This window comes from Apteryx mantelli, chromosome 5 (assembly GCF_036417845.1).
Source record: "Apteryx mantelli isolate bAptMan1 chromosome 5, bAptMan1.hap1, whole genome shotgun sequence".
In the NCBI taxonomy this organism is placed as follows: domain Eukaryota; kingdom Metazoa; phylum Chordata; class Aves; order Apterygiformes; family Apterygidae; genus Apteryx; species Apteryx mantelli.
The window spans coordinates 74,136,014-74,424,371 of NC_089982.1; the positions used below are offsets into that span (position 1 = coordinate 74,136,014).

General features: G+C 39.3%; 2 protein-coding genes across 4 annotated transcripts; one reads left to right on the top strand and one right to left on the bottom strand.

The window, feature by feature from the left end:
- Nucleotides 1-1,364: 1,364 nt before the first annotated feature.
- On the bottom strand, nucleotides 1,365-204,950 carry PPP2R2C (protein phosphatase 2 regulatory subunit Bgamma). Of its 3 annotated transcripts, none has more exons than XM_067297182.1 (10): nucleotides 204,854-204,950; nucleotides 204,564-204,644; nucleotides 62,764-62,861; nucleotides 61,978-62,143; nucleotides 57,609-57,721; nucleotides 55,801-55,978; nucleotides 34,203-34,367; nucleotides 18,343-18,512; nucleotides 13,266-13,357; nucleotides 1,365-4,238 (listed from the first exon to the last, which is right to left on the bottom strand). In XM_067297182.1, the coding sequence occupies exons 1-10, from the start codon at nucleotides 204,867-204,869 to the stop codon at nucleotides 3,947-3,949; spliced, it is 1,371 nt and encodes a 456-aa protein (XP_067153283.1). In that variant the 5' UTR covers nucleotides 204,870-204,950; the 3' UTR covers nucleotides 1,365-3,946. The 3 variants fall into 3 exon arrangements, with proteins under 3 accessions (XP_067153283.1, XP_013815500.1, XP_013815499.1); XM_013960046.2 differs by lacking the exons at nucleotides 204,564-204,644; nucleotides 204,854-204,950 and adding exons at nucleotides 124,558-124,649; nucleotides 128,172-128,220; XM_013960045.2 differs by lacking the exons at nucleotides 204,564-204,644; nucleotides 204,854-204,950 and adding an exon at nucleotides 145,644-146,018.
- Nucleotides 204,951-208,269: 3,319 nt separating this feature from the next.
- MAN2B2 (mannosidase alpha class 2B member 2) lies at nucleotides 208,270-238,585 on the top strand. Its single transcript, XM_067298250.1, has 19 exons — nucleotides 208,270-208,408; nucleotides 212,323-212,469; nucleotides 216,233-216,338; nucleotides 218,691-218,863; nucleotides 220,118-220,233; nucleotides 221,067-221,244; nucleotides 222,533-222,731; nucleotides 226,115-226,305; nucleotides 227,125-227,311; nucleotides 228,311-228,444; nucleotides 230,595-230,851; nucleotides 232,817-233,008; nucleotides 233,971-234,223; nucleotides 234,315-234,425; nucleotides 234,530-234,722; nucleotides 235,387-235,539; nucleotides 235,909-236,021; nucleotides 236,939-237,056; nucleotides 238,350-238,585. Exons 1-19 carry the CDS (start codon nucleotides 208,277-208,279, stop codon nucleotides 238,442-238,444), a joined length of 3,048 nt encoding a protein of 1,015 aa, XP_067154351.1. The 5' UTR covers nucleotides 208,270-208,276; the 3' UTR covers nucleotides 238,445-238,585.
- The last annotated feature ends 49,773 nt before the right edge of the window (nucleotides 238,586-288,358 follow it).

The following is a 288,358-nucleotide window of genomic DNA, read 5'->3' on the forward strand; positions in this document are numbered from 1 at the left end:
CAGACTTTGGCTCTCTAAGTGCCTAAAGGGTCGTGCTCACTTTCACGTGAATACAAGTTTGATTCTAGCCCAACTGCAGAGAAGAAAAAGTTCCCTTCTAATAAAAGCTTTTTCATGGTACACTCTGAAAGCAAACCATTCCAGTATGCCTGTCAAACTGTCGTGCACAAAACATCCAGACCTCCTCATGGCTTTGCAAAGCAAAGGAAACCTACCCTGTCCTGAGCACCTTATAAAATTAGGCCCAATTTCACAAACCTCTATCCACTCCAGTAATCCTGTTGCCTTTTGAGGTTCTACCACGTGAGCAAGATAAGTGAGTTCATGCTCTAATTTTATATTTAATGCAATTTACTGAGAAGACTGCAAATGAAACAGGATTACTATTGGGAGTGGGAGCTAATTGATGATGTTACTGAAAACTGGACATAGGTGAACAATCCTTATGCTTGCCCTCTTCTTAGGGATTAGTAACCCCAACTTTGGAAGGATCCAAAGGACTTAACTCTCTGCCTGAAAGCAAGATGTGTTAGCTGCAAATAGGAGAAGCAGGTGGCTCATGCCAACATTTTCCTTGACCCCCAACCCATGCAGAGTTAAACTGCCATGTGCGGCTACTGAATATGCTTGCAAAACCTGCAAGAGCAAGAGTTAGCCATCTGGTACATGCTCATACTGCTGGGCATGTAGGGATGAAAAGGGAAACTGAAAACCAGGTTACCTTTTTAAATGGCATATGGCTTGATATGTTGGGTTTTTTTCAGCTGAGTTTTTCTCTCTTCAGTGCCTAGTCCTATTTGTCCATCTAAATGAGTGGGCTTGATTGTGTCTTCCCGCAAAGGGAAAGGGAAAAAAATGGCATGTTAGCTCTGGGTGAGCTGTGCAAAGCAATATGCTGCCTAATCTAACAGCGGAAGCAAATTTATTCTGGTCTGTGTCCAAAAAAAGGACTTAGTGCCTTCAGAAAGCTAACTAACTCGTGCGCTGATGCCCACAGGTTTCTTGGAGTGCTGGGGTTCTGTACAGAGCATATAGGCAGAATCTGCTGCCTTAGACTGAGCTTCAAAAGAAAAGCCCAGATGTTTGGGGCAGGCATTTTACTCTCAATAGGAGACTGAGATTCAATCTCCTAAAGCATACAGAGCAGAGGAAAAAGCAACTCGCGGGGGATGCAGGGTTGCAGTCGCAGTGCCTGCAGCGTCAGGGTGTTTGCTTGCCTCCCTGCCACGCGAGAATGCTTTAGGTTCACACAGTAGCTTACCCCATGCGTCCCTGTCCCAAAACGCCTCTTGCTCCATTGTAAAAGGAGCCAAACAACTCTTTCACCTCTAGCTTAAAAATAAGCCATGGCTCAAAGTCATTTACTTATGCCTTTTTTTGTTGTAATTTTATTGAAAAAGCTGGTATTAACATATTTATATTTTTATTCAACAACAGTTAGCTAATTTGTGCAACACAAAGAATGCAGCCATGAACAACAGCTTTCAAAACAATCAGATTTACCAACTTTACCATCACTTACTCTACGCCACTGAAAGCTCAAACTAAAAAGAGAAAGAAAATTGGAAACGTTCACAATGACGATGTTAACTTTCCATACATTCAAGAAGACCAGGAAACTGAACTCTAGTAGTGATGTCAAAGACATGAATGGAATACTGGTCTTTGAAAGATTTCTATTTATTTCCTCTATAATCACTTCATGGTATTTTGGTTGGGTATTTCAATAGTTTTATAAAGCTCCAAAGATATATTTATTTATTTAATTTTATCACGATCTTTTTGGTACCCAAAGCTGAAACAGAGTAAGGTACTCAAAATTAAAACAAAAAAAATGTTGCATTAAGATCTGCTTTATAATAAGTTATCTATAGAATCTTACTCGAGAATGTTAAAAGCTAAATATATGTTTTACAGTACTTCTAGCTGTAAATGCCAATATGAGCTGATAGCTTTTTCCTTTTTTTTCTTTTTTTTTTCTTTTTTTTTGAGCTGCAAAGGTTAATGGAAGAGGCCAAAAGTCAAAGAAATTGTATGACACCCTTTAAGCAGTAGTTTGGCATTAACAAGATTTCTATACAATTTACCACATTCTTAAACCTTTTTACAAGGAAAAAAAGCAATTTTGTTAAATTTCATTAGAATAAATATGTACATATAATACTGTCCATGCTTTCTAGAGCATACAGTATTTTATAAACAAACATTCCTCATTCTCTTTAAAATTAACCTACACATTTCATACCATATGTGTTTAGTATGGCTGGAAACTGATGCACATGCGTTTGTGCTTCTACACACACAAAATATACAGCATTGATCTAGAAAACTTCAAACGTACAGATTTCATGTGTTGTGTTAAGAAGTCATATAAAAGAGCTTTAGACTTTGTTTTTTAGTTCTTGTAAGCAGATTTTTCACCCACCCTTTCCCCCAACCCAAAATATAAAAGCATGCAGATCCATTTACCAGTACATCCTCCACTTACCAAATAAACCAGTGCATAATGGCTTAAAGATTATTTTTCTGAGGAGTTTTAATAAGGGCAGATTAACAGGTCATCTGAATTGTGCTCTTTTATTCATCATTTGGGAACAAATACTTTGGAATATTAATTTTTCTGCAACCATTATCATCAAATGGTGGCAAACAGATTTTTTTATTTTTGATATTTCCCCCCCCTGGATTGAGAAGTACTTCCTGTCTAGTACACCACACCCTTATGCTTCCTACATGAGGTAAAGCAATTGCATGTATTTTCATTTTCCATTTACATCATTATTCATTTGAAAATGGAGAAGATCTAAGTGTATTTATGTGGAAGAGGGTTTGTTTGGTTTGGAATTTTTTTTTTTTCTTCTCATTTTTCCAGGAATAATTTTGTCATCTAGCCTTTGACTAATTTACAAACATAAAGTTCACTGAGCCATGCTGTCTCACAGAACCATTCTTTATAGTTAAAGATATCATGGCATTGGCTGTATTCCCCAAATGCCAGGATTTGGGTAGCCGGGCTGCAACAAACAAATGAGGGACTTTCTGAAGTGTCGAGCAGTGATTTAACTTTGCTCCCTTGGAGGTCAATGACTGCCTTTACAGACAGCATTTTAGCCAAGACATCTAGACCTCCAACCCCCAAATAGTAGTATGGGTATAAGTATTTAACCCTGCTATTGCTGTATTTGAACAGCCAGCCAGCAGTGGCGCAGCCATGCAGAGTTTTTAAATTGTCCTCCACATGATGAAGATACTAATCATTGTTTTAACCCGAGCAAAGAGATATACGGAGAATGAACTTCTTAAAATAAACTGGGTAACCATATCAGTTTGTCACTTATTCACTCAAAAAGCTGAAGTACAAAGGTAGCAGATGTTTAAAGAAAATGCTGTAAAGAAGGGCGTGGGACAGGTGAGATGGGGCAACTTTTCACCAGGACGAATGGCAATAATTTTGCTTCCAGTCTTACAGCTGTAAAGAGGCCCTTCCAATGTGGCACATGATCTAAGGGCATGTGGCTACTCATTCACTCACAGATAGGTTTGGCTTAATTAAAGACAGGAAAATCTTACTTAAAAAAAAAAAAATCAAGAGACTGAGGCAAAAAGCTCTAACAATGTGGTAAATGCTGTGGCCCGCAAAACGCGCAGCACCCCGTGCCCCGCTCGGCCCTTGGAAGGGCTCAGCCCTCCCAGGACGCCCCGAAACGGATCCCCCTCGTGCCTAAGGAGCCAACACAGACCACAGCACTGCGTTTGCAGTCGTGCCTTTTACTCGTACAGTTGCAGTGATGGAAAACAGTTGGCTTGCCGCCAATACTAATACAGGCCGAGGGCTGAAAGGATGCAGACTACAAATTCCACCACAGAAGCCACAATTTTTGTGAAGATCACATCCTTCTACAACTCTCAAGAGGCTGGTTTGTAAATTGGAGGGATCTTGATAAATCTAGTGCATTTCTGAGTTCACTTTATCCTGAAATATGTACAGATTGTTTGTCGCTGCTATAGCAATGATGTTCTCGGTGGGGTGCCATGCCGTGTGCAAGATCTTCTTCGTAAAGTCCAAACTGTCAACGCTGATGTCGTCTTTCCTCCGTTTGCCTCCAACACAGACTCTCCGGGGTTTAAGAATAGCTCGTGGTTTGCTGCTCTCTCGGGACGCCTCCAAGGTAACATCCCGCTTGGTATTTCGGTCAAACATTCGAAAAAAGTTGTTATACGCACCTGTCATTATGACACTGCAGGGAGAGGGAGAGACAGAGAGAGAAAAAACAAGGACAAAATTAAATTGCAGGTTTCATGAAGTCTGCTAATGTGAGGGGATCAGGACAGTGAGCTTTAACCTAGCATAAGAGGTCTTCTGGTTTCAACTGGAAAGAATATAAAACAGGATTTTTCCCTTGTACTCTCTCAAGTGACTAGTTCTTTCTCCTACCGTTCTCCCCTTGCCTGTGACAGTATTCAATGAACTTTACAGCTACCCCAAAACTGACATCCTGCAGCATTCACAAAAAAAAAACCCCAAAACAAAAAAACCCACAAGTCAGGACCCTGACATCATGGGACTAACCACTGAATAAATGTAACATGTTTAATAAGTTCCTTTTAATTGCCCTCCATGTTGTTATGGTCTTTTAAGGGTCGTGGGTTTTTTTGTTTTTTTTTCCCTTTCCTTTCTCCAGAGCCTTCCCCTGCTCAGGGCCCAGCAGGCAGCACTGGCAGGGAAAAGCTCTGTGCCCAGGACAGAGCAGAAACACCAGCCGTGGTCCGGTTGTCTGCAGAGCAGCTTCCCTTACCATTCCCCCGGCAAAGGCCTGCCACTTGCCTGCTACTATGCCACGAGGTAACAATCTCATATGCTTTAAAAATAAAGGGGGAAAGGGGGGGAAAAAAAAAAGGCCAGTGTAACAGCGTGATAAAATGTATCCCAGCAGCAGCAGAAAGCCTATTGATCAAGATTAGCGCCCATTTCAGAAGCTGAATCAACAGCAGTAAATCCACTGTCTCATTCCTTCCAAATCACCATGTCTTGTCATTAGGGTTCCTGCTGTAATGGTTATTCACAACGTGAAAAATTGGAGGTTATTTCGTATCTCAGCGCTAACATGCACAGTTTGTGATTCTAGCAGTCCAGTGCAGCACTGTGCTTTCTCCCCCAGGCAAAATTTGGAAACAAACAGGTTCATAATGATGGGCTCCATGTATCAGGGGCTGCAGAGCAGTGCAGGGCTGGGACGTGGCCCCGCAGGAGCGAGGAGCCTCCCTCCGGATGACTCCAGAAACAGCCAGGGAGCAGTTTCCACGCAGGCGATGTACCCATGTACCAACTAAACAGATAAGTGTCTGTAAAAATCCTTTTTATGAGGCTTTGCTTGCTCTGCTTTGCAGTAAAGCTGCCTTCATAGGCCATTTGCTTTTTAATTTCTTGAACTCTCACATGTTTTTAAAAGTCTGTTTTCTTTAGTTGGATTTTCTGTGTGCTTTCTTCCCTTTTTTTTTTTTTTTAAACATATGTAGATGACTACTTTTCACGCTGTCCCTGTTTTTCTGCAGTTTAATGTCTCAGTAAAAAATAGCATTATGTAAATGAGAAAGTGCCCATTCTTGTTCAAGGTCACAAACACAGATGGATTATAACCTTACCTGCTGCTTAAAATAATAAGAGAGAACTAAATGTAAGCCTGCTATTTATTCCTGTTCAGGAAAATATAATACACAACAATGCATGTATGAGGTAAGGAGGGGTTTTTATTTTATATATATATATATATATATATAATATAAATATAAATAAAAAATATATATATTATATATATATAAAAGAATAAAAATTGTAGCTAAATACAGAAAGTGTCTGCTCAGTATTTCTATACAGTTTGCCCTGCACAGCACTGTTACAAGCGCCTGCCCAGCATCCTTGCAATCAAGGCTGGCTCAAGAAGCCCCCTCCACCTTGCCAATTAGGTCCCTCACACTGGGTCACTATGGCTCAATTTCTTATCCATTGGTTTTCATTGGTTTTTCTTTACAAGAAGGAGAAACTCATTCTCACCAAATGTAAAAACAAAGAAGGAAAAAAATCCAGTGCAGTCCAATCCTACTTTTATTACATTGACTTTTCTTCTTATTCCTGCCCTAGTTGCCACTCTGATCTCTTTTTCTATTCCTTCCCCCTCCAATCTTGTGGTTTTGTCTTTACCATACTTTCTAGTTAGTGTTTTTCTTTTTTTTTTTCTTTCCTTCCTCCCCACCTCCTCCTTCCTCCCCCTTTCCACCTAGGCTGCTCTGTGAGTTTTAAAAATGCTGTTTTTGTTTCTCTCTCCCTCTCCTGCTAGCCAAGTAGTGTCCCTAGCTTTGCTCTCTTTTGCTTTACTTTGTCTCTTCCATTTTTCTGTTCCTTTTTTCTCTTCCTCTCACCCTTCATTTTTCTTGAGGTCTTACTGCTCACCCTTCTTTGCCATCTCCCTCAGTCACCACTCCTGCTTACTCTCATGAACAACTTGCTCAGCCCTCAAGGGCTTCAGGTCTCTCTCCTTGCCTTCCCCCTTGGGCTGAAGGCTGGATAAATGTTGCTGAACAAATGAGCTGATGGGCAGATGTCCTGCTGCGTCACGTACAGATGACTGGTTTCTGTGCTCTTGAATCTGACAGGGATTTGGTAATACAGGTTGTGGCCCCAGAGATGTCCAGCTGTTGCAAGATCTGCACGGCTTGGCCAGTCACATAAAGCCTAGCAGCTTACCACAGGGTGCAGGAAGGGAAATACACTGCAGGTTGTCTGTTTTGCAGGAACTTTTATTCTCGCCAAGGGCTGTAAAAGGGGCTTTTGCATGCAATCATGTGCGAAATCTGCTTCTGAGATGGGCAATTGCGACACGGAGCTCAATGACCTCTCTGCAAATTCCCCGGAACTAGAGCCCATTGCAGCAGGAGAGGTTGTTTCCGAATCCAGCAGTATTTCAGGTAAACTAAATTTTTCTACCAATTTCCAATCTGTAAAATTCTCTGACACAAAGGATTTGAGAAGAAAGAGTTGTTCTTATTTACATTGTAGGAATAACACTCAAAAGTAAAACAGCACATGTTTACCCATGAATAACATTTTCATATTACATGACACCAGTAGCTGCACCATTAATGTTTAATTTAAGGCCAGAGTTTTAAATCTGTGTAGAATGGGTAAGGAGATGGTTCAACATCTCCTGGGGTCTACAAAAGCACCCTAACAACTACTGATGCCTTCAGCATCTTTAAGCTTCTTCATACCTTAAAGCAGCTGGCTCTGAATAGTTTGTTTTTGGCCATGACTTTTTGCTAAATGAAATGTTTGTGCAGTCTCTGAGCAATGAAATGCTATGTGGCTTTCCTCTCTGTAAAGTTCTACTTCTGTAGGAAGGTCAACAAATTTCCTATTTCATCAACCTCAAGGTCACCTGACTAAGACTTTATCATTTGTACAGAACTGCAGTGATATTTTCTTCTACCCTAGTATTTAGGTATTGAGCTTTCATCAACCCTGTCAGTCAGTAAGAATTGGTATCGCTCTGTCTTTCTCACGTCTGCTATTCCCACATTTTGTTCTGATTTCTTTATTGCAAGAGAAGCTCTTAAATCTCTTGTCCCTGTTGCAGCCAACCTTGCATCTGAACAGTTCGTAACAGAATTGCTCGAGTCAGCCATCAGGATTTGCCTTGAAGTGATGGGGATATCAACTGCAATCAAGGCCTGCTTAAAAAACAAATTGTACTTGCTCTGCACTGGCTTTTTTTTGTGCAAGACTTCCAAAACCAGTTTTGGACTAACTCGGGCCTGGATTGTTCCTCCTAGTGGCACAGAAAACTTTCTTCAGCTGCACATTTCTATTTTGCAGATAATCCAGCTCATGTCACAGTTTGCTGAGGAGCCCATGGAAGCCCCAGGATGGATGGTGGGACAACAACTGGGCAGGCTGCAAGAACTATCACACTCTAGTCTTAAACTAAAGCAGCCCTGCTAACCTGCCCCTCCACCACCCCCCCCCGCAAATGTGGCAGCAGATGTGAATTCACTGAAACAACAGAGAAGTGACACTGAATCCAAGCAAGTGGGAGGGGAGGAGATTCTCAGAGCACCTTCCATCAGCCCTCGCCTCCAGATTTTATCATGACATGCTGCAACTGTGTCCCTTGTAGGCACCCAGCATGAAAAGGGACCATTTCTTTGACCTGAAACCGTTTCCCCAGTTATACACCAAGTCCTAAATTTGCAAGATTTCAATACTATGTGTACCAGTGCAGATCAACACACTTGCAGTCTTCTGGGACCAACATTCAAGGCCCAAAAGAGCCAGCTGACCTTATGAGAAACAAGGCTTGGTTCCATGAAAATACTTCAAAAATCTTTTTCATGGGAATGAAAAATGACATTTATTAGGACAAAGGGGAAGGAGGAAACACTGTTGCAAGCAAGTTTCCTTTCACTGTTACACTGCTAGATTCATTAATGGGGTGGGCCAGTTAGTTATACTGGGGAATTTTACTTTATTCTGCACCACGTGAAGCGAGTGACTCCTCATCATAAAGGCCATACTTCAAACCTCATGGGGAGTGTGCTGACACTTGAGGCACCAGATTCAGGGTCGTGGCACTCAGGTACAGGTGGCTGTGACAGGACTGGAAAGGAGAACAGGGATCCTCAAGTCCTTCCAAGCTAATATTTGACATGCTGAGCCTTGATAACAAAATGATGTCTTCTAGCTCTCCAATACGGAGCACGCTGCCAGACAGGAATAGCCTGTTAACATTTTGTTTTCTGGGACCTGCCAATTCTGCCTGATTAGACTGAAGGCTGATGGATGCTCACCAGCATGAATGACAGTTCAATAGGAAAGGACTGACTAAACAGTTGTATGTGCCTTCACTCATCTGCTTACAGCCTATCACTTATCATGATGGTATTCAGAAGTCTCCCTAGAAGGGTTTCCCTACACATTTAGTTGGGATCTTTATAAAAAAGAATAGTAATTAAGGTATTCACTACCATGTAGAATATACTACACTAATTTTTTTCTTTTGCTGGCGTCTCCTGTAATTCACAGACAGCACAAACAGCTCCAGAAGTGTTAATTTTTGTGATTAAAGCTGAAATAACAAAATGGCTACTGTTGACAGTGGGAAGAAGAAAGTATCCTGCAGATCACTGTTAATATATTTCACTGCAGAGCTAAATGAAAGAATTAAATGAAATTAGTGTATATCTACATAGCCATGTAAGCATGATGCATATATAATACAGATGGCATGATTTTAGTGTAATATACTCAACGACAGATAAAACATGCTCATCTGGTTGAATTACTGTAAGACCTCTGTTTGACTCCCTCTCCTGACCACTCTTTTTGCCCAAGTACTGAATGATTAATGTGTCCTTCAGCAAATGAGATCGGGTCTGTCTGATCGTATTAGTTCCTCTTCATTGGAGTAACTGAGCATCAATCACGCTGTAATCAGAGCTCATATACATTGATTTTTTTTTTTTTTTTGTAAACAGCCTCACCATCAGAGTCTATCATTATCCTGGACTAACTCCTTAATAATGACAAAAATTGATTAAAAAATATTTTTGCCTAAATAATAAACATGCTTTTATTTTTAACTGAACAATCCTGTCACTTTAACTTGTCACTGTAGTTTTAAAGTCTGCAAAGGATAAAAACCAAAAAGTTTAGCATGTTAATTATTACTATTATGTATATGTAGTAATACCATAAATATTATATTACAGATTCTCTTAAGAGTACCATTGCTAATAGGCATTGCTTACCTTTTACAGTAGTCCTTTTAAAAAAATTACATACAATAAAGAATGAAATTAAGTGACCTTAATATTCAAATGAACTGTTCTTTAAGAGTTACTGGTACCTCAGTATAACTTAAATTATGATCCACCAAAAAAATCATTGTAGTGCATAGCAAAACAATAAAATACTTGTAATATACAGAAGCAAGAAGCTCAGAGGAGTGAATATGTATTTCCTCTCCTTAAAAGATGAACATCTGTGCCGATACATTAAACTCGTAGAAAGAAACAACTAAATTAAAGCTGACTGTTATCTTTTGTCAAATGTTGCCAGCTACTCTACTCAATAGTTTCTTAAAAGCGAGAGCAGTGTATTGTGTTTAGTGATGGAATTGGTAATAGTGCAAGACTAACAACCCTTCAATGTTGAGGCAGTAAAATAAATTAAGCCCTTACAATGGTATGCACCCACTTAATGATTACTCACTACATTGATCTTTCTCATCTGTCAAGTAGGAACTAAAATATTACACTCACTCAATATCACCCTGATATTGAATAATACTATTCAGACACTATTCAGATAGTGGGCTGAGTTCACTAATGAGGATGGCAGCACTTCATTCAGCGATGGGAGAAAGACTCGGGGCATGTGAACACATGGCTGCCCATCCTGTAAAATGCACTGGGAATTCCCGCTAAGGATGAACAGAAATGGTTTGAAATGACCTGAAACCCCCTGAATCTTTCTTTGTGAAAGTTTCAAAATATCTGATTAATTTCTCTTTGCTTGTGTGATTCTTCAGTGCTGGATTTGGGCAGGGATCAGCACCATTGTATTTCCAGGAAAGGCTTTTTTTGGGGTGTTTCCAATAGGACTAAACCAAGAAGTGCACAGAGTCTCCTGAGACAACCCTCTGCTAAAAACATCTATTCATACACAGGATTAGAAAGTTTAGAGAAACACCCCAAAACCTAGATATTCCTCTAAAACTTCTATGGGTCATTCCCACTTTCTGACCACAATGAAACCGCTGTCATGACAGCCCATCTGCTCATTCCTACGCTGCAGTCCTAACAATCTGGGAAGGATTTTTGCTCAGTGTGGTCCACCTATGTCATTTTAAATGGCCACAGCTTGTATCACAGACTATACTCAATGCTAAATTAATCCTTGTCAGCAAACACACACATTACCCTGGCATGCAACAGTAGCTTATGGAAATGGCTTTAGAATCTCAATTGTCTGAATCATTTAAATATGAAGACTGGATGAATCACTTCCACACAGACAGGATGGCCCTCTTGCTTCCAGTTTCCATTATTCTTGAAGGAAGTCCATAAACTGGACCACTCAGTATCTTTGCGGAAGAGCTGAAGCATAACTGTTACAGATCAGAGATCATGGAAGGATATAAGTTCTTTTGAATATTATTAAAGGAAAAAGTTTTAGTTCTTAGTAAAGAGAGAAGCTCTCCCCTGGAAAAGTAAGGCATTACACTTTATCTGTATTTGTGGAATACAGGACTGGAAGAGACCCTGTTCTGCACTACCGAGTTCAGTCACTTGGTATTTCAAGCAATGTCTCGTACAACTTCTTTCACAAATTTTCTGAGCACCAGGCTCAAAACAGTTGGGCTTTTTACACCTCCACTATTTGGGGCTGGAAGACTGCTCCATGCTGTTGCTGTTCCAACAGGCACAAACTGCCTCTCATTCCCAGCCAAGTTCTAATTTCCAACCAACTTGTCACTTGGTACCTATATTTGCTCTCGTGCCATTATCACCAGCATTTAGCTTAGCTAGATCCTCTTCCTGCCTACAGACACCTCCTTGATGTACTTATTAGAAGCAAGTAGAATCATGGCTTCTCTTCTGCTAGGCTGATCAAAATAAACTCTTCCATTCTCCTCTCTTTAGAGCATCTGTCCAGCTGCCCGATTAGTTCATTCACCTTCAGTGCACCCGTGTGTTTCATCTGCCTTGAAGATGAGAGACCAGAAATGTGTCAGTAGTCCAGAGGTCTTTCAATAGGGCTGTAATATAATGTCACCACTACTCCTCTCTCTCTGCTGGACATCCCAGTCTTGCCCATTCAAGGATCATATTTGCCCTTTTCCTAGCTGCAGCACACTGCATTTCGTAGTCCTTCCCTCGTCCGGGGAACAGGCCTGCTTCAAGTGCAATGAGCCGGACTGTTTTTCTCTTTTCCAAATGAGAGGCTAAGTGAGCTGAAGGCACAGTTCCAGGCTCCCAGCAAGCCAAACTAATTGGCAGCATTTGTCTGCTGGCTCCCAGCTCCTGCTGAGCCAGGAGTCACTGTGTGCTATTCAAAACTGGCTCGGGTGCTCTCTTTCACATTCATTCTAGATTGCTAATCCCCTTCACAATCACCTAGCGTATGAAAGTCCTTGTGGGTGGTTTCCAACTGATAAGATGAATGCTTGCTTTTTTTTTTTTTTTTAAACTAAAATCCACATTTTGCATTATACTCCTGAATTTCATCCCATTTTTATTATTCCAGTCCTCTAGGCTGCTCAGTTCTTTCTGCACAATATTCCTATTCCTCTAAGTACTGACACTCTTTGCTAATATTATAGCATTAACAAATCTCATCCTCTCTCTCTCTGACTTGTGTCAACATCCCTCATGAAAATATCCAATGAGAATGTGTCCAAAAAACCCCAGGGACCTGTCCTCGAGTGCATATACTCTGAGAGGGGTAGGTATCAGAAACTGCCACTTATGTCAGTGGGAATTCTGTCTAAGGAAAGAGGAGGAGGTATTTAATATAACCATATTTTTTATGCAACAGACTTTGGTATTAATTACACTAATTTGGCAAAGTGCTAGTTAGCTGCCATAACACAAAAACAAGTTATAGTGTTATAAGCCAGCATCATTCTAGTTTGCTCTACAACTATGAAGCTGGAGTCTAAGGAATTACATGCCATGTGAGAGGTGTACCCATAAACATAAACTTCTAGGGAAGCATTTAACCTAAACAAGAAACATGCACCATAAAAGGCAGCAGTGGTTTGTAGAGAATCAGCGGGTCCCTGTGACTCCCTTTCCTTTTCCCTTTCTCTCCCAGTTTCCAGTAACTGAACTGAATTTCTGAGGAAGCTAACATGTAAATATGGCATCAGACAAGCTTCCTCAGTGTGTTACTGGGGCTGTGCAAGCTAGTGGCATTCTTTTAAATTCTTGCAACCTGCTTTCGGTTTCAGTGAAAATGGACAGAATTTGAAGGCTTTTTTTTCCTAAGGTGTGAGCCAAGATTAACAAGGCATAAGTCATGTCTAAGGAGGTCAGAGACGCAACTACATCAATATCCAAGCACCTTTTGAAAGCCTGAACACTGATACGTAGAGATGTAACTTGATATTCAAAATAACCACACATAACGCTTTACTTTTTGATTGCTCCCCATCATAAGGGAGCTCTTCAGCTAAACTGAAACAAGGATGGACATTAGGCTGGATTACCTGTCTGATCCATTCCATGCACATTCAAACTTGTCAAAGATGCAGTCATTCTCATAGAGGGAACACAGCTTGCTCCTAAGGTAATCATGGACCTGTTTTAGAGAAAATAACTGCTGTTATTTTTGAAAACAAAACAAAACAAAACAAAACTCCACAGCCAGTCCCCGACTCTCTGCGTTATCTCCCACATTCACTTTTACAATATGCTGCACAGGTTGGCAGTTCTGCAGAAGACAGTGGCTGTTAAAGGAGCTAAGCATACTTTCCCACAGGTCAGTTAGCAGCAAGGCATGGAGCATGCCTCATTCAGCAGGCTGCAGACCACTCCTCTTTACTTGTTTCCTGCTCAGGTGATCATCTCAATGCTTGCCTGATTCCCAAAGACATTTCACCAGCTGATAGCCTAAATGTGCTAATTAATGTGTGAGTAATGTAACTTAAATAGCAAAAAAAAAAACAAAAACAAAAATCAGCATATTCCAAGGTAAGTGGACTCTCACTTGCGGCAGAAAAAGAACCTTGCTCTACTTAAGAGACTCTACTGTATGGTATTACATACATTTGGATAAGGCATTTCAGAAGCCAAATACCGTACAAGCTTGCAGTTGCACAGGCTGTAAATTAGAACACTAATATGGTTATATCCTATTTTTCTGAGACTTGAAAACAACATTGCTAATTCTCACTTACAAATTTGGAAAGTGAGATTAACCAGCAGATCTCTCTTCTAGGCTACATACTTGTAGTGAACGAGGGTTATCATAAAGAGACAAATCTCACGTAAACTTTTTCAGTCCTTTGAATTTGATTAGCTTTCTTCTGGATGATTGGTTTCATTTCCCAAGGAAAGAATGAGCTAGAAAACCCCTTCCTACATGTATCTACTAATGCACTTTCATTCCTTCTAGCTGTTGTGGAAGCCTCAATCTCCAGTTGGAGCCTGTGAAGTAGCAGCTCCTCTGGAGAACAAAGTTGCGTGCATGACCCCCTGAGAGCACACAGACCCATCCGATGATAGCCTACAGGCCTAATGCTGGTCCAGCACAAGGAGGTACAGGTTCTTTCAAGTCCAGGGAAACCATTCCTGTTAACATCCACCTGAGCCTGGGTCTCCTGACTGCCGTCCTCTCAGCACATGCTCAGCACCCTCCTCTGGCCCAAGGGCTTGAACATTTCTTGTAGCAGAATAACTTCTATCAAGACCAGACTAGGGACAATGACCTTTCACTCAAATTTTATTTAAACCAACACTATTTTCAATAGCTAAATTGTATAGCATACTAAGAAAACTTGTAACATAAGCTTCTTGTGGACTATAAATTTTAGTCATGGTTCAATTTTTAGAAATAGATGAATGAATCCTGAGCTATGTATCAACAGATAATGTCTGTCAGCTGAACAAAATACTTATACAGCAAATAACAGGCTAATGGTAGATGCAGATAAAGTATTTAACAATTAAATGCATTTACCCTCATGGTGAGTAATAGGTCAGAACACTTCCAGAACTGATGCAGTTTCTTGCACAGTCAGTAATGAAATACTTTCATTTTCTCTTTTTCTCTTTACTTAAAGCCTCAATATATTTTTTGCTGTTGCTTACACATCACTCATCTATAGCATGATTTTACCATACTCCCATTGTTTACTATTTTTTCTATTAGCAGTGTAATTCATTACAGACCTGAAGTTCTTTGCATTATCAGGTTTGTGAGCTCCCAACCCTTGGAAGAAATAGAAGGGCTGGATAAAGCAGGAGAAGGAAGCACAGATAACATTTGCCTCACTGATTGCTTTGACACTGTCATTTCTAGGTCTTCCTCTTCTCGTTCCCATTTCCAGCAGCCATCTTTGACCACTGCTATGTATGCCCCCTTTGAGAAGCGCGCCCAGCTGCTCAGCTTCGAGCTGTGCCTACAGCCCTTGTCAAATAGTATATTGTGGTTGCTCTCTGTTTTTTTATGAATTTCTTCAAAGCCTTAGCTCCTTTTTCTTGACTCGTTGTCTGCCGACTTTCACTATTGCCATGGACAACCAGATTGCACTGCATCTTGACCATTTGATTACTACACTTGACCACATTCAGACCTCAGAGCAACTATGAAAAACTAAACAAAAGAAAAAAAATCACCTTGTTTTTATGTTCATCTGCCACTATAGATTGAGGGTAAAAACAGACGTGCATTGTCTGCATATATTGTTCTTACCACACACAAATAACATCCCAATTCCAATCAAATTCATTCCTAGGTAATAGGAATGAATTTTCACATCATTGCACTGTGTTAGGTCAGTCCTTCATGGAATTATCCAGTCATTTTGTGCTCCAGAATAACACAGTGATAAGACTATATGGGGAGCCATTTCACTGGGACTGAATATTTAGAGTCAGGAATTGTGCTGATAAGTGACAAATTAGTCCAAATCTCTATACTATATGCTTTGCCAAAGTGAATCAAGCTACTATCAGCTATGAACTTGTTCACCTCCGGCTGGCAGGTTCTGCTGGGGTAATTCATCTGGGCAGCACGGAAAAGAGTCTCACGCTGGGCAGGGACATCTTGGCACCTGCAAGCTCAAGCTCTGGTCATTCCATTCTGTTGCTCTTTTGGTGCTGTCCAGTGCAACATGCTCTGCCTTTTTTTTTCTCTTTATTTTATGTGAGGCATAAACAGGAGAAAATCATGTTGAATCATTGCCAGCAGCTAACATGTTTCAGCAAGGCTCTAATAGCTGCTGTATGCAATACCATTCTTTTGGCCACAACACTGACAAGAAAATGCATGAGGAATAAAATTTTTTATGGCACTAAAACTGTACCCTGATAATGAAGCAGTGCACTTACAGACTCTGCTCTTTCTTACAACCCTATGGGGAAATCTCCTATTACGACTCCCTTCACGAATTTCAGTTAGACAATATCTGTGTGGCTACCATGCAACACATGAAATGAGAATTTTAATGTTTTTTTTAGTTATGAGTTATTTTAATGTTTTTATGTTTCATATCTATGTTTTCGTCATGGAGGGGTTTGCTGTTTTTACTATTACTGTTTGAATTTGGAAAGCTATAATGAATGGCTCTAAATAACCAAGAGCTTTATTTATTTATTTAACAGTTTTGTGTGAGCTAATACATAGTTAATTTATACACACCATCCTGATTATGTGGCTACATAACTCTGAAAATCTTAGATTTATTTGTTGCCTTCTGGTGCTTCTGCAGATACTTTTAAGAGATTTTTTTAAAAGAGTAATTTAAACTACGTTTTCTTTCTTAAAGAATAGAATTCATTTTGCAATTGAAAAAGACCTAAGGTTGTCCAGAGGAGTTGGACTGTGTGAATGCTAAGCAGTCCTCCTGTGATATTGCCCTATTAAGGCCTCTGACCGACTTCTAGAGTCTCCTTTTGTCAGCTGCTTGTCAATGCATCTGTCAATGCTCTTTACAAGGTACTGGATAAGTATTTGGGAAAGAAAGGCAATCCACAGGTTAAAGCAAAGCAGCAAGAACACTTAAATTTGCAGGGGTTTATTATTATTTTTTATAAGCTTCTGATTGACTGCAATAATCAGTACTGAAAAATTATACTCATTTTCCACATCTCAGTGGGGAAATAACTTCTTAATTGGCCCCACTGCTGGGCGTCAGACTGATTTAAAGGTAGCCAGCTTGCTTCAAAGGTACCTACATGAGGAAGTAAAAGCATATGTCAAAATCAAGACAAACAGGTTGGCTTGACCAGCTATGTCTCTCCAAGGAGAAAGTTGCTTACTCCATTAGCATAAGTATAAAATAATATGTTACCTGAGTTCCTAAAATCTGAGATATGATTCTAGTATGTGAAACAATCTCCCCGTTTTCCCCCCACCCTATTTTTACAGCACATCAAAATTTCTAACACATTTAATATTACAAGTACTGTCATTTTCAGAACAGAAACAACTCTGTATTTTTAAAGGCATACAGGCTCAGACTTTCAAATGCTAACAGGAGATACACTACAGAGTATCCACTGAAAGGTAATGGATGATGCACTGGACAGCACTGGGGGCCCACTTTGTCTGCACAGTTTTAGCTAATAAACACCTCCAGCATTATTGATCTCAAATTTTGGTTGTTTTGACAAGTCACACTACCAAACTCTCAGTATGTGCTATTTTAAAAAAGCATCTTAAACACAGTTACTGTGAATTACTGTACCTCACCTGCCCTTACACAGATGGTAGGGGACAGAAAACAGGAATTATTCCAACACTTTTGCAGGACTGTCTCTATGTAAGCAGTATGAGCCAGATGAATGATATTTTTCCTATTTTGCATGTTCTTTTGTGTGTAGCTGAACAGCTTTTACTCATTGCATTTTCATAACAAGCATTTTTTGCGTCACAGACATATTTTTCCTTTTCAAGGCAGAGTCAAAAAAATGTAAGCTCAAACCTTTACTGCCAAACAGAGCAGATGTCAAGAGTGCAAATTCAGCGCTGGCAGGAGCCAGTGGCATTTTGTCTGCATAATATCCCAGTGAATTCAGGCAACCAGATGTGTTTCTCTGGCATTCACAGACTGCTGTGTCAGCGGTGATGTTAGGACTTAACAATAATCTCTTCTAAAATTAGGCCCCAAGGAGAAACGTACGGATGAAGTTTTAAACAAGTTCCCAAATGACGATGGCAAAATCTCAGCAGTTACAAAGGGAGCAGAATGAGAGGCAATGCACAGAATCCTTTCCTCAGTTTCTTTTACATACTAATTATGAAATGTGTCATTTGAAAACTGATGCCAAACTGAAGAGCTAATTTCCCGCAGTAGACACATTGCTTCTTTCAAGAGCCAGATCCACAGAGGATGTTACCCCGACTCCCACAGAGTTACAGTTCCTCACTGATGCTGAAAGCGTCCCTTTGCACTCTGCTCAGCGGATACTACTAGGATTCCACTATAAGGGCTTAAACCACCTTTTTCTCTTAACTATCTTATCCCCAGACTGAGCAATGAGAATGTTACAGAAAAGTTTAGTTTTTGAATAGTGAGATGTTTTTATATTGCTGCCCTTCAGGAAGTGAGAGATACCTACCTGGTACGTTTCTACAGGCTTTGTTTCCATGTTCAGATCCCAAACTTTGACAGTGAGGTAATCTCTTGTTAGCATGTATCTACCACTGTGACTGAATTTGACATCTGACACTGAAGAGATAATTTCTGAAAAAAATGATCTGTTACTGGGGTCTTCTGGTTCTTCATAAACTGTTTAAAGAAAAAGAAAAGAGAAAGAAATTAGAATTTTATAAAAGCAATGCTTTATTATACAATCTGTATTGTATATTTCTTGTGAAACAACATCATTCAAAGTACCAATCCATATGACATAGAATTAATTATATGCCCACTACTGAATTTATTTCTGTTATCTTTATGTAAAAATATAAGCTGCAAGCTTTGTATTTTAGAACATGGGCCATCAGATGGTCTTGAAGAAAGCACATGCGAAGACTCTGACTTCAGATGATGTCAGCTTAGAATTGATTTGTCAGAATAGCTAGCGCATGTGCAAGATGCCTTTCATCTGGATTGATGCCAAACAATTTATGGCACTACAGCAAAGAGCTGCTTCATCTAACATTGAAATATTGCCACTTTTGGATTCCGAGACTGAAATCTTTGAACTCCTTGGTGGCAGCCTAACACACAAAAAAATTGATATGTGCAGAATAACCTAAGGAAAATAAATTAAAGCAGTCTTCTTTTAAAACTGCTGGGATGATGTATGTCTTAAACAGAATTTAGCCAAGATTTTCCTTTAAGCATCATTTTATGCATTATCTTAAATACTGTGCCCACTGGCATTTTGGTTGGAGATACCCTGACGTGAGAGTGACACATGGACTTGGACTACTCACTCAAACCACCTTCACTGTGTCTTGAAGTTATTTATTTTTAGAGGCTGCAGCCCTGCTGATTAGAGAAGAGGTGTTTAATATTACCACACTTTATTTTCCCCAAAGCAGAAGAGCTTTCACTACCCCCAGTTAATTAAGTTACTACACAATAAAAGCTAAATAAAGCTGGAATTTTTGAGGGGAGTGTGTTATCTGTATTTGGCATCCAACACAACAGAGAGGAAGAAGAAATCTTTCAACGTGTAGCTTCTGATGGACTTAGGATGATGAAAAGAGGAAGGTGGACAACTCACCTGGAGCCTTCAAATAATCTCAGCTGTACTTAACCTTACAGCTATGGGCCAAAAGCATAATTTGAAGAAATTACATAACTGTGTCAGTTAGTTGACCACAGCTACACTACAACAAGGCAGTTCATCTATGGACATCTTTCTTGTGGTCCCCACATCCTCTCCCTAACACATAACCCAAATTTGGGTGTCCCTATCACATGAAAGGTAGACATGCAGCCTCACGATGGCCCTGGCATCCCTGGGAAGGATGGCTCCTCAAAGCCTTGCTTGGCTGCCAGCACCAGCTGGCCAGTCTGCAGGCTTCCGGCCATGTCTGAAGGCATTTGAGACTGAACAACATGAATTTTGGGGAGCAGTTGCAAATTGCAATTACCTCTTTCCTAAAATGTGAGCAAAGGAGAATGATTTACCAGTTGGAAACATGAACTATTTAGTCCATGGGCAATTGCTGATACTTCTGGGAAGCAGTGAACTCACTATATGCACTGCTTAACTTTTCTGGGTAATCTACTTCACATACGGACAAGGCAAAGGATCATGAAATATGGCTTGGAGTACCTCCATACAGGGGCATCTAGCTCTTGTAGCTAGCAGATTGGTCATCACTATTCAGCTGCACATAATAACAATACCTGATGGTTCACACTTAATCGGAGGAGTCACAGAATCACAGAAAGGTTGAGGTTGGAAGGGACCTTTGGAGATCATCTAGTCCAACCCCCCTGCTCAAGAAGGGTCACCTAGAGCACGTTGCCCAGGTTTGTGTCCAGATGGCTTTTGAATATCTCCAAGGAAGGAGACTTCACAACCTCTCTGGGCAACCTACTCCAGTGTTCCGTCACTCTCACAGTAAAGAAGTTTTTCCTTGTGTTCAGATGGAAAACTTGAAATGACTGGCAATAGTGGGCCCCACTTCGTCTGCTGCAAGTCAACTACTAAGCAAGGTTTCTTCATCTCTCCCTCAACAGCTTTCACTAGAAAGGGTCATGCTGGTTGACGTGAGTTAGCCATTAAATCATTATCTCTTACCAGGAGCTTAGAGCAATTCTGTTCCCTTTCTGCTGGCCTCTACACCTCACTTCTGTGATCTGAATCACCTCATACGGCGCATTTAGTAGAAAGTCAGGCTTTTTGGGTCCTTCAGTTGTCAGTGAAATCAGCAGGATTCTGCCCACCTATGTCTAGAATATTCTTTGGAAATTGGGAATTTGGTGGGTGTCATTTCCAAGTTTCAAAAGTGAGTGAAGAGAAGCTATTCGTTGAGACATGAAAAGGTGCAGAAAGTAGAACAACTTCTTGCTGTCAGTCAAAACAGAGTTTTTTGGGTAGTCCACTGGAATATTTTTCTCTTAAGTCATTTATCTATGACTGTGATCCAGACTGTTGAATGCAACAAGGTTCGAGTTTCCATCAGGTGATATTCTGCTGAAAGTTAAGGGTGAGTATGTGGGCGAAGCATGAGGGATAATGCAAAAAAAATTATGGGCAATTTTCTTTGGGGATGTGCAGTGAAATGCAGCCAGGCATGCACATGAGAATAAGTTCTATATTTGAACATGCACAACACATCTAAATGGTAATGAACTACTTCAAAAAGGGGGAAAAAAACTTTTCTTTTCAGACAGACTGTAAATGAACAACTTTAAATAGCTCTTTAAAAATTTGCCTAGACATTCTGCAAAACAGATATTTTGTAATTATCCTGTCAGATTTTCAATAGAAGTCTGATGAGCACAAAGCAATTATCATTCCTCATACCTCTTCCCTTTAATCTGTCCAAACCATGTACTTGGCTGGCAGAAATTTCATCCTCCTAATTATGATGTGAAGTTGCTATTTAAACCAGGAACGAAAAAGAAAACCCACTGTATTACCCCTTCATTTACAGCTGAAATAAATTTTCTCAGTTATTCCAAATACAAGGCTCTACAAGTCTAATCAAACTCCCAATGATTAGAAGAGGAGCAATATCAGTACCTGGATGCTCTGCATTTTCTTAAGATGACCATTAATGAGATTAAACCATTTCATCCCTTATCTGCACTATTTAATGCTTTCCTGTGCTTACCACAGTGAGTATTGGAAAATCTTACATTAATTAAACTGCAGAAGGAAAGGTAACGGCAGCAAATTTAGTAGCAGCAATTCTTTGCAGATAGCTCAGCACAGGCAAAGCAGGAAAATTGTTATAGGAAACTGAGGAGCAACTCCCAGCGTTACAGGGAAAGCTCAGCAACTAGTAGCATATGCCTGAACAACTAGAACAAGGCATTGGCCTAAGGAAATGAAGGTGAGATATACCATCCTAGGCTCTTAGCTATCTCTGGTTTCAGCATTAATATAATGGTAGGTGTACACTGCAAAAAGGCATAATCTTAATTCAGTTTGGCAAATGGAAGCTAGATAACTGGAGACAGAACAGTAGTGAAGGTGATAAAACTTTGATTTTTGTTCAGACAAGCAATACAAATTCAACCCTGGCCTTTTCAAGCTGATAGGAGATGATATGGTAATAGCTCACCATTCGCTTTATTTCCACGCATATTTTGAAGTTAGCTAGCAAAATCTGATTTGCCAACATGCACTGAAAACACAACTTCTGTCCATTACGGTTTCAACTTACCCTTTGAAGGCTGCTCTTACACCACAGGGCAACCAGCACCAAAGACGTAAGAGACTTCAAATCTACCTTACTTTTCTATATCTAAATAGATCTTGTTGGACTAGAATCTGGAAACAGAACTTTGCTGAGATTCAGTTAGAAAGTCTATTGTATTCCTCTATTAATTTCTTGATTAACTTTTTAATAACTAACTTTTGTAATGAAAAAGGGTGTTAACTTTCATTAATATTGTTCTTGAAAACCTTTTCAGTGCTAATTATATAAAAGATATAAAACTATCTGTCTAGTTGCAAGCTAATGAACATAGAAACCACAAATGCTGTGGTGTACTGAGCTTTCATGTGACACTGCTCAGACTTAAATATGGCCTTGACAACAGGAACACAGAAATGCCGTGGGATTACGGAGCGAAGTCGAGCGCGTCTCCAAGCACAGCCAATTCTGCAGCAAAGCCTCGCAGGAAGACACCATTCCTGCTCCTCACTCCACCGGTAGGGACATGGCTTAGCTGGGAAGTCTTGGTAGAGAAACAGAAATGCTCAACACCCTTCTGCATGGCTTCCTGCTCACAGCTTAAAAAACAGGGTGGCTTTTCACAGAAGTAATTCCAGGCTTTGGGGAGAAGGATGGGTTGGGTGAAGGATACTTGCCAGAGCACTGTTTCCCTGAATCCTGAAGAAAATCTGCCACAAAAAAATACGCTGCTTCTTTCTTAGAAGGAACTGCTATCAGCTGAAAATCAGTCCTGCCTTTTTGTCTCTTATTTAAAAAGATTAAGTAAACCTCAATGTAGAATTTCTCTGACCTAATGCAGACATGGAGACTCTCCTTAAAAACAGTGCATAGAAAAGGCACTTGTAAGGTGTGTATTTATCATGCAGAAATAAATGCTGATGCCTAAGGTTAAAAATAAACAAACAAAAAAAACAAACAAAAAACCCAAAAACCAGCTACAGTGGGCCAGAAGGTCCATCTCATGCAGCTTCCCTTCCAGACACAGGCCAAAAGCAGATGCCCAGAGGGAAGTACATAAGAGCAGTGCAAGTGTATAGGATGCTTCTCCCAGGATTCTTCTGGCTCTCAACAGGTGGGTGAGGTGTTAAGTGATGCCACCGTAATTTCCCCTTTGTTTTAATATGGGCTTGATTCCATAAATTTGAAAGGCACACACCTGGGATAAGACACATCCAATAAAGAAAAGAAACCCTCTAATCTTCATATTAAATTCCAAGCAAGAAATAAAGAACTAAGGGCTGAAAAAAATTAAGGGTTGCTCATTTGAATTTAACTCTGACCTTTCTTACAAATCTTGTTTCTTAGTTTTTTACTAAAAGCCAAAAACTTCTGATAATGTGCAGACTGGACTTTCTCACTCTGCTCAACATACACCACACAAACTACGAGGGACATGGGATGCAAGCCCACGCTTTCAAATCCTACTTCAGTGGTCTGGGGAGAGACCTCCCAGGAATCACTGATACTGCCTTCTTCTTTGGCATTGCTAGCTACCTTTCAGTGCAAAACAATATACAAGTTTCCCAAATACATCATTGCGGCAGATTAGAGAGGGATATCAGGCAGCTCGGAACACAGGAAAATGATATATCAAAGAGCACTGATATTTTAGGAGTCACCCAACCATCATCCCAAGAATAGGCAAAATGTAACTTGTGCCTCAGAAAACTTAATAAAAAAGTCATGTTCCCACAAAAGGCTTTTTTCTCTTTGTTTTGCTGAAACCATTTCCAAGGATGTACATTTCTAAGGGAGTCACTGGGATCTCTAGACTGCAGTACCACTGAAAATTATTATTTTGTTTGCTGGGCTGGGCTTTAATCATTCAAGGGAGTAAATTCTGGCATATGTGAACTTTAAAAAAAAATAATACTAAAAATGGTTCATAGAGTGGGTGCAGTATCACAATCCAATATAGCACAAGTAGTCCTGTATTCCTCTCAAAATCATCTCAACAAGGAATATTCATGATATTTTATCATGAATTATATTAAAGGACCTTGGCTAATGATATTTTCAACATTTACTCCCATTTTTCTGTTACCTTCATACTTTTGATTGGATGAAATAAAACCACAAGCTCCTCAGAGTACTGCTGCAAAGCAGATGGTTCCAAAATACAAACATGAATAATGTTTTTCAAAGCAAAAAGAAGAATGATCTATTTAAAGAAAAAGCAATAACAATATCTCAGATAATATGGGGCAGGTGTTAGAAAAGCTATCTATGTAATATAATGAAAGTTTATCTGAAGCTACTTTTTATTTTCTGCAGGAATTTATAAGTGTATAATGGATTGATGAGATAAAAGAAATGTCAGCTATATTCAATTATACAAATGTTTCATTGCTTTTAAAAGCAGAAAACTGGAGTATATGCTTTAACAAAAATCTGTTATCATGGCCTGAGCTCTTGATGATAAATGCAAGGTTTTCTATGAAACATCAGTAAACAAAACAGAGAAAAGGAGACAGCAAGGGAGAAGACCATGATAATACCTCATGCTCCTAAGGCACAAAGATACAAACCTTGGAATTTCTCTTACTGCAGACCAAAAGTGGGTCTATAGATAAAAACAACTTTTTGCTGTTACAGAGCCAAATAGATTTTAAAAGAAAACTAAAGATGACTCATGCTTACATATATTTTAGAACATGTGATTCTCTGAAAAGATGGAAAAAACAAAAACCTCTAAGATGAAAGGAACTCCGCAGAGCTGTAAAGAAATTTCATCACTCATAGGATGAGCCTATAAGCTGCCTAAAAAGTCATTCCTGTTAACAGAAAAACAAAGCTTCTTCTCGGGCTACTTCCTTTCTGCTTAAGAACAATAAAAACTTTTAAAACATTTTTCTAGGGGATGTTGTTTATAGTTGGTATCCTGCCCTGAAAGCATCTGTTCCTACAACATTCAGAAACAAATGGATGAAAAAGTGAAACTGGGCAACTGGCTCCTCATTGCTGGCTCCTTCTGTTGGTAACAAAATGTATCGTAGATCTTGAAAAGATAACGATGACTGTATTTTAAGGACTGTTACTTAGACTGAAGTTCTCAGAAAACGGGCACCATGAAGTAACAGCTCACTTTTCTCCTCCAAGGACAGCTACTGAATGTAGAAAGGTCTCCAGGAACTCTTGTTGAAGGCTCGCAGCTACGAATGGGTAAAAGGGAGAGTGGGATCACTGTGGAGGGGGTAGGCTGCAGCGGCCAGAGCCAGGGAAGGTCATGAGAAGAATTTTCCTGTTTATTATCCAAGCATGCATACAGTTTGCAGTTATGCTGAATTAATGACTTTTTTACATATAACCTCTGGCTTACACTTCCATAAGCAGAATATATGTATTTCAATTGGACCTAGAAATACCGGTAGTGGATTAGGTAGTATCTCACTAGGCTCGAAGTTTTATAAGCACAGAAAACAGATGCAGTCCCAGGCCAAACACTTTATCTTCCAAATTAAGCGCCTCTTTCATTTCAGATCCCAGATGAAAATGACTGCAATATCTGATTAAAATGTACCGAAAATGGTACTTTGCAATGAAAAGAATTTCCCCCATCTTCACAGACTAGCCATAGCAATTTGTAAATTGAACATGAACCAATATAATCTCTTTCTAGCTGATAAATAAAAATTTTAAACATATTTTTTCCTACATCTATGGCTATAGTAATGAAATCTTTTTGAGAAAATATGATCCTAAGCTGAAAATTTTGCAAATGATTTAAACATACACCAGTATGAGGTATATTTATGTATACTGTTGAATTTCTTAAAAGTCCCTAAAGACTATTTTCACAGAACTTTTGCAGTTAACATCTGGTATTTGTGTACATGTTGAAAAAATAACTGAGGTATTAATTATCTTTGCCTAACTATAAGCTATTTCCAACTGAATGATATTTTATTAAATTTAATTGCTAGCTTTTGGTACAGATGTCACTTCTAATTCCATATATTTTTCCAAGACAAATTTTACTGGAACATTTATGCCAATTCATAGTTACCATACTGGTAAATCAATTATACAAAACCACAAAGAATTATCTTATTTTTTGAATTCTTAAAAGAGTCAAGAAGTGAATGGGCAACTGATATAGCCTACTTGGGTTTCCAAGAGGATTTAATCAGATCCCTCATAAAGGCTCACAGAATAAACAACTACTGAATAACAGGAAAGGTTCTAGGCTGCATAAGTAATTGGATAAGAGATGGAAATGAAGAATAGGAATGATTCATTTTCACACTGGAGAGGCTGTCAGTGAGATTTTGCAGGGTTCTGTGCTAGGGCTCATACTGATCAAAATAATTAAAATTATGACTTGAAAAAGGAAGTAAATAATGGGCTGAAAAAACTTGCTGATAATACCAAATTACTCAACATAAAAAAGACTAAGAAGAACTGCAGAAGTTTTCTGTGGTATTGAATGGCTGGTTAATAAAATGGCAGAGGAATTTCAGGTAATTAAATACAGAGAGAAACACTCAGAAAAAAATCCTAGCTTTACACGTTGACAGATTCTGAACCCATTTTTACCACTCAGGACATCCTGGAGTTATCACTGATCTACAAAATGCCCAGTAGTGGTCAAAAAGCAAATCTAATGCTTGGAATTAGAAAGAGAGAGCAAACAGAAAGCATTATTTTGGTGCCATTTAGCTTCAAGATGTGCTTACATCTTGAGCTACGCATAGCTCTGGTCTCCTCTCTAAAATGGCATTGATCTGAAGAAGACACAAAAATGAGGAATAAAAAAGATCAGAAGTAGGGAGTGACTGAGATGCGGGCTGTGACTACACAGACTGGGACTCCTCAGCCTAGGAAATACCACGCGGAGAGGGTTGTAATTATGAGTGGCACGGAGAGGATGAATAGGGAGCAACAGTTCACTTTGTCCACTGTCTCTTCCACTCAACAAGAAGGGTCACCAGATGAAACTAGAAAGGGGTACATACAAAACGGACAGGAGCAAACGGTTCTTCACACTATGCCTACTAAAGCTACAGAAGTCATTGCTAAAAGATATTTGAATGGTAAAATTATACACAGGTTCAAAAGCAACCGTACAGATTCAAGGGAAGAAAACCCATCCACTTGAGCACTGTCAAATGTAAAGAAGCTAGCTCTCTCTAAAGTCCCTGAATCCCAAGTTTACGAATGCAAACTGCCAAGGCTGAAGATTATATTTTTGCTCTGTTCTTATATTTCCTGCTGATGTGGCTATCAACCACTATCAGAGCCATAATACTGTGATAAAAGGCCCTCTGGTCTGCCCCAGTATAGTTATTCTTACACACTGCTTATAATCTACTTTAGGATTTCATACTAAATAGCTCCCAAGTTCATTCTAAGTGAATCAAGAGCAATTGCAAAAGTGTCTCTGAAATTCATGGTCTCTTTAAGATGTATTACCATCATTGTTTATGATAATAGGTTGATTTACTATTATTATTTACTTTATCCTTCACTATCCGTGAATGTTTTATTGTCTTATATTAAGCTAATCCACTCATACATTCACCTCCCTCAGAAATTCTTTCATATCAGGTTTGTTTTGCTAATGTGAAAATCTTACCTTCCTGTTCTACATTAATACAAGTGTTTGCGTACAAAATTTTTTGAATCTACCTTAATATGCAATCAAACACACAATTATTTGATGACATGAAGTAAAAATAACTAACCAGAATTATTTAACAATGTTTTACATTACTGTAGCCCAAGCACTCTGTAGTTGCTCATCCTGTTTTAAATTTAAAAAGTTACTAGCTTTTTATATTCCAGTAAATTAATTCTGAGCGCAAGTCTTCACGCCTTGTTCATTTACATATTGTTTTCCTTCTTTGAATAAGGGCAAGTTTCTGAAGCTACCCCACACCTCGAGCCTGAAATGCCACCTACAGCAAAGCACTCCCTTATCCAATGACCCATTATTAAAACCAGGTTTCTCATCCATACCCCTAGAGAGTGTGACTTCTGAAAGTGGAGCCTCAAATCAATATTTAAGAATCTGTTTTACCATCTGCAGTGAGTCGCTGCAGCTCGTCGCAAACCCCAAGGGACAGTGCATTAGCGCTGAAAGGCAAAGCCAGATCAATAGCTAAAGATCAGCGGGTGGGAGCTTCACTACTGGGCTGCTTATGTTAATGTAACTTTGCCAGTGAGTTTGTTAATAAAGAGAAATGGTGCTAAAGACATCGAGGAAGTGAAAATATGTGAGGGCAAACTGGAAGATCAAGCATCGTTAAGCCTCAGTCTCACAAAGGCTTATGTGCATGTTTAACGCCATGTATTGTGAGCAATCCCATGGAAGTTAATGGGACATAAAACTATTCCTTGTGTACAGCAAAATACACGCATAAGTCTTTGCGATCTTGTTATAAGGTTAGCAATAGAGGCTTTTTTCCCCTAGTAAAACAGCATCTTGACAGAATAATGTTGGTTTCAAGAGACAACAAAAAGCAATTTTTGTTGCTATTAAAAAATTAAGCAAACAAGACAGGAATTTTAATAGACTGAATAATTAAAGCAATCTCTCAGCAATTATTTGCTTTATCTGTGTGTGTTTGCAGGAGAGGGGTTAATGAAACACCTCTTCAATAATAAATCATTTACCATCGCTTCAGGCTTTTCTCTTTCCTCTTACTATTTGATAGCTGTAAGTACTTAAATAAATTTTTTTCTTATTCTGATTTAATTTTAACATATTTTATACAATTGGAGGAAATACTATATAGATACAATCCTATTTCTGTAGCAGCACTTTCTAATTTTCATTATCCATGTTTTAAATGTCTTTATTATACACTCATCTAAACTGAACAGAACAGAAGCTTTGGAGCCAATGCTTCAGGCAATCTCATACCGAATTTCAATCGGATTCCCACACAAGGAAGGAACCTTTTCAGGATCTAGTTTAGTATGTGTGAAATTGTAACAACAGATCTTTAGTGACAGTCATAATTACAAAATTATCAGGATACAGGCACATTTTTACTGATGATATAAAACCAGCAATGAATATACACCTTTGTTGCGCCTGCTTAGAAAATAAATCCAGAATTAGGCAAAGGAGAACAAGCCTTTATTAAAGCATGGGATCAAATCATTATGGAAGCTCAGATAAGTTTCACTGCTGTCACATGAAACCTCACAGATTTTGCCTGAAATGGACATTACTGTGATAGTGGCCTCTCCTGCACAAAGGGAGAATGGCTGGCTGTCTCTCAGATGACAACCTGACGTGAGACCAGATGCAGCAATAAAAAGCATATTTTAAATGTAAAGCTTAGATAAAAGAAAAACAAGTTGTCTCTTTTCTAGTTGTACAATAAGCATCATTCATTTGGAAAGGTCAATATTAATTAGCAAATCCAGCAGGGATGTTCTGTCACAGGCTTTCTGTGCATCTGGTTATTCTCTGTTTCAAATGAAGGATAATCCATATTCAGTTAGAGGTCTGAAAGCTGTCTCATCTCTGCAATTGCAACCTCCCACAAAAGGTTAGTAAATATAATTCATTTTAGTTTTAAAATTTAACATGTTCTAGCAGGCTCTCTTTGATTTGTGCTTTGACTACTTCCATGGTTCTGAATTCTTAAGTTTAAAACCAAAGATGATGTCCAAAAACAGTAGATAACCAAACTCAGTTAACTGCCAGGCTGATAGAATAATGGCATTTATCCTAACAGAAGGGTTGACACTTCTTTCATGTCTGAATTTCAAATAAAAATGTAGAAAAGGGCTCTCAAGGAAAAAAATGATACCACCACATCTTTGCGTCACAAACCAAACCCAAAATTTACTCTGCTTTGCTCTGAAGTTCAGTTTATACCTTTAAGATGTTTGTTATCCATCCTATGGCACTGGGGAAGGCATCTGCTGAGGTGTTTTGCCCCTTCTTTGGAAGAGTCCAGAGAAGGTAGATGTTAAGACTGCCTGTCATCTATCTATACATGCTTCACTAGTCAAACGCTCTCCAGAAAGGCACACAACAGGCTTTGGATTTGCCAGCTCATTTTAAAGCTGGCCAGTGCTTTTAGCACATTGGGAAGTGCATGGAGACAAAAAGGTCCTTGAAATGGTCCGTTTGAGTCTCAGCTGCTAGAAGCTTGTCAAGTGTGAATGGAGAATCAAAGACATGAACTGCCTGCATTATGTACAAAGGTTTGTGTTTTAAAGACCACCACGGCACTCTTGGTGGAGCAATAACCTTGAAACTGCAGCTTTTCCTTCTTCCTTTTTTTTTCTTTTTTTAAGCAAACTTTGCACATGGGTAATGGATAATTAGAAATAGTTTTTTAGTCTACAAAAGCATATTAAGAAATAAACGCCAAAAAAAAAAATCCATAAAGCAACATACGTCATTTAAGTAGATTACATCTTCTGAGGCAATATTTTCTGAAGTATGCAATGACTTTAAGATATTAATGATGTTACACTGAGTATCAGTGAGGGTTATACTCTTGAGTCACTTAAATTTCCATGTTGCAGAAATGTGTGGTTTCCATTTACCACTTAATAATTCTGAGTTTAATAATTCCGATGAACTACTGAAAAAAGCTTTTCATTTCTCTCACATGCTCAAGCTCACTTTTCTTTAACTGTCTGCTTTATCAGATGATTTCTTGAAGCAGTCATATGTACCTATCTAGTCTATAAACTGGAAGATGGATATTATCTTCATTCACATTTATAAGGAGCATAATAATAGCAACACAAGATCAAACCAAATTAGGAACTATCAGTTAATTGAACACTTGTGTTTTATAGTGCTATAAGTATTCTTTTAGTCAAAATGATCCTACTGCAACAGTATCATTTTGTTTGTCTTCTTCATTATCTGAATCCCTTTCATGAGAATTTCAAATAGTTTTGGAATTAGCAGGGAAAAGGGAGTTCTTTTATTTCTTGGATGTTGCCAGCTAACTGCTCTAACGATGACACTTTTTCAGCTCTTACTACCATTGTTTCACTACTGCCACAGATTTCCAGTATTCTGCCTTCTTTCTACATTGCATTGCCATGCATGTTGCCTGAATAACAGCACAAAGGTGGCCTTCAGGTGTTTTACCACGTAGGGCAATTTTTAAATACTTTTAAATGAAAGCTTCCATATTATTTAAATTAACTGCCTATTTCTTCCTGCTTGAAACTGACATTCCAATCCGTTTTAAATCTTTACCCACAACCCTGCAGATTGCTGGGAACACCATGTTATTCCCATCCCTCTATATTCCAAATAAGCAGAGACACGCATCTCTTCTTTTCTCCTACTCTCCAGAATATGTTCATGGAATTCTCTCCCACTACTTGCAAAGTCTGATAATAACATGGGACAGTATTATGTATGTATCTGTTCTGCTGTTACAGATTAGGCTTTCCTGTATATCCATTTGTAATGGCCAAACATGTTTTGTTTCCGATTGCTTGCCCAGCATTTGATGATCTATTAAAGAGAAAAAGTTATAAAGAACCAGTCTCCATTGGAAAAACAATGCATTTTATCGCACCTTATTGGTATCTTATGACGATTTAAAACTCAGCTACTGACCTGATACTGATACCTGATGCCTTATGGATGGATTTGGTGGCCTAAGCCCATTTTTCTACGGGACAGAGGTCCCCATTACAACTCATCCACAAATTGGCAGCTTGCTAATAAATCTCAGCACAGGCACCAAGGTTGAACAGATATGGAAGCCTCTTGTCTCTTCCATATCAGAGCCATGAAACTTTAATAAGGGAAACCTCGCAGTTTTGCTATCACTAATCCTGAACAGAGAGATTGTGCCACTGAGTTTAGCAAACCAGTCAGCTGCAACTGACTTTAACCCAACTGTAGGGATTTGGGTAACAAAAGGGGCTTAAAAAGGAGTAAACCCCAAAGTTCACAACATATGCTCAACATCCAGGTGTTTGCACAAGTGTTTCGTTGGACCTTATTTATCCCTAAAAACATCTAAACCTATTAGTGTCAGAACAGCATTTGAAATACAGATCATAGTGATAACAGACTGAATGAAGAAAGTAGGATTGTGTGGCAGAAAGTGAGGCTGCACAGCGATCACAGTCATAGCTGTTTTAGCTAAGAAGTAGAGTCAGTTATGGGGAAGGGTATGGATGCGAGTTGAGCTAGGAGGGTAGGGTACTGATCACGCATGTGCACCATGTATAAAACAAGTGCTAAGAGGAATCTGATTCACGGGGAAGGTACTAGAGAGATGATCCTGCAAATATTTGATTCCCCTGTTTGTTTTTTAAAGCATCTCCATTTAGCTTGCTACAGGCTTTACATAATTAGTGTTGCATACCTCTGAGAGTTATATTCAAACCACTTCAATCAGCAGTATTCCTTGTAACACACTGGAAGGTCTACCATTACCTTATCAATTTTGTATTGCACGTGCTCTACATACTCAACTTCTCAGTGAGTTTGACTTGGGTTCAGTGCAGCAATGCTACATTAAATGGCTATTTTCTAAATCATAGATCTGGAAAATAGGGTTTAATGAATGACCATTAGACCTTGCACTCCCTTCTGGCATAAAATGCCTTCTTTTTATCCAGAGTTACTGTATTGTCATTTTAAGAGGTTATGATTGGCATTTGGCACTGAGTTACAGGGGCAAGGATGCCTTATTAGCAGGAAGAAATGAAAGTATTATGGAACAAAACAATGCAAGTGGGACAGGATAACTCACAACAACGCCCCAAATTGTGTCATGCTCCCATTTCACTCCATGGAATTGAATTTCCCCTGCAAGTATAAGGGGATACAGCTAACAAAGGTAAATTGCCCAAAAGGTTTTTTTCTATAATTGGAGATCACACTGTAAGAGGTTTTGAGTATGCCCATTTCTCCTTGCAGCCAGAAGGTCTAATCAAAGGCTCTTTACTACGTCTACTCCAGTAAAAAAAAAAAAAGTTTCTGCGCTAAGCATGTGCATGACTTATGTCTCACTTAAGTCTTCAAAGTTTGGGGGTTTTTTTTCCAAGTAATAAGACCCATGTACCTCAAAAGGTTGAAGTGGCAATTGATTGATACGAAAACCTCTTACACGCCCTCCGAGCTAAGAGAATTCCTCCTACTTTCATTCCCAATGATTCAGCATAGCCAAGGAAACTGAAGAGCAGATTCTGCGAGATGGAAGTGTCCTAGAAGCACCTGGCTCAAGCAGAGCCACCATGTTCATTAAGTTCTCAGCTCCTCCTAGGCAACTGTCACACGACATAATGCCTTTGTGTCTTGTGTTTTTCAGTCTCAGAAGATCAGGAATAAACAGGTTGTTTGTGCAAGGCAAAGTGCCCGGGCTTGTCAGATTACTGTTGGGAAGAACCATATTCTGTCTTATCTGTACTATAAAGAGTCGATAGTCAGACAGTATGAACATACATTTCCCTTCATCCCTTATTTTGAGAACAAAGACAATGTCATGTTTTACTTCCTTGCTCTTATGAAACCTTCAAATAGGTCCTGGCATGAATTGATGACACCTTCTCTAAATAGGTCTCAGAGGCCACATGAGATCATATTAGGACAAGACAACACCTTCTGTAACAGCACAGTATCATTTTTTTGAGTTGCTAAATATTAGTTATTGCATTAACAATTTCCTATAGTGAACAAACACATTATTGAAAAAATGCATTTGGGGACTGGATGAAATTTTCAGGAGGACTTCAATGTTTTTGAATCCAGAAAATGGATTCAAAATTTTGAAGGCAGTTTGAATGACAAAATCTACTTGCTCCAGTATTCAGAACAGTAGCTGTGTATTCAAAACAATATGGTAATCTGCTTATTTCTCCATACTCAAAATATTGCTTGGGAATCATCTGTCTTTCGCTAGACAGCTGTAGTTTCTTCACTGATTCCTGCAGTAAGACTCACAGGAGGGACCAGTCATAGAAGTGACCATTTTCAAGTGCATAGAAAATATTCGTACAGAGCAGAAAATTTTCCTGCATTTTTTTTGCTGTTTTCTTTTCAACTGTGCCCACAACTAAGAAGCTAACACACTGGGTGGCATGCACACGTACACAAGCTGCCCATTAATAATGACCCATTAATGACATGGGGAGCAAAATGTAGGCAGGGACTTACGCTTGGAATGTTTGTCACAGAGGGCTGATGCTCTCATGTCGCAGAGTCTCAATGATCCTTTGCTGCTGCTGTAGACAAAGAGGTTGCAATGATGGGGATGAAACTCAGAGGCTGTAATCACTTCTGTCAGGTCCTCCATATTGGCTGGCTTTATATCTACAATGTCTGAATAAAAGCTTCATTAAGGAAAATGCAATTGTTCGCAGGTAAACCATGACTCTCACCACTTCTTGAAGGAAGTATGTTTATCTGAATGTCCATGCGTTTCATACTTTTAGATAAAGATACACTCATTTGTTTGGCAGTAGGGCTTTTTTTAAATTCCATATCTGCCCCATCTAGACCAAAGCCATCAAGAGTCAATAACAGCTTTACAGCAGATGCCATTAGTAGGTCAGCTGCCCATGCTGTGCAAAAAGGATGTCAAAGAAATGATATTTCAGGGGCTTTGGAATTCTAGTTTCCATTAAAACCAATAGAGAGCAGGTAGCTATATCTCCTGTATTTCCCTGTTAATTACAACCAGCATTATTTTCCCATAACTACTATTGAAATTACTGCTTTATTTGAGATGATACTGATTGACAGGGAACAATGCACAGCTCAGATCTGCTCCCTCTGGTAAGGGTTTGCTGCCTTTTATGATCATGCAACTTAAGTTAAATAATACACATACCTTAAGCTGAAGGCCTAAAAAAACAAATGTTCATTTTTGCAAAGGCAAATGTAGACAAACACAGAGGTGTGTATGTAGGAAGTTTTGTGTGAACATATACTAATATAATTTCCTTTAAAAAAATATCAGGGTTTCTACTGATACAACATAATATTATACATTGTTTTTGCCACTCAGCCCTGAATACTTCAGAAAGAAGTATTTGAAATGGCCTTCTTGTTTTTTTTCATAGCTACTACTACGGAAAGAAAGATGCCTACTCCTGAAATCAGTATGAGTTTCTGTGACTAAGAACTGTACACCTGAATCATTTAACTGGACACATCTGGAACAAAAATATATCAAAGATCTAGTTTCCTGAGCACAGACCTGTCAGTTTGATCATCAAAGACTGTGCAAAGTATAGCTCACATTATGCACACATATATATCCACTCATATATATTACTTGCCCTGGTGAGCATAAAACCCAGGAAAGACCTGACAAGCATATGTGGAGGAGAAGGCCAGCTCATGGAAGATTGCTCATAAAGAAAAGAATGAAAGGAAGAGTCCCACAAGAGAGCTGTAAGAAAGTAATAACTGTGGAGGCATAAAAGGAAAGAAGAATATATATGTAAAGCAGTACATTTAAATAAGACTGTACATTTCCATATAGCCCTTATCAACCCACTGTAGATAAGCCATTCAATTGTTAACAAACCCTTCAAACAAGAAGCAAAGTAACATTACCCTATTTTACTGATGAGGCTCTAAGAGATGCAATAAATGATTTGCGTAAGGTCACACAGGAAATACATGAGAGAAGAAACCTTGATCACCAAGTTCCAGTTCTGTGTCCTACACACAAATCATCTCAGTGCCTGGATTCCCCATAAAATTTGAATCAACTGACATTCAAAATTTAAACATCTCAGGGAATAAGATAAATGTGAAAATCTCTTTTACTGATGGCAAGTCATAAGTCATATTAAGTCTGTTCTTGTTCCCACAGAAGAAAACGGAAAACCTTTAACCGGTATTTGTGGGAACAGGGCACCAATACTTTGATCTTTCCCAAAAACACAGATTTAGTGGCACTACAGTGAAATTAAAGATAACAATATGAAAGATTTAGCGATAAGCATCTCAGTAACTTTGCATAGACCAAAAGATCACAAAGACTTTTTTTTTCTTTTTTACACCAAGTGGTTTTAAAAGGAAAATATCAGCAAAACAATGAATATCTTGTGACATTTAATAACAAGGGGGAATGAATTAATGTTGCATTTCAACTGCATTCCCACTTACTTACAGTATCACATTTGCATCCATCTCAAGAATCCCTCATGATTAATATTAGTGCAATGAATGTTAAGACATAGCAACATCGATTTACCTCCTCTTATAAAACATCACTAAATATTCCTGAATAATAACAAGAAAAAAAAGCTTTATTCAGTTATTTGTATTGCGAATGTGTCTCAGGAAATACCTTTAAGTAAAAGCAATTGCTTTTGGTGATTGAATTGCTTTCAGGAGTTCAGAGAAATTATAGCAACTCGTTGCAAGTATTTCACCTTTCAGCAGAGAGATGAATAATTGCTGAGTGATGAAAAAGATATAAAATATAAATAGCGTGTGCAAAACAGTCATGGTAAGTATCATTCTTCTGCAAGCTGAAGACAATATTGATGAATTTCCCTACATTGCATAAAATGAATAATCCTATGCTGAATAATGAAATTAAATATTCCATCCTCCCAGTAGAAAAGCATAAAATACTTGAAACAGACTGCATTCCCAGATGTAATCTAAATCTCCACTGAGAGTGCAAGAACCCCATTGCCTTTTGAGGGTCACGCAGAAAATGCGCCACAGAAAACTCATTGTTTCATTATATGTAGAAAAAATACAATAATCAATATAACACCTGTATTAAAGTATAACAACCAAAGGAATAAAGAGTTGAGAAAGAGATTTACCCCCAAATACATTTGTAATAATAGATGGAAAAACAGCCTTTGCTTTGACAGCTACAGAAACCAATGTATCAAAAGAAGAACGTGTCACACAGAAGAACATTTTCCTCCTCTCATGATTTTTGCCACTATTTGAAAACAATCAAGTACAGCTTGACATGTGATGTGTGGAAACTGTATTTAAGCTAGCATGACATGGTAAGGGCAAGCATCTCCTGTGAGACACTTTGCATTTCTATTTTTCCATCTTCCATTTTGTGTCTTTTTTTTTTAAAGCACAACATCGCATGGCAGGAAAACACAAAAACAATTGGACCAGACACTGCTTCAGAAACAGGCCTTTTGGTGAACCTGAAGAGTTCAAAGAGGAATCTGGCAGCAACTGATTAAATGAAAATCCCATTGCTAAGGGGAAAAGTATTCTAACGGCACAAATCTGGAGGGCCAGCCACCTCCTATTCTAACTACTTCCCTTGCAATCGTCTCTCGTGGTGGGATGTCTTCAGTGGCTCACAGTCCTTCTCCCTCAGTTCGTATCTGACATACCACATTCACATCTGACTCCTATTGTACCACAAGTAGCATGGAAAAAGAAAAAAAAACCAAACAAAAACAAATCCGAAGACCAAAGGCTTCTAAGAGACAGAAAGGCCAAACAGCAGTTTACCATCGGCAGTGCTTTTGGATATAATTCTGCTGTCCTAAAAATGCTGGTGCCCCTGTGCCTGAGCAGGGTGGGATTTTCCCTGGGAAAATGAAAAAGACCTTCATGCTGCTGTCACTCATGAGTGCGCTTGCCAAGAATGGGTCAGTTTGATCTGTGGTAGACGCTCACCCAAAGGGAAGGCTGAATTGGCACATGCTCCTGCCATTCCTGTTGCTGCCAGCTTTTAGAAGTAAGCATTCCTCTGACAGGCAGGCAACATGGACGCTACTTCAACCTTTCTCACGGCAGCTCTTTCCTGTCGGGGTCTCTGAAGCCTGGGATGCACTGGCAGGCTTTTAATTCATTAACATTGAAACAAGCAACAGAAAATACCTTCTTGCTCACAAAAAATAGAACAGGTCTCAGACTCTCCTAACCTAGCTGTTTACTATCTTCTTATATACCAGGTTTCCCCTCTACTGTGTGGCTCAGGGAAATGGAATAAATCTATGAAGAGGTCAACAGATTTTCCAGATGCTCTCCATAGCAAAACAGAAATGAAAACCTAGCAGGCTTGGAGACCACACTGGTGAGAGATGACATTCTTATAGTTGAGTTGGTAGAGCTAGAAGACCAGGACTTAATTGTGGTAAAGGCAACAAAGACACCCTCAGCCAAAGTTCAGGGTTACACTTCTATAGGAGGTGCTGTGCACATCTTCAGGAACAAGGCCCATGACACTGACTTTAATCGCGTTATAAGTTACTTGATGCAGAACTGCCTAATCTTTTTACTACTCTGCTTCGATCCATCTTGCAATTACATCACTAGTAGCAGGCAAAGAAACCTTACCAAGGGGTCGAAAAGGGTGATACAGAAGGACATCCTCTTTGCTACCCAAGTCAGATGTTAAGACAGGGTAGGTTTCCATAGCTAGTAAGCCCCTTGGAAGACAACCCTAGCCTAAGTCAGAGCAGTTTCCACACCTCTCCTCACAGCCAGCCTGGTCCAGACACTCCCAGCCGGCTCCCATCAGAACGGTTTCCACAGCACCCAGGGGTGCCACGCACCCACTCATTCCCACGTCCTGACCCAGGGGAGCTCCAGCCAAATCTGACACTGCAGCAGAAGTATAACATCAGCAGGCAGGACAGGAGCTCATCAAGTAGGCAAGGAGGCTTTAAAGAAAGATCTGAAGGAGGAGGGAGGGAAGCAAAACAGTGCGAGAGGAAGGAGGAACGAGCATACAGAAAGGCATGATTAACACCATGCAGTTCACACACGGTGTGAGGGACACAATCTGAGTACAGAATTCTGTTATACGGTATATTTAGTCCTAATCCAGTATTTTGTGCTGCTGTTATGCAGCTGATACAAAAACGAAGACAGCAAGAGGAGGAAGATTTGTCTCACTGCCTTTGGGCCACTTATCTAACAGAAATATTCCCTTCTGGGAGAAGGCATTCAATAGTTCTTTCATTTCAGGTTACAAAGATGACCCTCACCTTGATCTAAAATTTAATCAGACTTCTTCACTTGATCAGCTAGAATATAAATGAGCATGCCTGCTTTGTGCTCATGCCAAAACATGTACAATGAGAACGTGGAAAAAACACAAGGTTCCTGCTGAGCAAAAAAGGTTCCAGGATGTGTTTCCTTGTATGATAATGGAAACAGCCATCTATTTTTCCTTATAATAGATTAAATTTCCTTTGAAGTGAAAAGTATGCATAAAGAAATAGTTGCTGCTTCTTCCAGAAACCATCAGGGAACACTACAAGGAACATGATTTTGTAGAAGAGAAACATTTAACTCATAAGCTATAGCACACAAAAGACTGAATCTTACATCATAATTTTGGAATCATTTTTAATATGATTTGTGGGTTCACTGTAAGAAGGACAGTATCAATACAGTTGGATCTAGGCTACAGGAAAGAATTTAACTGAACCCCATTTATTCAACTGCTATGTAGGACAAAGGCTTTATTTAGAAAGCCAGGAAGAATTTTCCATAGAAGCTTCACAAGAAAATAAAAGTTCTCATCTTATTTCAATATACACTGTTGCAACACTGCATTTTTAGCCTTGCGTGGGACTTGTGTTTTTGCAATTTTTAAGCTCTTTCAAAGAATAAACTTCAGCACAACATTTCTCCCCAAACCTGGCTGTTCCTTGTGTTTTCCACAGAGATTTGTTCCAGCTCCTAATTTTATCTGCACTTCACACTTACATTCTAGTCTAGACCTAGGAAGATTCACTGACTAGTAGTCGAAATCAATAGCAATTCATAGAAGCTCCCAGGACTTTGGTTTAGGATAATTGATTACTGTGGCCCTGCTGAGGCTCTATACTGTTTTAACGTAGGCATATCCCTGAGTTGTTTCCTCTGTTGGTCATTTAGTGCACACTATTTTCATTGTAAGGAGTGAGCTGTGATGCCTACAAATCAAGCTCTACCAGTTTGATACTTCCTACACGGTGGTTGTGTCATTCCTATGCCGTGCCTCAGCTAAGGGAATTTATTTCAACTGTCCACAGTTTTCGTGCAGGTTCTGTACATCCGGGGAGCAGGGGACAGAATCAGGCCTCACTACGCTTGATAACATAATGATTTGATTAGTTGATCTTACTACAAAAGAAAAAACAAGTCCTAACTTTTAAATAACTATCCACTTGCACCTTTCTTCTTATTCCTTAAAGATACGTGGCAGTTTTCACTGTTGAACAGCAATTTTACAATAGGCATGTCATGATGGTAAGGATGCCACTGGACAGTGTCCAGTTTTTGAATCTCTATCTTTCAGACCTGTTCTCCAAGAGCTAAAGGTTTCTGGAATATATTATCAATAGGTTAATGGATTTGGCCTTTTCTTCAAATTCCAATGTCTTAACTTAGGAAGAGAGATGACCCAGTATTTATATTCTAAGTACCCCTAATAGCCACAATATCAGTGCTTTTTATCGCAGAGCATTCTCCCACTGCTCCACTAAAAGCTTGTACTCTACAGGTTTTATTAAAAGCCCAGAGTTACAATTACGTTGCCTGTACCATTTGGCTCTTCTCAACCACAGGAACAGTAACTGCTGCATAAGTGTGTGCTCCTTCAAGCTGTCTTGTACCTAATATCTGCTAATGCAAGGTATTGATCCAGTACTCAAAAATGACTTAGTAGTATAATGTCAACTCAATTCCATTCTTTAATTCCATGGTCTTTACAACAATGATTCTTCGAACACCATACTGGAGTTGGGAACTCTGGCAGCAGTCTCACACTGGTGGTGTTCTGATGGAAATAACTTAAATGGCTTGCTGTTATTGGCAATAAAATTTGTTGACATCAAAGGCATTTATATGATGCCATTATGATAGTACAAAGGCTTCTGATAACTTTTGCTATATTTTTCCTCATATCAGGATCATGAGGTAGAAAAATAGAAAAAACTCCTACAGGCCTTTTAGCTCTACATGGAAGGCCAAGTTATGGACAATGATGTTAGATGCTGCACAAACGCAAAGTAAAAAGATTGCTTATAACATAAAGAACAACTACAAAGTGCATATGGAGAATGCTAGAGGAGATTAAGTAATGCTAAAAGACTTCTGCTGGCATTAAACCTTTTAGTATACTTTAGGCTTCTTAATTCAAGCATTACAGCTTAAGTTAGACAAAAAAGAGAAGTTAAGGGAAGAAGAAAAGGAATGGTCATAGCAGAGAGGTTGCAGCAGCAATGTGCTTTTCAGCTACCCAGCTAGAACTAGCCAGAAAACAGAATTAGGCCATTAGGTAACCAAGAGGTACCAAAATCATGCTAACATTGCCATCGAGCTTACCCAGAGACAGGGTGACATATTAAGGATATTCTCCTGTCTTACTGGTAATAATGCATATTCATATGGTGACTGGATAATTAAAAGAGGTCTGCATGCCGCAGTGCTGCTCCTTGGGCAATGGCCTCACACTTACGCTCCGTTTAACACTGTTGATACAAGGTGGCCATGTTTCCTCACAAGCTCCTCCCTAAAGCTTCACCCAGATTCATGCCCAATTTAGCTTTCTATTAATGTTTCCTAACATCATAAAATTTACAAAATTTTTCATCCTCCTTTTCTTTCTGTTAAAAGAAATTATTGTATTTATTCATTTATTTCATGTAATATCAGTATTACACGATTTTAATTCATTTGGTGTAGCTCTCTTTCAATACAGTCTTGGAGTACTTCTGGAACTTATTACCTTTATTACACGTGAAGAACCAAGAGGTGAATACTGAGATCCTTTAAATGTGTTTAGGTACCAATATTTCAGTGGTTTCATTGGCAGCTTATAAGAAACAGAGTAAGGGACTAACAAGATTTGTTCAAGGCTGAACGGCAAATGAGTGATGGAACTTAAACACAATATTGCAAAATTCTGAACCAAAGTTGCAATTCTTGGACTTTCCATTACAAGTTTCATTCAGAATTGGAGACACTTGGCAAGAAATTACAAGTAGTGATAGGAAACATTCAACATTCATTAAGTTCAAAGCAAAGGAGAGTCAGTATCAGTGTCAAAATTTTACAGATAAGTAAACTGAGGCATGAAGTGGCAAAGACTTGGCAACGGTCAGTTTAATGGCCAGCAGGAGCCATAGCTCTGGGTTCTAATATAGTGCTCTCTCCCCTCCCTACCCATATTACTTCCAGCATGCAAGTATTCCCTCATTTTTTTTCTTGGTTGGTTGGTTGTGAGAGGTTTTTCTATTGTTAATATTTTTCTCCTTTGGAAATTTTTCCCTAGAATGCAGAGTAGTCTAAAGACTCATTCTGAACTCAAGAGATTTAATTCTGATCTTTGTTACATCAGAATTACTTTGTCTCCATATAGTTTCACCAGATTAAAATCAGAAAGCAGCAGGATCAGAAGCCCCAAATCTCCATTATACAAATATTACTTGAAAAAAGAATCAACCCAACATTTTAAATGCAATCAGCCACGTTTTAGGAAATCACTTTTACTGTAGTACATTTAGTAAATGGCACAGACTTTGCCGTATGTCAGTTAAAGAAAAACAGATCTAATATACAAGCGAAACTGCCTTCAAAGTAGTCTCCATATTTGAATAAGAGTTGCATGCAGAGACTTGCAGAATAGCACTGCTAGGAAAGATTACTTACAATGGTTCGTGTCACGTCCAAAATTTCTCATAGATAGGCCTGTTCATATACATACCAATCATTAATTTGCTTAGAGAATGATGAATTTAGAAGTAGTCACTGGAAAACTTCAATTTAACTAAAAACTGAATCTTAGGTACATTTTTTAAAAGGAATACCTGCATTTTCATCTGTAGAAACATTCAGGTGCCTACTTTATCCACAACCATATGCACATTCAAATTTAAGAGGTAAGAAATCTCTCTCTGTATACACACACATACACACACACACACACACTCAGCTGAGAGCAAAATTAAGTGGGTCATTCAACAGAGGAAGGCCTGTTTTCTTATGCATGTCTACATTTTTCAATGTACAGTACTCAATCACTGCAAAGTTGCAAAGTCATATTTAGTTGATGCATTTGCATGTGTAATTAATTATGATTTGTCTGAAACTGTTGTGGGATGCTTAATGTTACGTTTGGAACATATCAGATACCAGAAGTGCCTCAGGTGCATATAAATTATGAATGGAAGAGACCCATTAAGTCACCTAGCTCAGCTCCTGTTTAACAGTATTCATTTTCATAGCATAATAAGTGGCACCTTGTATTGCTTACTAGCAACTGTTCCAAGGAAAGGGGACAACTTCAATATAATAACAAGGACAAATTATAAGCTACCATAGACTCTTATCATTCACAAAAATACCTTCTTGAAATCAATGACAGAGAACTGGACGGGACCTACTTGGTTTTCTATGTCCAGTCCCCTGGATACATGTACAACATACATAATTTCTCAAACTCCATCTTAAAACTAACCAGGAATTTTTTCCCCAAGTAACTTACAGCAAAGCACAACTGAAATATGTCAGTCTTTTTTTTTTTTTTTTTTTTTAAAGAATAATCTATACATTAGCAGGTATCACCATCAATACTTAATACTTATTCTTAATACTTATTAAAATCCCATACAGTTTAGGAAGATCTGCCTATTAACAGGCATAGGCAGAATTTCCAACTGGAGCATGCTGGTGGGGATTCTTCTGTCCCAGTATGTAATCTAATCTTCTGCACACCTTGCAGAAAGCCCTTGGCCCAGTGGAACAGTATTTGCACCATGGTATAGTAGAATAACTCTGTATTTTAACTGAAGTTACAATTGAAGTCATAAAAGACTCATTTTTTGCAAAATTTAGCCAAAAGTCTTTCAGAGCATTATGCTCTCCATTTCCCTGCATGTTTGTTACATAAATAGTCAAACACAACTAACTTTAAAATACCTAGACAGATGTTTCTGAAAAATAGGTACTTTAAAAATACTACTAAAAGCTTTCATTCAGAATTTATACCAATGTTTTTGTTTGGAAATCCCTGAAAATGAGCAATGTGAAAATGAAAATGAAGAACAGATTCAGTTTTCCTCAGAATCTCCAAAGTGAAGTTTTCAAAACTATCTGTAGTAAATTATATAACACACCTCTTTAAAACCTTTCAGCAGGACTTATTTTCTAGTTGCTTAATCTGTCCAAAACGATTTGCAAAAATGCCCATCAGCTTGCTATTGAGGCACTGCAGAGAAATATAAATTCCAAAAGTTTCAAACACCAAGATCAAAAATTTGCTCCAAAGCAAAGGGGTTCAGTAAGTGGTAAACACACAGACGTTTGCTTGCTTGATCTATTTTCAGAATATTCCAGGCAAGTCGCATAGTTCATATTCAATATTAAAACAGTCATGATAGACATTTTTCTCTCTGGTCCTGTAACTTTGTTAAAAGTAACACTGCCTTCATTTACAGAGCATTTTTATTCCAAAGGCCCTAAAAGCAAACTACTGCAATTTCATATGCAATGGTACTATGGAAACGCAGTCCTTCCCCGTGTGGATAGTGATAACAGATAACAGAAATAGAAATGTCTACTCTAATGAGAACTACTCAGGTTTCTTCAACAGCAACAAAAACTTCCAGGGCCTCAGATTTTAAAGACTCACATAGAAGACAGAGGTGCAGACTGCATGGCTTTCAAAGCCTGAGATGACTATATGAGGATTTTTATTACATCTCCATTCCTGTATGGAATACTTGTCACACTAAAAGACTTTAGCTGATGAGCAAAGCAAGTTATATTTTGTTCTTCTTTATGTTAACACTCTGCAAAAGATTGTGCTTTGCAAGGTTAATTTCAAGTCCAAACTCACATGGGAACAAGAATAATTAGACTCATTCAAGAGAATTCTTCCCCTCTGGCAAAGCTGATTGAATTATTTATACATTATCTTTTCATATAATTGTACCTAGAACTGTGTAAATGGTTTTTTTTTTCCTAACTTCCAATAAATTCATAATACATGTTTTTCAAGTTGGATACACCGCCTGCACCTGTGACAACACAGAATGGATCATTTTTAAAATGGTGCAATGAGAAATTAATCCAGAGGGAAACAGAAGCAGGCGATTTAAAAGCTTCTACAATGACACCATACTGATTAAAACTCATCAGCTGAAGAAATAAAATTAGTAAAACAATAAATCTTGGACTGAATCCTGTTACACTCTTCCACAGGAATAACTTCATTGACTACAACCACATTATGCTAAAATGTGACTGCTACTTACTTGAGCATCAGTTTTGTGATGCTACCCTTTAGCTGTAATTTAATATTCCTTGCTATAGTTCCCAAGTCCCTCTTTGCTGAAGGATCTCAAATTCTGGATAAAACCTGAATATTCTAATGGAATAAGCTACTAAGCTGAAAGAGGAAATCTGACTTGTGATGCTAACGTCCATTTCAGCAGTACTAAGTATTCGCTCTCTCTCCAACAGCAACAAACTGGAGAAAGCTTGAAATAATGTTATTTCAAATAGCGTTCCTGGGTACGTGATAGTCATTTGTTTGCTACGATCAGAACAACAGTCCCAAGTAAATTAGAAAGTAATTCACTCTATGGAGATGTATGTATGCATGCTTTTACAGGCTCAAGATTTCACCCTGTTCTTTATCATCTGCTGAAATTCCAGCCAATTTCCTTTTTGCAATTCACTGTACAGTTCTGAAAACCAAGCGTATTTTAATGCTTCTGGCTATGTTTTTCCTTACCTCTGCAGCAACTTAATAAGAGGTATGGGTAGAGACCATTTGGGGACAACTGCATTAGAATAACTTAATCACATTCATTTAAACTGTGTATGGACAGGAGTGATAAGTAAGAAAATTAGGTATTCTGATTAACAAATTAATATTTTTATTAAACAATAAATCTGCAGTGCAGTAATTATCCCAAGGCTATATATATCCCAAGGCTATACAGAATCACCTTAACTTATTTTAAAGCAACTCCGGTAAAGGAAAAGACTGGTCTTTGCTAAGAATGCAAAGGTACATGCTATAAATAGATTTTCACAGTCAGACTCAACTCCTTCAATTCATTTATTTTTGGAAGACAGCTAGATATGAGTATTTTCATAGTTCTATCTCATGCCCTGAAGACACTGATATCCAATGCTCCAGCAATGTACGGTTTGCTTTTGCTACAACACACATTTCAGCTATCTCACAGGATGGTCTCAGACAGTGATTCAATGCTAAAATACTATTTAGCTAGCTCTGATATCTTTCCTCTATCAGACGTGCTCTTTCATCCATTTCTATTTGACTGGCTGATAGCCAAATTCCTGAGATGGGAGGCAATTTAAGGTGATGAGAATAGTTAAAAAGCAATTGTTGCTGCCAAGGACAATAGAGTATCCTCTGGCAAAAGACAAAACCAACCAAAAGTCTTGAACGACAACTTTTGCAAATTTATTAATGGTTTTCATAGCTCCCTAAATCTGGACTTAGTCTCCTAAAAGATGCTGAGACTTCTCTGTATTTCCTGAAAACAAATCATCCTCTAGGTCTTTACAGTCACTATTCACATAGCCTTACTGGTTATAATTATTTTCTATTATTTGGATTGCAGCATTTAGTTATAGATAAAGACCAAAATTTGCACAAGATAAGGCATGAACACAAGACTGTCCCTGCCCTGAAAACTGTGAAAACTGTATTCAATTAAGATAGTCGACAACAGATGATGACCATGTTAGAAATAATGTCGTGTCCAAACCGGACATTGTTTTACCTCAACAGAAGCAGAAGAGCCAACTGAATGCCTCAATCCTTTGGAACGACACTGTTGTAGAAGCTGTATCTATGTAAGCGTCTACAAGAAGTTGTTTTTTATGTGATCCTAGAAATGCAGTTCCCTCTTGGCAGTTTGCACTAGTGACACACACAGTTTTTCTTACAAATGAATCTGTTAGAGTTCAAGAAAGGCTTTGTTTACTATCAGGATTTTACACATTTCGGAGAAGATGACAACTTACGAGTTACACATACTTTCCTTTTTTACTAATTTTATTCCTCAGTTGACACTAATAACATTTCCTGTGTGATTTAAATAAAAGAATCCCTATTGCACACTTCCTAACAACCAGCAAAAACACACATCAAGGAATTTCCCAGCTATTGCATATCTAAAATCCTCATCCTGTTCTGGCGGTCACATGTGGTATTTTGCTTCAAGCTTGAAATTCTTTGGTTTATGCCATGTTTGACTACAGTGGTTAAAAGAACAGGTGCCTGATGCATGGCTTAATCACACACCCACGGACCCAGTGTGGTCCCCAGTCTAGCAGTCAGAGAATACTTTCCTCCTTTTATATTCTTAATTATTATTTATCTAGTATTATATATCCAATTAGTGTGGACCCCTACAGAATCTAAAACAGTTTAAAGAAAAATCAGGCTTTATTTGATCACTGATATCTACTAAAACTTCTTAACAACTCCATTAAAATGATGATTGGGTTTTATTCTAAGTTTGAGCTGTCTTTCTCCAGTTTAATGTAGGTTAAAATATACTTTTTACAGTGCATGCACAATTTTGATATTGGAACTTTGCCTAGCTTTGTTTGTACAATGTATGGTATGTAGTTAATATTTTAGCATAAAGTGACTACTGTATATTGTTTAAACCATAACAGCTTGAGACTTAATTTACTGTTACAAACACCATATAAAAGCAAACTGATCCATGAACATGTATGAGAAAAAAGAAAAAGAGGCCAAAGTATGCTTTGCTGTATCTTTTTTTTTCCCCTCCAATGATCCACCAATTCAATTTACTCTAACTCTTACATTTACTAACAAATATTCAGTTACCTTCCTAGCTTTTGTAACTCCGAGGAGAACACACAAACTTTTGATATTTGGAAACTCAGGTCATTATGACCCATCCAACTACAAACCTGTATCTTAATTTCCACTGGGGTTTATTACTGATACTGATTTGTGAACTCTTCATCACAATTAAGAAATCATTGGTCCTTCTCCCAACAACTAATGAAAATACAAAGTGATTTATATTTTCATGTAATCAAGGATTTACTTCTGATTAAGACTACCAAGAGGAAAATTAAAGGAGAGTATCTGAATATGGGTGGTTCAGAGCATTAGACAAGAAATGATACAAATGTGCAGACCTTTATCTTGTCGGTGGCAAACCTCCTTCTTCCTTCCTCAATAGGTACCATAATCAGATCAAATAGTACAGTCATGCTTGCTTTTCCAGGTCCATAATATTAACTAAAAAAGCCCCAAAATACTGTATTGAAGAGCTCAGCTCAGGCAACCATTTATAATCTTAGCATATTTGTAAAGCTTCAAATGATCAGTGTGGAAAAAGCAAGAAAATAACTGGTCAGAAATGGAAAATATGTCATGCCTCATTATAGAAGAGAACTTTATCCTCTAGTTTTCTGGAGCATCAGAAAAAGCCAATCTGAATTGCTTATACTACTTAATGCAAAGAATCCTTCCAGAAATGACAGATTGTTTTTCAGTATTTCAGGAATTCTCTTAAGCATCCTTAAGTATCAACCATGTGTTTATAGAAAAGAACTTTCTTCCAGTCCCATCAGCAACACTGTGTACACTTTATGCTGGAGCACGCACCTATTTCTGAGGCTCAGGACACAGTCAGTGATTGTGCTGATTAATGATCTGCTGCAGTACAGCCAGTCATACTTATAGTGCCTTGCTGCTGTAGAAAGATTCATCATTAGGGATAAGAACTATATAAGAACTGCAGTACGTGATGCCAACCTACTCCTTACATCTTAGCAAAACTAAACACTGAATTATATTAGTGTAAACAATTCTCAAATTAACGGGTGATTTGGTATCTACAGTTGTATAGGTAATTGCAAAATCATTTATGTTTAATGCCTAAATTATCTAAGCTGAAAGGTCTCAAATCCTAGAGTGAACAGATAAAGTCAATGGAAACTGCTTTTGCAAAACTTTGAAATTTTGGCCACTTAAAAAGAACCTGAAATTAATGACTAATCATTGCTAAACAGCTAACCATGAATTTCCAACTATTTAGCACAGTCATTTTTCAAATGAAAAACCTTTACATTGCTTCAGAAAACAGTTACTTAAAAGGAAAATTCTTGGGAGAGATAAATAGGCTCAGGTGCCACAACTTTTTTCCTAAATTCATCATCAAATGACTAAATACTAAGCATTGGCAACAAACATTTTTAGCTGACAACAAAGTATTTGCTTCTGACTACATTTTTGCAAGGTTAGAGTTGCCATATGAAAAAAACAAAAAACAAAAAAACCACCTTCACACATTTTGCTCTGTGCAAAAAACAACTGATCCCTAGCAACAAACCTCTTGTTGATGCTCAAATTCCCTCCCATTCATTACACTATGGCAGTTCGACAGCCCTTCTCTGGAGCAAAGAGGTATTGACTTACATTTTCCCAAAATAAAATAGTTTTCCTACCATTTCTTCAGTTCTGTTATGTTTTTTTTACAAGATTTCTCTCTCTCCCCTGAACATTTTGCCACTATTTCTAATGAAGATTCCCACATACGGATGGAAGTAATGTAAAATGGGATCTCACCATGCGATATTCAGATTCTAGGTTGAAATTCCAGCACACCTATTTGGCCCTAACAACCCTTGTTTATATAAGCATTAAGTGGCGCTAGGTCTGACTAACTTAAAATTTTTAGTACAACTATTTAAAAATATTATTATTATAAAGCATTTTATTTTGTTAAGCACTTCAGTAATACAGCGAAAGAAAGATCTTTATCATGAACAGCTTGCAATCCAAATATCAGATGAGAAATGGCAAACTGCAACACAGCAACCAGAAGTTAAGTGTTGATACTTGGTGTGCATTTTGTGTATTCACAAGTTTCATATGATACATTTCTTTTTTTAAATTTTTTCTCACCTACATACTATTCTTCACTATGGCTTTGCAGGATAGGGCACTGGAGTCCTTTTAGTCAGCAGTCTTCAGTAGAACATAATTCAACGTTCATCAAATTCTACAGAAAACCTCCAATTGATATTGGTCAGATGTAAATTATGTATCAAAATCTTTATCTTTTTCCTACTGTTGACTCTTATTTTTATTAGAAGGCCAGTATTCCTCTGTTGAAAAAATGGAGACCAAAGAGTATATTACATTAATCCAGAATCTAATCAGCCTGTTGAAAACAGCTATTTTTTTTCCCCCTCACTTGTTCACCTAGGAGTGTTTTCATTTGGAGAGCAAAGAAAACATTCCTCAACAATTATATTCTACAAGAGCTTGCCGCCCCTAAAGTAAAGGTAGTTAGTACCTCTGCAATCCCCTACTTCTAAGTTACAGACCTGATTTTAGCTTTGCAGGCATCCTCGTTTTGCTGTTAAAGAAGCAAGAGACAGAGAGGGACGACGCAGGAGAAGGCAAGGCTCTGGGAAGTAAAGGATAAAAGAAGAACACAAATGTGAGGAAAAGCTACTCACATTAGCTAGAAGCAGCTCAACTGGAATCTGGCTCCATGGTGTAGTATACACCTTTTAAAAACATGAATCTGGCAGAACCTTCCTTGATAGAGCAAGAAGTGCTAAAGTGTAGTATATAGAGGCCTCAAAAGAAGAGAAATCATGTCTGTAAACTCTCGAAGCAGAAGGTGAATGCTTGAGGAAAAGAGTGCTCTGGGGGGAAGCGGGCTGTCATGCACTCAAGGCATTTTTTCAAGGGGGCAGAGAATGCACTGTGAATGCAGCTTGCACACAGTCATCATGTCTGAGGAATTTTTATAGAAACAACCTTATCTCTCTCGAGGACACAAATTTGCCATCTTACTGCTCCACAGATGCCAAGAGAATCCTGCGTATTTGTTTTCAGCTTAGCATTCAATTGCGTAGCACTGGAGCAGGCAACAGAAGCTGTGCAAGCCTAGGCACCTTCCCCAGCCTTGGGGCTCTTCCCAGCACCCTGTGTCTGCCCTGTGTTATTCAGGTGCAGTCATACCTGCCACTAACTTGGTCTCCATCTTATTTTGATCTTACAAAGCCTTTGCTTTTTTGTTGTTGCTATTTACTTCTTAAGTAAATTAACTTCCCCAAGATACAGTGCCTAACGATGTGAATATGCATGATATGCCTCAAATATCAGAATACATTAGATTATAAAAAGGCCCTATGGTGATTTGCTAATTAGCTTAACCCTTTTGGGACACAAAAGAAGGAATTTTTTTTTTATTAAAACAGGATAACCCTGGCCTATATTGATCTGACTGAGAAATGAGTATTTTAGTCAAGACGAGTCTCAAGATGAGTACATACTGGAACTGGGGATGTTGTTTCCATAGCAATGCCATGACAGCCTCTAGAGTGAAATAGTGTGCTACCAGGAAATGAAGGGAGCTCAAGTGCTAAGAGCTACATAGTTGTGTGAGCAATCCAAATACATTCTCATAAAGAATATTTAGTACAGCTAGATAGTCCAAAGATTGCTGCTGATGTGAAGTAAGCCTTATCAGTATGCTTCCAGCAGTCCTGTTTTCTCTTTCACTACACCCAAGATGACTTATCTACAGGCTTAAGCTATGGGCAACACTGCTAAGCTATTTCAGACAGAACATTAACAAATGCAGCAACCTCTACCTCACTTCTTTTGCAGTGCAGAATATCTTCTACAATTAAGGACACAGACTCTCTTTCTCTGTAACACAACCAAACACATTAAACCTTTCAGCGAAGAAAGCCTCGTACGCATCCTTATTTACTAACTGACCTTCCCCCTTCCTTTCCTCTCACCTCCCCTCCCTTCCCTCCTCCTGTCCAGAAGATACTGAGCAAATCTGCTTGCAAGTGAGAAGCAATGTACAGAAGTCTCTCATATTGCTCACAAAAATGTACCTAGCCATAGCATAAAATTCACTTGTCTGCTTCTCACCTCAGTTGGTGTTTATGCTAATAAGAGCAAAACAGAAAATCACTAATTATATTTTATTTGCCTAAGGCTTTACCTAAGGCAAATACTCCGGTCAATTTTGCAAAGCTGATCTAAAATACTTTCCAAAAGAGCCAGAAGGAGAATTAACTTAGAGATCTGCATTGCTTTGTCTTTTCATTAAGCAAAGAAATGAATAATTCTCAGTAAAACTGCTCAAATAATGGCTAAAACCTGACTGTTCTCAAATAAAGTTCCAAAAGGCAAATTATTTTACTTAAAAAAAACTCAGCATAGTGCTGCTAATCTGACAGTCTTTCTCCAGCATTTCCCATGTAATCTGTAAAGACATTCAAATATGGGCTGAACGTCCAGAAACTCTAACGCTGTATTTGTTGCTTGTGTCACTGTCACAACCAGCCTCTCAGGTAAACAGATTGCAGTTCATTGTATGTAGCAATGCTGCCTCAGAGGGAAAGTAGAAAGACAAATACATATCACTGCCAGATTCCTTATTAACAAATGCTACTTCAGACTAAAATATTTTTTATTTATAGTTTTAAACATGTATTTCAAGGAATCAAGCCTTGTACATAAAACAGCAAGATGCTTCACTTCTGTTTTTCACCTAGCAAAGGTACGAGCTGAGCATTTTTAAAACTGTCCGACCTTAGTCTTCCTAAGTGTGTAGCGGAAGGCACCAAGCCCAGCAACATTCATTTATAATTTAAACTGTTTGCTTGGCACAGTTTTTTCATTTTAATATGTCTAGTCCTAATTGCAAACCGCACCCCCCCACCTTTTTTTTTTTTTTTTTAACCAGAGGCTAATCTACTTCCCAGAGTGCTTTATGCAACTGAGTTTTCCACAGGACAGAAATGGAGTTTCCTTATGGGACAGATTTTGAAATGCAGTGGAACATGTGCCCCTGCAATTTTACAAGGACTTACAAGGTTCTCCAGGGACAAAAAGATATCTGTTGAAAGCCTGATAAATGTTTAACTCACTCATCTCCTCCTTCCAGCTGTCCTGCTCTCCTATTTTGGAGCACCTATCTCAACTTTCTGTTCATCCATAAGTTCAGTAGGTAAAACTTATCTGTCTGATGCTCTGGATCAGACAGCTGAGTACAAATAAAATCTGCATCGTCTGAAGTGGATACAATCCACTGGACTACACCCTTGAATATGTACTGGTACCCAGCCACAAAAGTCAATCTGCTGCCAACGTGGCCTGTGTAGCCAGAACTGTTTGTCTCCTAATAGTGAGCATTCATTTACCTAATGTTCTCTCCTATCACTGCCTAAACTCTCGCATCACAAACCTGCCAGGTGTTCATTCAAGCCCACCCAAAAACAGCAGTAATATCTGTATCTGAATCCAGGATACAAATGCAGGTATCCCAAAGTTATCCAGGTAAGTATCCTAAAGCCTCTATCCCAGATACAGGAATTGTTTCCTATCCTAACACTCAGAAACATACTCTTCGTTTCCCCTTCTTCAGCAATCTTAGAAAATACCCGGAAATTGAGCATTCTACTATACATGAACTGGGTAGTGTATTAAGAGTTAAAACAATGATTCAATCACAAACTCTCAAAACATTTTATCAGTAAATATTACACAAAGGGAATGTGCTGATGCTTAAACACAGTTCACGGTTGTGACTGAATACAACAGTTAAACATACAGGAGTAGAAGCAATAACATCCTGAACAGAGCTATTCAATCCCAAATATCTGTGCTGTCCATGCTGTTCCATCAGGTATATGGTAGCAGTTACGATCATAAGAGAAAGTCTGTTTTTCAGCTCTTTCCTAGTATTTTGCTAGAATTTGAAACATCTTTGGAAGCCAAGCACTTCTGAAGACTACATACAAGAGTTTTCATAAAAAGGTCAAATAAAATAAAACAGTTAGCCACAGCTATGAAATGTATGGTTTTCATAAGCAGTTTCTTTAAACCTTCCAACTCAATTTCCTCATCTGTAAATTAGGGGACAAATAAATTTATCTACCAATCTTTTAATCTCTTGTAAGGACTGGTTGATCAATGTGTATAAAGGTTTTGAAGATAAAAGGCTCAACATGAACATGAACAATTATTCTTCACTGCTATATTCACAGTACTTATGCTTTGATTATTTCAATATTTCCATAGTAAGCCTTTTATTTTCAAGAATTTACACATATTTGGGGTTTAAAAATTCATTTGGGGCTGCAATTTCTTTCAGTCAGTAAGCTCTTAGCATGGGAAATCACTTAATAAAAATTCATATCGTACTCATGAAATGTAATAAATATATATTTGTTTTTTAAAAAGTTGTCAGAGATGTTTCTCTTGGCAATCCATATTTTTTAAAACAGCTTTTCACATAACAAAAAGGATCGCCAAAAGCAAAGACTCATCTTACATAAGTACCTGGAACCTGGTCTGGTTATCATACGCAGACATACAGAGATTCCCATGCTTGGTCTAACTCACTGCTTTGCTGTTTTGGTTAGAGAAGAAAAATATATTGCAGGCATCTACAGAAGCATCCAGAACAGGCACAAGACTAAAGGATGAAGCTACAGAGAGAAGGATTCTTTCAGCAGCCACGCTACTGCTGCTGCCGCATACAGGTGTGCTGGCAAACAATTTTCCCATTCTGTTCTCTCATACTAAAGGACGGTAGTACTGTTGCTTGAATATTAAAGGCAGGCATAGCTACACTCTAAGGGATGAAAACTTATATATATTTGGGACCACTTAGAAATTGGTCCCCAAAACAATCTTATTAAACAGAGCACAATTTAACATGCTTAATCTAGACAGGTGGAAGACAGAAAAAGAGTATGAGTTTGGAAACTAATTGAGATATTCCCTACAATCCCCATGTAGAAGCACCTCCATTCAATACCGCAAACGTAGTTCAGTTGGTTTTATTTTTTAAGGACATTAAGACTTATTTGACTTAATGAAAGTTCTTCCTGTGATTTTAACATAGTGTGAATCAAGCTCCATAGATGATTTGTGATTGGGGAGGAGGGGGAAGACCATCAGGAACAGGGGAAAAAACAAGCTTCCCTTCACTTTTGTGCTTTCTTTTAGAAATTTGCACTCAGTAGGTCAACAACTTCACTTTGATGTCTAACACTCCCTCATACAAATCCACAGAGAAATCACCAAAGAAATGCAGTATTCTGAGCTGGTCCCATGAAATAACCTACTTCTCTTCTTACTGGTCCCTTTTTGTTCTGCAAACACAGAGAATCACTTTTCTTGGCTCCATTTTCTTTTGCTCCTCTTCCAAGCCATCCTGTTGCTGTGCGGAGGGCAGCATCGCAGATGACTGCAATGATCCCACAACACAGCTTTCAGGAGAGTACCAGCACTTGATATAGAAATGACTGCATTAATTGCAAACACAACAACTTGCATGAAGCAGCTGAGCCTATAACCCAAACTGTGCCCAGCTCAGACATTAGGGTTCTGGGAAGCAGGATGATGGAGAACAGGGGGCACAGGCAGGGTAAGGACTGATCTTTCAGAAAAAAAGTGTGGAGAAATTAAAGTATGAAATGTTTTCAGGAAATAAGAATATAGAGAGAATATAGTCATGTGGATAGTTACCATTCCATTGGCATCAGTTTCCTGGTTATTTGCAGTTAACCAACTCTGAGATTTGTATTTTTCACACAAATTCCCTGCTTTTTATTAGCTCTTAGCTGTCTTTTATGATGTCTGAGCATTTTCTGTTATATGCACGGCAGAGATTCTGATGAGTGTAAGGTATATATTTAAAATCTCCAAAAAAAAATTAATCTTAAAGGCCCTCTTAAACTTCACCAATACTAACAACACGAATCAAGGAATCACAATAAAGGATACTGAAGCTCCTGTCTGTGATTGCTAAATGCCAGAGGTTAATCCTGAGATCATCCGCTGACATGTATGTCTCACAGTCACTGTTGACAGATATTGAGTTGACATGATAGGTGTGACCATTAGCGAAGATTCTCCGGGGAGTTACTTCTACCATCAAATCCATAGGTTTCAATACAGGCACCTGCAAAAAAACAAAACACAAACCAGGAGAGTAAGAATTTCAGATAAATTTTTGCTGGCATGATAAGAGCCTGGACGAGAGCAAGCATTCAAAGACGGTGACATTATAGAACTTCCCAGCAGTGCATGCAAATTGAATTTCTCCATGGATGAGTAGCTGGGCAAGGCCATCCCTGCCAAGAGAGAAGGCACAGACAGAAAGAGCCATGGAGGGCCAGGCAGTGTGATGGAAAGTCTGGACTGTCAGAAGGGACACACTGGTGGCTGCCACAGAATGAGCCAGTCCCACAGCAGGAGTTATTGTCCCACATATGCAGGAGGTTCTGGCACTGGCAAGCAGACGGTGAAGTCCTAGTATTTTGGTGTCCCTGAAGAGTTGTTGCCTATTGTAAATCACTGACAGTATTTATTTTGCTACCTGATGTATGTGTCTCAAAAAAGTAGCAAAAAGGGTGCAACTTCCCCAAAAATGAATTCTTAAAAACAAAGCCAATATGGGCAATGACATACTGTACATATGCACGTACTTCTAAAAAGAATAAACCACAGACTATCACTGACCATTGTGCTCTCATTATTTCCCTGTCACTTCAATGTCACGCCTCAATAACTAGACCCTGTCAATTTATTCCCTCTTGGTAAAGCATTAAATACAGTAAGGCTGTGGTTCATGATTAGGGCTATTCAATGTAGCTGAACATGCACTGAAAACAATCTATCATACATCACTTCACAAGATAGTTTATAAAGGAACACAGATAAGTTGCTTGGAGATTAGCCTGCCACTAAAGGAACAAAAGAATGGCCTATCAATTAAAAAAACAATGGTTTGCTCAGTCTTTGAATTCTCAAGCTATAAGCTATCCCAAATGGTTTTGATTGCCTAATCATATGTAACAGATCAGGAGTTCATTCATGTGTTCCTCTTCATATAGAGTTTTTTCACAACATACAGTATTGGCTTGTTTTGGAGATGGGGGTTCTTTGTTTGTTTTTTAAACAATGAAGAAATACTAGCAGCATACAACACTGCCTTCCAGTTCTTACCTTTAGCCATCTCCTTTGCCAAAACACCAGAAGTGAATTCAGCCATTAAAGTCTGAGAGCAAAAATCTATTACAATATCATACATGCTCTTATGAGCTCCATGACTGCATCTCCTCAGCTGTGCAGACACTAGCATTCACTGCAGCACGGTCTACTGAAAATTTTTTTATATTACTGCAATAAAGATGAGACTGAAATTTGGTGTATTGTCTTTAACTCAGTTGCCCTGAATGAGGCAAGAACACTGTTTAAAATTAATTTTTGCGTAGACAGTTTCCAGCACACTAAGTTAAAGAATCCTGTGCGAAAGCATGCTAAGTCATGCTTGAGAGAATTTTATCAGGAAGAATAAAACTGATGATAAACTCTCTCAACGTTTTTGTGTTGGCCATTATATGATAAAGCATTTGTGACTTGGAAAATGTGCGATGGATTCAAGACTGTATCAGGCAACTAAAACTCCAATAAGGATAATCATTTGCTTAACATTAGGTACATATTCAAATCTTTAATTGAGTCAGTGCGATGATCTGCTTCTTTGTACAGGAAAAAAAAATGTATTTTGAACAAAGACAGCAGCTTACCTGTAGTGATGTTACTGTAGAAAGATCTTTAAGTTTTCCTTCTTCATCTTTTAAGTTGTACCCCTCTGGTCTCTTATCTCTTTCAGTAATTTTCCATAACTTGATAGTTTTATCTTTATAAGAAAACAGTTTTCTGTTAGCATAGGAATTCTGAACTCAGTGATTCACATTTCACAAAATAATTATTCCCTAAAGAAGTTTTTGCATCTTGGCTTAGCCAAGTCCTATGTTGAAGCAGTCTGGGTCTCTTAATTTTGCAGGTCCAAACAATGTTCCCAACTGAAAAGATACTCACGAAGCACATCCCATACCTTCAAAGCGAGTCAGAGGTTCCTGGCAGCTGGCAGACTGCATGCAGCACATGCTCTCATACCAAACTCAGCAGTTTGCAGGTGGAACAGACCAAAAATGCTAAATGATCACTGCGTGAAGCTCAGGCTTCACAATTTGACTTTGTAGGGAAATAATCTTGCTATTAAAGCCAGTTTTCTCATAAACAGCACAAGAAAAGCATGGAGTAGACAGAGAGACCAATGATAGCTGGCCTATTGCAGGAATAGGCAGTGCTTTTAAGTGTAACATCACAAGCTCCAGCGAAGGGAAGACTGAGTGAAAAAAGAAGCATTTCTCCCTCCTAAGAAGGGAAATCATCAGGAAAAGAAACTGAAAGGAATGTGTGGTAAGGGTAGGAGAGAGAAGTGGGGAGAAAAATATCCCAATCATATAGGGAATGGAATTAAATCTAAACTCTTTCCTTTTTCATTACGGATGAAGCATGTGTATGATAGAATAATGATGCCTCTAGTACAGTAAAGAGCCCATGAAGCCTACAAATAGGCATTTTAAACATTTTAGATGGGGTTTCTCCTCTTTTCTATAGTAGTTAAAGCCACAGATTTCCCTGACACTGTGGGCTACTCCCACTCTGGTCATGCACCCAATCTGCCAACATTAACATTCCCTAGGCAGAAAAACCAATGTCAGCTGAAAAAAGGTCAATTCCCTGAAAAAAAAAACCCAAACCCTCTCTCCAAGCTTCTAGCAGTTGTTTTACTCATGTGTTCACGGAGCAGCCAATGTCCTTCCAAAGCCTCCGCACTTTAGCTGCCACCAGAGCCTTCACTAATCTCAGCTCCTGCATCATCTCTTGTTCTCTCCCCCTCCCTTTCTTCACCTCTCCTTCCCCAAAGCACATAGTGGAGCAAAATTCTTCCCCAGCGTGTGTCATCCAAGTACTTCTTTTCAAATGCTAGTACAAATTATTTTAAAGGCAGGATGTAGGAATCATAGGAAACAAATCACTTTTCATTTCCATAGCAACTTTAATTTGGACCTTCTTTTGTCTTAAAATGAATAAATCCACTAATCCCAATGTTTTTACTATTATGCATCTCCTAAAGATTTTGCTTTGCTAATCCTCAAGCAACAAAAATCCTACAGTTGACCAGTCTGCAGAACTAGAGGATATTCCAATCTGCAACCGAGAAACTCCACTTAAATATCCAATACATTTCATTTGTATCAATCACATTCATTAATTAATTACTAAAAATACATTCAGGTCATGTCACGCACATGAGACTTTGATTAGTGTAAATAGTGCATTCCTGCTCATCTATTGTAAGATTTGTCAATATCCTAAATTAATCCTAAAACACATGATCAGAAAGAGTGAAGAGCATATTTTCCATTGTTAGACTTGACTGCTATTGATAAACCTATCCCTTTCTTGAGGGAAAACTCTTATTTATTAGTGTATCGCACCTATTGGTTTTCTTCTCCTTCATTTGCCTTCCAGACTTTAAAAACTCCTGAGAAACTCTAAGCACGATTATGTTCTGCAAAGTATAGAAATGTCTTTGTGAGGTTCAGTATTCATTCAGTCTCAAGGGTGTTGTGAAGTTTAAATTAATTACTGTCTGGTAAGTAGTCTCAAACGCTCAGATGAAAGGATCTGTATGGGCCAAATTCTGATCTATCCCATGTAGCTCACGTTGGAAATTTTCCCCAATATATCTGGTGCAAAGGATACCAATGAATCACAATAATTTATTATCATACAACAAAATTAGTTCACTTTACAAGGCAAACCAGGAATTTGCTAACTGTAAGCACTGCAAATCTACAGCGGGATTTGAAAGCCCCTTTGGTCTCCTTCTGCACCCATTAATTAAGATGTTGCAATCAGAGCTTAGCTGATTAACTTGATGGTAACGTGTGAACTGGAAAGGAATTAAGACCTGCTCTGGTAGTGAGGAGACCTGCGCAGGAACGGCCTCAGACAAAGGTCTTCCTTAAAGGGAAACAGATTTGGGCAGGTGCAGACCAGTCGACTCTCACATATTGTGGGTGAAATTTAGATGGACTCTCCCCTCATGCTCCCTAACACACAGATGCTTTTTCCAGCCAACTCAGTAGGCAATATCCATTCGTATCTGGGGAAAGACCATGGTGCGTAGGAGAAGTTTTACAGAATAATAGGATGCTGTTTATCCATTCTCATTTTTCTGACCAAAATTGTGCTTTGGATCCTAATCTACTGCATGGCAAGATCTCAAAAATTCCATTAAAATACCAGGCTCAGAAATAAGTATAACTAGTAGTCAAGGAGTTTCTACAACCTGACCGATGTGAGCGTGTGTAGCTGTTAGTGCACCGATCCTCTACAAAGTAGCAAAATACTATCATCCCCACTTTATAAATGTGGAATTGATGTACACTGTAAATGACTTCTCACAGGAAATCCCTGAGAGTAAGGAATTCAGCATAGGCCTTCTGTATCCTAAAATTAAAACTATCTTCAAGAGTATACCATGAGATTAATCTCCAGATTTTAACCCTGCTGTGCCAGGAAGTCTGGAATTCTCCTGGACACAAAAAACGTTCCGAAGCCCAAAGCCAACAGCCACCAGCAATGTCAGTGGCACCACTTCCACTCTCCTCCCCGGAAAACGTCTGCCTGGATGCTCCAGAATTAGGAAGGAGGGAAAACAGGGGGTAAAGCATTTCGCCAGATCCTAGGCTGGCTCAATGTTAGCTGAAACTGGATTAACCCATAGCAACACTGAGACTGATTACTTCAAGGTATCCTCCCTTCTCCCCTCCCATATTAACATTAAGCAGAAAAGTGAGGTCTATTAGGGCAGCTGTAAATGCAGCATATCTGAGGACTGGGGTATATTGCTCAGTGATTCCAAAAACAAATTTTAAAATGAAAAGGGAGAGGTTTACCTTTTTAAATCTGCTTTTGTATCATGCTCTTGGAAGAAGCAGTTCTTAGATAAAAGTTACTTGATGTAGGAGGGATATTTGGAACTAGGGAGAATTGCAGAAGTAAACTTGCAAACTTAATTAGCTGATGAATCATTAAACTAGCACAGATTACAGCTAACTATAACAGATATGTTTCATTCCAACTACTGTGACACTACCCCCCAAAAAATCAAAAGACAACTTTAAGGAAAACAGATTATGAAACATAAAATAATAAACTGCTATCTACTGTGGATTAATGTGGGTATTATTTATTGCTGTAAAGTTTAAATAGAGATAATTGCTTTGCTCTAAAATGTTAATTCCCAAAGATGAGATTACATTACTTTTCTATCAGTGATTCCAAAACTTCCCCAATTTTTACAAAAGAAATTCTTTTTTGACTACAATGGGATGTAAGAATTAAACTGGATATTTTTGTCTTATGCATCTTCAGCGGTAATAAAGGCTGTGGGTGTCCAAGTATTTCCTAAATGATACCTGCACGTCTTAGGATCTATTCAGTTTCTTCCCACTATGTCACATCTGCATATCCCTTGTTAGCTATGATATTGCATTTTTTTTTAATCAATAAGTCTTAAGCATGTTGGAAAGATGAATCAGTGTCAATATCCTAATATTATTCCTACTGCCTTCCTTGTATAAGACTTGTGTAACTCTTCAGAACTTAAATAAACCATTCTGATGATAATGAATGAAAAGAAAAATTCACCTCTCTCACCTACATTCATTTACGTATCTATAAAGGATAAAAATTATGACAAACAGCAGACAAAATGCTAAATACCTAATGAAACGCCACTGCTCAGTAAGGTGATGCCATTTTCACAGTTACTTTCAGGATAGCACTGCACAATAGCAGCAAGGGATAGCTCTCTAAATGTCTATGGAGAGTCAATAGGAAAAAGGCTATAGCTATGAATAAAATATATAAATAACAGATATCAGAGTCAACATGACAGCCTCAGTAAACTCTGATGAAGGAAATTACTGAAAAAATTTTAAAAATGAACCTGGAATTTATGTGCATATAGTCAGCACTAAAATGCACAAGAGCAAAATGCTGATACATCCTATATAGTCTCTTCTGTCTTACCATTTGTGGATAAAAGTGAGTGGGCTGCATTTTGCTGTGGTAACCACTTGATCTTGTTTATTTTTTCCTCTATCTCCAAGCTCTTCAAATAATCAAATTCAGGTTCATGGCTCTGGAAAGTGCTGTAAACATTGTACTCCCCCTGACTGTAAGGCTCATTTTTACTCTGTGGAAAATAAGAAAACAAAAACATGTGTTTTATGATGGTAATATATTATCTCCAGCTCTTGGGCAAGATAAGCAGCATTATAAACACAGAAATATTGAAAGTGTAATTTAATTTCTGGTTTAAAGCATGATATTGACAGATTTGTTTTTACAGAAATGAAATTTCCTGTAAGTATTGAAGCAACATTTAATAACAGACAGAATTTTTAAAGAAATGTTGATTATTCAGTAAAGCTTTGTACAAAAGATACTGCAGATGGACTGAATCTAAGAGTGAAGCAGAAAAGGTATCACAGCAGAGGCACTGTTTTAAATGGAATGGTTCCATCAAACAAGCAAAAGCTATCAATAAAAACATATAAATAAAGCAAAAACAATCTTCTTATTTCTTAGCTTAATATTTTGGAACTTTGAAGCATTTTTGTTTGGGACAGGAAGAAGAGCAAACTTCTGAATAAAAGACTCTTACCCTCTTTCACTTCCTTTCCAAAGAGGTGACATTCAGTATTTATTAAATCTTGAGAATATAAACAAGTGTGTTGGTTAGATCCAAATAAAGTATTAAAAAGAAAAATAGGCTGTAGCAAGCTATTGGGACTGCAATGGTAACTCACATACCTCAGGTTCCCTTTGGAATATAACAACCCGACCCCCCTTGTCACCAGTAGCCAGCAGCTCTCCAGTGTGGTTGAACTCGACTGTAGAAATAATATCAGCTGGAGGGAAAAAGTGAGAAAAAGGCAAATTTTAGACTGCTGCTATAAGACAAAGTCATCAGAAACATCAGGCACTGCACAAAAATGCAGCAAAAGAGGGATTTGGAGGAATACAAATGAATTCAGTAGCAAGTCACTTATGCAAACGGGCCGCATGCCATTAGAATCCGAGGTTGCTACACAATGAAACAAGTGCAGACATAAAAAGGCAGATTTGTGTTTCCAGCCCGTCTGTAGCTTGGGAGTGGAGGAGATCTCTGGAGAGGTTATGCTTCAGGAAGTGCAAGCTCAGACCACTACAAAGCTTTTTTCAGTACTGGAGACAGCAGACAGCATAGGCCTCCCGCTATTCCCTCTAGCAAGGACCAACACAAAGGCTCAGTCCTGTTGCGTGTATTATTTATTCTTTACCCTTTATGAGGGTTTTAATACAACCCTGAGCGCTAGATTCCTCCTATATGTGTTTGAGCCAAGAGTGCAAAAGCAAAGTACATGTGGCTTATTCTATCACAGAGGAACGACGGCAAAACCAGACCTGCTCACTGTGTAATGCTGGCAAGAGCCCCTTCAAATCAGTTTTCTGCAAATCACTTCAGCACCATAAAAGTGTGTCATCAGAATATAAAAAGATCCCGGTCTCTTCTTCTTTAATAGCCAACAATTCCTTTCCCTAAGCAATTGCATCAGCTTATACAAGAAACCTCACCAAAATCTCAGGTCAGTCCTGAGTACAAAACGTAATATATCAGAATGAGAGGGGAGAAAGAGACTATAAAGGCAAAAGAACTGGTTCTTCTGCTTTTAGGAAAATAAATGCTAGAATCATAATCCACAGTTAATCCTATACTATTAGCATAATTCAAATTAAAATGCCTAGTGCAATAGTAAATTAAGAAGCCATCATATATCCAATCACAGATAAATGCAGGGTATTACTCAGAGATTGCACGTATGAACCCGCTGTAACGATCAGTATTCAGTGATCAGAAACGTGGGCCAGATTTTCAGATGCGTCAGTAGTTAGCAGCTCCCCTTTAGGCATTAAAAGCTGTGGTTTTCAAACGTGTTCATCATCAGTTTATACCAAGAACAATGGGACTACAGTGGGCTAAGCTCTTTTGAAACCCTAGCCCCCAATGAGTTCACTAAAATTCAAAGGAATTGAAATAACAAGTGGATGTACCGTTTATTCAATACATTTTAAGAACTGAAAACATCTGTTCCTATTATTCTTTTAACATACTAGCAGTTGAGTGTCAGAAAGCTTCTATTGCCAGGAACTCTTATCATTGACACAGCTATCCAAAAGCCATATTCTTAGTGGAAGGACATAATTCATCCTTTAAAGAAGGAAAACCTTACCCTATTAATGATAAAGAGAAATGTCTTTTAATTTTTTAAGAAATCTTCACCATTAAATGCTGAATGTTTGTTCAAAAAAAATAAGAAAAAAAAGATATGCCTTTCATCATTTTTCCCCATGCACTGCATATGTAAAGGAGGAAGGGGGAATCATAAAGTGTGTATATAATTTTCTTTTTTGCTATAAATATGAATAAAATGTACAGATGCATAGACTTTGAGAGAAATGGAACATGAGGATTTACACTATTTTGGGACTGAACCTAAAGCTTTTCAAAGTTAATGGCATTTGATTTTTATGTGGACTTCCATGAACTGCATATTTTATAGGCAATATCCTGAAATATCCCTGGCATGTAAAGTTCATTTGTAATGAATGTGAATGGAAGAATATTTACTGGTTATTTTGTTCTTATCCTGCAAAAATTCTGCTGATGGTAGGTGGAGGTTCCTATTTATTAAATGATACATGCATGATTTTACTCATTTAAAGCTGTATCTTACCCAACTGTAGAGACAGAACTCCAGAAGTCTCATACCGGCAGTGTTTTTAGAATGGAGACTCTTATCTTAAGTGCGCAGTCAAACCCACATGGGGGTAGAAGAGTGGCCGTAGGGGGAAAGAATGTAATGTATATTAAGAGTGTGTGTGCATCTGTCTGTCTGTCTAATTTATATGCACTTTTCCCAAAAGTTCATAGAAGAACTAGACAAAGAGAGTTGTGTGCAAAGCGAATGAATGGCATTGGAACTTCTCTTTTATTTATGAATACACTTGCTAATGGCTTGCAATCCTTCCACAATTGCATGAAACATTCTCCAAACGGTCACAAAATAGCACAGTGCACTTTACAGAGGGCATGAGCAATGCCTAGTAAAGTCAACAGCAGCATTTTCACAGACCTCAATGGAAACTGAACTAGGATTATAATAAAACCACTCTGCATTTTGTTATTAAATTTTGTCATTGCATTTGTCACTGAAATATCGTAGATAGTTAGGTGACTACTGTTTAAACAGAAGCAGTTAAAATTTAAGTATCCATGGGCAGTGTGTAACGCAATGGTTCTGAAGTAAAATTCTCTCTTCCCCCAAAGTGTTTCTTCCAGATGCATCTCTTCTTAGTATTAGAGAAAAACTAATTCTGAGCTGGAAACTCTAACTACCATTTTTAAATTAACTTGTTCTGAAAAAGAGCAGAACCAATACTCCAACCTTACATGCTATGCAGCATGTTGGTAAAAAATTAGCCCTGAATTGGAAAATCGCTTTTATTGATCCAGTAAGTAACAGCTGAAAACAACAGCCAAAAAAATCTTATCCAACATATCTGTTCAGCAGGCGAACATTAGTCATGCTGTTTTCATAAGGATTAGCCAGCCTGGATCTTTCTAAGACAGAGGGGGCAGGAAGAGAATCAATCAGCAAAGCTTTTCATACCCTTCTGCAGAACATTCCCCTACATATTTATCAGGGCTGCAGCCACATCAGCCACTATGGTCCCATCCTGCAGATCCTTCAGCTGCAGAAGGGCCCCTGCAGCGTACAATGCCATTAACTACCAGATTTCACCCTCTTCAAAATATGCAAATGTTGCCCACTGGAGGAACCGATGAATTTGCATGTACAGTAAGCCCTGGACAAGGGATGGCAGAGATGAAAGACCCCTTCCCTCCTTGTGCTGCAGTACCCTTATCTCTGCTGGCAGTGCCAAGCTTTGCACTAACAATTAGGATCATCAGAGACAGAGATAAATTACCAATTAAGAACAATTACGGGTAACCTCAACAGCCAATGGGCAAATGTTTCCAATCAGATTGTAAATCCCAACTTTTATCCAATATTCCTACTGCATCTGTAAACTCCCCATTTTGTCTATGTAGAGACATATAAAATTTGTACTTTAAAGTTGCAAAGCTCAACATTTTCACTCAATTAAAAAACATAAGTTAGACTATCAAAATACAGGTGTTGATTAAGAAAAGCAAACCAAAAATCTTCAAATGATGAAAATACTCCAGAGCAGTATACACCTGTGCATCTGCTCCACATCCTGCAACAGCAAAATTGCTCCAACAGGTACTACACATTACAGCATTCTTCCTCTAGACTAATTTTACACATTTACATATTCACCCTGGGAGATTATTCTGCAGCCTAAACCAACAGGAAGCTTCTCCTGATCCAGTCTGAAGTACTTCATCTGATGACTCTTAGTCAACTCTGCCCTTTCGTACCTTGTTAACTAATTCCTCTGCAGCTTCACCACTTACGCTCTTTAAATGTGTTCAGTGGCTATGCTGTACTCAACAGCTGCTGCTCAGCTATATATAGTCAGCTTTTCTAATAGCTCTAAGTATATCAGTGTACGTCTATGCACACCAAGATATCTCTAGCTGTTTGCACAGCTCTTCCCTCAACTTCATTAGCACTGGTTCAGCATGGGTGCAGGCGAAATGAATTCCCCAGCAGCCAGCCCTCAGACTCACTGCGGGGTGGGATGAAACAAAGGTTGGCACATTAAAAGGCCAAATTATTTTGGTCTTTAATTCACACCATCACACATTATTTGATGTCACTTTCTGGTCTCTTACAGCTTTATTTTACAGGCTTTTTAATAGCTCATTCCTAGGACTTAAGCATAATAAAATACAGACAGGTCCAAATACCTTTATAATAATTAGAAAATTCCTGATCTATATAATGAATCTTTGTAACTAGCTATTTTTGACTCTAGCATAATTGCATACCATTTTCCATCTAGTATGCATTCAGTGAGCCTGAACAGACTTACTCATCTTTACATAATCTTTTGGTCAGAAACCTCAAGCAACTCTATGCAAAGCTCAAGTATAGTTTTCTGCATAGGTTACTTTCAGTAATAATTTCTACCTTTCTGGGCCCTTTCATTTGAAGGCACTGAAATATTTTCCAAATATTAATCTTGTTTCAGAAGATCAGGCAAGCAATGAAAACTTCAGAACTATTTCACCCACCAGTAGAATATAAATTCGAGTGACGGGAACAGGTCAGAACCTCCCCTTGCTATTGGATCCTCTACCATCAGCACCACAGCACTGCGCCAGCCTGAGCTGACTGCCTCACCAGCTAGGCTGGGGTTTTGCTGCATGTGTTCCCAGTGGCTAGAAGGCAATCTTGTAGTCTACATTATTTCAACCAAGTTCTGACCTGGCCTAACCTTGGCTTGTGAAATCCAATAAAATCACAGCACAGTCTGGCATGACTGCAAGCAATGTTCAGTCATACTAATACAAAAATCCCTGAGGAGCATAATGTGGAAGAAACAATAAAGAAGCTTGCAATGCAGACACACAGAAAACAAAAGGACAAATGATAGATAAAAGACAGAGTGTTAGAGTATGTTGTACAAAGGGAAGGCCATTACAGCGAGCCGTTTTGTCAGAATTTAATTTAGACTTGGTCAAAAAAAGGAGAAAGAAAAAAATTGGATAGAAAGAGCCCGTTACCCTTTTTTTAAGCTAAAGCTTCAAAGGTTTCTTCCAGCCACCAGAAAGCAATATATGCAAAGGTATGAGGGTCAGGTGGATCTTTCTTCTTCTTCTACAATAAGCTGGCCTAGACATCTTTGACAATAGCAGAATTTCCAACTTGAAGCTGCCCCCTCAGTAACATGAACTCATTCTGGTTCACAGCAGTGTTATTTGCAGTCTTGGATCCAAGGAGGGCATGGCATCAGAAAACAACCATCAAATGGAAGTAAACGCAATGAAAAATCCCACACGCCACACTGTCCATGTCGGCTGTGTCAGGAACTTCACACTAAAAGCCAGCAGGCTAGAGAGCCAGCTCCACACTATTGGCACATTTTGCTTGCCTATATACAAAATACTTGATTACCTCTCCCACCCAGCAAAGCAGGGTGGGATACAAGCCAGTACACAGCTGGGTGGCCATTCGAGAAGCATGATGAAAGAGAGAATATGAGACAGCGCGAAAGAGAGAAAGAGAGCATGAGAGACAGAGTAAGGAAATGCCAGAATAGAAGATAGTAAAGTGGTCTGAAATGAAGGATGTATCCATCATTTTGACCCTGAACTTATCTGTGATCCTCATTAAATCACTCACTTTGCTTTTTTTTTTTTCCTCATGCTTATTAGAGCTTTAAACCCTGATGAAATTTGTATTAAAAATGCTAAAGGTTTGTTCCATGTTAGCTGTATGCTTTTGGCCAATGTGAACTTTTAACACAAATGCTAATACTGTAAGCATTTCAGGGATCAGTGACACAAGGTGATTGATCAATAACAGAATGAAAACCAGTAAATGTGTCTACTACACTTCATGTAGTTGTTTTCCTAACTGATGCCTTGCCTGGCTTCCTTGCTAGCAAGGACAAATACATCGAGGGCAAAATCCAAAAAGCCCCATTTAATCCTGTCAAGCAAGAGCAGAGAATTTTATCAGTCTAAATATCATCTTTCTTCCTGAGTGTAACAATCTCCTCCTGATGTGAAATCCAAGAGCACGGGGCTGAATGCTGAACAGCACTTGGAAGGCAGTTACGAACAAGAACACTTCATTTGGAGAGCACAGAAATATGGTAGTAAAAATCTTCTCCTAATCACAAGTCCCCACTAGCATGGAGCAAATCCTTCCCTTTTTCCATCTTTAATTATCTAACTTGGTTTTCAGAAGTGTTACACTCCTGGGCCACATGGTTTGGGAGCTGGGAATGGGGCCACTGAGCACTTCCAGAGCAAGGAGGGCTGTCAGGGCTCCAGCCCTGAGGGGCTTCACGCACCCAAGTCTCCCTGGGGCCTTAGGGACCAAAGAAAGCACCTTCCCATGCAGAACACTGGAATGCAGGTCTAGTGCTGACTCAAAGAGATCTTATTTGAAACAGAAACTCACACCCAAATCAAAATAAATCCAAAATTTGCACCCTTTATGATGACCTACAACTGTACCACTGTGATTTACTGCATGTAGCCTCTGGCTTAAAGACAGGTGGGTTTTTTTCAATATTTTTGTATGCATTTATTTTAAAAGCTTAGCAAATGTTTTCAACTTTTTTTTTTAAACCATGTGCTAGTTTCTAGCTGTATTTCTCAGATTAGAAAACCAGGAAATAGCACCCAACTACTGAAGTACAGTCAATGTGAAAAAAAAGATCTTTGCCAACAGCACAAATCTGTAAAACAGACTACCTGGTTCTGTGCTCAGTGGTGAAAAAAGACTTCACACTGAATACAAGTCATGTAAATTCCAATTTTCATAAAGTGATCCCTACTTTTTTGCCTAATTTAAAGTCTCAAAGTCCTAATTTCAGAAGTTCTGGCACCCACAATCCTCCTGCAGAGTAAAAGGCTTCTGAAAAAGAGGTCTAAGACACTTGACCTCATGCTCACTGAAGTAAATGGAAAGTTTTCCACTACTTCAGCGGTAAATAAGGTCAAGGAACACGTGTCAGACGCGGTGTAGCTGAAAATTAGGACACACTTAAACTTTTGGCTACAGTCTATATGCACTTCAGTTTCCTCATGTTCAAGGTGACCTACTTAGATCAGCAAGACTTTGCAAAGCTTCAGTCATTAGTTCTGCAGAACGCTTAATTAATGCTACTATTAGTCTTACTGCACTCGCAAAGTCCACTGCTGGACTCTGGCAAGCTTCTGCCTTCATAATCTGAAATATCTATGGACTGAGAGAAAGCTTACCACAATTCCTATTCCTTCACCCTTTTAATACATATTTAGGGGCTCCCAAATAGTGGCCTCACAGTGCTGCAAGACTGCCACATGCTTACAGGCAACACAGACTGAGCCTGCTTCTGGCAGGTACCTCTGCCCCTGGGGATGTCCAAGACAGCTAAAGCTTGGAAACCTCTGCTCCCTCCATCCTATTCCAATTGAAAAAAAACAGGAAACTCGCTAGAAAGTTTTTTGTCTTAGGTAATTCTAAACTGTTCAGCAAAACTGCTCATAGCTATTATAAGCAACACTTAAAAGGAATCTAACACTGAAGCTCAATCGGTATGTTAGCTTAAAGATATCTAGAGAAAACTTCAACTGCACGCCCCCAGAAAAGCTTCTCCATACCTAACACTAACACATGCGAGCAATTCATTCTTTGGAGATTTCTGCAAAGCAACACAGTTGGGCATTTCTTTCTTTCTGGGTTTGCTTTCAAAAGAGGAAGTCTTGATCGTGGCAGCTAAGGATTCAGCAACAGGCTTAAAACATGCCATTTCGTAAACATTACTACAATTAGAAAATGTGCCAGTCCATTCCTCTTACCAACTAATACTGAAGGGCAAAAGGAAAAAGATAGCTACGGGCATCACAGTCTGTATTTATAATTTTCAGAGCTGGATTTAAGCATACTGGCAGAATGAAGCCTGCCTGAGCGGGGAGCTTCTGCTCAGCCCCATGTTATTTCACACCGAGGAGCTGCACTGCCTGGCTGCCAGCAAAAGACAGATTAGAAATGGCGCTGCCAAGTGTTAAAAATGCTAGGCAACCATGTTTTATTGGAAGCACAGAAAGACCTTGAACCTATTCCCTCATTTTGGAGCAAACAAATGCCAAAAAAGGAAAGCATACAAAGTATTAAAGCCCTTTTTGCTATCACAAATGATTCTGTGTAGAATAAATGCAATGATGGTCTACAACGAGCAAACATCAAGTTTTGTTATAAGGGCTATTACAAAACAAGGACAAAAATAAAAATATATTTAGGACTTGAAAGGAAAATCATTTATTTAAAATATATCCAAGGGTAATGAAAAACCATCTAAAATTTAAAATCCAGTACTGAATAACCATGTTCAATACGAATGTTATTTCCTATGTATTAAATATAAACTTCAATAGGATTTCACTGTCAGCTGGTTCTGAACTTTTCTTTTTTTAAACTGAGCAATTAAGTTCTCAAGCAAAGCTCACAGTAATTTTGTCACAGCAGTTTTCATGTTCAAAGTTTTTTATAGACATTAAACCTCCCAGCAACCCAATGAAGTCAGTAAGGAAATGTTAGCATTCCCATTTTGTACAAAAGAAAAAAATGGAGCAGATCAGTTGCAAGTTCTTATCCAAGATCAGAGAAGAGAGTTGATTATACACATACTAAGGGACAGATAATCCAGACTGTGGCTCAGCAAAACGTTTCTATTTACCAGAGCACTTGCCTAGGTACTTAAATGTTCCTGGATTCAATTCAAATGCATGTTGTTAATGAACATATACTGATGGAGACCAAATAAACAAAGCATAACAGTAACATGGACTATGAAGAAAAAGCCCTAGCAAGCAGACTTTGGGGTGAAGCTGTGGGATAGATATCATCTTAAAAATAAAGAGCTGGAGCAACCTAGGAGCTTGACTACAGCCAGAGTTTTTAACCACAGCATGGTGATAAGGAAAGCAGGGGACACCATGGCTATATCTACAGTAGTAAAGGAAGGAGGGCCCAGGCCTTTCTTGGACTTTCGAATGCTATCATTAATACTATTAAATTGTTAGAGTGGTCCTTGATGGGCTTTTGGCTTGTGATAAACTGCTCTCTTGCAAACAGCATTTCAGCATGGTTCAGGAGTAACCACAAGCCAGGGACATTTCTCAGGAGGCAGCACACATGCTGTCACCATGTTTTGGAAACTAAGGAAGTTTACTAACATAGACAAGGGCCACCTTCTGACTGCTGGCCACAGTGCTCAGAAACATTGCTATGCAACATTCAGTTTAGTGGAGGAGATGACATTACGGTAGTGAACACAAGTCATAGGAATCAGTGATGCACATGGACCAACATCACTCTGCACTCGATTGTGGCAAATTATATTAGGGTTTTCTACTACAACTAGTGAAGACTGGCAGGTCCCAGAGTACAAGGGGCTCCAGATCCTGTAGAACTAGCACAAAAACCACATTTGCTTTTTTCAGTCTCAATGCAGCAGGGTAGATGGCAGTGTTTAAATCTACTGATCAGACACTTTGATTACAGGATCCAAATACACTATAGACAAGTATCATCAGCAACAAACAACTCTAACTTATACATGACTGAACACATCTCTGTGATTCCCAGCAGCGGGCCAGCAAGCTAAGGTCACACACAGGGCTCGTTGGCTGTCACAGGAGCTGGATGCCAAGTTGTGTAGATGCTCATCTAACGTTAGCATCTGTTTGCTTGGCGGTCTCCAAAGGCAACTGAGCTGACAACTCTGAAGTTGCCTCTGGGTATGTCACAAGATCATATAACTGTGGGACTGCTGGGAGTGCCTAATACTTCTTTGTTGAGGATCACGTACATCCTAATATATTAGATCCTTTCTAGGCGTTGTTTGAAACCAGTATGTGTGACCTTTCAGAACTATCCAGGTACTGTGGCTGGCTTAAGGGCATAAATTAAAGCCAAACTCAAAGATCATGCAATTAGCTCCTCTTGCTTACCTCAAGATCTCTTCTTTTGAACAAGTTTATATAATGCTCCACAGACCAAAAAACATTTTTTTTTTGTTAACAAGGGTCACAAACTATGCACAGAACACCAAAGGCTGCTCCTAAGCTCACTGAAAATGAACAAGACATCTGTTCTCTATCAGTTTCCCTATTAACCATACTGCTTTAAGGTTTGATAAAAAAGCGGATATGACTAACATAACAATTTAGTAGTGGCTTACACACTTTATGTTGGTCTCATAAGACCCAGTAAACTAAATGCCAAAGTCCTCCTATATAAGTACCCAACTAAGTAAATGTGAGGGAAGAGGGAATTACTTATGTGTTTACAATTAAGAACATGCTAAAATCACCCTAATGTGTCATAACTCCTTGCCCTGAAAGACTGAATCCTAGATAGAATATTTAAAAAGCAATGATAAATTTACCATCAAATATAAATACATCTTATTTCTATAATTACTGATTTAAAAAACAATTTAAAGAACAGACAGCATTAAAAATCAATGCATCCTTCCTCAGTCTGTGTCTGATAAAGAAACTTCAAACACTGTCTCAGGAAACAAATATCTCCTTTTTCTGATATTCCCAAGAGACAGCAATTACATAACTGGACTAGATCTGCACATATTATAGATGCTATAGACAATGTCTAAAACAGCAGTGGCATTGTTTGCTGGCCAGGCAATTTCAGAATTTTTCTCCTACTCTGAGGAATCTAGCGGCATCCAGGTAAACTAGCAATTTCATAAAACAGCCCTGAAGGCTGTTTTCAGTCTAATAATGCAATATTACAAGTGGGAACTCAGCCCATTCCCACTGCATTCACAATTAGGGAATATGGGACATCAAAGATTCAAATCTATCACGCCTTAACACTAAACACAATCATTGCTTCTTCTTCAAAAAGTTAAATAGAAAATATACCTTCTGTCTGTATAACACAAAAGCTGAAAAGAGCAAAAGGGTCAGAAACACCAAACACCAGCGGGTCAGATTTCTATCTCCTGTGCAAAGATAGACCTGGAAGAATTTTCTTAGAAGCCTCCCAAGGTCAGGGGGCTTCAAAGTATATAGTGGTGGCCTCACACACCTGCAGGTTTGTTATAAGGCATTTTCTCCGAGGCTAAGCATCCTGGAGCCATATAGTTGGACAGCAGCTAATTTGCAGCCCACACAGATAACATTTAGACATCTAAGCCCTTGATAATGTGCAAGGCTTTTCCCCCCCCCTACATCCTTGAATATGTGCCTTGCAATCATTGCTAGTTGTTAAAACACAGTCCACAGTAATTACTGCTGTACTCTCAAAACAGAGCGGCCTTTGCTGCAATACAGCAGTTCTGAGGCATGAGGCCAACTGAAGCTTCAATTCTATTTTAATCCCACTATAATTATAAATGATGGATATGTTGTTGAGATGCTTCTGAATTTTTGTTTGCATGAGGGTGTATTTATACACTGCAACAGAGCACTGCAGAGAATATTTGAGCTAGTACTGACAGGAATTGGAACCAGAGCCCATATAATAATGTTAGCTTGACGCCGTGCCTATGATAGCACTGCTGGCAGGACATACCACCGTGTCTGGATCGAACTACAAAAAGGTACCTTTTCACCATCCTCCATTAAGTGCTGTAAGGCATGCCCATTAAATGCAGAATGAAGAGAAAAGGTGTTGACAGATTTCTCTGAAGCAAAGCAGCGGAGAGACTGGTCAGTTGTTCAAAGGACCATGATAAATAGAAAGTTTTCTCTAAGTCAGGGCCACAAAGTAGATGTTGGACAGTCTGCCAAAGGCCAGCTGAGTAGAGAGCAGACACCATGTTCCCCAGGCCTGGCATTGGTTTGCAGTTGCCACTGCAGCAAAGAGGGCAGATGCAAACCCAGGCACCACCTCTTAACCTTGGAAGAACCTGGCTCACTACAACAATATTTTTATTTCATGTTGTTGTCCCTAAACAATGCAATAATTATCAGCAAAATAACAATTTTTTTTTTACTTCAGCAACATGTCATTGCGCTTTGCTAGGAACATCACTTCAGATCAAATACAGGCTGCTTTTATTTGTTAGCCTCCTACATGCTTGCAGAATTAGCAGCGAATTCATTTGAGAAAGAGGTTTGCTTCTACACATGCTTGCACTAGCTGGAGTTTCCAATGTGAAGCAGTATCATACTGCAAGGAGGAGTTCTGTAATTATTTACGCATCTAGAGATCTTCTGCAGATCATGGTTGTAGTTTGTTGTTTTCTTTCCAAGCACCAAGGACTCAAAAGAGCCTAAGACATGAAGGAATGGAGGGACAACATTATTATCCTGCTTCATAGATGGGAAAGAGACTTGTAAAAACAAAATTATCTGCTCAGGATGCTGTCATTTGGAGAGGATCAAATCAGTCTCCCAAATCTTAGTCCGGTGTCTCAGAATATATGTCAGCTCACCGAATTATTGTCTGTCAGTTGTTTATGTAGATGTTCATGTAGGTGTATTTATGCTCCCCAGCTACAAAGTAAAATGTGGGATTTTGAAGATCTTTCACATTACTGGAGTATCCTGCAATTGGAATCAACAGGAAATCATATGTCAGGTCTGAACAAGAAGCTAAGTGAAGCAATGATCATGGCAAATTTTGCATGTGCCACATAAATACACATAAGGGAAGAATAAATATTCCATCTTCAAAAAGCAAAAAGGAAAAGAGAAGAAAAAATCATCAGGAGTCCTACCTCAGGTTGTTATTATGAGGGCCTCTTATTTAACTCCAGGCTTCCATGCTTAGAATGGATGCCTGAAGAAAGGATACAGGGCCCGCAAATTCTTTACCAGCGCCCTCTTCTAAAATCCTCTATGCTCCCAGATTATTTAAGGCACAAAGAGACTGCAGTGGCATCTGCACTGCTTTGGGCTAAATGAACATACCAGAGAGGTACAATTTTAGAAGTACAAGCCAACCCCTCAGTAAGGACCTGCAGATTTGATCTGTACCCAAGCGCAGCTCACACAGGTAAGCTGGAACAGACGGTAAAACTTTCCACGACGATTTTGCACAGATTGCAGAGCCCCTCCCAAGAGCAGAAGTTCTTATACCCGCTCGCCTCCATCTCACTGGTGATTGTTCCAAGCCGACTCTGTTTCCAGCTGGGAAATTGTCTGCCATAAACACCCAATTTCAAAAAGTCACTAAAAAAGGCTCCTTTTTCAGAGAGTAGACAAATGAGAATTATCATCATAAAGGCTCTATTATGAGGAAAAAAATTTGTTGTTGAACTAATGTTCCTCCTGTTGACCTGAGATGAAGAGTCCTTAAAACATGTCAGAGTAGCACCTGGCCAGTTGGAGCTAAAAGCCCATTGACAGCTTTAGAAATTCAGCATCAAAACATGCAGTTTATTGAAGATTTCCATATTTTATAAAGGAAAGCAAAATACTATGAAAAATGAACCACCCTGCAAATCTCACGCTTTTCATCTGTTTTTTGAATAACTGACACGATTCAGTAGCCAGCTGGTAAAATAATGACGGAAAGAGGCCAGTAAAACTATACAAAGCTAAGAGAAACTGCCTTGTACTAATTAGAAACAATGTGCAGTCTGATGACACTTTATAGACTTCAATTATCATACTCGGCAGGAAGGAACTTTCAAACATCTGTATGATGATTATTCTCCACTGGGATGTCATTTACAGTGCAAAGTATTAGAAACAAGGCCAAAAAATCAATTACAATCTTTGTAAATGAGCATATTCTTGATCTAAGGGATTTGAACTTCTGTGTGGAAATTGACTTAAAAAAGAGCCAGAAACGGATCTGACAAGGCAAAATAGGCAGCACCCCCCCACCTAATGGGCACAAAAGTAAACTTAAGGATCATTAAAACAACAACTCGTATATAAAGTACAAGCACAAAAGAGTATTAGTAGATGCTAAGCCTAACAAAACAATGACTAACTCCACAGGGGAGATTCAAGGGCAGACTTTCTTTTAGGCCAACATCCTGAAACACCTTCCATTGAAATCCACAGACCAGACCAACTTAGATGAGTAAAGATATGCATACACTAGGCAGTAACATAAAATCAGATCTCTTCCTGTTTCTAGACTGTTCTAAATATTTATTTTTATATTTATGTAGCAAAATACAATATCCAAAAGTAAAAGAGAGAGTAAGCATCATACAATAGCCAATGAAAATGTTATTTCAGTTGGTTAGTATTTAACACTTTAGTGCAAAGGATTAAAGATTTTACCCTGTAATCAAAGAAAACCAATATAATACGGAAACATACACATTTCTAATGAAAAATACAAATTAAAAATATAAAAATTACCAGTGTAAAATGAAAAACACCTCAAAGGTTAATTAGATTGAATGTTTTATTTTCTCATTTACTGATTTTCAGACTACAAGTCTGCTCTGTTAGAATATAAGCTTAGAAAGTATGTGAAGACAGTGATGAGTTTTATTCAAGAGCACATGGGAACAGCAATGATCAACTGCAGAAAATGACTTGAAAATTTGTTACGCATTGCATCAGAATCCACAATCACAAGACAAAATCTGACTGTTAATTTGCACTTTTCAGACCAAGCACCATGGGTTTTTTGTTGGTTTTATGTGTGGGTTGGGTTTTTTTTTCTTTTTTCTTTTTTTTTTTTTTAAACAGACAGTAAGATGGATGCAACTTTTGACTTCAGAGGCAGAACTCTTACTTGTCTTTGTAAGGATGGCTTACTGACCTATAGACACACTGTGTTACTTCAAGAATATTTTGAAGCAGGTAGTAATGCAGATTGCAGAAACCAGCTTGCTGAGTAAAGCCTGAAGTGCACTGTACCTGTGCTCCACAGGTCGTCTCCTAGTACGCAAGGAGGTACCAACCAAAAGTGTTGGTTTGACCTTTAATGCCCTAAGCAATCGGGTAATCCAGCCAAGAGACCGGCCTTTCTGTGCACTTTACCCCTATATCTTCTCTCCTTTTGCTTTTACAGTGATGATCAGAAAGAAGCTGTCCGTCCCTCTCTGATGCTCTGTCCTTCAGTTTCTCAGGACCTGGTCCTGAGAAACTCCTGTTCAAACTTCCCAGCTCATTTCTCCTACTGGAGAGAAAACTAGGAGGATGTGCTGAAGGAGTTGTATTAGGAAGTTACCACTCAATTTTGTAGTAGGCTGCTATGCAGATGAGCAATTTTTAAATGACAGTATGAGAAAAGAATAGTTCCTTGCCAGCTTTTACTGATTTTTATGGTTAAGGAATGGAAGGCAGTCCAGAACATAAGATGAAATCCCAACCAGCTGTGTATAATCAAGGATGCAGGACACATTACAATCCCTGGCCTCTTCACTGCCATGGAGAATCATGGCTGTCAGTGATTCAGAAAAAGGAACCGCACTATATAATACGTTTAATATCATGTACTGCACAGTATTAAAATAAAGTCTGTATTTCAAATGAAAAGGGAAGATGACTAGTTTGAGGCAGGATGTCTGCAGCAGAATTTCTACAGCACAGCAGTCTCAGAAGCTGTTTTGAGCAGTAACAACTACTTATTTAAGGAGAGCCAGCAAGTGGCCACATTCCCTATTGTTGGGAATAACAAAGCTGGAACACCTCTAACAGGCTACCTACGGATTACTTCAGCTAAATACAGCTTTGTTATCAAAAAAGAAAAGGATTTTTTTCAGCCTGACAGCACCATAAAAACTCTTGTTCACGCTGAATCACACATCAGTGAAGAATGGCATTTATAATTTTCTGGTGGTTAAAGGCTCATTCTTGCTCACACTGAACTAAATGGGTCAAAACTCCCATTGATTTTAGATTGTCAGTAGACCTTAAGATACTAACCATCAGCACTTATTAATATGAAATTATCATAACATAAAACATATCGACCAGTTGAACTAAATGCTTTATCTTCATTCATCAAAACACCTACTCCAAACGAACAAAGACAGAAAACTGAACCCAGTCTGAAGGTCATGCTGAACTTACAAATTGCAATGACTGTCAATACACATTACCAGCAGCAGAATGCATATTGCATCCTATCAAACCAATGGACATAATATTAAATAGAAAACACAGAGCAACCCCCAAGCTGCCCAGCAGTTCAAATTCTGCCTCAACCAGACATATCCTCCACCTTTCCACACAAAACATGAAAAATCCATAAAAATGATTTCATACCACTGGCTGCTTATCTGCTGAATGCTTTTAAAAATAAAAGCTAAAATCAACTTGAGACCATAAAATGCTACAGCTCCAGTAAAAAGCTCTTTAGTTCCATTAGTATTCTTTTTGACTTAAGAAAAATAATTAGTGTACTATACAGGAGAAAAAGAGTGGTGAAGATTCTGAATTTAATTATATGAATGGTATTCCATACACACTTAATTGCATAGCAGTAGCACAACCACTTTCATTACTCTTTATAGCTTCAGATGCCCATTAGCACAATCCCCAAGGTTCCTTATGAATAATTAGATTAGGAAAGGGGGACTCTCTGATGAAATGCAATAGGATGTGATGCTTATGAAACAGCACATCTTGAATCCAGATGCTGACATGACAACATCATGAAGAGCTAATTTGCACATCCAAATTAATACTATCATGATGATAATATAAAAGAAGAATACGCATATAAAATGAGCTACAGAAAATAATGTCAAAAAGAACTGAGGTACATATATTATAAAAATACATCCTTCTGACATTTTAAGCCAGTTGGATAGGCATAAATAGACTCAGTGTTATATTCATGCAGATAGCTGCTACTTAAGCAGACTTACTAGAATTCAATCCATTATGTGGCAACACATGGGCAAGCTGTTTAATAAATAGTTATACCCATCAAACATGTGCAGCATTCACATAAACAGGTGAATAAATTTCATTACAGTTTACTACACATCTGTTTGCATTTGATGCAACGAATGTTTTTGTGTTGTTTTGTGTTTCATAGATAGGTACCATCAATAAAATTAGCAGTGATATATTTTTAGAACAGTCTCTACACAGGACATTCTGTACAGAAAGGAATAAGGTTTTAAGGATATTTTGAAAGGAAGTCAGATTCCTGGATGTTTCTGAAGCTCCCATGACCTGTCTGCATACTTACTTGTCTAAATACTTGAGAAATCTCTTCCTCAAAACATTTTAACAGGAAATAATGGGATCTTCATATGAAGGAAAACCATTTTTTCTACCTCTATGGTTCTCCTTCATGTAAAGTTTCAAACACACACATAGACATCACAAGGCAGAATCTACCATTTGCTACTCTTACATACATCTCAGAGAAGTCTGTTCCACTCTCCACATTTTACAGGATGTAACATACACATTTGCCCTGCTTGCCCTACACATTTGAGAATACATTCTGTCAATACAGAACACATTATTCTAAAGGATTTTTAACTTTTTTTCTTTTTTAAAGTCTGAATACATTTCAGGCTGACAGAAGAAATGATAATATTGCCAAAAGCATATGGCAGAAACAGAAAAGAAGGATAAAAGTGAATAGACAGGGCACAAGCAAGAGGCATAACACTAGAGGTACAACATTAAAGACATGGTAAAACAACAATTTGTTCAAGCAAATTAATTTGAAAATTTTCTTATCGAGAGTAAGGAAAACCTCATGAAATGAAAAAGCATCAAATTTAAAGCTGTTAATAACAATGTTCCACAAAATAAATACTTAATTTGAGAAGACTCAGTACCACCAAATATCACTGAGACAAGGAGGTCAAGAGGATTCAAGTGAGACATATGCATTTATGTGCATATCCAGTTACACTAATTACAACGGAAGTTATACTAACTAGAACAAAAAGATTAAAAAAATTAATTCCATATCCTCACAACAATCATCTCAACACTGAGGAAAACACAAGAAAGGTTATGTGTGCTTATAGATAAATAGGCTGCTAACAGTGGAAGAATAGCAAACTTTTTGGCTTTGTATTTGTGAAGCTATGATGAAACATGCATTAGTTTTCTATATATTACATCTACTACATGGGCAGCAAGAATTACAGGGAGATTCATTATTCATTTCTAACAAAATGCTCACTTTTAAAAGAAGTTTAAAGTGCCAGCTTCTTTACTACCACATCCCAACAGTCTTTGCTTACTGAGACTGATCTAGTACCATTTAAATTGCTAGGAGTTTCTTCCAGGGACTTCAAGGGGAGCAATATCAGGACCAAAGTCTTTGAGTAGAATACATTAACAAAACCAAAAATCAAATAACCAGCAAGACACATAGGCAACATGCAGTGAGGAAACATATGTGAGGCATAAGTGAAAGCTTTATTGTGTATATGAAAGCATTTTCATGAGCTTTTGCCACTGTAACCTTCATGCTTCCTCTACTTATCAGCATTTTGTTTGTCACCTCTTGCTGTGTTTTGTCTAAGGGGTAAGATCCTGGTGGCAAGTTCATTTTAATCATCTGTAAGGCATCATGCACTTTTGTGGCACTGAAATGAATAAATAATACAACACCTTTTATTTTGAGAAGGCACAACTCACTGATTTTAGTAGTGATGTAGGTTAAACTGAGGCTGTCTTCTATTTGGGTCAGTACAAAGTAGTCCTTTACTTCAAAGGCCAAAAATAAAACAATTATATTTAAAAAGCTCCTAGGTGCCATCCTATAGCTAATAGTCTCCCAAGCACCAATGCACAAATCCACAAAACACCAGATCCTACAATCAGAGCCGTGATGCTATAAATTTTCCTCCTCACAGTCTGCCTACCAGGCTGTTCTGTAATAGCATTGAGAGCCATTCTGTAATAGCATTGAGAGCCATCCTCTGGTCTGCTTCTCTATTATTCTTCATTATGCGCAAAGGTTGGAAGTTCTGCACCAAAATATGCTGCTCCTGAAACACTGTCAGATGCTTTAGGATGCTTCTGTCAGATAATGATTTCTGAAGTTACATCAGCCTAGATCTGTGTAACAGTTTAGATACTGATAAGATATAACTTAAATCAGTGTATAATTTAATATATATATATGTTTTATTGCTAATTTGTTTCTGTGGATTGGCCTTATATGAAATTTATTAATGATGCTAAAACTCATTAGAAATCAGAAGATATGCACAAACTACCAAAAACCTAAAGAACACATATGTTTACTTAGGACATAGTCTCAGAACAGAATGCTATAATTCTTGGCATAAGAAAATTTAGGTAGGCAGTTTCTGCGAAGTATTTTAACGTTATCTTATCAGATACCAAAAAATAACAGATAACAAAGGGCACATTAAAAACAGTTCTGGAACAGGCTCCAGGCTGCTCAGTATTTTCAGACTACAGCTAGAGGACTGATGTCAACGTGGCAGAAGACCACCAGCACTCTGGCTCCTGTTATTTGTTTGGCAGATCTGGGATTTTACATGGCACGGATATAAATGTATTCTCTTAATATAGCAGTTTGAAACATTATCTTTTAAAGATATGTAAAGACATTAATAGGACAATGAGAGGACAATGAAAAGTCCATTTTACTGCTATCTCTGCTGTATACATGCTGTGTTCCGTTCTTGCAGCAGTCAAGGAACCTTGCTCAGGAACAACATTTCTGCAGGGTTTTTGATATAAAGAAATAATATACAGACAAGACCTTGCAATAAAGCTCATCATTCATTCCTTCTTGCTATTCTCTTTATTACCCTCATTAATATTGCTTTTCTGTCTCCAGACCTGAGCTTCCAAGTGCTTTCTCATCTTTAATTTCTCTCACCTGAATAGGCCCATGGGACTTATCACAAGGGTAACATTAAGTATGTTCATAAGTCTTTCCAGGATTTGTATCTAGGCATCTGGTATCCAAATCACAGTGATCATAACTGCAGCTTTAACAATGCTTTTACTGCCAACAATACCAAAAGAGATGCAATTTTGCCTGGACTGGTGACACCACTTTAGCCTATTGCAGTACATTCACAGTTCTCAGCAACAGAGATTGTTATCAAAAGAAACTCTTGGGAATCAATAGGACAAAATTTTTACTGAAGCCCTGGTACCTCCTAGCTACATAGATTTTATAGTTGCCTAAACACCATGCTCATTAGAGAGAGTTGGTTATTTACCTTCCCAGAATACGGGTCTTAAAGAACGCAACTTTGGGTTCTCAGATTATACTGCCCTGAAAAATAAATCATGTAGTTTAAATAAAAAATAACCCAAATAGAACCTGAACTAATAGCTGTGGGGAAAGATACTTATTGTGTCCAGCTCGCATCTGTTTAAAGTACTAAAGTGCAAAAGAAGAGCCATTTCAGAAGTCTTCAGCTAGATTCGGAATTTGAGGGGAAAAAAAAAGTGTCAGTTTATGAATTACAAGCTTAATTACAGCTGGGATAAGACATTTTAGAACCCAAAGGAAAAATGATTTGCTAAATGTCAGTATGCTCAGATGCCCACCAGCGAGCAGTCCCTCCTCTATTCCAAGGTTTCAGTGAAGACAACATATATGTCAACCACAGCAGAAGAAACATAAACTAATGAAACTGTGTGTAAGCTGTAATTACACTGTCTCAGTGAATGGCACTTGGGGTATTGTGAACAGATTGTACATGTTAATTCACACAGGGCTTAATGAAGCATTCCCTGTTCTACAAACTTCACCACTTGATTTAATTAACCTTCATACCTATACATGCACTACCTACCAATCATAAATGTTGGAAAATCCTTAAATAAACTACAATGCTTTGGAGCTACACTAGTAAAATAAGAGAGGCTCAGTTTATGTTCAGTTTAGCAGCTCAAAAGTGAAATGCAGTCAAATTATGAGGTTCTTGGATGATAAAAACACACGTCAAATTTGGCCCTAAATCAGCTCTCCCAAACATAGGATCTAGCCCCTTAAAAGCAAATTGCAACAAAGCAGAATCAAATCATTCACAGCAATAAAATTTTCAAAGACTTCAGTAGAAGAGAATCAAACCTTAAAATAATCTGAGAGACTCTACTGTATAGAAGACTTCCAGATATTAAAAGGTGACAGGGTGCAGAAAAAACTAGATAGCTAACACAGACAGAAATACCACTTAGGATTTTAGGCATAGCTTTGTACAATGCAAAGGGACTAGAGATATAAGTAATTGTGCGCATGTCTGTGTGTGTGTGCGCGCATGTCTGTGTGTGTAATTATATATGATTTACCAACTCTAAAAATGTAAAAGACACTTATCCTTCACTCAAATGTAGAAATCATCTCAGACACCACGGCAGGACTGAACAGCGTTTTTACACGCACCCCTGTGGGTCTCACATTAAGCTGAGCCTTCATGTTATCCATTACCACCGGGGAAGAAGGCGGCAAGGGGCAAGGTGGGCTGAAATGAAATTGCAAACCATATCCTGCCCACAAACTAGAAGCTCCCAATCCTGTCATATAGTTTAATCCACCCTCCCCTTTGAGCCCTGCCTATCCTAAACTGTGACTGCCCAAAGCCTTTTACTTGGGTAAGGACTAAAGTTGCATGTCCTTCTGAAGTCGCAGAGCTGTGTTACTCAGCTTGACAGCACGGTCCCTACGCGAATTCCCTGGCCTGTGCCATGCTCTGACCAGCCTGTCACAGCCACCTCTTTAGCTCTGCAGTCCAAAATCACTCCAGAGTAACTGCCCTGAAGAAGCATTACACTAGGCTCATGGCAATAAATCTGCATGAAGAATATTACTCTCTAATGCCTGGATCCCATTAATTCCTGGCTCTAGTCATTCATGGCAAGATAATGGGGCATTGCACATCAGTGGGGTTTTCCTGTTGACCTCAAAGAGTGAAACACGGACTGATCATAACCACTCATTTCTTATTTTTTTTTCCAGTATGGTGCTTTAGACTGCTCTACAAGTATAAATTCCCAGACTATCTAGAACTTGAGACTAGATATCTAGAAATGAAGAAGTAGGTCCTGTCCATTTTCCTCCTTCTGGTGAGAATGAAAGGAAAAAGGGGCAGAAATTGCTGCCCTGTACTGTGAGGGAAAACAAAGAAAAAGAACTGTATCTCAGAAAGGCATTTCTGGGCCAGAAGAGTTACCAGGGCCGCTCTTGGCAGGCAGGCCGCAGCTGAATTTACTCCACAAAGATGTAATAGCTGTGTAAATGACAAAGCGGAATCAACACATCTCTGCTCCCCTTCCCCCTACACTTCAAATTTGCATAACATGTACTTAAAATTTTACTTCATTAAAAAATCAAGTTGGAGTTACTTAACGCACAAATTAGAAAAGCACTCAGAATTGGTTTAGAGAATACATACTGAATTGGGGAAATACTGGTAAATGCTTCACAATAACAAAGAGCAAGGGAAAGCTGTGGTGATAATTTATGTGAATCTCCAAAGTCATTTTAATAGCATCTCTCATAAAAAATTAATCTGTGAAAGTTAGCAAGCATGACACAGAGGAGGAGAACCAGTGGACTGGATAGAAGTTGGCTGAAGGATAAAAGGGAAAGTTTGCCAGCCACGGAAAATGAGGACTCTGTTTGCATTTTAAAATTGAATTGTCTGGTTTTTGGTCTAGTCCTAAAGATTTACATTACAAGCAAAAGGAGTATAAATACCTTTCTACTAGCCTATAGAGCAGCACTGATTCTTACTTTAAAAAGAACAAAACAAATTCATGTAAAATAAAATAAAATACAAAAATCCCTACAAAAAGCCACAACATTTATGGTTACATTCTATGTCACTCCAGGAGAGAGATTTCAAGGAGGGGGCAGGAACCTGTGTAATAGAGGCTATAAAACAGGATTTTGAATTAACTGAGAATTCAGCCAACCTTGACAACTTAAACAGAAGGTACCAAATCTGTCTTTTTACTTCAATGGAGCTATACTATTCACTTCACATGAGAATCTGGACCAACATCAATGTCATTTTGGCATAAAGGATAATAATAATTGTATTTATAATATATCCCTCCAAGGCACAATGTAAGATCACTCAAGTAAGTTAAAAAAAACCATACTACATGGTAATATTTAATATGTTATAAACTGTATTTACTATTTTTCACTCCAGTTAAAGATTCACAGCCATTGTAAAGCAATGTAGCATCTTGTCTTATGCAATCTTATTGATGCAACTGAATGAACCGAATGATGCAAATGAACGGGTGTTGCTCACTATAAAGAACATACAGTAATGAAGCCACACTGCTGCTAATTACTCGAGGGTCTGCCTTCACCTTTTTTATTCTCTCCTCGACTCTCAATTCTTGGGTTCTGGCTGCACATTAGTAATTTGAATCTCAGGATACTGACTTTTCACAGAAAGAACTACCGTCATGCCACAAAGTGCCACACTCCAGGGAGACCAGGGACACAGAGCAGAATGAGTGAAAGTCCAATTGGTGTTTAAGTGTTGGTAGTGTTTGATATGGAATATACTTAAGAGACATCATGCTACTGCCATACTGGCAGATCGTCCATCACTACTGAGGGTGGCCCAGCTTAAGAGCAGGGATGCTGAAGGCCCCAGCGCAGCTTTGCCTCTCACTTTATAGAAAGTGAAATTGGGGCTAGTGCTTTCAAACCCCCCACTGGCTAAGTCCAAGTCCAAATCCTCTCACTTCCCAAGTGCTCTCAACATTGGCTAGTGTGCTGAAAGGGGGCCCCTCTCCTCCTGCCACCATTTCCTCCTCCTCTTCCACAGCATTACTGAACAAACCACATTCGAACCAGACAGCTCCACACAGAGTTCAGCCCTGTCTGAGGGAACTCACTACAGGTCAGAATACACGTAATAGCTCAAGACCCTCCGTGCATTCAGGAGAAATTTGGGTACACCTCTGCCTCCAAAATTAAGCCGGGGTGGGTGTCATCTTCTTTAGGCCAAAGCACTTGTGACTTGCATACTCAAGCACTCAGGGAACCTTGTGTTTCAGAACAGAAGCACCGATCGATTTTAGGACCCTCCACAAGCCACGTGGTATTTGAGCATTCTCAGTTAGGCAACTATCAACCCTTTAAACTGGGTCCAAAGATCAATCTGAGCCAGTTGCTATCTGCACTGAAGAGGACAGAAGACTGATACATTATTCAGGATGGTGCAATCTTGGAAGCCCCCAAGCTTCCAGGATACAGCAAGGGAACAGGGCAGGATCTGACCCTGCAGGGCTATCTCCTTGTGCTCTCCCGTCTTCCCTGCACAACTGACCCACAAACTCACCTTTTTGTACTTTGTGTTGTATGAAGAGGAGCAGATTGCCATTACTCAACCTGGAGGGCAAGGCTGCTGCTACCACCTTACACACAGTCCGTTCACAGCTCTTCAAGGACACTAACAGTGGCCAGGCTGCCATGAGAGGCAGCACTTGGCTATTCAGGCAGTGCTCAAGTAGCTTCTCCCCATCTACTCTAGAGAGAAGCAAGCGGGCTGGATGGCAGTGTTTGCCAAAGTATTCTTCCCCAAAGGATCCTTGCCAAAGTATCCTTTCTGTCCTGCCAAAGTATCCTTCCCCACTGTAGTCAGTTTACTATAAATCAGAAGTAAAAGTAGTCCTGGAAGGCCTGAAAATCAAGGAAAAGGTCAAAAAGTGGTGATAAGAATTCATGTTCCAACTATTATTTTCAGGACTGAAGAATACTTTTATGAATATCAACATGAGGAAAACCTTCTAGGTTCCTTGTGGGGATCACTTCCTCAAGAGTCTGGAGTTCATGTCTTGTCTCGAATAGTGGAAGAGTAATATATAGAGAATAATCCTGGATTTGTAAAAATTTTGAACTCAACAGGTAGAGAATTAAGTTCATAGCGTTTTTAACACCCTCAGATTCAAGTAACTGCAAAGAAAGAAACTATGCTGGACATTTGGTTCATTAGTGTAAAGGCAGAGTTGACTGTTAGAGGTGAGAAGGGTATCCTCTCTTCTTCACCCTACATGAACAATATGCCATAGTTCATGTACCACAGAAAACATTGAGGTGTCTTCTGGTTTATAGTCAGACCCCTTTTAAAAGTCCAAAGATGTAAAAATAACTTTTGACCCTAATTCCCTCTTATTTTGATATTATGACAGAACAAAAAGCCAATATGACTGATATTTGGTTTCACAGCCTTAACTAAAAACACTTTCCCCCTTTTTTGGCTGTACTGTGGATCTTATTAAATAAACAAACTTAGATTCCCTTTTTTTGCTATTCCCACACAATAATCACAGGTGATAAAAACAACAGGAGTTTGGTTTTTTTTCCTAGGGCTCTGAAAAGTTAGGGGTCAGTGAACTAAGCTGTCCTCCATTTGCTTGTGTCCTACAAAAATAGACTTTGGTCTGCAACAGCCACATCTATATTGTATGCATGGCTTCAGAGTCCAACTGATTGGAGACATTTCTATGCTAGTCTTCAATTTGACAATACAGGGCATAGCAGAATAAAGCAATAGATTTGGAAAAGCTATTTATAGTGCATATGCCCCAAGCAGATATAGCTAATAACTAATTCATTTCATATCGCACATTTGAATGCAATATGAAAACTTCCCAGTTTCTTATCAGCATAGGAGAAAAGACCCCACTGCGGCTTTCTTTAAAATAATTAAGGATTCTTTACCAAAACATTTTAATCAAAGTCTCCACAGTAGTCATTTATTTCTCTGCCTTATATCTGCTTCCTTAAGAGGACCATGCCTATTAAAGATTTGATAAAAGCAGTTCACAACATAGCAGTCTGCCAAGCTATTAAAAATGACACTCATTTTCCTAGATAACACATTTGTTTATCAACTGGTTTTCTACAAACTGGATTAAAATCCAATATACTATCCTATCAACAGGACACAAATTGAACAATCTGCTAAAAATGTTCAGTGGACAATGAGGAAAAGGTTGGGGTTGGTTTAGTTTTTTGTTGTAGGGAAAACAGATCAGTTAAGTATTGTTCAGTGGACTAGATAGCTGAATATTTTATTACAAATTATTAAGAATTAAACAGATAAGAAAGTAAAATAAGGATCTGCAGTACCCAAGAGATATCAACAATCACCCTGAGTTTCCCATGTGCTGCAACTGTGGCAGAAGCAAAGCAGCCAACAGCCACAGTGCTCAGTGCAATGATAGCCTTCTAATTTCTCCATGCCCTCAAATCTTTGCTTTCTTTTTCTGTTCTTCCACATGCAGATACCAGGTGTTGTAACAGCTTGACTGCAATGAGAACGTCCTGGAAACAGTGTGCTTTCAGAGAATACTAGTGCCAAAGCTGTATCATAAATAAACCGGTAGGGGATGCTGCAAGGAGATCCAGCTGGTACTCGGCAGGAGCTACTATTGTCACGGGACTGCACTGGACCGCAGCAGAAAAATAAGGGTCCTTGGTTAAAAAAAAAAAAAAAAAAGGAAAACCAATGCTGCATACTGAGCAAACAAAGACCCACTCTTTAACTTGGGACTTCATAATTAAAAGGCAAATTTTTGTTAACAAGTTTTATGCTCAAATTGTAATTAATTGTTATATGAAACAATGTGAATTAACTCCTCCAATTTGCAATCCAGTGCCCCTAGGGCTCATACTTTTTACTCAGTGGCATGACAACATCCTAATTTACTTTTACCACAGCAGAAGCAGCATCAAAATTATTTAAAACACACGTTAAACATAAAAGAATAACTAGATATTGTGAGCTTATGCAGTAATTTATTTAAGTTGAAGGTTCAGTGAAAATGCTGGGAAACAACAGGGAAGATTAAATACATACACATCCTAATGACTTATACATTATTGCCTTTTTATTAAGCAATCTGCTATCAAAAGCAGTTACTTTATAGATGGGATGCTTGTTTTCAATTTTATCAGTCATAAAATATAATGGGTAAAACCTGGATAAACATATTCTCAATCCCTAATTAAATTTCACAAAGAACGCAGATCACCTTCAATATCCCCTAAGGGCTTTTAGGGTCTGGGTTGTTTTTTTCTCCTTTAGTAAAATATTCTGACAGCATTAGGAAGTACTAATCAGGTGACACTGAACATCCATTTCTAGAATCAGACTTTTTCTAGGCTGTACAAAGATGTACTATTATGGTTTTTTTGTGTGTTGGGTTTTTGGGGGAAATGGGGAAGAGCTGATTTGAGATTTGCTCATTTTTAGGTTGGAGAGGGCTTTCGGGAGTTTTTTATTCTGTTTTTGCTTTTGCTGACTGTTTATTTCATTATATTTACTGTATTACATATTGTCCAACTGCTTTACATTCTGAATCATTGTATTAATCATTAAAGAAATATGTCCCCATTGCCCAGCAATGAAGTAACAATATATTAACTACTCAGATTATTAAAGCAAGTTATCTAAATTACAATGAGAAAAAGCACATAAGTTTGTGAAGTGTAGTTAAACAATAATTATTAAATCAAATAATATCAAATTCTTATTTTTCAGATTTTACTCTGAGCTAGACCCCCAGAATATGTTATCCATTAGCACACAAAGACTCTACACAACTTTTGAAGACAGACATCAGCTTAGCTGTTTAGATTCCTAAATAGAAGGTACAACACCAGCTATCAAAAGTGATTGCCACTTTTCAATTTTTGCTTACATTGTATTTAACAGCTTGAAGAGCATTATGGGATCGCTAGTGATTCTACTGACTCTCTAACATGACTTCTGCCCATCAACTCAGTAGCAGAAGACCTTTTTTAAACTGTTATTTAATTTAATCTTTATTAATTGCTGTTCCAATGTAAACTAGTTAATAGTTTCATTACACAAACAGGCAAAGAAATAAAACCCAAAATAGAAAAGAAGTAAATACTAAAACAAAATAACTACTAATACTGAATAAAAGCTTTTCTCTGTTTTCATCAAATGTAAGAATTATCTATTTTCCCAAGGAAATTCCCAGAATTTCACTATTAAATCTTATAGCAAGGGAACTGCACAGAAGTATAAGCTGTGAAAAATACAAGATTGTTGGTTATTAAACCCTTCTACTTCTAAAGGAGAAAAATATAGCACTGCATAAGCAAATAAATCCAAGACGTGGCAGCACATCAGGCTTTTGGACTCTTTGATTATGCAGTAGTGAGTCTGGTCTCATTAGCACCACCTCCACAACACAAAAAAGTGAAAATATAGCTTGAAAGAACAATAAGAGAAGGATAAGAGGTGATCTCCTCATGAAGAATATTTATAACCATTGCACTGCGAGGGAACACATTTACCGATCATCCTGTCTCCCTGTGATGTACCAATACAGGACCCTGATGTGCAAGTATATCAGTGTGTCAGAAACAACTGGAGCACTATTAAATAGCAGCACTGTGAGCAAGTGTTCAATGATGTTACAGTGCTGAGTGCACATTTAAGTTCATATCATTATGCTGCTGCTGAAGAACCATCACATCAACTAACCATGTTTGCTACATTTTTAGATGGGAACACAGTGAGAAAATGAACCACTACAACAGCAAACACCATGCAATATAATATTATATTACAGGACAGTCAGCCTCACCTACATCCCTGGAAAGGTGATGGAGCAGCTCATCCTGGAAGCCATCTCCACGCATGTGGAGGAAAAGAAGGTGATCAGGAGTAGTCAGCATGGCTTCACCAAGGGGAAATCATGCCTAACCAATCTGATAGCCTTCTGTGATGGAATGACTGGCTGGGTAGATGAGGGGAGAGCAGTGGATGTTGTCTACCTAGACTTCAGCAAGGCTTTCGACACTGTCTCCCATAGCATCCTCATAGGGAAGCTCAGGAAGTGTGGGTTAGATGAGTGGACAGTGAGGTGGATTGAGAACTGGCTGAATGGCAGAGCTCAGAGAGTTGTGATCAGCAGCACAGAGTCTAGTTGGAGGCCTGTAGCTAGCGGTGTCCCCCAGGGGTCAGTACTGGGTCCAGTCTTGTTCAACTTCTTCATCAATGACCTGGATGAAGGCACAGAGTGCACCCTCAGCAAGTTTGCTGACAATACAGAACTGGGAGGAGTGGCTGACACACCAGAGGGCTGTGCTGCCATTCAGAGAGACCTGGACAGGCTGGAGAGGTGGGCGGAGAGGAACCTCATGAAGTTCAACAAAGGCAAGCGCAGGGTCCTGCACCTAGGGAGGAATAACCCCATGCAGCAGTACAGGTTGGGGGTTGACCTGCTGGAGAGCAGCTCTGCCGAGAAGGACCTGGGAGTGCTGGTGGACACCAAGTTAAGCATGAGGCAGCAATGTGCCCTTGTGGCCAAGAAGGCCAATGGGATCCTGGGGTGCATCAGGAAGAGTGTTGCCAGCAGGTCGAGGGAGGTGATCCTCCCCCTCTACTCAGCCCTGGTGAGGCCCCATCTGGAGTACTGCGTCCAGGTCTGGGCTCCCCAGTACAAGAGGGATGTGGCACTACTGGAGCAAGTGCAGCGAAGGGCTACAAAGATGATTAGGGGACTGGAGCATCTCTCTCATGAGGAAAGACTGAGAGAGCTGGGCCTGTTTAGCCTGGAGAAGGCAAGGCTGAGAGGAGATCTTATCAACGTGTACAAGTATCTGAAGGGAGGGTGTCGAGAGGATGGGACCAGACTCTTTTCAGTGGTGCCCAGTGACAGGACACGAGGCAACGGGCACAAACTGAAACACAGACAGTTCCATCTGAACATGAGGAAAAACTTTTTCACTGTGAGGGTGACAGAGCACTGGAACAGGTTGCCCAGAGAGGTGGTGGAGTCTCCTTCTCTGGAGATATTCAAAACCCGCCTGGACGTGATCCTGTGCAACGTGCTCTAGGTGACCCTGCTTGAGCAGGGGGGTTGGACTAGATGATCTCCAGAGGTCCCTTCCAACCTCAGCGATTCTGTGATTCTGTGATTATATGCACTCCTCTCACAGAGCAGGGAAAAATAACAACTGCCTTCTGCCTGCCCGTTGTTGTGAACAACTGAAGTCTCATTTTGAATCCCTCCACCGTGTTGTGCCAACTTCATGGTCTAGCCATGAATTTCAATGAGATTTAAAGCTCTGCTTATTCCTTTTTTCCCACCATGTTTCCCATGCTGCACCAATGCATCAATACAACAAATCCCTTAGGCCCATTTATTAGGGAGACCTTTGGGGGAGTCTCTGACGATATGGACAGCTCTTTCCACATGGCCCAGACTTACCTGCTGTATTAAAACCTTGACTGTAGCTGTTTTACCTACATAGAATATTTTTTAATAATTGAAAATGCAAATTAAATTTTAGATGATTCTCTGCATCACTCTGCCCCTAAACTTTTCTTTCTGTCATTTTTCTCCTTACACTGTAAGATCTCTCTATGTTGGTGCTTGTTTCTTACATATCAGCAAAACCAGCCCTCTCCAAAAGCAACTGTTAGAATTTTTCCACTGAACACTTCAAGTCTGCATCCTCTCCCTCTTGCTCCAGATATTCATTATCACCTGTCTATGCTCAAAAGTTAGAGCTAATTATTTGATCTATATATCATCCTGCTCTAACTCAAGCTAGTATCTAGCTGGGGCATTGTGAGTGTCACCACAAGTGTTCAGTTATATATGAAAACCTTTAAAATAAAAGGAAAATATTGCAGTCAAACTCTCAGAAATGATGAGATATAAGAATCAAAATTGTTGCAGCAAATTCAATATACCTTTCTATACATTTAACTCCTTCACTGAAGGGCTACGTAACAAAAGAAAAAATAGCTTGCAATCATACATACAATTAAAAACAGTAACATCTGACATAAAAATAACATGAGCAAATTTAAAACTTTTCCTAATCTTTGGATACTTGACTTCAATACACATATTTTTCATTTCACATTAAAAATATCCCTGGGTCTCCACCATATCCAAATTCTGCAGTTGCTTACTATATAATCCCTTTACTTTGTTATCAGGATTTTAAAACTGAATCTTCAGCATTTTACCACTGTTACAGACCTATCTATATTACCAGAAACCTGCCATCCCACAAAGCCCTATTCTTGGTGAGGTGTGTGGTTAAGGAGAGCCTGACCCTTTCCAACCTCTCTCCTTTATCAGAAGCTACCAGATAGTCTGTCCACAGGCTATAGTACTTCCACAGCAGGCAATGAATACCAGAACCTCATAATCTGTGGTTAGCTACAACTTCCTTTGTCAGCTCCCCGGTATTTCCAACATGGGGGCTCAGTGTTGCTATTGTGGTAGTAAGAACCTCTCTCAAGGACTTTCCTGTTCAGAAGTTATTTTGTTGGTAATGAGAATTTTCCCAAGGATTGCAAATAAAAAGAGGAGCATGACACTTCTTTATAACCTAGAACTACCATTAAATAATACCAGAATTTCCTAGAACAAAGAAAATGAAATTACCTCACACAAGTGGCTTTGACCTGCCAACTGCTGAAGTCTTTGCAAACAATAGATAAAAGGACTTATCACAAAACTCTGGGGATGGAGAAGGAAGGTAAGTATTTGACACAGACCACTATAAGCCAGCTATATGCCATGATAGATGGTATCATAATTCAGCAAGCAAAGATGTACTCATCTTCCTGTTCCACTAATAATGCACACAGAAAACTACCAATTATCCATATGCCAAAGGTGTGACCTGTTGCTATCAACTGAAAAGACCAATATACTCTTCAATTATTTGCTGTATTGTGCTAATTAAACAGGAGAATTATGGGAACCTTTCATTAACCTCTCAGCAAGTACACACATTTTTAAAGAGTTGCATTCAAAAGGGTAACCATCTGCAGGCCAACTCTGCAAGGCTGAACACCCCAAAGGCATTCATTCTTAAAAGCTAATATACTTTTGCCAGACAACAGAAACCAGGTTTTATGTAGCAGCTTGAAAGCCACATGCAACCCAAATTCTTTATGTGTGACCTAGAGGCTTCTCAATTGTAGTCATGCTCAACAGGACTAGCTGATCGTTTAGACAGCAGGTACTATAGGATCTCCCTCATCAGGACCTGGACGTTCACAGAGGGCCAAAAGTGCCAGTGGATCTGAGCTCACAGCTGCCCACTCCAGACCTCAGCTGCTCTCCCAGCCCTTCCTAGTACTTTGTGCACTAGGGAGAAACCGATGGAAGATTCTGCATCTGGTGCAGTAACAAGATAAGGATAAAGCTCAACATTTGAAGGTGGAGGAAGGGAACAGCCGCAGCCTGACATGCAGCATGAAGAAACTCAGAAGACACAACCAGGAACCATTCCCCCCATCTTTCAGAAAAAGGAATGAGAGCTCTGAAGTCTTATACAATTCCTATTCAATATCCAATCCATTTACAAATCAAAACTTTAATAAACTGTGCAATTAGGTTTATACTCAGCCAATGTCACACTTAGATAAGACAACAGAAGAAAAGTCTCATCAATCTTACATTTTACATCTCATGGACTATCCAAGCACAGGAATATATTCTGTTGGATACCAGAGAAAGTCTTTTAACATGTGAACCAATGTCACAACTCCAAAAAACAAACTGAAACTGGTAATCATCTGTATTAATAAAGTTATCTCCCCTATCATTCAGAAGAGACACAGGTAAGAGAGAGAAGATATTTCCATCTAAAACAAAAGTAAAGAGAAATTCCAGCCTCAGAAAGCAGGTCAGTTGGCACCAAGATTGCTTGCTTATTTCCCCAGTTAGATGAGATACCAAAGCAGATATAGAGAAACCTAATTATTAAATATCAGTTAGAATAGTACATTATTGATCTATTTTTTATTTTGCTAACACAGCCGTTATTTTATAGTCAAAACCTATGTTTTGCAGAACAGAGTCTGTTTCCACTCTATGATTGCTGAGTATGCAAAGCAAATTGCAAAATATATGTCAAAAAGGAGGTTGATTTTTGTTTCAGATTTTGTTTCTTTTCCACAGGTGATAAAACCAAATAAAGTTGTATTGCCAACAGTCCTACTGTGTACCTGCCACTGAAGACAAGTTTTTAAATCTCAGGAGGAGGTAAGTTCCCCACTAAGCTGCAAACTTGTAAGGAGCTGGCAACATTAAATGCCAGAGCCAGGCCAGAAGGCTCTTTCAATTAATTTTTTTTTTTTTTTTTGAGTGCTTTTAGTAAGAGACGGATAGTGAAAAGATAGTCCACAACAATGGGGACAAACCATGCTGTCACAACTACTCAAAAAGCAACAGAATCAAGAGTCAAACGAGATCAAAAAAGGTTAGTATACAAGACTGTACCTTGGTCTATCATTTGGAAGATATAATTTATCAGTGCAAGCAGTGCAGCTTGTCTACTATATTTAGGGCTAAAACCAGATGGATTCAGTCAAGGAAATCTGAGGATTCTAGATGTCACCAGAGTCGCCTTGCGCACAAGCTTCCTTATAGCTTTCCCTAAAAAACAAAGAAATTTAAGACAAAAAAAAATGGTGAAAATTTTCCTCATCTAAGAATAATTTTTCAATCAGGAACAAAACTGTTGACCCTGTAAGCAATGCAGACACCTTGTTCTCCTAATTGCTTTCAATAACAGAAAGATACTTCCTTAATGGACTTTTCCCAGGCTTACAAGACAAGAATGTAAATCACAAGCTGTAGCCCAGATCTCTCCAGCTTCTATACTCACTTCCACCAGTGTGTAATTAGCTGAGACTCAAGAGAGCTTCCTTTCTCATCCTCCTAACCCTACAGGAGTAGAGAGTATTTCTAGAATTACCAGGGAGGTGCTGATAGTTCAGTCCTGATCTAAGTCATCAAAATAATTAAGTACCTTGACAATTCCTTAGTGTGAAACCCTTCATACAGCTATCGAGGGGAGTCAACTCAGATTAATCAGTTTACTCTTCATCAAGAACAGTTCAACAGAAATGACTGTTGAAGCAGGGTTTTGAGAAGCATTAACTACTTCAGTCAATAAATTGAAAATGGACCCCAGAACATCAGTCTACAGGATCTACAGAACAGGTGCTCTTTCATTTTTAATGGAATGTAGGATCTGCTAACAAACAAACAAAAAAAAGGTAAGAAATAGAATCACACAAGCAAACAAGTAAAATGCTCTATTTCAGAGAAACAAACTGTATTTCTGTCTTCAGAACATAAGCAGGTGAAGTTAAGGAATACATTTTATATTAATATTAGTATTTAAGGCAGAGTAGCCCAAAATATCAACCCCTCATCCCAAATATTCTATTGAGTCCATATAGCATCACAGAGGATAACCTTATGGATCCTTGTGGGAATATATTCTCCATTTTAATTTCCATCTTTTACTTTTCTTCAAATGTCTTTCTTTTTTGTAGAGGGAGATATACTGGAAAGCACATAAATGCAAGTACTGAATAAGAAAAAAAAAAGTATTATCCTTGCCAGGATGATTTCAGTGCTTATTTACACATGCTTATATTTAAATTTGCAGAGCTTTGAAATTCAGCAAGACAAAGTGCTGTATCAAAGCAGTCCTTCCTATGAAGGCATTTGTCATTATGTAAGTAGTCCAGACAGCAGCAATCTATTTAACTTATTCACTCAGGTGTGTGCCTGCATGCAGCTTACTCATGAGAGAGAGTTTTCTTTCTACTTTTTGTACCATTAAAAGCAGTATTGTGAGTAAACAGTGAGTCTGAATCAAACCCACAGTATTTTTCTGTGGAAATGGGGGCAAGTCCTCTGGGTATGTAGACTATCATAACTCTATCGTTTCCAAAAGCAGCAGAGCTATGATAATTTGCGCCAGCAGGGGATTGGTATATATCACTAATAGAACAGATTCAGTAAGAGTAATTAAAAATTATCAGTATACAGTATGTGAAAGGTAAAAAAAAATGACATATAAAAAGCTGTCTCATAGAATGACAGATCAGTGCACTGATTATTCTTTATATAACCAAAGCGAAGTACACTTCCCATCTCCTATACTGCACTTTCCTTAAAAAGACAGACTCTGCTAAATGAAATCCCATCCCTTATGACTTGCCTTACAAGATAGGTGGCGAGTAGACAAGGGCAATTGTTAATCAAATTTCTAAATGAAAGCATGTAGGAATATATCTGAAATACATAATATGTGAAATCAATAACTACTAATATCAACACCTTACATAGAATTTCTTGCAAAAACATTAAAATGCAATGGCCACTGCAGAAAATACTTTCAAGTCATTGAATATTCTTGTTGACTTTATGGCTTAGGAATTTTAGATGCTCAATGTTTTTTAAATGATATAATCAATGACTGTGGTGCTTGAATAACAAATACATTTGTTTATCATTAGATCATCTAACTCACCACTGGAAGAGCTCATCTAAGCACTTATTTGCCACAAGCAACTATACAAGACCTAAGTTATACTTCCGTAATTTCACTAGAACACATTTGTTAAGGTTCTCCACTTTTATATTTGAAATCCTCATCCTTTAATAAACTCCAACACACTACATTCCAGTCATCGTGTGAAATCCTGGACCAAAGACATTAATCATCCCTTGAAGAATATCGGCAATGTGCTTATGATGATTTCAATTTCATAATCATTATCAGGATGCTTTCCACTATATTTTTAATATCTGCAACAGTAACAAATTAGCACCACTTTTAATCAGTGTTCTGTATACATTTTGAATACAATCCACCAAAATGCTTTGTCTGATAAGAACAACTCTCATTCTTTGCTCTCCCTCCTATGTACACAAACTTATTTATAGATAAAGATAAGAAGCAATATAAAATATCCCACATTTATTATCCTGCAAAGCTATGTGCTATACTGTACTGCTAGTCATTTAGGACAGGTCTTTTAATTTTGTATATAGTTCTTAAAAATAAGTGAAAGGACGCTAATAAACAGCTCTTCTGAAAACAGCAGCAGATAAAAGATCAGTGAACTGTACCATTAAAATGCACTGACTGCAAATGTGGATACACTTAAAAACTATACCTCTTGGAAGCATGATTATTATGTGCATATCCAGTGACAACTAACAAATGTGAAACACTACATGCACTAAATCTGGGCATCCAAAACCATAAAAACTCCCCAAAAATCTCTTGATCCATCCAAATTCTTCTAGGGTCTTCATTGTACTGAAAGAAGTGGAAGTTTGTCCCATGAGTATATGTTTAAAGCATGGATTTGACGTAAATAAAAACTACAACTGACCTAAAAAGAATTTAGCCTGTTTAGCTAAACAGTCAATGGGGAGCACTCCATGTTGCACTTACTAGGATGCAGGAATCCCAGCGCAATAAATTAAAGCTTAAAATTTACTGTAAACAAGGAAGAGTTTTACTCTTCCTTTCAGTCTGCTGTTGCAAGTCTTTGTTGCTCTATTTCATTTTTTCTTCATACCATACTGGAAGGTGAATTTTCCATTCTGTTTGAAATAATCTGATGCTCCTATTCCTTTCAATCTGTTGCAAAGTCATGTACCACATACTTAGAAAGCTGCATCTCCTGAACATCACAGCTGACTGCTTCACTGCGCTGGTGGCATGTACGCAGCATGTTGAGGTTTACCTGGATGTCATGTGGTAGTGAGGAATCCAAACACTATAGCGGAGCTATTACAGAGGAAGAAAAGCTTTACCAGACTCATGCTCTTTACCAGCATTAATTCAAGCCTGTCCAAGATTCAACTTCATCATCCAATTACTATTCTCAGTCCAACCCTTGATAACTACAAGGTAGTTTTGTTCATATTCAGCGAGAGCAGAAGCATCATTTTTCACTACCAGCATTTTAGCCCACCGCAGGTCCTTATTACCCCCACGCTGAAAGAGAAGGGGTACCACCCAGAAGGGTAGTGTGAATGGAAAGGCAAGCTCTCACGACACTTCTGCCAACAATAAGTAAAGGCTTCTGGAGGAGATCACGCTATCAACTGGGAGAGGATTGTGCCAGTGTACTGAACAGAGTACACAGAAAAAAAAGCATTCCTAGAGTAAATCTTTCCTTTGTCCAGTTATTTCCAAATTCAAATATACTTTTTCACATACTCATTGTTATTGGGTGCACCATCTAGGTTTTTGTAATCCTATCCTTTATTAACTAGCATTGTCTTCTACAAGTAGTGATTTCTAAATTGAAATGAAGGTTTATTTGTGGTATAGCCATGACTTCAGAAAGCTTGTATGGAAGAGGCAGTATCTTTTATTAGACCTGCTGACACTGCTGCAGCCGGGGTGGGGAAGAGAGCAAACCTACCTTCAAGCACACAAGACCTTCTTAAAACCTGCAGAAGGCTCTGTCCTCAGAAGCCTCTTCTCTTTTTTTTTGGATAGTTGGCCTAAGAGAAGATGTTATCTCTTTAAACACCTTGCCTTTCTTTTATCATTGCAGCTACAAATCAGCACCATTATGATTTTAAAAGCATTTCTGCATTAGCTAACAGTCTTCCAGAATTTTCTGATTAGCCAAACAGTAAAATTGAGATGGCAAGTGGCACAGTCTGGTATTCTACCACTAGCAAATAATATTCTGTCAAAAATATATTACCATTTAGTAAGATAATGAAAAACAAGTGAGGACTATGTGCTGCAGTACAACCAAAATTGGTCACAGGATAAAGATACATGATAATTTTTTAGCCTGACATTACTGAAGCCTTTGGGATGATAAAGCAACATTGAGAATTTACTTCACTGCTTCAATTTTTATCATCATCTTGAAAACTTACTATTGCTATGACCACTATTATTGCAATTAGTTAAAGACCAGAGCATATACCATAAACACTGACTGCCATAAATATTTTCTTAAAATGCAAATTATGTTGTTCTCCCAACCTCTGTAGATTTTCAAGCCAACAATAGTTGCTCTTTTGATTACAGCTCCAGTGCTGTATGACCGATTTCTTACTCTGGGCTGAATCATCAAAAAAGCAAGCCGACTGGTTAAAAAAAGCTGAATACCATAGCAACTGACTTGCAACCTTACTAACATGCAGTAAGGATTTTTTATTTAAACAAGAGCTACAAGTGAAAATGCTAGGCCAAAAGCAGATCTGGTGCAAGATCAACAGTGCAACAAAGCTACAAAAAAGTTGCTTAACTCCTCCTCAATCTTTCCCCCTTAATACCTTTTGATTGTGAAGGACAGCAGCAAATCTTCAGATTCTTATTAAAATAGTTAAGGGAACAAGAAAATATCTGTGCTACAGTATTGACTCTGCATATATAGATACGTGTGTATATATATATATGTATATATATATATATAAACAATGCAAACTCTTTGCAAAAACAAACAGGATTAGATATTGCAAAAACAAGTTATAGAAACAACTGAAAAATAATAGAGCTTGATCTTCAGTTTTAATTAATAATCATATCACTCCATGATAAAAAAGGATAAAAGTTTCTTTATAAACATCTCAAAATATATTTAATACTACATTGACCAAGTCAGTGACACATCAAAGTAGCCAAAATATTAGCACCAAAGACAATCTCTAAGGACTGCATCAGGTCTACAAGGAATATACTTGAAGAGCCATATTGCTCTAAGATAACAGTAAGAGTCCTTGAGCTTCAGGAAAGCATAATGCTCTCCCATGCAGCTGAAGAATGTAACTATGAGGTCTGCTTTAAAGAACATGTCCCCATCTGTCCTGGGGGGACATTGCATTGCACAGTGAAGAATTATGGTCCAACCTCTTCTCCAACACGTTTGGATGGCTTGTACAGAGACACTACTTCACTGCATAATAAGGACCTCAAAACTTTCACTGTGGTTGGCCTCATAGGCCAGGAAAAAAACAGATTTGCTATTCTCTGTGCATCCATTTAAGGTGGAATTCAAAAACCTGCTATGAAGTGACATATCAAGTCAAAAGGACTAAGTACAATACAAGCAGTAAAACCATCTAAACTGCTTTTAATATTAGGGCTAATTTTTCAGCTAAAGAAATATGAGTTAAGTTCTTAATTCTACAAAAGTGTCAAATTAAGTTATTTGATCTTCAGAAGTAACATTCCTTCTGACCTGTTACTGACATTAAGGAGCACTATAAGTCACCCACACCAATGAAAATTCAAGCACTTGCTGGCAGTCTAAATGTGGGTTCGTTGGGGGGAGACAGAGGAAGGAAGGCCTTACTTTAGGTTCCCAAATCACACACACACACACACACACACTTGCTTTCCTACACAAATTAGAAAATGTAAATCAAGGACAACAACTTATTATAACAACAAAGGTCAGACTCCAGAAGGGCTAGGATACAAAATTGTCTTTGACATCAGCTCTGAAAGAACTTTCCTGTGCTCAGAGTGGCATGGAAAAAATTACAAAGATAGAGTACCGCAGCAGAGATTCAGTGACTGAAGGAGACAGTGGTAAAGACAAAATTAGAGCTTGAGACAGAATGTAAAATGAAAAAGTAAGCTGATCAGTAATGGGCCAGGACAATGACTCCAGTTGCGGTGTTTCAAGAACTGTTTGGGAGAGGGCAAGAAGAATGCTCAGAAAGTCAGAAAAGAGAAGGCTTCTCCTCTATCACCCCTCATGCACCTGGCAGAAGGGAACTATCTGAGTACAAATATTTACATTGTTCTTGTCATGAAATTTATTACAACAAATTATAATTATTTTATATACAGTACTATCAGGAATTTTAAAAGTAACTTGAACCATCAGGGTTTTTTGTCAGAAAAAAAGTAAACTTTTTAAGGATACATATCTGCATGCAAGCCCAACTGAGGAATATCTGAAAGCAACTCATTAATGAGAAGGAAACTCACTGTTAAGACAGAAGGACTTGTTCCACTTAGTTAGTGGAACTGCTGATACAGATGGTGCCCCAAAAAAGTATTAATCATAAAAGAGGGCATCTCAACACAAGCACAGTATACTCAACCAACAAAACATCTGCCTGGTTACAATGATCCAGTCACAGCAAAACACATAAACCATCAAACAGAAACGTAGCTCACCAGCTCTTATATTATTACAATGTTCTTTTATATATAAATATAAGCAGAACCTCATTCTTTCCCATAGTTAGACATTCATGTTCACAAGTGAGCTGACCTAGGCAGTTCAAGATGCTCTGCAAACTGGGTCTTTGCCCATTTAATCTCAGAAGAAGCAAGGTTAAATGAGGAATTTAAAAAGAGATGGAAAAAAAAACCAGCACAAGCTGTGCCATCTATGTGAAACCTCTGCCAAACTCCCCCAGTGTTATACACAAAGAACAGCATCCCCTCTAGAAGTATGTAATATTACCTTCTCTGAGAAGCTCTTAACCCCATTATGAAGATGACAAACCACAGCAGTGAAGTTAGCCGACTTGCCCAAGGACACCCATAGTATCAGTGGCTAAGTGAGAAACAGAACAAGAACTTTCTTTTTTTAGTTCAGACAAAAAACTCCCTCTATACATGTGCCGCTAGTACAGAAGGCAGAGTCAGTATCATTTCATGCAGTTTTCTATACTCCAGCTAAAAAGAAGAAAACAAAACAGATGGCATGTGCAGAGTTACTCAGCAGGTGAGAGACAGAAAAAGAAGAGAAACAAAGAAAGAGAGAAAAGGCTACATGCCTTTACTTTTATTTGCAAGTATTTAGGGTTGCATCATCTCTGGGAAATCTTGGACTCTAAGTAAAAACATTTAGTATGTGCACCGTCTAGGCATGCCACTTCCTCTAGGACACAATCATTTTCAAAAACACCTTTATTCTCTTCTGGTAAAGTGACATGATACAATCAATGAACTGTAGACATCTTTATCACATATGCTTTTTGTGGCTTCTGTAGTCCACTGTCATAAGGGCTCCCTTCAAACAGCCATCTGGGGTGAAAACAAAAATAAGCGATAGACACCCTTACCTCCAAGCCCATCTCCAGAATCAACCTCATAGATGCTCTCCCCTTCCATGTTGTCTGCAGGACCCAGCAGAAAGCAAGATCTCCCACAAATGATTTGTTCTGGCTCCAGAAGAAAGCTGAATCCACCCACTCTGCAGCCAGCAAGTGGTATCTTTCAAACAAAAACATAAAAACAAAGCCATTGATCCACTTCTGTTAAACACAGTAGAGGTCGTTTCATTTTCTCCCTTAAGCCCCTTAATTTTCAAGAGTGTATGTCAATTAGTTCCACATCTAATATCTCAGCTTCTTATTTTGGACCACCTGGGTTATATCTATACTGCTTTTTTTCCGTGGATATCTGAGCTCCTTTTTACTTGTAGATTCAACCATCATTCACAGTACAATCCCTCTATCCCACATAAGAAGGTTGCATCAACCCAAATTCCAGAATTATAGAGGGAGAAAGCCTCAGCACAGACCCATGCTTTTATTCATGTGGCCTGAAAGGACTAGAGGTGGGCAAAATGGAGCAATTTACCACCCATCCACAGGATTAGCTCTTCTTTGGCACACTGTGGATGCTCTAAGCCCAAATTACATTTAGGTTGCAAACAGCAACACAGTCTGAAAGCACACAGATTGTGTGGGTTGGCTTTCTTAAGCCTACTCTTAGGTTAGTTAGGCAGAGAGAGCATCTCAGTTTAGCAATGAACTTGATTCGCAGATGGGTGTAAAGAAAAGTGTAAAGATGAGTGCAGAGGAAAGAACAAACAAACCCTTTAGTGTATTTAAGAGAAAGACAATAAGGAAGCGAAAGCTCTTTTTCCTAAATTGAGCCTGAATAACTACTTGCCTTTCTATTACTCTTTTCCAGTGTAGCTGATTTTTAACACCTCCTTCTCTTTTTGCGTAAAAGAGAAATAACTCTCAATGAATTTTAAAAAAGTACTAATGAGTTAGGAAACACCCACGCATCAGTGCCTTTGGGTGGAAGAGACAAAAAGCAGTCAGGAAAGCATGGAGTTATTAGAGTAGTTTTGAAGCAAGCAAAGTACTGTCACGCATCAGATGCTCATGATCCAGACAGCAAAGCAAGAATGAGCTCCACCACTCATCCCCACATGTAAGATTTGCAATCTGATTAGTTTTAAAACAAAGGAAAACAGAAACCAAAACCCATCCAAAAAGAGCACAGAGGCCTGTCTCTGCCACAAATGAACTGGGACAGGCCAAGAACATAAAACATGATGAGAGAATGATGATCAAATACATGAATGATGTGATTTACAAAATACAGTTCAGGTATCATGAATAAATTAGAGCTAGCTATGGAGCAATGTATTGGCTGTCTCCTTGCCAGGTTCAAATGAGTAAATACCAAGGAATTTTTACGTGCAAATCTGTGGCTTTCTCTTTTGCTTTTCCATGTCATTAGAACTACATCCAAATTGTCCCATGCCACAGCATTTATTGAGAAGGCAGAAAAGGGGAAAAAATATGCATTAACATGAACTGCCCTAAATGTTTTGTTCTTTTCATCTCCCTTCTTCAATTTCCTATCAACAAGAAAGCAATAAATATTAAAAAGGCATCTATTCACACATCTAGTAATGGAAAATCAATAGTTCAAGTATTATGTCATTTTGTTGATAAAAAGAAGGGCATACCTAGAAGCTTCACACCAGATGAGCTCTACATCTTCAACTTCTTCAAGCATCTCTCTCAGCATCTGCATGTATTTGTCCGTTTTCCGCTGGTTGGGCCAGTGCAGGTGTATGCCATGTAACAGAGCATGCATGGCACTGCAAAACACTGAGCAGACTTTCCATGGAGTGAAAATGGTAGCGTAGCCATCTTACACTGCTGATGACTCCCATAAACTCATATCTGTGATTCAAGGTGTTATTCTGAATCAACAGTCATGTTTTCCAGAAGGTATGCCACTGTAATTTGCTAAAGACTGAAGACTGAGAAAGGATCCTTGACGTAATGCTGATTCTTACTGATGAAGTATCCATTGCAAAAATTTTAGTTTGGTAAAAAAAAATCTACACATTTCACTTTACAAAATACGAGCATACTTACCAAATAAATAACTGGAACACAGTGGCTATAGTATCAAGCTCTGGCTGAATATTCACACTTGAAACATGCAGGTTTCAAATGCTGATCTAGGATATTCACAAGAACATTAACTGTTATAGTTCTTGTTTATAAAAGCAAATGCCATCAAGCAATGAGTACTGGATTCCCATGATGAAAAAAGCTCTGTAGCTGTTACAGGATTTAGTACTATTTTTACAAGACAAATGGGTCAGATGAGCAAATTACCATAATTTGAGAAAGTGAAATTGAGAAGGTGAAATTGAGAAGGGCTTTCAAATGAAATAACTTTTCTTGAAAGTTCCATTTTGAAAAGGTCTTCTTTTTCTGCTCAGATCTTCTCTTTGCCAACTCTGGGTTTTATGATGAATGCATTAGTCCTCTGACACAGTGATACAGATAAAGAATGTGTATAGAGTTACTGCTGACCAAAGGACATTGTTCAGTGTCTAAAAACTAAACACTGTATTTTTATCCAGGCTTTATGCCTACGTATCTGTTTCCTGTGTCCAGCATAAATACCTACCTCTATGCCTGCATAGACACAGGTGTTACAAAACTGAATGTGTTTATCTATCTGTACACAATAATGTGTGTCCTTGTGAAAATTCCATGCAGTGTCTCACTTTGCATTGTAGTAATGGACTAAATGAAGGTCTGCACGCCTTTACTAAACCCTGTAAGCGCAGAGAGTAGTAAGTTTTAAGACATTTATTGCATAGGGTTGATTAGATACTAGTATTGTGAAACACTAGCATTTCAGTGTAAGGTTACTGAGATGAGCTGTAATCAAAATCTTCTTCACCTAGTTAGAAAATTACTATTATTTTTTATGGGGAAAAAATGAGATAAAAAAAAGAGAAACAGAAAAAAATCTTTTTAAATGATTTATTATTTTACATATATTCTTTCTGAAAAAAAATTAACTGCTTCTTCTTTATTTCATGCTTGCTGTGCCTTCCCACTTGGCATCTGCACAATTGTTGCTTTTAATAGCATTTCACTCACAGTTAAAGCATATTGGGGGGAGAGAGGGAGAGAATAAGAAAAACACTATTGTTCTGTTTCCTGGCTATGAGAACTTTTTAATTAAAAATTGAAAACAGAATGATGCAGCAGTACTGAAATCCACAGCTGCTCAAATGTAATCACAGCAGCAGGGGAAAACACACTGAGGTGGGATGCTTAGTACAGGACTGCTTCACACTTGGCTGTGTTGGCCCTTAGTTTACCCCTTCTATTTGAGAGAGCAAAACCTGAAACGTTAAAAGTTAGCCTTACCAAAAAGGAAAAATTCTACAACAGCAGCAGTGAAGAATGAGTAATGAATGAAGCTGTTACAAAACAGATAGGATGAGTTTGATATTTTTGAAATTGTAGAGGATTTAAAACCTACAGTTCCAGTGGGTTACTCCTTTGGTCTTATAGTTTCATTTTTTGACAGCATTTACTTCTTACTCATCCAGACCCTTCCCCTTGCTCACACCATGTAACAGGTACATCCCTCCACCACCACACCAGAGGAAAAGCCATCTTGGCTAAACCATCACTGGTGCTAACAGCTGCTCCTTGAAGAAGACAGTATCATGAAAACAAAGAAACATACATGTGCTTAAATTTTGTAATCTGAAGTCTTTGCCAGTTATTGGGGAAGTTGTTCCTGGTGCTGTGGAGGAGGCTCAGGGAACAGTCTTAGCAAGACCAGATGTTCACAATATCTGCCTAAGCGTAGTCCACAGAACCAGCCCTGACTGAGCAAGGCAGAGGATGGCGGGAGAATGAAGTCAAGAATGCGTAACAAAATACTATTTGCATGATTTTTTATTTTATTTTGTTTTTTACTCAGAGAGGTTAAAGAAGCCTTACCACTGTTTTAAAGATGTGCCAAGGAGTTATGTTCCCAAAGGCATATGCAGATCAATAAGGAGAGCCACAGACGAAAACTTCTTGTTCATTGGTTCCCTTCTCCAGCCCAGTGCCTGATACCAGGTGCTGTACAGAGAGGCGCACAGAAGCTGCACATGCTATCTGTTTATTTGCTCTGAAATCTCATAAACTGGAAGAATTTTCAGCCACAGATAGACAGGTGATCTCTGCTCTTTTTGAGCTGCCTGAGCCTGAGAAAAGCCCAATCAAATGTAAATTACTGCGGTCCCTTGATCTTTTTGAAATGATCTGATCAGCCCTCTGGCTGCAGATATTGGATTTTGGGGAATTCAGACATTAATGTCCACTAAAGGAACAGACTACTACCACCGGGGTACAGGTACGCTTTGATAACAACATCTGAGAAAGCACAAATTATGTCACAAAAAACAAGTAAGATAGAAAATGATATGAATATTTACATTTATACACTTGAAACCTTCAGAACTTTACATGTTTAACTCTCCACTTAAAGTCAGAAATGTCCTCATGGAGTTTAGTAGATTTTGCATCACGTGTTCAGACAGCAAACATGCCACAGACAGAATACCAAGGAAAGGCCAGAGTGAGCACAGTAGCACACTCATCTGCTAAAACAAGGACTACAACAGTCCCCAAACAAATATTGTGGGCATACTTTTTCAAATACAAGCATTGTTCGCAACAGATTCCTACCCACGCCCAAACTTCTACGCTGGAGATAGACAGAACTTCCCTAGACTTCTCCAACCGCTCGCGATAAATCCCAGAGGGTCTTTTTAGGTGGTCTACACACTCTCATGCTTTTCTCTCTTCAGACCATCTTGCACAGGGCACAAACAGAGAGACTGCTTCCCTCTCCCTGGTCACCAGTCTTTTGTGTTCTGTGCATTAGAAATAACATTTTTCAATATTTTGCATTAGCTACCATTGGAGAATGGTTGTATGTGAAGAACATACTGGACATGAGAAGTAGGTGACTGAGGACTTTGCAGATGACTTCGCAGTTTCTAGGAAGACAACTGATGTCAAGGAGAATTCAAAAGTAGTAACAGAATACCAGAATTTTAGCACTACTATATTCTTATACCAACCTCATCACAGAACAAGAATAAAACTGATCCGTAGGTTCTTTCATCTACTTGCTTTGTTTTGAAGAAAAAAGAAAAAAAATAGAGAGCGAGATAGTGAGAGGAATCAGGATAATCTACTCCTGCATCAATACACAGGAGGCTAGTGACAGATCTGTTCCTCTAAGTTTGCCATTAGGTGGATCTACAACAAATCATCAAAGACATATTGTACTAGCTGTGTGCCTCAGCAGGTAGTCACCCATAGACAAGGACTCCTGCTCAACTAGGCATTTATTCAAAGGTAGTGGATCAGTCCAAGATTCTTCATACATATTTAAGTGCTTTTCAAGAAAGAAATCTACATTTTGGAAATGGTTGGAAATCTATTCAGTCAAGCAATTTGTCCTAACATGCTTTAGTTTGTCCTACAGTAATGCTGTAACAAGAAGCCCACCTGACCATGAGACTTGATAATCATAGTTCTTTCCTAACAAGGCTTTCAGTGAGACTGTTTCATTATTTAGAGAAGTCTGAGTTGAGTGGATTCATCTTATTTCACCACAGAGTTGCATTTTCGAAGACATCTTCACATGGAAATCCCAATCAAGCCACAGTTCTTTCTGGATGCAGGCATTCTCAAACACTGACAAACTGCTCAGTTTACAATAACCCAAAATAAGGTCCAGCTTTGCCTCAAAGATTTTGCAAACTGAAGATTTTTGCTAAATAAGATCAGGTGCTAACGAAGTGACTTGCTGGGAATACTCATGAAATGAGAGCCGTGTATTCCGATACTGCAAAATACAGCTCAGGGAGGGGAACAGATGAATTCCACAGTTTAATTTCTCCAGAATATCCATCTAAATTGGAAGAAATAGTGAATTTTAACTGTGAGGTACTTTCCAGTACATTTCTGCACATTTCTTTGTTCTTAACAATATTAAGATTTTCAAAGAACTGCATACCTGCCAAACTGTTTTACTGCTCTCATCAGACATAGCACTTTACTTTCTAGATGTTTTTCTTTAAACACATATTCTGGCCACTATGAGAAAAGTTATTTCATGCACCAGTCTCTAGTTTCCCAGGGTTTGCAATTCAGTCTCATTCTCATGTTACAGAGTATCATAAAACATTTGAAACTGTATTCTCTTCCTCCTGGCGTAACTGGGAAAGCTTGCTGTTTTTAAAATGATTTAAGACAAAACAGAGAACAATAATCTTCAAAAAGATACACAAAGACTCCAGACCATCAGTTCCTGAAGTCTGCACAATACCAACAGGAGCAGAGAAGAGAGAAAAACCTCAGAATTAACTGATTTTAGACATGCCATCTCAATGTCCATTTTCTGTGATTATGTGCACTGCCACTCGTTCAGGCTGCCTCTCTGCAAGAGAGTATCATATAAAGTACAATATGAACCATGCACTGCAAGCCAAGGATTCCAGTCAAGCAAACACAACACTCCTGTTACCTTAGAAAAACAACATAATTTTGCAATTTGGTTCATCTGCTAGTGGCAGAAACAGTAACTCTGACGCTTACAGGAACAGTAGAGGCCAAGTTAATACTGTAAAGCCACCTGATGATGTTGATTATGACCCCCAAATTTACACTACATATAAAGATTTCTGCTCTAGGCATTCTAATTCAAAAAAGGAGGGCAGGGGATTATGTGAGAAATATTTTATTTGAAGATGTGCCTGAGAAGCCAGCTTATAACTTACAAAGTATTATATAGTTACTGAGAACCTGTGTGTTTCATTGAAGATTCACAAAAGGAAGATTTATACATCGACAATTACACAAATGGCATTGATGCACAGACTGGTCTCACAGTCTAGCTCTACCATCATTACCAACACAAAACACACCTTAAAAAAAAAAAAAAAACACAAAAACACCTTAAAAATAATACAAAGAACACCTTTAAAAAACACACCTCCTTGATCTTACTGACTTTTCAGCTTACAGTCTAAATATTCGTTAGGTTTAACAATATCCTGTCTTTCACATTAATGAGAAAGATAGTAAAATAGCAGGACTTTTATATTTCTAGACAGACTGAATTTCTAAAAGATAGAAACAATATTGCCTTTTGAAATCCACATTCCTACTGTAATGAGCTATGATCCAGGCAATATAGCATTCCAGTATAATCCAGTATAGCAAAAACAAAGAACTCATCATACTGATCAAAACATGATTTGCCAAAAACTGTAAAGAAAATCTGGCAACAAAATAAGGGAGACATACAGAAATAATAACCCCTCCAAGCAAAATTAAAAAGCCTCAGATCAGCAATAGCATGGTTACATTTTGAAGCTTGCAGCGCAAAAACAATTTGCTTTCCTCAGATTTTAGCTGAAGGCCTAAACCAAGCATACAATATATACTTAGAATATTTTCTCATTTGCTTTAACATTAATGTTCAAGACAATGTTGAAAAGCTGAATTTATGGCCAGCTGTAGTTTTTATAACCAACCAAGAGAAATTTAGTTTGTATGCTATAGCAACTGTGGAAATCAATTCTTAATCTATGACCTTGCTTACCACAGCTTGAAGCCTTGCAATAAATAAATGCCTTGAGCCACAAATAAGAAACATTTGGTGAATCAAAGAGACAAATAACACATCTGTATGTGTATATATAGCATTAGAAGGGTCATATAAAATACAATATTGGCACTTTTCTTGCTCTAACATAATAATGTTTGAAAGGGAGGACACAGTAATTGGCTGCATTAATACCCAGGTAGTGAACAGTCATGAGTACCTATTTTCTTTTCAAATGACAATGTTTCATCTTTTGAGAGAACTTCTTGTAGCCTGCCTGGTATTTTAGTATGGATAATGCTTAGAAATACAGAATCGGGGGGGGGGGGGGGGTTTGTTTTGTCCTAGCATATACGAAGTCTCTCTCTAATGCACATTTAAGTTTCCTTGGGAAATTGCTCAGTGACTAACTTATTCTTAGTCACAACTACCCTTCTCTTTTCTGTCTAACCTGAAGCTCTCAAATTCTCACTCTCTATATTACTACTTATTTCTCCATTAGCATTACTGAAATAAATTTGACTTCAATAGCACTATTCACAGAAGTATAAGCTAAAAGAAAAAAGCATCTATAATAATGTTGGTTTATTAATGCAATATTTTACAATTATATTTCACAGAACAACACTCAGTTTCTGGACACAATCATATACATCTTTAAAATACATCCTCCTTTCATGAAGTATTTGATTGACTATAGATTTTATTCAGGCAATTACTTGAAAAATTAAGTAGTACAAAATAGTACCAGTTCAGCCAATTTCCCTCTCTTAATTGCCTCCTTCCTGTCACACTGGAATCCAGAGGTGGCTGTGACTGACACTCCTCTTTAGATTAGCACGGCATTATTAGTTTGCACAGCAGGTGACCTAAATACTCACGGGAAGGTTTCCCTTATTTTAACCTTAAGTCAAAGGATATAATCTAATATGAAATGAAAGAATCTGGAGATTCATAATTACCCTTGAATTGGATTTTTACATAGACACCAAATGAGAAAAAAAACTTGCTTTCTTTAAATATAATTGAAGTTTTGGTCATATTAAAAAAAGAGGATTAGGTCCTTTCTAATGTCATGTTTTCACAAGATCCTGTAACATGTTAGGATCAGCTCTTAATCAGTAAACGTTACGCTATTAATATCAAGAGAACCAGAATTATCATCTCATTTAGCAAAGGAAGATTAATTAGTTATGATGCCAAACTTATACTAGCTGTATGAAGGCACCTCTGCCAGTAGTCTGTGAAACTGCTAATCAGAGACATTCCTGAGGGATGCCTTCAGGAGACCCAGCAAAATAATCCTCTTTGAAAAAGCTTGCGTAAAAATTAGTTTCAACCAATGACACCTTCACAAATCAAATATTGTAGAAACAATAATAACAAAACCCACAACTCTACCCTTCCATAATTTTTGACCTTGACAAGGGAGAATAATATCCGTATATATTATATATAATACTTTAAATCAACAGAGCTCAACACTTTTTGCAATCCTCATTTTAGGAGAAAGAGAAAATGGGGCAAATAAAGGATGGAAAGTGACTCTCCAAGTGTTAGCCAGAAGGCCAGCATCAGAGATAGAGACAGACACCATGTCCTCTCCTGAGCTCAGGACTCCAGACCCACACTGATTTGAGAAATGGCAGTGTCTCCACAAAATGATGGTGCTACTGATACTGCAATTGTTACAAATTTGTAGGAAGTATTTAACTACACCAGTGACGACTGCTGTTGACAGGAGAGTGGAAAAGTTCTGGCATTGAACCAAAGGCAGGGTTAGTGCCAGCCTTACGCTTTCTGACTGCTAATGGAGGTTTTCCCTTTGGGCTCACTTATACTTGTGTCCAACCATCCCTAGCCCAAGGGCAACAACATCGAGCAATCAACGTGCTACAGAAACTATCGCACTTAACTCTGTCAGTTTAAGCAGTGGCAGCATCTGATTCAGCTTTTTTCTTCTGTGTTGCTGCAGACGGTGTTGGAAAATCTCACAAGCATCAAGTGTCTTGGGAGCTCCCAGTCTGGGACAACAGTACTGGTGGAACCACAAATGTCATCAAAGGAAAAGCTAAACTTAAAATGAAATTACTTGGCTTATCCTACTTAGGTCTACCCTGTTAGCACAGGCTTATCCAAGTAATTTCAGAAAAACAACTCTGAAGACTTCTGGACTATTTTCCAAGGAAGCACAGCCTTTTGTTCCCAGTACATGGATTTATCTCAGCTAAGGGGAACTTTTGTGGGAATGATGCGGAGTATTTTTGTTCAGAACTGATGTCTGGAAATAGAGGATAAACTATTAATTACAATCTGGACACAAAGAATATTTTCACAATGGACAGTAAACAGCACTTGAGCCTACCCCAAAATGCACTAATCTTACCAAAAGCTAAAGCAGAGCAGGGGGAAGTCAGGTTTCACACGTGCTTTTCTATAGGTGAAGAGCAGGAATTGTAACATGATGACCACCTTCATTTATGCCCACGTGGAGAAAAGAACTCAGACTCCTAATTTAAGTCACTCAGGCAAAACCAGTATTTTACAGGTACAAAGCATGTGTTACTCCAGTTCCCAAAGATTTTGCAAATAGCATTAACCAAACCTCTTCACAGCGGTTCTTGGAAATGGGTAGGTATTAGCAGCACAATTTCAAAGGTGGGGAAGGGAGCACAGTAAGCCTTACTGAGAGGCAGGCATTTGGAAAGCCTTGAACAGCACTCTCAAACTTTGAAGCACACTCCAAAGTACTAAGCATCAGTTAATACAGACTCCCTACCTATAGCCATCTGTTATGTCATATGTGACTTTTAAAATGAGTTTTCATGTCACAGTCTTAAAATTAATTTTTTTTATTCAGCCTCTAGAAAACCTCTTAGACAGTGATACAAAGCTGACTCTAAAGGCAGTTTGGTCTAATTCCAGAATGAGAATTGCTTTGTGTATTAATCTAGGTTAGAGGAAACTACTGCCCCCCTCCCCAACAAAACGCAACAAATGTACGTTACAATGTGCAGCCGATTATAACCAATGACCCTTACAAAACAATTTAAGATTCAATATTTGTGAAACAAAGCAATGTATTCACTGATAGCTTTGTATCAGCATAAATGACTAATTACTTTAATCAGGAAGCTCAAAAGATAAAGAATTTGATTTATTATAAATACAGGGGCTTGCCCTCATAAAAATGACTTGCTCTGCAGTTCAGGACACATTGATTTATGGCACTACTTGTAATGCTCTGATTTTTTATTTTTACATTTCATAATAGGTGAAAAATGAATTAAAAGTAAACTAGAGCAAATCACATTCCCAATATCATTGTATTCAATTTCATAGCAATACTCATACATTACCTATATCCTAATATTTCCCTAATAAGCAAGATATAAAACTATTTTGAAAAATATGGAGTAAAAAAATTAATTGGGATAAGATTACAGGAAGAATGAATATTCTTGCCTTTCTCATGTATGATGGTTCATTGTTTAATGATATTTGAAATCTGCTGCTGAGACAAACTGAACACAATTCAAATCCTGTTTGGAATAATTGTGAGAGTCTTAAAAATTTCTGAAGATAAATTATGAGTCAACTATGGCGTAGGATCCCATGAGAGAGACAGAGAGAGAATCTGCCCAGCGTCTGGCAGTGGGCAAGCAAGTATCTTAATATCCTCAGTGCAAGGCACTTCACAAAGTACTTTGTTCTCTCCTGACCCCTGCACTACTAGCTCTTTGCCAAACCTAAAGGGGTTTTATGGATAGAGCACTTACTAAGGCATGTCTGGTGCCCATGACCTGGTGTACAGACTTACTGCACCACATCCAAACTACACAACACAGTTAAAAATTTTTTACAGGACACATCTTTTATAGATGAAACAAATGCAAAAGAATTTCATGCGTAATCTGCTTACACTAAGATTAAATTGCTTAGGACTCTCTCATCCACCTGAACTCCTCTAAGCTTTTCCTAGCAAAATGACCGTCATGCATTTCCTCTTTCTGCATATTTATGCATCAGATTGTTGAGGAACCTCCAAGTGTGTTTCCACATGTTTTGCTGCCTGACAGAGGGAGAACCAGCATCCCAGAGATCAGGAGAAGAAAGAAACATTTTTCCTAGCTCCCTGGTAACTGGCAAAGTTCTCTACCTTATCTCAAGTTACTGGGGTCATCGCTGGAGCCCCAGGGTCTCCAGGGGCACTATCACCCAACTGTGCATATGTGGTACAGTTGCTCAGTCCATTCTAGTGTTAAGACTGATCTGTGTCATCAGCATTAGCTAGAAAACAGTGATTAAGGACAATGTGAGAATATTTGCAATGTGAAGAATGTTTTCATAAACTAGATGATCTGCTTGATCTAAGTTCAACTCTGAGATTTGCTAAGACAAGCTGTATTCCTCAGGGCACTACAACAAATGGATTATCATCAAATAAGGACACTTGGCAGCTAGGTTCATATTACAGCTGCTTCCTGCGCTGACCAGCACAGTCCCCGTGACCCCATGTTCCCCCTGCTTTAATATATCCCTGCATTGTCTCTTGTCTCATACTTAAGACAAACATTCCTTCAGGCAGAAACCACCTCCTCCTCGTGTGTTTACAGAACCAGCTGTGGCTGGTGACTCTTAGTGCTACTGCAGGATAAATAACAAGAAAGATGTACATTTGACCATGATTTATGGCAGAGAGTCAGAAAACACATTCGGTTAAATCTCTGCATTATCAAAGTCAATGGGAATTTTATTCCTGAAGCCAGGGTTCTTCCTCTTCTGTCATCACAGCTGGTATCTTCCTAGTACATCTTTCTCACAAAAGAAAACTTTTTTTTATTACCCATCAATTCTGATCCCCTGCAGTTATTAACACAACTGCATAAAATGGAAATAGGAGTAGTATTTTCACCAGGATTTTTGTCAAAGATTCTCTTGCTATCAGGCATCTTTTCCAAGCTTAGTGATGCATGCAGAAAGTCCAAGAATGCAGATTACTGCAGTTTGGAAGCTACTCATCAAAAGATTACTAAAAGACATCTGCTTTGGTCCATGAGGGGCACCTGAGGGACCAATCTCCACTATGTTCTGTATCAACCCATTGATGACCAGCTACCCAACCCCAGGTCTGCACAGCTGCAACTAAGTAGCATGCTACTACAGTAATTAGTAAAGACATCAGAAAATTTGGGATACTTAGCGATGTAACACAGGCTTCTAAGTTGTTTTAATCAGCCTCAGGCTTGCTCTCTGAAAGCTATGAGAAATTTGGGGAATCTTTAAAAGTCTTTAAAATCCAGCAGTGTGCTACCACTTATGGATGTCTGAAACTGTATGCATTATCTTTAAAGACTGCTGATTAAGACCGATTATTTTGTTTGTTGGATTTCTAACTTACATGGCTGGTTTCATACTTAAATCCCTTCAAATAAAGGTGCCCTGCTATACAAAGTAAACCATCTGGAGTTCTGCAATTTCTTTTTTAATCCACAGTATTAGAGGTCAGATAGAGGTAAGCATTCCATGAAGGATTTGGAACGAGCTAAAAGAAAGAAAATGAGAAAAGCCCATTCAAACAGAATCTGACATAAAAAGAGCAGGTTTCCTCAATGAAAAGAAATTCCAATATTTTACACAAAAAAATCCATTAATTATTTTAAAAAATATTGTTGGTTAGATTTGGCTTGTGTACAGAACTAATATAGCACTGAGAGTAGTGCTACAGGGCAGCACTTACAGGTTTTGCGAACATCATTCCAACCTGCAAAGTCTATGTTTCAGAAGGAATATTTGCTCTGATCAGAAATTTTATGTTAAAGTCTAAATTCTGAAAGGCACCCTTGTGGTTTCAGAGCAGTTTTAAGACTGGAAGCTCACTCTTCCAGGCATTTATTTTGTAACAATCATTTCCTTTCATATTTCGTTCCATTTGACAACTCTCATGGGGAGCTAAACACTCTCCTTTGCAGCTACTGGGATTACTGAGAGAAAAATATGAAATAAGTAACTCTGAAAATGATAGATCAGGTTCACTAAAGGGCAGGCTCTCCCGAGCCCAGCAGAGAGGAAAGGCTGCCCAACATCTTTACCAGTCTAATCACACCTAGAGGCTATTCTGACTTGCACTTGCTGGCAAAAGTCCCTAAAGGACCATCTGCCAGCAAGAACAGTGGGAAAAAATTCATTTGTGTGTACACTCAAGTACTGTTAAGTCCTTCCCAATCCTAAAAATATTCAAATACCAGAAGTTGCCACAAGTGAGACTTAAGACTTTACTGTGTCAACTTTACCTGCTGTGGAGTCCTCCATGTGGGGGTATTTGACCAGAGGAAACAAAGAAAGTGGCCATTAATAGAGGAATAGGAGGAAAACTGAACAGGTAAATGAATTTACCTTTCATATTCAGAATATTATGGTAACTGTCACAGAAGGATGGTCAATGTCACCAAGCACAGCAGGTAAGGTATACTGAAAGGATATGTCTAGGAACAGATTATTGAAATAAAAGTGTCAAATATATACAACAGATGCATGCATGCTAGGCTCATATTTTTAAAATAAGAATAAATTACCATGGAAACCCCATAATAATCCTAAAGCATTTAAAACTGCAGATGCATGGCAGAGCCCTGGAACATGCTGTTTCCCTCAATCAGATTTGAAAAAGACAGGTCAAAGAAAATAGAAATTTAAAATTAAATGCAACACCTATTCTAATTTGAGGAAAGAAAAAAAAAAAAAAAACACTGCAAAGTTGGAGCTTCTCTGGCTTAACCTATCCTCTGATATATGCATCCATTCCTGCCCTCACTATTTTGTTTTCTCTGTAAACTGCACCCTTAAAGTGTTAAAGGTATCAGCTTGTACAGAAGGCCAGTGGCTGTCCTTTTCTGGGGCAGAGCAGGTGCAGTACACACCACCAGAGTTGTGAATATGCTGTGCTTTTCTGAAAGATTTGTAGGGCTTTTTCCTTCTTTGGCTGCTGCTGCCGCCACTGAAGGCATGGCTGGGCATGCTCCTGGCATTGCCAGGCTTTTCTGACTCCATGGGACTGGCTGAGGAGTAACTTGCTTCTAAATGAGTAAACTCTAATATTTCACCATTAAAGTCTCATCTTTCTTCCCTACCCCACTATTCATCACACATTTTTATGTGGCATCTAACATTTGGATTATATCCAATCTGGTACCATGGAAATCTTCACTTAGCTGAAATCACCAATACTGAATTTAGTGAAATGTTTGGTTTCATAGCACAGTTCTCTGTGCCTTCTAGCACAGCACTGGATTCTGTTAAAAAAAAAAAAAAGAGAGAGAGAGAGAGAGAGAGAGAGAGAGAGAGGGGGGAAGGCGAGTGATTTTTTTTCCCACCACCACCACCAAATGTTCTGTTTAGATTTTAGGTTTATTTGACTCATGGAAAAAAAGAGTAAGACATACTTTACTGTCCAGACGAAGTATACAGCATAAGTGCTTGCATGCTTTGAATAGATTTGGACATCTCTTATTCTGCACTAACACAAAAATTCTAATCTAAACTGTGATGCTGCAGTCATATGAGACGGATATCTGCTAGCTGGCACTGTTTATTAAACTATTCAGTATGGGAGAGGTTTTTTTTTTTCAGTGGCTTGGATTTTGTTGATGCTAATCAGTCCTTCACTCCTATTTCCATGCAGTTTTGTCTGAAATAGCAATTTGTCTGGGTTTTTTGCACATCTCTTCAAAATTAAGCTGAATAAAATTCAGTTCATTGACACCACAAAACTGATCCTGCAAACAGAGAAAACTTCTTCTGTACCTAACGTTAAAACAATAACATTTTATTCATTTGTCTTATGTTCTTGTGAAAAAGGTCAGTGACTGAGGATCAGTTGGAACAGCCTCATCTATAAGCAGAGATTAAACACAGACTCTGTATAACCAAGCTAATGCTTAGAACAAGCAAAATAGTATAAATACTAAGGAAGAAAAATACCATTGTGAGGAAAATACTAGAAAATAATGATCTACATCAGAGTGACACCAGCAGCACTGTGGTTGAAAAATTTTATTACTTGCAGGCAAGGCACAACTCTATTTATGACCCAGCTTCTTTTACCTTGTATTCCTCGGAAGTGTTCAGCTCAAAGCCAGTACAAGGTCTGCTTTGAACTCGTGTCAGATTCCTCTATGGGGTATAAGAAAAAACACACTTTCACCACTCACAGTAACTGAGATTATTCCAAATAACAAATCACGTACTACGCCGTTCGGGGGTACAGTTACCCAGTACACAGTGCTCTTGACACAGTCGCTACACTGTCAGCTCTATATAACTTAGAGGCAAAGTGCACAGGCCACAGCATCACTTTTCTTTCACACACGTGTTTAGCTGTGAGGCCATCTTAGGAAAAAAACGCGTTGGCAAAAATCTAGCAGTAGCCTCCTTGTGGGGCCTCCAAAGGCCTTCTGATGTCTCAGCCCCACTGGCACGACACTGGCAGGAGGCAATCCTGAAGAAACTTCTTCCAAATGGACCTTCACACTCTTCCCCCCCCAGCCATCCCAAGTTGGGCTGCAGGGACTGCAACTGAACAACAAAACCACCTTTGCACCTCGCATGAAGTCTTTTGAACATTTTCTCGTAGTTCCAGCGGTAGGAGCGTGTTGCCCCATCAGGCTCTCCCAGTCAGCTAAGCGGGCAGCCCTCCCTGTCACTCTTACAAAATCGCTTGGTCCCGTACACACAGTACCATTGCCTGTACCTCTTCACTGAGCCAGCATCCCCTCTCCTTCACTCCTCACATACAACGCTGGTCTAGACCGTAGTAGTAACAACAGCTTAGAGTTTTCCAGAAAACCAACTGTTATCCAGAATCACAGTTTGCTCACAGAATTCTCTCTACTGCTCCAGTCCCAGACAGGAATGGGGCCTGGGTCTCCCAATCCTGGTTAAAATATGCCAGAATACACTGTAACATTCTCTGCTACTTGACTAGAAAAATAAGTGAAATCAATTTTCTCTGGCAAACCACTGAGCAATATAAATGTCATTATGTCATTCAGCGCTGCACACAAATATCCACAGATAGGATCTGGCAGAGTATGTTATGGCAAACTCTGTAAATTACAGCCATCTTTGCTCTATAATACCAGCTATCATCTCAAATTTGGTCACTCACTTTTTTTTCCTGGAAGTTCAGATCAATTTCTTTGGAATTTAATCACTGTATTTTTCGCTACAGATGAATTTTAATCAATCCATTAATCTTTTACTGAAGTGCCTATTAAAATGCATCTGTCCTTTAAAAATGTTTATGTTTTTTTCTTTTTCCTGATGCACAGTGTTAAGCATTTCAAAAGAGAATGCATTTCCTAATTTACCTGTCTCCCTGGAAGACCTTACCTATTTGACCAGGTAAATGAAAATCTACAAAGCGTGATAGCTTCCTGGTGCAACATCCAGTAATGCACACGTGAAATTTTCTGTCAACTCCAAACAGACAACAGATGAGCCAAAGTCAGAAACTGTGAACAGTGTTCAAGAGCAAACAAACCTCTCCTTTGCACCAGCAGCTCTCACACTTCTATGGTCTCAGTATTTATTCTGTTAACTCTGAATTTTCTACATTTATATACTAAAGCAGAAAAGCCTCTTTATTGAAAACATAGATTCAACCAACCTCAACAGTTCTGAGTCATTAGCTCTCACTAGTCTTCCTAGGAATAGAAAAATGCCCAATTAAAAAAAAAAAGTTTAATTTGGGTTTGTGGCTGATCTCACATTTTGTCTTATATGAAAACTCAATTCTGATTTGTGGGTTATGTTTTTCTGGAATGCAGATGATGACAGATATATGTATTGTATTCATAATGTTCATTAAAAATGCCATTCTAATAAGGACACTGGAAAAAGATTAATATTCTATATCACCTTTTTATTTTTGTCTGCACATCTCACCTTGTGTTTGCAATATTTTGTCTCTTGAATTGCTTTCAACATCCGAGTTCAAAAATTCTGCAACAAAAACAAAAGGTGAGACTCTGAAAAGCCATTTCAATGGGCCCAAGTTTCCTAGGCGCTTTACTTTCTCAAAACAAAATAAATGAGTGAAATAATTCCTTTGTTATTGTAGGATCTAGGATTTTTGCTTATTCGTTCCTTGTGCAGAAATTGCAATAAATACATATTTCCTTATTATCCATATTACAGGAATGCCCAAAAGTCTCAGGCAGGATTGGATTTCTGTGTGCAGAGAACCAAGCAAACAGAGAAATGCATTTCCCGCTCTGAAGATTCCACAGCATTGGCTCTGCTCCTGCAACGTGCTCTGCGTGTGCAAACACCTGAACCCTTACAGATGCCAGAATAAGGCTGCAGACTACTAGGAACTAAATAAACATACAGACAAACATTTTCCAGATACACTGTTATACAGCTGTTAAATTGATATTGATACCCTCGTCACTAATGAAGTTGACTGGACTTAACTGCCAACCTAGAGATGAATGAAGGGTCAAAACTTAATCCTCTATGCAACCTGAAAAGACAGGTGACAGTCATTCCAACGATCACAAGTAATATTAAATGGTAACATTCTAGGAGCCTACAATAATTACATGGTAAATCACTGAAATCTGTTTCATAGCCTGAGCTCTGAATAATTAGTTTTTGCTTCCAACAGCTTTGATTCTTTAGTCTTCCATTTCCTTATAGAAAGCAGTGACACAAAGATTAGATTATATGTGATTTCCTTCTGCTGCTTCTCAATCATTTATTTTTAGAAGTCCAGTGCTGACACATGAAACATTTCTAAGCACATCAAATAAATGCTTGCTTTTGAACAGTTTACTTTATGCAGTTCTTTCTACACCACCACACACTTCCTGAAATACTCCACTCTAGCTCCTAACCTGTTAGAGAAACACTTTTTAAAAGATACCTGCAACACATTGGGAATAAGCAAAGTCACTTCTGGATCACCTGCATATTTTTTTTTTTTTTTTGGGGGGGGGGGAGGGGGAAATCTATATTATCTTGACAGATAGAAAGACAAAAAACAAACAAATAAAACAAAATTTTAGTATGGGGGTTTCCCAACTGCAGCCATGCAGTAGTCCACATACTACTCAAAGTGAATCTGTAGAGTTGCTTATTCCTTGCCTGCAACCTCTCCATTTGGCACCGGACCCAAAATTCTGGGTATGTCCCTTAAGCTCTACTGTTGTACTGTTGCCTGTAAGAAAATGAGTTGGTGAATTGAACCTAAAGCTTCAAACCAATTCACTGTAATTCAAGAAAGACATTTATACAAACTCTCCAAAGACTGGTTTAACTTTCCTTTGCTCCCAACCCTTGGACATAACCAGCAAGGCTATAAAATCACTAGGATATAACTGGAGGCAAAGAAGGTTGATAAAACTAAAGCTCTTAAGACAGCAATTTATAACTGTGAGCCTAATACTGCAGCCTTTGCTCATGTGACCAATCACAGTGGAGTCAACAGAATTACTTATACAAGGTAGGACTGCAGGATCAAGGTTACGAGGATTAGCCTGCCATATCTCCTCACGCTTTGGGTAATACCTTGTTTTACAAGCATGCTCCTTTAGATCACCATTATTCAAGGTAAATATATGGGAAAAATCAGGCTCTGTATTAATTAAAATTCAAGGATAGCATACCCAGAAAGAGAGATGCAGTATGAAAATAATCCAATGTGAAGAAAATAATCTCCTTTATCATTCTACTGTATTTGTACTGACAATAGTTTAAATGAATTTTGAACTTGAATTTGAAATAAAGTATATTATAAGAAGGATTTAATTGGGAAAAGTAATATAATTATCTTCAAAATTTTACATGACCTAAAGGTAGGTTTAGATTCTGGATCTGGGTCACACAGCTGAGCAGGAGGTCAGCTCTGGACTTAACTGGCTTTATCAGTTTTAGTAAGAGGTTAGTGACCTGCAGCGCATTTGCAAGAACTGAAAAAGAATGGCACAGTGATTTATTAGCACCATAAAAACATATTAAATAAGGTGACTTATTAGTGAATGCACCTAATATTATATTATCTAATGCCCTGTATTTTCATGATGAGGTTCCTCAAACTGTTCTTCACTCAAACTGAATTTATGGATCGGTCCCAATTTAATTCCCAACAGGATTCTATAGATAGTTTTAATTATGAGCCAAATTCTGTATTCCATTCTACCCTGACAAAAAAAGAAGTCACGAACTGTTACAGCTATATATGGGATGAAAAATATTCTGAATTATATTTTTAAAAGTAAAAAAGGTAAGAAAACCCTTCAGAAAGTTTATTCCTGTTAGGAAAATAACTCTTCTCATTTCAAATCTTGTGGAAACAGTCAGGAATAATGCTAAATTCACACAATTACTGAACTGTATTACATCCTCTTGTTATCATACTTGTTTACAAACAGCCACATAAACAGAGTTAAACAGATTTACAGACCTACTTCCTTTTACATGTACTATAGAAGATAATCAAGTTGTTGCAAATCCTTCATGAAGCACCTGAAGCTACAGAAGTAATTTTCCATGGCCTTAAAGTCTTGCTAAGCCTTTGTTTCCATTTTCTATATTGTATTTGTATATTTAGGAGAGTCAAGTTTGGCTGAAAACAGAATAATATGCACTGTGTTTGAACCATACAGTACTTAGATAAATATATCCAAGAATGTATATGAAAACTCAGTTGCCACATACATGAGCACTCATTTTTTTTATTCTGAAAACTCATTTTGGTCTTGTATTATTTCTTTGTATATATGTAGACATGGTCTAGCATACACCTTCTGTTTTAGATGACAACTATCTACTGCAATTGTAATACATACCCAATACTTTGATACAGTGTAGGATGCTGCACATCTAACTTGTTTTAGATAGACTGTATTAATTGTACAGTAATCTAAAAAAAGAACATTAGTGTACCAGCTTAATGGGTATTAATATCTAAATTACATAGTAATTATGAAGGAGGTATAACGTTAAGATATGGATTTATAACAGAAACCTAGTAGTCCATTTAGATATTGGAAACCAACATTCACTTCCTTATCAATTTTTGGTGTGTTTCAAAGCATGCCTTCTGGTCTAGTGCTCTAAAGCTCCTCCTGTGAACATGGCTGCCATCAGTAACTGCTTTTCTGTATCACATTTACAACGAGATTGCATTCAGTTATTTGCATGCTACTTTGGAGACGTGTACATAAAGCATTGACAAAGTCTCTGAAAACAAAACAGTGCAAAAGAAAAAAGTGGGGCAAAACACAAAGATGCCATCCAACCACAAAGAAATATCAAAAGGTGACAGCAGTCAAGCAGAATAATGCAACCTCAACGAATCCAACCCACGCTGCTTCATGTCACATACAGTGATTACCTAGTACGGACTGGTGGTTCATTCAAGACAAGGGGGCAGTCTCCGTCCAGCCGTGCACCCTGCAAGAGCCACTGCCGGGCAGTGGCAACTGCACGGACAGAGACTCCTCCACCCACTCACCTCCAGAAGTGACCTCTTCAGAACTGGGCTGAGGAGCATTGGCAGGACAATGTGAGGAAGCTCGCATTGCTGCTGCCCTGGCTATACCTGGCCTGTGGAGAAATAGAGGACTTAATTTCCAGGGCTGTCAGTCAGCACCTTCTACAAGTGAAGGAAAAAGAAATGAATTTGTCAATGCCTGATTCAAGCTAGCACACTTGGGGGTGTGGGAAAGAGCTCCCATCTTCCACTGAAATATTTGGGTTAGTTTCACAGCTTCTGTCGAGCTCCACTTGCCTGCCTGACCAGTAGGCTGGATTCTCTGGTTCACGAGCTGATGGTGCGATTGCCAGTTACCCTGTACCTGCAGCAAGTTGGGATATGGCCGCTGAGCATCACTTTAACTAGATACAGATTTACACCCAAAATTTACAGATTTAGATTTACAGCCAAAATTAATTAAAGTGAACAAACACCTGCCATAATCCAGTATCAGGTAAGTCTCTCTCTCCTCCCTGCCTTTCAGGATGGCAAGTTTTTTAGCCTGTTCCTTACACAGTTCCTTCACAGAGACCCTTATCAAAGGGATCACCCGCACAGAGAAACAGTTCTTTCCCTTTCTGTCTCGCCTATTCCACTGAACTACTTTATTTTACTGCTGCATTAGTCCAAATTGGCTTACCCCAAGAACCAATTCTAAGAGCTAAAAAAAACAGTTCTAGGTTCCAGCCGGAAAGATGTTTTTCATCCACCAATTTTTCGTCTGACAGATACAAATGATTTGTATATACCAAATTACAGTCCTTTAGAGAGAGAGAAGAAAAAAACCCTTCTGAAATACATGCATAAATCATTCTTTTGAGTGTGGTGAGGAATCTAAGAAGTCTCCAAACCTTACTCAAGCAAGTGTGTTTGCTTCCAAGTGTGATCTCTGTGTATCTTTAACAAGTACCACGATGCTTTTTGTCAGGAGAAATATTTTTGTCAGGTTCAGACACAGAGGAATGCTACCCTACGGTCAACCATTTTATTCTAGGAGTGTGCAATACATACTGACATTCGCAAGCAGGCACAATTTCCAGTAATTAACTGGAACCATATCAGACTTCCTTGCACTTGCTCAACTTTGGTCAACTTCGATGGTAATTTTGCAAGTGAACTGAGAGACAAGGCAATGCCTCTAAAATGTGAAGTTTATCTAAAACTCAGGGCAGTTGAAAAGCATGGAAAGTAAGTCAAGAAAAGGATAATTATAAAAATGCATCAGAGAAGCTTGATTAGGAAAAAAAATTATCAACTTTTCTTATGTCTATTACTTAAATTTCTTTTAAAGTAATTTAAATTAAATTTTAAATTACTTAAATTCTTTCAGCTGGGGAACGTTAAAGGGCACATGCAGGCATAAAATAAAGTTGTTCACTTCTGATTGGGGCAAAAAGATGTAGATATTGCTCACTTCCTGACAAGACACCACATACGATACTTTCTTTTTTTTTTATTTTATTCTTTTATTTGCCACAGCATACTGCTTTCTCCTTCCAAAATGACCAGCCCTGAACACACCAAGCACTTTAGAGCAACAAATCAGTCCCTCTGAAGATCTGCTACCTTGGATTATGATTAGGGCTGTAAAGATAATAAGAAATTGGCCAGGATATTTGGATGAGGTGTCTATAAGGTGGGTGGAGGGGGGGGGAAAGTGCACACATGTAAGACTATATTTATAAACCCATTATGTAAATATAAAATAAGATACAGCAAGTTGGTTTAACAAAACAGGACAAAGATTAATGGTGTCCAGAGCACTACAGATGAGTTCTGCTGTTCACTTTCCAGGTTGCTACTTCACTGGCAGTCATGATCACAAAGAATTTCCCCCAAAGCGTGAATTTAGGCAAGTATAGCTCTGTCTAATTAACTGCACTGGTTAAAAGACCAGAAATAGGCAAAACTTCTTTGAGCAAAAATTACAGTTTTGCTGCTGGGACAAATGAGACAGCACTTGTTTTAAGCATTAACAGGAGTTTTTGTAAATATTTCTTTTCTTTATGAGAAAAATATCAAGAGTGTCAGAAAAAGCCATAATCTCTGTGGAACCTTGATGACTTTAGGTTTTACATACTGTCTAATCTCCCTTTTAGAGCCACCAACTGCCCCCAAAAAAACATGACACACAAATAATCGAGTTGCTCCAATAACAATGCACAGATATCATGCATGTTTTGCTTTGCAGAATGAAAGAACTAAAATGCTTTAAAATGCTTGTGGGTAGTTTCTAATAAACCTTGGAAAGACTGATAGCAGTAGAAACAGGTTTCATCCAAAACCACAACTGTAAATGCGTTTTTCCTCCCTCAAAAACAGACAAACATGTAAAGGCTACAATTGAAAGCAAGAGCTCCACATAGCAATTTGAAACAGCCTCAGCGTGGATTTTTGCTTGCGTTAGCAATCTACAACAATATCAGATGCCACACACACTTCAACCCTTTGAAGGTAACCTGCATTTGTTTCAAAAGCAAGCTAACTGTCATAAGCGCTAAATGTCTCAAAGAGCTGAGGGCCTCTTTGCTTACATCCTCCTGCTTTTCTTCCCACAGTGCAACTCCTACAGTTTATACTGACCTCTTCATGTTGCTTTTTTTTTTTTTTCATTCCATAATATCCCATGCACTTCAACAGGCACTTTAATCATGCGGGATACTTTTAAAAGGCAGGATCACTCTCAGTATCTAGGAAAGTAGTTCATTGAATATAAAAGATGATTCCTCCATGTATGAAAGATGCACGTTCCAGAGAGATGTCCAATTCAAACTGAAAGCTCTTCCCAGACATGCTATTTTTAGGATGAACTTGCATCTTCTCCCATCTATAATAGCTAGAATTTCCCTTCTTCCTCTTTGTTTAAATACTGGGGAGAACCTGCTGTGCACACAAAGACAGCTCCTGGACGTAGTTCTCAGATCCACCAGAAATTTTCCTATGGCACCTATGGAAATCACTCATTTTTCTATAGTTCATTTTCCTTCTGAGAAATGAAGAAAACCTACATTTCAATTCCCATTACCAAAAAAAAAAAAAAAAAAAAAAAAAAAGTGAAGGGTCCATTATGTGGACCTTTAGATGAATGAATTTATGCATCCATGGCTGCAAACAGTGGATTCCTCATCTCCATTCTTCATACAGTGACAACATTCAGCTGGGGACTGAACATTTTCTTTTCTGTTTCCTGCAAATGCGACAGCAAAGTACAGTTGTGGATTTTAGTCTCACCTGGTCTCTCAGTCAACATGGCTGGTAAAGAAAAATGGGCCTGACAATCTGCATCTAAAGCTGAATCATGTTAGTCATTACAAGCTGGGAGCCCATATTCCAGCAACTAGAAATTATGTTGCTGGTACCTGAGCCTTATTGGAGCAAAAAGCCTATCCAAGGAAAAAAAAGAATAATGACAGTTTTAATATACTATATACTATGGCTTTACTAAGAACCTATGATGGTTTTTTTATACACCCTAAAAAGAATATCAATATGTTTAAAGTCCATTGCACACTAAATGCAATTCCCAGTGTTGCTGTTTGAGGTATTAGATAAAAATGCCATCTTTTTCACTAAGAAAAGAATCCAGAAGTCACCTTTCATGACACGAAGCAGATACGTTGAAGGTTCTTTGGTATATTTCAAATAGTCTTGTGAGCTGGATGGCCAGGCGCTTCAAACTTCTGCAGAGAGACGGAGGGAGCTGGGCTTGCTTCGCCTGGTGAAGAGGAAGCTAAGGAACAATTAATGGCAGTTTACAACTACTTGAGGAGGATTACAAAGACATAGGAGACAAACTCTTCTTGGTAGTGGGGCACAATAGAGCGAGGACAATAGGAGCAAGTGGCAGCTGGGAAGGTTCACACTGGACACTTGGAAAGGCTTTGTCTCTAGGAGGGTAGTGTAGAATTGGAACAGTTATTCAGACAGGCTGCAGAATCTCCTTCCTTGGAGGTTTTCAGGACTCAGACAAATCCAGGGCTGATCTGATCTAGTGCTGGCAAAGTCATGCTGCAAGTGAGACATTGGACTAGAGACTTCCAGAGGCCCTGTCCCACCACTATTCCTGTACTTCTCCGAAATGTCAGTTTTGGAAGACAGGAGACCCTCTGGCATTCTGTGAAAAACAATTTTTACAAAATTCCTTTGCTAAGCTCCTTGCTCATCTGCCATGATATCTTCAAAGAGATTAACTAATGAGCTTTGAGTGGCCACAGCCAAGCGAGATTCTGTAGAAACATGCTTGAGCAAACAAGCACCTGTTCTGAAGGGCTGGGCCAGTGCACCCCATGCTGCAACACAAAAAACCCACAGGAGCTGCAAAGACACAAAATCTGCTCCAGGAAACAGGCTTCAGAGACCCAGAGCTAGAAAGAGCAACTCATCTCCTTGCTTACTGGATTTGACCACAAAAGCTTGATATTCTTGCACAAGTGACTGGACCAGGTTACAGAAGTGTTAACCACAGCTTTTAAAACTGATTAACCGAAGACTACTTCTGGATTTGGTATGCAATCTTTTTTCAACAATGCAACTGTGATCATTCTTCAGTCATAGTCTATACCTTGTTAGTTCATTTTTTAGGTAATGCCTCAACCAAATAAAGCACGCTGGCATGCTCTTAACATTAATAATTGACTACAATAAGACTACTCATCAGCTTAATATTAAGCTTTCTGCACATAGCACAAAGAATCACTGTGTTGCCATGATACAATATAAACTTTTTGGAAGCTATAAAAGTGTAATTTGGGGATAGAATATACACCTGATAAATCAGCACAAACCCCCTAGTATAAGAACAGGCAGGAAATCAAGGGGGGGGGATTAATAATTTGTTAAGATGTACATTTTTCTAAGTTCTGATACAAGATAAACCTGGAAAACATCCTTAACAAAAAAAGTATTTAGGGCTGAAACTGTGTTACTGGTATTCATGATACACACTGTAATTCTTTTCATAGAGATTTAATTACACCCTTCGTTCTGCTCAACTACTAAAAGATCTTCTGGTTAGCATTAATTTGAATACTATTGCAACATAAATTAATACAATTTAGACACATTTATCAGCTCTTTGAATAACAAACTGATAATATGTCCAGGCATTATAATCTAGAAAAGAAGAAAAAAAACTCCACACATTTAAAAATTGAACTACAAGGACTTTGCATTTCAGAAAGTTAAAAAGTAGCCTGAAGCAACATTATCTCAAAGGGAAATCTGGACAGTAGCTTTGCTTCAAGCAAAGCTATAAGAGTATTTAACAGAAAACAGTAAGCAGAAAGGGTAAAATACATGCAAATAGAAGGCAAAATAGTCAAGAACAAATGGGTTTGCACCCAGGTTATTGTAAATTTGCACACACTGAACTCCTAAGGAAACTTGCAAAGACAGTATTAAGGTCACAGTATGGAATCAGATAACTTTAATAACATGCTAAATTAAAACAATACTATGCATGAGGATTTCCTAACCCAGTATGCAAAGAAACACAATTATCTTATAATTCTAAATGTTACAGTAACTATGGAAAATCTGATCTTTTGGTTACAGATTAAATTCTTTATGGGCTAAACATACGGTTTGCTGCTAAATAGGAATGCAATAAACCTTAAGAAGATTAACTAACACCTTGAAGAAATCTATATAACTTCAACTCCCGAGATTTTTCTTCTTGTGAAACTGCAGAATGTACTCATGTTTCCTGACAACATGTGGAAAATCTAAGCTTTCTAGAAACTAAGATTTCTGGATACAGTGAGGTTAAGACAAATTCCCATCTTTTTCTATTTTTATCCTAAAGAACAAAAACAATAATGGTATAAAATTTCTGAAAAACCAGCATTCTGAGATTCCTAGTAAGGTTTTTTGTAAGCAATTACCTTACCTGCTCTTGCACTAAGTCAAATAACAGCTTCAAAAAAAAAAACTTTTGCAGGTTCAAGAGTTATATACTACGTACGCACAACATATATAATGTGGTATGGAAGACAGAACTAACTAAAGTTACTGGACAACATCATTAGAAAAAATAGATGTACAGATTAAAATCAGTACTCCCAAAGTACAAAGAAAAATATGTGTCTGTACATACACAAATATTTTTGTGGACTTACAATATGTGTGTACAGCTATACAAGACTATGCGCCATGATCCAATCCCACTGAAGGCAATGGCAGGTTTTTAACAGACTTCACTGGATACTACATCAGATTACATAAGGACTGTAGTAACCTGTCTGGATTTTAAAGAAGAAATTGTTTCCATTTGATAAAAACATGGATCTTACCACCCTAACAAAAACAAGCAGCGTTTCACTTTTTTAAAAAGCTTATGGAGTAAAAAAAAATACAACCAAGATAAAAAATACATATCTTTCATCATGCAAGTGTCATTATTTCCAGTCACTTCCAGTTCTATACCTTATTTGGATAATTCTGAGGGCAGAGACTGAATAAAAGAAACACTATTACCTTTTCCCTCATGATAATAGGGTAAAGTCCTGACCCCAACTTTCGAAGAAATGTTTTGATACTAACCTACTCAATTAGGGCTTTACCCAGGAAGCCTGCAAGATCTCACTCCAAAGTTAGAAATTTGTTTCAGTAGAATAGCGTAGGGACTCTTGAAATCTCAAAAAACCCCTCCCTTACATCTGAGGTTCATATATAGATTAATAAATCATTCTAAGTCCAAGATGATTTTCAGTCACACCTGTGTCCTTTAATGGTAGTAAAAGAATGGAAGTCCAGGGTCTTGCTCTCACAGGATTCAATGCGTATAAATATAGACAGCAGAAAGAATGGCAAACACAAACAGTGTGCCAAATGAGTTATGTCTTTGTTTTGCTTTTCAGTTTTAAAATAAAGACTTCTGGAGATTGAAGAGTTGCAAGTACTGCAGATAAAAGCCAAACACCACTATAATAAAGTTAAGCAACAAAAGGAAAGAGAACAACCGTGGTCAAAGAAGGAATGCCTATGCTTCCATCTGTTTATTTCTCCCCCAGGTGCTGCCAGGGATCTATATATTCCTGCCTTCTCCTAAATCTGAGCAGAGAGTATTACTTCCAGAGAGAGACATGTTGAGAATTTAAAGCTTTGGGGCCCTGCTTGAACAGAGATGGAACAGTTGCCTTCTGGCAGGAATTAAAGCTGGTATGGAAATTTCACAAAAGGAATTAAAAGATGGTCTGGAAACTGGCCAGAAGTAGATCAAAGGAGCTTTAGCAGCATGAAGACACATACCAGAAGCACATGAAAGGGGACTTCAAGGCAGACCATTAGGTTTAGGAAAGTATCTGTTGCTTGGGTAGAAGGCCGTATGAAGCAGGGGAAAATGTAAATTATTCTTGTGAAATATTTAGTTCCAAAACAGTAGTACTCTCTTGTATAATTTCCATATTCTTGACCACATATCAGGCACCTAGCAGAACAGATCCATTTTAGATTCAGCCTAAATTATAGACTGTAAGAATTGATTAGCAATATCCTTCTCCTCCTCCTCCCCTTCAAGCATGGTATGCTACTAGATCTGAGATTCATATTTAGGCAAACTCCAGCTATCTGCAAGTTTAAAAATAAATACAGAGAAACTGTAGCTTATTTATTACATCAACTATATATTATACTTTGTGGTAAATATATGATATAGGCATGAGTATTTATGATAGTAAATTGAGATTTTCTAAAAATACTGGGATGAAGAAATTCACCTCAAGTAGAAACAGTGACAGAAGGAGGTAGTTTGGAAAGACGATAGTGGTTACAGACAGACCTAGATAGCTCTAGATTGGCTGAAGGCCCTGGTAGGCTCTGTTACTGGTAACACACCAACCGGCAGCACAGAGGTCATTAACAGATATTTAATCCTGCTTTTTTTTTTTTTTTTTTTTTTTAAAAACTTCTCTAAACACACAGCCTTTAGAAGTAGTACTAAGGGTAAAATAAGTGACTCATGTTTCCAGTGTTGTTATACAAACACTGAACTTTGCAAGGATGGGTAGGAGCAACAATTCAGGGCATTTGAGACTGGTGCACTCACCACCAGAGCGAGACACTGCAAGGAGGAGAGCAGCAGCAGCAAAGGCAGAGTTTGCAGATCTGACTTTCAGCTTAAGCAGAATCTGACTTCCAAAGCATTTCTGTTTCAATATTAACTACTGTGTTCAGTTTGTCTGCAACACAGAAAGTGTCTCTGAAACATAAGCTAATAAAACTTTCAAAATCATTTTCTCCTCAGTTTTTATACAGAGAACTTAGAGGAGGAGGCCAGAACATGACTTCACTGAGACTCGCTCACATAATTTCAGGAACAAACTGGGCCCAGATCAGTTATTTTACAGAAACAGAACATAAAAAGTGAGTAGTTTTTGGATAGCTAGCTTCAAAAGAAGAAATGGATCATCCACGGATACGATCTGGGTAGCCCCAGAGCTGAAAAGAGGTGGTCGGAGGATTCTGTATTGGTTAAAAGCTTCAGGGAACTGTTGGATTTATTGCTTTTAAGAGCTATTAGGATGACAGGTACTTTGCTCATCTTTGTTTCCGCCCTATGTGCTACTATCACACTCTGTTCATCCTTTCATCACTGAAAACTTTCTTTGAAAGATGCAGGAAAATCTTGCTATGCTCCAGCAGAAGGTTTCTCAGTGGGCCACAGAAGGAACTACAGAAAAAAACGATTCCTCATACAAATTCATGAGAGCCACAAATTAGAGACTAAAGCATAAGAGTTCCCCTAATGCCTTGTCCACAAAGGATGAGCCAGCTGGTGGAGTTACTACTTTTAAGTAAAACCAAGTGCTCAAGATTACTCAGGAAGCACTGAGTTCCACCTCTTCTAGTGACCCACGATGACACGTTCTTGTTAAAACATTTAGATATCTGTTGTTGTCACATATAGTCAAGTCTTATCTGACTACCTTTTGAGTATTTTTAGATAAATACAGATGATACATGCATCCAAGACATCCTGGCTTGCAAGTTCTTATGGGGTTTCACATATACAATAAAACTTCAGATTTTGGAGTCACCGTTTCTAGATTGCATTGCAAGTCCATGTAAACCCCAAAAGGCAAAGAAAAGGAATATTTCCATTGTTCAATTTTCAAAACAGACATCAATCAGTTCATTCACTCCTTCAAGCTCAGCTATTTGTATTCTATTACTGTGATGGTGCATATATTTTAGGCACATAGTAATTCAAATACTGACCCCATTAACCTATGATATAGATCTCAAAGAATGTAAAACTACAGAACTAGAATACTTTTGTAAATCATCCTAAATCTGTCAGGCTGCAGAATGAAACCACATTTTAGAAATGGTGGCTGACAGATGAAGACTTCAGAAAAATTGAATTTAAAGATGGACAACATTATTAGTGACAGCTCTGAAGTTGAGAGTATTTTTAACATAGAAATTTATACTAAATCTGTAAAAAGCAAATCTTGGCAAAATTCAGATAAGGTTTTCTATTTAATTATAAACTTTCAAAAGCGTTTAAAGTTACTGGCTGTGTTTCTGTCTTGAACAATGAAGGTCCGTGAAGGTATATGCTCATATACATGCACACACACATTTATGAATGGAGGTTTCTGGAGCAGAGATGAGATAGCAAGAGGGACATGAAGAGTCTGGATATATTTGCAACATTTCAGGAAGCTAACCTCTGCGAAACCAGGTAAGATTTTTTTTTTTTTTTAAAGAAAACTGCAAAAGTTAAATTACTAGCAACAATATACCAGTTATGAAGACTGAATGCAGTCATTAAAATGTGAAATAGAGGAATTTTTGTCTTGCTTTCAGCGCTAACCTCAATGTAACTACATCTATCATGTCCCATCTGTAATAACCAGGCTGATGTTTGCTCTGTGGAGTTTGAATTGCTAATTCCTCCAATTAACACCAACTTCTTGGTTTTCAGGAACAAAAATCGTTTTCTGTCTAAATATACTTACACTTAACAATCAGAAATGAATCCCTGTGCAAACAATTCTCCATGATAGCAACCATCTTTGTTAGTATTTATTAACAGGAGCAGAGGCATCAAAGCTTCCTGACAGTATAACTGTCAAACATTTTCCCAATACACATACAGCATACACATTTCCCCCTTTCTTCCTTCTACTGCATATGAATATGACAAAAACCTTACAAAAAGGTATTTTTGAAACAGCATTAAAATAAGTATCAGTACTATGTAAGTCTTTATAACACTGACCAAAAAAATTAACTGTTCTTCTGGTGCATGCTTAACAGTTCACACACAGCAATGGTGGTGTTTCTCTCTCTGCTAGAAAGGGGCAACTTCAAAAACAGGCCAAATTTTCTGGAGGCAGTTTCTGAAGAAGCTGTCCTCTAAGTCTGTGGACTAAACAAGACTAAAGGAGTCCGTTTGCTCCTGTCTCCTCTGCGTCAATGCTCCCTGTGCCACGGGGCAGGCTGCAGCAAGAGCGCCCAAGGCATGGCAGGGAAGGAAGGACAGGCAGCCTGTGCTGCAGCTTTCCCAAGAGAAGGGACTATTTTGCCTCCAAGAACTGTGTCTGGATTTTCACAAGCAGTGTCAAACCAAACCCCAAATTAAAAATATCTTCAAATTAATTTGAAGATATGAAAAAGTAAGAAAAACATTAACAATATCTCAACCCAGCCCAAAACTGGGAAAGATTGATGCAGCAACCAACTGTTTATTTATATTCTATACAAATCATATTCTGCATTAATTTCTGCAGGACATTTCAAATTACTAAAAACTATCACTTGCAGATAGTGTGAGTTCTTGCAGCTAATCAATCTGAAATTCTTAATACAATTGGTTGATTTGCAATATCATTACTGCTAACACACGCAAACTATTATTATCTATTTTTAATTAAGCAACTTTATAATGTTTAGTCACAGAAAAGGCCTCTGCTATATATGACCATTTTTCCTGAAACATGAAGGGAAGCACAGAAACATTTAATTCAAAAGTTGCATGCATATCTAACTCTGGAAAATAAAATCCATATTCAAATAAACCATTTTTCCAAAGACACTGCAGCTTATCATCACCACAGGGGAAAATTGGAAGTGTAAGGACCCTACGGTTCAAGAAAGCTTCATTCCCATCACAGGAGAACCCTCATCTCCCAGTTCAGCATATGCTGACACATATAAACCAAAATAGTCTGTAAATCATATGAGACTTGAAAAGACATATAATGCCCTACATACAGGTTTTGCTCACCTCTTCCCCAATGCTGAAACTTCTAAATAGTCATACTAGTATTTCTAGATTCACATTTCAAGCATAGGAGACGGAAGGAATACAGATATGTAAAAAACATATACTAGCAGCCTTCCACAAGACCTCTGCGAGTGTAACATATATACACAAGCACAAGTGTATGCAACACAAAATCATACATAATAATACAAGGTCTTCTGGGATACTGGCTATACGGGACAGAATTGTGGAGTAGATTTGTACCTTACGAGGGTCCCACTGTAATCACACTTTCCTGGAAAAAACAAAACAAAACAAAACAAACACACAGATCTGTGGCTCACATTGTGACCAAGTCTTTCCCAAGGCAATGTAAGAGGAGGAAGTTTGCTTAAGATCTGCAGGTCAAGTCCTGCACAGTACTCTTATACCCGGCAATCACATGCTTGTCAGCTGATTATCAGAAATCATAAATGCCTAATGCTGAACTAGAGGGCAATTTCCATGCTTGTTTATTTGAAAGAGAGGACTTCTGCTAGAGTTACCAAATTATATTTCATCAGGTGCTTGGAAGGAGAGGGGGAAAAGGGGTTGATCAGCTCAAAGGGTTGACCTGAAATACATGCACTTGAACAATGAGAAGCACCACAGTTAATACAGCCATTACTTGATTCTTAGCATCAGGTGCTCCAGCAATTTCTGTAAGGTACATAATAATTCACAGCTACATACTTCAAAGATACTGGATACGCAAATTCTGGTTTGAGATTCATTGCTGATGAAAGAGAATACGCTTGACCTAAATCTTCCACTCAGACTGACGCCCACAGAGTGCACAGCTAACGTCAGCCTATACTGGTTATTCCACTATCGCAGTTCTGCATGCAGTAACAAAAAGATACCTGATCAAACAGGATGTCAAAATTGTCATGTAACATTGTGACGGTGTGCCTCCCTCCTCCCCACCCCCCTGCTCCTGCCATAACCACCAGTAACAGTCATGATGGCTGCATCCGGCTCAAAGCGGAACCTGGGGAGACAGATAACAGCGCAATAGCCAAGGGCTAACTGAGCGTGCGCCAACCAATATACGGCTGGCATGCAAATATGACTATGAGTCAATCATCTTGCCCCATAAACAGGGGGCAGCCCAGAGCCCATTGAGCTCTCCTGCACGGCAGCGGGCTGCATGCCAGGATCTCCCACTGAGCAGGGACGCTTCTCAAGGTTACTCCTCCAGGTCGAGAGATTCCTTGCCCGTGACAGATCCTCGGTAAGCGACTAATAGCATGCTGAAACTTTGCAAACTTTGCTAAGTTGTATCTCTGATTGATTGTGCACGTAATCCTTTAGACAATAACCGTTGATCAAGTCTGGGACTAAGACTGGATCCAGCTGCACCCAGACTCCTCTGAGGAGGAGTTTGGAAAGCAACGGGGTCCACTCTGGACCTCACGACTCAACGGGAGGGTCTCCTTGACGATTTTGTCTGACCCTGTCCTCTACGCAGTAAATAACCAAGTGTACCTTGCCATCGAATCTTGTTAAACCGTTGTCTTATTTACCATTGAACTTTGCTAAATCACTGTCTTATATCGATAAAACATATTGCTGCTTCTCTCTTACGAGTGAAGTGCATCACTCCTCCGCAACAATCATGACAACAGTCTTGTGGGCTACCTTGGTGGCCAGTTCTGGTCTGTGCTGACCAGCCCACTGTGCCTCTGCCTTCACCCTTTCTTGTCCCCAGGGCAACCTGCAAGGCCTCTCTGACCAAGTGATGGCAGAAAGAGCACAGGACACATCTACTCCCTTGTTCCACCAGCTGCCACTGCCCCTTCCTCTCCCCTGGAGAGCTATCTACTCTGTGACACTGGTGGTATTCAGGGAAGAAATGTTCAAGGAAAGGAGCTAAGCTCAAGGGCAGAGTGTAATACCTCCAAAAAAACAGAGAACCAATTATGTACCAACTGTCCATAGCATTTGCTTTGTAGGGATAGTGGTGATCGGATGAAGAAGGGCAGAACCTAAAAGTCAAGTACACTTTCAAGATCCAGAGATATATCCAAGTCCAGTCTTCGTAGTCCACACAGCTAAAAAACATATTTTTATATGACACACAGATGTTTCCATCCTTTCCTTTCCTACAAATGAATCAGTTAAATATGAAAGGAAAAGCAATGCTATATTTAACAATACAGATTCCAAACCCGTCAGATTAATAAATTCACAAAAGTCAATGAACTGTGTGACATGTTATGTCAAATGATTTTTTTTGAACTGTCTCTTGAAGTACACTTTTATTAGCTTTATTTACACTAGCCAAAAATGGTTTGTTCTTGTTTGTGCTTAAGAAACAAAAATAATATGTATAGTAGCTTATAAGCAAAGAAAAATTCCCAAGAAAAGGAACTCTCTTACCATAAATAGGGCTGCTTTGCTATGTGTTTTTTTATTATTATTGGTAAAGAATTGCAGAACTTTCACCTGGAATCAACAATGTAGATTACACGTTCATTACTAAAGCAATGTTCTGAGTTATCCTAAGAATTACAGAACAGTTGATCAAGAAAGTGCCTCAATATGGATAGAAGTAGTGCATTTAAAATCCATTTTCATTTAAAAATAAAAATCCTCATGATCACTTTTTCCTCATTTCTTAAGATTCTTTTCTTTAAGCCTATTCTATCATCCTTTTCTTGGTCAAAATGATTGCACTGACATCAGCCAGTAAATACCTTGCCTTCTCTGAGCATGTGCTCTCTTTACTAAGCTGGGGAAAATAAACTGTGGAAGGGAAGTCTCAAAGAGCCAGAAACTAGTAATGATGTAGTAACACAACATAAGCAGTAATGATTGATCACCTTTTTATGGCTGTAATAAAGATACTCAGTTCTTTTCCTATTATAAAATATTCAGTGTTATTGTATCATGTTTCACATTTTAAAGTGATGCAAGAACCACATCTATTATTCTCTAAACTCACCATTTAAATATATGATACACTGCTGAAGTGTCTGAGATCTATGTAGAAAACAAAATACATTGCAAGGTACAGCTTTCTTTCAATAATGATGCATACGCTAAATAAACTGCTCCTGCAGTGAACAATGACACTTAACTCTACCTGCACTGTGTTGTTTAGTTTTACATTATTCAATGCTTTTGAATTGTCAGTTCCAATTAGGAAGAAATCTGGCATAGACAGAGAGCTTGAACAGATCAAAGTTTTATGCCTGCATTTTATCTTATACATGCAACGTACTGCTGACCTCCTGAACTTCAGTTTTCAAGGTTTATATGTAGTTAGAATATTACACATAGTAATTACATAGTTAAATAGACTATAAACATTTCTATTAATAATATCTATATTTATATTTAACACTATAAATAATTATGAATAAATTGCATACAGCCTAAATTGCTGAAGCAAACATGTTTTTTGCGCCACTCAGACACCTGTTGGCACCTGAGAAAAGCCCTTCCTTAGCACAGCCAGGTTCTTCTGCACTTCTGTGGATTCACTGCTGGGGAACAAGCTTAATTTGTTTATCACTTGCCTAATGTTCTGGACAGTTCTTCTGTTAATATATCTCATTCACTTCTCCAGGACCTCTAACATTGCACAACAACCGTGTATACTTTTATTTATTTATAGAGTGGGAGATCATCTATTGACTATATACGCATGCAAGAGAACTACATTTGCCATAGCCTCAAAGAAGTGAATAATCGGTCCCTGAAGGCAACTCACCTCACTCAGCTCTCCGGCATTGTATATTTATGCCTTTGCAAAAGGGAAGTGCTGCAACCCAGCTCAGTCACACTTGGTAATGTGTTACAGGGTCCATGTGACCCTGGTGAGCAGTTCTCATTCTGAGGCATGACCTGAGCTCCAAGCGAGTAACCCCACACCTTCACGCATGCGCTACAGCCCGGGCCGGCCCGCGACACTCTCCTGTGAGGGTCTAACAGTCAGCTGCTAAACTAACCCCTGCCTTGAGCAGGCAGGTCTTCCGCAGGCAGAGGCAGAAGCAACTTATCACAGCATGTCCCTGCTCTAGAGGAATGCCAACAGCAGTAAGAAACTCCAAAATCTCCGTCTAGACTCGGGACTAGTACTACTCCTGATTATGATTTCCTCAGAAGGCAGATTTGGCAGATTGAACAGATAAAACATAGAGGAGGTTGGTAGGTAAAACAGAGATGATATTAGCGGTGCCTAACAGATGTGGTATCAAAATTATTTCTGCAAAGTACTTTGAACATGTAAACAGTAGAGTGAGAAGCACTGCTGACAGAGTAATTCACTTAGGATTGCCTGAACGAATCACTGCGCCACGTCCCTTGTACTGGATGTAGCCTTAACGTCTATGCTAGACAGATCCGAGCTTCAGTACCAACGTCTGATTTTCCTACGTGCTGAACCATGCACCCAGCGCCAGGCTTGAGCGGGTGAGCCGGGGTTTGGGCTTCAGTGCAAGCCAGCACAACAGCTGTGCTCTAGCCCTGCCTCCATTGCTTCGCCTAACTAAGCCCTATCATTAAAGATTATAAAGTCAGCAATGTCAATGCACGTCAATGGAATAAACCCTTATTAATCCAAATCTTCAAGGCTACCAAAACATTCATCTGAATAGCATTATGAACAAAAGAAGAATTGATTCCCTGCACACAGAGACCTAACTATATTCTGTTTAACAAGGGGCAAAGTTATGCTTTAACAAGGTTTACCTCTGTTTAAATTTGACTTGAGAAAAAAAAATAAAAATAAACCTCAAGTGAGTAGAATGAGCAATAATTTCTAGTGCTGTTATAAAACTGTTTTTAAGTGAGTTTTTTAAAAAGATATAAGCCCTCAATATTCACAATATAATTCTTGAATTAATGTTGTTAAAAGAAAACACACCCTGACCTCAAGAAGAGTTACTTTTTGTACTTTTTTTTAATAACGCTGTTACCAGTCATTCTCAGAGGTAAGTGCAGTAAAGCAGTTCCTGTTCTCTGTATTCATCTAAAATTCTCAGGTAGTCATCTCTTATTCAAATTATATTTGACTTATTTATGAAAGTCAAGTTCAAAAATAAATTTCTTCTTAGCAGATGAGATTGGATAATTTCTCTTAACTTCAATTAAAGAAGAACAGATATACTAATTAGCTTGGTTAAGGGACAAAAAGCCCCCAAATTCTGTTTTCATTATCTGTGGGGACTTTAATATTATTACGGAAAAAAAAAAAAGATTTTTTCCATCCTGTATAATAAATGTTTTACATGGTTATGATTCAATATGCTTTACACTGCACTGGTAATTCTCATTATTCTTCAAATATCACATTTGAGGAGGTTAATACACCATTAACATGATTAACTTTTTAATAGAAGCTAAGCCATATGGAACCAATCTGCACCATTCGCCTATATAAATGACAAGATAGTAAAGGGCAGCTTCTGCCCCACTGCACCTGTGCAACTACACTAGCTTCACTTGCACTTGCAGGCACAGCCCACAGGAAGCACAGGGATCGCTAGAAACAGAGTACCCGCAACTTTTTATTCCTTCCCAAAACAGTAACAATCCATAGAAAGGCAGGGATGAACCGATATGCTGGACCTGTCTGCATACAACTTGCAGAATACCTTCGCCAAGCGTTTAATGCCAGAGGAGCAATTCTCCATCCAGGTAAATTTGGGTTCATGGAGGTGTATCACAGGCTTTAACATAGAGAGTTTTGTAAGAGAATACAGATTTTTTGTTAATTATTTCTCTGTCAGTCATTCAATCTGTAAAATATAAAGCAGCTGAACTAACAGTACAATTGCTCTGAGGAGCAGCATTGTCGTTCCCCACAATTTTTTCCCTCTGCAGGAATGCAGTGACCATACTTCACAACTCACCACTCTGAATCTCATCTTGTTCTGCTTATCCCATGATCCCGAGACAGCAAAGCATGTCAGTAGTTCTGTCAATTTTGCTGTTAATCTTAAGCATATGAAATGTCAAGGGAACTCACAGACTGAAGGTCATTCTCTGCCCCAGAAAGCACACAATCTTCTTCCCTCCTGTGCCTTCCCCAACAGTCTCACCATTTTTTCTTGCCATGCCATTCATTATCTTCCCTAACAAATTTTGTCGGTATGCCACAAAGGCTCTAGTTTCTCCCCTCCAGCCCCTTTTCTTTCCCATGTCACACTGTGCCTCTCCTACTCTTCTCTGTTCTTCTAAAGGTGTTGTTGAAATAATACATTTTACTGACACAACACCTCCTGGGCAGCTGGTTCCCACAGCTGGGGTGCAAAAGGCAATAAAGATAAAACACAGCTCAGCAATGAATCACAGGCCTGAACAGATCTCAGAGGTCATCTAGTCCATCCCTCTGCCCCAAAAGACAGTCAGCTATCCTAAGTCGTTTCTTACAAACGTCTATATAACCTACCCTTAAAGACTTCCAGTGAAACTCCACAAGCTCCACAGGCAATCTAACCATCCCTGTGTTTCACTATCTTTACATTAGAAAATTCAATCTTTTCTCATAGGTCATATTTTTCTAGGCCTCAGGTCTTTCTTCTTGCTTTCTTTAAATGTATCATCAGGTCTCTTTTGTTTTCCCTACGAAAACTGGTACAGAACTCCAATTAAAGCAGTTACTTTCAAAAACCACTCTTGAAAATGACCACTGGAAAGTTTACTGTATATTGCTGCTGAAATTAAGTTCCCTTTTTTCAGCATGTAGCTATAACATACTTTTAAGACTAGAAATGGAATAATTATTCAAGTCCTGCTTGTCTTAACTCCATTCATTTTATTGGAGATAAGCATATGTAACAGTAGAATCAAGTCCAGGTTGTCACTTTTGTTTTATATATTTCTACAATGCCTGTTACCAGAATCAGTATAAGAACATCAACAATCAAACTAAGGAACTTTTGAGATTCAAAAAAACTATTTGAGATCCAGAAGCAAAGGTAAGCCATGTTTAGTACAGATAACCCTAATGCAACAAAAGAACGCCTTACATGGCAGAGGTATGAAATTCCACTTTGCTCAAGCAAGCAGTCCCATTAGGAATGGGCTAGGCCCACTAGCAAGAGCAGAGCAAATCGGACTTGGCTCACAGTTTTCCTATAGCCTGTGAATTCATACATCACCTGATTTTTAATTTTTTTTAATCACTGAATAAGTAAAGGAGGGAGAGAAGAAATGAAGCAATAACTAACCCATATATTCTTGATTATTGTTGGCTTTATTCCTCAGAGAACAGAAGAGAAACAAAGTGCATACAGAAATGCCACCTTTTGCAAATGAATTCATTGCGCTACATGGAGCAGCAAGGATGGAAGACACCCCTTACCAAGATTTTAAAACTCTGGAAACTGAAGGGAAAAAGGTAGTTAGTTATTCACAGAGAGCAACAAACCAGTAGCTTTTCTTATACATGTAATACAACATAAAGTATTTCTTTGTTTTAAACAGTGGATTATAAAAGCCAAAAAGCTGAAAGACAGACTTGGGATTGGCCCCAACAAAATTATCTTCCAATATAACAAAAAAATCCATTACTGCCTGTAACCCAGAATCACTGGGTTTCCACATGTACATTACTATCATATGCACAGTCTTAACATACGATAGGATCAAATGGGAGGACTGTTGTTTCTTAAGGCCTTTACAACTGAAAAATGTTACAGACTGTTTCATGAAGAAAAATCTTTCAATTAAAAAAATGAAAAAAACAAAATGAATAAAGCACATTTTAAGCACCAGCTTACATATGCATTGTGCATTTTAAACAAAATATATCAATGAGAAATTAAAATTTGTTATGGTTTTCTTTGAGCTGGATACCTGAAGCTGTCCCTTGAAGATTTTCACAAATAATTAAGTCCAGTCTGTCTTGATTTTTATGTTCTTTTAAAAGGTATGGCAATCTCAGATAAAACAGAAGTGAAGAATTTAATTACAGCTGACAAACTGAGGATTCCCAAGAAATATTGCACTAGTCAGGGCTGAAGAAGTAACACTTTGCTACTGAAGGTTTCCTATACTCCAATCTACCTCAACAGATCAGATGACAACATATTTCATAATGACTCCTGATCATAGGGGAAATATAATAGAGGCTCATATTGTTATTCAAGCTTTATTCTGACCCATTTCAGACAAGCCACTCCATGTGCAAACAATCATAGAAGAATATTCATTCCTTCTAATCCAAACATCAAGTGAAGATAAAACGTTAGGAAAATCTAACAATTGAGTCAGCAGTGTGCCCAACAACACTGCATACCTCCACCTAATTTTTAACCCCCCACCTCGATAACATATAAAGCAGAAGTAGATTGATTTACAAAATTCACAAGGGATTATTTTCCTCAAGTTACCAAATTGGCAGACTTCAAAGTCCGAATTTTAACATAGCCACACATGCACATTAAATATACATCAGAATCTTAACACATAGCAAATACACTGCAGTAATTATGCAGTGCATTTTGCAGAAACTAAGGCATAAATTTATAAATCTCAAATTTAAGAAAAAGTTTCTTCAAATACGATTACAAGTGACTGCATCTCAAAATAAAACCAAAACAAAGCATCATTCAGACAAAAAACATGAACCAAAATTTCAAAAGAAATAAAAAATGCACAGAAACATGAACCAGGATGCAAAGAATGTCCTAGAGGCAAGATTACCGAACAATTACACCAGCCAATGGTAACAGGGACAGTACAGAGCTTTCTTAATTTTTCTTCTGAAAAATCTGCTTTGTGCTCCCAGTATGGTTAAATCATCCTGCTGTTCTCTACAGTCTAAAAAAATGCAAATCATCAATAATCAAGAGAGCATCAGCTGATCACATTTCAGGATGCGGCATGGGAGTATTAAGTGACTGCACATTGATCAAATGACGACACAATCTGGAGACTGAGTCTCAAGTAGTATTGGTTGACCCTGTTGTTAAGTATGTTCCTATTATATAAGCCTATATTGAAGTACTGTTTCTGCTGCTGCAAAGTGCTGTTAAAACTCTGCACACACAAATGCATTTGGAAAATCAGCTATCTACAAATATATTTTCCCTGTTCAAACAATCAGTCTTAAAATGGCCTGCTCTTAGACCAACTTTCTGGCAATGAAATATGGAGTTCCTCAGTACCTGACCCAACAATTTCACTTGTCTCAAGGTAAATTCTCTCAGCATGTGTGTCACCTGCAGGAAAAACCTTTTTATGTAACGAACTACCAGCCACTGAATGACTAAAGATGAAGGTACCTTTTCTTTTCTCTTATACCTTGCACATACATGGAGGATGGAAAGCAGGCAGCAGTATTTCAAAAGATTATGCATACATACTCCTTCTAAATGTATGCGGTTCTCAAGGGAACAATCAACTCAGCAATTTCTGTGATGCTCAGGCTACAATTACCAAAACGAGATGCATAACCTTTATTACACCAGCAAACAGTTAACTTTACAGATTATTTCTCTTACTTTAGTGCTCCCAAATCTTTTATCTCTTAAGTAATCAGCTGCTTCCAATCTCTCACATTGCAGCTTCTGTGCATTCAATGCCAGGTGCTGCACACCTCCCTAGCACAAACTGATCACAATGCAAGACCTTCTTTAGCCTCTATATAGGTTCATATATTTTGGTAACATGACAAAATGCCTTTAGGTTTTAGCAGATCCAAACAGATTGTGTTGCTGTGTCACACAGAAAAATGCCTTTAAAGTCTCTCTATTAAAAAATTAAAAACCAGCAACAACCTACCGCTCCAAACATGACAGTGCATTTTTGCCATAGAATATGCAATGTAAGAAGAGAATAACGAGAGGATTTCTGTTACCTTCAGTCACATAGTTGTGGTCTCGCAGAAAGCTGTGGTTAATTTTCCGTGTGTCCGTGTCCTCGCCCATTTACAGCAGGATTACTCAGCATGCCTATCCGCAGTGGACTGATAGCATCGGCAGAGGTCGTCACAAGAGCACCATCCATGCTGCCACTGCCTAGCAGAGGCGGGGAGCGCGCTGGGCTACTGAGCACAGCATAATGAGAGCTAGTGATGCAGCACAGATTTGGGGGGTGAATAACAGTCAAAAAAAAACAAAAAAAGAAAAAAAAGGAAGGAAGGAAGAAAGAAAAAAAGAAGTAAAAGGGGAAAGAAGGAGGGAGAAACAGCTCCAATAAATCAGAAATGCAAAAACCCCATAGGGAGCTTGCGTGAAGGGAACACAGGCACTTCTCCCGCAGTTAAAGAATAACCCAATTGTTTAGTCAGGTACTCCTTAAACAAGCGCCCACGCAGAGTCTCCTCCAAGTGCCTGCTGCTGGGGATCTTGCTGGCTGCTAGGAAAGTGGCAATCAGTGTACTGCAGCAAAAGCCGCCTGGAGAAGCTCTCTGCTTGCTGTTGCTGCTAGCACTGTCATATGCCTCTGCTGCATCAGAGCAGGCCCCTCCCCGCCAGCCTCGCGCTGCCCAACCACGCAAGATCCGCATGCTGTAAAGTGAAAAATGAGACTGCAGGTAATTATTTTAGCTCTTCTGCTGGCAAGATGGGCAATGAAAAATTTAAGGGAGGGGATGCAGGAGAAAAAACTTCAAGCTGCTTAAATGGGTTTGCATTGACACATACTGCACGCTAATGTGAAGGTACAATTTTTGTACTAGTCAATACTGTCATATGCAGCAAAAGCAACAGTCGTTCAATGTCAGCCTGAATAAATATTACTGAAATTGCCAAATACCTGCATATTAAAAAGGAATGGCTACAGATAAGGAAACCTTAGGAAAAAGAAAGATAAAATAACTCTGATTAAGCTTTTAATTTTTGCCATAGTTTGTAGCTAAAAGACAAATTACAAAGTATGAAAAAATCAGGGCCAGAAGACAACCTCTGCATCCTCACTGCACACGAAAGGAAAGGTGGACAAAGGGAATCTTTGCAGGTTATGGCATTTTCCCTAAACCTGCTATTTTCATTCACTATATTATCCTATCACCTTGAAAAAGCAACATATTCTCAGAAATAGGAAAACACATGCAAATGAAAAACTACTCACTTGCACTGTAAAATAAAGCTTGTTCTTTCGCCCAAGTGCTTAAAGTAAATGCAGTTACAATGGTTTATATTAAAACAAAATTCTTTCAACTGAACAGACTAGCAAGTTCCTTAAATTTTTAGTATCTATTCACTAAACTATGACCTGTTTGCTGCAAAAGTCATGTATTCTGAAAAAGTATAAGTACCAAAGTATAAAATTTGAATAGAAAGCAAATGGCTGTGTACCAAAGCCACCATTACAGCAAAACCAATTTAGAGTAGAGAAGGATGGTCCTGTAGTTTAGGCACTGGAGTTGAACACGAAAGTACAAGTTCAGTTCTCAGCATTACTACAGTTTTTTGTGCAAACCTGCAGGAATCCTGTATAGTCTGTGTTGTTGTTGTAATTGAAACTTAGATATATGGTTCCTTGGGGTAAATTCAATTTCAAGCGCCTGGCTATTACTGTAAAAGGGTTATATGACTTTGGAAAAAGTACAGAACTATGTAAAATACCGATTGTAATTACTATCCAGTGATAAACATCTAATTTCAGGACAAAGTAAGATCTGGGGGCAAAAGAGGGATAGCAATGGAATGACATTCTTCACTTCCTCATCAATGAAGCAATATACAACAGAACTGTCTTCAAACCGACATGTAAACATTATCAAATCTTCACATTTGGGAAGGCGGGAAAGTAAAAGGAGATATACAATCCTTACATTTGTATAGAATACTGTATTTATGTGCAGCAATGTAACAACGCTAGGAATGCTATTTCTGCATTTAGAGCATCAGCTAATACTGTGGCAGTGCCTGACAGACTGACACTGAAATGACATTGAGGAGCGCTGGCACAAACCATGCAATCAGCACAGCCACTTTTCAGAAGAAAAGCAATGGCTTATTTTATCAGTATTTTTCTTTAACTGCAAAAACAATTCCACACAAAACCTTGCTACTTGGCCCTAGAAGCAAATACTCTTTTACTTAAGGCAGTGGAACTACAGTTCAAGAAATACAAGGGTGTCTTAGCAGCCTGCACAGTGCACATCAACAAAGAACCTGGCCCAACAGCTAGGATACAAATCCATGAATGTCTGCACCGTATAGCACATACCAGGTTAGCTCCAGCATCCCAGCACATCTTGTAACTATGCGGTAACCTCCTCTGCTGTGTTCTATGGCAGAAACAGCAGGAAGAGACAAGCAGTTTAGTCTCTGGTGACTGAGCATAAGCTTTGTGCTTTATCGGTTTGATTCCCTAGTCTGGGAAAGGCTTCCTCTCACCATCAGAGCATCCTTGAGAGCCACAAAGGCTTTACTCAGGATAACACCGGTATATTCAGTTACCCAACTCACAGATCTCTGACTCTCTGAAGAGTATCAGTATCCTTGAATTAGGCACATAATTTCCCTCAGCATCATCTGAAGTGGCTGAAGAGCCTCAAAATGGGATTCATGAGAGACGGTAGGTTGAGCTAAAACTACTAGATCTAGCTATTATAAGTCACTGGAGTAAGGGTTTGCATCTTGTCCATCTCAAAGGTGTAGATGCGTATCTTTGGGCTACAGGTAGATGATTCAGAGCAAGAGATATATCCCTGAATTTTTTTCTCACTGTGGGGTTTCTACAACTTGGCCTTTGAAAAGGCTTAACACTTTCCAGTGTTAATTTTGTCAAGACACCTTAGGTCAGAGTAAAGGAGCAGAAAAGGGCATGAGCTTTAGACCAATGATCAGCTCGGGATTCCAGTTCTCGCTTCAGTTATTGTCTCTGTATTTTATTCAAGAGCTTTTTAAACATAAAAAACAGCAGGAAAGAGTCTTGGAGCAGGAATGAGGACCCTGATCTCCCTCTGCCTCTGCTTAAATTTCCACACCCCCAGATTTATAAAGCCATAGTGTTGCAGAGTCCTTTGAAGCACAGTCTAGAGAGTGTAAGTTCAGAGACAAGCCTTTTAGGCGCTAGCTCTCAAGAGAACCCAGTAGCACCCAAAATGCATGAGTGTAACAGAGAACTGTTAGCAAATACTTTAAACAATCCCCAAAATTCTGAAGTCAGAAGTTTATAAGTTCATAACTGCTAGAAGGCTGTCCAATAGACCAGAATAACTAGGTTTTAATCAGAGCCTCATAGCAACTTCCTCCCTGCATGCTTCATCTTCCTCATTTGACCTCTGTGAACCTCCTGCCAGCCACAGGCCATATTTCAGCTCACAGGCTGCCTGCCCTATCCTCTTCAGCCAACTGCTGCCTTTTGCCCACTCTTGTCCTTGTGCCTTCTGTCCCAAGCACAAATCCTTCCAACTTCAGGATACCACCTCCTTTCCTTAAAACTGGCACCATCAACTTTTCAAGGCTGTACACCAAACCATTTCTCCTTTCCAGTTTGGAGGATGAGCACGCCAGCAGCAACACCAAATAAGCCAGGATCTGCTGCCTCAAGAGCAGCAACATTTTCCTTATGGACATGCATGGCCTGGTACAGAGCTGAAACCTGTGGTACAGGCAGTATCCCACAATAAGGATCCAGTCCTTCCAGCTGGTCCGGGTGGACCTTCCTGAAGTCTATTACCAATTTCTATGCAGAAAGTCCATTTTAATTCTGAAATTTCTGCCTGCTTGTTGGAAGCAAGTATGGCATAAATACTGGATGATGATACTAGCTGCCATTCAGAAAGTAACTGTCAGAACCTATAAATATAACAAAAGGGAAATTATACCTAGAATTTGACTAAAATAAGAAAGGAGGCCTTGCAAATACTGATATTTATTTTGTATAAAATAACCCTAATCATGCCCCTCCCTGTCACATGACTATCATCTTGGATTTGCTCTTGCAAAGACAAAAGGGTTTGCGGGAGATACACACTGCACGTGAAGTCCTGACTCCAGCAAAAAGTACAATGGAGAGCAAGTTTACACCCAACCATTTAACACTATGGTTAGACCAATCTGAGTCAAGCAGGCACCTCCTCAGCACTTTTAGGTACTGTGCAGGAGGTAGTCAAACTGCTCATTTTCAGAAAACTAACCTAGATGCTTTTGTTAGGGACCTACGCTCCCTACATATTTAGCAAAGCTTCCAGAGGACAGTTCAGAGCATCTGAGCCAGAAACCTCCTTTCTCCATTTTGTATATTGGATGCTCAACATCCTAACTCAGGCACCCAGGTTGGACACATTGCCTTAAACTTCCTCTGTGGAAGTAACACCTAGACATACCTTTAGCAGCTTGTTCTGATTGCTATGACTGCTCGAGCTGGACGAAATGTCACCTTGCAGGGCATTTGAGCCCATAAGGGCTTTGTTAAATGACACAGCTGAATAAATGTGTAGAAATAATTTATATTTACAAACAAACAGAAAATGAACATGTGTTCCCCTCCTCCAAAAAAGCACATAGAAAATTAATTACTGAAAATAAATCAACATTATTTTGATGTTGTGAAAATGCTCAGAACAGCCACACAATGTCTGCAAAAAAACCCCCACTGCAAACACTGTTTTCTTTGTACACCCCTCTAAAATTTCTGTGACCAAGTTAGGTGCAATTTCTACAACCTGAGAGAACATTCCTGCCCTTCCACCTAATTGCAGCAATTACCACCCTTTATTTGTTCCCAGTAAGGTGAAATTTTAAAATTTCTATACTCTGTCATACGGAGCTCCTCCTCTTCTTTGTTAGGTGTAATTTAAGCAGTTAAAGAGTACTTCATTTTTTGTAGGAGCCAAGCAGCCTTTTTTTTTGTGAACTGAAAATAATAACTCCAATCTAGAGATAATTTTCTCCTCCCACCACTGGAATTAGAGAGGTTCATAGACAACTTCCTAAGGCATCACATCTGGGTCAGATCAAGCTTAATTCATTCCTCCCACATTTAAGTTAAAAAACTCCTAAGGAAGAAGAGAATGTGCAGAAAGCCTTTAACAAAAACTCTAGACATTATTCCCTGTGTGTATGCAAATGCCTTCCCCAAGATTATGAGTCAAATCCTTACTCTGTGGCAAATATTAGTCCACTGACTTAAGTAGGTCAGTTCACATGAGAAAGATTAGCAGAATTCTGCTCTAAATTTGTAGGGCAATGAAAATATCTGATATGACACTTGCTGATAAATAGCCATGCTGTTTTAAAATGCTATTTATTATCAGTCTCACTGATAATCTACATAATTTGATCTGGCCAAAATATCCAGGGCAGGGAGGGGAGGGAGGAAGAAACTTTGAATCAAAATATTAGTTATTTGCACTTTCATAGTATCTCAAAGTCCTACTCATAAAGCAGGCCACAGATTGGGCTAAATACTTTAAAAAACACAGAAATAAAAGAACGTCCTATCCCAAAGAGATTACAAGCAAACTATAAAATGGAAGAGCATAAGTACAGATCAGTCAGAGACATAAAAGTAAACAGCGAGTCAGTAATGAGGATGGAGTCCCGTCTTCCAGCTTTCATTAAAAGGTGGTCATTAGACACTTTGTGGAGAGCACCAAACAAAAACTCGTTTGAAGAGGTTGAAAAATAACCACGTAATAAGAATAGAGTGAACTCGGAGGTGAAAGGAGGAAGACTGTCAAGTAGGGCAAGAGCTTTTTTTTTTCTCCCTGAAGATGGAAAAGAATATGAGTACCAAAATGTCTTCTAAAGAGTGCAAGATGTTTAGGTAAAGTGTCAGTGGAGAGTGAGAAGTAAGGAGAGTAAAAGAGCAGCCATGAGACAGCTACGAATGCTGAATGAGGGGACCACTGAGAAAACAGAGGAGTTAAAATGGAGCACAGCAAACAAAAACTGGTTATGAAACAGGAGGAGAAAAACCTGATGGGATAGGCAGAGGAAGTAAGCTGAGGAGAGGGAGGAACCTGCATTTCACTTTGTCAGAGTTTTGGGGAGAAGGATCAGAGAGAGGGGAAGGTGGAGAAAGAAGGCAGGAAGGATGCAGAAACTGAAGCAGGAGGCAACAGATACCTTGAGGAAGAAATCAAAATTAGCAAAGATATAAATGGGATTGATCATGTAAGATTTGGTAACCATGTAGCTTAGTTGGAGGAATTAACGAATCAAAGAAGAGAACAAGTGTTTGCTGAAGAAGTACGGATCATGTTTGCTCACTGCTCTTCCATCAGAAAGCTCTGCAGTACACAAGTGGGAAGAATTAGGTGTTAGAAGACAGTTGGTCCTGAGGGCTTCTATGATATCCTATTTATAAATACCTGTTGAAGATATGGTCTTCCTATTTTGCTCCTGCAGAACATTTTTGTTCTTCTCTTAACCACATTCTCACAGACAATGAGCTTCCATTTGGCTTTGTTAGAAACCAATGTTAGGGCACAGCCTTTAGTAATTTAAAATCTCTGTATCTGAAATAGAGCATCATCAGTTCTCCAAGCCTCCATTTTACTACTCCCTTTTACTACTGCCAAATTCACCACTTGATCAGAATTAGAGCAACTAAGCTTTAGCAGTAATTGAAAGAAAAAGTGGTTGAATTCTTAAATATACTGTCTAACAAAACGTTTCATACACAGACCATTCCATAGTTCATTTAGCAAGACACAACAGCTTTGAATCAAATGTGACTGAAGCACAGAACTTTGAATCCATTATTTTTAAAGAAAAAAAGGGTCAAAGTACTGTGATGGTAAAAATCCATAGAAGTTACACAAATTCTAACAAAAGCATACTATTTTAAAATATTATCTTAATTCAGATGTTTGTGTAGTCATCTGAATTTTTATAGCCTTTTGACAGTATTTGCTTTTAACCATTTCTTAACAGCCGCAAAATGTGTGAAACTTAGTACTACTTTGCCTTCTCATCTTGAAATGGAATAGGACAAGGCATAGAATTAGTCAGTTACAGAAAAATACAACAAAATATTTAGCTAACCCTTTACATTTATATTTCATTGCAATTAAATTTGTTCACCAAAAGAGAATATTTATGAGCCAGATGCTCTCTCCCTTTATACATATCTTGTTCACGCACAGAGATGTAAAAAGCTTAGCTACTAACTAACCATTTAGGCACTGGCAAATTTGTCAGGCTTGTTATTTATTTAACAACCAGGAAAATAAGACTGTATAATACTGTCATACTCCTGTTCAGAAACACTGAAGCTCACTGGATGCCTTTCATTTAAAAAAGATAATGCAGCAAGGAATTACAATGTGATAAACAGCTACTCCCCTAGTCTTCCTCAACCCTGTTCTGTATGAGAGAGAAGGGACTCGGAGCTCTGAGCTGGGGAAAAGCATTTTGTTAAAACAGCAAATCCACTCCCTCTCAGTTCGGGTAGGTGTACTTCACCCTATTTGAGAATGCTACCCTAAAAATAGTGTTTTCTCCTCCTTAAAACAAGTACCTACTATTTCTCTGCTATTTCATCCTCTTTAGTACTGCTATCCAGAATGAACATTCACTTTGGATCATACTCTCTCCTATATCTGAGACTAGACCTACATTGCAAATCGCAGGGGAAATATCCAAGCTAACTTTAAACAGTCTAGCCCTGACATCACAGACCTCAGCATGAGCTAAATACCTTGTAGGAAAGTTACCCCACCAGTAATTAAAGCAAGAATGGTACAAACATCACTTATTTTGAAGACATTCAAGTGTATCTGTTACATGATGCTTATTTGGCAAAGGAATTAATCTAATAGATTTGCCATTACTATGAGTGTCTCATAAATAACTCTTATCAGAGTTTGCCTTAAAAATAAAAACCCATATTCCCACATGTTTCTGAATGGCCCTCTATGTTTCTTGTCAAATAGACAAATATAACATACTTTCCAATAAATAGCACTACTACGCAATTTCTTTTTTTTTTTGACAGCTTAAGCAAAAACAAATAGATACCACCAGAAGTTACATACAAAAAGAGGTAATAAAAGAAAGCTAAATCAATCATAACTCTCACAAAAAATAAATCATTTCATCTTATTCTAACACCTCTACAGTAATGCTGTTTAGAATCTTTAAACTTATAACAATTTTATATTTCAACACATGCTCTTCATTCAGTTACTGTATATTAAATTGAAAATTTAATATTAAAAATGATGGTGTAGCCCAACAAGACTGGAAAACCTAATGGCTACTATTATAATTGGAAAATGTCATATTATTCACAAAGGGGAAGTGTCTTTAACACACTACCTGTGTTAAACCTAAAAATAACACCACCTCAGAAGAAATAATTTATTTTTAGCCTGTATACTCTAGACACAGGATAAAACTAATGCCTCCCAGCACTTGGAGATTTTAGAAAGCAAGCAATTAAAAATTACCATCAAGTAATTTAAATTACAGAAGCAAACTTTCCTCAGCTTCCTTCCCCCCATCTGTTCCAGTGAACATTTCATAAGGATCCTTAGCAGAGCCAGTGCCACTTAAAGGCTTGCAGAAAGCCAGAGCACAGGATGAATTAAATCACCCCATCTTCATAGTTTTTCATATAGCAACTGGTAGTTTTGCTCTTCTAATTTGCCGTGTGCTGGTTGTAATGGTGAAGCTAGTCACCACAGAGAGCTCTATGCCTCACTCCCTGATCTCTTCTACAGCTGGGAGAACCCAGCCAGGACATTGGGACGCAACGGCTCCTGCAAGAAGCCCACCCCAGACACAGCCAGGACAGTCCCCCTTAGCTGTGACATCCCTGGGACCTCAGATTTGCCTCCTGTGATACAAACTGCCCTGTAGAGCCATGGGGTCACTTTAGCTGGGAAGTGGTAGGTGCCCCCATCCCATCAGCTGTGTACACCACTGCCCTCTCCTACCTTCATAACAGTAAGTGTATCCGCAGCCTGCCAACCCTGCATGGGGCTGTGCTTGCAGGTGTTCCTGTCAGAGAAAGGAAGAAATTGGAAAGCTGAACAGTTTCCTATCTACTGGCTTAAGTTAAGTCAGAGCAAGCCTGTTGTGGAAGAGCAGCAGCTACCAGGCAGAAGTCACAGAAGCAGTGCGGCAAGGGGGAAGGGTGCAGAAGGGCTCGAATCCTGTGAGCTCGCAATCTTGGATGGCACTGAAGACACCATATTAGATACAGTGACTGCATCTTATCCCCAGCATTTTAATGATTTAAAATCACATCTAAACCCAGGCCAGCAATCTATCAGCTACCAAGTGCAAAGAACCAGATAACAAGACTGTGAAAAAATTACAATCAACATTAATGGCGTGAGTTCTGCACACTCTATGGGCAACTTTTCATTTGGCAAATTTCAGAATAGCATAACAGATTCCAGCAGGATCTAGATTTAGCTAGAGAGATGGAAAGCAAGGTTGCAAAATGACACAGAAAGGAAAAAGCAGAAAGAACTGGCAAGATGCCAAAAGAAACTGGAAGTTTTCCCGACACTTATTAACTTGGAGATTAAGCCTATTAACTGACTGCATCAGGAATGGGAAGTGTGGTCCAAGGGAAAGAGCACAGAACTGGCAATCAAAGACCAAGAATTAAATCCAGCTGTGAGGCTTTAGCCAGGTCATTTTCTTTCTTTGTGCCTCTTTTCCACTCTTCCACTGTCTTGTCTATTTAAACCAAAATTTACATGGACATAAACACTGTCTTTCCTACTACAGTCACGAAATGGAGACTGATGCAGACCCCTGAGAAATGCTGCTACTTATGAGACACTGTTCCCCAGCTAATAAAGCTCATCGGTTCTCAAAACAAGCTTCAGTGCCTTCAAAGGTGTGAGGCAGACCATTTACTCCACAGCAAATAGCACCAGAAAAAAAGAGGATGCATAAACTGCAGCCTAAGGTTTCAAGATGAGTCTCATAATTAGAAAATCATATGTGGAGACCTATCACTGACAGAGCCTGTCCCTGTGCCAAGCAAGCCCAGCACACCAATGGAGAGGCAACGCACAACGTGGGAGCCTGAGGAGGAAGGGGACAAACGTTGAAATAAATGCTTCCAGCTTAGCCTTTAATTTCAGAGGTTACTCAACTCCCAGCAATTTATTAAATGGAAATAAAAATCTTCCAAAAGAGAAGCAAGATGTTGGTTTGGGTATTATTGCATTAAGTGGTGAAGAGTGAATACTACGTATTTTGTAATTTAGTTTAGTTTTATAAATACTTTATATCAATGTTCACTTACTTATATATTTACAGTATCACTTACATGCTGCCTCATACCTGATATGTGAGGCATAGTGTAGCTCCTTAGCACTGCTTGGTACATGGGACACCTTCTCTTTCAAGTGACAGCTGCGATAGCATCCTCTTGCTGAGTTAGCCTACAATGTCAGCACTTCAGTACCATGTCCTACTGTTGCACAGCAGAGGAAAGCTGTTGAAATTTAGGCCTCTGCATATAATCCTATACATTCATGATGCGTGCATTTTATTCAAGCTAACATGGTTATGCCTTATATCCACGCACAAAGCAACAAATCTATACATGCTACTTAAAAATGATGAATCTGCAAAGCAGCAATAGGTCCTAAGATGGTAATTGCAAGAGCTGGAAATCAGGAAGAAAAGACGGTTCAGTGGCTGTTTATGACGAAGGGAGCACAGGCACCACAGCACGGTCACACTGTCACAGGCGTGGGCCATGGCGGCTGACCTGCCCACTGCCTCCGCTGCAAGCCACCCAGGACACCACCAGGAACAAATGGCTCCAGCTAGACCTACGTACCACAACGTTCCCACAGCCAGGAGACACAGCGACTGCAAAACTGACTTAATCCTCTAAGACGACAAGATCCATGTCCCCAACAGCTTTGTAGGCATCAGGCACTGGACTGGGATGAGAAGCCAGCTGAGACTGGAAGCTTGAAGAGGAACTGACAGAGAACCTACAAATACATACACAGCATGAAATAATGACAAAATTATGACCTGGAGACACTGGACAATCAAAAGAAAAGACACAATAACACACAGATCAGAAAGCGGCTGGGAAGAGAAATACAGAGCAGGGATGTGAGCAGTGGCAGAATCCCTAAAACTTTGAAGATAAAGACAGGGATATGGGTATATTCATGTGAAAAAGGAAGCGTGAAGAAGAGGCAATCTAGTGAGCACAGCATTCAAATCCATATTCAGGGAAGTACATATGTACTTCCTGAACGGGAACACATCTGCTAGCAGTGACCTGTGTGGTGAGGCTACAGGACACTCAAAACGGTGGGAATGGAAAGAAGTTTCTAAAACAGACTTCCAGAATCAGCTTTCTGAAAGAATTAAGCTGATCAGATAGAGAAATCCTGGAGAAACGGAGCTTTTGGTAGAGCATCCAGAACATCGCTGCAATTTTAAAAGCAAAAATGAAGAGCCAGTGGTGAATGTTTGAAGATATCAAAGCATGTAAAAAGAGACAAACTTTCTGTACAAGACCAAGAGAGGAAACAAAGGAAATTCTTTTAAATAATATGACCAGTTACAAAACATCAGATGCTGGCTGAGAATTTGTAACACCTCAAAAATATTTTTGAGAGTTAAGTGATAATTACAAATAAAATCAAAATTAGAAGATTGTATTAGCTTTCATAGCAATAAGCAAACCACAGCCACTCTTCCTCATATTTTGCTAATACAAAACTCAGTATTTCAGGACCATTCCTAGCACATGGCGAGTCTATTAAACAAAATCAATACATAGGATCATTTATTACTCCCTTTGCATTCAAGACACAGCCATACAAAGACAACATTGAAAGGAACTTAGCCCAGAAGACTATGCTTTTCACAGAACTACAGAGAAATGACATGACATATTTCCTGACATTTATCCTGACTCCTTCCTTCCATCGTGTGTTTAATTCAGGTAGATAGACTGCAGTTTGTTCTCCAGCATCACCTTACACCACTATGAGCAGTTACATATTTCTCTGTTCTACAATATCTAAGGAGGAATGGAAAAAATGAACTGACTCATGTTTATTGTTTAGCTTTTATTAAAAAATAAAATGGCCTACACAAAGTTCTACATGTCACCACTAAAATTTATTTCATTTTAGAGTAAAATGGGGAACATAATACTGTGTAGAATACAGTTCTCCTTTCTTGCAACACAAACTGAATTCCCATAACCCGGCCTCCTGCAGCAGCCCCAAAGAGCAGAGCGATTCCAGAGCACCTGCAGACCCCAGCGGTTCTGGGCCAGTGAGAGAGAATTGCTGTAGAAGCAAAAAGCCGTTCTAGGAAGTGATCCAGCAATAAATTTTTCTTGTAAATAAAATTTACTGCAATAGTTTTGGTACAGCCTCAAGAAAGAAGCAATCTCTTAAATAGAAAGGTCCCATATTGTATCAATACAAACAAAGATTTCCTTATTAGCTTTTCATCAAGATCATCCAAATATTTACATTACAGTAGCATCTAAAGTACAGGAACAAATGCTGCACTTGCTGTAGGAGCTGCAATCTCTGAAAATATTACTTACCTGGAAAAATAAAAGCTAAAAATAAAATCAAGCTATTAAAAGCAAATAAAAACTAACAGAAAACAAATAGATAACAAGCATTCAGTGGAATGGAGAAAAGTAATTTGTAAGCAGAAATGTAAAAAGAAAGCTAGCATTGAAGGAAAAAAGTTTGCAAGACAGACTAAACCCCAAATTTTAAGAGGGTTTCACGTAATGAAACTCCATACTACATCACAGTAAACAGCAAATGCACCTAAAAGTAGTGTTCCACTTCTGGCCATTCTCAAACCAAAAGCAGGAATCAATATTCCAAGGAAGAACAAGTGATTTGTTATTGGAAAGAAAGAATTACAAGAAGTATACTCTTTACAGGAGTAAGTTTAAAGGGATGTAAGCACAAACATCAAAAAGAATGACTAATCTTTTATTGTGGCTCAAGAAATAGGAAGTACAAATTAAACAAAGGAAAATATAGGCTGCCTATTTCAAAATATATTGATAAGGAATACATTGACAAAGGAAGACATAACTGGAAAGTTATTAATTGAGTTCGCAGCTCAGTACAGGACTACGCACCTACAAATTAGAAGGAAGGAAGAGAGCCAAGGCACCCAGCCCCAAGGAGAATCTGGAAACACTGGATGAAGTGCTTAGCATGTACACTACAAAAAGGTCTGCCAACTCAACGGGGTTGAACGCTTGTTGACCTAAGATCTAGAGCCTGAATACGAACCTGCTGCTAAAGGTAGGCATCACTAAATATTCTCTGAAAAGCTGGTAGACAGTGTTTGTCTTATTATATAATAGCTTGCTGATAACTCACCTAAAATACAAGAAATGCAGTATCATTTTCTTCTCAGTCCAAGACAATTAAATTCTGGGTACAGACATTTACCACACCTCTTGCTCAAGTTCACCAGGAGGCATCAAAAAAGGTAGGATTTGTGGAACCAGAAACAGTTCAAATTAAAAAGAAGAAAATTCTATCATAGTGACTGAGATGCTCACCTTAGAAAGAAAAATTTTGATCTCTACTCTGTTGGCAGGATTAGTTCCAAGTTTTTATACTTCTTGGTAATTTCTGAACATAAGAGAAAAACAGTCATGCAGGTAGGATCTGGAAGAACAGCTACATGCTACAGTGTGTAAGAGGAATCCAAATTGGCAAATGTTGCCCCAGTTTTATAACAGAAGAAAGGAACAGCAGACTTGAGCCAACACAGGCCAAAAGGCCCTAGCACAACCTGCTGGTGCAAGGGAAAGGACTGCTAAGCAAAACCAAGCCCCAGCATGTCACTAACCACTTTAATAAAATTGGAAGTGGTGGGGTTGCTGCTCAATGATACAATTTTTGCTAAACCCTGCAAAACTATATGTAACCTTACTTGTAGCAAGACAGCGACTGACCCAGTTGCTGAGCAAACATAACTGCTAGGCTTTAAAATATCTATAATAAAATGAACTAATTTCAACTAATGAACTGCTGAACCAGCACAATGAAAAGAACAGAACATAGATAAACTAATGCAATAATGGTATGCTTAAGACAATTATAAGTGAAAGAAAATGGAACAATGTCTCTAAGTTTTGAGAAACAACGCTCCAGGAAGGGGCGAGGAAGAGCATCTGCAAGACAAGGACACCATGTAATAGAGAGGTCTTGTGTACCTTAAGGGTTAAGAGAACGTAAGCATCTGAGAGTAAAGTGTCTGTCATAACCCTAAGATTACATTTGCTAATGACTGTATGCTACTCCTCATATCCATTTCACTTACGTAATCCCTTTAGTTATAGAATTGCTAGGTCAATACATCCACTGCCATTCTTATCTCACCATTATCTCATTGCTAGGATTGCCTGTAATCCTTAGTTATGTTGATTATCCTATAGTTAAGTACCACTGATTCTTAGCTATCATGGCTGTGCTTTGTACAAAAATACTACCAATCAATATAAGCTATTAAAAAACATCATATATACCTCTTTGCATAACTAGTCTCCTTCCTCACCAGGTAATGCTGTTGCACATCCCCTCCACAGAAGTCAGCCCACACTAACACAACATTGAAAACAAAATAAAACCAGAATGCAATCGCATTTTCTATTTGGCTAAATATGGTATGCATGCAAGAAATGCACTAAGCCTGGATTGAGCTCCCAGGGTAATTCCCTACTTAGTTTCAGAAACTCAGCACAGCTTTGGTATAACCTAGGCACCTAGCAGCTCAGGTCACACTATTCCAGGGTTCAGCATTTCAAAAATATTACTGTTTAGGATTTTTTCAGGTCATAAAGTGGGCAATCTAGCTATTTCTGCAAAGAGGTAAACAATGAGCTTGATTACATATATTTATTACAACTTGTACTTAAGCACACAGCTAAGACCTGTTTAAGATCTGGATATAAAATCTCATTCTCAAATCAGTTAAGTGCTTTTAAAAAATTTTAACCAGATGCTATCAGATTATGGAAGATCCTTTAAAATAAAATGTGTCAGAAACATCTTTTGTATGTATTTTGCATAGTTCTATTTAAAGAAATCTAATCTAAAATTTTTTTGGTAACACATTTAGTACTGTAACTTCTATGACTCCTTTAGACAGTAATTAAGAGTGGCTTCTTAATTATTCAGTTCAATATATAATAAACCAGGAAGATTTATCTTTCATTTGAGACAATGTAATTGATGGAAATAAGCATTTCAAGTTCATTAAAAACTAAGTGCATAAACCAGTAATTTAATACACTGTCATTTTCAGAGAAAGCACTGTAAACTACCTATATGTTGGTAAGTAAAGTAGCAATCACAGTGGATGTTTAACCTGTAAGCTTATTTGAAGTTCTTTAAGAATACTATGGCTAATATTACCTGAGCAAATTGCTTTCTCCAGGCCTGCCATTCACTAGCTACTTGCTTACAGCAACAGAGAAGCTGAGAACATAGAGGCTCCATCTCTCCTTAATATTTACAAAGTAACACTTAAAAACAAAGTCGTGTTCACCTCTTTTAGCTGAACTGAGCTGGGGTTTAGCTTAAAAGCTATGGGGAGAAAGACTCTTAAAAGCCCTGTGTGGCCGAACACCTTGTTACCTAGTAATAACTACAAATCAACAGGACAGGCTGAAGCTGAAAGTGAATGGAAACTGCTTTTTTCCAATCCAAACACACACTAACTTCATGTATCAGCTGTATTCATCCTGGATATTTCACTAAGACAACTGTTTTTAAGCACAGAGATTGGTGATAAGAAGCCCATTTGCAGTTTATTCCATACTATTTAAGGGTTTGTCAGTACATTCCCCAGAAAAATTTTCTCTCCTGCAGCACCACTCCAGAATCACTTGTTGAAGGTCTAACATGCTACTAATCCTAAATCTCTCATTGCTATTTCCCGTGTGCCCCCTGAAGAGTATTTCGCCATAACAAGGATTTACAAAGATTTCGCTTTTCTGGAAGTGATTTCCTATAGTTAAGTCCTCTAAATCTCTAACTTCTGAAAGAATTCCCGTTTTTTGACGGAAACACCCTTTTTGCATGAAACAATGTTCACTGCAGTGATTCTGTACTCTGAGCAAAATAATCTCAGCATTTCACCATTTCAAAATTCGGCATTTTGTTGGAACATAAATCAGTTTTCAGATGGAAACACAATGGAAGTAACCTAGCATTTTCATATTTTGCCATGTTGTGCAAATTTTCCAAGATAGAAATAATCCAGAACCAAACGTAAATGCATGTTTAATCTGGGATAACATGTTAATCATGTTTCAGAGAGTACGGAAATGAACATAAGATGGCAACTCAGCATCAATCCAAAGCTGCTACTGGAAATATCTTCCACCCTTGAGATGACAGCGATCAGAAAGAGGAGGAAGTGAGCAGGAAGATCTCCTACCTGCTGCAGGCAAACAGACCCATGCAGTAGTCCGTTCACAGTGTCCAAGTCCAGCAATGAGGTCGCCAGTACGCCCAGGAAACACAGTCTGAGAGCAGCACAGCTGATTAAAGAGGGAAAATCACCCCAGCCCCTGGAAATAACTGCTGTTATCACTGTTATAAAAAAAATAAAAAAATATATAGAATCATGTCTGTAAAAACAATATGGCTAATGGAAAATGTGTTGTCTGAAGCTAGGAAAATCTTCAGTAGCATGACAGCTTTTCTGTACCACTGCCAGACTTTTAGTCAATTGTTGGAAAAAATGAGATCAGAGCTAATGTAAATCATATCTTATATTCTAGGGATACCTCATTAGGCTTATATATTTACATTTCACAATCTTATTTGAGACTTGACCATACCAGCAATTTTTACTGCTTGAATTACTGTAACAGTCTATTAAGTCATGAAGACTTTACGATAACATCATCCATATACTGCAATCTAAACTCATGAAATAGTGAGGGCATTCAATTGCAACCAAAATCAAATGAGTAGATAATAAAAAAATAAATAACAAAGAGTAGAAAATATTCAATAGGAAAAGTTTTTAGCAGTGTTTGTCCCTGAAATACAATGGAGAGCACACGTGGGAAAATTTGACATTTTCAAGTTATAGGATGATCTATGATTTCTTCTATACTGTTACAAACTTGCCTTACCTTCCAACATCGCCAGCCCCCAAACCAGCGCTATGCAGTGGTGAAGGGAGGCACATGATACAGCTCTTGAAGAAACCCAGAGTTTTTGCCAAATTAAAAAGAGTGAAGTGGAAAGCTCCCAGCTGTTCACTGGAATACCCTGTATTTGTCCAATAACTCTAAGATCACCTTGTTACAGACAAAGTTCAAGAATAAAAGAACAGGCAAACATTTGATGGTGATGTTTGAAATAGTTACAAAAGAATAAAAAGGGAACAAAAAATACAATACTACATTACATTTAGCAATTCCCCCTCAGCCTTTAACACCACACACAATTTGTGAAGATGGTAAACTTGTCCCAGTCTCCAGTCTGCAGCTGCTTTGCCCTAAGGCTCGTCCATGGGTGCATACACCGCTACGGTTCTGCTTCATAAGAAAGTTGTAGCCATCGTACGTGCAGGGCTGATCAGGGTTGTCCGGCCACCTGATCCCCTCCTCGGGGTGGTGGCTGCAAGTTCACCTGCGGGCGACACGAGGATCACGTGCTCTCCTCTCTGCCCTGGCTTTTGGTGTCCTCTCCCCTCCCCAGCTTTTCTTACCTGCCATTTCTGCTGCGTCCCTGAATTAGCACACTCCTTCAGCTTCAGGATGATTTTGCTTGTTTGTATCTTTCTTATAAGACCATTAAAACTACTGCTAAAACCTTTTAAGTCACTTATCATGAGAAATACTAGTTGTAAGAGTGATTCTTTAAATGCTGTGGTCACCAATGGTAGAGGTTCTCCCATTAATGAAATATCTCACTCACTCCTACTTTGTTTTATGGCGAAAGCCGAGTCGCATCCAGCTAGACTTCGACCCTTAATTCTGACTTTGCTGCCTTGTGTTTGTTTGAGAAGCACTGCAATTGTTTACATTCAATATAAATTGAATCTATGGCATGTGAAATCCAGACTCTGCAGACTCTGTAGGTAACCTAGGGTTATAGGTTAAAAAACATTGACACCATGACAAATTGCTGTAATTTGAAGAATAATCTGAAATCCTGCTGGGATACAATTGAGTCAGTGAGCCTAGTTGTTAATGATAATAAAAGCTGACACAGTAAAAATGATAAAATTAAAGAGAACACCCAGTAATGTAAGTACCTCCAATGTATGACATTGACAATCCAGTTAAGAGGGCTGGTAAAAATCTCACGGCAAATAACTTAATGTTCCATTTCCTGTTAGAGGAAACGCCATTAAGTTTGTGTAAAGGCAACCACTAAGTGAGTTTGTCTTTTCTTGCTTACACGTTATTTGTTTGTCATTGGACATATTTTAGAAACATGTAGTTTTCATAATGCCTTCAGTAATGGAAGGTCGTAACTCCACTTTCTGATTAGTTCACATCTATGTATGAACAGATAAAACCTGTATTTTTTAAATGCATTACACCCATGATACCTTTGTCTATGTCTCTGACATATCATAAACCAGCTGGCAACACAAAATATAAATTGGCTAGATATAAGAACAGATGAATCACTAATTACTTGCTCTGTACCAAAATAAGAGTGTCCAATTTTGCAGTATTAAATGGGATCTGTAGCTGGTATTAAAAGTTATAGTTAAATAAAAAAGCCTTGATGACCATTATTTAAAAAACTAATATATATTGCTCAACAGTTAAAACTATATAAAAATACTAATGTTTTACAGTTAATATTAAAAAAAAAAAAATCACATAAATACCCAAACTAAAACAACAGGATTCTTAAATCTCTTCTTTCTGATGGTACAGCCAACGGTGTTTTTCCATCAAAAATTGTCTGTATAAAGAAAATGAATACAACAGGGAAATAGGTAGTTTGGCAAAACCTAAGAAACCACTTAGGTTTGCTTTAGAAGCATAAGAAGACTCAGATCCATCCTTTGGATTGAATGCTATGATAAAGTCTAAAACAGTAACACAATTGACACTGGCTTGCTTCCAAACCTTTTCCAGTTTAATCCCTAAAATAAGCACTCAAAATTGAAGACTGCGAGGTTAAAAAACACTATGTCTTTATTCATAATTAGCAGCCAACTGCTACTGCTACCCTTTCTTATCTTATAGAAAATGAATGCAATTGATCTGCCTTTGAATAGCAAATTGCATTTGCAATTATTTCCAGTTTTTTACATCAATGAAAGCTGCACACAGGGATCCAAGGCTGCATATTCAGCCCGTTATCTTCATACAGTGGATTAGAAAGGTAATGACTGTTACACAGAATATCCAGTATCCTTTAACAAACTTGTGTTGCACATATAAGTGTCTATAGTTTGATAATATTGCTCATCAGATAAGTTCTGAAATTTCTACTAACTTCTTCTCATAAGCTAATTTGTCATAATATCTCTTCTTTCCTCTACTCCTCTCTACATCCAGCAGCTTCCTACTGACACCTGCCAAAGCGAGCACCCAGGCCAAGCTGATCAATTTTGTTCTTACGAAAGTCAGATTTTCTTTTGTTAGAGGTAGGACCCTTACCAAACGAAATGCCTTCCAAGCGCCCCTCTAAGGAACAGAAAAGGGCAATACTGCAAAGCAGCAATACATGCAAATTAAGTTTTCATTCAGGGCACACAATTTAACCACATCACAGCAGATAAGGAAAAACAGCATGAAACCCTTCACTTGTTTTTTGAAAAGCAGGTAGAAGACTATAAGGCAACTTCATCAAAAGCCATGGGCCCCCAAGGTAGAGTCAATTGATTTGGTCATTTCTTCACCCAAAGTGCTGTCACTGATCTCTCTGGTGCCCAGGAGGCTTCTGTGAAGTGCTACAGACTCACCATAAGGCTATTAAAGGTCTCCAGATCGAGCGGTTTAAAGGTTCCAGGTTCAAATTGCAGTGATGTTCCAAGAGGAATATTTCCTGTCCAGCAATACTATCAGAAAAATCTCTACAGTCAAGTGGTGTGAATTGTAATCGAACAAACAATTAATTATAATCAAAATTGATCTTGGCTCTAAGCCCTATGGGATATGGTAAATGGATCTAGTTATTTGGTTTCTCTAAGAAAAAGCAAAGCATGTCACGATTTTAATTTTCACTAGGAATAAAATATTCTAAATATAAATCTATTTAAAAACCTGTATCACAATGGAGTAATCCTAATTATACAAAGCTGGTAAGTGCTTTGTCTTACTTTTTACAACAGATTTTTGCAGCACTGTATCCTCAGTTTTTTAATTGGTTTTCTATCAACACCAGACAGTACCTTATGCAGCACACAAACAAACTCAGCTCCACACCATGGAACGATCTCAGCCCCTATTTCACACAGAGCTTCACAGATTTCACTTAAAGCAGGTTGATTTTATAGGAACTTTTGCATGAAACTGATTATGCAAGACAGGGACCCAGCTTGCTGCGTTCTTACACAATGAGCATCTACTTGACCCATTTAATTAGTACTAACCACAAATCTCTAAATTTCAAATGTTTTTCTGGGCACAGCCCTAGCCCCTTGAAGAGAACCAAACATGGAAAACTGCAAAAGAGTAGCATAGCCTCACATGTCAGCAGTATCATTGCTATTTGAAAATTATCTTATGTTCTTAAACTGAAGACATTATCAGATGTAAAATTTGTACTTTTACACCCCCAAAAAGAAAAACAAATGAAAGCCAAGTTTGAAAATTACATGCAACTCAACTGCACTACCCGTTAAAGAATATCCAGCATGCACATGAAACAATTTTACCAACCCCTTTTAAGCACCAAATCATAATTTATGATGAAAGATAGAAAACAAGTTTTAGAAAGTTACGCTGCATTTCCACTGTGTTAGTAATCATTGACAAGTTTAAAAAACGAAGCTAAAATAGACAATACAAGTGTACCACATGAAGAACGCTTTCTTTATTACAGGATCTCATGAGTAACCCCATATGTGCCATTACGACTTTAGGCCATTTAAGAAAACGGTCAGTCTTTACTGCACAGACTCTCTCAAATCTAGCCTTGCAACTTTCAAATCTGGTTTGAGATATTAGCTGTTAGCGATAGATATATAACAAAGAAAAAACAGCTTTTAAACCTTTTAAAAAGTTGCACAAGGAATGGCTGATTACATGCGATATTTTCCAAAGAAGATTTAGAACAAATGAGCAATGGAAACGGGACTTTCTGAATACAAGTACTCAGGTGTTACAGTGTTCACTGCAAAGGTGTAGAACTCGAGATAAATTTAGATCTCAACTCAATGACTTGTTTGAACCCAGATTTACAATTCCCATTAGGAACTTCTGGAGTGAAAAAGAAGACAGAGTGAACCATGACACAGCTTTTTCAGATGCCTGCAGAGACAGTTCTCCGGCAGCTAAAAAATATTAATAGCTTAACATAAGAACTCAAAAGTTATTTTCTTAACGCAAATGCTCAGTCTAAGAAAGTGGCTGCCTTTAGGTTTCAAAGCAAGTCTAAGGAATTACAGCCTAAGGGCCAATACTCCCTGTTTATTCACTTTAGGCATGCCTTTTGCATGAAGATATTTAAAAGGACAAAGGATGCAGAATCTAATTGTAAATAAAGATATAACATAAATGATTTATGAAAGGGTAGACAGGACATTGAACCTAATAATACTGTTTGTAAAGCATCTTTAATAAGCTTTAATAATCTTAGTACATGTTTAAAACACCAAGTATATCTGTATAGGTATCAACTCTTATTCAAAATTAACTGCACTTCTGGAAGGTAATGGAGAAATCATTTGAACAGGACCAATATTAAACATTATAAGGAATGTTATTTTAAAGTCACATTTAAACTAGGTGTATAAAATTAGACATAGGATGGACATTAATATTGCAAAATTCTGGATCTTTACTATCTGCACAGATGCAGGAGTCTGGTTTTATGTCTCATGAAGTAAACAACAGTCAGTAAAATGACTTGAAAATGCAGAAGTTGAGGGGACAAATCAGGAAGAATAAACCCTCAATTAACTGTCATGACTTGAAAAATAGTTTTATGCAGTTTGTGAATTGAAAATGCTGTAATATGTGAATTTTTCACTTCCATATCATTTAGTGAGGTATTCTTCTCTCAATTTTAAATACATGCTGAACTTCAAGTAAACTTTAGTCAGGATTTCAGGACATGACCCATTTTGAAGATGCACCTGACTTAACAGTGCAGATGTTGTATATTATCTAACAGAATACAAATAGGTCACTGCTTCTGTTCCAGTTCTTTTTGTTATAACTAAGTACAGACTAAAATTAATACACATGGCAGATAAAGAAAATAGAAGTTATTACTATAGTAACACTCAAGAGATACAATCAGGTCACAAAAAAATGGGAAAAAAACAGAAGTGTCACTTGGAAATCAATAGGCACTATGAAAGGATCAGTTTAGCAACTGCAAAAACAATTGTGTGCTAAGCAAATAATCACTGTTCTAGGAAGGGAAAAGCAAACACATTCAGCAAATATATTCAAAAATACAAAATCAGTAATCCACATCACCGCAGTATTACTAAAGCAGGTGATACACCAGTGAGGCTCTGATTAACCTTATCCATGACCTGATCATTTTAAGCAGGAAAACAGTAACTTATATTCATAAAAATTCAGTAACAGAAAGGTAAGGAGCTTCCAGGATCAATTCAAATCTATAAGACAAAGCTGTTCATATTTAACCCTACAAATATAACTCAATAAATGATGTTTACGTCTAGAATTACAATATGCATAGCAAGGCATGAAGAACTTGGTGCTTTTCATCATATATACAATTTAGCACAAGTTAAAGAACTAAGTTTAGCCATGGTTCTTCATTTTCTTGTAATCATAAGTGACAATCAAAGAAAAGAAAGAACAAAATTAATGTCCCCGTTATCGGTACCACATGTACAGGTAGCACGTGAATGGTGGTAGCACTGGGATGCCCTTTCTGGTCTTCATGTGAACAGCTTAAAGGATTTCTGTAGCTTCTTCTGCTGGCTTCTTCCCTTTCCTTCCTATCTGGCTCACTGAGTTCTAGACATACACCCTCTGTTTTAATTGCCAACATACTTAATTTATAAATTAGCATTATAAAAATTCCTTACCTCTAGTTTCATTTTAAAAAATGCACAAAAACAACAAAAAACCTATACCACTTGCACATAACAAAGTTGTGGCAATTCTTTAATATGTTTATTTTCCTGTACGTTATATTCTTATTCCCCTGTCATCTTCTATGCGTATCTTTCAGAAGATCAGCCCTGAGGGGGGCAAGGATTGGCTCATTTGATATTTGTATGCTTTGCAGCAATATTTATGCATCACTGTTCTCTTACATAATACAGCTGTGTTATGACTAAGAATTCTGAGCTCTGTAAAGTACAACGTCAACTAGATGCATATTCAGAAGTTAATCTTCATTATAGCCATTTATCTTTTAAACATCTTTTATTCCCTTCATTAAAGCAAAATTCAATATGGTTGAGCACAAAAAAGAATGAAAGTCCAACACTCAGAACTCTAGTGTTACATAAAATCAGCTATACATGGTCAGATCAAAGATGCCTCTAGCTCAGCACCTTGCCGGGAACAGCAGCCTCAGGAGGAATATAAAAAGCAGGGGCAACATACAGATCTCCTCCTGGTCTCCAGCAATTTCTAGTTCAAAAACTATTCTATAGGAGAACAGCTTTGCTATTTCGATCTCAGTCTCTCATGGATCTTTCCTTCATGAATGTACTTAATTGGTTTTGACCACATGAAAACTATTACCATCCTGTCCTGTGGCAGGAAGGTCCACCAAGTGGACAAGGCAGTGCATTTTTAATAGCGCATAGGGGTACTTATGCATGGAAAGTTTTAGTCCAACTCATAATTTATACATTTTAATCAGAAAACTGGGGTGGAGGGGCTGCATATTTGGAGCTGAAATGCTTTTTAATTAGCATATCTTAGCATCTAACGTTATGCTTTTTAAAAGCAGGCTCACTTAGGGGTCTTTAAGTCTGAACATCAGCATATTACAGGTTTTGGAAAGAAATGGCAACATTCGGAATCTTGCAGAACCTTAACAAGAGCAGGTTGCCTCATACAAAAACAAGATATAGGGGATCAGCAGTACATCTATATTGTGTTTGTGAACCAAATGACAGAGACAGTCTTGTCCCCTATGCTAATTAGAACAAGCTTGTTTGCAGTGCTGTGGGCTAGTACCTTTGGGATCACCTAGGTCCATGTCCACATTGCACAGCACTTGGCTAGTAACTCTTCTGAGATACATACAGTACCCCTGCAACACGGTGACCATTTGTGTTTGCTCTTTTCAGTGAAAAGTGCTTGAAATGCGGAGAAGGTTGTGGTGCACCACACCAGAGTCAGAGCATGAGGCCAAATGAAGAAGGTCACACCAGGGCATATGAAGGAAGATGCAAGTCCTGCTGGGGCAGTGCTGAAGCACAGTCAAGGAGAAGGGAAGCAAACTTGGCATGGTTCAACCTGTACTGTCTGGAGTAGACCTCAAATGCACTTGCTGCGTCTGAGTTTTCTCTTGAAGGGAACTAGTTCGAAAGGAAGTGCAGGAGCTAAATTATTACATCAAATGAGCAAAGTGTGGAGGCAAGCCAAACCGGCACTATGGAGACACAGTGACTTTATCTACACTGCTAAGCTAAACGGAGTCAGAGTATGGGTCTGGATGCTGGCAGGCAGCTGCTTCTACTGTTAAGCGGTTAGTACAGTTCCTGGAATAATTTTAGCTTTTGCCAACTAGTACTCTCCCATACAATGTCTGGAAATGGTTCAGCGGATCGCATGGCCAGGCATCGTGTCCAGTGGGCAGTTTGGATGTGTCCAACTCTGTTCTGGAGGGTAAAAGAGTCTAGCTGCATTGAGGCAAGCCTTGCTACACTTATTGGCTTCAGAGCCAGAGCAGAAACTCTGGTCCTTTTTATTTACTAGTAATGTCTGACTCACAGCTCCAGCTGAATTCTTAGCTCAGCACGAGCTAGGAGCTCAAGGCAAGATCATCCCCTTCCAATACATTCCTTCCTTTCACAGAAAAAAGGTCATAGCATGCCCAAGCATTGATAATACTTGACTTAAAAGTGTTCTTGTGTTTCTTTATTTTTATCTATACCAAAATAATGAATGATGTGAGCAAAAAATCATTATGTTCCAGTATAAAAGCACCATAAAATTCTTTTCCCTGGCTTCTAAACCCCTGCTGCCCTAAGACTAATCTCTCAAACTCAGAATACATTTTATTGTACATAAAATAGGCAATGAATATAGAAGGCAGGAAGCAAGATGATAATACCTATAGTTAATAGCTACCTTTCTTGATGCATAGGTGGCAAGAAAAGTAAATAGTCAATAATTGTAAGGATTTTGTCAGCAGAGGCCCATAAAGGAAAACACCGTACCTAACAGAAAATAGATTTGTTTCCCCAGTGACTGGAGAGCAGTAGTAGACAGCTGATTCAACACTTGTTGAAGTTAATGGAAAATACCCTATTTACTTCAAAGAAGGCTGACTCAGTTCTTAGAGGTGTAGAACAGCCATGTTTCTAGCTTTCTTCACTCGAGACTCCACAGCGCAATACTAAAGCTCTCAATACTGAAGGAAGTTTACCTTCCAGGCAGATGCATTTAGGATTTTCTTGCATTTTAAACAAACCATTAATTGCTGGGTTTGAACTCATCCTAACTTCCAATTGGTCTTTTTGTTCATCTGATTTTACTACTTTTCTCATTTAGCCACAGCTCTGCCAAAAAGGCTTGCTCAGACTGATGTTTGAACCTATATTTTCAGATATATAAATAACATCATCATTAGCATTTACTGAAAATGGTCATATGTAGGAGTCACAATAAAAGATATAGAAAACTGACAATAAAAATAGACAAACTAAAGATCTCCACAATATGGAAACTGTCAAAGGAAACTATTTCAAGAAGCCCAAAACACTAAAAAAAAAAAAAAAAAGGGCTCAATATCCTAAAACAAACTTTGGACTAGATACTGCTCTTAGTATCTTAACTGAGTTGGTACTACGCATCAAAATAACAGAGGAAAGTTATTGGACAATTAATCTTTGAAGGTGTATCACATTATTAAGAATCATTCTTCTGATATAGTGGGGAAATGCAAGAGCATTTTGAGTGATTGAGTTTTACATCTACACAAAAGCCAACAAGAAACCTCTTCTTCCAGCAGAAAAATTACCTGTTGTGAAACATTTGAAAACCAAATTCTAAGCAGTTTCAGAAAATGTAGGCTTAAAAAAAAAGAAAAAGCCACAAATGGCTTGGAAAAACCCAGATCTCAAGTAGCTGCACCCTGAAACCTGAAAACTGACTGGCTGGCACTATGTTTGAGATGTCACACTATGTTGTACGTCACTTTCAAAGGTGAAAAATGACAAAGGAGACATGAATTCAAGTAAAAAATTAAACAGCTGTAATCAAGGAAGATCACTAGCGCAAGGAATTAATAAATGAATACAGAGATATTTGCCTCTAGATATTGACCCAAGTCCATCACAGATCAATGGTACTTGAGAGCTCACAGCTGTTTTGTAACCTGTGTGAAATGAATACACAAACTCTGTTCAGCTGTTAGTTGAACCAGTTTGCATGTGACAAGCAAATCATCAGAAGAGCTGGCATCTCCTTACCCATCAACAGCAGAAGAGCCAAAGATCAGAGGGGCAAGCAGACCGAATAAGTATGTAAACTGCACAGATGTGTCACAGTTCAGAGATATCCATATACCTATCCATATCAACAGAGACACATTGTACCAATTTAATGCATTGGCTCCAGCTGAAACAATTTAATTTCATCAAATCGAAGATGCATCCACCCAGCTCTGTTCTCACAGTTCATATACTTCTGGTCATTTCTTACAACACTTGCACTGTTCTGTACTTGTTCACATTACAATAATTTATCTTCCAATGCAGTATTCCAATGCAGTATTCCAGTGTTCACTTTTAAGCTTGAATTTTCTTGTGAATTTTCCATCAGGTGGTGACTCTGGAACTGGTGGTCAAACAACATGTTTTTTTAAAGCTTGTCATCAATTCTGACAGTGAAATTCTTGAACTCCTATCAGACAACATGAGACCCACTCTTGGGAATCATGATTGTTACAGCTCTTAAGGCAAACAGGATGATAAACATGCCTGCAGAGCAACTTTGGAGCTGGCTCTGTAGCTTCACAGAGCTTTTGATGCCCCTGATGTACACAGGTGCAATCATGTAATTTCTTCTGCAGAGTAGGTATCTGTGAATATCTGCAACTTAACTTAGTAAAGTGCCTGCCAGGCTCAGCCATTTAGCAGTGATTGTAGCAGAAAAGAAGAATTGAGAACTGATGGCCCAGTAGAGACAGCGCAAATTCAAAAAGATGAAAGCCAATTTCCATAAATCTGTGCGGATCTCACCTTCAGAGCTTTGACAGCAAAACATTTCTCATTAGCCTCCGCTCCCTTCACTCACCAGATAACCAATGCAGTCCTCAAAGGCACTGCTTTGGACTGGACTCCAAAGCTGGGCAGGACATGGACAGTTACTGTTTTGTTGGCACAGGAGAGTTCCTAAATTGTGTGGGAATTTGCTGTTGGAACGTAGATACCAAACTTCTTTTTCCTCACCAGAATGATTGACTTTCTCAGGCACATGTATACCAGGAAAACAGCTTTATCAGGCTTTATCAGCAGAAAGGAATATTTCTCACTGGAGATGGAACACACGGTTATTATCAGTTCTGATGAACTATTTAAGGAGATGAATTCTGGGAAAGCCCAGAGGATCATAATGTTTAACAATTCAACCCTCTTTGCAGAAATTTGCTGTAATTTAAGAAACAAAATTGGGGGTGATGTCCACAAAGGCTTTGGATTGCCCTTATTACATCTTCTGATTCTCCGGTTAGATTGGGGGTGAAACATTTCCCAAAGTTCTTTCCCCTAGGGTAGCCCATAGCTTGAGGTAGGTAGAATGGCACCAGACAGTTGTGATGCCCTGTAGGAAGCCTTAATTGAAGAGCATTATCTGCAGTGCACTCCCATTCAATACAAAAAGATCTTGCTCAAATGGCAGTGAACAAGCCAGGAAGATATCTGCCACTGTTATTTTAACAAGATGAAAATCCCCTCTGCTAGTACAAATGTGGAACAAAATCAATAGCCATACAAGAAGTCCTGAGAGGTCTGTCTTGCTTTCCAGTGTATGCGAGACAAGAGACTACTACCTTTGCCTTAAGTTTTTTTTTAAAGACATCTGCAAAACTAACTATACTGCAATTGCTTTATATACAAACACAACATTTTGAAATGCTTTGATTTCAACCATTTCTCAAAAGTGGAGTTTATTAAAGATTTCCCCGACATTTTTCTTTTTTCTGTACCAGGTACTACGGAGACACATGTACTATCCAGCATGCAATTGTAGGGAGTTGCAAGAGGACAGAAAAGAAGGGCAAGAGAAGAGAAACAGACTCAGGAAAAAAAAATAATAATAATAACGGGCATGTAAAGGACCTGGATTACAGGCTACATAAGTATCACAAGAGTACACACAGATGAACAGAAATTAATACACAAGTGACACAAAGAAAATATTACAGCTTAGTTCAGCAAGTATAAAAATGTTTCAATTGGAATAAATCAAATCAGTTTCCCAGAGTCAAATTTAAAAGTTGAGCATGTGTATTTAAAAAAAAAAAAAAAAAAAAAAACCACACACACACACACAATTCCCCAGAAAACTCTCAGACAATTTTCTCTCATGTCTCCCCATCCATGCCCTCTGCAAAGCGCAAGGACGTGCTGAATGCACATACTTAGTGCTTCAGTTTTACCAGCAGGTGCTGGTAAAAAAAAAACTACCAAGTAAGAAATTGTTTTGGTTCTCTTCATGTTTGACTCGTAAATTTGACACTGACGTTTCAGTGCACAGGCTGCCTAATCAATATTTATTTTCAATCAGGATTCTCGGCTCTTCAGGTTCAGGCTTGCCTTTTGCAATCTCACTATTCACCTCCTCTCACACTAGCACTACTCATTATGGCTGACAGCATAATTTGCTATGCTAATGCTTACTGTAAAAGCAGCAAGCATGGCTTCTCTCCAATAGCAAGAACAAAGATTATAAAGTTATAATTCCAGATCTTCTCATAAAATAGCTGTCCAGGCACTCTGTTCTCCATCTGCTCTGTGGTTATCAAACTGTGATATACCACCTTGTACAAGGACTCAAGCTGCGAGGGAGGTGCCATGTCAGATGAAAGCAGAAAGACAGACTTCCTACCTGTGCAATGTAATAAGGCTGGAACAGAGTTGCTCGTGGTTTTGAAAACCTCTTCAAAGAAGGATGACTACATTTGAAGCAGACACAAATTAGTATTCAATTTCAGTTACCCAGAATAACCTCAGAATATTTAAATTTGAGCTGCATTCCTTCAATGCTTAACCTAAATTACAGTAGACTATTTCATTTTTCTGATTAAATCTCCACTCAACACTACAGCTGAAGCCAGATCCTATCATATTAGCTCTCACCGCTCTACATTGGCTCCTAGCTTCCAAAGATGGTGAATACCAAAGTTACTGTTTTAAAAAGACTTCTCTGACCCAGTGCATCTTATGTTGCTTTGTTTAAATTCTTCATGATTCTGTTTCAGCTGACACAGTAAATACATAGTTGCTGTTTGTTCCTTTATACAGCCTGAAGCCCTGCAGTCTGGGCTTTTGTTTTGCAATCACTAAGGAGAATGAGAGTACAGATTGCATTATAAATATTAGGAAAATACTTTAACTTCTACTTTCAAAGCTAAATAGGCCATAAAGACCCCAGTTAGTCCCCATTTCCTCTCCAGAACCTTCTAATTAATTTTCCATAATAAAAGGAAGGTTAAAGATAGGGTAATTGGCAAAAACTTTACTGCTGAAAGACAAAGTGGTCTATTATGCCCCCAGAAAACACACCTTGTATGACCTCTTTTCAAACAAGAAAGAACAGTTCTATGTACAGCTCCTGGTGGTTTCAGTTTAATTGAAACTCTGTATGCAATACTGTCCTCCTAATGTTATTTTTGTGTTTATAAGCTTCTGAAGACAACAAGCCTTCTCATATGCAATATAGTGGCCAGTCTGCATTCCTCCCAGAACGCTAAATGCAGCGTTTACAGCCAGCCATTGCAGCTCACAGCAATGCTCATTTGTTACTTTTTCTTTCCAGGGATTCCAAAATGACACCCCCCCCCCCCAAAAAAAAAAAAGTGTCTAATTATAGCCTTAAAAAAAAAGAAAAAAGGAATAAAGAAAAAAAAAAGAAAATCTTGGATGAAGAGATTCAGGAAGCTAACTGGGGCAGACACATCTAGTACCTGTAACATGCATACACATGTGGAAGGCATTAATTTCAGTTTCCCAAAAGGCTGCGAGACACTGGAAATTGCGGCTATGTCACATCCATTTCAGGGACTTAATGCTGTTTCTACTTAGCATGGTTACTCTTTTGATTCTACAAAGATAAATGGAAGAAAGATACAGACTGACTAGTTTCAGAGATTTTAAGATTCATAAGCAAGCACTAGGGTTACCTAGCCTGACCTCCTCAGCATACAGGGCAGTATCTAGTGGAATAAACTCGACTGGGCAGGGCAGCAGGCTAACGCGTCCACACAGCTTCCAGTACCTCTACATTGCTCTGGCTAGATATACCTCTTATATTCACTCTTGCTAACATACCAATTTCCCATCAACCAGTTACCTGAAGAGACAAACCATCCATCATACACTTCCCAATTACAGAATACCTTTTTTTTCCCCCTCCTGTCATTAAAAATATCATAGGTTAGCTATATTCTGACCCATTACCATCATCTTGGTGAAGCTTATGCTTCCAGTTCTGCTTGAGCTTCTTGATAGGGATTCCCTCATTTTTGTTATTATCCCTCTAACATCACATTTAGCTCCATCTTCCAAAAGTAAGAATTTTCTTCATCAGCATTGATTTCAAGATAGGTTTTGTTTTGTTTTTAAAAGAACAGTGGCTGATCCTATCAGATTTATTCACACTATATCTTCAAGCCAAAATCTGTCTGTTAAAATATATGTTCCCATCTATTTTCAATAACTGAAACTCCTGTGTGAACTTCTGTTGTCCTGTAATAGCTGAAATCACCTTTTTGTATTACTTCTATATAAACAAATCTTTTTTAAATCAGTTATTGAAAAATATCATTTCACTATCTTTACAGTCCTAAAACTATCCTGAGCTATTTTATTGCCTTGCAAGTGGTTTAAAAAAGCTTCTCATACAGCCCATAATTGACTATGCAAGCAGTCTTCAATACAAGTGAGGAATTTATGGTCTTGTCCCACCTGTGGGGGGAAAAGGCTTCAAGCAGATAAGAGTAAATTGAACATCATCTTGGTATAGCTTTTCTAGTCTTCGTAACAGTGTAGGCTGAATCTATGTACTCTTGTTGCCAAGTAATCAAATAAAGTTTGGTGGATTATGAGCTGTTACAAAATATTTACAGAAGCTGCCAGACTGAACTTCCAGCTCATAAATGGCAAATACAAATGTCACCCTCAAATTATAAAATCAGCAGACTCTCCAACCCAAAGCTAGTTCTGAAATGCTGCAAGTGGCCTCTAGGACACTGCTGAGCACACCTGTGAATAAAGTTAAAGCTGAAGCACCTGAAATCTATACTGTGCAATGGCTGCTTTTAGCATTTGTACTTTAGTAGTGCCTAAAGACTCCTGTGACAGACCACAGCCCTTAGCGCTAGACACCGCACAGAAGAAACATTGCAAGTCCTCCAGGAATTTATTCTCTAAACTCATTAAAATGATACTCGAGTCCAGACACCCTTGCAGAGTAAAACTAAAAATGTAAACAGGGTTTGTAGTTCTGATACAAAAACATGCAGCCTGGGTGCATGCTCCAGTCTGTCAGCAGCCCCAAAAGAAAACTACTAATTTCACAAAAAAACATTGACAGATGATAATCATAACTGTAAAATAGACAGTAAGAGTTTGAGATCAATTCCAAATGGCAAATTCAGGCAAGAAAATTGGATAAAAGATGTATAAAGTTCATAAATTGGTCTCCGTGATGCAGGAGATGAGATTAGAGGCATGTTCTACTCACAATATAACACTCTGCAGAGACAAACAAACTAGTTTAGATACTACGAACAGTACAGAGCAGTGCTCAACCTACTCTGAACAGCACAACTGAGGAAAAGGAAAACAAACCCAAAGAGTGCAGCAAGCTACACTGACTCTCTTCTTTTACAGGACAACAGCTCAGCTCTCCCCACAGGGCGCAGCTCTGTGCCATGTAGACAGGTCCTTGATGGCCCTCTTCTGCTGTACCTGTTACAAATCTTTACCAGAGAAAAGGCCAGGTAGGAGCAAACACATCTGCAGACTATCACCTGACTGCACAGCTTGGGATGCCAGCACAGATTTGGCTTCCCCAATCACAGCACCCTTTTGGAGGTGAAGAAAAAGTGCTGGGAAAAGACAGAAACCACCTAATCTAGACTAGGAAGAACCATTTGTGCAAACAGACTTGCTAACCCAGTGAAGTGGCTTTAAACTGGCTTTTTAAGGGACTAAAGACTAAAGCCCTGAGGCAAGAGAGGAAAAGCTGTCAATGTTTTGGGTAAGGGTCTGTTACAGACTTGCTGACCAAGAAAGCGGCAGGGTTTTTAAACCACCTGGACATCAGCTGAGAGGACAACACAGCAGCGTCCTGGCAGCCCAGGAAGTTCTTACACTGCATGGGTGACAATTTCCTAACGCAGATGCTAGCAGGGCTCACTGGCAGTTATGCTCTGAGTCGCTGCCCATGAACAGGAAAGAGCTGGTTGTGAATGTACTCAGCAGCCTCAGGAAGATTGAGTTCAGGATCCAGAGGAAGGCTGGAAAGGCAAGCAGCAGAGTGGGGAGGGATTTTAGAAGAGAGGACATAGGCTTGCTCAAGGGAATGGCTGGGAAAAATCCCCAGGGAGCAGCCACAAAGGGGAAGGGTTACCCAGGAGAGCTCTCTGTTTTTTAAAGAAAATTTATTGAGTATTCAGGATGGAATAATCCACTGTGCAAGAAGACTGGGAGTTTTGGCAGAAGGCATTTTTGGCTTAGGAAGAAGCTTTTCAATGAACTAAAGTTTAAAAAAAAAAGCAAAAACAGGCAAAAAAAAAAAAAAAAGGAAAAGTATAAAAGCACTGCTCAGGTACCTGGGGACAAAATCAGGAAGGCCAGAGCTCCTCTGAAGGCAGAGCTAGTGGGGACACGTCGGGTGACAAGGAGGGACTCCACAGGTACACTCGCTTCAGGGAATGTGTGCGTCACGGATGGGGAGGGAACCTAGCGACAGACCATCCGGAAAAGACTCAGTGTCTTTTTTGCCTTGATCTTTATAGAAAAAGCTTCTGCACATACCAGTATGCTTCAAGCAGGAGGCTGGACTAGATAACACGAAGATCCCTTCAAACCAACATTTTTGTGACTAAATTAGCAAGCTAAATAACCTGAGACATTGCATAACTGAAGTACAATAAAGGACTTCTCCTGGAATCATGGTGTACTCTCTAGTTTCTCTTTCTACTGACTCCCCATAGTTGAAGCTAGATACATCCTTTAAAGAAATATACTTGTGGGGATTTGACACATGTAATTTACTTGCTCCAATTATGGTAGTGTATCAACATGAACAAGCCATTTTATTGAAATAGAGTTCTGAGTTTGTTATTCTCAACAAATTACAATCAGAGATACACAGCCTGTCTCATTAATCAAGGCAAGACTGAAGAAATATGTTGACAGTGGGCTTTAGCTGCTCATAAGTGCTGATAATTTTATCCTGTTGAATTGCTTACGCCCTGTAGCACTGCTATAGAGGACAAGCAAGCAAACCAGAGCTAAAGCCAGAAAGAACAGAGATGGAAAAAAAAAAAACCCAAAACACTATTGATCTAATCTATACAGGTCTTGTTCTATCCTCCTCACCATAGCATCTGAAATACGTTCTTCTAGGACATTTCCAGATGCGCTATTGCGTCAGGTGATGTTTGTTCTCTTACCCTCTCCCCTGGGCATGCAGCATTTCAGGAGAAAGTGTTTGTGATTTTGTTTAACACCTCTGCAGCTCTTTGTGACCAGAAAACATAAAATGCACTCTTTATGCAAGGAAAGAGGAGCAAAAACATTTGAAGGCAGAAAGATGCTCTTACTGTGCTTAGAGGGAATGTTTTTGTTTATGGCAGTGGTGTGTTTTTATTTTTGTTTAAGAAATCATAAAACTACCAGTGCTAAAGAACACATACCACTTGAGAAGTTTACCTGTGATGATCTTTTATAACTTCTAACAGTGGCCAACTTTTAATTATGTTATTGAACATGTCAATTTTAAGACAATGTAATTCAAATGGGAATACAAACTTTTCTACAAAATACTTACTTGTCTCAGTTCTCACCTAACCTGAACCCTGGAAGAGGTCTCATCCCTTCCCCCAAAATAGGCTTGCAACAGTTGTTATACACCATCTTGAACAGAATGGCAAGTACCACAGCTGATAACACTGTTCCTTTAGCTTGACAGTTACTTTCTAAAATTAACCTTTCATATTTAGTTACTTAATCTTCCTACAGTCCAATTATGAAAGCATTTCTTACTGAGCACAGTATTAATTTATAAATATTAATGAAATCATAAGCCTTGCTACTGAGCATGGTATTGACCTGGTATTCTCCTGATTATCATTTAAGTCTATATAAAGAAAATTATATTTCTCCATTAGACAAAATTCTGCAAAAAAAAAAAAAAATCCTACATCGGTTTTATAAATTAGAGAACATAACAGCAAGGAAATAAGTAATACTGAGTTATAACCACCTCTTTTTTTTCCTTCTTTTTTTTTAACCTTCAAGTCAAGATATATATCTTCTGAAGCTCAGTATCGAATTCTATTTAAAAAAAATAGTCTGGAAATAAAACCTATTTCCCATTTGAATTTAGAGTTTGATCTGTATATTTCCCATTTACACAACTATTTTGTGGTTTTCTAAATTACTAAACTGGATTAAGGTTTCTGACACACTAATAGTTATTGCTAAATTTTTGTTTTTTAAAGGAATACTTAAAGTAAAAAAGTCACATTAGATTAAATCAATAAAAGCAAACAAACAAAGAAATACCATTATTTTTGTGAGGAAATCAGACAAGGACAGCAGTGAAAACATGTGCTCCCAAATAGTCAGACTAACTTAACAGTCAAAATAAAGATGACATTTCTGCTCCTAACAACAGTATATAAACTCTGAGGCTGCTGTCAATAATGTGCCCACAGAAGCCTACATAAAAATGTGGTTAAAAACAAAACCTTCCCCCCTCAGAACAAAACCAAAAGAAATCAACCCGCTGCCCTCTGGGTTCCACAAAGCCAGTCCTCACCACAAAACCTCGTGCTGGTGAACCTCCATGAACCTCAGCATTCACCAGCCAGAGCCCCTCAGATACTAGGGGTCCCTTTGGACCGTACAAAATTGAAAACTGACAAGGCATATAGTGGGGGGGGATGGGGGGGAGAAAAATCACATCCTAATAATCACACCAAAATAACAGGAACTTCTGATGTTTTAGCACTAAGGGATACTTTTTTTTTTTTAAGTAACCTTGGTGCTAAGAAGATTGAGATAGGTCTTTTAAGTGCTTTTTAAAAAAAAAAAATCTCACTAGGTTTTAACTCCCAGTGAAATCACAGAAGTGCAAAAATCACAAAAATTTAGCTTTCAAGGACTGAATCATGGCTATAATATAGTTCTGATCACAGCACAGATGCAGATCAGAGACAAGATGAGAATACAGGAGCCTCCTCCTTTCCATCTTAATCCATCTTACCGCTCTGGCTACTTGGCTTTACAGGATCTGAATAACAGCAACGAGATCTCATTCATATGGCAGCAGCAAAAGTCCATGCGAAAACCCACCTATAATATACTTCAGTTTAGAGTCCCCAAGCAGAATAAGGTTTCATGACACCAAAGATTTGATCGGGGAGACAATACAGATCCAGGGAGAAACTACTGTGATGTATTTTCAACAAGCTCCCATTCCCACACCTCGTGTAATTATTCTCCACACGTATCGACGCTTAAAAGCCACAAGGCTTTTCGTGAAGTGAAACAGAAGGGTCGGGCAAACAAAGTGGGCAGCCATAAAGCAGACAAGGGCTCCGTCATCACCAAAGGGAGCAGAAGCACTCATCTCTCCAACGAATTGAATCAGAGCGACACAAAGTTACTCAAAATAAAAGGATTTTGTTCCAGCTAATCAGAAGACATCTAGCAATTCAAGCAATGTGCATATGTGTCTTTAATACATGCTCACAGAGGGCCAGGCTACGAAGGGTCTTTGCTGCCGGCACAGATCGGGACAGAAGAGAACAGCGGGTATCACTGTTGTATCAGCCCGCTCTTGGGGAGGGCACCTGAAGGCCTGGACGCCACTGGAGGGACACCGCGGCTGTGGCCAGCCGAGCTGACTCTGCAGGTTACACAGCCAGAGTGCCCCAGAGCTCTTCCTGGGGCTGCCGACGCACAAGCCTGGCGCTCGGGGGTCTTCTCAAAGCACTCAGAGTGCTGCGCCAACCCCTGAGCTCAGTGACAGCGCCTCCCCTTGCCACTACAGGGCTGCACAGCTGTCACCTAACGGGGCACGCAGGGTACTGGCACAGGGCAGCACCCAAACTGCCCCTGCTACCTGCTTGGTCACCAGAGGCCACTGGAAACGTTATGGCCCTCTCCCTCCTCCTAGGCTCTAAATCCTCATGCTTTCAAAAGCAACCATGACAACATTCCGTTGTGATTATATTAAGAGTGCCTAGTGACCACAGAATTACTGATTGTATTTAAATGATGTATACAGTTGAACAGAAGAATACCAAATAACCGAATTAAAAAGAATACTTGAATTTACTTCAGTAGCGTGTTAGCAGGTGAATCAAGTTTTATTTATAGCTCCCAGCCTTTCTTTGAGTATTAACAGAATTATGACTCTAAAGCCACTAGCTGACAAACTAAAACAGAAAACACTCTAGTGGCCCAATCTGCCAGTCTGCAGCAGTGCATCTTTGAAATAAGGAACTGTTTCTTTCCTTTGACTTTAGGGGAAAAAACATATATATTAGCTAGCTGCAATTGTTTCTAAGCCTGCTCTTTTTTATTCAAACACAAGCACTGCCTCTCTACTATGAACACTTACTGATAGTTCCTCTAAAAGCTTAAATGTACCGGCAAGCGCATATCTATGAGAGCAGGACATGGTCAGAAAGTAAGTTTTTATGTATCATTTACAACAAATTCCACTGAAGACAAATTAGCTATGACACAGAAAAGTAATAACAATACTTTATACATAAATCATCTGAATAAAACTGTAATTAGTTACCACATGTGGCACATATACATCATCTCATTTTCCTTCATAAGTAGCTTTTAGGGAAATCAATTTGCAGGGTCATGATTTATGTCCCAAAACAAAAAAGCCTATCCAAAATGCCAAAACCCTCTTGCTCCAAAGCAAAATAACAAGCACACTACCTATCTAAACCTGTGCACAAATTTTAGTAAAAAATAACTTCTAGACTTCCCTCAAACTCTATAAAGTCAGTTCTTTAACTTGTATAGGTTCAACTCAGGACACGGACAAATTTCTTGAGAATTTAATGAAACCATGCCCTTGGATTGGAGATCTGCATGTGAGCCAGAATTTAACATTTTTATTTAATACTTATTCTGAGGGAGTATCTCAGAGCTTCGGTTTGACAGCTGAACATTGCAGAAATATATCTGAAGTCATAAACCTTCTCCAAAGGGATCAAGGTAAAAGTCAGTTTTAAACTTCTTTTAAAAACTACTTTCAGATATAAAATTAGATCTTCAGAAAAAGCAGAAGGTTGATGTATTGTATTAATACACTTACCCCAAGTCTAAATCCTGCACTGTATTTAAATAGACAGCACTTTAATACTTAGCTAAATGGAAAGCACTCAAATTATGTGCTACAGCTGTAAAAATAACAGCTGCTCTACTTACTCTTCCTTGAGGATCTGGCTAGATTAACACATATGTAACACTTATGATTTATTCATTGGTTTCCGAGTTAAAACATAAAATAGCTAGACTGAACTATTTAAAAAAAAAAGTATATTTCTCCTTCTAATATACTTTAGAAATAGCAATGTGAACCTTCTCAGCTTGGTCTAAAACTAGAGAGAAAGCCTTGTATGGCTAATTTATGGACATGATTCTTATCATCATAGCACTGATAGACTGGGCCACGAAAATACAGTCAACACCATTAAGAACATCTTGATTCTCAGCTTCTAAAATTCAAATACACAACTGTAAGCTCCAAATACAAACTGATAAACAGCTATAACATCATCGAGACAGGCAATGCTGGGATTCTCTGAGCACGCATTTTCTTAAGCTGTCTGTTAATAAAAAAATTTAAAAAAATCGTTTAGCAGTCTGACTATTAATACATAACGCATTAGTGGTTACTATGAGGAATCTTGCCAGGTAGCACTGTTCTCCTTAATGTCCTGTTGGTCCAAAATAGACAAGCCTGAAATCATCACGTGGCTTTAATACTAGCTAGACTAGCCAGACTTTGATAAATGTTGACAGATGTTGCATTCATGTGGCATTTCTCAAATTTTTACACTAATGCTTAGAATTGGGACCAGAGGTGATTGGTTTCCCTAGTAGAGATGATGCTGGAGAAGGCATTTTTTTGGACATGCAGTGAAAAAAAGAATCCTTCCACACCCCACCAAGTTGCTCTAAGGCAAGTGCAAAAGGCTTAAGTGCACAGCAATTAAATCTCTATTTCATTTCTTTCTGAAGTTCATTTGATAAGAAAAAGAAAATAAAATCAGCACTAATTCCTGGGAGAGCCCTGATGCATTCTGGTGTCAGGCTGTGGGCAAAAGAGTTTTATGATCTTCCTGGCAAAGACATGATGGTTTTGGCTGATAATCAGAGATATCTGGCAGAGGCACCAAGGTTGTTTGGGCTCTTCTTGGAGGAAGATAATTTGCAACTGCATATTTTATTGTTTCAGATCATACAGAATCTCCAAATAATCATGTACAATCCACAGCCTAGATTATTTTACAAATTAACCTCAAACATATTTTAAAATTACATGCAATTTTCCCCACATCCTTCAATATAAAGCTATATAGTACACATGTTCCCAATTTCAAAACAATCCCTTTGGAAGTAAACAAAATCTCAAGGTCATAATGCAGTTGCACAAGGTAAATTTGTAACTTTTTAAACACATAAGAGAGCAATTTCTTAAAAATGGGAGAAAGCAGAATAAGTAATCTTAATGCAGGTTAGGCTGTGTTCACAAAGATATGACACACCATGTAAAAACAAAGCATGGGATGAAGGGACGAGCCATTGCTGATTACATGCTCTATCAGTTGGCATTACAGCAGGAAAAAGTCTAAGAACGGATTTTAAATTACTGTAGTATGTTTAATTGATGAGAAAGTACAGAACTGGATTTCTCCTTTGCATGGATGAGGACTGTTCATTCAAGGAAAGGAACACTCGACCCGAGCAATGCTTGTCAAATCAGGCCCAATTATGCATGCAGAATGGACAATTATAGTGAACAGATGAAAACAGAATAAAAAAGGATGAAGGTAAAGAGAAATACCATAAAGCATTTTAACATACTAAAAACAATGTGCACACACTTTGTTATTAAAAAGTAAATGAGCTAAACCTTTTAGTTTTCACTTAAGCAAATTCCCAATAAAGCCAACAACAGTTTGCTTGTTAAGGTCCTAGTTCTACAACTTACAGAAGGACTGCTGTCCCCACACAGGTCTCCCCGTAAAATTAAGGTCTGTCTCTCTTAGTGAGATTAGGATAAATATTGCAGTTTGGGGCCAAAAAGGTTTTCTTTATAGAAAGACAATTATTCCCTAGTTTTATCACAAATTATTCACTTAATGCTGGAATCGTTGGGTAAAATTCCACAGTTTTTGTATAGAAACAGGTCAGACTAAATTGTTAAAATCACCTTCCTCTTCTGACCTTGATTCTATATCTGAGAGCTTAATACTGTGACATCAAAGCAACAAGTGACAACTTTCTCCAGCAGGAGCTTTCATAAATGCAAACATGAAAGACAGGGAAAAAGAAATTAGTCAGGATAAGTATTTGAAATATTAACTATTTTTAAACAATCTTAGTAATATCTTAAAAATAGAGATCAGAGATCAAATGCATACCAACTAGCGTTACAATAGTCCAGCTATAACCTCTAATTTATCCAAGGTCACTGCAAGTACATTACCAATGTCAGCAAAGCTTTATACAGAAGAACCAAAGTAGCTGGTATTTCCTAGCTGTATAATTTCTCTAGTACAGAATGGCAACATCCAACTTTATTTTCCTGAAAGTTACTGAACGGCTCTCTTCAATAGCAAGTTACTATCAATTTCATGCTGCTTTTTAAACTTGTCTAATAAAAACATTAACTTTCAAATAGAGACAATTTTTAATTACACTGAATATGTTTCAAATACTTTATTTCAATTTTACAAGCATCTGCTCCAGATAGTATAAATGTTTGCTAATTTTTATATATAAAATCTAAATTACACAAAAACAAAACCGCAAATCTGCACCTATCCTGTTCATACTCTGTATTTCACCTACAACTGTAGAGTATGATTTTAAATTTTACCCATGAATAACCCTGTGGAAAGACTGCAATCAATATAGGAAAATACTAGGATGAGGCAAATTGTGTACTGCATAACACGTGGAGTTGAGTGACAACTGACAGAGCTAACAGAAAAAATAAAACAGAGTACAAATAAAAGTATATTCTATGGCACATTAATCTACCAAAGATAACTGTACTATATAAAAGGACTTAAAAAAATAGAATTTTACAAATTAATGCCAGTCTTCAATAAATACTTACAGGTGGAATTATAAAAGTTGTTACAAGAACTGTTATCCCCGAGTAGAACTGCTCTATTTCTTTAAATGAAAACATGAAACCACTAGATAGCTAGAGATCTACAGATCCACACATAGCTGCTGTGTGTTGTCGACATCTTCACCTGCCTGAGCAGGTAATGACTCTGCTGGACATTTCCGTATCGTAACAAAGACACAGTGAATATTCCCAGCCAAGGCAAGGGCCACTCTGGCCTCGGGGCTGCCCTCTGGTTCTGCCGCTTTACCTGGCAGTGATGTCAATGTGAATCATCCCACTGGATACAATACACTTGGGAACCTATACTGCAGTTCCTTCTTCACACTTCCTTTAGATAAGGATATCCTTCTAGAGACATTTATCTCTACTGCATCTGTGCAATGAAAACAGAGTCGAAGGCCTTAAGCTTGAAACAGATGTGAACTTAGCTAGTTTAACAGAGGAGTAAGTTAAATAAATTCAGCTAGTTAAGGATTCAGGGCAATCTGCATTATGTTTCCTGCGATAGCATCTAAGAACATTAGCCATGGACCAGAATAGTTCGAAAAGAGAAAAAGAAGAGAAGAGAAAAAGAAAAGGAGTTCCCATTCTTCCTATTACCAGTATAAATGATAGCCACTTTCTTCTATTGTTTGCGAAAACTAGAAAAGCTGAAGGTGCAAGCCACTCATTAAATCATTAAAAAAGTCAGGTATGGAGATATACAGTATATACAGGAGAGCTGTAAAATAAAGGCAGTGATATTTCTAAAAAAAAAAAAAAAAAAAAAATGGCCCCCAATACTTAAAACCCTATGATAGTGAATGAACTGACAGTTGCCCTTGAAATCCAGCATACTCAGAAATGTTTGGAGACTTAAGCCCTCAGTCTTTGCATAAAATCCAGTACATATATTTATACTGTAACATGCTGAGAGGGAAGTTTTAAATAATGTCAGAGTAGTGCTCATTAAAATTACAATTAGACTGGATTTCTCCACACATGATGTCATCAGGAATTTAAATAGAATGCTGCCAGGCAGCTGAAGGTGATTAGGGGTAGTGGGTTGGCACAGCTGCTTTTCACCTCTGGAGGTCTACATGCAAAAAGCCCACTGCAACTGGGCACAACTACCATTGCCTGCCAAGAGCTAATCTACACTTCTACCTGGATGCAAAGTTTGAGAGGATTTCATAGAGCTAGAGAGAATTTTGCATGGGTGCTGCCTACATTCATTATATATGGTTTTAACAATCCCATCTCTTCAGCCCATGAAAAAATCATGTCTTCAAGAAGAGTCGATATATTTTTGTAGTTAGTTAAAATGTATAATTGTTGCTGCTTTAGTCACCAGTTTCCTTTTTCTGTACTTATCAAAGGTATAAGACCTGGATACTGCCTATGCCATTGAAATTGTATTTACACAGGGCTTAAAATAGTGAAAAGAAACCATGTTGATCCATTGAGTAGAATTATCACTATAATGGACTCAAGAAAAGATAACATCCTCTATGTGTCAATATGGAAAAAAATGTTACCTGGAGTAACAAATGTAATTCTAGTCATAGTAAATAAAGAACGAAAAAGATGGAAGAATAAGGCACAAGGTTCCAAACAAACGCTTATGCAATTCAGAAAAATCATAACCCTGGAGGAACAGAGTTCTTCTGTACAGGACATACTGTTGCTTTGTCAAAAGCCAAACCACTGCATCTGATCTGGGAAAATGGAACAGATAAAACGACCCATTAGCTGGCCAGCAGCATCAGAGCGGGCTGGCAAAGGGACCAGGGGACCAGCACAACAACGCAGTTTGATAAGAGCAACCACGTCCTGCACTGCAGAATTGGTTGTGCCATTTTATGCTTCAGTCACCCCCAGTTCTTTCTATCAGCACATCTAATAATTAAATACATAACATGCCTGTCAAGCTATACATCAGCTGAGCTGTAGTAATCAAAATTCCTGTGTGGAAACTTAAATCATCATAATGCCACCTAAAGCCCCTCTACAATCAGCAACGTAAGCAGTCATCCCACCCTGCTCGGGTGTTGACCTTTGAGACTCCAGGCTGTGCTGACTGTCCATTGACACATCTGAAAATATGATATGACAGACTCAGACATAAAAACACAACAAATAATTCTTCTTATTTTATTACTTGTCATCTACCACATTCCTAAGTAAATCTCCTCTGGGAGGATCTGAAAAGCTCCGATTTAACAGACATTTCTGTACTTTCAGAAAAGAGAGGTATCTATGTTTTATATCTCAGAATCCCACCCCAAAGAGAGGAACAAAGACAGCAGCTGCTACTTCATGGTTTTGAGCTACACTTTACAACTGTTCCCTATAGAGAAATAGCTACCGCCTCATCAGCAAGAATTCATATGAAAAGCCAAATTTCTGCTCCTACTGAAGTCCATGAAAGTTTTAATGTAGTGTTCAGTAGCATCTAAATTGACTCCCATTAGGATAGGATGCAACTTTGAAAGATCTTCTATATTAAAAAAACAGTAAAGTAATTGCACATTTTTTGAAATATTATCACCAGCCACAGCCAATTACAATAGGATCTTGCTATTTCATAATGACTGGGATACCCATGGAGAATGACTGAATTTTATAAATCAGCAATCAAGGGAACAACCACAATATGAAAGCAAGACTAATTTAACAAATTTAGTTTAAATTATTTATGCCACTTCATACACTATAGCACATGGACTAATATAGTATCCTGTAGCAGTAAGTCTTGAGAATCGTCATCCACATCACTATACGTATTAATTCCTCACTGCGGAAGTGAGAGCCTGCTGCAGTGAGGCATGCCAACCTTCTGAACCCAGTAATATCGTTTGTATTTCTCATCTAAATCCAAAGATTCATCTCTCACTGCAGTTCCACGTCCCATTCATCTAAAATGAGCCCAAAGCCTCAAGCTTGCAACATAAACTAAACTTTCACAAATGGAGATTAAGTCCAGATTTTTGACACTTTAAATAGTATTAGTCTACTCTAAAATATGATTGCATTGTTCACAATTATTGTTATACAGTTAATGCCACATAAACTTATGATATAACATTATTATATCTGAAACAGATCTGAGAAAATCATATCCCTTTTATTTACTTTCGTCTTTTACAGCACTTCATGAGTACTTAGTCAAAACCTTCAGTCCCTTTAATTTTTTCTATGTTCACTGAGTTGTTTTCCTGTATTTGTATGGAACTTCCAAGTAGCAAAAGGCAACCGGAATAAAAGAAGAAAAAACAGTATTTTCTTTAATTGGCAATGGAAAGATATTGTACCCGGAACTATTTCAACTTATTGCTTTAACATACTCTTTTTCAAGCTGAATGTTTCTGTAAAGCCGAACTATTTTTGTCAACACAAACTCCAATTTATTGGTTTATTTAATTATGTAAAGTCTCCGTCTCCCTCATACACGCAGTTCTTAAGAAGTCATTTGCCAGCACTGCAAATGCAAACATTCAGAAACCCACAAAAGCCAGAATGTAAGAACCTCTGTGACTGGGACATCCTGGGATCATCTGAAACTTTTTACCTTAACACACAAAATGGATACAGCTCACCATGTCATATATGCAGTTGTCTTATTTTCACCACACTACTTAGTATATAGCCCAATCACTTGCATATTTTTTTAAATTGTTTATACCCCTCTACCAGGAAGAATTTCCACTGGTTTCAGTTGTAACAGTGCCTACCCAGCAATTCAGCATCTCACCTTAGGTACTGAAAAGGTGAAAACACATAGTTCACAAAAACCACTTTTAAATAAGTGTGCTGATTCTCGCATTACACAGAAACTTCATGACAGAGGCAGTGAAAGATTCCAGTTCTCCAAAATGCTGATCAACTGCTTTATTGACAAAATATCTTACCATTTCCGCAAAGATGAGACAGGGCTTCTACAAAACAGCCCTCTTCATTTCCCTACTCTGATTCATCTGCACAACAGGGTGTAAATTAAAACAGCATTGATCATATAATTATTATACTACACATTGATCATATAATTATTATACTACAATGCATACAAATAGGGCATTTAAATTAGGTTGCACAGGCAATTGCAAGTTTGATTTTGCAACTCTAAAGTGTTCTTCAAAAAGTATTCATTTTTACATAAAATTTCCAAGTTCTCAAAAAAAAAAAAATTCCACCAGGTGACAGGAAACCAATACCTTCACAGATGACCTGCAAGTTTGAAATCTTAAGGTCTGTTGGAAATTTCCCTGTCTCTTGAACCAAGGAGGTCCCTGTTAGCTACAGAAACTTTCTCAGTCTTTGCATTTCATGTGGAGCCAGTCCATGAGCACTTTACCACTGGGCACCATGCAGATTTGCTAACATCCTCAGCAGTCCGGAAAGCTGTGTCCTGTTCTAGGCTCTGCAGGAGACCGACCTCTGATCTCTCCTCCCCTTTGAGGGCTGTCTCTTCACCACTCCTGCACTTTCACCCCATTCCCAGGCTCTGTTCAGGCTGCTCCAGAACATAACCCTGACTCCTGGCTTTTCACCCAGGTGCTGCAAGTTTCCTCCAGCCCTCAGAGTCTTGATTTCATTTCCCCCTAACCTCCATAGCACCTGTCCATTCCTTCTCCCAGCTTTTCCAAGGTACTCTCGATAGCCAGTTCTTACTGTGTCAAAACAGACACAGAGATTCTTCCTTTACTCCGCTTCCCTCCAGCAGGCAGAAGGCTCCAACACCATATAAAAGTCATAATGGAAAGTTGTAGGACTTCAATACCAAAAAACACCTCTGACGCAAACCAAACCAGAAACTGCAATTAGAGAGAGGTCACTTCAGTTCTGAACTGGAGAACGTTCAGTGCGCAGAGAACTGCCAGCAAATCTACCTGCCAACCTCCAGCTACCCTGCAATGAGAACATTTGAACTGCAGTTTTTCAGAGGTTTATAAACCGGTCAGAGCAGAGTGGGGTTTCGCAGGGATAGTGAAAGACAGACATCCTTAATATAGGTAACTTGTGAACTTGAAGTTCTTGCTTCAAAGCAAGCGAATACTAGAGCTTTTCAAAGGAAAGGCTGATGTATTCCTTTCTTTTTTAATGGACAGAAGGATACCAGGCATTTTCCTCTGATGCTTTTTCTCAAAACTAACTAGATGGTTTCGACTATGATTTTCTGTGAAAAATCACCCTGAAGCAAACCCAGCATAAAATATTATTATTTTTAGCCTCAATGGTTAAGTGCTGGTCAAAGTTATACACAACTGGAAATATGATCAGGCAAAAGGAAGTGTACTGCCAGCTTCAGCAACAGAGCAATACCAGCTCCACTACATTATAATTCAAACATCTTTTAGGTAATTCTGACTAGGTGACAGAATACAGAATTGCAGACAGATGTAAAATATTTCAAATTCTGGATATTAAACTGAATTGCAAAAACTTTTCAACAATTTTATTTCTAGCTAATTGTAATCAATAGTAAAAAAATTTTCAAATAGAGATGACAAAAATTCCTAACAGATGGGATACGGTACGGTATTCTCCAACAACCACCAAAAGAACCTCCATTTCCTAGTGGTGACTAACGAATGGAACTCAAATCATCTCTCACACCTAACAGCCCATGAAGCAAACATATGGTTTTAATCCCAGTGAGGAAGATTTTCTTCTCCACTGAGAACTGCGAGGTGACATGACCATCCACTTTCATCAAAGTCCTTAGTTCCATTAGGGAAGCCACATCTCTGGGGCCTTATGCTTACGCAGGAAAATATATGCTTGAGGAAAAAAAATATGCATTACTACTGTTGCACGGACTTTCTCCTCTGAGGGCAGTAGCTCTTGAAACCACGTCTGTGCTATTACCAACCCCCTCTGCTGCAAAAGAAGCAAGTTACCACACAGCCGACACTCACAGTGCCAGGAACCTTTACCACTGCACAGAAGGCAGTTCCCCACTTGGCAATTCCCTCCTGCCGAATTATCCTCCCAAGCAAACTCGGGTCGCTGAGACCAGCAGCAAGCCCCAGCACAATCGACTCTGCATTTCACTTCCCTGGGCCTAAAAGCAGAGGGATTCATTCTGTAAAATGATAACTTATCACTGCACCAACTCATCCAGCAATGCTGTTATTAATTCACTTGTAAGCAAACACGAATGTTAACTTAGTGTTTTTAAGACCCTGTATCTAATTACATATTACTAGCAATAGCTGAATTTCAAGTAGAATGCTTTGCTGTTTTCCAGCTACCTCTAATGACCCCAACACACTTCTTAGCTTGCATTAAAGTTTGCTCTTACTTATTTCAGTTCAAATATTAACACCACAGTTACTAGGTGAATGAGAAGGATAACCAGAAGAAAAGGAAACTATACTCGTAACTATTCATACTTTAGGAAAGCTCTGAAGTTTTAGCTGGATGCAACAGAGCAAGAAACACTGTCAGGAGATTCTTGCAAGCTTATGACCACAACAGAGTTCTTATTCAAAAACCTACATCATGGGTATTGACATCACTGAAGGGGGCCTGGTTTCGCAGTATATACGTAGCCTTAGGCATCAAAACTCCCTGGGATTCCACTGAAACGCAAGTGCTTTCCCTTCGAAGGGTTCCTGCGATTCACAACTCCCCAGACGCTTCTTCATTCTGGAAACAGTAAAGTCCACAGGGAAGGACTAGACAGACCAACTCTTGACCAAATGGTAGCCAGAATTAAGCTATTCTTTCTATGCTCATCTATAAGCAAATTGCTGAGCCGTTGTGAATGCTTTGTTTCTATTTTCAGATGGAGTTCAAACTTCAGTACATAAATCCTTACACAAGGGAAGTTGTATTTCATATAAACTAACTTCATTTTAAACAAGGACATATGAAATAATATGCATGTACTTCATAACTAGTTTTTGAACAAAATGACAGAACAGTGAAAGCTCTGGGAAGATGGTGGGCTGCAGAGCGAAATCCCCTAACCTGGACTTTGAGGTAGACTGTGAAAGTCCCTATAGGACTCTGCTTCGCAGAGATAACAGGCACTGTCAAAACAGGTTTCCTACAGCAGATTGCCTTAACTATCTGGGAAGGGCAGGATCCAAGGATTTCCCAAGGAGAACATTTTCATATCCAATCAGTCTCTCAGCTCTGCCCAGACTGTCCATAAAAGGGCTTATATAGGAGGCTAAGATGTGATGGAGGGCTAAGAAGAGAAAAATCAGTCTGGTAGAAACCAGACGAAGACCAAATTAATTTATTTGTAGTTTATTGAAGAGAAATTCTTATCATTAACCTTCCTTATCCTGTGTCACCTCCTATTTCTTTAAATGATTGGTGGGATACAGTTACACTGTGAAGAATTTTTCAAATAAATTAGGAAGTATTAGCATACATCTCAGTCAAAGGGATTTCTTTTTAAATAATAATGAATGCTCAATCCAACCTACAAATACAATAATCAACCTTGTGAATACAAGTCTTCAAATGTCATAGTCTCTCTTACTGGCCAGATCTGAAAAGTTCAGGTAAAACATATCATAAAGCTTTATTTCAGCCAACTAACTTCTGGAAATCCTATAAATATTATTTATAAAATATGTTCTGTGCCAATAAGTACCATACTTGAAATATTTACACATTTCTAATTTCAAAACAAGGAGACTTGCACCTCTTCACTAACTGTACTAATAATGAAACATGCCTAACATAACCAAATGAGGGGATTGGCAGACTTAGCTGGCAAAAAAAAAAAAAAAAAAAAAAAAAAATCCTAACAGATATTGAAAAGAAATACATTCCATAGGCTTTGAGGTATTTTATAATGGAACTTTAAGCTATGGATGTGGTTTAATAACAGGATGTATGACTACATGGAATAAATATCCATCTTATTTATCCTTGGTAGGCAAAGGAATAGACCTCATTAGCTGCAATTTAAGAACAGGAAGAAGGTCAGTCTGAATTTGAGGCAAAAGATTGCTAAAGGAAGAGAAAAAACAGAGTCAGATAAGGAAGCATGCCAGATAATATTTTACATTCAATATTACTCATTTAGAAATAAGGAAAATCCTATAAAAAGGCAGAGATAGGAATATATTCTATTGTTTGTGGTTTATGTGAGAGCAAAAAGATACACTAATCCAACTGGCTTCTCAGTTTTTCATTACTGCACTATTTCCATAAAATACAAATAATAACAGATACAAAATGTGATTGCAAAAAACCTCTGGAAATTAAAATTTATGACTCTCCTAGCAACTGTATCTCACACACTTGCATATATGCACTATTTTGTATGGTATTTGGTGTGGGCTTTTGTGCTTTCACAGCAATGAGGTTGAATTATGGTTGCTGTGGGAACTATACCTTTGAATTTCTTGTCCTGTGTTAGCATCTCAACTAAAATGTTGCATTAACATAGGTAAGCATTTGTTGTTTTTTTGCAAAAAATAGGAAAAGGAACCTACATAGATGGTTACATATTTAAATATTCTTTCCAAGAAAACAACACATAGCTCCATGTCTGTAGAAGTAAAGAGCTCTAATTATTCTCACACTGCATACACAAGGGGAAAAATAGAGCCACATAAAGCCTGTGAGTCAAACGCAGCAGAGTGCCTATAGAAATAACAGTATGCGACGTCATTAAAAGCCTGTCTTTTGCATTCACAAACAGAATTGAGGGAGGTTCTTATTTATTTTACCTTCCTTTAGCTCAGCTTTTTAACCCTAGTGCTTGAGTACATGCTTTCTTTCAGGCACTCTGTGAGAGAACACATCCATTTGCCACATGCTTTGCAGCTTCTATGTAACTGTGTGCTTCACAAGTCTGACACGGCTGCCAAAGTCGGTATTGCCTAGCCCCAGTCAGCACAGGCATTGCTCTACGTACTTTATGAACATACAGCAAAAGGAACCAATTTCAACCATGACAGTACAGAGCACTGACATTTCACACATAATATAGGTCACAAGCTGCTACGGAGACTCATGTTAGCATAGGAGAGAGACGCAGCCTCTTACTGATACTAGAGATGCTCTTTAGCAAAAAGCGATTTGTCTCTTGGTAGAATCAAGAAACTCAAACTTTTAAACCAGTTTCCTTGATCCAAAATATACTTTTTGCTATTCACCCACTAGTACATTTTATCTTTTGACATCATCAGTAAAAAGTGAGTCAGTCCCTTGACACATCTCCTTGTATTTTGGAATTGGCACTGAAATATTATGCTTCTAAAATCATCAGATTAGAAGTCATAAATATCAGGCTAATATTTACAGTACTTTTAAACTGAAATAATTTTATTGCACAGTTGCTGTTTCCAGAAAAGCCAACATTTATATTACATTTTAAATAAGATTTTTAGTTACTATTCTGGGACAGGGGAGAAGGGGGAATCAAAAAACAATACCACAGTATAACAATAAAACAATATAATGTCACTAAGTTGCTAAGACACAGTGGCACATTTCCAAATACCAAATAGCAATGCACCGCTACTCCATCAGTGCACTTGACAGATCAACAAGGTCTCATTAGCTTCCACTTACAAGGGAAAAGGTGCATGTTCCAGCAGGCCAAGCGGGGCCACTCGTAAGACAATTGTTCTAAAGCAGCAAAACCTCTAAGTAACCCAGGGAAAAACATTAAGGTAAAATATGACTTGTTTTCTTGGTTTCTAATAGAGAAGACAGCATGCACCGAAAGTAACTCAGTTTGCCATGTTTAAAAAACCAAAAAAATGTGTTCACATGAAAAACTCAAAGGAAAAATGAGTCTGGAATTTCCACAGACTGCAAGTACATGAAAAGGAAGAATTAAGCTTAAAATGTGAGCTCATTCTAATTTTAATTTGATTAAATCTACTTTGCATATCATTATAAAAGAATCCAACTTAGGGCTTCCTGCAAATAAAACAAAATCTGAAGCACAGGATATTTCCAGAATAAACGTTCAATTTCAAAGCAGAGGTTTCTAATGTTAATACAAAAGCTTAATAGATCAGAGAACCTTGAAAAATCTAATGTTATCTGGTCAGCAAAAACAGAGCCTTCATATTAAGACTTACAAAGATCTAGAAGATTAACTCAGTAAGCCAGATCTAACAAGAAACCATTAAATCTTGCAAGAATAATACTTTTACTATTGGACTTTAAAAAAGGAAGAAATTTAGAATTACTCAAAGATGAAGCTTTTTGAGTCTAGTCATAACACAAGAAATTATTCCAGATATAAAGAGAAGGTAAGTTAATACACTTCGTATCTCCCAAACAAATTGTGGATTTCTTCAGAAATCTAAAAAGATATCACTAAATACGGTAATTACTTATGGTAGTTTTTTTTAAATGGAAAGGCACATCACGAACAATGCAACTATATTAAATAGTTTTATGACTCTCTTTTGAATGGCACATGCCTTCCATATGAAGGAAATTTCAAATGGCTGGTCCCCAGTTGGTGTTTAGATTAAGATGTGTCTGAATGGAATATATTATCTTTAACTGCAAAACCAAAATGATTCCAACTAAAACAATAACACTGTCTCTTGCAGCATATTCCTAAATATTTTTGTGAAAATTATGTAATATGAAACATGCAGAAAGATTTACAAGGTTAACATTTTGCATATTCCTGCAATCACCCCAACTGATAACTATTTACTGTGACAGGAGCCTTTATAAAATGTGCTTGTAAATATAGTCTAAACATCTGATGAAGGCACACATTCTAAGAAGAAACTGTATCAAACTGAAGACTTAAGAACATACAAACAGATCAATTTTTTCCTTTTTTAAGTTTTTTTGAATTTTGTATATTTGAACAATTGTAACTATGTATTGCACATGTGTGTATGTATGTATTATATGCAATAAAATAATATTTCATATTTATTCTAAATCTTCCTGGAATAAAAATTTATCAAATATATATAAACTGATCTAATTTAACTTTCTTGCATGGATGTAAGAAAAAGGTACGTGTATATATATAAAGACACTGAAGTGATACCAAAAACTGACAGAAATCAAAGAAATAAGTCTCCAAGGCCATCTTTAGGAATCAGCAAACTATGAACTGAGTGAGCAACAGGGCATCACTTGAACTCTGCTTTCATTCTTCCCCAAAATTCAGTCAGGGGGTTTAAAAGACACTTTGCTACTTTCAAGACTACTAGAAATTTATGAGGTAGCTCCCTCTTCTGGATTAGCAAACAATGACAATTCAACTTAAATGACAGGATGCAGAATTTGGCTAGTAAGTAATACTTTTCCCTATTTTGGGTTTTTGTCATATACCATCTCAAGTGATTACACTCAGACTTGTAAAGGCAGGAGCTCCTGATCATTATGTTGGATAAGCTTATATCTGAGTACCTTACTAGGACAGAAAGGTGGTTGAATCCTGTAAATAACTCATTACCATTGTGAAATGTTTTCATCAGACAGTACAAATATGCAAAGGAGAAGAAATTCACTTTTGCTTTAAATCTCTCTGCACTTTACTCCCCATAGAAGAATGGATAAAAAAAGAATATTAAGAAGTGCTCACTTTTCTATCTGTATGGCCTGCAAATATGACTTCTGGGTTCATATTTGAGAACTTCTCCGTTAGAAGTCTTGAAATAGAAGAATCCAGTCTACTTGGAATGTTTTTAAGTTCTGACAGGCTCATACCGATAGCTAAAAAACACTGCACAGCAGGGAAAAAAGTTATCTGCACATCAGCTATTCAGAGATTCTCCAAAACAGCTTGGACAATTTCTCCACGCATTATAAAAAGGAATTGGAAGGGACTGGAAATGGGTACTCTCTACCCCCGTATAAACTCAGCTCGATAAAGGAACCTTTGCTTTTTGACTTGACATGTAATAGAAGAGAAGTCTTTGTGAAGAGCTGGTGTTTTTTCTGCACCCCAGCTAGAACCACAGACAATTCATTCAAGCTGAATGACAATGTTTGACTTCAGTACAAAAAACAGTCTCAACGGCAATGTTGTGGCCTCACTGAAATCACTGATTTTTCCCTTCATCAATGTTACTATTTTTAACAAAATCATGGCATAAAATAAGTTATAGCACATTTAATGAGAAAGAGGGAGACTAAAAGATATCCCTGTTAAATTCTGGACTGGAAAATTTGAAAGCATTATTTTTGATTTGCTAACACCTGTAAAATCAGGCACACAACCATGTCATTTCATCCTTCATGATATGTATATTGAGTGCATCTTACAGGATGCGGCCGATTGAAACACACCAGGAAATTCTAATCATTCAAGCACAGATAAAACCAGAATTGCCAGGAGTTATTTGGATGGAACTGAAAGAATCATATAAAATGCTACACCTTTGAGACCTGGAAACAGTGAGAGACAGAGGGGAAAGCTCTACGATTTGAGGTGCAAGCACCTGCTGCAAATGGCAGATGTCCAGTGTCACAGAGGGGAGACCCCTCTGCCAGGCTCTGCAACAGTCAGTGGACTGAGACGCCCCATAACCCCCTTAGCAGAGAGAAAAGTTGTAGGGCACAAAGAAAAAGCAAAACCAAAGCTGAGGAAAAATGAGACCGAGTGTGTAAGTCAAGACGTTAAAACAGGACAGACTGGAAGGAAAGAAAAAGGATCAATGGGAGATTAAAGACTAAAATGGCAACTGGGTGAAGACCATATCCTGGAAACTGATGATGCAGGCTACAACTAGCCAAAGAGCCAGAGAATTAACTAAACATATACAGCTTGTCAGAGTGAGTTAGAGGAGTCCTTGAAGAGGGCAGGAAAAATTTAAAAACCTGGTAAAGAAAGCTTAGGCTGTTTCTCAAGCTTCACCCAAACAGCAATAGCCCATTTCTGGTTACTCAAAAGGAGCTAACACCTCCATTTAGGTATTTACAAAAGAAAATAATTAACAGTGTTAACAAAGTATTTGTTTTACTGCAAAATGACATTTGATGACTCCTTAGAGAACCTATTGTAGCACCCAAATTAAGTTCCAGTAAAAACACTATGAAAACAAAGATTCTATAAGTCATTCTGATTCATTCATCTTAATGTATTTCATTAATTTATTCCATTAAACTGAACCAACTCTTAATCAAAACACAAAAATAGGAAACAAAAAATGAGAAATATAAATAAGCCACTCACCTTCTTCTTTTCATAACTCATACATACACTCTCCAGTATTTTACTGTCATTCAGGAAGTCCTTTGTATAGTAATCCACAGAAGTATTCAGATGAAAGTTTCTTACAAAACCCATATGTCATGTATAAACAAAGAATCCATAAACAACAGATAAAAATACCACAAAGTAGAACATTATTCTATACAAATATCACTAGAAATAAAGCTACCATGTGAATTAACATAATCTCAGTATATCTTAATCTTTTAGTCTATCATGCTAAACTTTTTATTTTGAAACTACCCATCAGATTCTGCAGCAACTGATAGAAGTACACAAGAAAATGTGGGTAATTGATTAAAGAGGTATCTACTGGGTCTGGTCTGACACAGCCACATATAATGGGAGCAAAGTATGATGATCACACTTTTCAGGCAGGAGACCCTTCCCTGCACTGCAGCAGCTCCCAGGTATCAGTGATAGTTAACCAACCAAACGCCAACAGATGTATTCTAAAATAAAGGGGAATGAAATAGAGGGGACTGCCAAATGTATAAGCAGAGATGTATGAAGTAGGACTGGAATAATAGTATCATATACATATACGGCATCAGAAGGTAGGCTGTATAAGGTGCATGCAAGCCCTGTGATGCACCTTGCAGTGAGGCATGCACCGTGGTAAGGATCTAAATACACACTGCGGTGAGATCATGGGTATACTACCCCCTTTCATGCACTCTGGTTTCTTTCGAAGAAACTCAGACTTGAGGGGTGCAAGAGAGGCACAGTTCACCTCAGTAAGTCCCCTATTCGGACAACTGAGCCCAAGACTGCAAAGCATACCTGTCCCACTAAGGCCTCACAGAAATACAACATCCGTTCATGGTGATCACGCTTCACAAGAAACACTGGCGAACTGAAGTGTTAAGAAAAGAGCTGCTATCATGCCTTTTTGTAAGAGAACACGGAAAATCAATTACTTTTTTTCTTCAAAAGAGGACTGAGATGCAAAAGCACCTACAGATGGAGACTTCTTATTCAATTAGACCTAATTAACGAAGGCATGACTCACAAGGACATTACTTCGGTTATATATTGTGCAATCCCACTGCTTTCTATGGAACTGGTGTAACACTGGAAGAGGTAGTCCTGAATCAAATCCAGACTTAGTGTCTTTAAGTGAAAACTACAGTAAACAAAAAGGAATTGCACGTAACCCCGACCGCAGTTAAATTCAAATTCATTAATTCCCATGTGTCGTCTGGTTCCTTCAAATGGTGCACTATCCAAACATACCTTTAAAACAAAAAGTGGTGTGTTATCCACTCATCTCCTCAATACACAACTAGATCCCTCGTCTTCAAATTACTCAGAAAGAAAAGATAATGTTAGAGCAGCGTACAGTAAGTAACAGGAAAGTTCGTATCACGATTCACATGGCACTAATGTTAAGAGGGCCTCCAGCCATTCAAGAGCATAAAGTTACAAATGGGTGAAAAGTAAACCAATTTCAAGTCACTGAGGAGTTAAGAATGAAAACTAAAAATATGGTTTTTGAGGTCAGTCTTCTCATTAAGCAAATTTTCATTACTGAATGCAATGCTCTCTACAATTTGTATAAGAACTGACAGCTTAGAATTCACAGCTTTGAATGTTTCAAATATGATTTAACTTGCACAGAGTTTATAAGAAGCTAATGTGACCTGGAACCTAAAGCAAAGGGTCTGGAATAAACAGTCTTGTTAACAGTCCATTAGTCAGTTTGGGCAAATGATATAAGATTTGACTTTCCAGAAATCTGAAATACTAACTGCTCAATAACAGACATTCAGCTCCTGTGAAAATCACCTCCTTAACTTCTATATTTCATTTTGCTAGCCTGTAAATGGATACATTAACACCGTTCTTCATGCATCTTTTCTGAGGGTGCACTTAATGGGAGCAAAGTGCTTTGAGATCCTTAGCATGAATAAAATATATTTTGCACTTAGATGTAAATTATCGAAGTAGCAATATTTGAAATAGGATTTTGTTTCAAGGCAACAAGCCTAAATCAAACATGATTATCTTGGCTTTGATTGTTATGTCTTACTTACTAAGCTCTATTTTCCTTGCATTTTAAATATGCAATTTTGCTTTTCTGTTATGTAAATGAATATTTTTCATCTAACATATCTATTTTTGGTAAAAGAATAATTTTCTTTCCTAGTCTAAGACAGAAATGTTGCTGAACACAGTTCTGGAGTCTAACTGATAAAGTACCACAAGGCCATTGCATGCATTCAAAAGCAAAAATGGCAAGAGGTACCCAGAAGACTCATGAATTTAGAATATGAATACACAGATGTTTATCTATATAGATATATATGTACATAGATAAGCACACAGTAGCATTTAATATAGATGAATTAGACCTTCTCTCCATTAGTTAAGTAGTACTAACCAACACAGCTGCAATCACAAAGGTTGTGGCCTTTCCTGAAAATAAAAAGAACTGGGATAATTATTGAAAAATTTTCCACTGAAAGTCATAGGAACAGTCAATTTTAAGCTAAAGTTTCTATTTGGCTCTGTGTTATTTAAGTTATTTTAAAGGCAAACTTCAGAAAAGGAAGAAGTTTGGACTTTATCCAGGGCACTTTCTGGCATGCAAGAGGTCGAGCCACCTGCTATCATATCATTTTCTTTTAAAAGTTGATGTTCACCTCGGCAAGTCCACAGATTATACTGCTGTATGTGTTCCTAGATATTAATAGCATTTAATAGACAACATGCGTTGGAAAACAGAAAAGAGGAAGAGCAAAATGCATTTCAAATGTAAACCTATGAAACATAAATGGGGTTTACTACCCGCAGATAATTTTGATTCTATAGCAAATTATGCTTCTTCAGACTGTTTCCTGTTCTCTGAAATTCACATATTCCCACGCTGAGTAAGGAATAGAAAACACGTAAGAGTTCCATTTAAGACACAGAGTAAAACTGGACATCCATAAATTTTCAGTGTTAAAGAAAACTGAAGTCAGGGTTAACAAACTAATTTAAAAATATATATATGGTTAACTCTGTCATGTGACAAAAGATGACCCAATAAATCAGAGCAATACAACACCTGTTGAGAAGAAAACATTATAGTCTCAAACTAGGGTTGAAACACTGATATTTACCCAGACAAAGAAGGTTAAGAAGCATATCCCACTCACTCAAATCTTTAAATAAAAGTAAATGCCAACCTAAAGCTTCTTTTCAATGTTCTATGATGCCTGAGAAATGCTGTCACTCACTCATTACGCTCCCTCACACGGATGTAATTTCTGCCCCCACCTGTCGTCATCACATCTGGTTTGGTATGCAGTTTCAGGGGGAAAAAAAAAACCAACACATTTCATCTAGGCACCAAATCACAACAAATTTTGAGTAATTCTTTACCGTGCATATGTGTGTGTATTTACACACGCTTGCAAACATACCTTGAAATCTAAGCCTCCACAGAATATATTTGGGAAAAAAAATTAAACTTTCTCCAAAGCCTTGACCAAGCTTTTGTTTATTACTGATATATTGGGGTTTGACTCACATCTCCAAACAGCAAAACACAAGACAAAACACAGAACTTCACATCCCACAGAATCACACATAATTATAAAGCTGAAACAGACTTCATCTAGCGGTCTATCTACCTGCCCTAAGGCAAGACCTTTAACCGCATCATTCCCAACCTATGTTTGTGAAACCAGCCTTAAAAATCTGTAGCGAAGGAGATTTTCTGTCTACCTAACCCATCTCTTCTAGTACCTCACTGCTGAGAAGTTTTTCCTAATGTCTAACCTGAACCCCATATTTTACAGTGTTTCGCTTCTCTCACTATTGGAAAGTTTTTCCTAATGCGTAGCCTGACCTTGTAACGCGTTTTAAGCCCTTACAAACAGCAAATGCAATCCCCACAGAAATGCGTAATACCAACAGACTAAAACATCGGGATGAGGTCCACTCCACTTAACCCACTGAAAACAAAATCAGTGGAGACACTGAAATACACTCACTGCATTCTTGGTATAGGACATATTAGAAAAATACAGGTTGACCTCTAAGTTTAAGTACTGTGCATATTCAAGAAACACATTCAAAATTATGCATGGTTTGGAGAGCAAAGGGGAACTTTCTTGCTCTGGCAGCCGAAGGCTGTTCTTTTTCTGACCACAGAATATTCAAAAATAAAACTTTCCACGTTACCTCTGTCTTCGAAGTTAAGGGGGAAAAAAACAAAACCAAGAAACTTTCCAGCAGATCCAAGAGAAGCCTCGCTCACACCGGCGGCCGCTGATGTCGCGGGCGAGAGGGCCGACGCCGCCAGGCCCCTGGCCGCGAAACTCGGCTTCTCCCCGCGCAGCCGCGCCAGCCGAGGCGCTCGCACGAGGCCGCCGCCGCCGCCGCCGCCGCCAGGTGCCCCGCCGCCCGCCGCCCCGGCCCCCTCCGCCGCCGCCGGGGCACGCGACGCCCCGCGCGGCTCGGGCGCGGCCTTCCCGCCGCGGAGCCGCCATGTGCCGCCGCCACGTGCCGCCATGTGCCGCCGCCGGCCCCGCCTCGGCGCCCCGCACTCACCTTCGGAGACCTCCAGCTCGGCCGCTCCGTTGAGCTGGTAGAGGCACCAGTCCCCGGCGCTCTCGCCCGGCGGGCCGCCAGCTGGGCACAGGGGAAACAGCGGTCAGTTCGGGCGCGGGCACCCCGCGCCGGCGCCCGCCCGCCGGGGAGCGAGGGCAGGCCGCGGGGCGAGGGGAAGCACGGGGGAAGAGGCGAGGAGCGCGAGGAGGAGCCGGAGGACGCAGAAGCGGGCGGGGAGGAGGGATGCGGGAGCACGGAGGGCTGGGGGAAGGGAGAGCGGTGCCAAATACCCTGCTTTTGGGACATGTGCGGTGCCCTCCGAAAGGCGCCCCGGGCTCTGAAACTGTTACGTGCTCGGCTCCCGGCGCCGGTGCCTCGGGGCGCCTCCTCCTCCTCCTCCTTCTCCCAGCGGAGCGGGCGGCGCAGGCAGCCGGCGCTGCCTCGGGGCGCTCGGGGAGCCGGGGGAGGGGGGACGGGAAGGAGGGGAGGCTCCGCCCGGAGCTCCCGGCGGAGGCGGCGCCGCCGCGCCCGGACGCGCCGCGCCCGGCGCCGCCGCCGCCGCCGCCGCGGCCCCAACAGGTGCGAGCGGGCGCGGGGCGGCCGCGGCCCCGCCGCAGGGGCGGCGCTGAGGGGCTGCGCGGGATGGCGGCGGCGGCGCTCGCCAAGACGCACCTCGCGGCTCCTCCTCGCCGAGGCTCCAGCTTCAGGCCCCGCATCGCCCCCCGGGTGCCCGGCTGCCCCGGGCAGGGGTGCGGGCAGGCCCCGGGCGCTACCTGCGGCCTCCCCGACTCATTTTGCCCCCGGCATTTCCTGCAGTCCCCGTCGCTCCCAGGCCAGAGCGCCGGTCTTGCGGATGAAGGCTGCAGATACCACGTGAGCCGCCGGGTTTTGTACGTGCTGAAATCACCGCCAGGCGCAAGAGTCGGTCTCGTCTCCTGGTCTGTGGACCCCTATGGATCCACAAACTGTCGTTACAGCATCCTTGAAAAGTCACTAAGAAAGCAAACCTGCCATCGAGCGACCCGAAGTGGTCTATACAGCGACCTGTGCCTCCACGGGAATATTTTTAGAAGTGGCAAATTTTAAAACATCGGAACAGTAAGCTAGAGCAAACTTACTTTATAAATGTCTCTATTCTTACACACATCCACCCCACAAACACCACAGGAGGGAAACGTAAAGGCACGTGAATTGTTGTGCTCACCAGGTGGTTTTCCTGGCATTTTCTTTAACAGAAAGGTTGCGAGTTCTTGGCGTGCAGCTGGCAGCATCCTGTCTGTGTCTTCTGTCTCTTGGAGGTGGCTGCGTCAGAGGCCTCCATGTAGCACAGCTCGCGTCAAAGGAAGCAAACAGACTTTGTACGGGCAAATGAGAAAGCTTTAAGAACATAATACAGGACAACTATAATCAAGCCATATATAAAAGATTAAGAACCAACATGAGAATAAAATACCCACGCGGGCAGCTATCATGGCACCACAGTTATTCTGGATCTTTTACCTAGCTTTTTGCTATGTATGAAACTGTGTAAGTGGTGGGATAACATTAGGTATAAATCCTACTTGACATGCCAATATTCATCCCTTTTTGCAGCAAGCAAAGACCCTCCTGATGCCATCAGATTTGTATGCACTTTCATAAACTGTGGGCAATTTGACTCACTTTTTCCTAATGCAAGTATTCAGCTCAAGTATCTCTGCTCGTCTCCACTCCATGACAGGGTAACACTTTGTGAAAGAATAAGGGGGACAGTTACATGCTCTGAAGGAATTAGGTTTAAAATGGAAGGAACATGCTGCAAACGTTGCCGGCTACTTTTAGAAACACAACAAAATGCCGACACTTAGGCTTTCCTGGGAACTTCACCTAAATTACAAAGACCATAGTACCTTCTGAGGTACAAGAACATCAGTTCATTTAGACAATGTGTGTACATATATATATACATGTATGTATGTATATATATATAGTGTGTATATATATCTCCCTAAGTCGTATGCTGGCAGGATGTGCACTGGCTTTCTTAGAACCGAAAAGGTTTAAGCTGATGATTTGGGGTAAAAAAGGCGTTCCATGAAGCTGTATTACAAGTAAAGCTCCATCCAGCTGCTTAGAGATGCTAACTCCCTCCAAGAAATACCTACAGACCTTTACTGCTCTTCATGACAAAGCATTATCATAAATAAAATTAACCTTAGTGTTCCAGTTTTAGTCTCTTCTTTTTGTAGGAAATCTTTCTATAGTCCACCATATTAATTAGCAAACAAGGGCCTTCCTCCAGGAGAATCCATTCAAATTAGATTTATTAAAAAAAAGAAAAAAAAGAGGCAGTTTTATGCCATTCAACTCAGTAATACTGACCTACATAACCTTTTTCATTCTGGACTTCAAACATTTATAAACTTCTAATATAAAAAAAAATTCACACAGTTTGTCTGGCATGTAACACAGCACAATTTTTCTCATTCAAATGAGGGGATAGAAAGATCTCATTTGCAGTGTGTGATCTGCTTTACAAATATCTTGAATAGTGAGATGAGTTAATTTGCACCTAAGTGAGAGCTGGTTCATCTTTTATCAGTGTAAGCCTGTAGATGGACACTTAAGCTATTTGATTGTTTCCTTCAAAGCAATGACTAGCTTAACTAAATCAGTTCAGAAACGAGTAATGCTAGCTCTACAGACAAACTTGAAGACAGGAGCAGATCCCACTCTCAGCTCTTTTCCTCTGCTTTTTGCACTGTTGGAAATGAGCTAAGAGTTCGGTCTGATATTATCATTTCAGTTATAATATTGTTTGCTAGAAACATATAATTTACTTGAACTAGAATTTAAGCAAAATAGTTTACACTGCTGTATTTTGAAGAACTGAAGTTTAATCAGAGAGAGAATTATTGGTCTTTAATAGCAAACCAGGATATTGGACAAATGGGAACCACAGCCACAACTCCCGAGGAGAGTGTTTGGTCTAAATTACCCATGTAACATTTCTGAATTATGGGTTTTTTTTCCTTTACACAAGGGTTTTCCACAGATACTTTTTGACTCTCACTACAGGGCCAGCCCTTGCTAACAGTGATAAAACCAGTGATAAAACCAATTTGAATGGGATCATTTAAGGAGAAGGTCAACAACACAGAATAAAATTTAATCCTGCTACAACTTTAAAACTCAAAAGACAGATACAACAATCTGTACCAAACAATTACCCACCAAAATGAAAAAGCTCGTGTTCTATTAAGACAAATTTCCACACACACACAAAAAAAGAATTTCCATAAAAAAAAAGAAAAGAAGGATTGTAAGGATTTGCAGCTGCCCAAGATGGCAGAGCTCAGCATCCCTCGGAGCAATCGAGTTTTATGAGAAAAACATCCCCAGCGCAGCGAGCCGTAGCTGCGAGGAGCCCCCGGGGGCCGGCGCGGCACCGGGGCCTTCCCCGCGGCGCTGCCGCCGGGCCCGGCGCCGGCAGCGGGCGGCACGACAGGGGAGCGTCACTCTTGGCTCAGGGAAAGCGGCTTCGCCTTAGATTAATCCTAGGCGCGTGCGGAGCAGCTCCCTTTTCCCAGGAAGCGCGGCGCCGCGGCGCGTCCCCCCGCGGTTCCTCCGCCCCCGCCGGGCCGCGGGGGAGGCGGAGCGGGCGGGCGCGGCCTGCGCGGCGGGACGCGGAAGAGCGGCGGCGGCGGCCTGAGGGGAGCCCGCGGGGAGCCGCCATGCGCCCGCCGCCGCCGCCGCTGCCGCTGCTGCTCTTGGGGCTGGTGCTGCGGGCGGGCGGCCGCGGGCAGCCGCGGGCCTTCGTGGTGGCCCACAGCCACATGGACGTCGGCTGGGTCTACACGGTGCAGGTGGGGCGGCGCGGCGCGGCGGGGGGCGGCCGCGCCCGCTCGCTGCCCGCCCTCAGGGCGGCGGCGGCGGCGGTCGGGCGCCGTTACCGAGTGCGTAAATGCTGTCAGGCGCCCCGCTGCCCTAAATCGGGGTGCTTGATCCCCCCGGGGCCCGGGCCCCTTCCGCCCCGCTGCCCTAAATCGGGGTGCTTGATCCCCCCGGGGCCCGGGCCCCTTCCGCCCCGCTGCCCTAAATCGGGGTGCTTGATCCCCCCGGGGCCCGGGCCCCTTCCGCCCCGCTGCCCTAAATCGGGGTGCTTGATCCCCCCGGGGCCCGGGCCCCTTCCGCCCCGCTGCCCTAAATCGGGGTGCTTGATCCCCCCGGGGCCCGGGCCCCTTCCGCCCCGCTGCCCTAAATCGGGGTGCTTGATCCCCCCGGGGCCCGGGCCCCTTCCGCTTCCGAAGGCAGCGGCTCAGGTGGAAAAGGCACCGTTAGCTTAAACACGCGAATCTTATTTGTGTTCGTGTTGGGCAGGGTGCCCCGGAGAAACCTGCCGAGGAGAAATCTCCAAGTTGGTTATTGAGCAGGTTTTCCAGGTGGTTGCTGTCCCCTTGCTAAGCAGAAACCCCGAGGAAGCTGCAGTGCTGCCGAGGCTTGCTCGGGCAGGGCCTGGATGCCCCTTCCCCTTGGCTGCGGCCGAGCCGGCACCTGCTGCCGTAGCGGAGCAGTGGCGAAATAGTTCTTGCTAAATAAATGAGATGCGGAGCAGAATAGATCAGATGGGTCTGATTTATACCTTTTATATTTGTTAGACTAAATCCTGCACCCTTATTCATTAGTATGAATTTCTTACAGCTTATGCAAAAAAGATGCTGTGGATGCTTTATTTGCTAGTGTTGTATGGCATCAGATGTTTTAGAGTTTTTTTTATTATACTTACTCTTCTAATGGCTCACCAAGGAATCGCTGTTGTGCTTGTGTTTTGTCTTGCTTTTTTTAAACAAGATTAGTGAATTTCTCCTTAATGTTGCAAAGCCCTATTCAGAAATTGCATAAGAGAACACAAAATAACTTTGTATTTTGAGTCAGCTAATGGCTGAAGATTTCCTCTAAGAGAAATGAAACATTTAATTATCATTTTTTGGAGAAGACACGATTGCTTGAAGCCTCCGTTCCTCTCTTAGAAATCACTGATGCTCATGATTTAATGTGGTCAAAAACCACAGAGACTACCTATAGATCCTTTCAAATGCTTGTCTAATAAAGTGAAACTTGCGGGTAACTCTCTGTGGGATACTAATGTGGCCTTAAACTCCATTGGGTTTGGTTTGCTTAGTTATTAGATCTTGCTTAGTTATTAGATCTGAAAAGATACTATTTTTTAGCATTTCATGTCTGCATTCATAATGTGAGAAATAAATATTTTATTTATTATATCAGCACAGCAAGCATCACTGGGTACTGGAAATCTTATTATTGATGGAGAATTTCAGTATTGGATATATAGCAAAATATTTTTTCCTAAAAGAGAACTCCCCATTGCCATCTGGCAATAGCTGTGATACCCCAACTTACGTAAGATGTGGCATCTGGAAGAATGTTTGACCACATCCTACTGTTAGCTACAGTGTGGCATGAAAAGTAAAATTCAAATTTTTACATCTAATAAGACATCTAAAATCTGTGTTCAAGTAAGTGAAGTCTTACCTGGTTATTTATACTGGGCCACTGTTCACTGTTTCAGAGCATCTCATTAGCCGATAGAAGTTATGAATTAGAAAATTCTTGCTTGTGCTTGCAAGTATCCTGGTTTATGACAACAATTATTTTCAGTTCCCACCCACACCAATGGGGTTTATGAATTTTCATAACTCTATAGGACTGGACAATGGCATACCACTTAGATCCAGTAGTTTGTAGTTTGGGTTTGAGTCGTAATAAAGTTTAGGCTGTCTGACTCTTACCAAGACATTCCTAGATGTTCTCCTAGGTTCAGAGATTTAAAAGCCTGTCTTCATTTCCAAGTCGAGAAAATATTTTCAATAAGTTATTTAGCAATAAGTTTTGTAAGTTATTATGCAAAATATTTTAGTATTGTATTAAATCTGAGAAGTCCTTGTTCAGCATTTCAGATACAGTACACTACTTAAAATAACAATTAAAAAATAAAATTGAATCAGATGTTGTAATCATTGTAAGTATTCTTGGATATTGGGTATATTGTTTGTGGCCAATCAGCAGTGAGAAATTAAAATTCCTTAGCAAGCACTTGAGTGTCACTGTTGAACATTAGTAAAACTTAAAAGATATTCCCATAGTTAAACTTCATGTTGTTTTAAACATCTAACCATAACCTTGATTAAAAAAAAAAAAAGCCCTTAAGGACTGATGGAGAAGTCATTGAACAAACAATTATTTAGATAAGCCCTGAAGTATTTTAAGCCATTCCTCCTACAGTCAAATGCTTTGCCCTTTTTAATGATACTTCAGCATTTTTGCAAAGATAACTGGATTTCAGTTGGGGAAAGTAAAGGGGGGGAAGTGCATTTCTGATTTGGATCACATCCTTCTGTTCTTATTTTCAAGATTTCCTTTTTTACAGGAAGTTTGCCAGAATTAAAGCTACAGTTTCACTTTTCATATATCACTGCATAACAATTTTTAAGATGGATGAGGGTTCTGTATTTTAATCACTTTCAGGTGTGTGTGTGTTTATTACGGTGGTGTGCACTGAGCAAGTACCAGTAGCTAACTTGACTGTGGGGTGTCTTTTATTTTGCAGTGTGGCTTTTGGTCAGAGAATAGCAACAGTACAGTTGTACAGCATATCCCGAGGCTGCACACACAGAGTTCTTCATTGTTGCTGTTGTTGTTTTTCCCCATAGTAATCTTTCCTGGATCAGTTTGTATTTTCCTTTAAGTAGAAAAGTGATATGGTTAATGTTCAGATAACCGTGCTATAGATATATGCAGAACTTTTGTTACAAGAAAGCACAAACATTGCAGGAAATCCTAGGATCTGTGTTGTTGCCTATAGTTGTGGTATATCACTTTAAAGGGAAGGGTGGAAGACTGGATCTGGCCAAGCCGAAGTTGCTTTAGCATGGATAAGTGTACCCAAAATACGGTTATGTACACAACTTTAAAATTAACATGTTTTTCATTTGATACCATATGATACATTATAACCATATGATAGGTTATTTGATAAATACATGCTTGCATTCCAGTAAAATCCATAGGCCTCATTCTGGAATCAAAGTGTTTTAGAAACTGTATAGAAATAGAATAAATGCATGGTTCTCGCAGTGGATGAGCCTACATCAAAAGTCAAATTCATTCTGAGAGCTCTTTGCTAGTGTTGTTTTACTCTATCCTAAAACATCAGGTAAAATGGAGTTATTTTTCATGACTGGAACTTCTAGGGCTATAATAGTATAATTTACAGTTTATATATCATTGTATTATACCAGCAACACACATCCACAGCACAGAGTCATACTTTGCAAAAACAATTGTAGTAATTCAAAACATCAGCCCAGCAGAAGAGCAGAAATGGAAGACAAAGCACACGTGTTTCATCCATGTTGGTGCAAAGTCTTATTAATGGCATTGATGATTTAAGTTAAGCAGTGAGCGACAGGGTCAATTGTTCCCAATAGGTCGAGGAAAAAAAGCCTGTATTTGATGTCTGCTGGTCTTGGAGGAAGCTGCAGCATGCTCTGGTGAGGTCCCCCATCAGAGGATGTACTTTGGAGCAGATGGACTCACAGGCTGTAGCTGTAGGCTTATAGAACTCGGTCTTTCCATGTATACAAAGGAAGTTTGTGACAAACTTGTGTTTTGGATCTTTCTTCTCAAGCCCCTGTGACTTTTTGAAACAGCCCATTTAATATGTGCAAAATATAGAAGTTTGTTTTAAACTTTTTTGCAGGAAAGTATGCATGCTTATGCAGCGAATGTCTACACGTCTGTTGTGGAAGAGCTAATGAAAGGAAAGCAGCGCAAATTTATTGCTGTGGAGCAGGAATTCTTTCGACTCTGGTGGGATGCAGTAGCCACGGATAGGCACAAACAGCAGGTAAGTTGTACTAGAGCCAACCTTTCTGTTAACAAAAAATCCATGCACTTTTCAGGGGACAAGAAGAGGCAAAGTAGTTTAACGTTTGCTTTTTGCCAAGGTCTTGTGTAGGCCATCTCTGAATAGGCTCTGTAGGCTATCTGGTGCTTTTTATGAAAGGACCTTAACTCTAAAAGCAATTGCAAGAGGTTAAAACTCCCAGCTGTAGATTAGAGTGATAGGAGGTAGTAACCTTTGAACTGAAGACTTTTCACTTTGCAGTTCTTGTTTCATTGGTGCCTTTCTTATTTTGGGGCACACTGTAAGATCTGGGTGGCTCTGAATGAATCTGAGCCATTGTCTGCTAAAGCTTCTGAAGCTTATGAACTGCTGCCTAACACTGCTCACGAAAAGGAACTTTTTTCTTTTCGATTGAATATTGCTCAAAAACTCCCATTTGTAAACGAGGGTAATGCAGTAAAAAGACAATGCAAGATTCAAGAAGAATAGCTATTTCTTGGGTTTGTTTATTTATGGACTGCAATCCCTTTCAGTCTTAAAAGTTTTAATTCAAGCAGTTTTCTTCTGGTAAAGACATTACGAAGTTTTGTTTGTCATTTCTCCTTTCCTCTGGCATGAAACATGCTGAAATTAAAGACTGGGCCAGTAGCCTAGATGCTGGTAGTATATTGCATCACAATACACAATGCTTAAGCTTTGGACCCTAAAACCAGAGGGTTTATAGATGTAGTTTCCCATAGGTACTAATTTGAAGGTCCCCTATATTTGTTACAAAGGTCCAGGCAACAGCAGGAGATTACTTGCAGTACATGAAGTTGTGGTTTTGTTTGAAGTACTAGGGGAGGTGGTTGTGTAAAAATGACACCTCTTGTCTATTTTTGTAACCTAGTCTTTCAATAAATTCTGAAAAGTTTAATGTTTAACTAATAGCTTACGATCTGTGTGTGTTTGACCTTTGTGATAGGTCTTGCTATGTATTGGCAGCTGTCTGTACAGGCCCTTTGCCACTTGCAAGAAGATTTTCTTGTTTGTTTTTTAGTTAGAAAATTATATGGTAAGTCTGGGGTGGGGGAATTAAAAAGAAAAAAAAGACATGGGAACTACTGTGTGCGGGACAGGAAAGTATTCTAACTTTTTGATGGAAAATGATCATATATCAAGTATGTAGGGTCCCTCTAACTCAGACTATGAAGTAAAGGCTTATGTTCCTAATATTTATTCTCTCTGTTAAAAAGAATCCAGAAGAATACATCTTTATCACTTTGACCTCAGTAGTGCAAAACTAGTAGATATGATTCTGCCTTTAATTTCCTATCCTAATTACTGATAATTATGGCTTTTATGCATTTTTAGTTAGCTTTATGGTTGATTATCTGGAAAATAAAATGGTTAAAACCAAAATCCTTTTAAACCTATGTCAGAAACATTGAATATAAAATAACTTTTAGGAGCTATAGTGCTTGTTGATATGTAACACTTGTTTTTAACATTAGCAGTTTGCAAGGAATTGGGCCTTGAAATTAGGTCACTGATTACTGTCCTGCTTTTTTCCACTTGAACTCCAACATTAGTGATTTTCTATAATACGGCTCTTTGGTTTTAATTTTGCCTTTTTTTTTTTCTTAGATCAGTATTTTACTTGAAATACAGGATTTAATTCTGGTTTCTTTTGGAATATCTGCTTTGGATTAGAGTGGTAGTATTAAAAACTAGTAAAAGATATGGCCTGATAACTGAAGCTGATTTTACACTGCAGACAAGAGAGTACGGAGTAGTGAAGTGTATGGCAGCAGTACTGCAGATGTGAACCTCCTAGTTCTCAGTGCATGTTGTTTCCACAATATGTCCTTGTGTGAAACATTCCTGTGAGCTTACCCTGGCTTGATGTCTGGGCCTTGTAATTAAGGGGGAGAAGGTGTGTAGCCACTTCTGTCTGATTTGGAGCAATGGGTTGATGTGAGGATAGTAATAGGTGTCCTGAGGTCCAAAGGTAAGCTGTATTACTGTCTGGTGATAATACTGTCTGGTTCTAGTCATGAGAGGACTTGTCTTTACAGGTACAGTTGGCTTTTTCTGGAGCTGGAAATTATTTAAATTGTTTGAATTTTTTTTTTCTTATTTCCAACATCTCAGTGGTTCCACAAAACTTTAAATTTAAAAGTTTCCATGGCCCAAAGTCTGGATCAGACATCCTTCCAAAGGGGTGTAATAGCTACAGATACTTTTCATGTAGGTCAGGACCAGTTCTGTGCTGACACCAGATACCAGTTATCTGGTCTCCCAGCATGCTAATCAGTCACCACAGTCGGCTGGAACTAATTTATGAATGCTTAGCCCTGAAGCATTTTCACAGCATTGTGAAGGAGAGGAATGATTGTAATCAAAATTGACAATCTGGCATCGTATCTGAGCAGACACGGGGGCATTCAGTGAAGGTTCCTGGGGAAATAAACATAATAGCTCTGGAATTGTCATACATGATGGATTAAAAAAAAAATTTGGTGGAGAATAACATACATATTTATACAGACTTTCTTTGATGGAAGTTTGAGATACCTTTGAAGTTCCAGGTAGTGAAACAACTTTTTTAAAAACAGAGAAGGCTCTCTCAGACTTCTAGAAAGGGGCACAGACTGTTGTCTTCCCCATCGCACACACCCCTCCATGTAGCATATATGCTAAAAGTTGCATCTGAAGTTGTGCTTGCTGTTTCTAGTGGCTGAAATTAAAAGAAAAAAATCTAGAACAGGTGTTAATATATTGACAGCTTTTAAACTAGGAAAAAGAACAGAAATGAAGGTTAGCGATGGGTTTAGTCGGGTAGGCAAACCTGCTACATGTGGAATAAGCATTCCTTAATAAAGCATTTTACCTTTAATAAGATGAGCATCCTGTGATTTCTTTTGGAAATATAGACCCACATGGAAGGAGAAGTCTTTCTAAAGACAACAAAAGTGCTGGCAGCCTTTCCTTTTAGTATTATCTTTGCCATCTCATAACTTCCTTGTTTGTTTTTTTTTTACTGCTGTTTGTAGTTCTGAGTTATTTCAAATAACCTTGATTGTACCTTTATGTCCATTCGCGGAGCTGAACTGAAGCAAAGTGTTCCTAGCCATGGTGCAGTGGCATTCCCGGCCTCCCTCCCAGCTCCTGCAGAGCTCAGTCTCCAATCTGGTACTGAGGCAGCGAGTAAAGGAAACCCTGTGAGCCCGGCCATTGCTGCTTGCATGGGGCTGCATATTTCTCTCTGATCCAGCCACCTAATGCCCTTCCTAAGCACAGGCAGTTGCAGCAGGGGGAAGACTTTGGAAGAAGCAATAGTATCTGCTTTTTTAATTCTCTAGCTCTACCTGTCTTGAGGCAGGGTCTGAGGTGGCTGCCAGTGCAGTGTGTGGGGACAACAGCGAGGTGTTTAGCTGGTATAAGGACATAAAGACAGCTCTACTGGGAAACACCAGAAGGTCAGTGTCTATGGGGCAATGAGTGTGTATCCTTTGTGCCTGCTGGTTGGTTTCAGTGTAAGCTGGGTACATTGATGCTACTGGCAGCATGTTAGTATGTTTTTTTTCTGCTTCACCATTTGATAGCACTCAGTACAGACAGCCTTTTACCCCACTTTTGTCCTGGATGCATTTTTGACAAATGTTGTGTTAGTAATATGATCGGTAATATGCTGTGATCTGAAATGACTTTGTAGCCTGTAGCCTTTGTAGCCTAGACTAAAATGGCATTTATCTTCTGTGTCTTAACTTCAATATCATAGGTGCATCAGTTACTTCAAGAAGGACGATTGGAATTTGTCATTGGAGGGCAAGTGATGCATGATGAAGCTGTGACACTAATTGATGATCAGATTTTACAGTTGACGGGTATGCATATTTGAATTTAGCTTTTAGTTTTCACTGTTATGACCTTGAAGGTCTTGTTTATTTTTCATTTCTCCACCCCAAAGTTACTATTACTTTTTTGCTCTTTAAGAACTGGTGTCTCAAATTTTTCTTGATGGTGGATTTTCTATATAAATATCTTTGCTTAAAAAATAACAAACAGTTCTGCAGTAAACAGAAGGGTTACTGAAAGCTAACTTGTAGTTTAGTTGATGTGAATTGTAAACTCCTTTATAGCAGAGGCCTTTTTAGCATGTGTGTGTTTGAGATCTTAAGCTCCTGGGAAGATAGGTAAGGTGAAATTGAGGGTGTGAAACAGTGGAAGAAAATACCTGGTAACAATTCAGGGAGTGGGGGATTGTTGTGCTTAGACTAAGTCTTCTGCAAAACATGGGTCATGGAATTTTACTAAGGTCATCCAAACTTAGCTGAAAGACTTGCTTGATGAAGAACCCCCCATTTGTAATTATTAACAACTATCGACACCCTCTGTTATAGGCACATATTTCTAAGAGAGGCACTGTTTTCCATTTTAATTTTCTAGCTCCTGCTTCCAGTCATTTGGATCTGTTATGCCTCTCCATCTGATGATTTAAAGGGCCTTTTAGTATTTAGGATTATCTCCATTTGGTTAATGAAAAGAAACAGTCCAAATCATGCCATTAGTGTGCTATAGATACTTAGACTATGCCATGAGGATGCAGCATGATTTTTTGAGGTGAGAGGGAATCTATTAGCACCAGCTGACTGTCATGCTGATATAAACCCTGCCCATTTCAGGGCTGCATCCTGGACAGCTTTCTACATGGGAGAATAAAAGGTCAGAAAACAGTTTTATCATGTGCTGGATCTGACTGCACAGCAGCACTGGCCATGTTCCTTGCTTGTCAGTGTTGATCAGGAACACAAGGATAGCAGTAGCTTTGGACTCTCACTGAGTCACCACATCGCACTCTGGCCAAAAGGAGAAGGGATGACTTTTTTTTTTTTTCATCCAATTCCTGCGTGTAAAGCTGGTTGTATGGGCTTAGTATACCCAGCCCAGTATTTCTTCAAAAGAAAATACTAGTATTGAGTAAAGAGCCCTTTTGGTAAAGGTTACTGTAGCTTTTTCTTTCACTGGAGTTAGGTGCATAAATCATTATTTCTAATTTAATACTTCATTCTATGTATAAACGTATAAATTCTATTTAGAAGAAGATTCAAGTTTAATTAATTTAGCAGGAACAAAAAATATTAATAAATCTTGGGTTTTAAGATCCCCAGTTATGTTTCCTAAAAGTACTCTGCACAGTTTCCACTGATTCAAGTAGATGTGAACAAAAAATGTGTCCTTGCATTGTATGCTGAGTTCATCTTGAAAAGCCAGTGCAGACATTTGGGTCTACATTTCATGTCTTCTGTCTGTCTGTCCAGCCAACTGTGTTTTGGAATAGCCTATCAAACTGCGCCTAAAATGTGCTTCAGTCAGAAGAACTAGAATGAACCCATTGTTTGTGAGCATTTTCATGAAAAGTCATTAACCATGGGAAAGACGAAGGGAATAGAAAATGCGACCTCAGTTAAATCAAACATGGTCTTAACATTTTTGGAATAAACATAGTTCAAAATGGAAAAGATAGGATTGTATTTTCAAATGGTTCTAAGCACAATTCCAAAACTATAAAACTGAGATCCCTTTTTGGTGATGAGGATACTAATGTGATATGCTGGAGTTCTGTATACTAACTGCTTCACTTTTTTTTTTTAATGTCTATTTAAATAATTTGTCTGAATTTATCCTATTGTCTGCTCTTTGGGTTTTTTTATTTAAAAATACAAAATGAATAGCATCTTATAAATAGGGTTGCTATTAACCTTTGCCTTTTTTTTTTCTATGATTATCATAAGAATATTTATTTTGTTTACTGGATGGGTTCTCCTGTCCTTTTGTAATCGAAACGAGACTGAAGTTTCCTGAGGATTGGTGGTGAGATTTCATCAAACACAAACTCAAACCCTGTTTGTTGTCTTGATTCAGACTTCAACCTGACTAATATTAGCCTGAACCTAATCTGGCTCTCAGTACCGTTTCCCAGGCCTCTCTCTAATCATAATTCCTATTTGTTATTCAGCTTTTCTGATGTTAATAAGTTGTACTGGGCATAGCAAAATAAATATTGCCAGTGTGAACTTTCAGCTGTGAATTGTTACATTTCTGAGGCCCTGAATGCTTGGGAAAAGAACAACAAAGGAGCTATCCTTCAAGTGCTTATCTGTAATGCTATATGCCTATTAAACTTCTGAAATGAACTTGTAAAAGCATTCCTAATGTAAACAAATTTTGCTTTGCAGAAGGCCATGGGTTTTTATACGAAACCTTTGGGATCAGGCCTCAGTTTTCTTGGCACGTAGATCCTTTTGGAGCTTCAGCTACAACGCCAACTCTTTTTGCTCTGGCTGGTTTTAATGCTCATCTTATCTCTCGAATTGACTATGATCTGAAGGCTGACATGCAGAAAAACAAGGTAAAAATATCCCAAGGAGTGGAACCCGTGCCAACCTCTCCTTACAGTACTCTAAACCATGACATTAAGAAAAGCGTATCTCTGATCTGTGCAAGAAAATGCAGGGTTTTCTTCTTTAAAAGTAACGTGCTGATTGCATATGGTAATGGGGAAATGTATCGAGTCTGTGTACTACTGTCAGTATTGTTATCTTGTCTGACTTCTGGTCAAGGACAAAATATAGTCTGCCTTGAAAAAGGCATAATAAAATTGGCCAGTTGAGTGAGGCATAAGAGGGCATTGAAATAACAGTGCTGGGATTGGGCATATGTAGAATAAGGTGTTTCAGGCTTCTCCTGAAAAAAATTTGTATCTTTTTTTTTTTTTATATAGACTGCTTTAAAGTGCAGCATGTACTTGGGGGCAGCGGTTGTCATGCTTGGAACATTTATTTATGTCTGTGAAAATGATAATACTAGATCAGTCAGGGTTGCAGCTAATCAGTTTCTTGCTGAATTCAATTTTCATTTCCATTTCTGCCTTCTCTTGTGCAAAAAGTCCCAGATGCAGTAAATATTTTTCTTAAACAATGCTGGACTCTGGTCTGTCATCAAGTTTATACACTAAATGATGTGCAATTAAGAGGATTTCATTGGTGTGAGCTGCGTGTTAGGCAAGTTTCTGTGAAGCTTGCATGAAACTGAAGTCTTTCTGAAGAAGAAATATGTTGATTTCAGTGAAGAAAGGACCTACCACCTCATGTTTGGGGTGAATTATGATACTTCCTTTCTGTTAAAACCTCTTACCAGCCTTTGAGAATCTTTTCCCATCTTAACTTTTTTTTCAGGCGTGTGACAGTCTGGAGGCTTTCAAAACTGTAAAAATTCTATTTGAATTGATTAAACATTTATTCTCACTGACTACAGTGCAATCTAGACTACATCTGAATCTTTTGTAGCTTATAGGTGTTCAAGCCCTACTGAAACAAGTAAGGGGTAAAGCCTGTGGAAAGCTAGGTTCACATCTAGATCACAGGAGCTTGCTAGCAGTGTGCTGCCTCCTTCTCTCCTTTTCCATGGGTTTGAACAACAGAAAAGGAGAAAATAAACATGTGATCTTGTTTGAGGTATCATTGGTTGGTTCTTAAACAAAAGTACTCAAAGTAGTACAAATGGCTGATGGAGAGAAGGGCAAAATGAAGTTTTAAGGTGATAATGATGGTAGTTCTGTACTTGTCATCACCGATAATGATTTCTTATCTTTTTTGTTTTCCAGAAACTTCAGTTTGTATGGCAGGGCTCTCCTTCCTTATCTGAAAGTCAAGAGATCTTCACCCATGTTATGGATCAGTACAGCTACTGCACTCCATCACAAATACCTTTTTCAAACAGGTCTGAAGATTTCCCAAACCTGCAGAAATATTATCACTTCTGAGATTTTTGTGTGGCTGGAGTTAAAGCATTTTCTTTGACCTTTTTCTTTCAACAGTATTCTGCTTTCCCTCATAGACTCCATTAAGTGAAGGGGCTGTCTGGACTCTGTAGAACTGAGTCAGGGTTACTGAACACCCCCAACTACCCACCATGAGACATGAAGTGTGCTCAGTACCTAACAATTGAATCGTCAAAAGTGATATTTTACTATTGACAGGCTTTAAAAAATACTTTTAACTCCAGGAAGTTCACCATGGACTTGACTATTGCTAGTTGATTTTCTATGAGAGATTTTCAGCCTTATTGGGCTGAGATTGTATATATTGGCTGTATACAAACTAGAGAGACTGTAAAAATTTCTATTCACTTTGTGGAAAAAAACTTGAGCACTTTTGAACAGAAACATTAATAAGACTTAAATATGCAACATTATCTTACTGTCTGGCTGATCCAGTAAAACACTCTTTGTAAATGAAGTGCACTTGTGGGGAGATCCTCCTTGTTACAGAGTTTGCCATTTTGTCCTATAATTTCTTTGTTCTATGCTAACAAGCAGCAGGGACTTGGAAAGCTGCACAGTGCAAAAGAAAAACAGACAACCTACTCCTCACCCCCAGAAAAACATTAAAAACTAAATACTGGGAATGAATGTAAAGTGGAATTTTTTGCCTCTTATTCCCTTTGTGTCTGTATTTTTTATCCCAGCATCTTTTGATGTGTTGTTGTTTGTTTTTTTTCCTTCCAGTTGAATAAATCCTGTTTATAGCCTATTGCTTTCTCTTTCCACTTAGGTCAGGATTTTATTGGAATGGAATTGCAGTTTTCCCAGATCCACCGAAAGACGGTGTGTATCCAAACATGAGTCTGCCTGTTACAGATACCAACATTCATCTGTATGCACAAACCATGGTGGCAAACATTAAGGAGAGAGCAGCCTGGTTCCGAACAGGTGATGTCTTGTGGCCATGGGTGAGTGCATCATCAGCATTTGGTTTAGAAGTGGCAAGTACATGTACAGTATGGACAGTGCTAATAAACGGCACTTTGCCACAGCATGTGGTGCCCAAGTGCTGGTACAAACCACCTGATGGTAAAGTGTTTTTCTAATAAGTAGGCCCCAAATATCTCATTAGTATTTATTTTTTAAAAATAGCTCCCTTGTACCAACTGTCTACCAAGTCTTTCACCTTAATTAATCTAGACGGAAATGTGACAAATTGTAAAAACAACCTCTTGCCAAATCATATACTGCAATAATGCTTCCTTTCTCCTCACCTTGTTTTGCCTATTTTTATGCTCTTTATGTAACCGCTTAGCACAACTTAACCCTAAGTAAACAAAAATGATAGTGTTACAGGAAAATGTATTAAACATTAAGTAGACTAGGTCTGTCCTAAATGATGTGTAATCATTTTCTTATACATTACTTGTGTTCTGCTTAGAAATATAACAATCTCCCAACATGGTCATCCAAACACTTTTTCAGCAATATGCACTGTTCGTACTAACCTACATGTGCCTGTAGCACCAATATGGTCTAGACTTTTTAAAAGTCATTAGAAAAGAATAGCTTTGCGTAAACTGAGCGTATAGTCTGGTTTTGAGTTTTGATGGATGCTGTAGAGCCCATAATTACAGTAAAGAAGGATAAGGTGTATTCTTAAGGTGGCTATTTCACCAGAATATATGTTTTGCAAAGAGAACAAATGTTTTCTGATAGGTCCAGTTTTCTGAGTCACCGATCTGTTTCTCTCCTGTGTTTGTGCCACCGTTGCTTATGTCGACCTTTTTTTATAAAGGGAGAGGGAGGAAGGGGGATATGACACTCTAGCAGTGTGACAGTGAAAGCTGTGCTGGAGTAGAGAGAAGGGAGTTTTGAATGGTATGAATAATTCCAAATGTCTAGATCCAATCCTGCAGTCTTGCAGTAAAGTAAGAAAATTTCAATCTCTGATTTTCTGCTTTATTTGCATTGCTGTAATTCTTACTTTGTTTAGAGCTTATTGAAGCTCAGTACTCATTCATACTGCTGTGTAAATGTGGAGAGAGATCGCTACAGCTAAGCTTAGCATTTTTCATGCTTGCAGACAGTTTGGAGTTCTTGAATAATTTTTTTTCCAGTTAAAAATTTAGGAAATACACACCTTCCCACTTGATGGGCAATCAAGATCAAAAGAAATACCACATTATGATACTGTTAAACAGATCCTTTTAAATGACACAAAGTCATTTGGCTGTTTTGTTTTCTGAATTTCAGGGCTGTGACAAACAGTTCTTTAATGCATCTGTTCAGTACTCCAACATGGACCTATTGCTGGATTATATTAATGAGCATTCGGATCAGTTTGGAGTGACTGTCCAGTATGCCACTGTTGGTGATTACTTCCAAGCAGTTTATAACAGAAGTCTTGCATGGGAAATTCGGGACTCTCAAGACTTTCTTCCATATTCAACAGGTAATCAAGTTCACAACTGCATGATGTCTGCCTCAAATATATATGTTTAAAGTTTTAATAAAGGGAAATCTAGAAAATGAGAAATAAAACAAAAATGCCTTCTCTTCTCCTTATGATAACATTTATTTTTGCAGTCAGATCCCATCAAATAAGACAAAATTATCTCAACTCAGTGGTGTAAGAAAGATAGTAGGGCAGTGGTTAGAGTATTTCTTAGGGGTGATGGAAGTAAGAGATAAAGGAAGAGAGCCTGAAAGAAAGAGTATAGGAATAGCAAAACTTGGCAAGAAATCTAACTTGAAGGTTTTGGTTTGCTGCCTTTAAATAACAACAGTGACCAAAGGAAAGCTAAGCAGAAGGTATATCCATGAGTGTGTGATATCATGCAGATTTTTTAATGACCTGGATACTGCACTAATTGGGTTCTGTTGCAATAAATGAAAGATCTGAGAAAACAGTGAGCAATGAGATAAATCTGTAGGCCTAAATCACCTGACTGAAATTTAGTAAGATGTTTTAGTGGATGGTTGAAGGAAAAATACTGCAATGTATGTAAAACACTGCGAACTAGTTAGCAGGTGGCAATGAAGAGAGGGATTGGGAAGAAAAAATGATTCCAGAGGTGCTTACATATGATGTCATATGTAAGTAACAGAACCACATGTACTAATTTAAAGCAGAACTGATCCAAGAAGTCTCTCATGAAACTGGAAGGGACTTGTCTGCAAGCTCTAAAGCAGAGATCCTAGGACTCATTCTGCTTCAAGTATAAATTTTAAATAATTTTTTTTCATGCTTAGACATAACTTGGAATTCATTCTTTTCTCTGCCTCCCACATGTGAGCATGCACATGTAGTCTAGATATTCAGCAGTATCGTGTATGCTTGTTATGTCCCTCCTTTTCTTCCCCCCAAATCAGCTGTTGTAAGCACGTAGTGCTTCAGGATCCATGGAAGTGTAGGGAAACTGATAAATTGAAAGATACCTAGAAACAGATGGATGCAGGGCTGAGTAGAGCAATGTCCCATTAATACCTGTTAGAGGAACTGGATTATGCATAAATTAGAGATAGGAAAGAAGTGACATGAGAATAATCTATGAATGTCTGAGGGAGAAGTGAGTCAAGTTACCAGTGATGAGCCAGGGAATGTGAAAGCTCTTGGGTTACATCTCTGTTAGTGCAGTGGAATAGGAGTGGGTCAGAGTAAAATAGTTGGTGCTGAGAACTTGATGTCCACACTACATATTTCCAGGAAAACTAGATGTCATCCAGTCATGTAGACTGAATGCCCATTAGTGCTTGGTACTTATCTTCAGGTTTATTATTGCATGAAAGGAATCCATTTGATGAGCTCCAAAACTCAATCAGTTATATGAAGGTAAAGCATGCTAGGTAAGGATGACCTGTAGATTCACTTCAAAGGCTTGCTTGTGATCCAAACTAAAATATTAATATAAATGAACTCCTGAAGTCCCCTGTAGCTCTAGGAGATAATCTTTTTTTCATTAATAAAACAGTTATAAGTTCTGAAAAACTGTGGGTATGAGTCAAGCCTCAAAAACAGAAATACCCCCTTTCTTTCTGAATTTCATACTACGATGTGACACATTCATTGCAGTTGCTTGTTACTGGCTGCATTATGTTAGCTCTTCAGAAAGGTCTGAAAAGTAATGGGAAGATATGAGGAAAGGTGTTGCCCTACCCAGCATCACTTTAATCCCTTTCCCCGCTAAATTTACCCCAAAAAATCTTTTTTGAGAGACTTGTATATCAAAGTATTTAGAGAGAAGGCAACAGCTAACTTCTCGGTTTCTAAACTCATTAATTAGTTTCATGGCACTGATAAGATTGCCATTAAAGTACCCTTTTTCTTATTTATTCATAGCTACATCATCCCACTTATTTTTTTGGCACTGTGGATATATACCTCAGACTATTAGGACCCAAATTTAGATTATACATCCAATATTCTACAGTGTGTCTGTTAACTTTTTAAATGAATAAAAATAACCATTGCTTCCTGTGAATCATTGCACGGACTGATCCCTGACTCACTCACCTCCCCCTAGGGATCATGTCATATCTAACAATTTGCTGATAAATTCATTGCCAGTTCTAACTGCTAATATCCTTTTACATCTGGGCTCTTACCTGTATCTTTTGGCACATTTTACAGGCAGTAGTCGATTGTCACTTGTTCGCATAATAGCAGCTCCCTCAGTGTTCTAGGTGGGTGCCCACACATAGATGCAATCTCTTCCCCAAAGGGCTTACTGTGCCTTGCAATTGCGGTATATATTTGAGTGCACTTTCTCCCACATACTGTTTTGCCTCTTGATGATTAATCCTCTCTTATTCTTCCTATGCCATTTTACTGTGAGTCACTTATTGGGCTCAATGTCACTACTGACATATGCCTTGGAAACTCAAATTTTAAGTCCCAGACATGTATTTCCTTTCTCTACTCTGCATTCATTGTACTGTACTGGTATGTTTGTAACTCTTTTGCTTCTAACCTTGAAAACTGAAATGAAATTGATTCTGTTTGAATTCTTACCATTTTCAGACCAGCAGGAATTTTTCCTAGGGGTTTTTGACCAGAAGTTCACACTTGCTAGTTGTTGCCTTTGATCCCAGCGTGATGGCAGATTGTTACAGTTTTATATATGCACTTTACAAAACACTCTGAACTACCTTTTGTAAAAAAAATATTTCAATGGCTTATCCAAAAAACCCTCACCCAATAAGTGGAGATACGGTGGTTTTAAAAACAAATACCTGTTTTCCTAGTTTACCGTATGGACTACTAGAAAACGTTAGCACAAATGAACTGTTGAAATACTTTCCACTGACCACTGGAGGGTGTCTTTTGATGTAGTTTGAAGTGTTGCAGTAGTTTGAAATCAATTTGTTATTTCACTGTTTCTACTCCATTTTGAGGAAATTAAATTTAAGGGCAGTCTATTTGTCTGACTAAAAGGGGAGAAGATGGAGGGCTTATAAAAAAGAAATAACCGAGGATTATAATGCACTTCCTTTATTGTCGAGTAATACAGTGTGCTTCAGTGGCGCTTCTAGAGTTGTCTTGTGCAGGTTGTTAGTGAAGAAATTTCTGCAAACACAGGTTTATTCAGCTGGTAACAGCTTTATATCAACAATCATGTTATTAGGCCCATAGGAAGGACTGTAGGTTTCCAGAGTGCATGTGTGTGACTGCAGTTCTTTGTAGGGCTTGCAACTATTCTATTTGATTGTTATATAAACCCAGAGGTTTCTTTTGATTTATTTAAGAAGTTGTACAGTAGTAGTCCAGTAAATAACAAATAAATAATGGCTGAAATAGTATTTTGACATGCATTGGAACTATTCGACTCTTAATAGAGCCATTTCAAGCATGGACGGGGTTTTATACTTCTCGGAGCATTTTGAAAGGAATCGCAAGGAGAGCAAGCTCACTGCTTTTTGCTGGAGAGTCCTTTTTCACACAGTATGTCCGAAAACACACAGCAAGTTCTATTTGCAAATGTCAAGCCTTAAAGCAACTTCAGAGCCTTAGATGGGCAGTTTCAGAGGTAAAGATTGATATTTTTTCTCATAAAATATTTGTTGTCCAAAGGTAAAGTTTTCCTTTTGCATTTCAGTTAGCATGTCTCCAGCTCGTTTTTGTTTCTTAGAAATAATTTTCTGCTGTGGCAAGTCATAAGTAAAAATAAAGGGATTTAGCAAACAACTGTCCCAAAACAAGACTTAGCCCCTTAGCCTTGCCTCCAAGATATGGCAGATGTTTTCAGCTGGAGAAAGGGCTTACAGTTCCAAACTTGAAGCACATGAAAGTCCTTTTCCTCAATGTTTTATTATCTACAAAATGGTTACAAAACCAAATTGAACCAGCTGAAAACTACTGATAAGCTCCATCTGCAAATTAGAAGAGGAAAGATGGATCTGTTCCTTCAAATTTCAGCTAAGAGATCAGTCTCATGCCAAAAACTGTTTACAGGCCTAAGTGCTTTTGATGGTAGTTAAAAAAAAAAAAAAAAAAAAAAAAAAAAAAGTCTGCTAAATGAATGGCCAGATCTCAGTAGCAGAGGAAAAACCTGTCTTGTTACAGTATTTTTGCAGTATTTGTGATTTTTGTGACTTGTAATTTTTTCCTCTCTAAGTAATTTTAGTAATTTTTAAATACTAAGAAAGGAATATATATAGAAAGAAACCTGTGTGAACCTTGTCTTTGACTGTTTTGCCCTATGTATAGTAATTTGGAACAGCAAACCAAATCTGTGAATATGGTTGCAATACATTATTATTTAAAAAGTTATATGTCTGAGGATTACTGGATCCTGAAGTTGTCATCCAGCTGCATTGTGACCTTTCAAACTACTTTCAATTGCAAGGTCCAGCACCATGATGGTATAACCGGCACAGAGTCTCCCAAGGTGAAGGACATGTACATGGATAACTTGATGTATGGAATGCTCAACGTAAAGAAGCTGATGGCTTCCATAATCTTTGACATGAACAATGCTGAGAAGAATGGAGAGGTCTATTCTTATATTTACAATAAAGACTCAGGAAAACTAGGTACTTCTTAAAACAGCTTTTCTATTTTTCCAGGCTAGCTTGATGGTTATCATGTTTTCTTTCAAGACAGTCAAAATTTTATGTACCACCAAAGTTCTGCAAACTAAGTTCTGTGAACAACAGCTGGAAAATCCTGTTTGCTTTATGAGATCTGCTAAGCTTACAGCAAATTCAGATGAGTTCATGAGTTCTCAGATCTCAAGTATCTGAAACTAGGACCATACAACTATTGTCAGGCAGAGCTCTGTTGCAGTGCAGATGTCAAGCTCAGCTCCCAGATTCTGACCTCAGCTATGTAACAGTGGTGGTGGTGGAGGAGGTGGTGACTGGTGTAATTTCTAAACTAACCCTACTAGGCAACATAATCTTATGCAGTAAGAAGTACAGTCATAGTTAAAAAAAAGTTCTTCTTGTGGTGTACTGTCAGCATATGTAAAAAATGTACCAGAATTTTTGAGGAGTATATTCTAAAGACTGTACATTCCTTTTTCTCTTTACTTTGGGAACTTTTTAAACTCTCAAATACAAATAGTAGTGTCATGAGCTGCACAGCAGATGAGTTTGGTTTTGGGTGTGTGTTTGGTTTTTGGGGGGATTTTTTTCTTTGTTTTTGTTTTTTGTTTTTTTTTTTTTTAGGGCTGTTTTTAGATTAGGCTTCTCATTTGATCTTCTGTGTAACTCTGAAAGTTAATATTGCATGACAATAAGTTGTGGTAAGCTTCTTGTTTTTCACTCAACACTTTTACATTTGACTCGGGTGTCACTTTCTGAATACAGGGTCTCTTTGTATAGAGTAAATAATAAAAAAAATTCTTCTGCTTTATTTTTCTAAGTACTGTAAAATGTATACCTTTTTTCACTCATGATGTTTTACTGCAGGGTTTAATGTTAAAATTTTGTAAGAAGATTGCACCTAGACAGATCTCATACTTTTTAACATCACTTTTTAAAAAAATATATAGTTGTTGTGACTGATGGCTTCTCTGTGTGTATACAAAGGTACTACAGATGTTGACCAATATGTTATTGTCTATAATCCACTGGCATGGAACATCACTACCTTTGTCATGGTTTCTATCAGCCACTCATCAGTCAGTGTATATGATGAACTGGGACATTCTGTACCCGCACAGGTACTTCAAGTTTCTTTCTTTCTCTTACTCTTCTTTCACTTGCCAGTTCTCACTGACTTTATCCTTCATCCTGACAAAGCATGGTAAAACATAGTATTATTGCAGAAAGAAGGATTAGTTCAGACTGGGATTTTCCTAGTCCTCCTTTAAGTGAGTGTTCACATGCCTGTTCTCTCAAACTAGAAAATGCTTTCTTAAGTGTTCTAAAGGGCTCCCTGCGCTTCTTGTGTTTGGTTTGGTTTGTCCTTCCTTGCATGCCTGTTGTGTGCCACCTGGCACTTCTTGTGATTACTTTTCTTTCCATAAAAAAGCTTTGAATAGAGCTTTCTGGATTTATCTCTGCTCTCCAATAGACAATCCCTGTTTGTACAGTTGACAGATTGCCTCCATGTTCTAGGGGAGGAGGAAAGATTTAAGAAATACAGGTTTTGGTTACAAGCCCTAAAGGAGCTGGGACAATCAGCTGCCATGCAGACCCAGCTCATTCTATGTCCTAGTCAAGCTCCGAGACGAGCCCAGCAGTTCTCTGGGAGAGAAGAGGATGGCCTCAAATGCAAGCTAAAGCTAGCCTTCATTAGGAGCATGTGCCATAGACTGTTTCACCTCCCCTGGCCTGTTAATCCTGTAGTAAGGCCTCCTGCATGTAAAGGCCCAAAGAGGTTTGACACATTTCCAAATGCTCCCCTCTGTCCACAAAACACGAAATAGCTTGGGAACTTCGGCCAGCTGGACAGAGTTCCTATTACTAATGCTGTCTGTGGCATATTGCTGTCAAGGGACATCGTAACTGTGATACACAACAGCTATCCCATGTTTCTGCTGTATGCATGGGATGGCATAAGATTCCACGAAAGCTGTCCGTCTCTTGAGTTAGTACATAGTCATACTTACCAGTCAGCCACTTGCCTCCTGGAAGTCCTGTCTTCTGAATTATTTTAGCCTTGTAAGATACAAGTGGAAGATTGAAATGTATTTAAAACATCTGTTCCAGGATTTAGGATGCCCCGAGGTCAAACCGTCATTCTTTATTTAAAAAGACAAAGTTCTGTGTTTCAGAGTTGGTCTGGCCTCATCTCCTTTGCTAGAAGTTACCCATACATGCATATGAACAGTCGCTTCAGCCTAAATGAAACCCATTTACCAGTAATGGGAAGGGGTTCCGTTTTTTTGGTTTCTGTTTTTTTTCCTTCCCAGATGAGCTGTTCAGAAGTGCATTCATATCACATGCTCCTTCCTCTTGACAGAAAGAAATCTTTAGCTCTGAATCCTCATGCAAGTATGTGGTTGAGAGGGACGGAGGGTTGGCGAGTTTTCAGCGTTCTTCTGTACCACATGCGTGAGTTGTGTAGGAAGGGAGGGAGTAGGAGTAGGCCCTGTTAATACTACTAAGGTGGGGAGGTCTGCAGTTTGAGTAATTAGACCTATGCCACAGTGTGAAGGTACAAATGGCTTGCTTTAAATAATTTCTGGTTAGTGGTAACTAACTTCTTTGTCCATGTAATCTATACAGTATTTATCTAGTCCCATTTTCTTTCCCCAAAGTATTACCAAGTTATATAACACTAAAGGGAAATGTACATGCAATTGAAAAATGATAAAAGTGTTGTTTACAGTATTTTGATGCTAAATATCTATGGTATTTTGTTTACTACTTAAAATATTCCACCTCATTCTCCTTCTGTCTTGACTTAAGGTGAGGGCATGCCTTTGTGCTTCTTCCTCTTGCCACTGTTTTTTCTCATACTAGTCGCCTCTCTGATGCTTCAGTCTGTCTTCCATCATTTAACTGATTAGTTTCGTTTGTGATTATTTCCACTCATACATGCATTTTGGAATGTGATCGTAAATCAACATCTGTGATTTCGTGTTCACTCAGAGGTCATTAAAATAAGATCTGCCTTCACCTTTGCTAACACTTAGCGACCCTCTCTCCTTCACTAGAATGGCTAATTTTAATTTGAAGTCACTAAACTCCCAGAAAAAGTAGTACAAATCCACATTATAATTAAGAAGTACAAGAACGGTTTGTTTAGAAATTTCTCTTTGAAGAAGCTAATTTTAGTAATTTAGGGCTTGGAACACATGAAGACAAGTGCCTTGCCAGTTAATTCTATCTGTAATGAAGTGTTGTTGTGTGTGTTAACTTACAGATTCAAAGCTCAGCAGAGTCCTATTTTACCTATGATCTGTATATTCTAGTTGCAATAAGTGGTCTGAGCTACAGAAAATACAATATTAAGCCTTCGCTTGGTAAGCAATCTGCATTTATTGGAAGATCAGTTAAATACAAGCAAAAAGACATAAGCCGTGCATGCCAACAAAGTCAACGGTTGCTTCCAGTGGTTAACAACTGCTACCAGGTCATGTTTGACCAAGACACTAATCTAATGCACAGCATTACAGAGAGGTGAGGTTTCCTGCCTTTTCTAATAACATAACACATTCTGTAAAACCCTTTATAAAAGTAAGTCCAAATACTGTATCACGTTTCTTTAATTCTGAGATTTACAATTACTCTTTTCATCTCCAGTTCATGTGTTGATACTGTCTACAGAAAGGAGGACACTGTCATAGAAAGTATGCCATATTATTACTATAATGTTGTTGCCCTGTTTAATCATGTAGTCAGTATAAGCCTATATATTAACTAGTATATCCAAACTTCAGCAGAACCTTGTTCTACTTCAGAACTAAAAAGGGGTATGAATGTGTGTTTGTATTAAAAATAACTAAGAACACACAGTACAGTTACACAATGAGCCTTAAGTGATAAAGCAAGAGCTTTCTCCTGCTAATCAGTTGAACTTTGTGGATCCTCTATCACTATTTCCATGGTAGGAAACTAAAAAACTTTTTGAAAGAAAGCAAATGTTCCTTTTGATTAGGCAAATAGAACAATCAAGGTTGAGGTGAGTTTTGGGGTTTGCAGATCATCTTCCTTGACTGATATGAATTGACCCAGTTCCTTCAGCTTCAGTGGAGCTGTGCAGTTTTTTGCCAGTTCAGGGTTCAGATTATCTCAGCCAGATACTGATAGCAGATCCAAGATCTCTTTCACATTGATCCAGTGACTACCAGACCTCTTTGACTTTTGTGTTTGTAATTCTGCCTCTCAGAAGTGAGAATTTGTCCAGTATAGTTAGAAATTAGCTTTAAAACTATAGATGGCTCTGAACTGACAGTGCAGGAGTAAGTACTTTCTCTAAGTGTTTCCAGATTCTAACTGATTCTAGATCCCAGTTTTACACTTTGAACATTCCTCTATAATGAGGAAGAGCAAAAATCCAGATTCAAATCCCATTTTTATCCATTTTGTTCTGGTAGGCAGCCAGAGTTGGAATTGATCACATAGGAGAAACAGGCGCTCTTTTCCTTCACAAGCCCTCAGGTAACCCCAGAATGTTTGGGTTTCAGCAAGTTTGCTTTGGAATAATGGGAAAGAGTGGACTAGCAGGTCAGAACGGGGGAAAAGGTTTACAAAAAATAAAATAAAATTGGGAGCTTTGACCCTGAAGCCTTATAAGGTTTAGCTGCAACAGGTAAAATTCCTAGGTCCTGCTCCTCTGCTGGAAATACCCATAACAGGAACAGTGAAAAAGACTTGGGAGTGTTTTGCTTCTCAGTCATTATGGTCTGTATATTAACACTAGCTAAAACTTGGCAGTTTAAACTCATATGCCATACTGAATTGGAATATCTAAGAAGCAAAACTTCCTGTTTTGCCAGCAAGACTATTGGAGCTATAATCTCCAATAGAACAGTAGAGTAGATAGCTGAGGGCAGTAGCATCTCAAGTTACTTTCAGATGACTCTCCAAAGAGTGTGAAATGGAGTCCTGAATAGCTTGATTGTAAGTAAGCTTCATGGTGAAAGGAGACAGAGTAGATAACAAGTGTGTGTTTTGCTACCCTGTTGCCATTATATTCTCATTACCAAAGTTGAATGTGGAAATTTGCATCGTACTAGTTTACCTAGCTACAAAATTGTTTAAACAAACCTGATTATTAATAATGTTGTGATATGCCTAATTTTTGTGCAGGGGGCCAATCTTTGATCCAAGAGCAACTTGCTTTTGCATCAAAACAATGTGCTAATGTGAATGTGGTTTATATTTTAAGATATTTCTTTTTTATGAAAATATAAAGTGACATGGAAATTCCATTTGTTTACATACTGACAAACGTCTTAACCGGAAGCACTTTCGTTCTCTGCTGTCCTCATTTGCTGAGTCTTATAAAATCAGTTATTCAATCTGAGGAAACGGATTTTTCTTACGTTCCCAGCCTCATTCCTATTGCAGTTCAGCTTTGCAACTATTATGTACAAAATGTGTTTGTAGGTGATAAAGCTTTTCTCCTTTGTGAATTCACAGGGAGACTAACCAGACTGTCCAGCTGACCCAGGAGTTCCTTGAGTACCATGTGAATGGAGATGTGAAGAAAGGACCCATTTCAGATAACTACTTATTTGCCCCAAACGCTTCAGCTGTTCCAGTATCAAAAGCAGTGGGATTGGAAGTGGTTTCTGGAAACTTAGTGACAGAGATACGCCAGTATTTCTACAGGTACAGCACTGGTACAAGTTCACTTCACTTGTATGTTCACTTCTCTGTACGCATATGTGAAAGTAATTCTGTATAGTTATTCCTAAACAGTGAACTCTGCACTGTTTAGGTCTTAAAAGATCTAGTATGCAGCTGGTAAAGGTAATGCTGAGGAAGCACTTCTTTTAATAGAGCATGTTATAGAGGGAGGGAGGTGCAAATTGTTTGGAGTTGCTTTTTTTGGTTTGGTTTATAATGTAGCTTCTGTTAAGATTCTCTTTTCATGCAGTTCAATGAAAATTGCAGCTAACATCTCCATGTGGGTGGAATTTAGACATGACGGTTCATTTTTTGACCTGTAGATATCTTTTGTATAAAAAGTGAATTAGTTGATGACAAAAAGGAGAAATTAATCCTATACAAAGATGCTCAGAGGCTTGATGAGCTAGCTGCTTTTCTCTGTTACTCAGTTTATAACTTCCCCACCATCTTCCCCACCACACAGTTATTTGAGTGAAGTCTTTTGGTTTAACTTAAAGTTGCATTGCACAACAATGGTAGTTGAGCACAGGGGAATTTTTGCATCAAAATTAACGTTCTCCAAGTTGGAAAAATACATAGATGGAACAGCATGTCTTTTGTAGAGTGTAAATATGTTATTAGGAAGCCATAATTATTTTTAAACTTTGTTGTTAATTTTGCGAAAAATGGAGAGCCTCACTAATCAAAGTGGTCATCTTTACACTTGCAGCACCAAAGAAAATTGTAGAATATCATTTACTCTAGCTGAATATCTGTACATTTGAAAATTAATTTCACTAATTACATGAAATAGAATATAGACAATGTTGTGTACATGTGTGTGTACATCATGAATAATGTGTACATGTGTGTGTACATCATGAATAATGTGCAAGTCTTGACGTAACAGATCTAGTGTTCCAATTGCTAAACTGTGCATATCTTTCCTCTCATTTTTATAGTAATGTGACTGCTCAGGAATACATATACGTAGTGTATACCAGGATGTATACGGTACCAGAAGGCTATGATGGAAAGTTGCTTTGCCACAGGATAGAGCAAGAATACAGCACTGGGCCTTTGGAACTAAATCGTGAGGCAATTCTGAGAACAAGCACAAATTTGAACACTAGACAGCTACTCTACACTGACAGCAATGGATATCAGATTCAGAAAAGACCATTCAAGGCATATGTGAATAACACAGTGGCTCGGGTAGGCACAAAAGCATAATCCAAAGTCAAGTGTGTTATGTTCATCTCTATTACTTTTAATTTTGGCACTGCGTGACTTACTGTGTTTTCAGAACTATTATCCTATGGTCCAGACTGCCTATATTGAAGATGATAGCGCAAGGTTGGTGCTGCTTGCAGAAAGAGCTCATGGTGTCTCGAGTCAAGGAAATGGCCAAGTGGAGGTAGCAAATGAATATTTTTTTTCAAGAGAGAATAATTTCAGGACTGCTGCTGCTGTGAGCAAAGCATGATGGCTGATTACTGTTGTGACATTTACCTAATACAGGTGATGCTTCACAGGAGACTATGGAACAACCTTGAGTGGGACCTGAATTACAATCTCACTTTGAATGACTCTTCAGTGGTTCGTCCTGTGTTTTGGCTTATTTTAGGAACCAAGAGTGTCACCAGTACATTGTATCGGACAAGTGGGCTGGCATTAGAACACAGACCAGTTGTTATGTTTGGAGCATTATCAGGTAACTCATTCTATCTCCTCTCCTATTTTTAGCATCTGAAGGGCCTATTTATTTTGTTTGTATTTATGTTAGGTTTATAAATGCAGACTTTAAGCTTTCTCTGTTTGGGGAAGTTAGTATACAGTGAGCTGGGAGGCAGATTTAGAGTCCTCCGATTAGTTTGCATTAATTTCCAACATGGATGTTGTCCATGTTGTGTATGTGTATGAAATGTTTCTCTTGTTATGCAGTTATCTCTACTTTCAGAGGAGAAAAAGTTTTAAAGCATCTAACAAGAACAAAACATCCACATAGGGAATTAGTAGAAAGTAGCTAGTGCACCCTATATTGACTTCCTGGATGCTGAGTCCTTAAAAGAATAATTCTAAACAAGGTTATTAAAACTATTTGTTTGATTTATTAACCAAAACTGAAGACCAGTAGTGGAATAGCAACTTCAAGTTGCAATGAAGTCTGCTTTATGGGAAAACTCTAATACACTTCCCTGGCAGTTAAAGTCATGCTCTTTTCTGCTTTGTATCTCAGAAGGCCTCAGAGGAGAAAGCATAGCATCTGCTTTGGATCTGCCTTGGCAGAAAACGCAGGAATCTTTTTACCCCTCCACTGTACCCTAGCCAGGCTTGTGTGCATGATAAGTGTTTGCTTTGTTTCATTTTGTATGAAGGAGATAAACCAAAGCTGACCAGACAGCTTCAGCTGAATTCAGTCCACAGTTTGCCTGTAACTGTCCCGCCTAATCTTCATCTCCAGACTCTGAGCATTCCAGGGTGGAAATACAGCTCTAATCACACAGAGCAGATCCACAGTGTTCACATGGGTAGGTACTATCGGAAGCATAGCTGGATGTTCCACTTTAAAAATCTGGCTTTCTTTTCTTTCTGTCTCCCGTGACTAGTAGTTTTATTTATTCAAAGTGTTAAAGTCCTCTATCAGGACAGTTAATTGTATTGCATGATTGGTCTACTCAAATAGTAATATTTTCTCCTGCTTGAGTTAATATTGTAGTTAGTGTCATGTCCTGTTAACAATGGGAGCTGCATATTTGCTTTTAGTGCCCTTGCTAATCTTCAAAGATGGGAATTTAGTTCAAAACAAATGATGAGTGTAAAGCTCAAAAAAATCATGTTTTAAAATTGTTTTTATTTTTTAAGCAAGAAAATGTTTGTGTTTTGTTTTTCTCCTAAAGGTAAACAAAAGCAAGCTGATGCAGACTTCAGTCGTGTCCTGCTAAGAATTAGGCACCTGTATGAAGTGGGAGAAGATCCTGTGCTGTCTCAACCTGTAATAGTGAATTTGAAGGTAAAACTAATCCTTCAAGACAGAATAACACTTAGGGTGTCTTTGCTTCAGAGAAAACTGGTTCTGGAATGAAACTCCAGACACCACAAAAGGTAGATATGAAAACTCCAGACACCACAAAAGGTAGATATGAAAATACTAGTAAAACTTTAACTTCAAAAGGAGGCAAATCTTATATTTCCTCAGCTTTCCTCCAAAGAAGCCATTATTTCAGATGCAGCTACCATAGGCACAGTATGAAAATTTGCATAAATATCTGTAAAACTGTTTCCATTGGGGTCAATTGGTCCATTGGTTATTTAACACTTCCTGCAGTACCTTAACCAGTGCAGAGTGAGAGTCTGTTTTGCTGTTTCTTTAGTTATTGCAAGTTATACCTGTAGTTAATGAAATGTGGATGGGATTAAAGGAAATAAACTTTTCTTTTCTCCTTAGTTTTTCTGTGAGTTGATGGAACTTTGGTCACTTCCATTGTGTACTATGTATTTTCAGTTTCTTGTTTTATCTTTCATACAGTAGCAGGTTATTTTATAATATGTGGCAGGTATATATTCTAAAATATGAAATTTAGAATATGAAAGTGTGATTGTGATGGTGGAAACATGGGGAACGAGATGGGGGTTTCTGTTTTGTTTGAAGAAAGTGCAGTGAGTTTCATTTTTCAGATGGAGAGACTAGTAGGCTCTGAACTCTGCTGCAACAGAGTAAGCTCTCAACAGCTCAGCTGCTTAAGTGAAACCTGGTGTGTCTGTAGTTGCCTTTGTGTTGCCTGAACTAGAGCATCTTCTAAAGTCTTTACTGCTCCAATTAATAGATCAGTGCTATAGATGGTCTATCTGCATACCTGGCCAGCAGGTGTAGCACTGTTTATCTCTGAATAAACTGTGATTTGATTACTTTTTGCTTTTTATTCACAGTCTTTGCTGAAGGGATTAGGATCAGTGATGCTAGTGGAAGAGCGATCACTCACAGGTACCTGGGATGTAAACACTTTGAAACGATGGAAGTGGAAGACTGCACAATACCCAAGCAAAGGTAGGTGAACAAGGTGAAGTCTGTATTGTTGTTTACTGTTGAAGATCAATGAATAGTCTAATTCAGGATATAGAAATGCCTGCAAAAGTAAAAATGTGGTGGTGTTCTATATGACAGACTGGGCTCTAGCACAGCCTGCAAGCAGTAGCATTTAGAAAAGATTTGCTGCAAGTAATAAGACTGCTGCATTTCTCTGGATGATTTACTTTCCCTAGAAGTGTCAAAAAGCTTGAAATCTTTCTGGAGTTAACTTTGTCCAGATAAAAGTGGCAAAACTATGAATTCACACTTGTGACACAGATTGATTTTGTTAGCTGCTGATGAGTTGTATTAATCTAAGCTTAAGCCTGTATCCAGAAAAACAGGACAGCTGGAGTTAAAAATCCCCACTGTAATCAGCTTAAAGGACTCTATAGATAGGATTCAAGTTAAGGCTCACAGTCAAGTCAAATGCTGTGGGTGACCTAATTTCATTTCTCAGTCCAGTTACTTGCTTGGACATTGTCCTTACTGTCACTTCCATCCATATATGTGCCTTTTTTGTAAAAAGTTTGCAGAGATTTTGGCCTGGGCTAGCTGAGAGTTTAGTGCTCTACCTGACCTGCAGCTAGGAACCTGTGTGCTTTAAAAGATATGGGCATAACTGTGGTCTGGTGGAGGGAAAGCACTGGAAAACAATGAATGCATCTTCCCCTAATTCACTTGGAAATGGTCATTGTAGCTTATGTACTACCTCACTGAGAACTACAACATGCCTCCAGAAATCCTAGAAGCGTACATGAGTGAATGTAACATCAGTGTGGATAAAGTAATTGAGGTACATGTTTGTGTTGTGTTGATTACATCTAACCTTCTAGGTTAACCTAGTTCAGAGCTATGTGCTGGCACTCTACCAACTTTTCAGTAACGTTTAAAACCAGAACATGGTGCTGCACAAGAGTGGTAAGGAAAAGCATCTATAAAGCAAGTAATTTAAAGGCCACAGAATAGAGAGGAAACTATTTCATAGGCTGTGGAACAGTTGTGTTACTAGTTACTCATGACGAAGAAAAGATGTACGACTAGGGAGTTGCTCACATTTGCTGCATGAGTCAGTGCATGAAAAGTAGGTTGTTGTGTATTTTAATATCATGAATGAGTGCATCTTAAGCGCCATGCTTCTGTAGTTTTAAGAAGAATCTGCTCAAACACTAGCTTAAGGGATAGATGGGTTCAAAACATTGAGATGGAAGAATATGTACGTTTGACTATGCTTCTTTTTCAATAAATTACGTACGTTTTTGTTTTTTACAGGATTCTACAATAACACAGAGATCTCAGAAAACTGTATAGTAACTGTTCATCCAAGGGAGATAAGGACTTTTTTTGTATACTTTCAAGATCAATAAAGTTTGGCATTGTATTTCAAGAGTGAATATTTAATAGGTTCCAATATTTGAAGACATGAACGATCTCGAAAAAACATTCTACTGCTGTTAATGAAAGGAACAGTCATTTTGGAATAAACTTTAAATTTGATTAAACTTTTAGCCTGAATTGTGGATATTTTTGGTTAATTATTTACAACTCAGTTTTTCCGAAACATGCTACATTTGAAAATACAAAAATGACCTTGGTGTTGCAGTACAAACGTACTGAACATTTTCATGTTTGCTGTGGGTGATTTTAAAGTGATTATTTCTATGATGCTTCATTGTGGAGCACTGATGAAGTCGTATTAGTCCTCTAGTCTTGAATTGTCTTTCTAATGATGGCAATCTCAAGAGTCTTTTCTCAGGGTCTTTTATTGTTAGAGGAGATGACTTCCAAATCACAGCGTAGTAATTTGCCAAATGACATTCTTTTCTGTGTGGAAAGAGGTAAGCCTTGTCGAGCTATTTTGTCCTCTGGGCAACAACTGTAAAATTTCTGCTTTGCTGCAAACTGAAATTGAATGTAGTGTTTGTATTTCTTTGCATTGTTAAGTTCATTTAAACTGTGTCTCTTAAGATTCAGAACTGGTTGGCTCTGCTTTGCCTTCTTAGTCTTTTGTTCTGGGTAAACTGGAGCTAGGCTGTAGACAGAAGAAGGTTTATTGCCACGTGGCCAGCGACTAACTCATCACGTAACTTGAAGCAGATACACCATTCTCATGCTGCAGTTATCGCACTTTAAATTTTCCTACTTGCCAGGCTCACAGAATATGGAGGAAATACTTCCTTAACATGAAGTACAAGTTAATAATGAAGGACTGTGTTTAGGGTTAAACTGGTGGTAGGTGCAAATTCTAAGCAGATCTAATTGAGCAACAACTAAAGGAAGCATGGGCAGTGGCTAGCTTTTCTAATAGCTAGTACCTTTTTGTGTTAAAAAGAAAAGTTGTGTTTTTCCTTTCTTCTGCTCAGCTTTAATCAAAGTGAAGCTGTAGAATCTGATTCTGTTCACATGTCGTTGGACATCTCTATTTTGGAGATATTCGAAAGTCGTCTGGACACAGTGCTGGGCAAGGTGCTCTTGGTGACCCTACTTGAGCAGAGGGGTTGGACTAGATGATCTCCAGTGGTCCCTTCCAACCTCAACCATTCTGTGATTCTGTTATTTTAATTAATCCCATAAAAATGCACATGACTCAGATGAGTCGGGTCTGTCACTTTTACTGCAGTGGTAATGCTGAATTGTGCTTGGTGCAACACTGTGCAAAACGCCATATTTCTGGCCAATGCAATATAAAACAGAGAGGAAATATATGGGTTTAAAAGAGAAAAATAAGTGCCCTATCATTTAACAAGTCCAGATCTAGATTTATGTAAAAGTGGCATTTTAGTATGGCAATTGTTCTGATGTAATTCAGCTGCTCAGCCATAATTTCCCCCATGTGGAGACACTATTCAACAACAAATAAAACAGAGTAAAAAGGACTCTCCAGAATAGCTATTGCAAAACAGCTTTGCTGGGAGAACTGCACTGGTCAGTTTTTCCATGTAGACAGGCTGTGTATACTAACTGGTTGCATCTCGTTAAAATCTCCACAGAAACTGCCATTTTCAGTTATTGGGTGAAGAAAGATAATTTCATATTTTGCATTGGTTATTTTTTATCTGTGGCTGTAAATAATTAGTGTTACACCCATCTGCCCTGCCCTGGTGCATCAAAAAATATTCTTCTGCAACATTAAGCTCATAGGGGAAGCATATAGCCCTGTAACTGGGATTGCTGCAGTAAAGCACGGTGAAAGCTATTTTTGTTTTGTGCATGTATTTGGAAAATGAAATGTGTTCGGCTGAGTCATGTTCCTTACTTAAACATCTCTTCTCATTCCCTGCTTGGATACACCATCTTGTATAATGGATATACTGAGTAGTAGGTTACACAGTGGTATGATTTCACTGTATTTTTGTGACCAAAGTGGTATTCACTAAATATAAATGTTGGTAACAGAAAGTCATGCTGGTAGATTATAAAAATTGATTCTGCATCTTCAGTGGGCAAATTCCATGGCCAATCCTGTTCAAGAGCAGTACAGGATGCTGCAGCTGTTAACTCGGCACTGCTTTTGCAGAGGTCAGGTTGATATGGTTTTGGTAGGCTGTGTTAGAATGAATTCTGTAAAAACTTCCTTTTTGCAGGATAATATAAGCAGGAATACCTCATTACCAGCTGGTTTATGAGATTGTGTTTTTTTTTTTTTTAACTTCAATTTACAGAGACTTTTTGATTTAAAACATATATAATATGGAATTATTTCAGTGCAATTTGCCATCAGGGAATAATTTGCCAGAGTCAAATCTAATATTGTACCAGAGGCATCCAGGAAGGTGGTCTATTAAAAGGATGGCATTCCTGCTAGAAGATGATGTTATTGCACACTTTTTGTTTTTTTCCTAGGAAATCTCAGTCCAAGCAAACAGAAGCCTGCAGGCATTCAAATATCTGTAGAGTAATTATCTTTTGGCAATTATCCTTTTTCTTCCCTCATATGTATCAAGATAGGAAAAATATTGCAGTGCTATGTCAGGACTTCATAGATATAAGGCCATTCTCTACTTAAGCTCTACTTCAAACTGTACATCAGGTAAGATACCCAAAGAAAGAAGGGTGGGTGTGATGTTATAAGCTGAGGAAAAAGTCGTGCATGCAAGCAGCCTATTTGTGTTATGGTAAATATACTTTGTTTTTAATTTTGGCTGGAGTTAAGGGGAATAGCAGTTGTAGACCAGAAGAGCTGGGAGGAGACAGCAGAGCAGTTGGGTGGTGAGGAAGGAGAGGATGTGAAGAGCAGTCAGGATGAACCTGCTATGGGAAGTCTGAAGTTCAGACTGTTCTGAAAACAGCTTATTTTATCCACAGCTCCTAGTTGCAGAACCTCCAAGATACTTCTCTTCTGGGTCTGGCAGAAGATCAGTTTGTTTGTCCTGGTAAGCTGAAGCTATTCATTTCTTCATTCCATGTAATTTTGAGGAGTAGGAGCGCTGAATGGCCTCAAGAGCAGGCAGAGACCTACTTGTGTTTGGGGATGAAGAGTGGCTCTCAGCCCTATTTTACAGTCCCCTTTTCCGAGGCCCAGTGACACCTTTGAATGTTTTCTGTGTTGGCACTAGGCTCCGATAGCTTTGGTATTGCTCAGTATGTGATAGGGCTTGGACAGCACAAGCCTCTGTTACAGAGTAGAAGGGAGCTGCTTCCGAACGCTGAAGGGTTTTGCCCCTTTTCAGCAAATGTGCTTTTTCTTCCCATTGCCCTGTTCTATCTCAAAGACTTCTAATTACATCGACCTTGGTGAAATGCATGTATTGGTTATTTGCACTCACAAGAGAATTTTTTTCTGTCAGTTTCTTGCTTTCTCGGAGAAGTTCGTTCATAACCTTATTTAATGGAACATGATACGTTAAGCAAGGGGCAAATCTACTTTAAAGCTAGATAAAATAGTTCCTCTTTCATGCTAGCATTTATCTTGAAAGTCTTGTTGGCAAATGTATTAATGCAAAAATAAAAACTAATTTTTTTGTCTATTATGTAAGAATTATTTATTAGCTGCTGTTTTGAAAATAAATTTTTACAGATCACTTTTCTTTAATCACTAGATCAGGTAAAAGAATTACTTGCACTTTAAATTAACTGTGGTATCCACAAATGTCACATTTGTTTTGTCAGTCCATTTGTGCTGTGGAACTTTTTTATTTATTTATTGTTTGTTTGTTATCAGAAATCAAATTGGGTGTTTTGTATTTCTGTGCTAATAGGAGTCCTAGGACAATATCAAATTAAGGTTTTGGTTGTTTTGTTTGGGTCATAGCTGGACAAAATACATAATGCATATACCATACAAAGAACAGAACTGCACAGATTGTAATGAGAAGTTAAGGTCTGTTACATTGAAATTAGGTATTGTATAAAAAGCCCAAGGATAAAAAGCCCAAGTGATTGTGTGTTTGAGTTGGAGGACAGGAGATTCATGAGTTAGTCATGATAAAGGTGAAACATCCCATTTTCAAGTGAACCCTTTCTTTTGGCATATCTGAAACTTTCTACAATATTTGTTATGATTTGAAAAACATGCTGAAAAGGCAAATTTTAATAAAAACAACTTTTTTAAAAAAAAGAATCTGGTAAAATGTCTTTGACTTAGTACTTCAGTACTTTCAATATGTCTCTGCTGGTGTTCCCTGAATGCTATGGAGAAAAGCTCTGGGAGATGGATTTGTGCAAAGCATCTGGAAGAGCCTGGCTGTAACTCACACTGCCTCTCCAAGGATAGAGTCCCTCTGTGCTGAGCAGGGGCCCTGCAACCATCTCAATTGCACAGGTAAGTGAAGGTGCGGGTTTATAGAATGCAAAGTGGTTGATGCGATTTCAAAGGTCCATTAAGAATCAATAGAAGAAACAGAAGAAAACCAAAAGGGATCTTGCTGTTGTAGATGCTTTCCTGACCCATGTAGTCATTATATGTGATGTACATATCATCTGCCTGGCAGCAAAGCCAACTTAAGAAATTTTCACACCTTATTTTACAATTTACTAAGATGAGAGATTGTGGGGCTGTGTGTAAATCAGTGCAGTGAAGTAACTTGGGCTAAAAATAAACCTCTTCCCCCCCCCCTTTTTCTGTGTGCTAATTCATTTCCTCTCTAGCAGTGGATCCGGGTTAAACTAAAGCATCTTTCAGAGTAAATACAAGCCGCTATCAGCACTATTGAAAAAGTTTCACCTAGCCTCTAGATAAAATATTCTGCATGCTGGAGTTGCCAGCTGCATGCCTCAACTCAACACTAAATGCATAAACTTAAATATTTAAATCAAGAAAAGCTCTTTTTTTTTTTTTTTTTTTTAACTTGACATCAACATAACCTATGCACAATCATTGTCTTTTTGGATTTGGATAAAAATATCAGATAGCTTGGATATAAGAGGGATGCTTTACGGATGAGCATGTAAACAGAGCAGCTGAAGAAGTCTCATTTTCATAAAATGCTTTTAGATGAAGGACTGAACAAGTGCATGGTAAACTTTGAAATGAGACAGCTGCAAAGCAGTGAAAAACATAGTCATAATCGAAAGCATAATCATATCAGAAGAAAGAGGTTAATTTGTAGTGTTAAAAGATAACTAGTTAGACACCACTGAGGTTTAAAGAAGAAATGTGGGCTCTGAAACAGAAGCATCTATGGTTGCAGTATCAAAGAGTGTAGGGAAAATTTGGGGTTGCATTTAGCTTCTCGGTCATCATCACCACAAGATGGAAGAGGAAGTTAAGCTACAAATCTGACACACTTTCATTTGTTGTCTTGCTCTTCTTCAACAGAGACGCCCCGATGCAAGTGCTAATCAACCCAAGCGATGATTGCAATTGCACTGCAACTTATTTTGATAATGTGTTTTGGCTCCTTAGGTAAGTAAGTAAGTTCTATTTATTTGTTTTGTTTTGTTTATAGTTCAGTCACCTGTAATGCTTGAGCTGGATTAACAAAGAGGTGAAAAAAATGGATTTAATACAGGTAGAATTAATTCTCAAAATATATCTACCTCAAATAGACTTGTGCATGTGTGTGTCCGGGAGAATGTTATCTGTATTTTCACAATACAGAGATCAAAATTAAAGTGTGTGGGGAAATCTAGTGTGTCATGTGGTCAAGCAGAAGTTATTTTTAAAGTATTTTTAGAAAGGGATTGCTGTAGAAAAAGTGTAGAGGGACAAATCTTACTTAGAAACCCAAAATGATGTTAGGTTAACCCAAGTGCCATTTTGCTAGACCCTCAGACTTGAATATTTATTGTGACTAGTGCTGAATGTAAAATTTTCAAATGTTAAAGAGGCTTTCTTCTACATCATGTAGATCTTTCTTCTAGATCATGAAATACAAAGCAGATAAGGTTTTATGTTTCTTTAATACAAATTGTTCTGAAAATACTGAAGAGCATTCAGTGAGGCAAAGAAAAATAGAGAATGGGAGAGATGGAGAAATAAAGTAAGAACAAAATAATATCTTTACATCTTGGCCTTTTTTTCTTTGAAAGGCAGTAAAGCAGCAAGACAGAAGGGCAGCACAGCCTGTAGCACAACTGTATTTTAAATGGCAAAATAAATTAACGCAAAAACTGAAATTAACGATCAGTATTTTGTCACCTGATCAGGTTGTAAGTTGTCATTTACACACTACATCTATTCTTTCCCTTATTTTTCTGCTGTTTATTACCCCTGTACTCTGTCCTTATTGTTCTCTGCCTTTAATTTAGGCAGATACCCTGTTTTAGTCTACATTTAAATGCTAAATTAGCTCTATCATGCTATGCACAAATTTACAATAATAAATATACCACATTCTTATCTAGAATTAGACTATGTAAGTGAAAAAGCTTTTTAACGTGTAGTTCTAGAACATGACAGAATTTCAAAATTTTGTAAATAGCTGCTGCTGCTGTTTATCCTATCCATACCTATGAGAGTTTTGCAAGTGATTCCTCTAAGACAGGTCTAGATTCTCCACAGTAGAGCTGTGAACAGTCAGGCTGGGTAAAACAAATACTGGGCACTAAACTGTGGAGGGGACTAACTACTGGGTGTCTAGCTTCTTTAGGAATGGTGAATGTGTGGTTGTTTCTAAGGGCAAAGGAAAAAAAAAAACAGATTTGCATAATTCTGATAAAATTTACCTTATGCCATTTATGGGACCAGAAATGTTTAGCCAAATCATTGCATCCTTGATATGTTGGTTTAAAATGGGCCTGAGTTACAGATAAAAATTTGAAGAAAATCATGGAGTTTATGCTCATTGTGAATAGTATCACATTTTAATAACATAAATGCCAGAAAAAAAAAAAAGAATGGTAATTGTGGGAGGAGTGACTGATACACCAGAAGGCTGTGCTGCTATTCAGAGGGACCTTGACAGCCTGGCGAGATGGACAGAGAGGAACCTCATGAAGTTCAACAAAGGCAAGTGCAGGGTCCTGCACCTAGGGAGGAATAACCCCATGCAGCAGTACAGGTTGGGGGTTGACCTGCTGGAGAGCAGCTCTGCCGAGAAGGACCTGGGAGTGCTGGTGGACACCAAGTTAAGCATGAGGCAGCAATGTGCCCTTGTGGCCAAGAAGGCCAATGGGATCCTGGGGAGCATCAGGAAGAGTGTTGCCAGCAGGTCGAGGGAGGTGATTCTCCCCCTCTACTCAGCCCTGGTGAGGCCACATCTGGAGTACTGCATCCAGGTCTGGGCTCCCCAGTACAAAAGAGACATGGAGCTACTGGAGAGAGTCCAGCGGAGGGCTATGAAGACGATTAGGGGACTGGAGCATCTCTCTCATGAGGAAAGGCTGAGAGAGCTGGGCCTGTTTAGCCTAGAGAAGAGAAGACTGAGAGGGGATCTCACCATTATATACAAATATCTAAAGGGAGGGTGTCAAGATGATGGGGCCAGACTCTTTTCAGTGGTGCCCAGTGACAGGACGTGAGGCAATGGGCACAAACTGAAACACAGACACTTCCATCTGAATACGAGGAAAAACTTACTGACTGTGAGGATGACTGAGCACTGGAACAGTTTGCCCAGAGGGGTTGTGGAGTCTCCTTCCTTGGAGATACTCAAAAGCTGTCTGGACACAAACCTGGGCAATGTGCTCTAGGTGACCCTGCTTGAGCAGGAGGGTTGGACTAGATGATCTCCAGAGGTCCCTTCCAACTTCAACCATTCTGTATAATTCTTTAATGCGGCATATGAAACATCCTCAGCGGTCAGGTTGTAGATCTTATAGCATTGTTCTTTTGTGACCAGAGTCACCGTCATTAGAATAAAAAAAAAGGTTATCTGACCTCTACACAAAGTGATTTCACTTCTAAAGAAAATATTTTATACCATATTGCACAATATCTCATGTAGATAATCTTGCACATGGACAGTGAGTGATGAAAAGATTCAAAGCAGGAAAGAGTAAAAAGTTTTATTTCCTCTGATATTGTCTGAGTCAGCCTTAAATGAAAGCCAGGCAGCAGACTTAATGAATCAACTTTGGACTGAGTAAAAAACTGTACACTAACTAAACTAATGAGATGAATTTGACACACCAGAAACCACTCTTCAGCAACAACTTAAAAAGAAATAAGTTTCAATAAAATACTACAGAAACTAACCCCCAAAATCTTGTGCTTCTGTCACTCATTAGAAGCAGTGCAGGACAAGAACTCTAATATGGTAACAAAAATGGTAGTGGGTTTTTCTTTCATTTTGATAAATCATTCATCAATGACTCATTCCAAATGATTCCTTTTGGAATCATTCCTTATCTGGCAAGTGAAACTCAAGTGTTTAATATGCTTTAAACTTAAATCAGAATATATTCAAACTCTATTATAGAAGCTTTTATTTAAAATAAGTATATCAACAACTACACAGAAAAACTTAATGTGTTACAAACAATCATGGTGAAGAGCTTTAACAGGCCAGATTAAAAGTTTTCTTTTGCTACAAGCTAATTGCTGTTGCTTGACAGAGAAGTGGGTAGTAATTAATCTTAAAATTGTCAGAATGATTTTACAGTGTTAACATTTTAAATACTGTGATTGTAGACATTGTAGCAGTAATGTCATCTCATTGCTATTTTCCACTTTAAAGCTACTTGTATTCCTCCACTAGCTACAGGTCCAAATAATTTAGCAGTCATCCAGACACCGACGAAAGTACACTTATCAATTGGAGACTCCACGGAAATTGCATGTATTTGGGAAAAAATCAGTTCGATTGAGAGGTATAGAGTAAGCTGGTATCTTGTCAATGAAGAGAACATCACAAAAACTGTAACATCGGAGCTTGTCTACATATCCAATGTCACCCACAAAAACAAGGATGTGCTAGTGATAGAAGCTGCCAATGTAAATAACACTGGATTTTACTACTGTGAGATAATTATTGAAATACCTTTCTGTGAAAGAGTATATGGAAATGGAACAACACTGACTGTTGAAATGAAAGGTAAGTTAGCAATAGTATGTGCAGGCCATTTAACTTGTCATAATTTATACAGGCATACCTCGTTTTATTGCGCTTCACAGATATTGCGTTTTTTACAAATCGAAGGTTTGTGGCAACCCTGCGTCGAGCAAGTCTATCGGCACCATTTTTCCAACAGCATGTGCTCACTTCATGTCTCTGTGTCACATTTTGGTAATTCTCGCAATATTTCAAACTTTATTATTATATCTGTTATGGTGATCTGTGATCAGTGATCTTTGATGTTACTATTGTAATTGTTTTGGGGCACCATGAACCGTGCCCAGATAAGACAGCGAACTTAATCGATAAATGTTGTGTGTGTTCTGACTGCTCCACCGACCAGCCGTCCCCCATCTCTCTCCCTCTCCTCAGGCCTCCCTATTCCCTGAGACACAACAATATTGAAATTAGGCCAATTAATAACCCTACAATGGCCTCTAGAGTGTTCAAGTGAAAGGAAGAGTCGCACGTCTCTCACTTGAAATCAAAAGCTAGAAACGATTAAGCTTAGTGAGGAAGGCGCGTTGAAAGCCGAGACAGGCCGAAAGCGAGGCCGCTTGTGCCAAACAGGTAGCCAAGTTGTGAATGCAAAGGAAAAGTTCCTGAAGGAAATTCAAAGTGCTACTCCAGTGAACACACGAATGATAAGAAAGCAAAACAGCCTTGTTGCTGATACGGAGAAAGTTTTAGTGGTCTGGAGAGAAGATCGAACCAGCTGCAACAGTCCCTTACACCAAAGCCTAATCCAGAGCAAGGCCCTAACTCTCCTCAATTCTCTGAAGGCTGAGAGAGGTGAGGAAGCTGCAGAAGAAAAGTTTGAAGCTAGCAGAGGTTGGTTCATGAGGTTTAAGGAAAGAAGCCGTCTCCACAACATGGAAGTGCAAGGTGAAGCAGCAAGTGCTGATGTAGAAGCTGCAGCAAGTTGTGCAGATGATCTAGCTAAGAGAACTGATGAAGGTGGCTACACTAAACAACAGATTTTCAATGTAGGCGAACAGCCTTATATTGGAAGAAGATGCCATCTAGGACTGTCATAGCTAGAGAGGAGAAGTCAATGCCTGGCTTCAAAGCTTCAAAGGACAGGCTGACTCTCTTGTTAGGGGCTAATGCAGCTGGTGACTTTAAGTTGAAGCCAACACTCATTTACCATTCCAAAAATCCTAGGGCCCTTAAGAATTGTTTATGATATAAATCTACTCTGCCTGTGCTCTATAAATGGAACAGCAAAGCCTGGATGACAGCACATCTGTTTACAACATGGTTAACTGAATATTTTAAGCCCACTGTTGAGACCTACTGCTCAGAAGAAAAGATACCTTTCAGAATATTACTGCTCATTGACAATGCACCTGGTCACCCAAGAGCTCTGATGGAGATGTACGACGAGATTAATGTTGTTTTCATGCCTGCTAACACAACATCCATTCTGCAGCCCATGGATCAAGGAGTAATTTCAACTTTCAAGTCTTATTATTTAAGAAATACATTTCATAAGGCTATAGCTGCCATAGATAGTGATTCCTCTGATGTATCTGGGCAAAGTAAATTGAAAACCTTCTGGAAAGGATTCACCATTCTAGATGCCATTAAGAACATTCGTGATTCATGGGAGGAGGTCAAAATATCAACACTAGCAGGAGTCTGAAAGAAGTTGATTCCAGCCCTCATGGATGACTTTGAGGGGTTCAAGACTTCAGTGGAGGAAGTAGCTGCAGATGTGGTGGAAATAACAAGAGAACTAGAATTAGAAGTGGAGCCTGAAGATGTGACTGAATTGCTGCAATCTCATGATAAACCTTTAATGAATGAGGAGTTGCTTCTTGTGGATGAGCAAAGAAAGTGGTTTCTTGAGATGGAATCTCCTCCTGGTGAAGAGGCTGTGAACATTGTTGAAATGGCAACAAAGGATTTAAAGTATTATATACTTACAGTTGATAAAGCAGCAGCATGAAGCAGGGTTTGAGAAGACTGACTCCAATTTTGAAGGAAGTTCTGTTGTGGGTAAAATGCTATCAAACAGCATCGCATGCTACAGAGAAATCCTTTGTGAAAGGAAGAGTCAATCGATGCAGCAAACTTCATTGCTGTCTTATTTTAAGAAATTGTCACAGCCACCCCAACCTCCAGCAGCCGCCACCCCAATCAGTCAGCAGCCACCAACATCAAGGCAAGACCCTCCATCAGCAAAAAGATTACAACTTGCTGAAGGCTCAGAAGATGATTAGCATTTTTTAGCAATAAAGTATTTTTTAATTAAGGTATGTACATTGTTTTTTTAGACATAATGCTATTGCACACTTAATAGACTACAGTATAGTATAAACATGACTTTTACATTCACTGGGAAACCAAAAAGTTTGTGTGACTCACTTTATTGCAATATTCACTTTATTGTGGTGGTCTGGAACCGAACCCGCAATATTTCCGAGGTATGCCTGTATATCATATTTTATACATTTCCTCCCTCTCCCACAGCCTTCCCTCAACACTGTAGATTTCAGGATGAGCGAGACAAATGCAAAGAGGACCTGAATGACTCTCTGTGGCAATCCACTTATCCTCTCTGCCTTAATACCCCCATTGTAAAGTGTTCATTTTCTTGTGTAAGGGTTTGCTGAGAGGAATTATTACTGTCAGTGTGTGCAAAATCTGTGTATCAGCTATGTATTTCACAGAAGACCCAAATGCCGTTCCTTCCTAGATGATGTTCGGTAGGCTAGATATGAGACAATGAAGGAATCTGCTGTATGGTAAGGAGTGGCTGAAACAATCATATAGTTACTCTGTTCGGTAATATGCGCATCTTACTAGTCTGGGAGAAAAATTAAGGTCCCAATTCAGAATTCAGCATTGGTAAGCATTAGTACAATGAGTTTTCAAACAGTTGTTTTTAGGCAATAGGGATGATGTATGTTTCACCTAACTTTAGAGAAAGAATGTGTCATACCTAGAGGACAATTTACCTTACTTCTGCTACACAGCTCTCAAGATCCTGTGCATTGCTTTTTGACGATGATGATCTCCCTCTCCCTTTCTGTCTCTCAACTATAGAGAAAGACAAGGTGACTAACTCTGACTAGACCTTTAACTTTATCAAATATCCCTCTGACATATAAACAAGTCAAGTAATGGGAAGTAACATCTCTATTCATCCACCAAAGTCCAGTTTTGGACAATACTTTACACTGTTGACAACTTGTAGTCCAAAAGGAGGCACAAGAATGATCAAAGGCTTAGAAAACATCAGTGGCAAAGAATGAATGAAATGGTTTTGTTCCAAATGACAGGAAATGGATATAATAGGCAGTTAAAGAGTTAAAATAATCTGATCTCTTTAAATGAGTTAAATGATCTGATCTTTCACTTGGTCAAGTAGTAATAACCTTAAAGTACAGTAGAAAAGATTTAGATTAGACATTGGGGGTGAAAAAAGAAATCTAATTTCAGGAATAGCGATCTATAAGATAGATTGATTTTTAGTGTTCATTGCTCCTATCAGGTAGACATCCATAAGGAATAGCTAAAATATAGATAAACTTGTACTTGAGTAGGTGGATGGACTAACTGACTCTTCAAGTTCCTTCCTGTTCTTTTTCTGTTATGATGATGATCTTCTATTGTGTCCTTAAATAGTACATTCCTTTACTTGAAAAATATAATTGCAGAAGCTGACTCACTCGAAAAGAGAGAGATGGCAATTTTGGCCATCATTCCTTTCTTAGTGGCAGTGGGAAGCTTGTATCTTTGCTGCAAAAAGAAACAGGACTCAAAACTTTCTGGTGAGTGTCAATATTTCCATTTACACAAACTCTCAAAATTAAATATCTGTTTTGGGATGGGTGAACAGATGCATTTAAAAGGCATCACTGAGAGGAATTTCAAGATTCAGCTTTTGCTCCCCTGCTTTTGATCTGCTAGGGGGACCTAGAGTTGAGCCATTTGAGAGCAGTGATTACAAGATCGACGTGACCATTCTTGCAGCCGCTTGCTTGTATTATTTGTCTTTCCATTAAGAGGGATCACTTTGAAGTCTAAGGATCTTGGCCTGGCTAGAATATCAAAGGAGTATCAATTCTGGTCATTTCTTAACAGACCAAAAAAGTGAGGAACCAGAACGTAGCTTTGTGTAATAGTCTTGTTCCTTTATCAGCATTGCCTGTTGAACATGACACCTGGAAGAACTGTCTTTAGAGACTTTGTTGCAAGTTGTGTTTAAGCTGTAAATACTTTTTAACTAATTGTTAATTTTTGTTGCAAAGTTCTGAAATGAAGGACAGAAGTTATCACTAGAAAAAAGTGTGCTGCAAGGGTACGGGACAAGCGTAATATTGGGCATCTGCAGGTGGTTGGCCAGACCAGTGACACACAACCTATTATTAGGGTTGCAACGTGAAGCTTATTCAGCTTGTGAGCTGCCAGGGATATAGAAGGGATATGTGTGACTTGAGATGCAATTCAGCTTGCGGGTTTAAAAACAAAATAAAACAAAACCCCTGGGATTTAGACAAGTGAAGTGCCTAAGCTCCTATTTTGGTCAATAGAGTTGATACAGGCATGAATCTTGAGGGCTACAAACCAACCAGTTGTAGTGTCTTCTGTAGGCTGAGCTGACCAGCTCTCTAGACCATTTTTCATGGCTGCAATTCTGTTGACCAGCTCTCCATTGCTGAAGTAGAGTTTGGAAACCTGAAAGTAGTTGATTTTGTCTACAAGCTAAATAGCATCCTAGTACCTGTCATCAAGACTATAGCCACACAAGAGCTCTGCACTCTTCCTTGCATTTCAGAGCTCTATAGAGCTCTTTACCAGTTTACTCTGGTAAAGTACCAGTATGACTCTGGAAATGGACAATAAGGAAGCAGTGACCATATCTTATTTTTGGCTAAGGTTCTACCCAGCTTCCTATGCCAGAAGAAAGACATGAGGAGGAGCAGATGCTTCAGCTAGATGAACTTCATGGAAGAAGTGAATTCATCAATGAAGCAGCTGAAGAAAACTCATCATGTAATTCTGCTGAATGGGTAAGTGGCTTGTAAAATGACTCTTGCTATGAGAAATAGGCTTCCAAAATGAGGGCCTGGGGAGTGCAAGATGAACAGAAAGCACACAACAAGCTGTAGTTCCTAGGATGGCATCCCACTACAAGCTAAAAAGCTTTGAAGTAGAAAGAAATGTTTTATCACAAGAATAACTGGATTCTGTCAATGTGTTTAATGACACTCTAGAACTGCATGGAAAGGAGGGCAGCAAAAAGTGGAGAACATCAATATAGAGACTGGATAAAAGGAGTAGAGGAGAACACAGCAGTGGCAATAACGTGGCTTTACGTATATTTGTATGTCTGTCGTCTTCAATTGAGTTCAGCTCAAGGGGCTATTCCAGCAGGTAACAGCCACTGAGAACAGGTAGCAGACTTCAGGCTTTCATCTTTTAACTAGATTAAAAAGTAGAGTAGCCAAGGGAAAGAAGCCCTAATTTAACTCTAGTAAAGGTACGTACAACTTCCTTTGCAAACAACTATCTGAGCAGGCTTGGACAAGCCCCCACATTTGCTCAGAGAGGCAGTGAAAAATACTAAAGGCCACAGTGGTTGCCATGGTCAAAACTGGCACTGAGCATAAAGATTCCTGAATCCTCCTGTCAGTGAATCTGCCTTGATTTGGCTGTATTGATATTGAAATCACAGTGAGAGAGGATATCAGAATGCACATAGTAAAACAGTAATATCTATCTTTCATCATTCAGTAGTCATAATTTGGTAAAAATATATAGCTGGGAAGATTTGTTCCCCATAATATATATATATCCCCACTGGAGCTGAGAAACTTGTTTTTACAGGAAATACCTTAGTAGAAAAATTTTGAAGTAGTCCCTTCAATATACAAAAAAAACCTGAATGAGATGGTTTGGTCATACTAACAAAATATTCTAATTACTAGTTATAAATGAATAACTTTTCTACTTGTTAATATTTGATGAATATGTGAGAGAAATGAAGTTGAGAATGAGAAAGCAAGCAAACATCAAAGGTGGTGCAGAGTGAAGAGTTCATTACTAGCCACTAGCTGTTCTGGGTTTGTCTGGACAACAAGAATCATCCAGAGGATGTGTGAATACATTTAGAAAAGCTTTTTTGTTGTTGCTTTATAATTAAACAGATGTTAGCAGTGGTGACTTCTTGTCATGATATAGGATCAGTGTTTTCTTACATGTAACAGACATTTTTGCTATTTTAATTAAAGTAGAAAGGGTGATTTTGTAGTCTTATTTTAAATGTTAAAGCATAACTGGTTCTCATAAATCATTCAAGACATCTAGTAGATTAGTAAAGCCAGCATATACAATGTGCACATATGCTATATTCCGACTGATTAAGCCAGTAGTGACAAGCAAGTATTATGGTGTTTCTGGAGCTGCATACATTGTACTTCAATTATGTTGCAGAACGTGATCATTTTAATACAAATTGTGGTCTTTTCTGTTATTAGCTGTGGCTTTCAGTGCAAAAGTAAGTATCTGAAAAGTTTGCACCAGTTTTTTAGGTTACTTGGGAATTTGCTGTACATTTCTGGGTAGATTTGGGCACCATTTCTGGAACAGTGAATGTCAAGCTTCTGTATGCCTCTGCTAGACTATTTAAAGTCTCTAATTTGTTTTTACAATGTGAATGATGTGCTACTCTTGGTGACGAACTTGATTTATTTAATTACTGTATGAATTCTAACTGTTTTCCATTCTTGGGGTTGAGAAGAAAATCTTGTATCACAGGACTTGATTCAAGGCATGGATTTTACTCTGGTCTACTACAACGGCCTAACAACACTGAGCAATAAGTTCAGGTGATAGCACACAGGTCCAAGTATCTAAAATAGCTTAACCTGAGAGTGAACATCCCCATAGCAATGCTGGCCCCTGTAATTGTGCTTTTACTACATAGCACTTGTTCCCTACCTGTCTGGAGATTCATCCCATGGTTCCTGAGTTGAGATGCTCAAGGAGTGTTTCCCAGATGGTTCTGCTAGTTGCAGGGGAATTTGTTCCTTGAGGGGATTATGGGAAAAATTGGTGTTTTTTACTGCAAAGTTCTGCACGTTCCAGCCCAAACCTAAGCACCACTGCAGCTTTAACCCAGGCTTCCAGCCTCATGGAAGCATACAAAAAGCACACCCCTGAGGAAGGGGCTGTGGTTGTACAAAAGTACGTGGAAGCATGATCCAGATTAGTTAGCCATACCTACCAGCTTCCTTTCTGGCATTCAGTCAGTAGGTGCTCTGATCCTTGTTTATTAAAACAAAAATAGTAAACCACCATAGTAAATGCATCTGGTACCTAACCAAATTCAAGAACTGAATACAAACGAAGGAAGGCTTTGCCTTTGGATCTTGATATTGAGACACTGTTTCCCTCTAAAATGACTCCATGATTCTGTGATGAATCCAGAGTCTCTCTTCTGTTCACGCAAGGCTATGGTAGATGCTGTGTGTTATGTAAAAGTTCATTTTAAATAGACTTTACTGGTGAAAGCTATTTTGACTGCAGTTTTCTTTGTTTTTTAAGGCTGTGTCTACACTGTATGAATCATTTGATCTTTTTTGCAATGAACCAAGATAAAAGATGGCAAATCCATTGTGACTACTGTATCCAGTGCAGCAGATGAAGAAAGCCCATGAATGAGGGCAGCTGAAGAGTCAGGAACAAAAGTGAGACAAGGATTTACTATCTACTTTGACACTGAGAACTAAAGGATCATGTCATAAATAACCGGTATGGATAAAGATCTATGAAACTGAAAACAATACCATAATTTGCTGCTGAAATATGGATTACATGAGTCTGCTGTCAGAAGCACATCAGTGGGACAATATGCCAGAACAAATGTTGGTTCAGAACAGTCTCTGAATGTTTTGTCATTGACTTTATCATAAGGATCTGTGAATTTGGAGTGTTCACAGTTTTAGAAGACTATGTCTTCAACTCTACCCCCAATATCCAGAGTGCAGAACTAATAAGGGATGTATTGCCATACTTCGTGTCTTCTGGATTGAACGGTATTTTTCAACAAAAGTGTTACTTCAGGCAGCCAAGCATTGGCTGCCTGAAATTTAATGGCAATCTTTCAACCAAATAGGTAGGTACTACATATAGGACAAAGTCTGATCCCTGAAACAGTCATCAGTGCTGACTACATCTTACCAAGGGTGATATGCCAAAAGGCATTACTTTCCTGCAGACAGGAACTGCTGATGTTAATTTATTCACAATATTAAAGCCTGCCAGAGTAGGTAGTCTCCTATGGTCAATGAAATACTCAGTTTAAATGAAATTATATATAATAGAATTATATATAATTATCATTTGATTGTGGGGAGGTTTGGAGCAAATGGGTGTTAACACTTATTCCACTTTTGCCCATTCTAAAACTAGAGAATCACTGAAGAAATAAATCAAAACTAAAAATGCAATTAAAACCTGACTTCCGAGGTCTGATCAGAGATGAAGAGCACTCACAACAAAGCTAATTGCAATTTTCCAAGGGCTACTGAATACTAAGAACAGATAGCTGAAATGTATATGTATTTATGTAACCAGGATTGTTTTGTCTTCTGTTAAAGTTCTGTCAGACCCAAGCTGGAGGTTAGAGTATCTCATCAGCCGTGCAGGGAGAAACAGCTTCATTGCTCTTAAGTTTCTGTTATGACTTGTGTTTGGACAGTGCAATGAACCCAGACTAGCTTCCCTAAAGCCCTTAAAAATAGCTTGTGTATTTTAAATAGGTGACTGGTTTGCTACTTAATAGTTTATAATGAAATCTCTGTGGTTGCAAAGCATGACTCTCACTCTCTCCAGCTTGGTCTATGCTGTAGTGACTACAGTTCACAAAGCTACCTCTTAGGTTACTGTAGCTTGGCTTTGGCTCACTGTCTGTGTGTCCGGTTTCCTGGGTTGTTCTGTAACCTCCCCTGAATGCCATTCTGCAGTGAATATACTGTTAGTGTACACATGCTGGTAATCACTGCATTGTGAATATACCCTGTACGAGAGAAACACAATTTTCAGTATTACATTTCTTGGTATTTATGTATAACTTGAATAAAACAAGAGGATTTTGTCTTTTCTTCCTTATCAATTTCAGTCATTTTAAAATCTTGGTGCTTTTTGTTCTGAAGCTCATTATTACAGGTTTTTTACTTTGCTGTATGGCGAAACACTGTCATGCACCATCCTTAAATAAGGCTCACAAACATGACTCAAGATATATACAAATGTGGTAACTTTGTCCTAATAGTGTAAGAACACCTACACAGGAAAGTCCAAATCAGTAAAAGGGGAGGTGAACTTCATACCAGGTCCCTGATCAAAGAAGCCCTCTGTTATGCATCGGAGCTGTAAGTGGTTGCAGCAAGTTTTGGCCTTTCCATATACTGGAAAGTATACGGTTCCCATCAGCGAAACGTTTGACCTCATTAATAGCTGCCCACATTTTACATGTTAAAATGGTCATTTCCAGGGTCTGCCTTTGAAGACTGCGCCCAATTTATCATGACCTGGTTTTACCTATGGCTGACAGTGGCTATGAGCCAGCAGACTATTTTCAGAGCTCCCCTTTGCCCTCCTCAGTCAAGAATTTTGACACAGGTTCAACGTTTTCTTCTCTGTTTCTGTAGCAGCTGGGAAGTGGCAAACTCTATGAGGATTTCTCAGAGCAGGCCCTCTTCTACTTTCTCTTCTTGGTGACTATTTTGGTAGCTTTATAACAAAAAGAGCTCTGTAGTTAACCTCATGACACATTTTGGTGTCCAGCAAGATCTCATTTTTGACCATCCATTTAACTGTTTGGTATCTAACAAAGCCCATATGCCTCGTAACAAAACTTGAAGAGAAGCTGGGGCCTCTGATGTTAGCCGTTTTGGGGGTTCTTCCCTCTTGAACGGGCTGCTGTAAAGTGGTTCCAACAGTTTAATTTGAGGTTTGAAATCCCCTTTTAAGCACAGGCTAAAACACACTGGTTTAAGAACAAGACTGCCACAAACTGTTCTAAAGCCTTGTATGTATTCTACCACGCTTTTAAAGTCTCTTCGGTGTGCTTTGCTTAGTCTTAGTCTTACAAATGAGGCTTTCCTTTTCTGTCACTCTCACAAACCCTGGTCTGGAGAGCTGTATTTCTCAGTCTGTTATATTCAACTTGAGACTGTGGCCCTGAACTCCCTCCATCTCTTCCTGTTCCATTGCTCAATGATCCGGTAGAGTCGCAGCTTAACTAACCTACCCAGCACTTTGGCAAGCCAGCCACAGTGCGTAGGTACTGTTCATTTCAGTCTCACTTGAACCACACTTACTTTCCCAACCCTGGGATAGGGTTCCTTCGTCTCATGCTACTTGTAGAAGAGTTTGGAGCAGGTAGTCCTGTATCCATAATGTCAGGGATCCTTGGTAGGGGGTGGGATGATAAGTAGCCTCAACCACTATATTGACAAAATAGTTGTGTTTGTGTGCGATAGTATGACTAATATCCTTGTGCCTGATACAGTGTTTTCAGAACAGCAGTGACGTCAACTGAGTTAACTAAAATTTGTTTGAAAACTGATTTTATCTAAAGTGGTGTCTCTGTATTGCTAACACACAACTACTACAAAATTGAATCAGTCTCATTTATGCCAGTATTCTCACGAACACAACTGCTATAGGCGAGGCTTAACTGACTTAAGGATGTCTGCACATAGTTAAAGAACTCACTCAGTTTAAAAACACACCTTCATTAAGCAGGTGCAACTGTGGATCTAGGTTAGGCCTATACAGAAAGCTTGGTCTATGCAAGAAAGCTTTTGTTTGAACTGTAATTTTTGCCAAGTTCTTGGGAAATAAAAGTTGAAATCAATAATTTGTCTAAGCTAAAATGTTTTTGCTTTCTTCTGTATTAAAGACTATGATCTGAAGATAGATAGATCATCTGGAATAGATCCAAATTAAAAGAAAAATACTGCTTTGAAGTGAACCATCCAAGCAGAAACTGAAATGTGTAGTGGGGTCCACACGGTCCATGTTTCCACTGGCCTAAAGAGGTTGTGGTGTTCTTTCTGTATTCTGCATTGATGAACTGGGCCATGAAACCTAAAGGCGTTCTTCTGTACTGAATCTATTCCACTGTCAGATTCCAAACCAGTGCAGATTGCCGCGTCCTTTATAAACAACTGCAGAAACAAACCAAAGAGTACAGTCTAATGGAGGATCAGAATTTATTTTTACCATCTGCCTTGCATGTTTTTGATAGTTACGAGGAAAGCTGTAAAGATTTTTTTTTTCATGTGTAGACTTGTATCAATATTCCTTTAACAGGAAACATCACATACAGCTGAAAAAAGCACAGAAATCAATTTCACCACAGCTGAACAGGAGAAAAGGCAGGTGATAAAGTATAAATGTTTCTTATTTTCTACATAATATAACCTACGATGAGAGGAAAGATTTTGCTAAACCACTGCATTCTAATAAAAAGGCTTTGGCTAAGTCGCCCCAGTCTGGCAGTGTGTGCTGGTGGACTTTGGCAGATGGGATGGGGCAACAGTTATTGCCTTGGCCTTTCTCCAGAGCAGAGCCAGTTGGTGGGACTTAGCAAAGTCTGTAAGTGACATTAAACTGAGCACAATATTCATAGCTGAAGAAGGTGTTACCTGAATGGGAGCCGAGATCCTTTTATTGTGCGCCTGATTGGCCTGGTGGGGTTGCATGCCTTGGACACGGGCAGCCAAGCAGACTGGGGCTAGGAGGATAAAGAGGGGTTTTGCCCCTCGGTAGTGGCAAAGTTTGTTCTTTTTACAGTCCTCAAACACCTCAGCAAGGCGGGTTTGCCCAAACATTATCCTGGGCTACGAGCAGCGTCAGAGGAAGTGTGAGTCCTTTTGTCACGGCACCTCCCGCCAGCGAGCCTGGCTGGGCAGGGGGCAGTAGCATCACGTACCACCAGAGCTGCTCGTACCAAAGTTACGTCAGCATTTTGTCTCGGTGAGGGTCCAGCCCCATATAGGTAGAGGAGCATGGGAAGGGTAAGGGGGCATCAGAAGTGGAGTAAGTGGAGCACCTGTGTTTAGCATGGTTTGCAGAGTAAAGAAATGCAAGGGTTAAACATATAAGCTAAGCAGTGTAAGACTTCAAAACAAGAACAAGGAATTGGGTCTGTGGTGTCTATCTGCTCTGAAATGCTCCATGGTCTGTTGCCTGTTTACACCCTGACTCTTGCCTTAAACCTGAGTTATGGGCAGTCTGAGCCAGGAGTGCTGTATCTGTATGTTGCTTAGGACAAGAGCATCGTGGTCCATGGTTAGCGCTTCGAATACTGCTATGAAAATAAATTATGAAAGCCGGTAGTACATATTGCTCCCTTTTTTTACTTGATAGCCTTTTAATTCTGGAAAGAGAAAAACCGTAAACATGTCTAGGGAGTACCGCAGGCAAAGGTCAGGTAGGAGTGTTACAGACACTTCAAAAATACCACTGGGCTGGTGGGCTTGCTCAGGCAGAAGACCATCTTCTTTCTCAGTTCAGCAGCTGTACCACATTAAATACAACATGCTCTTGTGTATTTTCTTTTTAAACACAGACTAACCTTGGCCTAAAAACTCAAAGTGGAAATTAAAGAGGTACTGTTACTGAGCAAGAAAGGAAATGGAAAAAGTAGCTGCTGTTTCATTTGAGCTCTGGAGGGACAAATAAGTAGCCTCTGAATAGATAGAATAGCAACTGGTTTCTTATCTTGCCTTCAAACTCGCAGTGTGGTGACAAAGCCATGAGAACAGCGAGCTGTGGGCTGGACGCCACGCGTGAGGACATTACGTGGACAGAGGCCTTTTCTGAGAGACCGTAACCGCCGCTGGTTTTCTTCTGACGTCAGTTGTTGTTACCAGCCTTGCCCCAGTGTAACTGGGAGCAGTGAGTTCATCACTGGTGATTTCTGCTCTGAAAGCACTTCAACATTTTTAAGCAGAGTTGGCATGTTGTATTTTGATAACGCGTTTCATCTCTGCTGTTATTGAGCTGGAAGTTAACCTCACAGTTATTGTTCGAGATCACTCCGAAGCCCTCTGGCGCTGAGCAGTCCCAGCTTCAAGGGTGCATCACTGTCGACCTTCATTTTCACTTGACTTGAGGGGGTGTTGGCTTCTCAGCACCCTCTTTGTGCCAGTGAGAGTCAGGGCAGGGAGAGGATCAGGATTGGGAAGGCCACGGGGATGGGGCCCTTCCCAGGGCTCTGTCACGGCGAGGCATTTCCATGTCCAGGTTTGGGAGGGAAGGAGGGAAAAGGAGGGCAGAGAAATCCCCCCGGACAGTGGCACATGCACGGCACCTCCCCGGGGAGGTACGGCTGTGGCAGCAGGGAGCGACGTGGGGAGACCGTGGTACCCGGGACCAGGGGATGGAGCAGAACACGGGCTACAGCAGGCGGTTGGAAACAAGTTGTCCTTGCAACACCCCCTTCGGCTGACGCAGCTGAGGAGCGCAAGCCTGCTTAGAGCTGCCTGCGCAAGCAGAAGTGAGTCCTTGAAACCCAACGTGGAGCTTTGAAATAAATCCAGCCTGTCGCACAAGGCCGTTGCTGAGTCTGAAGCGCTTTTGAGCTTGTAGCATGTTAAACAGAGACGCCAGATGTGTTTTAATAGAAGATGGCTCATACAGACTGAGACTATACAAGACTATATTTGTTTTAATACAGAAATATTTGTCCATGAATGGAAAATGAATGTAAAATGAATGTGAAGGGACCCCTGTGAGGGTTTTAACTGTGGTGGAGATTCTGTGATGGGAGTGAAAAGGAAGTTCATCTCATATATGGATAGACCTGATCTAGGCCAAATTCTAAACTCACTAATTGATCCTGAATACCAAAAAAAAAATCATAAGCTTGTTTGTAACTAAATATTTTACTAACTAACTGACTTTTACTTTTTTACCTTTAATTATCATTTTTCAAACATTAAGACATTAATACTCTACAAGTAACACAGATGCATAAAGTGCATTTCAGTGGTGTGTTCTGTTTCATTTCTGTGCTTCTTACAGCATTATCGATTGAAAATAGATTTCAAGGGAAGGCATGTAAAATAAGTTGTGCTTACATCTTACAAAACCAGAATTTAAGCTCTTGGTAAAAAGCCTGAATAAAATGTATATGGGCATCCCCTCTGCATTCAATAACTGTCGCACCAACAGCTGCTCTGTTACATACCTCAGAACCCCCAGGAGGTGGTGTCCAGGTAGATTTAAACACACTTAAAAGATGATAGATTTTAGCCAAAACAACGCAACCCCTGTGTTTATTTCCATGGCCACATTTCCTCAACACACTCAAGCATCCTCTGGTTTCAGATCAGTGTCCCGTCCTGGTTGGGATCCCCCTCCTCATTCCTCCAACTCAAGGACTTTCACAGTTCTCTGCAGGTAGATTTTTATTTCCCTTTCTGTTGATGGTCTTTGCTTTTTCTGATAAGCAAAACCTGAAGTTAAGCTCATGGCTACAAAAACATGCTTCATTTCCCATTTGCTACCCAACCTTTCGATATTTCTGAGCCAGATGTACTCGTTTGCCACCCCGTTAACAATGACAGACTGATACCAGTGTTTGCCTACTGCAAAAGTCCTGGTGGTTCTTATCAGGTGCTCTACGCCCTGGGATTATCTCTGGAAACTAAAAACAACTCGCTCTCTGAAGTGTATGTTCCTGGGAATTTCCTCTCGATCAAACTGCAACATAAATCTCCTTCCACTGTATATGGAAACAACCTCGCTTTACATAAAGTTATGTAATAGCAGTTCAGCTTCTCATTTCTTCATAAATTAATATTTTAAAATGCAACAAAAATATTTCTGTGATAAAATGTGAAGGTTTCCTCTTGATGTGGTGCCTGCACCTGTGTGTACACAAACAGGAGGTGACTTTCTCTTTGAGATTCCTTCCCCCTGAGAAAATGATTTTGTACAATAAAGGGAAAATAATATTTAGTTCAAGAAAGCCAAACAGGGCCAAAATATTCCTCCTTGCATATGAAAGTCTCTTGAAAGCTCTTCTGCAATCAGCTCACATCATTCTTGCATCTCTTCCCCTCTCACACTGACAGAGAGGAACTGTCCGTAGCTTTCAGTCCACTTGAAAGATTACAAAACAACTGTACTCTACTGCAGCTCGTGTCATTTATTTTTTTGGTTTTCTGTCTGACCATGTCATGGAGCAACTTTTTATTATGCTGAGCACACTTCAGCATGGCCCCTTATCTGAGCAGGGTTTTAGAAGCATTTATGTAGTGCAAATTTGGATCAGCCTACCTGTATGAGACTAGTTAAGGAACCGTAAGTCTTAAAAAAACATGACTGAAGTACTTTGGTAGCCAACATTCAGTCACTTCAGGGGGTGACCTCTCCTTCTGCCATTACAGCAAAAAACAAGAGTAGTCTTGGAAGCCTTAATGTTAAAGGAGTAGAGAACAGCATCCAGGAATCATTCAATCAAAGACTGAAAACTTGATAAAAGTAGTTATACTGTAAATATCAATATATTGGCTGTAATATATTCATCGATTTTATAGTCTCATATAGCTATGTTCAGTGCATTAATAAATATGTTTAAGTAGACTCACTATGTAATGGTAAATTATGTTTCCCGTGGTACAGCTTTGGCAGACAACAGTGTTAGTACTCCAACTCTGAAATCAGAAATTCACCCATCCTGTTGATCTGGGTCTTCTTAATTTCACCCATCTCTAAACTTCATTTGAACAGTATGCGAGTTTATTACTAGGATTTATGAAATACATTTTAAGGCTCTTTTAAGATATAAATGATATCAAAACAATGAAGACATACATATATTTGAGGAACTGTCAAAAGAATTAACAGAACTGATAAAGTGTGTCACTGAATATCACAACGTGCTTATAAGAACGCTTCCAGTTTATACATCATCATTGCCTTGTTTATTTAAATCCTTCTAGCTGTGTTTTGCAAAACAAGTCGTATCACTTAACCACTAGATGTAAATAAATTTACCACAAACTGTGAAAAAGATATGACCTTTAAAAACTGTTAACCAGACTTAAAGGACGTTTTCAGAATCAATGCAAAGGAAAACCTTGTCCTTTACTAAAGAGAGTATTTTGATACTCTAAATTCAACAAAAAATCCAGGACACTGGAAAAACTGGGGGTTTTGATAGTTTTGTCTGTGTGGAACATGCATTGCTTATTCATGCTTCGGAAGTTATCCTCATGCTAAGATGAAAGTAAAGTGCTTTTAGTACTGCTGCTGAGGTACAGCTTAAGAAAATGGAGGAATTCAAAACTGTAAATTGTGTTTTGTTCCTCTTCTTACATTCCTAACAGATTTGTGGGAATTGTCAAAAAGTCATTCTCGTGTAAATTCCTTCAACTTTTGGAATAAGCTTTAAGTGATGATAAGCTCTAATAGAAGTCTAACATTTTGGCTATCCAAATGTTGATTGTGACATAAATGGCTCTATAGAGTAAAGGTGATAAATGTATTTATTCAGGCCTTTCCAAAACAGTAGCTGCTGCAAAGAGCGTAGAATAAAATTCATTCTCTGAGAGAAAATCAGCACAAGGTCACACAAATCTCATGCAAGCCTGAACATCTGGCCAAGTGCCAAAGAATTTAAGTATCTGAACTGTTTCTGAAAATCACATATGTGACTCCACATTCGCGTCACATAAATAATTTAAACTTTTGGCTCAAGTTAGGAACATCCAGACCCAATTCTGTATAAACCCTCGGTAAATACTCATCCAAGCTGAAAGAAGCAAGTAATGGATATTATGTGCATTAAAATAGGAATTAAAAAAATGTTAAGTGAACTTAAACAAACCCACAGAAGACAGTTTATCTTACTGGGGAGCTGGGTTGGCATCAAAATACTGCTTGCTCCCTTGCCCTCTGCATGTGCCTCCTATGTGTACTCTGCTTTGTTTTTGTGAACAGCTATAGTAGTCTGTTCTGTGCCTTGTGCACAGAGCTTTATTTTTTAGTTAAATCAAAACAAAAAAAAAAAACGTGTGAACTGAAAAGTTTGAGCAGCACTGATGTGTGTATGCACACACTGAATGCAAATCTGCCACATTAAGAAAAACATGCAGTGCTGCCATGGTGACCTTTTGGTTTCTAGAAATTCAAGTCCTAAGGTTTATTTTATGTTTTAGCACTTTTGGTACTACTTTCTCAAAACTTGTGTGTCACCTTCATTTGCACAGAAAACTGGGTCAAGAATGAGGACACCGTTGCTGCGCCGTTACGTGGCATAGGTGTGGACACCACGACAAATCCTGGTGCCTGAAGCTAATGATATCCCCGCTCTGCCTTTTCAGGCTGCTGTTTTCTCTCCCAGCTACTAACACAAATATATACGACTGAAGGCTGTGAGAATGCGTGAAGTGGTTGTCTTATTTTGTTCAGTTTTCTTCTAGAAGGAGGAAAGCATTCTTCTTTAATGGCCATGTTTAATATTCATGTTATGGATATGTGTCAGATCAGACAAGAGCAAAGAAACGTTCCTGGCACTTGGAGCAACAGCTACTGGCATTTCATGTTTGTGTCAACCCCAGAGGAGGTCCATTTCTGACAGGAGCCCCTTGCTTGCTCTCCTCTTGTTCCTTCTGACTATACACTGCTGTTTTCAACATGCACTTAATATGAAAACTTCTAAGTTACTAAAAATCCTTACCCACTTAATGCAAATGAAATGGTATAATGAGGTTAAAGTCATGGGACTAAACAGTTCTTATGAACTGTTTAAATAAAGCATACAGCTTGAGATATTCAAATGATTTTCTGGGAGACACAAAATCAGTTACTGGGGAATGTAAGAAAGAAAATCACGGGTTTGTGGTTACAAAAAGCTATGCATTTGTGATGTGTGTCTTGCTCGGAGGCTTTGTAGATGTCACGGAACAGACTTTTACTGGTGAACAGGTAGCTATAGATGTCTGTGAGGAAGGAGTTTAATTTTTTAGATTTTTCTCAATTAAAAACAAGTCTTTGCTAACTTTTCTCTCACATGACAAAAGTAGAACCTTACCTTCAGGCATATAGAGGTATGGCCAAAGACATCCCAACTGCAGTTTAATTTTGATAATCCATAGTCAGGGTCTTCTACAGAGAACACGTCTTCTTGGGGTCCATCAGCTTCTTATTCATGCATAATACCCTAGTTTTGCTAGGTTCCCCCAAATCATTCCCTCAGAGTGTGGCCACTCTGCAGACTTGAGTGTAGACCCAACTCTCCTTAAATGAGCTTCTCCAGGTCTAGTGTAAGCACTTGGAGTTGCATGGTGGCTGAGTTACCCTGCTATTTTGTGAGAAATTTTAACGTGTGCAAAACTCAGTGTAGCTGTAGCTAAATCAGCTTCCATCACCTGAGCTAACACCTTCCACATAACGCTCAGCTACCAACGCAGGCACACAACAGAGCTCCCTGAGGAGCAATGTCCGGTTTGCTTGATGTTTTAATGTGGGGGACCACTGTTTTCAAGTGAACCTCAAGGTTGATCAGAAGCCACAGAGGACCACAGAACTTCAGAGTGACCTTTTGTTTTCAGTACAGTCACTTTTATTACAAGCTTCAGTGCTGCATGGGATCAATAACAAGTTATTTCATCACAGATCAAGATGACTCTTGATATTGGCCCAGTGCTCGGGGCAGATTTGTCGGTTCAGATATCCTCATCTGAGCAAGTCGCTCTAGGCTCCCTTTATCCTCACGGCAGAGGGGTTGGTTTATCAGACCTGTTTTGGACATCCATGTTGGAGTGAGCTGAACTTGAAGTGTCTCAGCTTTTCTCCCCGTCCCCAGCGCAAGCCCAAGGCACTAACCCAGCCATCTGCATGGCAGATTTCTATTTTTGATCAGGTGAATCCCACTCCCAGTGTCTGTTTTGTGGCCCATCCAGTCTGAGATAAGTTCCCCCTCAGTGCAGAGAGGGAGTCCATGTCTGTTCTCAGCTCAGAAAAGGTCTCAGAGCCCCTAGTTATGTTAGTGAGGGAGAAATGAGATGCTCCTGTTCCTCCTTAGCAGGCTAGTGCATACTCTTCTGGAGTCAGGCTACCTATTTGACTTTCGTTTGTTAGTCATGCTGTGTATCTTGAAGGAGAGGCTGGTTTCTACCGGTGAGCAACTGGCTGTGCCAGCCACACCAAACTGATAAAGCTTGGATTTTGAATAGCTATCATTACAAAGGCATGTAGTGCAATGTGACAAAGAGTGGTGCTCAGATATGGATATTTGCTAGCTGATAACTGTCCCTCTCGTGTGTGACCATTGGATGCAACAGTTGCATAAAGCACCTCCGAATAAGGCCAGTCTCCATTCCCCAAAAGAGGCCGGAGGCTATTCACGTGAAGGAGACGGCCAGACTCCAGCGGCAACATGTCCCACCTGGAAACCGCAATGGGAATGACCATTGCTGTCTTTGACAAGTACGCAAAGGCTCAAGGAAATACGCAGACCCTCACCAAAGCAGAACTAAAGACCCTCCTGGAAAAAGAGCTACCTAATTTCCTCTTGGTAAGATAACAGTTCAGCGTCATTTCTGTATGACAGCGAGAGCTATACGCAGACACAGCAGTTAGTACATTATAGAGGGAACTCCATCCCCAAATCCACAATGGTTTGCAGGAACTTTTAAGTACGTCATTCGAATAAGAAGAGGCTTTGAGCATACCCTGTAAAACTGATTGTAATATTCAGGGCCATTCCCAGTCTACCAAATTCATCACTCAAGTTATTCGGACAATGGCTTTGAAATAGATTATTTTTCATTTTCAGAATGCATCTACTGTTTATTCCTGGATTTATAATCTTAGATGATGTTGCAACTGCTGTGAAGGTGGTTATGTTGTCAGCAATTGAAGATCTTGACTGCAGATGGGGGAATCTCTCTAAATATTTATATACTTAGTCTCTCTAAGTATTTATATTACATGCTCAGTATGCACACCAAAATGATACATAAACAAGAAGAGCAGACTGTTTAGCAATTGTCTTTAATCATAAAAGAAAGATCTGAAAAACTATTTTATATATTAGATTTCTACATAATCATCATGTACATTTAAATAGTTTCAATATTTATACCTAAATTTCTCTAGATAGGTATTGAAACCTCTTAATATATTATAGTAAAAGATTTAGTTACCTGGGAGACAAAATGCCTTTCATTTTCAATTGTTTTTTATTTGCTTTCCTTCACTGTAAATCCAGAAAATGCTTTAAGAGAGTCCTGTTCTTTCTACACAGGAGTAATGTTTATCTAGCTGTAAAATTATTCTCCTTAATAGCAAAAGTCTAGGACCAAATGTTCCAAATGCAGATACCACTTTATGTATCCAGAATAACTGAATTTTCTAACTAAATTAGAGCACTACAGCAAAGGTAGTTCATACAATTTAGTATCTTTCCATGCAAGCACTGGAGCCCACTGTACGAAGTAGATGCCTTTTCAATTTATGACTCACAAATTGGATACAGATGCAATATTCAGAATAAGAATTTGGATGGCTCTGTGTGGTTATATAAAAATGTCTCTGAAAATATTTTAGAAAATAGATCAGCAATTGTGACTCAGAAGTGTCATGATATGTGTCCTGCTCCTGGTCATATTGTATTTATAGTACTTTCAATTAAAAACCAACCTCCCCTTCCCCCCTAAAAAAACAACTAATTATAAGGGCGCATGGAAATTCACAAGAAACTCTAGAAATTTTGGTCTTTTTTTAGACATTTGGTCTAAAAAAAGTCGGGGAGCCACTGCACTAGATGGCTACCAGATGGGATAACTTTCAAAGGTCATTTCTGAATACATTTACTGGTTGGGCACCGCTTTTTTCATTTCCACATAACTGATTTTATTGCTTCTACTTATTTCCTGAAATTGCTGGAAAATACTGGAATTTTCCAGGGAGATAATTAGCTAAATGTCCTTTTATGTTCTCATCTCTGCCTCCCTTGCCTCCCTTTCCCATTCTACATATTCTAGAGAACAAATAACACAAAATAACATTTTATGTTGGTAGTTAAAATAAATTTAAAAGAACAATGCCCTGTCTTGTAGGCCAATAACTACATGCAGAGAGTAACTGAGAATATAAGTCTGACTTCAGAAAAAAATTACCATTTTACCTGCTTTTACAGACATTTATATATATATATATTATATATAATATATATATATTTTTTTTTTCAAGAAGGTTCTGAGAAACAAGATCCTCTAAATTCTCATCTATATTTCTGGTCTTAGAAATAGTTATACCTGAAAAGGGCAAACTACTTGGAAAGAGCATTATGAGCTTCAGTCAGAATCAGAATTTCCCAGTTCACAGTCAGGAGGAGAAATAAATCCATACATTGGACTAAATTATTGGAATAAGTTACAAAGCGTTTACACAAAATAATTCCCAGGTTACATTTCAGAAGCCATTCAGAAGCTAACAGTAGTTCATATAAGTGACTAAATGATCTAAAATAGGCACTTGCCAACTAAAAAGGAACAAAACCTTTCAGATACATTCATCAATCAAATCTAGGCAATTGGTCCAATTTTTAGTGATTTTAAAGATACATCTTTTTTTTTTTTCTTAAGCATGAAATCACAGAACACTGCAATTTAGTTAATTAGATGGTGATGAAGCAGAGCCTTCAGATTTCAGTTAAGGTAGTCATTACTTTTAAATCCCTGGAATATTTCCAAAAGTTTATTTAATCCCTTCCTACTGTAATGGCTTTGGGGTTTTTCAAAGCTTCAGCAAGACTCACCGAGCAGCTGTTTCCCGTATTCCACGGGCCTCTAGCGCCGCCCGCTGCCCATCATTAAAAGCGCGTTTTCCGCAGCCGGTGGGGTTGACCGGGCCGCCCGCGCGGTGCCCGCTCGGCGCTTTGCGCGGTGCCCGGCGAGGGCAGGAAAGCGGCCGGCAGCGCGGCGAGACGCGGAGCGGCCCCGACCGCGACCGGGGCCCCGTCCCGTCCCCTCCCGTCCCGCCGCCGCTCCCGCAGCCGCTGCTTTTCTTGCGCAGGCGGGGAAGGGCCAGGACGCCCTGGACAGGATCTTCAAGGACCTGGATGAAAACGGCGACTCCCAGGTGGACTTCAAGGAATTCGTCACCTTTGTGGCCGCCCTGACCTGCTGCTGCCATAAATACTTCGGGCAGAAAGGGGCCAAGTAGGGCGCTGCAGGCTCGCCGGCTTCCCCCACGCCCCGCTCCTGGCGCCCCACCAGCTCGCGTGGGTTAGTCTCTCTTGGGGCTGCGGGGAGAGCTCTCCTTGCGACTTGCTGTGCTCCTAACCCGGCTCGCCCGGCTCGTGTAGATTTATTTCCTGAGCAAGATCAGGCCTTCATACCCCTCTAACAGCTCCGCTAAGGAGCTGGTGGTGTGGGTGGGGCTGGGCACTATAACCTCTTGGTTTAAAATAAATTAAAAGCAGTGCACCCCCAAATGGCGTCACATAAAACTTTCTGTGTAAGGCAAGCCTAACGACAGCAATCCTTGCTGCTTTACCCAGGGAAGCAGGATAGTTTTCTTTCAGTGGGGGGACAGGCACAGGCGCTGCGGCTGTGGCCATGCTGTGGGAGCTAGGTGGCAATAATTTGCATTTTGAAGCTCTTCCCAGGTGAGAAGCCCAGTGCAAACTGCAAACCAACCTCAGCTGCTTTGGCTGCAGCGCTCCTCTCTTTGGTGCTACTTCCAGTTTATGCCAAGAGCCAGGTGAATCCCGAATCCCACAAGGCATGTGGACGCGCCATGCATGGAGAGTCACTACACCTACCTGTGTGGCCGAGCACCTTCTACGCTTAACGCGCCAGGTCTGGCTCAAGGCCACAGGACATCACTTAGCAAAAGTAGGAACAAGCCCTCCAGAGTTGCAGAGCTGCACTTTAATGGCAAAAACATGTCAAAAAAACATTTTTCTCTCCCTGCTGCAACCTGGAATAACAAGCTAACTGCCCACTGCTGGTATCTGGAACTGGCCCCAAAACTCAGTTTTGCTATGTTTAGTGAGTCTGAAGATAAGCAACAGGTTTGACCCATTCGTAACCATGTCTGGGGGGAGGGGAAGGGTATATTCGTATGTGTTTAAGTATATTCATCTTTTGGGGAACAAGCTGAGAAACATTTGGGCCTCTAAGATTATTTTGGACTTGTTTTAAGCATTACAGCCATCCTTTTGTCTAGCCGCCTTTTGTTCCTCAGTTTGGCTATACCAACTAAATGGAGTAAACGCCACTTAAAACTTCATTTGTAATACTAAGGGCGCAGTGTCACAACGCACTTTAACTGCTGTGCCTGCTGGCAGCTTGGGAAAAGGCAGCTCTGCTCGTCTCAGGGGACTCGTCTCACCTCAAGCTTGGGTTGGATCCAGTGCCGGTGATCCAGGGCCTGCACTTGCCTTGGGAATGGGGGGGGGGGGGGTCCGTCCCCACCACAACTTTATAGCCAGGGTAAAATCTCTCCACGTCCCATTCCCCGCTCATGCTAATGTGCCGCAATGGGCACCGTTAGTTTGCAGCCCCAGCTACATCGGCAGAGGCCACAGCTAACACGCAAGCAAGGATGAGTGAGTATTTCCCGTGCTCTTGCCTTCTCCCTGGCACCCTATCCACAGGTGAAGCCAGAGAAGCAGAGAACGGGTTCCTGGCTTACAGCAGAAATACAACAAAAAGCAGCTAACATACTTGATAAACTAGTGTATCTGTGCATGTAAGAGACTGCTTGCGAGGGAGTGTGTGTGTGTGTGTGTGTGTGTGTGTGTGTGTGCGCACGTGCGTGTGGTTGCTGCTGCCTTCCGCAGCGAGGGGCCGCAGTGCTGCGCCCCTGCCCCGAGGCTGCGGGAGCCGGCGCGCTGCCCCCGTAGCTCCCGCGGCACAGCACTTCGGGTGGGGGCCTGGCCGCTGTCCCCCAGCGCTGCGACGTGGCGGTGGGACGAACCGCGTGGGAGAGCAGCGAGAGCGTTGCTGAGTTCCTGGATGGCCAGAGATTAATTGCAACCCATGTATTACATTTGCAGAAATAACATTGCCTGCTTTAACGATGACAGTAATCTTTTCTCTGCACCGTCTGTGCGAGAAAACTAATAATTATGGAAATGCACAAAATTCTGACCAATCCAGAGATCCCAGATTAGCCTTCCCATCACAGACTGCTCCGTAATATTTCCGTTGTTTGAGGAACCTATACAGCTCCAGTGCAGTATGTCACTGGGGATGACCAACTTGCAGCTGCTGGCACGTTCTGGCATTGCTTCCTCACTAGTTCACCAAGCCTATAAATGAGAGTTACTGTTGCTTTCCTTATTGTAAAGGAAGATCATTACAAATTGCAGAGGTAAATGTCATATATTGCATATATAGCTAGCTAGCTGTATAAACCATCTCCAGGCGCAGACATTTAGGTGCTACCCGTTCAAATTGAACGGTTTGTATTTAATTCTTTGAAATGTATTTTTCCTTTTCCAGGTTCAACATTAGTGTCTGAAAGGTTTCCTCTGCCTTGCTTCATGATATTGATCCTCATAGAAAAAAAAACATTTTTTACCACTGTGTGGCACTAAACGCAGCCTTTTTATTACCCACTGAGTCCAAAATTCCATATATCATTACTGAGACACAATTTAAAGAATTTATATTAAAATTCAAAAAAATTCGGAAGTGTTCTTGATGTGATGGCAAGCTCCTCTCCCAGCAAACACTGTATGTCCCACGGAGAGCGTGGCAGTTTGCCTGCAACCATCGCTTCACCCACTGCAGTGGAAGCTGCGGGAACTGAGCCACCAAGAGGCTGCGTCTTCCTCCCTTGCAGCATAGGCTTAGCTGCGTCATTTCAGTTATCTAAGTCAAAACGTTTCCCTTCATTTGCAAATTGCAAATTCCTTATAAAATTCTTGTATAGTTCTAAACACCATTGAGATCTCTTTTAAATACACCTTTTAGAGTAGTGGTGAAAGGCTCTTGTCTTGTTAAACTCGAGATTCACCCTATTTCTCCATTTTATCTGTCCCTGTTTAAGAAACATGCTCTTCGGCAGGCTGAGCACTATCGCAGTCTGCGTAACACCGTCATTTTCCTCAAATTCCACCCTTCTTTCCTAAACTTCCTGCAGCTCATCTCCTACATTCACCCGGCATCACTCCCACATCCCATTTTGCCCCTTCCTCCTTCTGCTGTAGCACCGGCTGCCGCGGTGCCGGCAGCTCATTTAAAGACGGGGTTTACCCTGTTCGCTTGCACTTCTGCTCGCGGTAGCACAAAGCTAAACCCCTTTTAACACCCCCTCACCCCCCAAAATGTGAAACGACCTAGAGCTGAGACCTGTGGTGAGCTAAACTGTTTTCACGTTCATGGGGAAATACCTGAAGTATCCCTCTTCTCACCAGCTGGAGCGGGCTGTGAGCCGGGTGGGATATTACCTCCCTCGCCGTTCCTGCAAGCGCTTCTGCCCGTGTTTTGCTCTTTTGGGGGTGCGCGGTGCCACTGGCGTCTGGGGGGATGCCGGGGGGGTGAAGGACTGCGCCCAGGAGCAGGCAAACCAGGTCTCTTTACAGACGAGAGTTCACAATTTGTATTCCGGTATTTTAGCCAGAGGGAGCTGTGGATGTTCAGCGCTGCAGAAAGAGGGGGAAGAAAAGGGTTTTGTGGTTCTTTTTTTTTTTTCCCCTGCAGATCTTTCAAAAGCTGTAGCTCAGCGATGAATATTCATTTCAATGTAGTACTGAAAATTCAACGGATGACACCTCAGAGAGAAAATGATCCATGAATAAAAGAAATTAACATATAGCTCCCACCTTATCATATAACAAAAGTGACTTTTCAGAACATATTACTTAACCTAAAAGCATTTTGGTGGAGTCACTTTAGATCTTTCAATCCCCTCGTTTTCTTCCCCAGTATTATTAACTCTCACTGTGAACTCGCGGTTACGCAGAATGTACAGTGTTTTTCCTTCCCAGGTCAGCTTTTGTATCTCCGAGCTGGAACCGCACAGGTGCTAGCCCTGTTTGCACACCCACCATTTCATCTTTGCTCTTCGGCCTAAGCGCGATACATAGTATGTGATAGTTTAAGAAATAGTATAAGTCAACTTTAAAAGAAAGGAAAAGACAACATAAATAGCAGCTCAGGAAATACGAGTTAACAGTTGTGGGCAGCACATGTTCAACTTAGTTATGGTAATAGAAAATAAAAGATATGGAAAAAGATAGTAGCAAATGAAGATAAGGGAAAACGTTGTCCACAAGGAGATTCAGACCAGGCAAGGCTTTCCAAAGGCAGCAGTCAGAAAGTCAACTAAGCAGCAAATCAACCAATAGACATTTTTGTTATCTTAAACAAAATAATATGACTCTGTATTAACAGTCGATACCTTCTCGAGATTAAGGTACTCCAGTATTAAATTACCTTACATAGGTTGATATAATCTTATATTACTGATAAGGAAAGGTTTCTGTGCCAAGATGATGCTCTTCTGGCAGTGAACTTGTGTTCATGGGGTGCTTTCCATCTGCAAATGTCCTGAATGCTTTGAAACTTAGTCTCTGAACCTGGTAAACTTTCTTCTCTATAGCAGCCTATTCATGTTGTCTGGAGTAACAATTTAGTTTTTGAAAATGTAAGCATTTGCATTTATAGTCTTTCTCACTTTTATCAACCTAATCATAAGCTTCATAGTTCCGTATCTTTGCAACACACATGCACCTCCTGTTGTACTCATTTTTGCACTAGTGTTATTTATTCATTGTATTGTGTGCTGATAATTTAAAGTAAAATTTCTTTTTCCTAGTACTGTAATTTCTCTGGAACAGATTCCTTTAAGTCCTTTAATTCCCACCTCATGTCAAGAGTCAAACCTTTAAGGATGATACCATCAAATCATGAAAAATACGCACAAAATGGAGCAGAAAAAAAACTCTTTTCAGATTCAGAGAAGCTCATCAGCTCTTACAGACATTATTAAATTGCATTTTATTCCAAGCTTAGGTGATTTGCTTTTTGATAGGGCTTTTACTTTGAAGTATATCAGTTCTCATCTTCGAGAAATGTCTTCTCAGTGTCTTGTCTATTTCTCTGCTTGTCTGCTGACACTCTCTAAATTAGTTTTCACTTGATAAGTAAAAACTGAATGTTCAATTTCAAGTAAAGCTAATTATTTTAACAATTTCTCTTACTACAGTGTCTGCCTGCTGTAATTGTCCTTTTGAACTTTTGGTGGGGTACTGTCCAGGCTCTTCAGTTTTAAAAATAACCTATTGAACTTTCATTTCTAAGCATCTATGCAGGAGACAACAGACATAATGCTACCTAACCCTGAAGACACCGATGCTCCCTTACCTTGTGGTTTTCCTGACAAGCTTCCTTATTATTTTACTTTCAAGTTCACTAGTGCCCATGGACAAAAACTAAGTGACCCAGACAAGCTCAGTGTTTATCTCCCCAATGTCCCAGTTTGAGGCTCAAAACCAGACATTTCTCTCCCTGCATCCTCCAAGCGTCCCACCTAGCAAGCAGCACTTGACCTGCACCAACAAGATCAAGCTCTTTGCAAAATTCATTTCTAGCTGCTTGTTGTCATACAAAAGATGGGCAGAGGAGGAGGTGAGGTTACCTATCTTTTGTGCAGTGATCTCATGGTGAAACACTGGGGCGTAAGAGCTGAGAAACTGTGTTCAAACCTTCCCTCAGCGGCAACCTGCACTCCACAGCTGAGTGCACTGACTAGCAGGCTCGCGGCTAGCAGGAGGCACGGGGCACTTGCCACCTGGTCCTCCCACAGCATAACAGGCAGGTGAGGCTGGCAAGGCCTGGAGAAGGGAGGACAAGAAGTAGCATGTCTCTGTAGCCTCATAGAGTATTTATCTGGCAGTGCAGGTGTCTGCATCCCAGATATGCTATAGGGGCTCATTTTGGATTTTAATCAATAACTACTTAATGCAAAATATGCAGGCAGTGTAACTAAAATGATACTCTTTCTGAGGTAGGTCCCCAAACCACTACGGTGTGGAGCTGCACTCACTTATACGTTCCTCTCTCCCTGGCCCACGATCTTTGCAACACAGTGACATGGTGTCAGCAGAGAAGAGGAAACCTTCTCCTCCTCCTTCTGCTCGGAGCAACCTCTCACCCCGGAAAATCAGAGACCGCGATGCCCAACCCACCAGGGGCTGGGGACCCTCCCACGTCAGCTGAGCGGCACCACCTGCTTTTCCTCCAGTGAGCTTTTACATGAAAAAAAGTGGACCCTTGCTCGGATATCTGGACATGAGGATCTAGGCTGCTATTTTCCGAAAGAGGCTTTGTGGCTGCAGCGCAGGCAAGGTTCAGCTCTTGCCTGGTGTCCTGGGAGACGTCACCCATCGCCCAAGGCAGACTCCATGGCCGATGTCCTTTCTGACTTGGGTCCCTTTCCAAGATACCTTTCGCATGTGCTGGGAGCAGAGCGCTGGTGCTTAACGCAGGTTTCTGCATTCTGCTCTCAGAGCCACCCACCTGGAAATTAGTCATTACAGCAGCTAATTGACTATGCTTTTATACAGCTTTTTCAGGCCGTTTGCTTCCCTAGACTTGTTCCATCTTTTTTTTCTTTTCTAGTCAAGGTTTTTTACTCCCTTCCCAACCTCAAAGGCTCTGGGTCACAGCTCCATTCCAAAAGCTAGTCATTGTCCGAAGGGAAAGAAAACGCTAATTTTTTTTTAAGGGCACAGCTCTGCTGCCCTCTGACAGGTGGCAAACAGGTGCACACATCATGTCGTGCTGCAGGACTAGGCAACAGAATACTCTACAAAGAAGTTTAATTCTGTCTAGTGAGCCTTTCCATTACATCCAAATAAATGCATTGAATTTTTTCTTCATGATTTTATAGCCTTCTATTTGGATGCAATTGCCAATAACAATTTCTTTCATTTTATGACAGGCAAAAGTAGGTCTCTAAAGTGTTAGGTAGCTATTGACTGTTACATTCAGAAAGAACAAAAGGTTCCTGAAAAGAAATGGATAAAAAAGGTCAGCAGAGAGGTGCTGAGACGACCAGAAACCTTCTCTCCAGGCTGTAAGTACAAGCACAGAGAGACCGAAGCAACCTGCAGGTCACTGCCACAGTTTGTTTTAGCCTTTCCATGTAAAAGGGTTTAGATTTGATGAAGGCTTGAAATCCAAGGATTGTGGGTTTGCTTTGGAAGTATTTTCTTGTTCAAAAATTTATTTTCCTTTAGAGCCTCTAAATCCTTGTTGTAGTGACTCTGGTTCCCTTCCTTCTCCTTGTTTCCAAACTCTGCTCTATGATTTATGTTGGTGATGCTTTGACCACATAGGATGAGACACGTGTGTTCTGGAAGCCATCAACGCTTCATCACAAAAGCCAACTTTCTGCTGCTGAGTTAACTTCCTAACCTGCGCTAACCTCAGCTAGCTCAGCTTTCCCATATGCTCCAAGAGATTTCATATCTGTTGCTGTAAGTTACTGGGTTTAAAAGGCTGTGAAGTAAAACCTGCAGAATCGGTAAAAGGCTAAAGACTCGGGGCCCTCCATTGCTCTTTCTGCAAGCACTAGGAAACATGTATTCAACCTATCATGACAAAACCCACTTCTCCTTCCCCATCCCGCGCTTCCCCAAGCGAAAGGCCAGGGCTGCGCTCGCAGGGAGCTGGGCCGCATCCCCCGCCGCCGAGGACGGGATGGCGTTGGCTGCGTCCCCGCAGGGCTCAGCCGCCTGCGGAGCAGCCGAGGGCCCGGCTGGGGCTCGGCCTGCGTCCGTGCTGGCAGAAAGGCCAAAAAACCAGAGCGGGGTCCCTGGCCAATACCACCTTACCCTCCAAATTCACACGGCTCTGCCACAAGGAATCGGGACTAAAAGCAATTCTTTAATTCTCTTGGCTGGTATCATTCCCCCGTAATCCCAGCCGCAGGGTGCTTTTAATCTGGTTTTGGCAGGGCTAGGCACAGTTCCTGCAAACCCAGCTATCGCCCTCCCGGTCCCTCTCCAGGAGGACCCTGCCTCCTTCCTCCTGGGACGAGGGAATAGCGCAGGCTCACGCGCAGCCAGCACATCAGTGCAGCTCTGCCAGCTGCAGCCGCGGGAGGGATAGTGAAGGCCAGGATCAAGCAAACGCAGCACAGCTGGGCAAAAATGAGACCTGGCCCAAAGGGCACTTACCGCCAGCTGAACCAGAGCAGTATCTTTGTTCTTCCCCATATTTTTCTCCTTCTTTCCTTTCCTGTTTTCTTCCTGTTCTAATATAAAGGAGCCTTTCAGTGGAAAGAAAGCTGGTTTGTGGTTTATTCTGTAAATAACAAACTGAAGCATTTCTGTCCTGCGAAGCTCCCAAAAATCAAGCAAAAGGGCTGTCCTCCTCTTGTTGCAGGGTGCTGCTGTTCTGGTTTGCTGGTTAACCGGCACCACATAGTCCTTTCCAGCGAGTCTTGCTCTGCTGCAAGTCAGCTTGGTCTTTCAGTCCTCAGAGAATGAGCACATTAGTAAGCAATGTTTGCTTCCAATTTGCTCAGGCTATGCCCAATTAGTTTATTAATGGACTGTTTTGTAGCACGGCTCAGATAAAACAAAGTTGTGCTTTAGGTTTGGTTTTGCAGTCATCCCAGTTTTAGAGCAATAAAAAAAGAAGCACAGTAATGTTGACTTTCTTTCTGTGGGACGTTGTCTGCAGAAGTATAGGCTGAGGCCAGGCTTCTGCAGAGCTCAGCACTAATGAGAGCAGAATAAAGCATTATTTTCCTGATACCTTTGATTAGGGAAGGATAGTTCTTAAAGAGTTGGTTCAAGAACCTTAAATATCTGTTTAACAGTTCTTTTGGGGCAATGAGTGTGGTGCTGCCCTTTGCCGAGCAAGTCCAGGGTACATTTGGCTCTTCTGCTATCCTCCCTTTTCCACTGAAATTTATATAATTTGTGTTGCAGATGCTCTATGTGGGGAAATCAGATTAAGGTAGTAACAACTAAAACTGTCATTTCTGAATTTTGGCTTAAAGGCCAAGATAACCTCAGGCATTGTCATAGGCAATATAAGAAAAGTCTCTGGAATTAAAACAGTCACTAGCTTTTTTCCCTTTCTTTTATTTAAAGTGAGGTGAGCCCCCTAAAGTGTTCCAAATCTCATAGAGTATTTAAGTAATTATCAAGGTTTTCTAGAAGAAGAGAGCAAAATTGTCAAAAATTACCCCTCTCAGAAACTCTGGATGAATGTCTTGGTAAATATTTTACTCCTGCCTGGAAGATGATCTGAGCCTAAAGGCAAAACTATTGCAAAACCTAATTTCAGCCACTTTAATACTTTGCCTCTCAGAGACGAAAAAATCCAATATATGCGCTTGGAAATGCTTCCTGTAGAAGGAATTATGATGATATCCTGTGTCCGCTATGGGCTGGCCCCATGACTGGAGCGAGACTCAGCAGCACTGCATGCTCTCCCAGCCACAAGTTTCTCCACAACTCGAGAAAATCATCAATAAACCAAAGGTTTTGGTGGAGGCCGCTAGCTGCTGGGCTGTGTAACTAGTGTTGTGACTGGTGCCATTTTTTAAATCTCCTTTGAAGAACTAATCTTCAAATAAATATAAAAGAAGTCAAGCAATGATTATTATATTTACTGTTCTGTAGTGTCTATTACTGTATTTCCTTTACATTTTTTTTAAAGGACTTGGGCTTCGTATAGCATTGGAAAAAAAAGCCAGAAAACTTTTTTTTTTGTACTGCCTGGGGAGGGCTAATATGTCTAGATGCTTTGCAATAAATTCTCACTTCCCCTTGAAATTTTTCTTTTAATCTTTGAAAATGCACACAGCATTGAAGCAGAGCTAGAGAAGAATATCAAAAAAAAGGAGAAAGTCCAAATCTGGTGTCAGACTTTCTAACCACATGATCTCTTCAGTCAGCACCAAATGCCAGTTATACCTGGGGATCAGAAGTGGTGAACCTCCTCCTCCCAGGCTAGAGGAATGCTGATATATGTTCATCAAACAAGATGCAGACCTTGGCAGATAGATGTGGGGATTAAGATTCCCGCAAATTGCTTTGAAAAAGCCCTAAAAAACTTTTGGAAAAAGTGCTGGCTCCCGATTCTTGTTGATAGCAAGGAGTACTAAGTTTTATAGCTGGTCAACAATATGGGATGACAGAAGAGGATTCATGGTAACACACAAAAGATCCATAGAGGCTTTGTTATAGGATATCGTTTGTTCTGTATTTTAATAGCTCCTTTGTTTCAAAGTCCTAGTGAAGGATAATGGCAGTGAAACGGAAAGCAATAATTGACAATGAAAGCAAACAAGTCATCAGCCAGTGATCTCAAGTGAGAACAATATATTGGTCTTACAGAGGAAGAGAAGACATCAACACAGTGGGAGAAGCAGCATAAAGGAAAGAAAATAGATCACTATTGCTATATTTGAAGTTGAAATTTTGAGTGTTAAGGAAATACTTTTTTGCTGCATCACCTTGATGTAAGACACAGAGACCCTGTCGACATTTCTTTTAGACCTTTTCTGCCCTGTTAGCTGGTGATGGTGCCTCAGGCTGCAGTACCCCATTGCAATGGGCACTGTAAGTTTTAAATCAACTACAGAGCATGTCTAAATTGCTTGATGTGCCTGATTTTCTGCGAAGCACTGCAGCACCCTCAGCAAAGTCCTTCTAGCTCTGCTTTTGTCCCCCAAATATCTGTCTCGCCCATGCCTTTTGCCCCCCTCCTTCCCCAAAGAGGTTCTGCCTCACCCTTGTCATTACCTACTCGGGACTTTGCCCATGCTGGACAGGGCAGCAGACAGACTTGGCCAGGGCTCAGAGCAGGGATAAGAGTTTCCTTGGTGCCCTCCCAGGTCTGTCAGCCTGAGGAGGGAGGAGAAGCACGCCCCTACACCCACCACCCTGAGTGTATGGAGCTGAATGCACCCTCCCTCCACAAGGCAAACCCTTTTGCCCTGCTACCCCTTTTGGTCTTCTCCACTCTATCCTACGTGCTGTCTAGGGCTTACCTGCCCTCTCCCCTGAAGAGGTCTGCAGCTGAGCCTAGGAATCACCATAGTCCACTAGCACCCGAGAAGACAGCACATCCCCAGCAGAAGGTGGTGTGAAAGAAAGGCCCCTTCTGGAGAGTGTGGGGATGAGATGGGGCTTGGGAAGTTCTCCTTTCAGGCATTAAATCAAGAGAGCAAATATACTTTCTGTGCAGCAGAGATCAAACCCAAATTATTGTCGTCCAAATAAAACCAAATTTCTTCATTTTCACAGGCTATTGGCAAAGAAGTGGTAGGCAAAGGCAGCAGTGAGGGACAGAAGCCAGCAGTTTTGGTGTCCCGCGATCAACTTTGTCCTGAGGCACTGGCTAGGAGAGGTCTCTGTTTCCTGGTCCACCCTGGAAAACCCTGAAGGCAAACACTGTGTGGAGTAGGACAGGGCCTGAGGTGAAGAGAGAGCTCCTGAAAAAGACAGGCAGTGTTAACAGGTGCATCTCTGACTTTGGCCTTCCAAAAACCCAGGGATTAAAATTATAATTAATAGCTGTGTCAACAGGTTTTGGCTCTGCTTAACAGAACCCCTGCAACAAAGACTTGAACCGTCTCTTTCTTTCCAGACTGGTTTCTGCTGTAAGATCAAGGACTATTTGCTCCCACAGTCAGGCCACTGACCTATATAGAACAGCAAAGCTACACACAACAAAGGCCAAAGCTGAATTTCTTTTTTAAAAATAATCTAAGTTTAGAAACAATTTAGATGCTGATGTAGCCATGTGATGGCAGGAGCTGTGGAGCCTAAAGCCAGCAGTTTAATCTGTACCTGACTCTTGGCAGACCTTGTTCTGCTGATGATTTTGTATCTACAAATCTTTGTTTAAGATGTTAATTGTTCTGAATGGCAGAGGCATAGACGGAGGCACAAGGAAATCGTATTTCTTAATATGTATCAGTCTCTAAACACAATAGTTTTCATTAATTTAAAAGAGGCCTGCTCTAATTTATGCATACTGCCCAGCCCAAAGGAGATTCAAATTCCTCACATAGGCCTCCAGACACTATGCCAAGATGAATAAAAAATGTTAATGATATCTCTCATTATGCTTCTCTAGTTGCTTATATGACTTTTAACAGATTTCATGGCTGGGATTTTCAGAATTGCTCCATGCTGGTCTAAGTCTGACCTTGTTGCTTTCAGTGATTGAGGTATTCATTCAAAATAGATCCCAATATGAATATATACTTTGGGATGCAGATTTTTTTTTTTCCCCCTAATCTAAGGGAGTAAAATCTTACTTGTTAAAACACATTATCTCAGTCTTATGCCAGCCCTGAAATAATTTAACCCAGTATATACTATACTCATCTTGCTGTTATTCAGAGTGGTTTATGTTTGATGACCCAAGTATGTAGTCAGTCCTCTGATTTCTTAGTTTGTATCAGGAGAGTTTAAATGTGCAACTTATGTCATATTGAAGAAAAAATCCATTACATATGAGAAATTACTAGAGGTCCATTTTGTGATTGAACGCATACAGAAAGATTAGTGATCATCTGTAGCTCAGCTGTTATTTTTACCGGGTTATCAAAGCCGTGGGGAAGATTTTGTAAAGCTATTTAGCCTGAAGGAAGGGATTAAAGAGGTTTCTCCCCATGAAACATCTGTTGCAAATGTACTTTCTAATATTCAGAGCAGAATGTTAAAATTAATCTGAAAACCGAACAGTCTCTTTCCCTTTCAACAGTCATATTCTTGAGGGTCAGTCGTCCTAAGAGTCAATCCACTGCTTCTTCCCTAGTCCAAATCAGAAACTTCCCCAAACAATATACAAAAGAGGACTTGTTTGGATGCTGTGCACTTCAAAACGTTGGTGGGATACTTCAACTTTTTCCACAAAGATTTCTTCCCTTTCCTCAGTTATTGAGAAACCAGGACTTGAAGTGACTGTTTTAGAAAGTCCAACCATCCATGATCTCCTTTGCTCCTTTCCCTAATTCCTAGACATCTACACTCATGTTTTCGTGGTATACGCACACACACAAAAATCTTTTTCCAAGCAGGTGCCTGAGGGAATAGGTGCATAATCTTGACTACTTTGAGCAATCAAAGCATATTTTTTCCCCAAATGGAACCCAAGTTATCTATCTCCCCTTATCTGTGTGATTAAAAAAAAAATCTATGCCCAGTAAAAAAAAGAACAGAATACCAATAAACTTGGGTCCTAGCAGGTCTGATAATACTTATGGCTCAAGCTTTTTTTCTGTAGCCTTCCTCCACTCTCAGGGTGCTCTCTCAAGCCCATTCATCCAACCCCAGGATAAAGCTTGTGCCCTAAGGGCAACGATAGCTTTCTCTAGTAGCAGGTAGACTAGGTCGTGCTGTACTTTTACTGCTTACAATTGCTTTCTGGAGTATTTGGGGGAAGAGGAGACAACCCTGATAAGAAAGCACATTCACTACAGAACAATATATGCTATGCAAATCTGTGTGTTAAAAAAATGGATAAAATTGCCTGGGTTCATGCATAGAAGATCTGCAGAGAAATTGAGATCAGATTTGATGCTTCTGTTTATTACTGAGTTTAACAAATCAGTCTGAATTTTTTTAAGCAAAAGGAAAAGTAATTTAATTCTTTCCCACTGTTTAAGTCCTTATACATACACGGCTTATATATGCCAGGTTTGCTAGACTGAAGTTTCAGGAGTGTGGGGGAATGGCTTCCTGGTAGTATCCTAAAAAGAGCCCTAAGTGGCACTGATGATGCTGCATTTCTATCCTCACTTCAGGCATGGACAAGTCCTAGAATTCTTTAAAACGCAACATTATGGCGGTTGCTATCGATATACTATCAAACACAGGAGAGGAGCAGCATGCTGCTGAATGCTTAGTAGGACACATCCGTCATCATCATGCCGTGCCCCAGCTCCGAGGCAGGGACAGAGGCGTCTTCCCTCCACCGCGCTGCGTTGCAGCCGAGCTGCAGCCAGCAGACATGTGAGCGCAGTAGGCGCTGGTGCGGGAGCCATGCACCCACTGTGCGCAGTGTGAGGAACAGAGAAGCAGGGATGCTAAGGAGAAAAGCTCCTAAAGCTGGGTACTTGGAGAGCTGCCAGCAGGAGCCCTGGACTTACACTCTACAGTCATCCAGGAACGGAGGAATTTTCTTTTTGCAAATACAGTTTGTGATAACAGAAATTAGAACAGAAATTTTTTTAAGTGTTTGCCGCAGATATAGGGAAGAGCTAGAGATGATATTTTTAGTGCCGAATAAGAGGATAAGGGTCATAAATGAGAAGCAGATAATAAAATGACAGTTAATGCTAGTTCCTACTGGTATTAATTGCATCTGAAAGAGTAACTGGTATAGTTATATCAGCTAAGCTTTTCTACCTGTTGAGCTGCTTGAGATTGTACCAGAAGCCCTGGCTAATATGGCTTGAAACCTGAAAACGGATATGGTGGCAAAATGACCAGGACTTCTTTCCGAGGCGACAAGGAAAGGGCAGTCAGCCTTCTCCCAGCGCTGGCGTGCAAAGGCTGCTGGGCGCTGATACAGGACCCACCTTCAGGGCCCGTCCACACCTTCTCCTCGAGAACAGCAGCGACGAGCATGAGCTCTTGTCTACTGGAAACTGGAGGAAATCCGGAGTCACGTCACAGAGGTCATGAAACTGCCTGTAAATAGCCACAGAAAACTTGGGCTGTATTAAAGCTGGCAATACAAGATTTAAAAGAGTGACAGGCCTCCTCGGCCTCTGTGCCCCCATGCAGGTGACGCTGCCCCTCCTCGGGGGCGGCTGGGAGGCAGCAGCCGACTTGGCAACTGCCGCTGGAATAAAATATTTTCCCTCCAAATCAGAAAGTATTGAAAACATACTGACAACACGCACCCTGCATTTTTCTCGTGTAATAAAGCCGCTTTTACATTTGAGGACTGCACTTCTTCCCCGGCTACCCAGGAGGTAGCTGGGGAGCACTCCTCTCCCCCGCGGAGGCGGCCGCGGCTGGTCCCCGGGGCCGGCGGAGGGGCGGCGGGCCGCGCAGGGGGACCTCCGGGCCGCGCCGCCGCGGCAGGCGCCCGAGGTGCTCGGGGGAAGTCCGGGGGCTTTGCTAAAGACGCCGCGAGGCGCCGGCCGGCGCGGGGCCGGCAGCTGGCCGGCGCGGGGGGAGAGGGCTGCCAAGGCCCTCCCCGCCCCGGGAGAAGCAACGTCGCTCCGTCACGGCGGGAATGTCCTGCATTCCGGAGTCGGCACGTGGGTCTGTCGTGACCTGGCCTTAAAAAGCGCTCGGACTGCAGCTATTCAGACAATATTGTCTATCGGGGGTGGGGGCGTGCGAGAGAGAAGCTGAGGCAATTCCCAAATATGATACGCCCGGCTGCCGCTGGCCTTTGGAGGAGGACGTTTCGCTGGACCTTGAAAGAGGTAACCAGAAATAACTGTGGCCTTATATGACATCTGCAGCAAAGGCTCAAACACAGACGACAAGCATCTTGCCCTGAATGTAATCTTTGGTCAAGATTTTAAAAACTAAAAAAATTAATAAAGGCTTCTCTGAGCTGTGTCGTGACTGGTGGTTATACAGCGCTCCCAGGCCCCGCAGAAGCAGCACTTGCGGAGCGAACAGTAGCTGCTCTTTTTGGTATAAGTGACAGCTCCCTACATTTTTGCAAAATAACTCTGGGGAGGCATGCAGAGAAGCAAAGCCTCTGAAACTCATTTAATTAGATAAGTTGGATCTGCAGTGAGGAATTTGGAAACTGTCCAGGCTGGGGATGGCTAATTCAGCGCTCTGGCCGGCTGGTAGCAGATTCTGCAGGTTTGTGTGCGAATCAGCTGCCGCTCTTCTGGGTTTCCTTTTTCTCTCCTGCCCCGTAATTCCTCTGACCACCCCTTGCCCCCTCGAAAGCTTCTGGGCGTCTCCACAGCGCAATGCGTGCTTTTTCGGGATGGGCTTTGCGGGGGCAGAGGCAGGAGGTGCACAGACCATCGCCCGCGGTGAGCAGCGGCGCCGCGGGGGAGCGAGAGCTCTCCGGGTCCCTGCTCCCACGGGAATGCTGCCTCATCCCCTCCTCAGCCCCTCTTGGAGGGGAGGGAAGAGCCGTCTGTATACCCCCTCCTTGATTTTTATTTCCCTGGAAGCAGACAGGAGAAACAGAAGAGAAATCAAAGGGGCAGGACTCAAATCTGCAGGAGGCCTGAGGAGCTTCTCAGTCTGCTTTCAGGGCCCATTACAGCCATCGAGATACTCCGAATTAGCAGCACTGTGGGAGCGTCTGAGAGCAGCCTGATGAAGAGACACAGGTTATGCTGAATGTTGGCAAAGCACTATCAGAGACAAGCTTGAACAGTATTAAAGTCTAGAAGTCAAGGTGCCTGTGGCCCTTGTGCCAGTAGCAGCACCCAGACGGCTGCACACGAGACCGCTCGCGGACCGAAGTTAATTCACCCGACTCCCAGCCACCGTCTGCTGATACCGTCTGAAACCTGCTGGATCTGAGTCCTGTCCCTGGCCTGCTCCCGTCTGGGAGGCAGAGGCAAAACCCCGGCGGGCTCAGCAGGGCTGACGGCGGTGGGGAAGGGGCCAGCAGAGCTCCTGCTCAGCAGAGAAACCCAACCTGCTGCAAGAGGGTAGAGGGGCCTGGGGAGCGGTGGGAGCGTGCTTTCGGTAGAGGGCAGGAAAATGCAGTCTCCAATTCCTGAAGCTGCACAGCAGGTTAAAGAGAGGAGTCACTGCCTAGCGTGTTCGCTCCAAACGGTAAATTGCTGGCCCGCCACTTTGGAGGGAAACCCATCAGTTTGCTTACAGTGTCCCCTGGAGCTTTAAAATAACATTCCTGTAGCCAGAAAAGATTTGGACTTCATTTACAGAGGTAGCACTGCAACACCGGTGAAAATGTTGCAAGGGAGTGGAGACAGGACTGCAGATGCAGGAAGGAGCCTGCCGCGCGTGCACCGCAGTGTGCAGGTCCCCACGCCACGTGCAGTCGTTCGTGCTCTCGGGAGCGGGTACGGGACACGCGTGTGCAGAGTATGTGTGAGTAACACACCTGCGCTCCAAGGGATGCTTAAACTTCAGCAGCCTGTGAGTGAGAATTAAGGGCATGTCTTACAAATAAGTAATTTTTAAATGACGGAACATGTGAACCCTAATATGAGAGGGCTTTCGGTATTGTGTTTGGATTATTTTGTGTATACGAAGGTGCAGACACTGATCAAAGCATTTCCTCAGCTCTCTCCTCCCTTGTTTGAGTTCTTTGGTTCTCAATCATACATATGATTTCACAGTGTAATCTGTCTTTTTGTGGTGGGGCTCATTTTGGTCTGTCCTCCTTCCTGAGTTTTCCAAACCTGTGAAAACATGTCTTGGAGACATCTAACATTCAGTTCATTTTGGTTGAAAAGTTTGGGTTTGCAGTTTTGGAAAAAAATTGTCAGCTCCATTGCAGGAGGACATTAAAAAAACTGAGGTCTGATGCCACTTCAGTCAATCATACTTTCCAAAATAGTGTGTTTAATATGTCAGAGCGAAACAAAAGTACAAATAAGTCATGCACATGTCATATAGATTACCTTTTCAACTCTAATATTGTTCAAGTCTCATGAAATTTATTTCCTGGTACCTCGACACATTCACTGAGAAAAAATCTAGTCCCTTCAAATCAGAACTGAGTCTGATTTTCGTGATAGAGCAGGAAGCCTGAACTTTGTGCTTTACTATCTTTACGAACAGAACAAGAAGTAACAGAGTTTTCTTTTTCCAGGGTTGTCCAGCAAGTGTTTTTCACAAGCAATATATTTTCTTTTAAGATAAATACATTGCTCTCTTGATGGTTGAAAAGTGAAAGCCAAAGCGCCTATATTAATCTCATCACGTTAAGCTGAAAACCCGCCCTGTACTCTAAGAAGCTAACAAGAATGGACGGATGACCAGCACCAGGGTTTCCAGCGTGGTTTGCCTATTGCTGCATGCCTGCTGTTAAGACATTTCTTTGAATAGAACGGCTAGAGTGAAAGCGCTGCCTACGTTGTACTTGAGCACCGCGGGGAGGGCGGGTTTAGCCGGGGATGCATACTGGCTCCATTTCTTCTAGCAAACACCTCGCCTTTGCTCTCAGCTGGCCTCTTTCCTGCAGAATCGTCACTGCCGTCGCTGTTGCTGCACACGACAAGCACACACGTGCACCCCAAAGCAGGCGAGTGATGAAGCAGTAAACTGAACCAAGTGGCACAAAGCGGAAGTATCGTAGGACACAGTGAGATCAGAACAACTTAATGTACAGTTAACAACCTCGTTTTCCATGAGAGCAAAAATCTTTTGTGCAAAAATCCTATTTTCACCCCACTGAACTTAGCAAGATTTAGATTTGCAAAAGAGCCTAGGGGATGCCTGACACTAGGCTGTGGCCGCCTCACTCCTTTGGGATCCCTTTGAAAATGCCAGACTGTGGCCACATACAATGGTCAGAAGTAGAAACTGCATGTGCCACATGAGTTTTTTACAGCCCGTTCAAAGAGTGCGACTTTATAAAGTAAAACATCTAGGATTTTTATGTGTTGTAAAAGGGAAGCATTAAAAACAAAATATTAAGAATCAAATGACTGATCATAGATTGAACGGGTTTTTACATTGCTTAGATCCTTCCTGCAGTCTCATTTGCACCATGACCTGTTTGTAGCCATCTAATAGTGTAAGGTTACCATGAAAAAGATGTAAATATTATCTCCAACTAAAGGTAACCCAAGTGGACATAAAAGCTCTGCGACCTTTCCCAACTGAAAACACGTGCATGTCGGAGTTGAAGTTTTACCTGCTCTGTCGTGATACTGAGCTTGTCTCAGCTAAGGTGT

Excerpts from the sequence above, each read along its gene's own strand:
- PPP2R2C (XM_067297182.1), bottom strand. Across the intron at positions 62,144-62,763 it reads TATTCCAAAGGGAACCTGAG|AGTAAAAATGAGCCTTACAG; the intron begins GTATGTGAGTTA and ends TATTTTCCACAG. Across the intron at positions 4,239-13,265 it reads GCATGGAATGGATCAGACAG|TGTCATAATGACAGGTGCGT; the intron begins GTAATCCAGCCT and ends CTCTCCCTGCAG.
- MAN2B2 (XM_067298250.1), top strand. The coding sequence starts at position 208,277 with ATGCGCCCGCCGCCGCCGCCGCTGCCGCTGCTGCTCTTGGGGCTGGTG. Across the intron at positions 226,306-227,124 it reads TTAGATGGGCAGTTTCAGAG|GTCCAGCACCATGATGGTAT; the intron begins GTAAAGATTGAT and ends TTCAATTGCAAG. Across the intron at positions 234,224-234,314 it reads TGAATAACACAGTGGCTCGG|AACTATTATCCTATGGTCCA; the intron begins GTAGGCACAAAA and ends CTGTGTTTTCAG.